Source organism: Tauraco erythrolophus, chromosome 3 (assembly GCF_009769465.1).
Source record: "Tauraco erythrolophus isolate bTauEry1 chromosome 3, bTauEry1.pri, whole genome shotgun sequence".
NCBI classification, from domain to species: domain Eukaryota; kingdom Metazoa; phylum Chordata; class Aves; order Musophagiformes; family Musophagidae; genus Tauraco; species Tauraco erythrolophus.
This window is the reverse complement of record NC_141467.1, coordinates 26,093,834-26,382,191: the sequence shown is the minus strand read 5'-3', so window position 1 is coordinate 26,382,191 and position 288,358 is coordinate 26,093,834. Positions and strand designations below refer to the sequence as shown.

General features: G+C 37.8%; 3 protein-coding genes across 3 annotated transcripts; all 3 read right to left on the bottom strand.

The window, feature by feature from the left end:
• Nucleotides 1–53,258: 53,258 nt before the first annotated feature.
• LOC104380972 (ATP-binding cassette sub-family A member 13-like) lies at nt 53,259–208,575 on the bottom strand. Its single transcript, XM_086608936.1, has 43 exons — nt 208,563–208,575; nt 207,897–208,015; nt 206,430–206,602; nt 205,266–205,342; nt 204,606–204,727; nt 201,579–201,773; nt 199,381–199,545; nt 193,594–193,774; nt 191,264–191,403; nt 185,818–185,931; nt 182,648–182,738; nt 176,566–176,742; nt 174,172–174,472; nt 173,219–173,333; nt 171,542–171,871; nt 167,486–167,555; nt 165,243–165,377; nt 163,728–163,872; nt 160,696–160,866; nt 159,695–159,913; nt 157,246–157,442; nt 156,314–156,471; nt 155,642–155,872; nt 148,761–148,851; nt 129,072–129,318; nt 127,399–127,459; nt 125,627–125,745; nt 124,032–124,119; nt 118,690–118,798; nt 108,351–108,405; nt 107,629–107,806; nt 104,150–104,265; nt 99,177–99,333; nt 97,964–98,217; nt 97,484–97,676; nt 94,804–94,913; nt 84,872–85,022; nt 73,654–73,788; nt 71,006–71,109; nt 68,282–68,374; nt 55,921–56,026; nt 54,884–55,021; nt 53,259–53,348 (listed from the first exon to the last, which is right to left on the bottom strand). Exons 1-43 carry the CDS (start codon nt 208,573–208,575, stop codon nt 53,259–53,261), a joined length of 6,234 nt encoding a protein of 2,077 aa, XP_086465062.1.
• Nucleotides 208,576–211,374: 2,799 nt separating this feature from the next.
• On the bottom strand, nt 211,375–216,009 carry LOC147528990 (ATP-binding cassette sub-family A member 13-like). Its single transcript, XM_086609091.1, has one exon. The coding sequence runs from the start codon at nt 216,007–216,009 to the stop codon at nt 211,375–211,377; it is 4,635 nt and encodes a 1,544-aa protein (XP_086465217.1).
• A 41,813-nt stretch (nt 216,010–257,822) lies between these two features.
• UPP1 (uridine phosphorylase 1) lies at nt 257,823–284,848 on the bottom strand. Its single transcript, XM_086609090.1, has 9 exons — nt 284,748–284,848; nt 278,020–278,027; nt 266,753–266,810; nt 263,771–263,888; nt 263,102–263,260; nt 261,980–262,094; nt 261,299–261,508; nt 259,737–259,883; nt 257,823–257,962 (listed from the first exon to the last, which is right to left on the bottom strand). Exons 1-9 carry the CDS (start codon nt 284,780–284,782, stop codon nt 257,823–257,825), a joined length of 990 nt encoding a protein of 329 aa, XP_086465216.1. The 5' UTR covers nt 284,783–284,848.
• Between the last annotated feature and the right edge of the window lie 3,510 nt (nt 284,849–288,358).

Here is a 288,358-nt window from a genome sequence, read left to right as displayed (position 1 = left end):
AGGTATTAAAAGGAGTAAATTCCCTCTAAGTCACTATAATGGGGCAAATGCATCAACATAATCTTGCTGCTACTGAACAATCAGACACAGAAATAACTGCAGACAATTTGCTTCTCCAATCCTTCCAACTCCTCAGTACTACAAAAGCCCTGCGTTTTCGCCTTTCTCAGACTCCAGTTCTTGACTGCTGTTCTACAGATGACTTATTCTCTCTTTTTCTGTAACACAATCTTTTATTTATATGCAAGAGATTCTATTACGACTTGGAAAAAAACCTGATTTTGTCAAGTAGTTGATTTACAGGATTTGCATTTCTAAACATTCTGTATGCATTTTAATGCACTTAAATAAGAAAACCATCTGTGCATTTCTTTCTTTATTTGAAACTATGCTTGGCAAACAATCACTACAATTATAAGTACCATACCATTTAGCATATGGTTAAGTGACAACATATTTGCTTATTTCAAGATCAATTCACTTGAAAGCATCGTTTTGTTTAATATTAAGTTTCATAAATCAAAGATTTGTAATAGTAAAAGACATCCACCCATAAAATAATGCTGCTTTACCTCAGGAGAAAATACATGACTATTGTGTCTGGAGGCTTAGAGTTGTACATAAGGTTCTTGGCACAGTTCAACATCCCACTTGGTCTCTTGCTGAAGGAAACATTTGTTAAATTCTGACAATCTCAGACATTGTGCCTGGAAAATATTTACCACTTCTATATGAACTTAAGCAGACTGCATCTGAGCTGCAATACGTATTACTGAAGTTCTTGCCAGCCCATAATGAAATGTCACAGTCCCCAAACGAAAGATACTGTGTGAATGTATGCAATATCTCACTTCTTCACAATTTTCTTTTACTCCCGGGACACAAAACAAAAAAGAGGCAGGAGATCAGGCCTTATATAAAGAGGAACTCATATATAAAATTAAGCAATTCAGAGGCTTAAATCCCATTTAACATTTATTCCTTCTCTATTTTATTACGGAAATGGTGAAGTCTGCCTTTCCTGTGAAAAATGCCCACATAAAAAGCATAATTGTGCATTTTTTCTCAAGTCTTGAAAAAATCTGCTGCATTTAGAACTAAAAATATTATTTCATGGATCTGTTTGACCTGCAAATTCAGCCTGGGATATGATATTTAAACTACATTCTTTCTTGCTCCAGTATCACTCTCGGGCTAATGTTTTCTGATAAAAATAGCATGAGCTGAAAGTTTGCAACACATTGTCTCAATGATACGTTTACTCAGCAGAATTAACAAGAAAACATGGAAGTGAGAGAGGAAAATGGATTTATGACTGTCTAATCTGAATTAACTGTGTAGGACTGTCGTATTTTCTTAATTACTATCTTCACACGTAAATATTAAAATAAATTAACAGAAGTAGATGCAGAAACATTTACTTTGGACAGCACTGAACAAACTCCTCTGTAAAATAGCTCTGGTTTATGTCAGTGAGGGTGTGTAGCAATGAATCACAAGGTGTCAGCTTCAAACTGGCAAGAAAATACATACATGAAAATAAAAACATTAGGTGGTCACAAAGCTGAGAGAAAGTGATATGTCTGAAATTTTTGGTCCTGAAACACATCTGCCACAATCATAAAAGCTGCAGGAATACTATGGAGTTTTGAAAGGGCCAGCTAGAGACACCAAGTAACATGAGCAACATGCGTACTTGTTTGTTATTAGGAACAAACTACTGAAGAAAAAACAGAAACCAAGAAATTAGAACATGTTCTCCTTTTGTATCATTTGCCAGGGGAGATAAATATGCAGCTGATGTAAAGCAGAGGTATTGCTTTGCCTATTTAGGATTTAGAATCTAGTGTGGTGAAGGGTAGTTGCAGTTTTCCACTAACCCAATGAACGTGAACAGCTTACGGCACAACTAGACCTTCCCTCATGAGGTGTTTCGTACATAAAGAGCAAGAAAAAACATTTTCCAAGACCAATGCATGGGAGGTTGGGCCAGTCAGCTCAACTCACTCAAGTAAATTGATGCAGCTTGTTTTCTTTTACTTACTTTTTCTATGCTCCATCTGAAGAACAAACCTTTCTGTTCTCTTCACTCTTGCGCTGATCAATCTTTTAAACCTATCAAGCTATATGGCAAACGCATTTTTTATTTGTGCCAGAGCAAAGCCAAGATATTGGCTAGATCAATTTCTCCTCCTTTCTTGTCCTCTGAAAATGTTTTTATTTGTATCATTGGAGTAATCTCAGTAGGAGAACCTCAGAGAAGCCACCTTCAGCCTTCACTATAGCCACCAGATTAGAGTCCTCCTCTGGCATGCAAATCATGAGTTCAGACCCTGATCAAATGCACTGGACATCCTAACCCAAACAAAACTCTACTATGATGTTCGATTAATGATCTACCTTACTAAGACCTTCATAAGGACAACAAATAAGCTTCACAATATTTGGTCGTTTTTTTACTGTAATCTTGTCCTCTTAACTCATTGTAGCCTGACAATTATTTTATGTTGCTTTTCACTGCCCCGCATATTTCTTCCACAGCCTCCTTAATAAAACCTCAGAAGAAATTCCATCTAGTTCTGGAGACTTGATAGCTTTCATTTGTGCTAAATTACTAAATGCTTCTGCCTCACTGGTCACAAAATCATTCAGAATACTGCATACACAAATAGTGTCAGATGGCATATTTTTCCTGATCTCTCAAGTAAATACACTGGAGAAGCATCCATATAATTGTCTGCTTTATCATTGCCTTCATCTTCTTTTCTAATCCCCTCATCTGATGTTTTAATTTCTCTCTTCAGTGAATTCTGTTTTGTTACCTAAAAATGTCTTGTACATGTGTTTCTGTAGGTCTAATTTTAGTTCTCCTGGCACTGCTAATGCATTCTTCTTTTTATAGCGTTCAGCATTCTGCTTAAATTCTTTTCATTATTTATGTCCTCTTCTGTTGTTGCTTACACTTTTCACATAGTTATTGACTTTTATTCTTGTCTAAAGTGGTCTAGTGATTTTACACTATGTTTAGTCAGGATCGTTTCTTATGCTGAATAGATATTTACATGAAATAGAATATTTATTGCCGAGTCCTTTATATTTCCCTCAAGTTCATTTCAGTCCATTGGGAACTTTCAGATGCTTATTTTGTTTACTGTTTCAAATAACTGTTGTGTAAGATTTTAAGTCTGAAGTAAAGCAATACTAGTAATGCCCTGAATCTAAGATGTGATCTAGAGGTCCCATCTCCCCCACCTCAGTTCTGTTGGTAGATATTGATCGTTTCACTTTCTATTAAAAACTAATTTAAACTTTAATTCAGCATTCATTGTTTCATCACCCCCAAGAGTTACAAACAGCAATATTTTGCCCTTTGGATGAGCCAGGCAGCACAAGTAGCCTTTAGGACTGTCTCTGTCACAAGCCCAACTTCCTAGCCTAGGATGCAGGAAGCAGGAGATTAGTGACATATAGCAACAATCCAGAAATTTCTATTCTGACTTTGTACCACAAGCATCATTAGAGAGAACTCAGCCAACAAAGATGCTCCATGTCCAGAATTAAGGTCTCCTCTGTACAGCTAGAATAAGAGGTTTCTAAATGAAATATGGATCAGTCCTTCAGGGAAGATTTTACATAAACTGTAAATTACAACAGTTTAGACTCCTTCAGGCTAATCTCTAATTTTGACCATTAGTCCTTCTCTGCTGTAATGCAAGCCATAATAGATTCATTCACTTTACTCTTTTAATTATACACATCTAATGAATATTACTAAGCTTTGTTTCCCTCTTGTATTCTATCTTTCTGAAATATTGCATGACCTAAGCTTACAACCTCAGTGATGGATCTTTAATGACCTGTAGGCAATGAGCCTCATAACTTCCTCTTGCCAAATAAGCTTTCATTTCAGACAATTTTATTACTCCTTAGCACTATAAACACAAGCATGTCTCTTTTGTTTAGAAGAGTTTCCATTCTTGGTACTTTATCCATCACTCGTCCGTTGAATTTCTGCAGTTACAACAGCTTTTTCATTCTATAGAATACTCAACTAGAATATCTTAGAATATCCTTTAGAATACCCTAAAGAACAGACAAACAGGCCAGCAGACTGACTCACACAGATTATTCAAAACCACATGGTATGTGGATGGTGTTTTAGAATACTTAAAAATATCTTGCATTGAAATGAGAGTATCAGTATCTGTTCTTAGTGGGTGTAAGGATCTCTCTGCTCCAAAAGAAGCATAAGGATCTTCATTTATCTCCACACATTGAGAGCTTCTAAAGGACTCTCCTTTGCCTGCCTCAGAGTGGGAAAGATTCGTCCCCTACAAAGGTCTCCTCCTTAGAGTTAGTTTCTTTCCTTTCCCATCCAGACCATACACTGGGGCCATAGGTCATGGGATGTCCGCTTCACCGTATCACTGTCCATTATTTGAAAAAAATAATTTGTGATTAGGACAGGCAGAGTTTAGAAAATGAACAAACAGAAGTCTCCTACTGACCCCAAGGCTGAATGGGGTAGAGAGGATGGAGGACTATTAAGCATTTCTTTTTTTGAGCTGATTGATAGACAATTTCTGTCATAGCTGATAGCTATGTTGAATATATGGTAGGAAATCAATGTCCCGGCCCATGGTGAGTTATAGAGCTGAATATAATTCTATTATACTTGTAATGGGATTCGCTCAGGCTGTTAGTGATGCCAGATATTGGATCTAGGAACCAGGGTAGAACATCTGTGCTCCTGAGTGCTCTTAACTAGGAACCTTCCTCACATTTAGTATCCTTCAAGGGTGGGTTGATAGGGGGATAGGTATAGGAGTAGGTATAAGACTAAGACCATATAAAACTATATTAGCTATTATTTCCATGGATAGGTATAGGAGTAGGCATAAGACTACATAAGACTATATTAGCTACTATTTCTATGGATAGGTATAAGACTACATAAGACTCTGGAATACATAGCTCTGTGAAATAGCTCTGTGAACTAACTCTGTGAAATGTTAGAAGCTATCAAATACTAGTCCCTGCTGTGGAATGCTACCCGAAAGAAGGCCGGTAAGGGAGACAAAATAAATGCTAGCAAGGTTGTAACTCGTGACCCGTAGGGAGAAAAACAGACAAAGAGAAGAGACAAGGACTAACAAGAACTAACATTTGTCTTCAAACAGTAACAAGTAGGAGACAAACAGATGTCCACTCAAGGACAGGCCAGGCTGGGAACCAGTTTGGCTCTGCAAGCTCAGCCAAAACAGAAATTTTAGGGGAGAAGTGAAAACACACAGTGAGGAAGACCTGCGGTCTTCATCCTGAAGACCCTTGCCCATGACCACCAGGAGGCGTGTCGAGGAGGAGCCTGAGGCGGATCCTGAGGTGGGGACTATGGAAGTGATCTCCTGAGAGACAGGGCCCTTTTGGGGAGGGAGTTATGAGTATGTCTGTATAAATACAAGAAAACTGCTACGGCGGGTGTGCACGTTTGTGGTGGAGCGATCCCCTGTGCACCCAGCGCTGCAATAAACATACACACTTTACAACTTTCCAAGTTGGGGAGTCTATTTCAGCACTTCGGGGTGAAAAGTGAGGAAATGCCACTGACTATTCAAACCAGTAAGGTGGTGAGAGGAGAAGCCAAAGTTATAGGAAACAATGCTTTGTGTGAGCTTTCAGGGCAGAGTTTGCTTTCTGGAGCTGAGAATTTTCTCTGTCATTACAACATAAATAAATGATGCAAGTGCATAGTCTGGTCTAATCCGCAATATTCCATCTCATCTTCTACAGGGTGTTGATCTGTACTGTTAACTTCTCCCATAGTCACTGACAAAGTATAATACCAACACTATCAGAGCTTACCTTAGAAGTTTTCCTGGCAGATGTTCAGTATGCTCCTATGCCATCACGCAAAAGAATTACAGGGTGTACTCATAGCTTTCCAGATACCATCAAAAGGACAGAGAAGCTAATAACCAGATACTCTAAGTTCTATAAACAAATCTTTGAAAACAATAAAAGCCTGCTGCAGTTCAGTTAGAGAAACAGACTTCACTGAATGTATCTGCCCACAGAATCCTAACAAAAAACTTAAGAATATTTGCAACAAAACCCCCTGCCTCTTCAATGGAAAATCACAGTACTGACTTTCCTCAGCATCAATACTTGCATGTACAGAAAAAAAGGAGTAACAAATGTAGAAATATTGCTGACTTCATATTGTCAGACGTCAGATATGTTGTGCTAGATAGGGAATAGAGAAAACAATCAGGAGAATGCCTTCGATATATCTTGATAGTTTAACAGTCTGTCCTGTCAGCAACCTCTCAGAGACTTCATTGCACAGAAGAAGCTGTCATCCAGAGATAGCTGGTGAGATGTCTATTTGGTTGGGAATACAAAGATTTTCGTGCTGTAGGCATCTACTCTCATCCAGCAGAGGAACTGCAGGACTAGGACAACCTACTGTTTCCTCTGATCCCATCTGCAGCCCTAAATCCAGAACACTCTGCAGTCTCACCAACACAGCCTTCTTTGATCTGCGATGCTGTAGGAAGTTATATTAGTATGGCAAAAATGTGCAATGAAAAGCACTATTCATCCTCATACCAATACCCATGAATATAACTGCTGCCTTCATTGCCTGGACAATGAATATCTTTTGGGTTAAAGTTGTACCTGGATTCATGTATGCCACATGAGAACGTTTTACAAAAGAAAACACCAACTGAAAATTGTAGTAAATCATTATAAAGTGAAATCAAAGAGAAGAGAGGAAGACAACCTATGGCTTTGAGACATAATTGTTTATCTAGGAGGAAAATCAATCAGAAATACTGTTCATAAACAAAACCAGGACTTTTCTTATCATTAGCATAGATGAATCTATCTAGTTTTACGTATTTATATCAAATTGTAATAAATTGTGTGTATCCATGCAAGACCTTTAATTAAAGTACTCTTTTTAATATAAACAAAAGGTTTGTATATCTAGATAGAAATCTCCAGGTGTATAGAGAAAGCTAACTTCACCTGTGGAGAAGAAGAGCTACTGTCTTTTGCCTTTTATGAAAAATAGAGAAACACAGAACTGTCTATCAGACATAAACAGCAGGAGAGTAGGATGCACTCTGTTACCCTCCTTTACAATTCAGGTTCACTAGAGTCTAAATTACTAAACTATTTTTTCTGAACACTCCTCTTTACTACCTATCTACTGTTTAATATTACTGCTTAATAAACAAGTTTAGTAAACAAGAAACTCATTCTTACGCATGAGGTAGGTGAAAAAGTCCCTTGAGATAGCCTCATCAATCCAGTCAGGTAACTTCAAAGAAAACTTAATACATTCTTTTAACAGATCGGATGGGAACATGCTTTCTGTTATCTCCAACATCAGTGTTACCACTTTATTCTACATGGCTTCAAGAACACATACTGGAGGCTGAAGTAATTGATTCATTTAATCATCTGAATCACCTCTTCTGGTAGACCTCTACAATTCATACTGGTAGGTATCAGACCTCAGCCATCTCAACCTCACCCTGTTCAAAAGCTTCATAAAGTAAATCTGAGGTATTTCCTGTGTGCTTGATCCTCTATGCAAGGTAAACATACAGCTGAATATCACCATTATACTGAAAATGCTACAGTTTTATTTTTATTGTAGGTTTTCTATGGATTTTAATACATCATATCAAATATAATCAGATATTTACAGACAAAGACTTAAGGGAGAGCTCAAGATTTTTAAAAATGGCCAATTACTCAAGGCTTGCTTATTTAAAGCAGTTAGAAATATTCAAGAGTAGCACTATGGCATCAGCAAATGACCACAAATATCCCAGCATTAGTCAATAATGCCAGATGGCTCCACATGGTCAATAGTCACAAACACTACTCATATGGTTAAAGCATATGCCAGTACTGATATCTGGGATCAGCTTCTACCCCAAAGCAGGTCCAACTCCAAGCTCAGATTAAAACCCAATTCACTGACAGCCAGGGAACCAAGCATCCCTGTGGTCGCCATCGGGCTTCATGCCGGTTTCCAGACGGGACTCAAAGGGCTGGGGACAGGGGGAACATCCGCCCGTGCCACGGCCCCTGGCTGCCCACTGCCCCACACCGACTGCCACAGGACAGTGTCCCAAATCTCAGAAATTGCTGTTCAAGGAAAATCAAAAAATCAAGTGATTTTTTCAAAACACTACATTTGGATTTAAGGCGGCCAAATCAGTCTAATTGGAAGGTACCTGGTTTGGCCTGTGTTTTCCTTAGCAGCTGTGGCCAACGTTGCTCTGTAGCTGTCGTCTGCCCAAAGTCACAAACATGAGCCCTCTCTGCATCTTCTGTGCCACCACACAATCTTTCTTTCTTCTATGAGGGGGAAAAATTGTCTTTACAAAATTACCCTTTGATAGCAGTTAAGATTGAAACAAACAACGCAATGAACCCACGTTCCTTGCTCTGTCTACAGCATGAGGTAATTTTTGTACTTGAGGCTGGATATTGAAAGTACAGTCGCAGCCACCGTCTCCATCTCTTATCATTTCGTACCTATGTTAAGCTGGAAAAATGTGTGGCAACAATGGTCCTGATGCATTCCACTTCTTACAACAAATACAAGTATATATATTTCCTATATTCAAGTATGTAGCTGTCCAGACTTCTTTTATTCAGTAATCTCAAATCTGATTTCAGAGTGGTTAATTGCAGAGCTGTATGTCCACTCCTACCACTTACAGTAGGATTAGTAAACAAATCTCACCTTTGTACACCCACTTATTCCTCTGCAATCCCCTTTCTTTACTGAATAATATTACTGGCACTTTCTTATTCAGTGCAGATTTCTTGTCAAACATCATTGTCAGATCTCAGGGAAAAAAGTCTTTGCAATTTCTGGTACCAGAGATACTAAAAAATAGTATACTTTGATATATTTTTAGTGAGATAGCAATTCTATATGATTTTTTATAGATGTGAGAAGGAAAACAACTTTTATTACAAAAGTTTTTTAAAAAAATCATTAACACATACCCTGAAAGTGTAGTCAATGCGTGTCTTCTTGTAAATAAATTTGGAATTAATTCAATTTTTATTTGATCATTTCATTTTCAAGCCAACACCTAGTGGAAACCTAACTCTGCAATGTAGTGGTAGTCTGATTACTCGTAGATGTCACCTGCTGTGGGGTGTACTGCTCTCAGTTAACATTGTCTCATACGGAGAAGAATATTCTCTCGATTGAACTGCCTCCTATGAAAATCTTATACAATTATCTCATATGGATAAAAAGCACTTAAATTCTCTAGAAGAACATTTTTTCAACTGTTAGCTGAATTGTTTCTTGAACATAACAATAAAAGCCCTGGCCTGGATAATTATTTTTTACTTTCTCCACTTTGCATAGAAAACCTTGCGTGATATTACATACCTTTCTATGCAATATTTTTAATAACCTGTGTTATACAAATCAAAAGGCACAGTGACCATTTTAATATTTCTACTTTATTCTTAATCACATATTGAAGAGCCATTCACCCGCAGTTGGCACTAACAATTCAATGTTCAGTATTTGTTTCTAGGCCACTGGTACCTGACATTATACCTGCAATGAAGTATGGCAAGACAGCATGACCACTCAAGGCAACAGGAATCAAGTCCTGCATAGCAGGACAGTAGCTTGAGATGAAATTGTGCTCCCTTCAGTCACAGGTAGCATTGGAAATCCAGTACTTCCCCATAATCTCTGCGTGCTATCTAATAGCCCTCAGAAGCTGTCTTAAATCAATAGGCAATCCATAAAGTTGTCCAAAAGGAACAATTATGCAGCCATTACAGTGTGCTTATTTACTCCTATGAGGAACAAAAGAAACATCAAAGAGGCTCCTCAAATTTTCTTTGCAAGCTGTATCCAGCTACAGTCAGAGCTGTACCTAGGTGACAAAGAACATAATCAAAACCCAACAAACTCCATGTAAATGTAGAAATCTGCAGAAGTATAAACCACTATTCCACCAGAGGATGCAAAAAAGAATCCTAGCAATATAGATCCACTCAGACAGAGTGGCATGCTGTCACTGAAGACAAAATAATGGTGGGGAAAAAAAGATTAATAGTTATTGAAAGTTTTCCAAGCACAGAAGTCAGATCTTGCTTGATGGGGATGTCAAACCATCAAACTGAAAGAGAAAGGGGCAGATCAAATATAAAAGCCATATTCAGCTGTCAATTTTTAAGTTCCCTATGATAACAGTGGCATTTTCTTTACGTGCCCTCAGGAACTTAGTAATAAACTTGCTGATAGTTGAAGCTCATGTTCTTTCCTATGTAAATCGCTTATACAGAAAAACAGTATGTGAAATCCATCTGAAAAATTTCTACTGCTTCACCAAGATTTTTTTAGATTTAAAAATTGATCTTATTTATTCATCAAAATTAAGCTGAGGATCTCCAAAATCCAAACTGCCCTTCAAAATTCTGAAAAACCTACAGTAATATTTGCTTCTGCTCAGAACAAGCTCCTTGGAGCAACAATCTGTCCCACTCCCTGTAAAGTCTATATTGTTAATAATGATCATAATTGCCAACAATAAAACACCAGGACCGTGAACTACTGACTTTCAGACTTGCGATTCCTACTTTATGGAAGATTAGAGTACTGTTCAGACTGTTCCTTTGCATGTAAATGATTCCTCTCCCCCTTTTAATTCAGGAGTTTGATTCTTCTCTGCCTTCACAATTTCAAAACTCAAAATCGAGTTTAGAGAAACTCAAGAACCTATGACGTGAGTCTTCAAGGCCATCAGATCCACAGCAGACATTTCCCAAGAGAAGTAAAAACTACAGAAATCTGCAATGAGGTGATGCATGTATAATGATTGCAGTTTGCTAATGCCCTTTGACTATTTCAAGATTTCATTGCAAGAAAGAGATATTGCATAAAAATGTAAATTACACTTTTCTTGTAGTTTCTCAATGCACTGGCACACTTATGGATCTAAGGCATCAGTTTACAAACTAGCTTATCAAATACTTATTCAACAAAAAATATCAGTTAATATAAAGTAAGGTTCAGGAACATAAAGCTGAGATTATTAAGAAGATTGTTTGTACAGTCAAACCTGTGCTATGTCTGAGTTTAAAGCTGTTTTGGCTGCAGTGTATATTGCTGTGAAATTGAAGCAGTCGGTATCTTCAGACATGGATAAAAATAAACAAAAAGTGTTGAAAGCTATACATCGGAAAAAGTATTTGTTACTATGTTCACATAGTATCCCCTGGTACATGATCTCAGGAGACATGCAAACCTGAAACTATTTCAGAGGTGGTAATAGCACAAACCATCATCTGGAGAGACGATTAGTAAGAATATCTGATTTATGTTCTGCACATCAATCATTATTCCTGATTCTATCACCCGTGGAGACAAACCGTCTTCTGTCTAACTTCATGGTCCTGCAATTTTCAATCTTTCTTTACACACGGCATTGTCTCAAGTTTTTTATATCTATTTTTCAATTCCCTCCATCCTAATGTTTTTCTTTCCTTTCTTTTTAAGAAAGACTATTACAGAAGGCAGTAGCCACAGGAGGGCATACTATTGACTTATACGATGGTAACCTATCAGTTCGAGTTTGATCTATTGCTTTATGTTACAGGCTACCAAACGCCTACAGTTGAGTCCAATTGGCCTGTCTGAAACAAAGCATATATCCACTCCGATGTCAATTGTGGGACTGCAGCTTAGGTGTACATGTCTGAACCACCTTTAAATACACTAGTTTGGGTGAGGAAGGTAGAGTGGTTCAGCACAGGCTATAAAGCCCTCCTGAGAAGCTGTGTAAATGTTTGGGCAATTAGGCTAGGCTAAGCTCTGTGTTGCCATGACCACACTGCCACCTGAACACGCTCTTTTAAAATGAGTTTGGGCAATGTACATTAGCTGGAGTCGCCACGATCCTGCTGAGTAGCCCTAACCCTCAATTCAAACAGAAGCTACAGAGAAAACGACGGGAGCGACCTCAGCTCTATGTCCTTTGTTATCTGTTCTGTAACACTTAGCTAGAAAATAGGAGGCTTTCATTCGTCAAGTAGGTCCTACACCAATTGAGCTCCAGAAAACAGAAGCCTCCGTACAGCAGCGAGGGCAGTATATGTACTTAGCAGACAATACAGAGTGTGTATATTCAGCATCGTACATAAAGAATGTTATGCTTTAAATACAGGTGTCTGAAACTGTGCTTTTCTGAAAATTAAGTCACACATTTAAATATGCAAATAAGGAATTAACTCATTTTTAGCCATCCACTTTCTGTAATATTTTTATTTCAACTGTAGTCTACATGACAGATGTTAAATTCCTTAATTCTGACTTCTGCTTTCAGTGTGAATTGTTTGCTTGAGCTTCTTTTGAGATACATAACAGGGCTCAGGATAAACTTTGAAAATACTTAAGTGTAAAGAGAATAAGCTTAATTATGGGCATTTGTGTGGAACGTAACTTTTAAGATATCCTTCCTCAGTATGTATGATGAACTACTTACTGATAGTCCCAATGCATGAGTAATTTATTACCTGCATGTTTTTGCTGTAGAAAATAAAAAAAAATGCATTTTATGCAAGTGTAGCAATCTATTACTTAATGATGCTTCTGCTTCTGTGATTTACGTGTCTACTAGAACATAAACCTTTGGAGGAAGTTCTTACTTGGAGGGAAGGGCACAGATTAATTCTGAGCAAAACATCAAGTTCTGAAACATCCAATCTAGATCCATACACTGAAAAAAAAAAGTTCAAATTCAAACCATTTCAAGTCATATTTCCTGGAGTGTATAAAAAGGTCTTGGATTTATACTGTGATGTGAATAACACAACTCATAACACACTTTGTTTTCAAGTATTAAGAAAATACTTGCAGAGAGTAATTCCAGTGGATATAGTTCATAACTGAAAAATCAGAGGTAACGGTGATTGTATATTTGGATTCACAAAGCTGGAGCATTTCCATAAGGATTCAGATCAAGGATGGATGGAAAACAGTCATTTTGGGACGAAGCAGCTACATGTAGTGGTAACATAGAATATCGAAATAGCCATTTCGTCAGGGGAAAAAAAAAACCACTACCATCTGTTTTTGCTAAATCGCCTATTTATTCTGCTTCTACAAAGAGAGTCATACAACTGCAAATATAAGATTAATGTCCTACCTATTGATATAATTCTGAATATGACAGTAGTATCTAGAGACTCCAACTAAGAGGGATGCACAATTATACTTGGATATTGCACAAACACACTGTAAGATGGACTTCTGTCTGAGGAGCTCAGCTATATACAGGAGAGAGAAAACCTGGGAAGCAGCTCACCAACATTCACATTGCTATTTCAACGGTCATCTCCCTAGTGTTTCAAAAGTTAACACTAATGACACGCCAAATGACATAGTGCATTTTTGCTTGTTTTGAATTCGAGACAGGTAGTAAATGTTTGATTTTGTTTTGCTTTTGTACCTTTTGTATTCAACCGAGTACGAGCTGTCATTTTTAAGATGATGCACAATGGGGACATACTTTCTATTCTAAAAAATGACAAAACGTACTCTTCTTTTATATCATTGCTTTGAACTGGTCATTTAGGAAATCAGCCTTGATGATGCAAATATAAACAAAAACTTCCAGCTTAAAAGCTATCTTCATCTTGTGTTGAACAGAGCACAAACTGAATTTTAAAACCAAAGAGATGGGGTTATGCAGTTCTATTGGCAGCCAATCTAATTTTCAGGCTGCCCTCAGGCACCAAGTCCAGCAGAGTATTTGAAAGGACTGTGTAGGGAATTACTGTTTGATCTCCATTTCAAGCTCAGAATTTGCACCATGCTTGCTCGCACTCTGTTGATAAACATCTCTGCTCTCATAGGCAAAGCCAGGAGCTTCGCTTTACAACTCCAAATGCCTTCCTTAAGATTAGGTGAGCTCGCAGGGGATGTGAGGAAGCTCAGAGGATCTCAAGACACAGAAAGGACACAAAGAACACCATCTTCACTTTTGTGCTATGATTTATCTTTTTTTGTTTGTTTGTTATTGGTATTGTTTCAACCAGAAGCACCATGGAGATGAATATATAGTTTGTGAACAAAGCAAGTTGTTTTCCTTAACTTATCTGCATTTGAAAGTAGAGAAAATGTAATGAGGCTGGGAAGGGGTGACAGAGGTAAGAGAAAGATAAGATTTATACCTTACTCCATAAGTTTGGAAGATATTTGCTTTTGTAAGTTTTCTACTGTTAATATGTCTTCATTGCCTCCATGACACCTTTCACCTCCCTTTTGTATTTATCAAGGAAATGCAGTGTTTCTTCCCTCAAAATTGATGTGCAGGGAAGGGAAGAAATGAGGACTAGATCGTTTTTGCACCATGTAACAATGCATTTTTTTGTAAAGTTATTCTTTAGTACTCCAAATTCAGTATTATGGGAGGGAATGAGAAACCTTCTAGTTTACTATTCTCAGACCAATCTCATGACAATAATTTTCACAGGAGCACCATTGTTTACAGAAAACAAAATCACTAATGAGAAGTTAGGCTTATCTAGTTTTCATATCCTGTACATCAACAATTTTTGAAAACTACCCAAACGATCTTTCCCTTTTCTTATTTTTACCAGTGCTTCATTATGTTTGTCTTTTTTATATAATTGAATTTTACACAGTTTTACTTTACACACAGTTGAGACTAGATTAAAACAGTGCTAATTCCTTGCCTTAAGAAATTAATTTAAACAAAAGTAATAAACCAATTAATTGCTTTTTGTTGATCATTATAATTGTTTCTATAGTTTATTCTAGCAATTATTTATACCGCAATTTGAACTTACAGACTTATAAATATTAAATCTACGTTTCAGGACTTAACATTTCAGAATGATGAGAAGAAAAATCCAGTGAATATTTTCTACCTTCTGTATTACTGTTTATAATGGAAATATGTGAATTGATCAGAGGTGACCAAACTTGTCCCTAGCTCCTAAAAATCAGTCTGATTATTAACTATAGGTTATATTTTAACATTGTCATATGAAGTCAGAAACATTAAAGTTGTTTGTTCTGTCCAGCAATATATGAACAATTTTAATTTATATACACAGGCATGCACACATCCACTGTAAGCACTATTACTGACCAGAAGGTGTAGGAAGGAAAAAAAGATTTTAAAGATTGTTTTCAAGCTTAACTTAAACAGACACATTCTCCCAGCAGCAATTAGCATTCATTGAAAAACAATGTTCATAGCAGTCAAAAAATGTGCTGTTCTTCACTGGACATTCGAGAGAAATCCTTTGTAGAAAACATAGAATCGACTTGTGACAAAAAGAGAAAGCTTACATGGAGCAGAAATGACGAAGGCACAGGCAGGGTCTTAAGTAGCTCTCCAAGGTTCAGATAACTAAATTATTTCATAAGAAGCGTACTTTCTGCTCTCCAAACGTGCTAGGTCCAAGAATTCTATGCTTACTGTGAAGCCAAGTTTCATGTTTGGTCCATGAACATATAGGGAGGATTCCTATAATAATTCAACTTCATGACAAACAGAGCAAAAAATTAGACTGGACAAAAAAAATATTGCTTATATAAAGGACTTTCAAAGGTAACATAACCTCTTTATAATAGATACAAACTCGACTGGCCACCTGAATTGACAGGTGCTGTAACTGTAGAGACTTAAGTTAGAATTAGTGATTGAACTTTAAGAAGCTAATCAGAGCTATAGTGTTGATCAATTTTGAACAGCTTTAAGCCTACTTATCAAATGATCTGGACTGACAATTAGTAAAGCATTAAAATAATGAGTTCAGGAAGAAACAAAGAGTATTGATCAGAAATGGGGAGGGAGAGCAGAGAAGAAAAGATAGAACAGCTGAATTTCAGAATGGAAAATATTTCTCAGGTGACTGAAACAGGTAAATACGGACTGTAAACAAAAGCTTAATTAGAAAAAAAAAGCCCTATTAAGTTTAGATGACTGCTGCAACAGAAGAGTGGTGGTGGTAATTATTCATAGTGAATAACGTATTCAGAATTAATAAATGTTTCTGGCCAAACATAAATTATTCAAATAGTCCACATATCTACAGATATTTCTAGACATTTTTAGAGGCACATTAGCCTTTGGAGCACTGCAGTGCTATTTTCTGTGAGTTTTCTGACACCATTGACCACCTCTAATTCACTGCTCCTAATGGGCAAACACTATGCTTCCAAAATATTTCCCTGTGCAAAGGGAACTCTGGGGTCCCAAGATCTGTCCTAGAAAATTCTGTCACCGTTTGGCATTACTGAAGTAGCTCAAAGCAACCGCAAGAATAAAGAGAGGGAACTGTCTTAATAACCACTATCCAAAGAAAAAGCATATGTATGTTAAACAAACGTCTATCAGAGACAACACAAGTAACAGCATCCGAATCCACCTGGAGAGAAACTTTAATTAGAACTGAAAAAGTTCAAGTGGTGAATGTGCGGATTAGGACACCTTCAGTCAAACTGATGTATGTCCACTCAACTCAATATCCTCACTGATTCTGTCCTTTGAAACAAGAATATGCTGTGAATGCAAATAACACCTAAATATCAGCAGATCTGAATACCTGCACAGACCCTGAGCACCTACAAACTGGAGAATGAAGTTTAAAAATACAGCTTTAAAACCAAATCAACACCCATGAGTCATCCCTGTCTGTGCTAGCTAAAACCAGAAGCCAACAATAGCTTTGAGGAAAAGATTTTCTAAATCTTCTGCAGCGTTACCACACCAGACTAATGACATCGTTCTAACAAAAAAGTCATTTTACACAACACCAGGTCAGTTATTTGGGAATAAACACCAATGCAGCTATACTTTGGCATCATATATATTGGAAAGTGACTGCTTGAAAAGAAGAGAGCAAATAGTGTCCAACAAGTTATACTCTCTAGATTTGTTCTTGTTGCAGTTTCAAATTATTGTCTGCATACACACACTGCACTTGTGTCGTGGGTTGGGCCGCTCCAGCAACTGAACCCCACACAGCCAGTCACTCCCCCTCCTCCATCCCCAGAGATGAGGGAGAGAATTAAAGGAGAAACGGGAAACCCGTGGGTTGAGATAAGAACAATTTAATACAGATAAGTAATACACAGTGTAGATGCTCACCACCCCCTCTTATCCACAGCCCGTCTCGTCCCGAAGCTGCAATCCTGGACGAACGTGAGGCCCCGAAATAGAGAGGGGCAGAGAGAGAGAGAGAATACTCTGAGAGTGGGAGTACTGGGAGAGAGAGAAAAAAAAAGGCAATAGAGCAAAAGCACAGCAAGCGCAAAAGAGCAAAAGCGGCGAAAGAGCCAAAGCACAAAAGCCCTTCTGTCCGGCTGTCCCTCACTTTATACTGGGCATGACGCTGCATGATATGGAATACTAATTGGCCAGTTTGGCCCTCAATCTTAAGTTCCACCACAAATCACAAGGGGAATCGTGGCCCCCTTGTCCCGGCTATGCTCCCCCCTTATCCTGCCGTGCTTCTGCACTCCGGCACACTGAAAAGTCCTTGGAGACTCAAACATCAACTTGCTGTCAGCATTCTTCTCAGAGCGAGCCTCTGAGTAAAACCAAAACACGGAGCTCTTTAAGCTGCTAAAAAGAAGAGCTAACTCTGTCCCAGCTAAAACCAGGACAACTTGTTTGTCTCTCTGAAATGCAAACATGCTCCAAACCACTCAACGCTACTTGCACTTTCAACTCTATTTTTTGCTGGCTTTGTAGGATAAAGCTCTTCACGGAAATGACAGAGCCTCTAGTACACGCACCAGTTATTCTCTGGCTGCATCAGTAGAATCGTCCCTGACCTACTTTCCCTCATTTTTTCCATCTGCACTTTTAATTATGTTCCTATTTACAGGGCTGCCACTTGATGCCTTTCATTTCTTGTTGGAAAACATCTCATATATGGAAACATTTCTCTGCTACTGACCTCTACAGATTCCATAATTTTGAGACTTCTCTGCATGCTTTTGCAAATAATCATGCTGTTTAGGTTAGTGACTAATGGCAAACGCAGAACAGGACAGCCCTGTAACAGACTACCAAACAGTACTGGAAAATGTGTAACTACCAAGTCTGAAGATTTAGATATCAAGCCATAACTGAAATCATTCTCCTTAATATCTTATTTCAAAAAAGAAATGAGGATACTACAGTTCAGTTAAAAGGAACACTGTGGGCAAGATTGCAGCCTTAGAGAAGTTGTTCAGGTACACCTCTGATGGTGCAAAATAGCATCTATAAACAGAGATTAGTTAAAGGAACAGAAACTAGAGGTGCAGATTGAGTTGTATTTTTGATAAACCAATGGTAGATACATTCTCATAGAATGATAGAATCATAGAATGGTTAGAGTTGGAAGGGACCTCAAAGATCATCTAGTTCCAACCCCCCTGCCATGGGCAGGGAAACCCTCCACTACACCAGGTTGTTCAACACCTCATTCAACCTGGCTTTGAACACTTCCAGGGATGGGGCATCCACAACTGGTCTGGGCCACCTTCCAGTGCCTCACTACCCTCTGAGTGAAAAATTTCTTCCTTATAGCTAATCTAAATCCGCCCTCTTTCAGTTTAAAGCCATTGCCCCTTGTCCTAGCACTACATGCCCTTGTCAAAAGTCTCCCTCCAGCTTTCCTGTAGGCCCCCTTTAAGTACTGGAAGGCTGCAATATGATCACCCTGGAGCCTTTTCTTCTCCAGGCTAAACAACCCCAACTCTCTCAGCCTGTCTTCATAGCAGAGGCGCTCCAGCCCTCAGATCATCTTTGTGGTCCTCCTCTGGACTTTCTCCAGCAGCTCCAAGTCCTTCTCATGTTGGAGACTCCAGAGCTGAATGCAATATTCCAGGTGGAGTCTCACAAGAGCAGAGTAGAGGGGCAGGATCCCCTCCCTCGACTCTCTGGTCACGCTCCTTTTGATACAGCCCAGGATATGGTTGGCTTTCTGGGCTGCCAGCACACATTGCCGGCTCATGTTGAGCTTCTCATCCACCAGCACTCCCAAGTCCTTTTCCTCAGGGCTGCTCTCAATCCATTTTCTGCCCAGCCTGTACCTGTGCTTGGGATTGCCCCGACCCACGTGCAGGACCTTGCACTTGGCCTTTTTGAAGTTCATGAGGTTCTCACAGGCCCACCACTTCAGCCTGTCAAGGTCCCTTTGGATGGCATTCCTTCCCTCCAGCGTGTCCACAACACCACACAACTTGGTGTTGTCAGCAAACTTGTTGAGGGTGCACTCGATCCCACTGTCCATGTCACCAACAAAGATGTTAAATAGCACCAGAAAGCTTACCTTCTTTTTTTTGTCTGTCATTGAAATATAAAACCACTAGGTTCCTTCCTCTGAGTTTAGAAATATCAATAAGTGCTCAAAAAAGAACAATTTGACAAAGTGAGTAAAGGTAGACAGTCAGTAAAGGTAGAATTCACAGAATCACAGAATGTTAGGGATTGGAAGGGACCTCAAAGGATCATCTAGTCCAATCCCCCTTTCAGAGCAGGACCACCTAGATCAGATCACACAAGAACACGTCCAGGCGGGTTTGGAACATCTCCAGAGAAGGAGACTCCACAACCTCTCTGGGAAGCCTGTTCCAGTGTTCTGTTACCCTTACTGTGAAGAAGTTCTTCCTCATGTTTAAGCGGAACCTCCTGTGTTCCAGCTTATATCCATTTCCCCTTGTCCTATCATTGGATGCCAGTGAGAAGAGCCTGGCTCCATCCTCATGGCAGTCACCCTTTCCATATTTATAAACATTAATGAGGTCCCCCCTCAGTCTCCTGTTCTCCAATCTAAAGAGACCCAGCTCCCTCAGCCTTTCCTCATAAGGGAGATGTTCCACTCCCTTAATCATCTTTGTGGCCCTGCGCTGGACTCTCTCAAGCAGATCTGTGTACTTCTTGAACTGAGGGGCCCAGAACTGGACACAACATTCCAGCTGCAGCCTCACCAGGGCAGAGTAGAGGGAGAGGAGAACCTCTCTCGACCTACTAACCACACCCCTTCTAATACATCCTAGGATGCCATTGGCCTTCTTGGCCACAAGGGCACATTGCTGCCTCATGGCCATCCTGCTGTCCACCAGGACCCCCACGTCCCTTTCCCCTGTGCTGTTCCCCAACAGTTCAGTCCCCAACTTGTACTGCTACATGGGATTGTTCTTACCCAGATGCAAGACTCTACACTTGCCCTTGTTGTATTTCATCAAATTTCTCCCCGCCCAACTCTCCAGCCTATCCAGGTCTCTCTGAATGGCAGCACAGCCTTCAGGTGTGTCAGCCACTCCTCCCAGTTTAGTGTCATCAGCAAACTTGCTGACCATGGACTCTATTCCCTCATCCAAGTCATTGATGAATATGTTGAACAATACTGTCCCAGTACCAATCCTTGAGGGACTCCACTGGATGCAGGCCTCCAACTAGACTCTGTCTCATTGACCACTACTCTCTGGCTTCTATCCTTCAGCCAGTTCACAATCCACCTCACTATCCGATCATCCAGACCACACTTCCTCAGTTTAGCTGTGAGGATGCCATGGGAGACTGTGTCAAATGCTTTACTGAAGTCAAGATAGACCACATCCACTCACTGGGTGATGTGCTCATAAAAGGCTATCAGGTTTGTCAAGCACGACTTCCCCTTAGTGAAGTCATGTTGACTGCCCCTAATGACCCTCTTATCCTTGATAGGCCTAGAGACAGCACCAAGGATAAGTTGTTCTATTATCTTCCCCGGGATGGAGGTGAGGCTGACTGGTCTATAGTTACCTGGGTCTTCCTTCTTGCCCTTTTTGAAGACCGGAGTGACATTTGCTTTCCTCCAGTCCTCAGGCACCTCTTCTGTTCCCCACAATTTAACAAAGATGATGTCAAGTGGTCCGGCAATGACATCCACCAGCTCCCTCAGCACCCGCGGGTGCATCCCATCAGGACCCATGGATTTATGGATGGCCAGGTTGCTTAACTGGTCCCTAACCAAGTCCTCATCAAGCAGGGTAGACTCCTTCTCTATCCTGACTTCCTCAGGAGCCTCAGGGTTCCGGGGCTCATCAGGATAGCCTCCAGCAGTATAGACTGAGGTAAAGAAGGCATTCAGTAACTCTGCCTTCTTCTTATCCTCTGGCACCAGGGCACCCTCCTCATTCACCAATGGGCCTACATTGCCGCTAGTGTTAGTTTGATCTGCAATGTATTTGAAGAAGCCCTTTCTGTTGTCCTTGACCTTTCTTGCAAGGTTTAATTCCAAGGAGGTCTTAGTTTTTCTAGTTGCCTCCCTACATCCTCTGACAGCAGACCTATATTCCTCCCAAGCAGCCTACCCCTCCTTCCATGATCTGTACACTCTCTTTTTCCACTTGAGTTTGCCCAACAGTTCCCCATTTAACCATGCAGGTCTCTTGGTACCCTTTCTTGACTTCCTACCTGTTGGGATGCACCGGTCTTGAGCTCGGAAGAAGAGGTCCTTGAAGGCTAACCGACTGTCTTGGGCCCCTTTACCTTCCAGTACTCCGTCCCATGGGATTTCTCCTAGCAATTGTTTGAAAAAATCAAAGTTTGCCCTACTGAAGTCCAGGGTTCTAGTTCTGCTACGTATTCTCTTCCTGCCATATGAGATCCTGAACTCCACCATTTCATGGTCACTACAACCAAGGCTACCCTTGACCTTCAGCACTTCAACCAGACCCTTCTTATTAGTGTGAACAAGATCCAGCAGCGCTCCTCTCCTAGTAGGCTCATCCACCATTTGCATCAGGAAGTTAGCATCAATGTACTGAAGGAACCTCCTGGACTGTGGATGGCTGGCTGAGTAGGCCTTCCAGCAGATATCAGAATAGTTGAAGTCCCCCATGACAACCAGGGCCTGTATTTGCGAGACTGTTGTCAGCCGCCTGTAGAAGGCCTCATCAACCTCCTCATCCTGATCCGGTGGTGAATTGTTTAATTTAACTTTCCCTATCCAATCTAAATTAATCATTTATGCTTCCTTTAGAGATGATGGAGACATTCTATACCTTCTCAAGAGATGATTAATCCCACCTGCTTTACGATGGGAAGCAAGCTTCTAGAGAGACAATTTACTACAGAGAAAAATAACGTGACAAAAAGAATGTTACTCTTAATTTACATGTTCTGAAAATAAGGCAAATAAAAGAGAGAACTCTATAGATTATAATGGCTGAAATAACAACAAAAAAACCATGCAACAACACACATGGGAAAAATAAATAACTTTAAGAACATTCTTAGGATATGGCATAGCCAATAGCAGCATCCTGATTTTCATTTACATATTTATTTAAGACATAACATCAAATCCTCAGCCGCTATAAACCATCATTATTCCATTTAAGTCAATAAGACTTCATTAAATTACACTAGTAGGATGTTTGGTCAATAAAATTTACAATCAAAGGAAAAATTAGAGCAGATGGCAGGCAGAAAGATGAAGGGACTCCGTGAATTTAGCCAAAATATAGAATATAAAGAAACAACGCCTTTACTCTTTGAAAAATAAACTAATGAACCTCATACAGAAAACACTGAAGGCACACAGGGACAGATGCTTCAACATTATTTGAACCTCTGTCACATGAAGGAACCTAGAGTACAGATTGAAACTTAGGGAAGCTGTAGGACTTCAAAACAGAAAAGCATACTTTCCTTCAGGGGACTATTTAAAACATCAGTGTACACTCCAGCAAACCTCTTCAGACTTTTCTTCAGCTGATTCCCCTAGCTCCTAACTTACGTGTCCTTCTTGAACCCTGACACGACTGTGCTTCTGTACTTTCACAGGACACTCTAGAATTTTATGTGCCAAGGATTTTGTTGCTGTTGCTGTTTCGGTAACAGGGTTATTCACCGGAGAACAATAGCACACAGTAGTATGACTCACTTTACAAATGGAAGAAGCAAAGTTCTATATTACCAAATAATTTTTACAAGTAAATTACTGTGCGGATTTTTTAGATCTCAACCTGAGGTTATAAAAATGTGTATGGTATGAGCCATTTCACTCAAGGAACATGAGAGTGTGTGAATTTGAGTAACAGGAAATACAAATAATTCCAGGCACAATTGTTAGCATTCTTGAAGTGCTCATAACTGCGTTTGCAAGAATATAGCATTGCCACCTGTATCTACAACTAGCTATAACTCCGTGTACACAAACAAAGCTCCTTGTGAAGATTTGCTTTGAAAATTGCATCAAAAGTTAAAATATTAAGAGTGCTTTTCTCCCCTGGGGACGTTGTCTGCTCCTTTTCCATCTCAGCTTTAATTCAAGCAGTCAGCACATCAAATATTCTTCAGACATACCAGCAAAGTATTTATACAGCTATGCATATCTGGCAAACAAGAAGTTTGTTTGTCATCAGCTTATTTTACCAGACCTTTGCAGGGATCACTGAAACACTGAGGAGTCCTGGTGGTATGCATGCATACATGTCTGGGGCAAGATACAGGGATGGTTACACAAGTGGTTTTCTGGTCTAAATCTGAAAAACTAAATAGACCCAGTATTTGAAATAAATCTTAGGTTTACTATTTGTTATTATTAACAAAAACATTTCTGATGCTGCTACAATTAGATGGACACAGGCTATGCTGTATTTCTCATCCTTTGAACTTAAACCATTGTGGATATTTTTAGGAAATTCTGCCACAATACAAAAGGTAAGGGTTTATACATATCTCTATATGTTTTTATATATTATATATTCTCTCATTATATACACAATATGTAAGACTATATATGAAAAACTTTATATAAGCTCCATATGCAAACTTTTTTACTTCCACAAAAACCCCTCAGCCTACAGCACTGCTCACACTAAGATCCCCATATACCATGATGAGGATTCCACCTAGAGAAAGAGAAGATTGGTGGCTTACCCAGCTCATGAAATGCATCAGGAATGAGCAGCAAAAGAAAACAGCATGCTCAGACCTTCCCTTTTTTAGATTCCTGACAACACTTCGTATTCTATCTTTATTTTGCTTTAAGCTTTCCCAAATTAAAAATACCAACATAAATGACTCAAAATGTGCTCCCTTAGGTATCAAACTGCTGTGCATTCACAAACTTTCCTTGGGTCTCAACCTTCCTTCTATCAGTTCTATCTTCCTGAGTCTTCACTTCTCAGTTTCTATGGCAAGCAAGACAAGACAATACATTGTTTGACTCTGCATACAAGATGAAAGCTTTCCGCTTCTCCTTCACTGAATGCTGATGTTGCAGCACAAAATGAGCTTTCAAGATGAAAAACCCGTAGAAAGCCAGCACATGCTACAGAATTTCTGTTCTGTTGCTGACTACAAAAATTTATGAATATTAAGAACAGCGAGCACCCAACTGCATACAGAAAAGCTACAGTTACAGTGGTAGTTTCCCTTGAGATGTCATGTGTCACAACAATAGTACTTTATGGATCTGATTAAAAACAGTCAATTACTGTGAATCACAGTATTCTGAATGTGCTAATGTTTCCGTATTCTTAATTATCCAGAACTGTTTTCCAATCCTTCTTGTATATACAAAGAGTTAAACCTACTAAATCCAATTATTAACCACCTTAAGTAAGGTATTTCACTCTGACAAACAGAAAATCTGGAAAGGAAGAGGTCTCAATGCCTAAGAATTATTCATAGATCTTGCTGAAAACTAATGCAATAAAACTTGTCAGTTGAAGAATATGATTGTATGTAATAGAATACTGTACTAAATAAATAGCTTAAAAGAAGAGGATAGCTTTCATTATTTGGAGAAGGAGTTGCTGTTAGACTGAAATAAAGTGGTTTCCTCCTTTTGGTATCTATAAGGTTCCTTGAGAATACATGAAAATACCTAAACTGATAACAAATTTGTCTGAAGGTTTACCAATTTATACAATTGTCAGAACAGCTAGCAGGAGAAATAGGATATTCATCTATATTCTACCTTACGAATTTGTGGCCCAACCTGACGTCACTGGATTCTCAGAATGGTTCCTTCTCCTCCTTTCCATGATGGACTTTCAGGTGGCATTTTAAGAACCAGATCCTTAGGCAAAAATGAATTGGCCATTTCCATTAGTAGGTGCATCTCTCCAAGTCAGAGGTAGTAATGGAATAGAAACTCTTCTGCTAGTTCCAAAGTATAGAAAGCAAGTGTAGAATGATCTTGCAAAATTTTATCTCCATAGCATGTCTTTCCTTGCCTTAGTATTTTCAAAGCTTTTAAATACACCAGACAATATTATGATAAGAACTTAAAAGTATTACATTTAAAAATAATAATTTACAAAATGTCATAACATAACAAAAGAAAGTTGCTTCCTCCCATTGAATCACTTCAACATGAAGAATTTATACAATCTATTAGAGCAACTGAGAAGCAAACAACACGCAGGCAACCTTCAACACCAGCGGCAGAGTTGTTGCTGCCAGCAGAGTTTTTCCTGAGATTTTTCACTCCTTAACACTAAGAGTTTCTTTAACTTCATTTAAAGGGATAAATGAGAAAAAAAAAAAAAAAAAAAAACAACCAAAAACTACTATGTGTTAGTGTCTCTTCGTTTCCTAAATACAGCTGTAGAGAGAAAATAAAGAGCATGTTAGAAAATTGTTCCAGAGGAAGGATGATTAGCTGAGTGAAAAAATTACCAGAACTGAAGATAAGCTGAATTGATTCAGTTTAAACCAAGAGACTTTCTTTATTATGTTGTGGGTATGCAGCCTGAGACCACTGATGGACTGTATGAGAAATATTATGCTTTCAAGTAGTGCTGCAGGTTTATTTTTGGGTTCAGCTATAAAGGAAAAATAATGCTCAGTAGTTACTAGTACTCGTACGTTACTATTGCAAATATTTTTTGTGAACAACCTGGGATAGTGGAACAGAGTATGATTATTGACATGAGAGAGAATGCAGAACTAAGGATAGTTCAAATAATTAGAGGATACCCTAAAGAATTCTCTGTCTTTTTCAAACAGCCTTGCTCTTTGGTGTCTCTGATGACTGCTTCCAAACCTCTAAGCAGCACAAGTTTTCTCCAGAAAGGGTGCAGATACATGTATTTGCTATGGGAGAGGAGATAACACTACCAGGTAGGGCAGAAGCACAGAAATCTCCAGAGGAGTCAATCACAACACAGAATACAGTAAGCCAAAAGGCATCATGCTTTCAAGTGTCATGGCAGCCATTTTCAATTTTGAGGTTAAGGATCTTCCCGCTATTGTATTTTTGAAACTTCTTGATTAATAATTTCCCCATGATGACCTTTTCTCACTTTGAGGTATTACTTAAGGTCAGTCTCTTTTCCCAGGTAACTGATGTATATTTCGTTTCACCACAGGGTAATATGGGTCACTTTTTTCAAGCAAAAATTCAGCAGAAGTATCATCATCATATGTGCAATAGGGGAGAGCTGTTTGAATCATCTGTTGTGTTTTTCCAATAAGGGATAAAACAAAAATTCTATTAAGAAGAAATTACCGCCGAAAGGGTTAGTCATCAAATATACTTGCTATCTTGCAAATTCTGGTAATTCCTGAGGGTTATGCAATGAGGATTATGGGATTTTGCAGAGACTCAAGACTTTTTTTTTTTTGTCCAAGTAATTCAGAGATGTGCAGCAGCAAATAGAGAAATAGCACATACGATGTTGGATTCGCTTGTATTCTATCAAAGCATAGGGCAGTGCCAGGTCTTGTATTGTACTCTACAGTATTAATTTGTCTTTATGTGGCAACAAAAGTTACACTATACATAAATATCACAGTTTATATTATAGCTTCAACTTAAACTAGCAAGAGGAGAAGCAAGGCTATTTTCTACATTTGATGTAACAGTTCCACAAAAGTATATTGTATATAGCACACGACATGCTCTTGCTTTTTTGAAAGCAAGTTGAGTTTCCTTATGATTTTGGAAGCACAGCTGATCAAGGCACTAGAAAGGTTGGAGGGCTAGACAGGAAAAAGCAATGAAATCAAATTAGAGAAAACACAGCTTGCATTACATTGGGAAGAATTCACTGTTAGGAAGTTGAGTAAAGAGATGCGGCATCTCAGAGTGAAGGCTCAGAGGTGACCTCACCAATACTCTTCATGCCTTTCTGCAGATTCACTGTGGAATTTAGCACAGCCTAATACCTCTAGACTTTAATATATTTATCATCAATACCCTGAAAGCAACAGTGCTTTTGTACCTCTCAGAGATATGGGAGCTGAATGCTGAGTGATAATGAGTTCAAGCCTGGATATTCTTTAACATCAGATCTCCTGGTTCTCTTATTCTTACATTTGAGTAGACCTGCCCTGTCTATCTATAATTACTCTGAAAACACCAAGTAACACCCACAGGCTGCAGTTTACATCAGCTTTGCACTTCTACGATGCACTAGGCATAGAACTTGAAAAAAACCAAGAGGACCTGCCATAGACCAGTTTGTCAGTCCAAGAGAGATTTGTACCTCACCTAAAGCCTTCTCAAGTATGGCTTTACCCTTTAAACCAAGTACACTGAACAAAACTTCCACATATAAATCTTGTCTTTTTCACTTATCCAGAGCAGGTTATAAGACATCTTTCTTCTTATTCAGGCTCTCTCTTGCAGCTTTTCCCTCCAGCTGAACTTAATAGTCTATTATAAAAAAACATCCGACTCTCCCAGCTGTCACCGGTTCCTCCATTACTATGGCCATATAACTGGAAAAGGGATACCTCCAAAAAAGGTCTGTCACTGAGTAAGTCTGGTTGTCTGCAGAACCAAACTATACCTTAAAGTTAGTTGTTACACTTATACCTAATTGTTATCTGTGATTCCACTCCATTCTGAAGCCCGAAGCAAAGCAACAGAAGGCCAAGGGGATGTGCTGAGTCTAGGCTATTGAAGTGGTACCTTGAGGGGCTCCTGATATCACCTTCTGGGAGTCATAGTTAAGCAATAGCTCTTGGTTTTGCACGTTTTTGAGCTTTTTGAGCATTTAATGACTTCCAGTCAGAAAGTCATTAAAAAAAAAACAACAGAAAATTAAAATCTGTTTGATGACCTTTTTGGTCACCAAATTCTCTCTTTTCTTCTTTCTGTTTTCCCTGTCATTCTTGCAAGAGTATACTAAAAGAGTGGGGGAAAAATATCCTTCAGGATTTTCTTTCAAAGGACTGAAACAGGTTGAAATAATTTGTAATTCTCTGTTTGCTACAAACTTTGACCAAGACTGAATGAAAGCATGGACAAACATGTTTACTTCAGTGAGGCACCTATACAGGAGCCTGACTATCCAAAACTGCCTATATTAGCAACAGACAGATAAAGAGAGATGGGATGAATCATTCCTAGGATGTGCTTATCTCTTTGTGCTGATTGCAAGCCACTCTAAGGTGACCATGCTTCTAACTCAAGTTTTGCAGCTAAATGTGTTGAATTAGATTAGATGAATCTCAACAACAGTAAGGAAAGATGTCAAGTTCTTTAATATCACCAGATTAGTACCTAGTCAAGAGTCAGGTAGAAATCCATATAAAATGCCTCTGATGTGTGTGGTCACATGGAGAACAGGCTCTACTCCTGACAATGAGCATCCTTTTGGGAAAGTGATTTAAAGCTGTACCAGTTGCGGAATAGGACAGCACGTATAGCACTAAAGATTGCACAAAACTCCTTGATTATGTAGCAAAGAAAGCACCCCTTTTTAGGAATTGTGTTAGCATACTGTTTAAAACTAACTTGAAATAACATGTGAGAACCAAATATAGGCAACAGGAAAAAAGAAAATACACAACAAAAAGGAAGGATTACTTTATCAGTCAGACACAGCAGTTATTTACCTTGCTGGTGTGTCTCATTGCCTTTTTCTTTTACATTAGCATATGCAGTCTCAAATTAATTATTTAAGGACTACAGATTTCAACAAAACAAAAGAGACAAAAAACCTGAAAGTATACAATACTTTCAACGCAGCTGCTGAAGGTACCTTGAAGGGCAGGCCAGGTTTGACCCTCGAGCAATCTTCTGAGTTCTACTGAGTTCAAATCCTCTTAGACTGAGTTTCAAGACACAGCTATAACCTTAAATATTGTGTGCTAAAGGCAGGTCAGCCATGATAAAAGATATATCCCTAGTGTTCTTCATGGTTAGTTCCTAATGCATTCCACTTTCTATGAACTTCAATTCAAAGAGTAGCTGGATGAAGCAGCTCCCAGGGCAAGACATCATTCTTTATTATTGTTTGACCTATGATTTCTGTCTGAAACAAACAAACAAAAAAAATCTTATCCTTAGTCTTAAACTATGATTAACTCAGAAAGGCTTTTTATTAACAAACAAACCCATTTCTGGTTTATGGGTCTGACTTGCTTCCACTAAAATAACTGCTAAAACTCCCACTGACTTGAAATGTGCAACATCTTGCACTTCATAGGAACATAAAAGCCATCCAGTTTCACTGACTCTGTGAAAGGCCAACCTCAGTTTCAAAAGGGCCAGTTTCCCTTCTGTCATTAGAGGGACGCATTTATGCACCCACAAATGAGAAGGTGACTCGGAACAGTCAGCATGGATTTACAAAGTGTAAATGATGCCTGACCAACATAGTTGCTTTCTATGAAAAAATTACTGGAGTTGTAGAAGAGGAAAGAACAATGAATGTCATTTACCCTGACTTTAGCAAGACTAAACACACACGATATTCTCCTACAGTAATCTTTTATCCAAGTTAGTATCGTATAGTCTGGATGGGTGAACAAGTAGATGGGTAAAAAATTGTTTGGATGATCAGGCTTGGAAGGCTGTGGTTAATGGATCATATGCTGCCTGAAGGACAGTAGCAAGTGGAGTATCACAAGAATTTATCCTGGGACCTGTTCTGTTTCACATCTTTCTTAATGATCTGGAGGAGGCAACAGAATGCACTCTCATGAGTTTCCTAAATGACACCAAATTGGAGGGACCAGCTAAAATGTTTGAGGACAGACTTGACATTAAGAGGGACACAGAAAGGCTGGAGGAATGGGCCAAGAGGAACCTCATAGAATCATAGAATGGTTAGGGTTGGAAGGGAAGTTAAAGATCATCTAGTTCAAATCCCCCTGCCATGGGCAAGAATACCTTCCACTAGATCAGGTTGCACAAAGCGTCATCCAACCTGGCCTTGAACACTTCCAGGGATGGAGCAACCACAACTTCTCTAGGCAACCTTCCAGTGTCTCACCACCCTCAGGGTGAAGAATATCTTCCTTATAGCTAATCAAAATCTACCCTCTTTCAGCTTAAAACCATTGCCCCTTGTCCTAGCACTACATGCCCTTGTAAAAAGTCTCCCTCCAGCTTTCCTGTAGGCCTCCTTTAAGTACTGGAAGGCTGCAATAAGATCACTCTGGAGCCTTCTCTTCTCCATGCTGAACAGCCCCACCTCTCGCAGCCTGTCTTCATAGGAGAGGTGCTCCAGCCCTTGGATCATCTTTGTGGTCCTCCTCTGGACTTTCTCCAGCAGCTCCATGTCCTTCTTGTGTTGGGGACTCCAGAGCTGAACACAATATTCCAGGTGGGGTCTCACGAGAGCAGAGTAGAGAGACAGAATCCCCTCCCTCGACCTGCTGGCCACACTTCTTTTGATGCAGCCCAGGACGTGGTTGGCTTTCTGGGCTGCAAGCACACATTGCAGGCTCATGTTGAGCAGAAATGCTTTGGATAAGTCCAGGTAGATGATATCAGTTGCTCTTCCCCTACCCATCAATGCTGTAACCTCATCATAGAAGGCCACCAAATTAGTCAGGCAGGATTTGCCCTTAGTGAAGCCATGTTGGCTGTCACCAATCACCTCCTTATTTTCTATGTGCCTTAGCATAGTTGCCAGGAGGATCTGCTCCATGATCTTGCTGGGCACAGAGGTGAGACTGACTGGCCTGTAGTTCTCTGAGTCTTCTTTTTTTTCCCTTTTTAAAGATGGGGGCTATGTTTCCCCTTTTCCAGTCATTGGGAACTTCACCAGACTGCCATGACTTCTGAAATATGATGGATAGTGGCTTAGCAACTTCATCTGCCAGTTCCCTCAGGACCCGTGGATGCACCTCATCAGGTCCCATGGACTTGTCCACCTTCAGGTTCTTTAGATGGTCTCAAACTCGATCTTCTACAGTGGGCGGTTCTTCATTCTCCCTGTCCCTGCCTTTGTCTTCATGCAAGTCAACAGTGTGGGACAAATGCCCAGCCCCACACTGGGAAAGAAGAGCTCCTGCAATGACATAGTAACCTCATAAAGATGAGCTCTCTGGGGAGCAGCTCTGTGGAAAAGGTCCTGGGTATTGTGGCAGACAGCAAGCTACAAGTGAGCCTACAGCGTGCGCTGTAACAATGGTCAACAGCATCCCAGGCTGTATGAACAGCAGCATAGCCAGGAGATTGCAGGAAGGGATTCTACTCCTCATTAGTCCACATCTAGATACTGCATCCAGTTTTGGTGCTCTCACTCAGTGCAAGAAAAGCATTGGTTGAGTATGTTCAGGTGAGAGCCACCAAGGTGATTTGGAGCTGGAGCACTTGACCTTTCAGGAGAGGCTGAGGGACTAGGGCTTGTTGATTGTGGGGAAAAGAGAGCTTCAGTGAGGGGGGTCTCTCAGTATCTACAGGGATGTCATCCAGGAAACAGAGCCAGGTTCTTGATAGCAATGCATACAGCAAGAAAGAGACACACCAGCTGTAAATTTAAATACAAGAGGTTCAGACTGCATACAAGGAAAAGCTTTTTCACCATGAGGACACATAGGCATCAAAACAAATTGCCCAGAGAGGTTGTTCAGCCTCCATCCCTGGAGGTTTTCAATTCCTGACCAAAAAAGTCTTAAATAACCTGGCCTGACCTACCTGGCTCTGCTTTAATCATGAGATTGGACTAGGGATGTCCTGAGGTCTTTTCCAAACCAAATTAGATCCTTAAATATGAATGCAGGAAAACAAGACTAAACAAAGCAGGATGGGGGAATTGCATGTCAAAACAAAGTGAACCTGGAGCAGTGAAAAGGTAATCAAGAAGACATTTAACAGACATTCTTTAGGAGTCAGGCATACAGGTCTCATCTCCATAGGCCATGTTTCAAAGTTTTCTCTCTTTCATATGTGAAAGGCTTCCCTGTCCCAAACCTTTCTTCCTCTATCACCAGGAATGCACCCTTGACAATCAGAAGATTACGGAGAATTTAGCAGTTGTGATTCTTACCAACACATGGAGTCTTCTTACTGATATGCACAAATCAGTAATTTTACCACAAGCTAAGTCTCTTGTTATAGTAGGAACTGTCTTTCCAAATATTTTATGACACAATCCTTTTGTAACTATTCTACAAAATCCTTGCATAGGACATGCGGCTAATCAATTAAACACAAACCTACTATAAGACAAAAGAGCTTTAAGGCATTAGGTCTGAACAGTGCTTCCAAACTTTACCTTGTTGAGATTTGATCTCTGTTAGCCTGATTCACACATGCGAGCGCTAAACTGCTGTCGCAAAGGAACCCTCCTTTAATTCCCCGTGCTTGGCTTTGTAACCATAAAACTGTTTTGATTGTAGGAGGTACGTGCAGAGCTGGACTGTGCTGGAGCCAATGAAGGTCCCAAGCAAAGGGATGGCCCTGAGCTTCTTCCCTGCTCATGTCTAACTTGCACACTGGAGAACAGACAGCCAGTGTTATAAGACTTAATCTAGGAAGGACTCATGCAGCATCAGGCTTCATAGAATTGCCCTGATTGCTGTCTCTTAAAATGCTTTGTTCATACAGAACAGCAATTACCCTCTTATAAATGACATGAGAGAGTGCCTCTGTGCCTGTCAGAATTGGTACTTTTCAGAGAGAACAGAAAATTATTTTTCTTAGTGAGCACGTCCCATCACAGAAGCCAGATACATGAAAAACACTTTGACAGGCATAGCAACTTTATATATTGCATGTATCTTCATGTTATTATATCTTTTTTTGGTATTATCCTGTATTTTCCCTTTGATGTGCTGAGACGGTTTCAATTTTAGTATTTCAAAAGCTTATTTTTCCTTCTCAAACCACTTCCATATACAAACTTCTATAAGGAAATATAATATTCTCTTTACTATACAAACAGATAACTTTTTAAATTGAAATCATACTTCTAAGTAATGGCTCACCCCAAAAAGCTCTTTCAAGCTCGCACTATACTTTTCTTCAATTCCTTCCTCAGTATTTCAATTATTCTGTCTTGAAATTATGAACAATAAAACTCCCTTATAAAAGGTAGAATTGCACTTCTAAGGTTTCTTTTTTTACGATAACTGCAAGAAAAATACCCCTTTTAAAGCAGAATTGTTCATTTAATTATCTCTGAGATCTGGGTGTTTGCTGTGTTACATGTTCCAATACTGTTGTTTGTATTCCAAGTTGTTCCTTGACTATTTCATTGCCATATTCATAGACTCATAGAATTATTTGTTTGGAAGAGACCCTCAAGATTGAGTTCAACCATTCACCCTGCATTGTCAGGGTCCCTAAACCATGTTCCTCAACACCAAATCCACATGGGTTTTAAACACCTCCAGGGATGGGGACTCTATCACCTCCCTGGGCAGCCTGTTCCAATACTTCACAACCCTCTCTCTAAAGAAATTTTTCCTGATATCTAACCTAAATTCCCCCTGGTGTAACTTGAGGCCATCCCCTCTCATCCTGTCATTCATAACGTTGGAGAAGAAACCGATTCCCATCTCCCTACAACTTCCTTTCAGGTAGTTGTAGAGAGCAATAAGGACCCCCTGAGCCTCCTCTTCTCCAGACTAAACAGTCCCAGCTCCCTCAGCCTCTCCTCATAGGACAAGTTCTCTAAACCCTTTCACTAGTTTCACTGCTCTTCTCTGAATCCACTCCAGCACCTCAACATCCTTCTTGAAGTGAGGGGCCCAAAACTGGACACAATACTCAAGGTGTGGCCTCACCAGTGCTGAGTACAGGGGGACAATCACTTCCCTGCTCCTGCTGGCCACACTGTTTCTGATACATGCCAGGATTCCGTTGGCTTTCTTGGCTGCTTGGGCACACTGCTGGCTCATGTTCAATTGGCTGTTAACCAGCTGTTAAATGCAAGACAAACTTTCACCTTCAAACAACTATAAGTTTATGGTTCCAGGAATCTCTTTTTTATTAAGACGACTGGTTTTTGAAATCATGCATGAAAGTAATTGTAAAAGCCCTGACACTCTGGGTTGTCGTTTTCGTTTTTAACCATTAAAGAAACATCAACAAACAAACAAAAAGTGTAATGTATCAAAATCACTGCCTATGCTTAGAAGACTTCATAGCTGTAGGGAACATACAGCACCCAGGCCTCACTCGCCCAGAGGTCCAGTAGTGGCAAAGCTATTCTTTGTTCAGCTGGAACACCTCACCTCCTCTTTGCAGAAGCTGCATCAATAGCAGCTGCTTTTGACTAGTGTCCGTGCATCTGCACTTGGGGCCTTGAACTGCTCAGACAGGGCTTCACATCTTCATTCAACTAGGGCGTGCTGGCAGAGCTCAGCGTTTGAAACATAGCCTGAGACACCTGAAGTAGGAGGCAAATAAATCCAAAGCTTGACTATTTCTATGACAAATAGTGCAAATCCTCAGTGATGGATGGCATGGCATCTGAAAGTCAAGGTGGTTCCACACCTTAATTCTGGGTATTACACAGAGAAAAGGCGCTCTCAAAGCTTTGTGAACAGCTTAAACACTGCTGCCCACATTATCCTGGGACTGACACACATGAACAACATGTTTAATTTCCATGGGCTGAGCCGACCACAAAGGGCTCTGCATTTCAAATGAGAAGTAGTGCTGTCTCTCCAGGGTGTTGTGTGCTGAACGTGTTACTCTCTCACTCACTCTCTTCATATATCAAAGTAGGGCAGCAAAGACAGCAATATTTTTAAAAGATGTACCCAACTATTGTCTCAAACATCAAAAGACAGCACAGAGAATACTTACCTTGTTGAAGAGAGGGTCTTCCTTAAGTAAAGAGAAATCCATTTCCCAGCTTGTCAGAGACAACTGCTAGAGGAAGGAGGCACTTCTGATGTCAAACATTCAAGCAGAACTAAGATAATCCAATCTATAAATCTACCTATATACATATAAAAAATTAAAGAACTGTTCCTTTCTCTTGCAATAACTCAAAAAAAGGGACCGGGGGTTGGATCTTTGAAGTATGTGGCAAAACTTTATTCAATACTGTGTAGAGATAAAAAGGCTGAGCGTGTACTTTTTTCGATCATAGATGAATTGCCTGATTTTAATAAGTGCTAAACACCTGCAGCTTTTATAGAAGTGGAGACTGTGAAGGCTGAATTTTCCAGGAAAAAAATAGTCTAAATTCCTCTTTCTGAAAGTCTTTAACAATAGACGTGCAATTATCAAAACAGCAGCATATCTGGAATATCAATAAGATGAGCTTAAACATTACTCACTTTCAAAAAGTCACGTCCACTTAATCATTGCTCTGTAAGTGTAAATACATAAAAGGATTACACAAAACCAGAAGTAATTTACCCAATAGATTCACTTCACTTATTGCTTCTATGGCTCCTTAGCACAAGTAGAGAAGCAGTAAATTGTGGGTATGTAAGCATGCCAACTTTCACAATTTCTATGACTTTCAATAAACAGAAATTCTTCCCTCTCACAACTGTTATTTTCAGACCTTTCCAATCTTCAACATTATGTAAATGTAGAATTACTCCAGAGTTAGCAACAGCTATGCGTTCATACCAGGATATTTGAAAATCCTTTTATTTTTCTTTTTTTTTAATCAGAACACCTGAAAGTAAAATGTGGGTCTTTTTTCCTCTATGAGAGGAAAATTAAAAAAAAAAACCCAACAAACACATAGACTTATGAAAAAATATTTAATTAAAATTCTAATGAAAAGCATAAGGAAAATGTATTCTCTGGCTTTGAAAAAAGAATTACAGTCTGTAAATACATTTGAGTAGAGAGTCTTTCACTATTACTCTGGATAATTTACAAATATTGAGACCTATTTCATCTAAAGCTTCTTGTCCAATGGTTTCAATCACTTCATTTGGAAAACTTCAAGGTAAGATTGGTTTTATAGAAAAAAGTATACAGTATACAAATATTTATAGAGGCTGCCCTCCTGGAATAGTTGGAATCCCAGAAACCCTCAGAAAATAGAAAAGAAGCAAAAAATCTTGAAAAATGAAAGTTCTTATCATTTTAGCTGCATCAAGATTGTGAAAGAATGGAAGACAGCCATGAAAAGGAAAGTATATCAGAGGCGCTAAAAAAATAAACCAGCAGAAAAGTTAGACACTTTCAGAGTCAATGTTAAGCTTGTACATACATTACTGAACACAGAATGTAATTAATGGTTAAGAGAACTTACCCAGTAGCATGGCTGACCCTCAACCCCCAGGTGCTGGATACTCGTGTGGCTTCTTTTTCTTATGATCTGCTCTGACTCAACAAAGAGCTACAGGCTTGGTGCAAAAGCTGAGATATGACCTCCAGAAAGCCAGATCAGATGATCAGAACTGTCTCAGAACAGCCCATAGCCTGTGAACCTGTGACAACAATGGCCTGAATGACTGAAGGACGTTTGACTTCAGAAGAGCACAAAGGATTGGAGTAAATGTCTCCAGAGTCTTGGATTCAGCTAGGCAACCATCCAAAGGTGAATTTTAAGTTCTTCTCATTTGGGGAAACAATTTAAGTGCATGTTAAATTTCAAGCATGCATTGAACTCTCTTGTTCTCAATGAGATTTAAGTATTATGATTAAATACCTCTTTCAATGTTATCTTCAAGAGGGACATTTTCCTAAACTGGCATCTGTAGTGACTAAGTTAGTCTTTAGGAGCAGTATTGTGTTGTTAGAATAAGTACTACAAAACTTTCACTAATAATAGCAGTAATGCTTCTGGTCTTACCTTTTCAGTCAAACATCTATACTTCAAGAATAGTTCAAGCCTCAAGTCGGGCTTCAAAAGCCTTCTTGACACCTAACTTCCCACCTATACCTCAGACTTCCTTTTGAAATACAGTTTTGTTTTCATAAATAAGAATACTCAGAAATAAATATTTAAAATGTTATTAGAAGAAAGAAAGTGCTAAAGGATGTCCAGTGGAAGTGCGTGCATCAGGCCAAGGAAGAGAGAATTGCAGAGAGAATTGCCAGCTCAGGGCAAGAACTCTGCTTGCAGGGTTGATCCCATCACTGCAGCAGCTCTTGCACTGCAGCAGGAGTCACTGAGCAATTGCCTGGACCTTGCTCAGCATATCACTGCTCCACCACATCGTGGGTGGGCTCCAGTAAAATCAGCGGACAGAGTCTTTCTAGCAGTCTCCTTGTTGTCATCCCAGGAAATATATCTAAGTCAGATAAGTACACCTTAAGTAAGTGAGAATCTTCTGCCTTGTAATCATGTCATCATATTACTTGTTCATAGCAGTATAGGAAAAATACTGGATGACTAAGCAGTAGTTTTGGAGAAATGCTAGAAGATTTAGAGACAATAGCTACTAGGTGTCTTTAGTTTACAAAACACAGGATTTTATGAACAGAACTGGAAGATCAAACCTATATGTCCTTCAAATAAAAACTGTGGGCTTGTCTTTATTCTCACATTAGTGGAAATGAAAGAGATTTCTTGGTTTCAGCGAACTTACTGAAGTCACTAAACCTCCTTACCAATAGCTACTGAGAAATTAGAGAAGTAACTGAAAACTTAGACAGCTAAGACCAGCCGTCTACTGGTGTAAATTGGCTTACTTTTGCTTACTGTATCAATACCATCAAAGAAAGCTGAAGTGTAACACAGATGTCAACAAATATAGTCAAGAAATAAACTCAAGCTTATACAAAGAATTGGCTTTTTTTTTTTCAGTTTTCAAGGGAAAATTTAATTGCAAGGCAGAAGCTATTACAACAGAGCTACAATGAGTGCACAAATATTGAAGCAAAATGTACTATCTGCACGCAATAGGAAACTATTAAAGAGAGCTCCACTTCTCACTACATACTGGTTTTCATGCTGCCATTAGCCCTGTGGGTGAGAACTGGCATTGCTGACTGTCATATCATTGCTATGTTTAGCAGAAGTATTGCAAGAGCAGGGCCAATACAGTCAACATGGAAGTCTCGAAGTGGATGCTCCCATGTAAATAAATTAGATGAGGGAAAAAAGCACGCTGAGTTTCTTCCCACTTCACCTTTAGAAGAAGCAACTGCATATGGGAATTTGTCCTGCCTCCTGCTGATAGTGTTGCAAAGTCCAAATAAAGCATCTCTTGGCAAGCTGGGAGAGACAGAAGTTCAGCTCCCTGTTTTGGGTATCACCTGCTACACAACTCTGCATCTACTAGTATTCCTCTAGCACGGACTGCAGCCACCTGCCTATCTCCAACTTCCCCACAGGCCTTAGGAGTGGGTGTAATCACAGTCACCTCAGGCTGTACATTAGTAGGCAGATTTCCTAGACCAAGCATCAACTGCATCTCCAAACTTGTCCTGCTCTTCATTTATCAAAAGCAATGCTCTAAGATTTCTAGAAATATAGAGGAAAACAGGAAGGAAAGCATTGAAATTTATTTACTGTCATGATGTTTGTGGTGTCACACGAAAAACAGACTTTTTTTGTATTCTAGAGTTGCATTTACAATTCATCGTACTGGCAATGTTGTTCACAAATCCCAGTAGGAGTCAGCCAGTAATACTCAATGCATTGAAATGAGAATATTTCCCCAAGTGTCTTTGACTTTCCAAGGCTACCGGCAGATTGTTACGTAGAAGAACATGCAAGTGGGCCAATCCACTTAGGTAAAATATCTGTTATAGGCAAAGGGTCAGTCCTGTGAATAGTCACAATGAAATGCTACACTCACCAGAATTTAGAAATAGTTAATACGAGTGGGAAAGGGGAACACTAGAGAAAATATTCTCTCATCAGTAATAGCTTCTTAGTGCCTACCATTTCTTCTTCTTTTTTTTTTTTTTTCCTTAGCGCAGAAAGATTTAGGTCAGGAAATATTGTTTATGGAAAACAACTAGTTCATTTGCAAATCCTCCTTGGAATGCACATGTTCTTGGCAGGTTAACATTTGCCTAAAGGGGTCTCTGATGAGAAGAAACAAGGACTTTGGTTTCCATCACAGTCAGTCCATTAGAATTAGCCTAGATGAACACACACTCAGCGTTCAAAGCTGAGTATTCAAAACCAAAAGTATCCCCTCAAAACAACAGACAAAAGTGGGGAGGGAGAATGCCGGTAGTATTGCAGGGGGGGAGGAAACAAACAGCAAAAAATTCCCTAAACCAAACCAAAAAGCCAAAAACATGTAAGAGATCACTCTGTTTCTTGTTTTGGTTTGGTTTGAGGTTTTTGTTTTGTTTTGTTTTTATTAATGGTGTAATAGCCTTTGCTTTAATTACCTGCCTGGTACGGCAAATTCACTCGGAGGATTCAACCTCCAAGGAAGCAGCTGCTCTTTCAAGAACTTTACCTTCTTGCTCCCTCTAGTGTTCCGAAAAAATCATGCGCAGTTTTACCTCGGCCTAACCAGAGTATTTTTCTCATTTCCTTTCCTATCACGTCCAACCAAAGTGACTTGATAAAAGAGAACCGAGACTGATTTTATTATGGCAATAATTTGAAATAGAAACTTTCACCTGGCATGCCACTAAGTAACCCAAACTGTTGTAAGGTCCTTTGCATTACTCAAATTAGTATGTCTGATCTTTCACAGACAAAGCAATGCTCGGACTTGAGAAACGAAGTACAAATATGTGCACTACCACAGCTACTTTTAAGCACACGTTTTAATTAGACATAGGTGTCACAGACCCAAGTTGTGATCATCAATTAAGCTTGCCTATAACCAAAGGGAAATGTGTCTGCATGTTGTGCTTAGTTACTGGTTTGCATCATGGTAAAACACATAAAACTAGCGGCTATCGGCTTCAAGAAAACAAGTTTCTAAACTTAAAGGAAAAGTAAACCTCTACTAACTGTCATCATTAACACTTACAGTCTGCTATAGATGGAGATATTCCTGAATAATGAATGCCTGAAATACTTGATTATATATGAAAAGCGGTACTGCTACACTCGCACAGGATAGCACGCAGTAAATTCGTATTATTCCCCAAACACGACTGCTACTAACTTTTAAAGCCTTGTCTTTATCTTTATAAAGAAAAGTTGTGAAGCTAAGATCCAAAACATGAACATAGCATGACACACTGGTTGTCCACAACTCCAAACTACCTAAACCAATGCGGTTCCCAGGCACCTCAGTGGAACAAGTTAAAGTCCAAAACGTCAAGCTAGCAAGACAAGACTGTGGTAATGAGCTTCCTGATGAGTAACAGTACTTACAGTATAAGCATCTGCAGAATCCGCTGTTGAAAACATTTTTCTGTGATCAAAACACGGGCAGAGCCTTGAAAACTAACACTTGTAGTTTTTTCCAGTCTGACTTCTGCCAGTGGCAAGCTGGAAGTGTCTCCAGCACAATAAAATGTGAAGAAGTCAAAGCCTTTTCTGCTGCATCAGCACAATCCCCCTGCCGCTGTCTAAACTTGAGATGGAGGGGAGCAGAGACGTTGCTTCTCGTAGTATTCAAATACATTTTTAAAGGCTTTTTCTGATACACACAGGAACATCTTGGATTAGAAATATCTCAAATAAAACCTTTTTTTCTTTTTTCTACATGTACAAATTACTATATCAACCTTGCCATAGACAATAGTGGTCTTAATATATAAATACTATTTCAAGTTCCCATTTCTAATCAAATGTCATATTCTTTAATGATATATCAGAGGGCAAAATTTTTCACTTACGTGCTTCAATTTAAATTCTATTTCCTTCACCATGGTACATGCCTAAGTCTTGGAAGACAGATTCAAGCCAATTGCTGTGTAGAAGGAAAAACTGTAAGATAGTGATGAATGCCAGAGAAAGTTTTAGGTTCATGCCTAATGCTGAATCACTGACAGTGATAGATTGTCTTGATACACAGATGTACCTTTTGAGAAATCAACTCAAAACATTTTAAAGAGCCCCCGTAATGCTGTCTTAACAAACAGGGTCATATTCCTTTCTTGACAAAATCAATTCAATGTGAATCAAGAAAATGAGTCATCCTTATTTCTTTCCAGTCTTTAATGTTTCTGGCTGCTCATAGTTTGGTTTCAGATCAAAGAAAGATAAAAGTGAATTAAAGATTCTTCTGATCTGTTATTCATATTTGACTAGAAATATATTTCTTTTTACCTACTGCATAATATTCTCTTTTTTTTATTGTGTTTTGGTAAAAAAAATGGGATACAATATGTTTGCTGAAGTTTTATTTAAATTTAGTAAATATTTTATCTGCACTTACAAGGTAAAAAACACATAAAATCTCTAGGCAGATAAGTAAATGAACTACAATAATCATGAATATATCTATTACCAATCAAATTTGGAGGGTAAAAAAGCACAGAAATCTCAAAGGCACCTAAGGGATTAATTTTCAAAGTTATTTTCATTTAGTGGGCTGAAAATGAATTTTTTTTAAAAAAGTAGAGGTTTAACATTGTTTTAAAAGATCTTCTATTTTGTCTGAAAAGCTTCACTGCCAAAAATATTTTCTGTGTCCACTTCTGCTCCCAATCTTATACTTTCCTACATGGAAAACAAACAAACCAACCAACACTATACAAAACAATACACCTCTCCTCCCTAAAAAAAAAAAAAAAAAAAAAAGAGCTAGACAAGATAAAGAAAAAAAAAAAGACAGAATAACAAACAAAAAAAACCCAGAAGAATGCCTTATATTTTACTAGTTTCTTATCAAAGAAAATATTATTTATACTTTGTAAAAGATGACTGACAATGCTTTTCAGTAGATGACTTTCAATAATTAGAGACCAGATGACCCTAAAAAAAGAACATATTACACTATATGCAAAGTCCGTGTAAGGATTGTTCCTTTCTCCAAACCAAATAATAGGGGAAAAGCACAGTAATATCCTGAACAGTCACGGTCCCGTCTTTGCAGTGCTGCTAGCTAACATAACCACTTTCTGTTGGAATAAACTGCATGAAAGAACAGGTCCTTGTTTTTTTCGTGCTCATCAGTACACTGCTGTTGTTTTCAGACCTTTCTCTATCTATTTTACACCTAGTTTAGTGGCTCTTCTCAGTAGGTATTGTCCTTTTGAGATGACTCTTGCCATCAGACCTTGCTGTCATAATATAATTAAGACTTGGACTGCTACAGCCCCTCTGGGCTCCATTAAAGCCAACGGGCCACATGCAAACACACTATTTGCTTTTACGTCACCGTATATTACTGCGACCTAAATCAGTGTCAGAACTATTTTATGTGCTGCTTAACAACTGAGACAGAACTGCAGTAACTGGGGTCACCTGCAGTGTTTTGTACATTTCTACATTTCCCATTCAGTTCAGAAGGAAAGGACTGACCTGAGGACCCATTGCAGCCCCATGTTCTGGCTTCAGAAGATTCAAATCTTGAACAGAAGCAATTAATTCTATAGTAGACTTCCCAACTTTCCTGAGACCCACTGAAAAAGCCCTAAAACTTGTCCATAACTTTTGAGACACTTTTACTATTTGGGCTCTTGGTTGTGTTACTAAGAACCTTTCTGTGAGACATGCACATTTTTCAGCACTTCCGAAGTTACGTGAAGAAAGACTAGTAGTCAAACTGACATTTTTCCCCAGCCCGTGAAATCAGTCAAAACTCTGATTTGTAGAGCGCTGAAAATTTGTTGCCAAAAGCCCTCCATAACTTTCCTCAATTATTGAAGAAGCGTGTTAAAACCCGAGCGCTTAGATCCGATCAGGCACGTTGGCATTGTGCGTGAGAGCGATGGAGCAAAACCAACTCTCATTCTCGCTCTTGAATCTTGAACATGGGCTCAAATAGACTCTTTCTGTGAATATTACCTAATATTTATAAACAGAAGCTGCTCTTGTGAACACCGCTACTGGGAAACATTTTCTAATAAATGGACCTCCACACACATTTTTTTGAAATAGCGCAGAAGAGTCAATGTTTTCTTTCGGGTCTTCCTGAGCAAAGAATTTTTGACCTGACACCTGCTGATGTACCCTTTGATGGCAGATGCTAAGAGCAAGTGTGAGATCTGGTACTGAGCAGAATAGATGAAACACATTGCCAACATCTTTGAGCTCTCCGAAAGCAGCAAATTTATTTAGAGAAAGTGCTCTAATGATTTAGCAGAAGTGATCAGAGTAATGATACACAGAAAAAGTCGAAGCTTTTCAGTACTCCTGACAAAGACAATTTAGGGGAAGTTTTTCCACATCCAAGATCTGTCAATCAGAATAGTGAGCAAAAGGCAAAGTGGCTATCAAGGGAAACAGTTCCCTCAGACTCTGAGGCTAATTCAGCTGTGGTGTGTTTGAAGATCTGCGTAACATGTAGTACCAAAAAAACATGAAGTGAGCTGCAGCTTGACAGCAGTAGGGTAAAAATCAAAGACTGAAAATTTTGATTGATAAAAGCTTATTAAAAGAAGAATAATCTTAAGCAAAGCCCTAGCACCTACCTTGGTGCAGGTAAAGTCTCATCCTTCCTGAAAAACTTGTGGTAGTTACTCTGCTACATGTGTATGTGCAGTCATAGGCATTTATAAGGGAGCAAGGCTCACAGCAAGAAGCTTTCACATTCTTCCCATAGCACATGTGTTGAAGTGGTTAAAAAGAGGATTCTTTGCACTTTCTTGAGACATGCACCCTTCAGGCACAGAGCAAAGTTAGATATCTTCGGGGAGACTCCGTCCCTGAGTTCAAACACATAGCAGATGCTTGGTGCTCCTGCTACTCTCACCTGAAGGTGTGAGACATGGAAGTCAAAGAAAGGAGAAAGCGCACAGAAGATGGGAAAAATCTGAGCTGAATCACTTTACTGCACAAGTTCAAAGCCATGGTACTCTTATTCTTTGCCCTCTCTAACCTTTCTTTTCTAACACCCTTGCTGAGAATCTGCCTGAGAGAATACATGTTTTATTGTTTTCCTGCAGCTAATTCAGTGAACTGTAATTGCAAATGAATAATTGAGGGCTTGTTAGTGTTTGGAGAAATTGAATGTCGCTGGTCTTTTGCCCTTTATTCCTTCCCATTACACCTTTTGGCATAATAAAACTGTAGCCTCTAGTCAGCTTTTAATAATAGCTGCTCAGTCAGTTCTTTCCCAAACACTGGATCACTTTTCTTCATCCCCTCAAAGCCAGAAGTCACCTCCCTACCTTCTTATTTGCAGCCACAACTTCATTAGAAGATGAATTTAAGATTGAGATAAAGTTCTTTGTCCATGCCCATGGCAGGGGGGTTGGAACTAGATGATCTTCGAGGTCCCTTCCAACCCAAACCATTCTATGATTCTATGATTCTGTGAAATATGAAAAATTTTTTACATACTAACTCTAAACTAATTGTAAACAGAGCTTACACATAGAAATAGTCCCAATTCATGATCGTATGAGCAGGATCCAAGGAACAGGGTGTGAGGGAAACAAGTAAGTGGAAAATGATGCAATTTTATATGAACAGGAAAATCATAGAATAATAGAATGATTTGGGTTGGAAGGGAAGTTAAAGATCATCTAGTTCAAATCCCCCTGCCATGGTCAGGGACATCTTCCACTAGATCAGGTTGCACAAAGCGTCATCCAACCCAGCCTTGAACACTTCCAGGGATGGAGCAGCCACAACTTCTCTGGGCAACCTTCCAGTGTCTCACCACCCTCAGGGTGAATATCTTCTTTATAGCTAATCAAAATCTACCCTCTTTCAGTTTAAAGCCATTGCCCCTTGTCCTAGCACTACATGCCCTTGTCAAAAGTCCCTCTCCAGTTTTCTTGTAGGCCCTTTTGAAGTACTGGAAGGCTGCTAGAAGGTCTCCGTGGAGCTTTCTCTTCTCCATGCTGAAGAACCCCAACTCTCTCAGCCTCTCTTCATTGGAGAAGTGCTCCAGCCCTCGAATCATCTTTGTGGTCCTTCTCTGAACCTGCTCCAACAGCTCCATGTCCTTCTTCTGTTGAGGACCTCTGGTCTGAAAGCAGTATTCCAGACAATGTCTTGCCAGAGTGGATTAGAGGAGCAGAATCCCCTCCCTCGACCTGCTGGCCACACTTCTTTGGATGCAGCCCAGCATACTGTTGGCTTTCTGGGCTACAGGCACACATTGCCGGCTCATGTTGAACTTCTCATCAACCAGCACTCCCAAGTCCTTCTCCTCAGGGCTGCTCTCAATCCATTCTCTGCCCAGCCTGTACTTATGCTTGAGATTGCCTCGACCCATAGAATCATAGAGTGGTTAGGGTTGGAAGGGACCTCAAAGATCATCTTAGTTCCAACCCCCCTGCCATGGGCAGGGAAACCCTCCACTACACCAGATTGCCCAAAGCCTCATCCAACCTGGCCTTGAATGCAACCTGGCCTGTCCACGTGTAGGACCTTACACTTGGCCTTGTTGAACTTCATTAGGTTCTCACAGGCCCACCTCTCCAGCCTGTCAAGGTCCCTCTGGATGGCATCATTTCCCTCCAGCGTGTCCACAACACCACACAACTTGGTGTCATCAGCAAACTTGCCAAGGGTGCACTCGATCCCACCATCCATGTCGCCGACAAAGATGTTAAATGGCACTGGCCCCAGTACTGACCCCTGAGGAACACCAGCCATCACTGGCCTCCACTTGGACATTGAGCCATTGACAGCAACTCTTTGAGCGTGACCATCCAGCCAATTCTTTATCCACCAGATTGTCCATCTGTCAAATTCATGTCTCTCCAATTTAGAGACAAGGATGTCGTGTAAGACAGTGTCAAATGCTTTGCACAAGTCCAGGTAGATGATGTCAGTTGCTCTTCCCTTATCCACCAACATCAAATTTGTTAGGCACAATTTGCCCTTGTTTGCTGTCACCAATCACCTCCTTACTTGCCATGTGCCTTAGCATAGTTTCCTTACACTTACACTCCTTTACACTCTTTTCCCTTACACTCTTTCTCCTGCCCCATTGGGGACCCTCCTCATGTGAAATAGTTCACAGACTTTCTCCAATTTGAGTCCTTCCCGCGGGATGCAATCCTTACCTATCAGATTGCTCAAGAGCGGGCTTTTCCCACAAAGTCACAGTTTCTTAGAGTGCAGCCACCCACTCCGGCGTGGGATTCTCCACGGACTTCAGATGCATCTCTGTTTTGCCGTCAGTCTCCAGCAGTGTGGGGAGGTGGTCCTTCCCACGAAGACAATTCTCTACAACCTCCTCAGACACAGGCACAGACACCTCTGCTACAGCGGGGGGTTCTCCACAGGCTGCGAGTGAATCTCTACTCTACTGTTAATCTCCACATGCGGCAGGGGGGCCGCCTGTCATCTCACCACGAGCTTCAGGGGAATCTCAGCTCCAGCACACCTCCTCCTGCTTCATCTTCACTGACCTTGGTGTCTGCATGGCTGTTTCTCTCAGATCTCAGTCGTCTCTATGCTGCAGCAGTGCTGGGCTCAACAAACCTCAGCAGTCCAGGCAGTATGAACTCTGCCCACTGGCCTCCCAGGAGCAGGGACCAGATCAGACTCCCATCCCCCTCGGGGTTGAGCCAATCGGCGCCTCTGCGAATTGCCCTATTTACGTTGGGACAAAGGAACCGGAAAGGTGTGCCTTTGCCCAGGAGCGAGGAGAGGGGAGGAGGGTGCTTGAGCGCCATGCACTCAAGATGGTGGCAACAGAGCTGCTTGGGGAACTTGGGGAGAGCCTCGCTCCTGGTGTGCCCACTGGGCTGAGTTCACCCAGAGAGGACTGAGATCTGAGAGAAACGGCCACAGAGACACCAGGTCAGTGAAGATGGAGCAGGAGGAGGTGTGCCGGAGCCGAGTTTCCCCTGCAACCGGTGGCAAGACAGCAAGCGGCCCCCCTGCAGCCAGGAATGGACTCGGTGGAGCAGGGACCCACTCGCAGCCCGTGGAGAAGCCCACGTCAGGGAAGAGATGCCTGAGCCTGAGAGAGATCGTGGAGCATAGGGTGCACAACAAGTAACTTTTAATAATGAAGCATGGGATGCACGACAAGGTATTGAGGCATCTAGAGTCCGTGGGACAACTCACGCCGAAGCGAGTTGCCACAACTCCCTAAGAATCCGAGACTGTGGTAAAGCCCGCACTGGAGCAATCCGATGGGGAAGGATTGCATCCTGCGGGTAGGACTCAGGCAGAGGTTTGTGCATTTTCCTCATGAGTAGGGGATCCACTGGAGCAAGAGAAAATGGTGTAAGGACTCCTTCTCCTCCTTTAAGAAAGGAGCGGCAGTAACAACATGAATGAACTGACCTGCACTCCCCCATTCCCTGTCCCCCTGCGCCGCTGGAGGGGAGGTAGAGCCGGGAACAAAAGGAAAGGGGGGTGGGGAGGTGTTGTTTTTAAGATCTCGCCTTGTTTTCTCTTTATCCTCTCAAGTAACCAGTTTTGTTTCCTTTTGTCCTTTTTAAGCAACTGTTAATAAATTGTTTTGTTTTAAGAAAGCTGAGTCTGATTTGCCCAGGACCATGGCTGGTGGGTGCTCCCTCTGTTCTTGTCTCGACCCTCAAGTCCTTTTATTATATATTTCTCCTCTCCATTTCACTGGAGAAGGAGTGAGAGAGCAGTCGTGTGGAGTTTAGTTGCCGAATTGGCCTAAATTACGACAGTTACACATTTCTGGGAATATTCTTTTTAAAATTTACATTTAAACTTAAAACATTTTACATATGGAAATACTTACATTCCTCTAAGTTACCCAGTTGTTGAACATGTGGAAAATCTATTTCTAATTGCACATCTTTCAAAGACTTTAAAATATGATATAATTCTGTGTGCTAACTTTTACTACCAGTTCATCTAAGACACGCAGTTAGTAAGAAAGAGACTACTAAAATGGGAGCATATAGTTGTCTCAAGGACGAGCATGTAAACAATCTCAACTCTGGGCCATTTTTAGTGACTAGCTAGCCACTAACAAGTGCCACTTCTAATCACTTAGTTAACTTGGAAGGGAAAAAAACTCCAACAAAACAACGCTTCAAAATGTTGTTCATTACCCTGGATTCTTACCTTCCACATACTGAGAGTACTCTCTTATTTAGATTCAAACTATTTTGGATTCACATATTGCTGACAGAATTATTCATAATAACAGACTTCTAAGAAAACAATTTCAGGTTCTTCTTATTAGAGAATTATCATTAGCTACAAAGTACTAAATTACTGCAACTCCTCAGCTAGATCATTACATGCATATTCCATTTGATTCAGAATAAATGTCACACACTCCTTCACTCAAGTTCTCAGCCATAATTATTAAAGTCTCAAGAAGCAGCTCTGAATAAAATTAAAGAAAAAAAAAAACACTAATTTTCACATTTTGTACAAGTTGAATCAAGTTCCAAAATATTTAATTCTGAGGGGAGAGTTGAGATTTTTGGGAGGTCTGGTTAATGCATATAACGTGGTATGTAGATCAGGAAGTAAGACTGGTGTGAAAATATTATATGGAATAAAGTTTGCAATTTCTCTAATTCGTCACAAGTTAAAGGAAAAATTTTTCTGATTTTTCTCTTGAATTATATGTACTACCCTTAATTATAAACTATCTTTTATTGCCTCAATATGAGGGTGAAAGGAGTCCTGTTTGATCTTACCTTATGCCGTTGCATGTTAGAGGATCTCATTCTTTTCCTGCCACACACCTCATAGTCAGCTGAATCCCAAGGCATTTCTTTAAATTGACCACGGCATGCACCAGCAGCCTAACAGGCAGCAACATTATGCATGTGTGGTGTCCTACAGCTGGAATAAATTAGTTGCAGGTGGAAATCTCACCTATTGACTTAGTCAATATATTTGCTTGTATATTTCCTTTTTTTCCATTTGTACTCGGTAGGAAAGCAGATATGAATCTCGGTGATTTGATCTGCTTAAACTAAAGATGTGCATATATACTTCTATATGCAGATGTCTCTGATTACGGTTTTTACAGAGCCATTGTGAAAGGAGCCAGAATTTGCCCCAACACATATTTCCAAGCAGCAATAGGCATGAGGGCACTGCTGGAACAATATCCACTCTGATACAAAAATTTAATAAAGAAGAAAAATGCTTTGATTTCTTTCAGTGATCCATGTCATTATTCAGCATGGAAAATTCATCTGTTAAAACATTCAGCAGTACCTTGTCTGTTGATAGCAGCAGACTGTTGCCTTCTGTGCAAGTATAAAATAGGTGTGATTTCTGCTTCATACCTGCTGCCCACCTTCATCGCACTTGCAGCATCAGTTTTATTTATAATGCAAGTATCTAACACACAACTCAGAAAACATTTTCTTTTTAGCTGTAGGTCTCAGAAAAGCTGTCTAACCTAGCCAGCTCTCAATCACTTAAAGCAAGATCTTTGCACTGCTAGCTTTGATCCCTCTATTCTTTAGAAAGAAAAATTGAAAGTGCTGACATAAAAAGATGAAATCACATTAAACTGAATCAAAGAAGGTGTCAGCTTTACTACTTACTAGAAAAAGACCAGGAAAGCAATATTCTTACCTAAACTGAGTTTAGACTGATCTAGGAGTTGAGCAGTTCCAGCACGAGTCAGATTCTCCCTAATTTAAGAAATTTCACATCCCAGTGATTCAAATTTCACCAGTTAAAAAGGCACCCAATTTCTCTGCTGGAAATCACATTGCACATCTTCCACTACTCTGGGAGAATTTGTAATCTTTGGTCGTGACTGAACCAAACCAGAGAAATAAGTTATTTCATTTCAGGACAAATATCTATACAGAAATTAAAAACAACAATTCATGAGTTTCACCAACCTGCCCACCACCCCTCCACCTCCACTGAATCTGTAGCCCTTTGAATTTAAGATTCAGACCCACAGTTTATTTTTGCCCAGTTCATTCTATAAATATATAAAAATTAAATTAGGGCCTGAAACAACCTGCTCTATGGTTGGCGGAAGCTCTTCTTTTCACTTGAACAGTGGAATAGTCCCTTGAAAGTATGAAAATCATCTTCCTAATTTCAATATTGAGCATTTCAGATATTCAGTTGACTTTCTAACTTTGAGCGTAATTCTAGTTTCCCATTCAGGGTGAAGAGCACACTTTCCCAGTCAGAGAAATTTCCAGTTAAAATAACATGAAGTTTTCCTAACAAAAATCTCACAAGAGAAATTATTGCTTAAAATCCTCAGATGTTTTTTTTTCAAAATACAGAGGTGTTAGAAGAAGAAATATTTCTGTGTGATTCATGAATTCAAAGATTCTTTTATCATTAACATTTAAATGACCTTTTGTGTCCAGACTCCTAGATAAGGAATTTATTTAAAAAAAAAAAAATAACACCCCCTCAAAGAAAAAATCTTCAAAATACTTTTCTTGAAACTTACATACTTCAGGAATGCAGCAAGTCAAGGAGAGGGAAAATATCCTCTGAGATAGAGCCCAGTACACTGGAACTCAATTAGATTTTGACCTTCTTCAGTCATAAAGGATTGGTAGACAGACATTGTTTGCTACTTGCCTGAATTAAATTGGGTCTCCTGAGATGCATATGAAGCAATTTAAAAAAAGAAAAACACTGTTAACTGAATTTACTCAACCATCAATCTGAAGTAAAACTTATTTGCTGTATTCATCTATTAAACTAACATAATCTTTCACATTTTAATCAGAAAAAAATGACATTTAATTAGTGTTACACAGCCAAACCTTGAAAAAGCTCCCTTATTGAAGCATTCAGCTAGGCCACTGTTTTTCAGTCTCACCACAATGTCTTATATGTTTTTATGCGTCTCTTGGTCTAAGCAAGCTGCAGGACTGTTTTATTAATTCAATTCCCCAGCACCCTTTCCAAGCAGGAAAGGGTACTCTTGTCACAGTTTCATACAAATAGGACCTTTAGGCTCAGCTGCCTTACACCCTGAGAACTGGCACCATTTCATTTCCCAAATCCGTCCTGTAAGTTCCCTTGTATACATTTAATTTTTTTTAAGGACTTGTGATGGTTGAGAGATAGTAGTTCATAAAAACAAAAACAAGCCAATCAATCTTAATGCCAGCAATTTACAGATATAAACACACCAATAGAAAAGAAAAGAAAAAAAAAAGAAAGCCCTGTGAACATGTTCTTACCATACTTTCCCTTCTATTTTTTTCATCTGAGCAAGAGCTCCAGAAATGTTCTCCTGTTGAGTGGTTTCAGACTACAACACAGACGATTGGCTGTGCCTTGTACATTCAGTTTCTTCCACCCTAAGATCCTGAAACTAAGCAGGATACATTTATGATGGTATATCCCTGTTTCTACCCAAATTTCCTGCATCTGCCTTCTTTCACCTCCACTACATCTTTCACACTCTGCTTTGCAATATCAAACTTCTTTTGTTCTGATTTGAGACCTTAGAAACTTTCCACTCCCAGCCTTGTACAGAAATTAAAGATAACTCGTTTCACCTCAAACATAGCCATCCCATTGTGGCATTTCTACCAGGATGGTAGCTGTTGGGGTTTAATGGCTCTTCAGTGCTTTGGATCTTGAGGAGCATGGCAGAGTTCTGATATTACGCAGCAGACTATATACTAAGCCATTCTAATGATAAAACAGTTTCATAAGCTCACTCACTCTGAACCATAAGTACATGCAGACCAAGTCTCTAAATCTTCACTTTTTTTTATTTTTCCAGGATTTAATTTCACCTTTATTTCAATAGGTAAATTGAATTCTGACTTCAAGAAAGCATAGTGAGCCAAAAACACACCAACAAATTAAGCCTCAATAAACTGTCTTCTGAGTCAGCTTGCAAAGCCTAAAACACAAATATATTTTTTTTTTTTTAATATTTTATTATCATACAGCAGGGAATTAGAGCAGCAGCACCGCAAAATTGTCCATTTAAAATCAAATTCTTCCACCTCAAAGTACACTTTCCCCTTCCCTGCCCACTTCAGAATTACATTGCAGCAGTTCACTTTTAAGTCACCAGTTATACAATTTCAACTATCAGACAACATAGTCCAATAAAAGTGGCACCAGCTGTTTTTCTCAGGAGCCCCAAAGAACTGTTTTCGAAGAGGCAGCAGTTTACTCCAAATTTTTTCATAATTTTTTTCTCCCACCACATTACACAAGAAGTTTTTATTCATTAAATGTTCACTTCGTTTACACGTGTGTAGGCTCAAGGCTGTGGCATAGCCTTGTCTGAAGTATCTAGCATCATAATATAAATGTATCAAAAAGTTTATTGATCGATGTCTAAATGCTTATTTTATTTGCTTTTAACAAGTCCATTAAACGGAATTTTGACATTCTTTTTTTAGTAAAAAAAGAAAAAAGAAACCAAAATACAAGAAAAAGTAAACAGGTCATTAAAAGATACTTTAAGATACTCAAGCATTCCTCCAGCAGCAACCTGCAGGCATTAGGGAAAACGCATTGTCAAGTATGATTTATGAAACCTTGTTAAATTTACTTAAGATAACTGGGAAGCAGACTAGGACACTAATAACCTCTGTAGCATAAAACCTTATGGAATATAGTGCATCTTTTATACAATAAAAAGGCTAATTTAGCTTGTCACAACATAGAACCGAATTAATATGGAATCGAAAACCTCTCAATATGTGCTATTAAATACAAATATTGGGTGATAGCCTAGCTATTGCTACTATTCGATGGATTTTTCTTGCCTTATTATCTAAAAATTAGATATGAAGTTTGCATGCAAGAGATCACTGTAGTCAAATGAATGCAGAGCCACCACAAAAAAAAAAAAATCTCCTATACACTATGACATTTCAGATCAGCCTTTTTTCCCCTTTTTTATTATTTTTTTTAAACACAAAGCTGTATTAATTAGGTCATTTATATTATAAAAATCCAGTCATTTGAAAAGCATTACTTTTTGCAGATCTTTCATCTGCATGTAACCAGTTTCTTGTTTTACTGAGAACTCATAGCATTCCTTCTGGCCTACAAATGCAGACTTACCTCTGCTTCTACTTTTGTTTCTCATACACAAATTGTTAACAGCTGAAAAGTTATTGCATGTAAAATGCATGTATATATACACAAACATGCACACACATATATGCTGCTGAAACTGTATCCTCTTCTGAGCCTAGACTGGCAGAAGGTCATGATGGACAACAGGAGATTCTTGTGAAGAACGCGAGACTCCTTGCTGCTGTGTAGCAAAATTAATGAATACCTGTAAGACATGAAAAAAAGCAAGACTTTGAAAATAACAGTACTTGAACTGAAGCTTTGGAGACATAGCTCACGCTATTTTTCAGGTGCTTTCTTAAGCTTTTGTGACACAAAAATTAATAGTTTATATTGAGGGAACCGCTCCAGCAGTATGTTTTGTAAACTCTAGAAATAACCTCTCTTTACCTTTCCAGCTAACACAATGGTTGATGAATTATAAAAATAATGGCAAAATTAACTTATGTATGACAATTACATTTTACTGCTGCACAAGCTAGTGGGAAACAATTGTTTTAATTTGCTTTGAAATTACAAACCTAAGGAACTGGAGCCTGTTGTTTCTATCAATAACCATCACAGATAACGGTCCAGATATTTCAAAGTGAAAGTATGCTACTGAACATCGCAGAGTGGTGATTCAACAACTAATGTGTCTCCTTGATTTTATTTTTTTTTTTTTTAAACAGATCTTACTGCAGAAAGGCTTGTTTACTTTTTTAATCACACAGCTATTTCACAGCAAGGAATGTAGAGGGAAAGATGGCTATTCTTTATTCAAGTGATCATATTCATATGCAATCAAACTTGGGATGCCTTATAAGGGTGTTTGTTATTCAGGAGAACTGTTTTCCTGTTTAAAACTGACACTCAGTCAGCTAGAGGAAACAATGATAGGTGACTGAGGTGATGAATCACCATGAATAATGGAAGAGCGGTAAACTTGAGTGAACAATGCCTGAACAATCAACAGGCTGAAATTACCTTATATTCAGCCATTCAGTGAATAGATCATTTACAAGCAGTTAATGAATCAGTACGGATCAGAGTATTTCATTAATGATTTGCACATGAGAAAAAGGAATACATTCACATCATCATAGAAAATTAATATTTTTACAAGATGTGACTCTCTCAGTTTGTAGAATACATAACAAGAAGTTGCATATGAAGATGCTGTAACACATCACAACCACCCAGGAACCCCATCCTTGCCATCAGTCTGTTCTTCCTTTTGCCCAAAGAGGATTTCACAGTGTTTAGTAGTGGGATCTCTTCTGTTTGCTTGTGCACTTCCACTGCTCTCTAATGTGCAGCATGATACTCACTGCAAAAGAAAACTTTCCCAGGAAAATGTCCTGTACGTCTAAGTTTTACTGTGATTTACAGAGACTGGTTCAGCCTTTTCGAGAACATTAGTAAGATCCCAACATTTGGACTGCAGAGGTGGCAGTTCACAGTCCACGTTCTCATCTCACACAGATCTAGATGCATGAAAGCACTGGTTACACTTGCTCATAGTGCAAATCTGTGGCTTATTGAGATGCTTTTAGTTTGCTCACCTCCAGCGTAAATGCAGTAGGGTTCATGAAATTACTGTGAAGACCTGAGATGGTCTGGAACTGCTGGTTTATCGCATGCATTTGGCAAATCTAGCAAATGATATAGTATACTACTACGTCAATAATTACAATGCATAGCATGTTCAGAAAAAAAATCAAAATAAAAAAGAAAGAAAAAATAAATAAAAAAAAATACCTGCTCTAATGTGGTTTGGCTAATGGAGTAGTGTTTGATTTGGAGAAAAGCTTTGTGATTCTCTAGGACTCTGAAGAGCTCTGCTAAGCATCCCTGACTTCGTGGTACGTGGTACTCGAGCAGGTTAAGATGCTGTCCCTTAAAACAAGCAAAAATGGTAAAAACAGATAAAAGTGAGTGCACGTTATGACGAAGTTACACTTGCTTATAACCACTTTAGCTTCAATAGGCTCTCTTTGCAGATTAAGATGGCAAATATGAGGTTTTCAACAAGAATATTTTTTGTCCACATTGATAGCACAAAGAATTGTTCATGACTCAGAACACATTTTGTGCATGTTCTGAGATGACCTTTTGTTAATCTCATAAAACATATACAAATTTAGGACAATTTTATTCTGTAAGTTTTTAATCCAACAGACTAGTGCTGTTACAATATAGTCTGGGAAAAGGCTGAGTGAACACACACAAATATGTATAAACATGTACACGAACAGGTTCATATCTAAGGTAGTCATAGTTTTACACAATTACTTTCCTAAACACAGATAAATTAAAAAAATCAAAACAAAACAAAAACCAAACCACAAAATAATTAAAGGCCTTTGAGAGTTTTTCTTGGAATGTAGTTACTACAGGTCTTTTGGAAAGCTTCGCATCAAATAAAAGAATCTCAGTAAAGACTGAAACTTGTCATCTCTGGACCTTATCAGAAAGCGATCAAAGCAAGTACTTTTAGTGACTACACTGCACTCCTACTTCACCTGAACACAAAGGCAAGTTCAACTTCACCAATAAAAGCAACAGGAAATTTCCATTCAGAGAAAGAGCCTGTTAATTTATGCCTAAATGCTTGGAGTTGATTTAATCAGTATCACAAGTCAATTTTTTAAGAATTGCTTAATAGGAAAATAAAAAGGATGCTCATAGATATTTTTTCTAAAAAGATCAATATATCCAAACATGTATATATTGTTCTTACCAGCCCATGCTTATTCCTGCCATAGAACAAATACTATGGTGAGTTTTAGCTGTACCTTAAACTGTGTTCCAGGAAAATGCAGTTGCAGACAGTCCAAAATCATTCTTCCATAGTTTATTTCTTTACTAAGCCAAACTTTGACAGAATACCCATCGCCAAACCTGAGAATGATGCACAGAAACATAAATCTATTGGACTACACTATGAAGACAGGAAGAACATTCGCTTAAATTGATTTTCCTATGATTATGTCAAATAACATCATGTATGCCTATTGCATTATCACTTCGATTTTAGTGTTATACTATTGAACAATAAAATTTCAATGAGAAAGCTGTTGAATTAATGATAACAAACAGAAACAAACAAAAAAGTGTGTTATGCCTATGTTACTACAGGATGTATGTTAAGTAAACTATGCTTTAATTGCTGTATTGCTCTGAACGGTTAGCAAAAAGCTAAGATTACCAATCATGACTAGAGAAGAAAAAAAATCCTTTAACTTTTCTGAGGAGAAAAATGGGCATGTAGCACTATTTTTCAAATCTTTTAACAAAGCTGCACATTCACATGCATATTTCAGCAATGTGAGTACAACGGTGTTTTACAGATACAGAAAGGCAAGTATAGGAATATTTAAGGATATTACAATATTAAGGAATTTTCTTTAACTCTATGGCTACATAATCTGTCTCAGAATAATTTAGAAAATGAACTTCTTTTTCTCAACATACATGTGATAAAAGTTAAGTACAGGCAATCTAACAAACACATTATTTTTTATTAGATTTACTCACTGCTAATATTTAGTTGGTGAAGTTGCAATAAACCCGTAAACACTGAAATGGCAACTATATCCTTATGCATATTCCTTAAGCAATGGAAATTATACAGCACCAGTTCCCAGGGCAAGGTGCAAGGGCAGATCTCAGGACAGAGATGGGGCGACACAGGGCTGCTTCTTCTTCCCTCCCCTCCCAGCCCTCCTTTACAGCTTTGCATCCTCCGTTTGGGTTTACCTTCTTGGTTAGTTGCTAGGGAAAAAAGAATAGCAGGAGCCAAGCCAGAAGAGCTTTCCTCTGCCGCTGCTGTTCCCTCTTGCTAGTGAGCAATGGAAAGGCAGAGTTGGAGGAGTAGCAGGAAGCTCAGACTGCACTGCCTAGGTCCCCCTAGCAACCTGCCACCACTTCCTCCATCTCCCCACTGACCACCACTCCTTCATCCTTCACTTCAGCATCACTCCCTTTTCTTCAATCTTCAGCTCTATGATTATTCATTGCCAAATCCCTTACTCCAGTTCTTGGGTTTCTAGTGACTATCTTCTGGGTTAATTGGATCTGACAGGTGTGAAGCACATTTTCATGTGATCAAAGCAAAAGTATATAACAGCACACTCTATGATGCTGCCCTTTTCCAATACAGAAAAAATGTCTACAGAATATCAATCAAAATGCAATAAAAAATAGAAAAGACTGATCTGAGACATCTGTCCAGTTTAACCACTGTCCGAGTGACTCCCAGCAAAATACTTCATATGAAGAACCACATGTTCCTCATCTGTAATATGTGTATAACAATGAAAGTGCTTTAACTTTTATTTTGTGTTGGATCAGAACATTTTTGTATAAAGCAATAAATTCTTCATTGATTTCAGAGCAGGGCGAGTTTTCACAATGGAAAATTCTAGACTGCAGATTTTATTCAATTAAGAATTTCATATGAATTCAAAATGCAATTTCCAAAGATCTTCTCAGACAAGAATCCTATTTCTTTGTGTAGAATGAAACCATAGTTGCTACACTTTAGGTATGACGGTGGCAACTTCTGCATAAAGAATAGCATTGTATGAAAAGTCCCATTACAAATAAGTTATTGTTGGGATTTTGGTCTTTGGTTGAGGTTTTTTGTTTATTTTTTATTACAGTCAAATGGAACCACTGAACTGCTTGAAATGGAGTAAGAAGAAACACTGCTGATGCAGTCTGCTGTTTGTTGGTTCCTGAAGGACATTATATGAATTAAAACCTATTGGGTCCAAGCTGCAGAGTACCAAATATTCACCGGGCAGTGCAATCTGACAGATGAACAGCGATGTTACACCAAAAAAGATCCCAAATAAGGTGGAATCCAAAGCAGTGGCTGGTTGATTCACTTTGCAATGATTTACTAACACATAATAGATCTTTAATTAAACGTTTTAAATGCATAGCATCATCCCTGAAAAAATACATGTGACAATAAAAAAAGATGTTACAAAGATGGATATAGTTAACAAGGGTGTTCAATTTAGTTGACAGCCAACCTGAGGCAACATTTTACAAGAGATCATTGATTCTGATCAGTTTTCTGGCACCTCTACACAGCCACTGTTGAATTACAGTTTGAAAAATGCTGGCTTATGGAGACGTTCAACAGTCTCATAAAATGAAATTGTTGTATGCAATGAAGTTTCCTAAGAAAATGAATAAAAATTCTGATTAGCAAAGCCAGAGAAGTCTGTGCAACTTTGGCTTAATTCTAAATTGTGAATGGTATAAACAGCAGCATGGTACAAGCAATAAGCTTGAAAAGATTTTTTTTTTTTTCTTTTGGCTAGTCAAATTCTGATGCTTCTATACCTTGATATTATAATTCATTTTAGTACAAGAGCTCCCCATACAGAGTAAGCCGATAAGCAACAAATGTTTCCCCTTGCTATAATCAGTAAGCTGCTTTTAGTAGTGAACTGAAGCAATGGAAATTGAGTTGACCATTTTTTTCCCTCTGTTTTCCTCCTTGGTTCAGACAATATAATTAATTCAGCAACCCAAAGTGGAATTACAGAGAAAAGCACAATCTGGTTTGATTAGCACTGTTAGAATCAAACCTTTAGCACTTGATAGTTCAAGACCTAAGGAGGGAAACATTATCATTAAACTGGCATAAACTGAGCCAGCACACCTGTTCAGCGGCCATCTGCCACAAAAGAATCACCATCTCTTCAAAGCTATTCAACAAAGATATTTTCTATCGCTAATTTCTACCACATTACTTTAACAACACATGCATTTTTATTTGTGTATAAACACACAAAAAAACCCCACACTTTCTGACAAAAAATATTTTTCCTCTCTATCGTTCCTCTTCTCCCTCAGTCAAACTAGTTGTTCAGGCTTGACTTTCACCTCATCACTGTTCTGGGAGTATTATTTATTGAGTGCTTTACCCACTAAAATACCACCATGAGATCGAAACGAAAATATAAATTCCCAGACTGATTGTAAACTAATTAGCTTGAGTATTAACAACAGCATCAACTGCAGAAGCACAAGCTTAGCAAGGACTACAAAATGCATCCAAGTACTCCACATCTTTAATTACATAGGTCCTCAAGCTAACTGAGCTTACATACATCCTCAAGCTAGCTGAGCGGCTCAAAAAACAAGGGAACAAAAGGAACATAAAATTGCAACAAGGAATGGAATAATTTCCATATCAGGAATGACTAAATAGACTAAAACTTTCAGCATAGAAGAAAGATGACTAGTGGTAGAAACGTGTTTTTACAGAGCCCAGAATCATGATTGGCCTAAGGGATGTAACTAAGGAACAATTCTTCACTCTCCTCTGCTTCTCATGCAACAACAAGGGGCACCAAATTAATTTATAGGGAAGGCAATGCAAAATCAGGAAGAGGAAGTAATTTTCCCTACAGCACATAGGCAAACTGTACAACTCATTGACACAGGATCTGCTGGATGCCAGAACTTGACATGTGTTGAGTAAGAGATTAGAGGAATTCATGGGAGGGAAGGGGAAAAAATCCAGTAAGACCACCTCTGGTTTAGGAAGCCTCTAAGCAACAAACTGCTGAAGGGTAGTTGAGTAATGTGGAAAAGTAACTTCATGTGCTTATCCTTTTCCTGTACTTTTCCCTCCTGGTCACTGTAAAAGAGAGGATACTAGATTGGTCTTTGATCTGACCTCACGGTTGTTTCAGTATAAATATCACAAAGAGGAGGTCAGCATGGGCTGACCACCCGAATGGTTCCTCAGCTCTCAGAAGGGTTTTGCAGCCCATGATACAGTTCCACAGCCACACTGCCAGCACTACAAACATGGATAATATAAAACTACTTCAGATATGTGTCTACATGAGTTGCATTCACACACTGGAATAAAAGCAGCCAGATCCATACTGATGAGCAAGTCTCCCCTAGATGCTTTCTTGGTGCTCTTTCTAGTGCTATAATGGGAATGGAAGTGGATTTAGTTGCCCAAAGGCTGAAAATTCTCAAAAATACCAAGTAGAGATGTTGTCATTTGAGGCAGATCAAGCAATAATAGCTTCTCAATGCTCCCTTCTGCTCATTCCTCAGAGGTCGTGGTCCAAAAATTTGAATGGGGACAGGAAAAGGTGTTGCTGAAACACAATGCTTTGTGGCTACACAGCTGAGCCTAAGCATGGCTGGTCACAAGGGGTCCCTAGAGGTACTAACCAAGTGCTTTTCAAAGCTTAAACCTTTCCCCTTTTACCTGTAAAGGGTAAAAAAGAAAGTCCATTATCAGCAGACTTCTATTTGCTTTACAAACCCCTGCATTTTCATATAAAACTCTTTAGGAGTTTGCTTGTCCACAAAAGAAAAAAACCAAACCTAGAAACCACTGTTTTAATTTACAGCAGGGTCAAGAATGACTATCCCATTGAATCTTCCCAAAGCCCATTTACCATCTCTTCTCTCTCCCAATCAAAATTGCTGAATGTAACCTCAGGAAATCAAGAACATGGCCCTATTTCCTAATCCTTAATGAATAAGAAAAGCATCTAATCATCCATACGCTTTTCTTCCACTTATCAAAGATTACTTTTCCCGGATAATGCTGTGCTATATATATATATACATCAAAAAATTACAGCTCCCAGAAAGTTTACTCTTGGAAATATAATGTGCATACTTTATGTATGTGCTAGTCTGACTGATCAAAAGATTACTCCAAAATGACGTTATTGGATAACAAAATAAAAAATAATAGAGAACATTGGCACTTAATGTCTGCAAGGATCTGCATCTTTTAGAATATATGCCATAAATCAAAGAGGGGGAATAATTTGTTACTGTGCTGTTTTCCACTCTGCTTTGGTTTACATTCATTTGCAGATAGATACGGTTCTACTTTCCCTAAGTAAGCAGGCCTCATCTAGACAAGCTTACTTAGTTATTCCAGTATGATTGTTAAAGCACGGGATACAGATTCAGGTCATTCCCCTTACAGCCCTAAACACAAGTACAATTTCTAAAGAGAACATAACTTCAACAACATTGAAACACAAAATATTTTGAAAAACATTGGAAAAAGAAACAAAAAAATGAAATAAAATTATTAAAAGAAATACATAACAGTTTAAGATAATTTTAAATCACATAATAGATTTAATTATTTCATCTATTAAGTGGCAGGTAAAGATGATATCTAGCAAAGAAAAAGGTTTTTAAATTGGAAATAGTTGCTTGGTTTTTAAAAAATGCTAAAATAAAATGTAAATATACTATCACTTGCAAAACGTGAGTTCCTTCTGCAATTATTCAGAATAAACTCAGTGTTGCTGAACGGATAAACTTGATTAGGTGCAAACAAATAAATAGACATAACAAATACATTATAAAATCTGTCTTCCGTACACTATTCATAGATTTTGTTTAATCTTTTTTTTAAATTAATTATTATTTTTGCAGGGTAACAATAGAAACATGAAAACAGTTATTAAAACAAGTAACACTTGTTGGAGTATATTGTACATGCACTATTTGATCACACACGCTCCAGGCTTTCATATCAAGCTATCTAAAGTTAATTTCTGTATTCAGTAATATCATTGCCATAACAGTGACAGCCGCAGGTTATAAGCAATGCAGGGTGCAACTTTGCCTTCCTCTCTGAACGTAGCTTTTAAGTAAGTGTTTAGGCATGATTTTCAAATATGGTAAAAACTCTCAAAAAAATCTTGTTAATTTTTTATACATGTGCACACACAAAATCTGTCTGTAAACGAGCTTGCATGTCTGCGTATACAGGCACACATCAGAGACCTGTTTACTCTTGTATTATTTATATATTACATTTCCAGAGAAACAGGAACAGCAGCATTGTAATTCTGTGCAAGACTGATGGCGCAGCCTACAAAGAACCGAAACTGTTTCCTCAGAGTACCTTCTGGGCCTCAATAGTGAAAAGGCAGGAGGAAGTAACATTATCATTGTGGTGTTATCATTGTTTTCTGGCATACTGTTTTTTTAAGTAAGTTTAAAAAATAACAATAAAAACCAGGATATTACACACTAAAATGTGTATTAAAAGGACCTTATCAACACTTCAAGGTCAAACTCTCAAGTTAGAAAGTGCTAGAATGGAGACCAGCTGCAAATTTAAAATTTAAGCCATTACGTAATAAGCTTTATTTACCCCATCACATAGCATCTCTTAATGAAGTCCCTATCATGAATGCCTTACAAGATATACTGGAGGTACCTGCTCAGACAAACGGCTTTGTTTACTGCAGCATCTAGAAAATGTTGCAAATAAGATAGATTTATGAGAAAAGGAAACTGCTTCACAGTTCTGGTATGACCCCAGGGAATCTAATCCTACCCTTCCACTCCATCATACCTGTGTGATCTGTGGTAACTCACTTAGACTACATTTTTCACTACTGCTTTCCTATCTTGTTAAGGGCCCACCTTGAGATCTAGGGCTCCAGTCTGCAGAAGGAATTCACAGTACTTTCAGAAACACCCACGGCTACAGATGACGTTAACAGGTGGTGTAGTCTGAAAGTAATGTTAAACAAATGGAAAACATTTAGCCATACACTGCTCAGACTGAATACTCAAACCCTTTTAACTTTAGCATCATCGTTCAGTTACTTCTCTATAAAATTGGAATAATTATTTCAAATCCTGTTTCCTAGAAGTAAAGTGGAAAAGATAGATGTCAACATTTATGAAGCACTGATCCATTGAATGCTGATAATACTGAATTTAAAGGTTTGATAAATGTCTGGTAAAGACAGTACACAGATCACATACTAGGAAAAGAGGAGAAAATGAAATCTCGGTTAGCTTTTGCTCATTGAGCTAACGTGTACACAGTTATTTTGCAGCATCCTGTGAAAAACATAGTGTAAAAAGACAAAAAAGCATTGAAGCATTGTAATGCACACACACAGTTGGGCTGAAATAATGTTGCACAAAGTTTTATGAGAGTGCAAAGATATTGCTCATTTCTGAACTCTCAGTCTATGTTTTTTTAAAATTGTATGAACTCTTTCCTTCAAGCTTTCCTCTGGGAAGATAAACTAATATCTATATTACATTAATACACATCTACTGCCTTAACACTTTTTCTCATGTACAAGAGGAAATTGTTTTCTAGTCAACAGGAATAAAAATTATATTCACTTCTCTATTTTATGGCATGTAAGGAACTTAATGCTAACATATCTGTTAGTATAATAACAGTTTCCACTGAAGGATGAAATATTCATGAGATCTTTAAACTTAATCCTCTCTTAAGAAATGTACATGTGTGAATTTGAGAAAAGCAATAAAATATTCTTAATCAACCTTTTTTAAAAAGAAGACAAAGTGTAAATAGCTTGCCAACACATTTTTCATTCTAACTCTGCTATAACAAATGGATTAATCGTTGGGTAATTTAATCAGATGGCTTGCTGATAAAATTTGAGCAAAGACTTGATGTGTGTCCAGCACTTGAAAAATTGGTATGGGTTTTTTAGCTATGAGAAGTTGGTCCAGATGGCCCTAGAATGAAGGATAGTATTCAAAATGTTGTTCCCAGAGGACTGGCCAGCTGTATCTAACATGGAAATGCTTCTGTGAATTTTTAAAAAAACCATTAAGTATAATGGAGAATACTGGAGAGAGCATTTAAATGTAATTCATTCACAATTTAGAGTAATTGACTCAGTTGGCAGAAGTTGCCTGAAATTAAGTTTTAACACGCGTAACTGCTAACACATCTATCTCATACAAACTACACCTAGAACTAAGATGCTAACTTTTTGGAAATTGCCCTTCAGTTCATTCTTTACAGCTAGCATCTTCTTGGCATTAATCAGAAAATTGCCACCTGCAACAAAAGACCCTTCTTAAGAAGACGAATGCTTATTATTCTACTAAGAAACTTTTGAGTTTAAATTTGTTTAAACATACATAAATACACTCAGGTCTCAACATCGGGGAGCAGAAACCCGAACACCTACATTTGTAGCGAGGAAACATTTTGGATGAGTGTTTTGTAAGAGGCTTGCAGAAGAGTTGGAAAAATGAATCAAGTCTCACACATTGGAAGCAGCGTGTGTCACTTTTTATATCCCTGTGAAGCTTTTATGTTTCACATTAGCATCTTCCTGGAGCTCACCCATACCCTTCATAGCGGAATTTTGTACCGCCATCTGACAAAGCTGTATGCAGTCCAAGACTACGGTCTTTCACATCTGCCAAGGGCTGAAAGTGTAGTGAGAGAGAAAGCTGAATCTTTGAAACTTCCCACCACTGCAAAGCAACAAATTTAACAGGGCCCCAAGGAAGACCCATTAAGCCTTCATCACGCATCTGTCAAAAAGGTCATCATAATCTAGACTTTATAGGCTGGAATGGTACTAAAGGAAAAGCGAATAAAGCAATTCCAAGGATTTCCATCAAGACAGAATCATCAGGAAGAGAAGAAAAAATGTTCATTTTGGTGGATGAAGCTACATATAAAAGAGGAAAAAAATTATTGCGACATGCTAATGTAATCACATGATATCAAAATGTGCTCCTACTGTGATTTCTTACAATACAGCACTCATTCTATTATAAAGAAATAATGTACTTGATTTTAAAATGTTTTCAGTTTGATTTGTTTAAGACAAACTAAAGGATATGAAGAGCTCCTTATAAATAAGAACAAATTTTTTAAAAAAAGCTGCAAAATCTAACAGAATAAATACATTAATCTACAACTATGGTCCTCATTAATTTATTTAAGTACCATTTTTGCCTATTAATATAAACATGTATATTACCAGCAGAATTCATTCACATGCATAGCACACAAAAGCACCATCAAAAAACAATTTTTATGGTACGAGTGATTTAGATTAGATCAGATGCAGCAATATCAGTTTTGCTTGTGTTTTCCTTCACTTACATTGCTTCATGGAATGGTTTTGTTAAACAAAATGTAAGGCAATGGGATTGTTACTGTGAGATGGTGCCAGGAACAAATACACTAGACAGTGCTAATTGCAGGAAAACACTGAAAAATAGAAATGACTGATGACTGTAACAGCGGAGGTGGCTGTTAAAGAAAGTGTTCTGCTGGTAGATGTTTCCTAATCGTAGATTTAGAAATCCTTATGGTCTATCACTTTAGAAGGAATAACATTTTGCTCTGTATGGCAGTGAGAAAGATAGGGCTATTAAATCATAGGGAGGGAAGGAAAATGGGAAGGAAGGAGTAACTCATTACTCTTTCAAGTCCTGGAAGTTTTTCAGGATGTTCACAGGTGGAGTGGAAAGTGAGAAAATGAAAAGATTAAAATAATTTAAAGCTTAATTGTTTCAATGGTTTTGGAGTAACAAATAAAAGAATCCTGCTTCTCTTCTCCTTTCCCATTTCATGTAGTTACAGAAGCCCTCCATAAGGTACATGGTAGCGCATCTGGAAATTGTCTTCAAATAAGTTCGGAACATGAATTACACAGAAGTACTGGGTTTCTTAATCCCTTAGCAATTACTTTATTTATTAGGTGTGTGATAGCCTGGGGTTTATGATGAAGCACTGTACTGGCAGGTAAAGAAAACCATAGCCAGGAGATCTGTCTGGAGGAAAGTTTGAAAGCTAGAGTAAGCAACAAAATAAACGGAGCACAGGGACAGTCTTTGGCTTCTCTGCAGCACTTATCAAAAGTTTTCCAAAGAAAGCATGGAAATGTCTTTACTGTATACTTAATTAAAACAGACAAACAAACACAACAAACAAACAAAAAATCAAGCTTTAACAGCTGTGTGTATATGAGTTTTTAAGACTGAGCCCTCTACAGTGGCTTTGCTCCCGAAAGCCAAGAAAATGAATTAGGCAGTCAGAGAAAATTCAAACTACTGCATGATTTTAATTAAAACCTTTGATAAAGCTAGTGACTATTTTTTCCTAATAAAACGTTCCAAGGCTTTAGAAAAATTCAGTAGGATTCTGAACAATAAGTGTGGAAAATTTGGAGACTAAATCAACCAATAAGCTAGGAGTTAAAGGGATTTTAGTTCTGCCTTAGATGAAAAATCTTATTGCCACTTCAGCTGGATAGTTTCTATGGAAAAGCAGTATCGGTATTCAGTGCACATGACTGCCGCTGACATGCATCAGAGAACTGTCATGGCAATACAAGGAACACTAACTTGCTGATAGTATGAAATACTCAACATAGAGAAGGAGTGCTTTTTAAAAATCACAATTATTTTAAACAAATAATTGCTACAAATATGACTGGCAAACATTCTTATCATGACCTTGCTTTGGAGAATTTAAAAGAGACGCTCATGCAGCCCTGATCTTGAATGGCTGATCTGTGAATGTCTTGACATTCTCAGAATTAATTTGAAGATACTGTCAGCATGTCATATATTTTATTCTTCTGCATTGATTTGCTTACTGTGATTTGAAAGAGGTATATCTACAGAGACGGTACAGAAAATTGAGAAGTAACTGTCTCATTTATATGAATATGGTGCATAGTTATGTGTATGCTTATGATGTCTTACTCCCTAAGAAGGTGGATGAAAAGATGCTGTTAAAGGAAACATCAGGAGTGGCAAAACAATGACAAAGTCACTGAGAAGATAAAAGCGAAGCTGGCCTTTGTAGAACACCTGGGTTTGCCCCTCAAGGTCAAGCTGTAAAACAGAGACGTGCACTCACTCCGATGTTTTATCTGAAACATAAAAAGGGGAGACCCACATTCTTCCCAGATAACTTCATGCACTCAACTGGAGTGCATAAGTAATGCCGTTTTTCCTTATTAGGGGATGCACACATTTTCAAAAAGCAGTTTCACCTGCCCAAGGTCTGCATTGTCCTCTACAGACATCTATCTCTCTTACTACAAAAGGAATAAAGGGTGTCTTGCATTCCTGCTAAATTACTCCACTCTATGCTCAGAAATTTGGGAATAAGAGACAGGATGGCAAAGACAAAGAGCTAGATACAAAAGAAGCAGAAAATGCTGATGGGTGATTGACTTCTCATGCCTCCAGAAATTGAGGCAACTACTCTCTGAAAGGTAGGCAAACATGAAAAGAAGGCTATGATCACACAGAACAATCAGAAGTACAGATGCAGAGCTCAATTTTTTACACCATCCAGTTCGTAAGGTCTCTAGCTCCGAGTCTGTCTTGATGAAAAAACCTTGGAAGGAGAGAGCTTATTAAAGTAAACGTGAATCAGGCCAGTCATGCGAATGTAGCTGCGAAAGAAGGGCCTGCAGTTCTACTCAAACTGAAGGACAGAAAGCCGAAAGCATTCTCAAGGGACAAGAAGCTATCTGAGACAGAGATAACTTCTGCCCTACAACCATGGTAGACAGTCATTCCAAAACATTTCTGCAGAGCTTGTTTACATTGTCAAATGTGTCTGCACTTAAGAGTGCTAAATGCTGTGCTAGTACAAAGCAGTGCAGCTTTGCTGCTTATAAATGAGCTGTATCATTTTACACAGCTGACTGTCTGGGTGTCATAAAAATTCTACTTATTACTGAATGTAAACATTCTGGCTGTAAGTTGCAGCAACTTTCCCCTCAGCTTCTGATCCTGTTTCATTTATGGTGGTTTGAGTCCATCCTCTAAATAAACACCCTCATTAACAGATATCAAGTTAACTCATGAGAAGAGTTGAAGCTGAAGAGAGGCTCATGCACACCAGGAGAAGGATGCAGAAAGCACGGCACAAATATCTGCAATTGCCAGTGAGTTCAGTAGGAAGCAGACATGATTCTAAACACATTCATTGTCTTACTGGCTGCTGACCTGTTCAAAGTACTTCTTCCAGGTACAAGAGCTCGCAAGGAACCAAAGCGTATTTCATCTCAACATGCTGAATTCTCACAACGTATTTCTCAGGTTGAGTGCAGAAGTGCTTCATTTCAGATACAGATCTGTCTCTTTCAATTACCAGTGCAGACTATAAAGCATTTTAGCAATGCCGTATGTCAATTTAGCTTGCTAAGATATCCTAATTGGCTCTTTTTAAACTTCACTGACAGCAGGAAAAGAAAGATGTGCTTAGCAGTTGTAAGTATTTATGCCTTGGCACTATTAAAGTGTCTAGTCAGCTCTTAGATTGAATGTAGCTGCAGAAGGTTTGATATTGACATATAATACCTGTTTTTAATGTGCTGGGGAGAGCCAAGACACTTGAAACTTCCATTGACCATAATAGCAAGCCTTGTGCAGAGGGCTTCACATTCTTCCATACTACAAAATAAAAGGGGAAAAAAAAAAGGGTTAAAAAAAATAACAGTGAAAATAGAGAACACTATTTATTTCTAACTTTAAATAAAGTGAAAGGAACTCAGATAGCTGCAAAAAGGGGTACACAAAACCTTTGACTTTAAAGGTAATAGTCCAAACTGTAAGTCAGAACATATCAAAAGCTATTACAACCTAAAAGCTGGAAGAGAGCCCTAAACAGAATTCATGTTTTCAGTCCAAAACTAATTGGACAATTCTGGCCACAATATAAAGGTTTTATTACCACAGGCAAATACCTGATAGGCAATATCCAAAACTCATTTCTGAATGAGAGAAACACAAATTCTGTTATTCCCTGTAATATCTGTTTGCAGTCATTCTGAGCTAGGATAGAGGGAGAAGAACGATGTAAGTTTGCTCAGCTTGCCTCTTGCACAGTACATACCCTTAAAAAGTAGTTACCCTTTATCTGATTGTAGGATAGAAGAAGATGGAGAACACTACAAACCAAACAGAATTTAGGACATGGAAATGCAGCTGAATAGAAAAGCAGGCTTCTGTTAGATGCGACTGCTTCAGATGATAAACAATGACTTTAACTTGAAAGCTTAGGGCAGATGGGCTGCCATTTTACATATTAAACGGAATTGTGTGAGCGGCTCTTCCAAAGTATCACTTTAGACATAGAACATCAGTCAGGATATATCCATCATCTCAAAGAGGAGTCAACGTTGTTTGATGTTCCTGCAATTCACTGCGTGCACTCCGCAATCCTTCTGAGATAGCTAAAGGAGTCTTCTGCACCTCAGCCATGTGCCAGTCCAAATTAGAATGTTTTTACTGAAGAAGTATGGCAATTAAGTACCCTTCTAGGAACAATTTCCTTAAAATAGGACAGGGATACGGTGAGAACTGCTAAGCTACTATATTTGAGAGAGATGGGGAGAGCGCTTGCTAACGCATCTTCCCACAGATCAGGAAGTTAGCTGAGTCTCTTTGGGGTGGAGTAACTCCTGTTGCTCCCCTTGGCATAATACTTCCCAGCTGTGGCAAAGTAACACAAATTTAGGCCTATATGGACAGTTAATATAATCTCACTCCTTCTACCTCTCAAAACAAGTTAAGCATTGTCTGTGAAAATTGAGTAAATAGACCTCAAAAACTAACTTTTACACAGGAAAACGTCTCTATACCTGATGCACTTATTTGTTGATGCGCACGAAGATTCACTTCATGAGAAAAATTCCTTTACTTATACAAGTAGCCTTTGAAAGAATCTCAAATAAAACCCCAATGGCCTTCAGCAAATGGTATAAATAGTATAAAATAATTTCTCCTTCCTCCACTCTGGGACAACAATGCCTTATTAATTAGAAATGAAAAGTGTACACTATCACTGTACTTATATCTGCTTCAAGTCCTTCATTTGTAAAGTTAAATGAGTATGAATTTGATGGATTTTCTTTTTTTATTACTCACAGTGTACTAGTAATAAGACCACAGCTCTCTTCTGTTTAGCTGGTGTTTGACAACAAAGGGTTCTTGATCTGGACTGAAAAGTCAAAGCACGGTTTCCTTAAAATCACTCAGCTTAATTCACAATGCATAACTTCTGTTCCCTAAATGAGTGAGCTGGTAAGCACTTGGGGATTAAATATAGGTATGTGATTTTCAAGATTCAGCTTCTGTAAATAGAATACTAGAAAATTTGAGATCATTTTTCCATTAATAACGTAGCACACACATATATAGGGCCAACAAATATGTTTTGAGAACATCTGAAAAAAATTTAACAATATCTAGAAAATACTGAGGGAAGTTTTGTTGTATTGTTTTATTGATTCACCTATGCTTTGCATCTCATTTGGCCAAAATGTTACATTGCTTTTTTGATTAGTGAGTTCTGTCCTCTCCGGGCAGATTCTCATGATCTCTCCCTCTCTTAAAGCACTTAATATATAATTATACATACTATACTATATTCTCTAAGGGAACATTTAATTTATTCCATTTTACTATAGATGTTACAAAAGAGTATTGATACTTCCTCCATTAACCTGATATATCAATGACCGTATCAGACAATTGACAAGATATTTAATGTAGATAGACTCTTCTAAGAGTGTGGGGTCACTGCTGCTGTTGCCAGTGGTGCATACAGAGAATAGCTGAGGCGTCTGTCTTTAGGATGCCATGGCACACTCTTTTCATACACTGATGCATAACAGAATCCTTAATAAAATCAGAAGAGGGTTTTTCACTCCCAACTCCTTTTACAAGCATTTGTAAAGCGGGCAGCTGCAAAAGAATAACCTGGTATTCCAAGCAAGGGAAACTCCAATATTGAATAGAAAGAGCATAGAAAAGGAAGAATTAATTGCATCATTTTTTTTTTCTGTGCCTGCAGCTCCCTTAAGCCACATTTTAATCCTTGAAAATTAAATATAGAAAATATTTAGGATTCATGCAAATTCAATTTTCACAAGCAGGAAGGAATTGCCATAAGACACCAAGACATATTCCGTGTTTCACACCAGGGTGAGCATGCCTTCAGAATATGCTCTTCGGCTCTCAGTTGACAGAAGGTCAGGAGAGAGAACAAGAACATGCTGACTGCTGGGATGAGAGTTTTACCTGTGAGATGTCAGCACCGCTGCACAACCATCCTGAACTTCCTTCAGGATTGTTTTCCAAAGGTAGCGTTTAGAGCAGGGATCCATCCCAGAACTGGGTTCATCCTACAGGAAAAATTAAAATGACGATGCAGCAGCATGAGGAAAACATACCACAGCTCCAGCCTAGCATGAAAAATTAACAAAACTCACAATAAAATCATTTTTTTTCTCAAAAAGAGCTACATTTTCAGGAGGTCACTTAAAAGACATCCTGAGAAGTCTTTCACGTTAACACATAGAGTTTCATTTCTAAATTTACAGAAGGCACTTTTTATTTAGATATTCTATAATAATATAATAAATAGAATCTTATTTATAAATATACATATATATGTTTAATAATAGATATACACATGTACTTTTTTTAATAGGAGAAACTTGCAGGTGTTTTTCCTCATTTTCTGGGAGGGTTTGGTGCCTGTTTCTCCCCTAAATGAACATCTACCATGAGTACAATCAAGTGGATAAGTCCTGTAACTCCCAGCTGCCTGCACTGTCAATCCCATAGCCAGATGTGGAGAGTATTTTTGGATTCAACATCCCCCATCAGTTACTCCCAGAATCCCTTCGAGAGGAACTCTCACCCATGGTGGAGAGAATCCACAGGATTAAATATCAACCCAGTCAGTGCTGCCCAAGGCAAACCGCCTGGAAAATGCATTTCCTGCTTGGATGGCTTTCACGGAGAAAGAAGTACAGATATAAAAAACTACATTTCCTTGTCCTATCTAATCCTGCTGTCCTCACTAATTCAAATTTTGACTTCATCTACTCATAGAAGTAGAAGGGAAGATACCTGATTGTCAAAAGTCAGTCTCCATGACCACAAAACTAGGGAGAAGGAAACTTCCAGTTACTAAAAAGCAACGGAATTTCATAAGGGGCATCAGCACATATAAGGATGATATGGCCTTGGCCAGTGCATTTGCAGCAAAGAATCCCAGCTGAAACTTGAAAGTAAAGTTCTCAAGAAACAAAGAAAATAAAACATTCAGTTTGATGCTGATTTCGGTGCTTAGCTACCAATGGCAGAGGAAAAAAGAGTTTAGTTCAGTCTCTTATTATCTGTGGATAGCTGACAAAGCAAACATAATAAGCATTAAAAATAAATCAACCCACACGATTAGTTAAATCAATAGCCGTGATCCTGGATGCAATATAGAAGCAGAGTCAGTGGTTTATGTTAGTGTCTTTGCTTTCAGACAAAAAAAAAAAGAAGCAGCGCCTTTTAAAATTCTGAATAACTCCTTTAAAATCTTCGAGCTTTTTAAAGCCACCCAAATGCTTTAAAGTATTTGACATGTTTAGATATTTTTCTTTCCTCTTGTCATTACATATGCAATAGTCTGTGCCCTGCAGCAAGAAGTAGGTTGAAATGGATACTTGCAGTAGCATGCTGTCATAAAGACATTAAAAAGCAGTTGGAGCTTTTTCTAAGATCAGGAAAAAACACTGATTTAAGATTATCTCCTCCTTTTTCTAAGTGAACCAGGGTCAGTTTAAGCATAAAATGTACATAAAATAAATCAGCTCAGGAGTGAAGCAATGATAGGAAGTTAGAAGCAGCAAAACGTGTCTGATCATGAACTCTGAGAACATCAGTTTTATCTGGTTCTACTTAGCCTGTGATCTATTACTGGAAGCACTGGTTTTGGCCCAACTCTGGGAAGCAGATTCCCTCCCTCTGACAGCTCTGGAAAGTTTATTCCACTATTGAACGGGTTTAGCTATTTCCAACCACGGCTTAAGAAAGGCATGTTTAATTTTGTCTGATGAAAAAACAGGCAATGATAAGAAAGAGAACGTGATGTCATAATTATGCTATTGCTTTGTAATCCCATTATCTTCAATGCAAAAAGCATTGTTTAAACTGCAAAGGCCAGTTTCAGGCCTAAATAGATAGTAGGATCCAAGCACCATAACGACATGTGTCAAGTAATTGAAATTAATACCATTCAGGAGTATTAGTTTGATTGTGAATCCAACAAAAATATAAGAACTAGCTCGATTTATGGAGCATGATGTAGCGAGGAATATGAATATCCCGAAAAAGATGGGTCAATACTTAATACGAGCTCCAAATTACTAAATAAAATAAGAATATTTCTTAAGGAAGCCAGTAGAATTTTTCATATATATTTCTCTCATGTTATATACAAAGTAGAGAATACAGGAAGTATTAATATATTTTACATTAAACTATTTTTTTCTTCTTCTATACAAGAAAATCTTGTAAAAAGTAAAAACATTTACATATTCATTTGAGCCATAGGATGCTACAATTGCATTTTGATGTGTTTAGGGTCCCTTTTTCTTTTCCTGCTCACTCTGTTATCCCAAGGAAAGAGAAAAAAAAAAAAAAAAGGAAAGAACAACTTCACTTTCTATTTTTGTGAACATTGGAGAATAAAATAAGAAGCACTCATACAGCAGAACAAAGAGGATGGTTGTACATCTGGATATCAAGGGATATCCTTGGTATCCCAAGTACAAGGGATAGCATCCCTTACTGACCAGGAAACTACCTGATTTTCTTTAAAGCAACATATAAGACAACAAAATTCAATGCAATGCATTTAGCATAGGCACAGTATTACCTTTACTCACCAGTAAAAGTATTTGGGGTTTACCAACTAAAGCCACAGCAGTAGAGAGCTTCCTCTTTGTGCCAGCACTGTATGTTCTCACCAATTTGTCAGCATGAGCATTGAGGTGTAGCCGATTAACAAGGTCCTCTGCAACCTGTGGCCAGCAAAGATGAGCCAAATTAGGTAGTGTTTATGCTTAGATTGAAAGAACACTCCATTCATGCATATTAAGCAAATGTACATGCTGTTTCCTTATTTACACCCACTTGCTACATATTATGACTTCGGAATCCTAGACACATACAAAAAGCTGCTCTGCAACCCCTTATTCTCCACAAAGGATAAAGATTTACTCATATAGATAATCTGTCTTTGTCGTTGCTCAAAACAGTCATTTGCATTCATTTTGTGTTGATAGGTCAATGATCTAAAATGTTCCTCACTTCACCTCATTCTCTGGCATTCATTCGATCAAACATCTTAGTAACCGAAAATTCAGGAAACTAAATTCTACATTACCCACAAAAAGATGGATACGCCAAAATTAACACATATTCCAAACTACAACAGGCTTCAAGAGTTGTTAAACTATAAAGAAAAGACGACTATGTATCACAGCTGAAACGTTGCAAAACCTATCCTTTATCTATGACCAGAACCACTACTTCTTAGGCAGCTTTGAAGCGTTACCAAAACTCTTAGTGTAAGTCAGCAAAATACCATTCTTTGAAAGAGACAATGAACACTACAGAGGGAAGAATTTAGAAAGCCAAGGAATAGCTCAGAGAGAGGAGAAAAAAAACATTCAAGTAAGCTGTCTTATTGCAGTCTGTAGCCCCCAGGGAGACTGAATCATGCATTAGGTATGAGCAAAAACCTCTTTGTAGGGAGCAACATTAAAAAGAGTTGACTTCCCAAGACTTACAATTCTACACATGCAATCTTCCCAACTATCTGGTATGTACTCAAGCATTCAGTGCACAGATACTCATGACTATGTCTTCTCCTATTTTCACAAGGAGAGAAAGCCTCGCAAGTCCTCTGCTATGGGAATTTTGCAAGACAAGGTTTACCTAAAGCAAAAAGAAAGGGGTGGGAATCATTTTATAGTACCCACTTTGCTGCTGCTTTGAATTTGTAGAGCTTCCGAGATCAACCTTGCAGATCATTGCAGTGCATATCATAATCTGGCTTGATATCTAGATGCACGTCTTTGATGCAAAATGTATAAAATCAGGACAGATTTGGAGCTGAATCATATCAGCAACATAAAGGCAGAAGAATAAACCAGCTTCCTTATTCCTAATGATTTCCGAACTGCACCTAAAAAATCTCCTATTCCTGCTATCCTCCTCAACCCTTACATTTCAAAGGACCACTGCAGAGCATGCTTCAGCAAATTTATGAATACAGAGTTCATTCTTATTTCAAGAAATGACCTCAAACTTTTTTCTCTTTTCTTTAATGTATATCATAAGATTTCCAGCAATAACAGTCCCAGCTTCATCAGTATGACCTAAACAACAAAAATGTCATCTGAATGAAATTAGAAATATTATGTGTTAGGTATGTTGTGTAGGAACCTTATCTCCATTATAATTTCATTTATCTGTATAACCAGCAGTATCTTGTGGTTTGTATCACAGTATACTCTAAAGTAAAATGAAAATCTATCTTAAACTACTTTAAATAAAATTGAGAACTGAACACGTGACATATCTTCAGATACACACAATTGGGCAATAGATTTACAATTCTAATAGTTTCCTTCCTTTAGTGAATGTGAGATATATACACAAACACTTTCTCTACCTCCTTGTCATATTCATCATGATGTTCTATTTCTGGTTTCAATTACTTTCAGCAGTGAAGGGTGAGGAGATACATCATATTATTTAGCAAGTTGGTAACATTGAGGACAAATTAAAAGAGAGAGAGTTATATGCAAATATATACATTGTGAGTGCACTTGAACCATAAACATGTTTTATATATAGCCGTGGTTGAAGTAATGTATTTAAACTCTTTCCTTCCTTCTCCCTGCCCTCAAATTCAGATTATAACAGAGTTTACAGCTAACAATTTCCTTATTTTCCAATATTTGTTAAAATTATTTACTTTTCTGTGGTCACTTCTAACATCTTTAGCAAATGTTCTTTCTTCCCAGATTAACTTGGACTAGTTCTCCTAGTTTAGGAATAGGCATTGGAATGAGCCCTTCAGTCTGTAAAATCTAAAGCAAATCCTCTAATACTTTGTGCATTTCCTAAAGACTACATTCATTCCAGAAGAGGCAGTAAGGTAACTTGACTTCTTTCATATATGTTAATATCTGTGACAGTAAAGGTTAAAGTATGCAGGGCATCCTCTATCCACCAGGGAATCCAGAGGCACATCTACCTCACTGAAAAGCAGTAAATGATGCTGATATGAAACCACTAATGCTGATGAAATTTCTCTTTGAAATTTACCATTAATATTCATGTAAAAAATTAAGCAGTACTGAAAGTTTTCAGTTAGTACGTCTTCCAGAAAAAATAGTGAAGATTCAATCTATTAGAAGACTATAAATGTGTTAGCATGTCTATCCTGACTTGAAAGTCTGTATGCATCAGTATACTAATTTTGCATAATTTCTGACAAAATAAATGCGATGTGTAAATTCTTGCCATTTTATTTTGAACAAACCCTCAAAAAGGAAACCTAAGCTAATATTGAAAATGTGTATCGTGACCAATATGAATTACAATCAGCATGGGATGAATTCTAGAGTCATCTGAAAAATAACTATACACTTCCAAAATAGTCATCCAGAGTGTCAGGTTCTGAGTAAGTGAATGTAGTGTAGTTTGATCATCCTAAGTAACAATCATTCATCTATTCCACACCAAAGAGTATTTGTTCTGCTTCAGAGTAAACTCCGAATTGTTAGATGTCTTACATTAGGAAAGCATATGCTCATGGAAAAAGTTCTAAGAGAAAATAGTTCTTTACCCCAGAATCTTATAAAACTGTACACACTAATTCTACTTGAGGTCCAAAAAAAGCAAACATGCAAAGATTAAGTGATTTTGCAAATTCCTGTTTCCAGAAGCTATAGAATCTAACATGTAAGGAAGTGAGATTCCAGAGTCAGTGGAAAAATCTTCCTGGAGAGTAAATATAAAGAGAAACCTTACTGCCTTTCCAAGTTGCCTCTGAAGGCCTGATGAAGCTGGTTTTGAGATTTGCGAAGCAAATCTTGATGTAGATGAGAGATGTCATTTAATACTGTGTTAGTTTTTTATATTTTTGAACAAGTTGTATGCCTTTTTTTTGAACAAATTGAGATATTGAAACTCAATATGTTAAAGAAATAAAAATAAGATTGAAAAATACTATGTTAAACTAGTATCTGTCTAGATAGCCCAAAAACTCTACTCTGACTTTTCCAGTTTTACAGCAGAAAGAAACTTTCAGAGCAGATCTGTGAAGTAAAGTAAAGCTTCACATTACATGAAGCTTAACATTAATAGTAAATGACCCGTTTTCTCCTCCTTTCCCATTCAGTTAATTACTGTTTTGGAACGTTAAGTGCACTCAACTTTATGTCAGGCACTTAACTCCTGCTGCTGCTAAATCTGTCTAGCAAAGGATTTGATCCTTGAAGTTAATACTTCAATAGATTACTTTAGCAGCAACACATCCTTTAAGTCACCTGCCTGCTGCTGTGACAGCGTCCTTCTCCTTGCTGCTCCCTGACCTGACCTTTGTATCCTGCAACCCTGCTCAGGCGATAACCGCAGGTGGGATTGCAATGGATCCATCTGGTTGTGATGGCTGCATCCGACTCAAAATGGATTCAGGGGAGACAGATAACAGCACAATAGCCAAGGACTAATTTATGGCAACGAGCCCACCTAACCACAGTGCTGGTCAGTGTCCTACTCAAGCCAAATCTGGAAGAAACTAACATCTGTAGTGGGTACGCAAATATGACTGTAAGTCAATCACCTTACTCCATAAATAGCAGCCCAAGACCCCTTTGAGCTTCTCTATACAGCAGCAGGCTGCACAACAGGATCTCCCCTTGAATAGGGAAGTCTTTCAAGAGGTTGAGAGAATTTTTACCAAGTCAGATACTCAGTTAAGTGAATTGGGAATCGTAACCTGAAACTTTGTAATCTTAGCTAAGCGATATAAAGGATGGATTGCGCATATACGATCCTTTAGACATAAACCATTGACCAAACCTGAGATTAAGTTTGGATCCAGCCACATCTAGAGTCCTCTCTCTCTCAGGAGTTTAGAACACAAGGAGGTCCTCTCTGAAACTCATGACTCAACAGGAGGATCTCCCTAACAGTTTGTCTGACCTTGTCTTCTATGCAGTAAGTAATCAAGTGTATCTTGCCATCAAATCCTGTCAAACCACTGTCACATTTACCATGGAACTCTGTTAACTCATTGCTTTACATCAATAAAATATATTGTTGCTTCTCTCTTGCAAGTGAAGTACATCACTCTTTCTGCAACATTTTACAATGTATTTATTATTGGAGTGCTATATCATGGGCAGGAGGGAATGAGAAAGTAACAGCTTACATTTCCATACAGCTGCTATTCCAAAGCATTCCCATGCCTTGTTTTCTTTATAGGCAACTAAAAGGCACTCTTTCTCCAGGCACCAGCTATTTCTGAGTTGAAACACAGCAGCTGTTCAGTGCTTGACAGCAATGCCACGCAGTTGGAAGGGCCCGCTGACAAAAACATTTGTTTTCCTCCGAGATAGCTGTAGTTCAGTTTTTGATGAAGGTAAACCAGAGTAGCTAAATATTATTTGCAGGAGTCCTTTGATGCCTTGATCGCAAGCATATGGCAACAAAGTCTGCTCTGCAATCTATGCAGACAAAAAATTAGGACAACCGAAAGGAAGAACAGTCTCTATACAGCAAATGTGAAATTAAGCACAGAAGGCTGCCTATAAAGAACAGTCTAAGCCTACACCTAGATAATCTAAGGTCCAGGATAATCAGAAGATTAATATTTATCTTCTCCCAGTGTACCACAGTAACATAAATCATCTCTAAATAACATAGAATTGATTTTGATCCACTTGAAGCAGGATCAGTATGTGAATTACCACATCGTTCGAGGAACTGCTCCCCAAATGGTTTCGAGAACAGCCTGGAGTAACTGTGTACTAACTTCCCAGAGAATAGCTGGATCTGAACATAAAGTGGAAGCTTTTAGATACACCAATTATTCGTAAATGCTTCCACATTTGAAATGGGTTTTATGAATGCCAGATATTTCACAGACAGCAAAATTCCCACATTATTTACAGAGAAAGTATACAAAGCCAGGTTACCCTCCTGGCTCCTCACCAAATGCAGACAGGAGACACCATTTGCAGCAGCGTTCCTTTACATATGCACATGGAGAGACACCCTGCAGGCACAGCACAGAAATCTGGTGGTATGGTCCTGCTCATCCCAACCTGGAAAACTTCCCAGGCACCTGAGATGAGCTCAGTACTGCACGGGACAATTTCCTTCTGAAAGCCAGGTCCTTAAGCACACCACAGATCTCCCTCCATTCTTAAGCTTCCCCATAGATCCTGATCCTCACTCTCCAAACAGTTGCTGCTGGGAGGCCAAATGACCTGAGTGGGTCACAAATCAGGCAATGACAGCAGGATTCATGTGCACGCACAGACACACTCTCCTCTACTACCTGGTGTTGACAAGGCTTGCGCAGAGTGTAAGATTAAAGCATTAACAGCCCTTAGTAATGCATGGATCAGTTCACACTTCTCAAAGCTACTGTCACCAGTTGTCTCCAGATGAGGTCTTACCAATAAGAAGGTGTCTGCCAGTGCCACCTGAACAGTTTTTTCCTCACATCTACCTGTGAATCCTAAAATAAAACAACAGCTAAGAGGCTGTCACTCCAGGAGTCAGAAAGGTAGCACAGCACTAAAAGCCCTACTCAGCTCTCACTCAAAGACACCTCTCTTGGCAAATTCAAGTTGGTTATAAAAGTATCTCTTCCAATAAGGCTGAGGCAATTTTTTAAACTGTGGGGAAGTCCTCCTTGGCCTACATCATAGGCTCATTCCTATTCGATTTCTCTCTCAGAGGATCACCATCCGCCTGGGTTTATTGTGCTTCAGCCTATTCACAAATGGGGAGTACGCTTACTCTATTGTCTGGAGTGAGCTTGTTGAGAGTAACATGGTATGTGTATCACCCAAAGTATGTTGAGTTGTTAAGATAATCCCATGAAATGGAATTAAAACTGTGTACTTCTATCATTCAGGTGCTTCTGAAATTTCCATTCTTCTTAGGATATCTTAAAATCTGCTTCATTTGTAGTACTTAGTGTACCATTTGGACATATACATTACAAGAATATATTGCATTACAAGAATATGTTGTCTTTTCTTATGAAAATGGTAAGGCTTAAAAGCCATGTTTAGAGCATTTTAAGAGCACTGCTGCATAACTAAACAATCAAATTTTGATTCTTGTTTTAAATTACACTTAGGACCAAAGGTATTCAATAACATAGGTAAGATGTATGGATATATAACAGCATCCTTTTGAATGACTACAAAGCTCTAGAGGAGATGCCAGAATCTGTTGCCACATTTGTGTCTATTAAAGTGCCACGATAATAGATGCTAGTTATGATAGGCTTTTAGCCCAACTGTTTGAGAGGAGCTGTCTGGAGAAAACAGGTAATTATAGTTGAGGGGTTTACTGCAATAACAATTATCCTGTAATATATTTCCTTTGGATCAAGGGAAACATATTCAAGTTTTCAGTACTCTGCTAGTACTCAGAAGCAAAAACTACCACTGATGAGTTATGAAAAGCAAACAACTAAATAAAAGACTGTATGCTGTTTTCTAAGCAACCTGCAAGAAATGTACTGTTAAAATTAGCAAGGGATCAAGGTGTCATGCACAGGGGTTGTTGAGGGATTGGTTACTGTGGAAACATCTGAGCATCATCAGGGGGCTCCAGGTACCTCATCGGGCACCCAACTCAAATGCCTCTGTATGAATGCCCACAGCTTGGGCAATAAACAAGAGGAGCTGGAGATGCTTGTGATCCTGCAGCGCTATGACCTGATTGGCACCACAGAGACATGGTGGAATGACTCCTGCGATTGGTGTGTTGGACTAGAGGGGTATAAACTGTTCAGGAAGGACAGGCAGGGGAGACGAGGAGGGGGTGTTGCCCTCTATGTCAACGAACAGCTAGAATGTATGGAGCTCCACCTGGCAAGTGATGATGAAAGAACCGAGGGCCTGTGGGCCAGGGTGAAAGGAAGGGTAGGAGACTTTACAGTGGGGGTGTGCTACAGACCACCCAATCAGGAGGACCAAGTGGATGAGGCCCTACATAGGCATAGGAGTTGCTTCTCATTCACAAGCCCTGGTCCTCATGGGGGATTTTAATCACCTTGATATCAGTTGGAAAAACAACATGGCGGGGAACAAGCAATCCAGGGGATTCCCGGAATGCATTAACGATAACTTCCTTATCCAAGTGATAGAGGAACCAACGAGGAGAGGTGCCATGTTAGACCTCGTTTTTGTCAATGGGGAAGGGCTGGTAGGTAATGTTGAACTCATGGGTAGCCTTGGCTGCAGTGACCATGAGATGGTGGGGTTTGAGATCCTAAGGGCAGCTAAGAGGGGGAAGCGCAGCAAGCTTGAAACCCTCGATTTCAGAAGAGCTGACTTTCACTGCTTCAGGAACCTCCTTGGTAGTGTGTCATGGGATAAAGCCCTGGAGGGACTGGGAGCCCTGCTGGTTGACTTTCAAGGATCATCTCCTCCAAGTTCAAAGGCATTGCATCCCCAAAAGCAAGAAATCAGGCAAAAACACCAGGAGACCTATATGGATAAACAAAAACTCCTGGTTAAAATCAAATACAAAGGGGAATACACAAAGCATGGAAGCAGGGACTGGTAACCTAGGATGATTACAAGGAAGTTGCTCGTGTACTCAGAGACCAGGTTAGGAAAGCGAAGGCCCTGACAGAGTCAAACCTGGCCAGCGATACTAGAAATGACATAAAAGGATTTTATAGGTATGTGAGAGAAAATGAAAAATGAGAGAGAATGTGGGGCCTCTCTGGAAGGATACGGGTGACCTGGTTACTGAGGACATGGAGAAGGCTGAAATATTCAACAACTTTTTTGCCTCAGTCTTCACTGGCAACCACTCGAACCATACTACCCAAATCACAGAGGATGTTGGCTGGCTCTGAGAGAGTGAAGAACCACCCAGGGTAGGAGTAGATCAGGTCCGTGAACACCTAGAGAACCTGAAGGTGCACAAGTCCATGGGACCTGATGAGATACATCCGCGGGTCCTGAAGGAACTGATGGCTGAAGTTGCTAGACCACTAGCCATCATATTTGAGAGGTCCTGGCAGTCTTGTGAGGTTCCTACAGATTGGAAAAGGGCAAACATAACCCCCATCTTTAAAAAAGGGACCAAGGACAACCCGGGAAACTACAGACCAGTCAGCCTTACCTCTGTGCCAGGTAAAATCATGGAACAGATTCTCCTGGTAGCTGTACTAAGGCACATAAAAAATAACCAAGTGGTTGGTGACAGCCAACATGGCTTCACTAGGGGCAAGTCATGCCTGACTAATTTAGTGGCCTTCTATGACAAAGCTACAGCTCTGGTTGACGTGGGTAAAGCAACGGATGTCATTTTCCTGGACTTGTGCAAGGCGTTTGACACTGTCCCACATGACATCCTTGTCTCTAAAATGGAGAGACACGGATTTGACAGATGGACCACTCAGTGGATAAAGAACTGGTTGGATGGTCGCACTCAAAGAGTTGTGGTCAATGGTGCGATGTCTACATGGAGACCAGTGTCAAGCAGTGTCCCTCAGGGGTCTGTTCTGGGTCCAGTACTGTTCAACATCTTTGTCAGCGACATGGATGATGGCATTGAGTTCACCCTCAGTAAGTTTGCCGATGACACCAAGTTGCGTGGTGCCGTGGACTCGCTTGAGGGAAGAGATGCCATCCGGAGGGACCTTGATAGGTTTGAGAAATGGGCCAGTGCTAACTGCATGAGCTTCAACAAGTCAAAATGCAAGGTCTTCACCTGGGTCGGGCCAATCCTAGGCACAAATACAAACTGGGCACAGAGTGGCTTGAGAGTAGCCGTGAAGAGAAGGATTTGTGGGTGTTTATAGATGAGAAGCTCAACATGAGCCGGCAGTGCGCTCATGCGGCCCAGAAGGCCAACCACATCCTGGGATGTATCAAGAGAAGCGTGGTCAGCAGGTCAAGAGCGGTGATTCTTCCCCTTTACTCTGCTCTTGTGAGACCCCACCTCGAATACTGCATCCAGTTCTGGTGTCCCCACCATAAGAGAGACATAGATCTGTTGGAGCGTGTTCAGAGGAGGGCCACAAAGATGATCCAGGGGCTGGAGCACCTCTGCTACAAGGACAGGTTGCAGGACCTGGGATTGTTCAGCCTTGAAAAGAGAAGACTTTGGGGGTACCTAATCGCTGCCTTCCAATACCTGAAGGGAACCTACAGGAAGGCTGGGGAGGGACTTTTTACTGATAGGACAAGGGGAAACGGGTTTAAGTTGGAGGAGAACAGATTTAGATTAGATTTTAGGAAGAAATTCTTCAGTACAAGGGTGGTGAGACTTTGGAATAGATTGTCCAGAGAGGTTGTGGATGCCTCCTCCCTGGAGGTGTTCAAGGCCAGGTTGGACGGAGCCTTGATTAGCCTGATCTAGTTGAGAGGCATCCCTGCCTCTCAAGGTCCCTTCCAGCCTATGCCATTCTATGATTCTATGATTCTATGAAAATAGTCAATCAAAAGTCCAGCCAGGCAAGATACTGCCCAAGAGAAGAGGCAAAGACTTGTAAGAGCCTTTTATTTCCCCCAGCCTCACATCCAGAAACACCCAAATGATTAGCTTAAGACAGGAAAAAATTAAAATATTGCCTGTCCTGATGCTATTATTGGGGCACGATGGCAGTTATTTCTGATTACTCAATGTCCCATTGCAGGAATCACATCTTTTTCTGGAATAGTACCTAGCTGCTGGGGAAAAAAATGCTGCAAAGAATCAGAAGGTGGACCTCTCAGATACAGACAAGGAACGGACTATAAACAAGTGGACTCTGCGGACAATAGCCAGGAAAATGCTGTGCAGGTAGAGAAAAAGGTATTTCAGTTACACGCAGTTTTGATTTTGGAAAAAGGAAAAGGAAGGCAACAGGCAACATTCTGGAGGTTACAAGGACAGTCCTACAGTCATAGCAACTACATGGGACCAATCTATATAGCAGGAATGACACTGACTTCATATCACACTCCGGTTTTCTCATGTTAATAGATGTAGTTAAGCACTGAGCTGCTCATATCCAGGTCAGATGAGAAACTTCCATCTCCAGAGACAGAAAAAAAACCTGCATTTTACACTATATCCATTCGGTACTTAATTTCTTCTATTGGCTGATTCATTGCTTCATTACAGCAAAGAGTACTGTTTGCTGGTCAGCATAGCTACGTCTGTATCGATGAATTCTAAACTTCTCAGTGGAATTCCCAGATACCATCATCATCTATGCTAGTAAGCTCTTCTGGCATTTTCTGACTCGAGTTTGGCCTCTTCTCCTTGGACAACCTCAGGCCTCGTATGGCAGCTGGAATATTTTATGGACTGCTCCCAGCAGGTGGTTTGAATGCAGCAACCATCTTGTGAAGGTTAAGACATTTACTAGCAGAGTGCTGACAGCTGCCATCTCAGTACCCAGATGTTTGGTTTATTTTTATACTCATTCAATATTTTTTAATTCCTTCGCAGTACAATCCCCTCTCTGAAGAAAAGAGTTTTTCAGAGGTACATGACTCAGAGCATGTGGTAGTCTCTCCCAGTTCTGTAAGTGTGATAATGAAAGTGTTGAACCATTCACAAATTTCATTTCCTCTAGAGTTTTTGTGCCTAAGATTTCATTTGCATTGGCGTTATTTCACTATCCTCAGTGACTTTATTGCATTTTTAACTGGCATAACAGACAGAAAAAAATCCGTGTTTAAATAAAGTAGTAATAATGAAAAATCTTATTACTAAAGCTGTTAAGATGAAATATTAGATATTCTCTTCTGTAAAAAAAAGTACAATTGTTTTATAAACTCCATGGCCCAATCTGGCTCCAGCTCCCCCTGAAAATCTGTTCTGTATAGTTACCTTATGGATGTTCTGCTTTGGAATTCCACGCAGTGTGCAGTAATAATGAAGATGCTCCCAACCTGTTAAAAGCTCATCCAAGGCATCTTGCTGTGGACAATAGCCGATGAGAATGCCTTCAGAACCAGCAGACAGTATATCCATTTCAGACCTGTTTAAAAAAAAGCAAAAGACTTGAAAGTTGTTTGGAAAAAAAATTAAATAATCACAGCCCTGGGTTTCGCCCTTGGAATACAGAGTCTGCAAGACAAACAGACTTACCCTCAACTCCATAGGCAAATGAGTTTGGATCTCTCTGCTATGATCTCTATACCATAGTACCACCCACAGGCAATGCATGCTTTTTGTCCCTTTCAGATTAGCACAGCCACCCATGTGTCAATATTCCGACAGTGTGTGTGTTAAGGTGAACAGATCAACACAGGAGGAGGACAGATCTATGAGAATTAATTCTTACCAGGTTTACCTCCCATATCTCTTTGGTAGACCCTGCTCTACGGAAACATATTTCAAAACCATACTGCATGCATTGCATTCAATATCAAAGGGGAAGTAGTTGAGAGAGAAAAACATTGCTATGTATTCTTTGTGTGTCTGCACACACACACATACACATGCACGTATTCTCTAAACAACAAGAGTAAAACAAAAAGCAGAATATTAAAGCCTAGCAGGTTAAAAGACAAAGGAAAAAAATATAAAGTGATCCTGATTTAAGAGAATTTGGCCACGACTTTGTAGCTGTACAGCATTACTTGAAATTACATTCATTGCTTTGAAGAAAGCTTGATTGCAAGGGTGTCTCATTACCCATAATGACACTAAATCTATCCTATTTATTCCAACATCTAATTCAACATTAAATGATGCTGATTTACATGTACAGAAAAGACCTGTCAAAATTAAGATACTTAATAATAAAAAAATCTGAGCTTTGAAAGAAAAAAGTTTTTAAAAGATTCTGAGCAACAGAATGCTTTTCCCCTGAGTGGTTTCCTACATTTCTGGTTAAGAGAGATAAATATATAATTAATCATTTAAACCCAAAATAAACGTATTAAATGCAGGATCTACAAATACCAGCACTAGTGAAAATATAAATATGTATCTCCTGTTAACAAAATTCAGGAGTCTGGAGAGAAAAAGAAAATACATATTCTGCATTTTACTTAATGAACTACAGCATCAAAATATATTTAAATGCTATCAAAAGATAAATTGCAATGATTCTGATGAAACTTGCTGGGGACTAATTAGAATGGTCCTTTGCTCTTAATGGCAAAGATATAAAATTTCAATATCTTTGTAGGCTTAGACGGTGCCAAGGAAGTTAACCGTCTGTACACATTTCTCCAGACAAAGACTTAGCAAAAAAGAAAAAGGGTGGTAGGGGAAAGAGGATACCAGAACTGTATTTCCTCATTAATTTATACCCACTTATAAGTTATTTTAAATGAAGTATATAGAGAATTTTTACCAGCTCAGTTTCCAGCCATACCGAAATAAAATTAATTTTTTTTCTAAGGTCATCTTTACCATAAGATTGATGGATTGATTAACGTTGATGTTTTTGCATAAGCTGTCAGAAGCAGTGGATTCCTTATTTAATTAACTCTAACATAGTGAAACACTATCCTCAGTGAAATGTATCTAGATGCTGCTGAACACAGAGAGATGTGTCCAAGGTTTGTTTTACAAGGAAGATTCAGACACACTAACAAGGTTTCCTCTTGGTGCAGCTGCACTCTGGAGAAACAAGAGACTGGGCTTTTGGCAATACGCCAAGTTCAGTTACAAGAGAATAAATCACACTCAGGGGTCATTGCAGGGACGTTTACTCAGCATGAACCCTGTTGCTGGATAGATACATCTAGTTTTGAATGGGTCTATACCATGAAGAACAAAAAAATAACTAGCACAGCTGCAAAAAATAACAGGCATATAATGTTCTTTAGCTAGAAGTATATCAGACAACAGTTACTCAGTTTGCACCAGGAAATAAAAACACTTTGGTGTCTTCGGTGTAAATTGTTCAGATACGATTTTAGTATTGCGCCTCCTGTGAAGCACACAGGCTGAGATGAACAGTGTCCTACCCACTGATCTTTGGCTTTCATAAAGGAAGAGTACATTGAGAATAATTATTTAATATTCTTGCTCAGTTTGGTCCTTATCTTGCAACTTTATCCATTAGGGCTGACCTGAAACACTTAAAGAGTTTCATTAATAAAGAGATTCTAATGTATTTGCTAAAGAATTCACGGAGCTAATTTTTTTACATGTCAATATCTGTCAAATCAGAAAACAATCTGACCAGACCCCCCCCCAAAAAAAAGCCATATGAGGATTCTGGTCTTTTATTGATATTTTCTTGGTATGTATAGCACAATGCCTATTCTTCCCTCAGTAATATCACTGAGTAGATTTCCAAATCAAAAAACTGGAGATCATCCTTCAGTTCAGTTTAGCCAAGTCCTAAGCTTTTTCTGAATACTGAAAGAATAAATGAAAGAAAAACACGGCAGAATTTTGAATTATAGTACATATCTTACAATAGAAAACTGCCCTCATCTCTGGAAACTGATTTTCCTTGAAATTCAGGTAATCTCTCAGATTTCATTTTCATAGGTCTAAACGAAACTAACGTTTCAAATAGTGATGGCATGATACCAGAAAACCTTTTCACTAAATGATATTCTGTAAATCCTTTTCCCTTTTTTAAAAAAATAAATCTGACAGCATTCATTAAACTAATTATAATCCTCTTATGCCTTAGCAAATATCTTCATATATGATATTACCAGAATCAAATTGGAAATATATTTTTAAATATTTTCTCAAGTACAGATTAGCATGCAGCAAAATGCTGATTTTTTTTCCCCAAGCTACAGAAAAACAGACATTTGTTTCCTGCCCTTTTATTATCAGTTTGGTAGCACTTCCCATTAGTTCATTCATATAAACAACAGAACATGCAGGAAGAAAAATGTTTTATAAATAAAGAGAGAAAGAAGCATAAGTATAGATTCTGACCCCTCTCGGCCTTTCTGTCCATAGTACAGTAGACACAATGAATCCCAATGTAATATCTAAAAACTACAAGCAGGAAACCAGACTTTTACAGTAATACAGGACTTTGTGCATCATTAAAAAGACATTGACTAATTATTGTACTTAAATTCTGTTAAGGCAAGTTAAGACATAGAACTAACATGCAGTACAAGTTTTCTTCCTAGTGAAGACTTCATTTTTAGACTGTATTGTTATGCTCAGTCAACATTTCCATTTACTATTTAACTTTTCCTTTAAAGGTGAACAGTTACAACAGACAAAACCAACAGAACATATCTGGAATAATTTATATGTTAAACTAAAGTTAAAAGTTGCAAAATTACATTTCTAGTACATTTTAGGAAAAGGTCAAGAGAACGTATGGCATCCTCAAGAAGAACAGCACAGTAGCACTGGAAGCATGGAAGAGATTGTATTTCAACCCTTTCTAAGTGCTTTGATTTGTCTCCATTTATACAGTGAGAATTATGATACTTTTGTGCAAATAAAATCCTGAAATAAAACCAGAACTCAAGGAAGCTTTCGTAAGTTTGGAGTGCTCATCTTATAGAGTTTTGGAATATGATGAAAGAAACTCGCCAGACTTGCAAGATACTGGGGATAACAAACTAAACTCTGAGTGAATAAAATTTTTGTTTCAAAGTTGTTCCTCCACTGGTCATTTTAAGGCCTTTTACATCAATCTATTTGTTTCATGCATTGAAAGAAACCCGAGAAATCTGATTCCAACCCTGAAGGATACATTGGGGTGTCATGGGGCACACATGTCTTTGCTGGCACTGAAGAGAAACCAAAACACTAGAATGAGTGAGAATGATTTTGGATAAAAAACTTATTGCCTTCTCCAGCGTGACCTGGACTGGTAGTTTCCAGAAGGCTGGGATGGTTATTACAGAGACTGGATTTGGTTATTTGTTACAGCGGTTACCAGCAAATTGGCTTAAAGGTAGCTATGGACCGACATTCTAAAGTACATCTTGATTTCAAGTTCCAGAGACAACTTAATACCCTCAATATCACGCTTATGGCTACTTTTGGAAAAATTGGTTCACTATTGACTTCGCTGTGTACTTTGCTTCACTTTTGTATGCTTTTTCTGCAGTTTTTGAATGCAGTTAAAATAAAGGCAGTGACATATATGGTGCTTACAATGGTTTCTGCAGAGAGATAAATCCCATTAATTAGTCAAAATGAAATATAAATTTACAAATTGCAAAAGTAGTTAGACATTTCATTGTACTCTTAACTGCACATTGAATTCAGTGCATACTAATGCTCAATTAACATTATTAAAAAATCAAGGTTAAAATATAATTAATGTAACTATAGCTTAGTTATAATTAAACTAATTATACTGATATACAGTGTAACAACAGCTATCTCAGCCATTATATTGATGCAAATTTATTCTGCCTTTCAAGTAAAGCTATTTGAATTGCATTTTTAATTATTTATCAAGCTGAATATCATAACTATCCAAAGAGTCCAAGTTCTATCCATAAAGAAATATTTTACTTTTCTCTCTTTGGAGAGTAGTTCTTTGGTCTTATGACTTTGTAATCCAACAGCTGAGACGATTGACTTTTAATTCAAATTGGATAGGGAGTTGCTGTCATGGAGCATCTCTCTGTGCAGAAGGAAAATAGAAACTCATGGGAGATAAATTAATTACATGAGGAAGACTGCTAATGCTTCAGGCCTCAGTGGGGTAACTTACGAACAGGTTGACGTCCGACTTACCTATTTCTTCCTCTGTACATCTCACTACAAGTGAGACTTGGCTCTAAGTATGAACTTAAAGTCAACTCTATTCAGCAAACTACAACGGCAAAGACTGCAAAACAGCGAGAGCCAAAAAGGCAAACAAACCACTAGTCACATTCTTCATATTTTACACTGATCTTGACACAACACTTAAAAGAATTTTGACATTTTCTCTTCCAAGCTGTGTTTAGCCCTCCTCAGTCGAGGTAGGGCTAAATGACACAGTGTCACTGAAGAAGGTTAAGACACAAATAGGGAAAGGGGAAGAAAACAAAGAACAGCCAAAAGGAACTCAAAAAAAACCCCCAAAACTAAAAAAAAACAACCAAGAACTGGTGTACAATATCTGCTGATACATGAGTCTAGCAGTGATTCAGAGACTATCAGGGCTCACTTTGTACTCCTTTGTCTTACCACTTTGTTAAGTGTCAGCTTTTCTTAGCACATGTTTAATACAAACCTTACTTCAAGTTATTTGACAGAAAAAGTAGCTAGAAAAATGTTTATAGTTTTATACAGTAGTTTTCATTTAGCCAGCTCATGCACTGGTGGCAACCTAGTTATGGCAGTAGAGCTAAACATAAGCTAGTTTGAGTCCATTTGTACTCTTAAAGAGGAACAGCTGTGTTATAGACAACACAAAAAAACCCTTCTAAACGTCAAGCAGACCATGCAGTTAACTGTTTTACATATTTAAATTTAACAATTCCTTTGTATGGATGTTGCTGAAAAGCCAGTCAGAGTCTCCTAATGTCTTATAGCACTATACTTTACAAATACAGGTAAGCAAATTTTCTTAAAATATTCCCTTTTCTAGACATTTTCCTTTTTGCCTTTAATATGTCTGCCCTTTACAAGAGGGATTACTGGTACTTCAGTGTCAGTATTTTCTCTCCACATCTTCCAAATTAACAGCTTCAATACTGCTCTTCCTTTGACACTCTTTAATATTGGGGTTGCAAATATCCCTAATATGGAGACACACTTTCTATACGATAATTATTTTTATGTTTCATTTGGACAGATGTGTCACAGATAATGACAATGTTAATGAGGTACACAAAATAATGAAAAAGGCAAAATCCCCTGTGAATGGTATTTTGCTTTTATCTTCACAAGACCGGTTATTGTTGGCAATTCATTTCTATTTCTTTTACTGGACTATCTTTATCACATCACAGTTACAACCAGAATGGGATTGCAAATGTTAGAAGATGCCTAAAAACATTTTCTGCAGAAGGATATGAAAATTAAAAAAAAAAGTAAATTTTTTTGGTAGACTGCTTAGCTTACATACTACAAATATTTATTTATCATGTAAATGATAGTATACAAAGTTTAGGTACTGAAACTTCCATCAAGAAGAATGCCAGGAAACCTTGATTTGCAGAAGGGTGAAGTCAGCTTTAATATTGAATAAAATTCCTACTTAATAACACTCTGTCTTATGAATCTCGGTAATTTGAAAACTGTTACATAACATGTAGCTTTTATGCATTTTTATGCATTTTACTAAGCTTTTGTTAAGAAACCAGACAGTGTTTGCGAAGATTTTTAGGAATAAGCTCCTTTTTTGTGGTATTAAACATTCAACAAACAGATAATCTAAAGGTCAACAAATTTTTTTAGAAGTATTTGACCATGTTGTGAATCTGCTCTTCTGTCCTGTTAAAAAGGCAGCTGCGACTCAGAAGTACATTTTTCTTATTTTCTTTGAGAACGTAGCAGAAGTTCCCTGAATACATCTTGATTATCTATGTGTGAGGCTCTTTCTATATAACCGCATGCATGTCCAAGATGTTTTAGGGTGAACTTCCAAAAATACTACTTTGCAATTCAACACGTACTTTTGAGAAAGCTCATTTTCCATTTCTAGTCCCCTGTCTTGACCAAAGGTGCAAAAGCTGTCCTCTAAAATTCAAGGCTGTTTTCAGTGCATATGCCTCAAAGAGATGCTTCTGACTTCTTCTTAAATTCAGTGAAATTATTACAATAACAATCAGGAAAATGTACACATGGTGAGGGGTTTTTGGTGAATTTTGTTGTTGTTGTTGCTGTTGTTTTTGTTTATCTGTTTTTTTTTAAACCAGGAACTTTCAAGCATAGTTATTCAAGGAAACAGGAACTGTTATGAATTAAGGATTTTCTGCATGGAGCTACATTAGTTAGGTTCTCTATTATTTATAATAATAATTTTGCATACTCATTTCATTATTCGGTCATGAAGAATGCATCATGAAGGATGCATTATAGTATTATAGTAGTATTATGGTATTCTGCCTTCCAGGGTCACAGAAGACAAAAGTTGTGTTCTTTGCAGCCAAACCCAACAGAGTTGAGATCTACATCTAATCTGCTGCCCGAATTGCTCATCAGGAATCACTATTAGATGTAATGTCTCTATGGAAGCTGCTTCATGATACAGATTTTGAACAAAGAAGTCCAGATCTGCTGACCAGCAACTGGTCTGCAGCTGTGAGCAGCAACTGCTTTATTCGGCTGTCTCTCATCTCTTCTTCTGTGCCAGGAATACCAGGCTTTTGAGTACACTGCTGCAGCGTGAAAAGAAGATGACTTCCTACCATGATATCCCCTTTCTTCCATTTATCTCAAGTGTAAATACAAATCAGTCCACCTAAAAGTCCCTGGGATGAGTAACTTGAGTCATTCTTCCACTGTTAAGAAAGGGTTCTCCAGACCTGTTGCAGTTATAATCTTATCTATGGAAGAGTCAACAAATTTGCCCCCTAGTGATTTTGAGCAGTACAGCAATACAGTGAACCATGATCTGCTTAACAGCGGTTGCCAAAATACGAAGCAAGAAACGAAGTCAGGAATGACATAAATCTCTTCTCCCAGCCTTGAAGTGTAACTGCAGCTCTTGTTGGAGGTTGCCTTGTCAAATTAGTGATAAGTTTTGAAAACTTGGGTATATGGGTTTTGCGCTGACTTCAGCCACTTCAAATACATAAAAATCCATAATCTGGATTGACACTACCATAATAATGATAATTAATGTTGTCAAGGGTATTTTTGACTCCTAAATGCAAATGCTAAGGCTTCCTCTCAAGCCTCCTAAATGTGTCAAATTTCATTACCTATATTTTAGTTTATGGTAAATAATATTGCATCTTAAAATGTGCTTTCATGTTGGATTTATAAAACACAGTGGGGGAAATAAAAGTAGCACACATGATGTGCAGGGAGAGCATTTAACCTATTGTTAAATGCCAGTAGCATACTAAAGTTGACTTCAGAAGAATTTTTATCTGTTTATTCACAGGCACAAAACAACACAACTATTAAAAGGAATACAGGTATTGTTAAATTGTTTCATGATTTTTTGAAAAGTTTTTGAATAGTCTTTAGAGGTAAGGTCTTTCTGATAAAATAAGTCATGCAATCAATAAACATAGTGTAAGTGTCAATACACATGGTGATGATGAAATATATTCTTATAACTTTATATTTGCTTTCAAGTGGATATTAAAATTTTGGAATTGTTACACCAGATTAAATCATTTGCCCTAATGTAGGTCTGGTACCACATTGTGCAGGGAAAGCCATGTACAGTCCATGAATGCACAGGTGGGACCAAAGGCAAGTCCCATTAAAATCTACAGAAAAATACCTCTCAAAATGTAAACAAAACCTGGGACCTTAAATACTGCCTTGAGGGTAATATCTTATACAAAAATCATTACAGATTATTTTATTTCTGTAAATCTCAAATCCTCTTCAGACTCATACTAAACATCTGACCTCCATGATATCCTGGTACAAAGCAAAAAAGCATTCTACCAGTTCCAAAGAACAGCAATTGTTAATTTTTACCTAATTTTAAAGTACTTTGGTAGTTGTTATTGTTTAATGTCTGAAAATTTTTGTCTTTTGTTCTGGGAAATTATAAATTAAAACAACCGTCTAAAAGTCTCTATAACAATTGTAAAGCCTCACTCATATCCCTTCGTATTCTCTTTAAGAATCATTCTTCCAAAATCTCTTGAGTCATTCCTTATTCATGATGAACAATTATTTGACTGTCATTTTAGGAGTTCTTTGTTATCAATTATTTTCACACTGAATCTCTTGGGAAAAAAGGTTGTTACTAAAGATAGTGAAAAAACAAACAAAACACACTTAAGTAAAATCATGTTTGGTAGTGGTGAAGGTGTCCATTTCAAAGTAAGTGTAAACTTTCCACAAAACTGAACTTTGCAATGACTGAAACTACTTTCATTTTGCAGATAAATCTGCTGATCATTAACTTTGTAAAGAAATTAGCAAATACTGACCTATGAAAGCATTTAATTTCTAAACCAAAGAAATGTAACTTGTCATTTTGGAAATTCCAAAATGCTTCCTTAAAAAATTTTCTGAATTAAACCCTTCACCTGTCTTTCTCCAAAACACATATTTTGAAACAGACATCATTTAGGAGAAGTTTTAAAATTGTTAACTAGCCCAGAATACATTTGTATAGACACATATGCATTTTACTTTGGCCTAAAAAATAACTTCCCCTCCAATTTTGCTGGGAAAAATGGCAAATGTTGGTTATATCTAACCCAAAAAGTCCATTATTCACTTAGAACTCCATTGAAGTTAGCCTCAATATCACCAACACTATCTCCTACCCTAATTACATAGCATATTGATCAAGTAATCAATTAATGACTCTGAAGGACACAAAGGTCAGAAAACATTTTAAAATTATCCACTTGAAGCACTGCTCATCAGTCTAAGCCTGGAAACCTTTCAGTGCGGCACTAGTATGGGGGGATCTATGTCCATGCATTGGGACATACTGTATGTTAAGATTTTTCTTACAATTTTAAAGGGCTCTATGTTAAGGCTTCCTAGAGCCTACACTTTTGCTACCAGACAAGTTTATTCTCAATTAACAGAGCTGTCAGATGGAATTAAATAATATTAAAATGCTTTCCTGCAGAAACTTAACACCAACAAAGCAATATACATTTAAAAGGGAACAAAAGAGGTCCTTAGAGTACAGTATAAAGGACTGAAGACTGCTGCGTCTTTGATCATTGGCATTATCAATTAGCGCTATTCTGATCAAACCCTGTGTTATTTACCCTGTAGGAGTCCTGATAACAGCACGTCCTGCAGATGGGATGGCATCACCAGTCAGCATCTTAAATGTTGTGCTTTTCCCAGCTCCATTTGTTCCCAGGAGTCCAAAACACTAACAGAGAACAAAGAAAAAAAAAATAAAAAGGAAAAGAAAAGGAGCAAAAGCAATGAATCTGCTATGCTGAAAGAAAGAAGTAATATTAGTTCTTCAAGAGTTTCTCCTCCTTTCGTGTTTCCTATTGTATATGAGTAAGATACCATATATGGATATATTGCATGTGCAAATTCCCTTTTCCATAGAAAATGTTTTCAAAAAAACACAACTATATAATATTTTTATTACCCCCTAATTCCTAAGAGTACCTCATTTATGATTCTAGCTCTCAATTTAAAACCCTGCCCAGTATTTTTATCTATATTATTAGTAAATGCTAGATTTGAAACTGAGGATCTCAAGTGAGATCTCAAGTGATCCTCTCAACGGAGGATGTCTATTTGAGAGCCCTGACTACCAGTCTATAGAGCCAATATTTCTGTTTTTCATGAGCTGCTTCACTCTGTACAAGTCAATGAACACTGAACAGCCAAGACACACGGTGACTCTGAACAGCTATTTTAGGCCCCTAGCTGCAATGAACATATGCTCACGCTACGACAGGATTCATATTAAGTCTACATATAACACTTCATAACTTTTAAAATACTTGTTTCATGAACTTTCTTATTGATAAATAGGCTTTAATCAGTAATAACATCCTTCTGGTTACTCCAGTTACCCAACGACTGATCTATAATTGGCAGGACACCACTGGATTTGTGCTGCCATGCATTAGTTTCTCATATCATACAATTTGCTATTAAAAAAATAAGAAAAGTCTTTTCCTTATCAGTATTTTTGAAATACCTGAAATTCTAAAAGGCATCAAAATCATGAAACACTTGCCCCCCAAATACATGCTGTTCTGAAATCTTCAGGATTACCATATTCAGTGCTTGTCATGGTTTGATGTGAAGGGGGGGGTGGTTCTGGTGGCAGGAGAGGGGTTTTGCTCCCTGTGACCTCCCCGGTTTTGGAACCGGGTTAGGCTTAGTTCTGGCCACCAGATCAGACTGCCATCCCCCTTGGGATTGAGCCAATAGGGCGCCTCTGCGAATCGCCCTATTTAAGTCAGGACAAGGGAACCGGAAAAGGTGCTTCGCCCAGGATCGAGCAGAGAAGGGAGGAGGGCACTGCCCCCGCTCCCTGGCTCCCGGCCGGGCAGCTGCCTGCGTCGGGCCGGCGCCGCCCACGGAGAATGGCGGCGGCGGAGCCAGCTGGGGAACTCGGGGGCACCCCACTCCCGGGGTGCCCACTGGGCTGAGTTCACCTGGAGAGGACTGAGATCTGAGAGAAACAGCCGCATCGACAGCAGGTCAGTGAGGATGGAGCGGGAGGAGGTGTGCCGGAGCCGAGTTTCCCCTGCGGCTGATGGTGAGATGGCAGGCGGCCCCCCTGCAACCAGGACGGCCTCGGTGGAGCAGCGACCCACTCGCAGCCCGTGGGGAGAAGATGCCTGAGCCTGAGGATGGTCGTGTTGGGGTGCACGACAAGGCGGAGAGGCATCTGGAGTCTGAGTGACGACCCACGCCGGAGCGAGTGGCTACAGCTCCCTAAGTACCCGAGACTGTGGTAAAGCCCACACCGGAGCAATCTGTGGGGAAGGATTGTTTCCAGTGGGCTGGACTCACGCTGGAGAAGTTTGTGGATTTTTCCTCGTGGGTAGGGGATCCATTGGAGCAGGGGAAAAGGGTGTAAGGACTCCTTCTCCTTTAAGAAAGAGGCAGCAGTAACAGCACGGAATGAACTGACCTGCACTCCCCCAGTCCCTGCCCCCTGTGCTGCTGGGGGGAGGAGGTAGAGCCGGGAGGAAAAGGAAAGGGGGGGGGGGGGGGGGAAGGTGTCGGTTTTAAGATCTGGTTTTGTTTCTTTCTGTCCTCTCAAGTAATCGGTTTTTGTTTCCCTTTGTCCTTCTAACTAATCATTAATAAACTGTTTTGCTTTGAGAAAAGCTCTGCCTGTTTTGCCCAGGACCATGGTTGGTGGGTGCTCCCTCTGTTCTTGTCTCAACCCTCAGTCCCTTTGTTTTTTTTTTCTCTCCTCTCTACTTTACTGGAGAAGGAGAGACTGTGTGAGTTTTAGTTGCTGGATCAGCCTAAAACCATGACAGTGCTAAATTTCAGTTTATTGAAATAGCATATTAGTATATTATGTGCTATATTAAAATATACTCTGATGGTTTCAGCATGGGAACTACAAGTTTGCCTTGGTGATACGTTCAAGATTCAGTCCACAGTTTACAACTGAGCTAGGGATTCTTTGTTTTCTCTTCAGACACTGAACTGCTATGCTACCTACTTGTTTCTTATGTTAGCCTATAAAACAGTAACTTGGTAAAGATAAGCAAAAAGAAAAAAATTAAGACATCGATGAATTTGTAACCCCCAAAAAAAAAAGAGAACAGTTGCATCTTAAACACCATCAGAGCTTCTGATTTTATCCAGATATTGATTTTCAGAAATTACTACAATTGAAACTGTTCTGCTGCTGTCTACAGATCTTTGATTGTAGACATCCTGAGAATGTCTGAACAATTGCTCAGAATGAAGTGTTATTTTCTGAGAGAAAAATAAAGGTATCTTTACCTCTCCCCTTGGTATTCCCAAACTTATGCTTTCCACAGCTGTGTTCTTCTTACCAAAACCTCCATAACACTTCCTGAGGTTGTACAGAAGAAGGATATCATTACCAGTTCTTCCACCAAAGAGTCGCTGTCGCTCCATTTCTACATCAACATCTTCTGAAGGGTTGACCATGCTGTTAATTGAACACTGACCCCTAAACCAGAACATGATAACAAATGACACATGGCAAATTGGGCATTGCTGTACTCTGGATAACTCTGTTTTATTTCCCCAGTTGCAATCCCTTAAAGTTTGGTGATTGAATCTCAGCAGAATTCAAGGGAAACAACAACTACTTGTATTTTTTCTGCAGTTTCCACTAATTCAGGTACACCATGTTGTCAGAACTATTTATCTTTAAGCGTTCAAAGGAATCCACCATTTTCTTTCTATAAAAATTGATTTAGTCTCTACTACTGCAGAATACAAATGGTAACACACCTTGATTTCTGGAGGAGATCCCAGTGAAGAAAAAGCCGTAAAAGAAGAAGTAGCGTTCCCTGCAGAGCCATTTCCACAAAAATCCAGCCCAGGAAATTCATCTCAAAGGGACTCACATAAGAATCTATTCCAAAGTTGCTGGTCAGGTCAAACTTGATCTGATTGTACGAAAGTTCTATTAAACCCTGGCCTAAGCAGAATTGTGGAAATATGATGAATGTCCATTTGAGGATATTGTAGATGTTCTGGAAACTCTATATTAAGATTCAGCAAGGGAGAGGGGAGGGAGAAGGAAAAAAAAAAAAAGGAAAAAAATTAGTTTTTTCCAACAGCATATTAAGCACACTTACAAAGCTGGATATAGCATTCAAATCTCACTCAAAATTATTTCAGAAGAACGTATTGTGAACTATTTTGGAGCTGGGTTTGTCTCTTATTGTATTTTAGAGTGCCTAGGACCATGGGTTTCCCATTTTACTTGAGGTTCACAGACAGTAACAAAACACATGCGACCTTGATCATTCCATTTTCTTAAAATTTTAATATCTGAATGCTAATTCATATATAATGCTAATTTAATCCTAAATCACTGCCTTAAACCCAAGTCAACACCAAATCTGTCTCCAAACTTGAGTGACATGTAATCCAGATTTGATTTCAAACATGAAGTTTTTGACCAAGTATATGCCTAGATCTTCATACACATTTTGGTTTTCCTCTCCATCAAGTTGCTTAATTACCATTATGGCTAATGAACATTACATAAATGGAGTGAAAATGCATATTACTATTTATACAGTGCATTACAGATCCTAGGACTATGTGGCTTATCTCTTATGTCAATATTATTCAAACACATTTTACAATGCATTTAATCTATTCAATGGACCAGAACAGCTCCCATTATGTGTCAATTACAACTTAATGGTCTGGAAAATGTCAAGGTTTCAATTAAAGCTCTTTTTCCATCACAGCACAATTTTTTTTGTTGTTTGTTTGTTATAAACAAGTTAAAATTCAACATAACAAGCAATACAGTATACACTGGGACGGAAAAATAATGAATGTTTAAAACATAAGTTTTTCTGCTGGGAAAAAATCTTGTCTGTGTATATTAGTAAATATGCATATCTATGTACACAAACATCTATGTGTATGCACGTGTGTGTACATCTCACTTATGAGTAAGATAAAGCAAAGGTTTTATACTGACCTGCACTTTGGAAATAATAGCTAACAAACGAGGTAAGAGAGTCACCAGCATGGTACACAGGCCGAACACAAAATTTAAGGAGATGTAAGAAATAAAAGCTACATCTGAGCTTGAGAAGAATCTGGATACAAGATACATCCATGGTAAAGTTGCATATCTGAAAGTTTAAAGAAACAAAATTATCATAAATAAGTTATGCTTTGGCCTCATCAAAAAAAAAAAAAAGTCAGTTATCATACCCAACAGTTACTCGTGATTTTTAAGACATGCAAACAACTATTTTGACCAACTGTGAAAAAAGGACAAATACAGGATATATTTTCTTTATCATATTAACTTATGATTCTGTAGATATATCTAGTGCCATGTGATGGGCAGATATGATCCATTTTTGTATATATTAAGTGCATATATTCACTTTCACTGTTCCAGAAAGTTCACAGCCCTGATTTCTGAATAGTTGCAAACCATGAATCTTAACAAGCCTCTTACATAGAGATAGAATTAAAATCAAATATTTGAAACTTAAATCATGGATGCTGAGCAATCAGCTTTTCTCAGAGGCTTCCATAGAAAAATAAAGAACAAGAAAAAAAGCAGAGAGTGAGCAGAGAAAGAGGCAAAGAAAAAAAGGAAGAAAAAAGAAAATAGATTTAAAAAACAAGGAAAAAAGCATTAATCCTTGAATTGGAACTAAAATTTGTGTCAGTGATATCTGAGAACTGAAATTTGCCAGAGATCGTCAGCATTACCTAAATATAAATTCATCTTATATAATATTACTAGATGTATATACAATTGTTTCAATAGTGAGCTTAATGCAAGAGCAGCTAACCACAAATCTGTGAATTCACTTCTTCATTGCATTAAACAGTACATTCGATTATGAGGCACAAAAGTCCCTTTTACATTCACTATTGTGTACTTTACAGATGAACTTTTTTCATCCAAGAATGCCAAAATCCTTTACCTTAAGAAACAAATTTTCAAATCCTACTGTGAAGTAATAGTGATGTTATTCTCAGTTTACAGGAAGATAAAGGTTAAATGACTTAATGTTTGGGTCTCAAATGAAGACTGTAAATATTAGAGATAACATTATACTTTTCAGCATCCTGTTACTGGTCTTAATCATACAATCTTTTCTTCCCTTCATGCACATACCAAAATCACTGTTCTAAGTTTTGCTCTCAATTACAATACCATAAATGCAAGACAAGTCCATCCTTGGAAATAGTTCTGGAAATAGACGTGATTTAGAGTGCTGTTACTCTGCTGTCAATGAAAGTAAAATTTGATTTGTTTGCTTATAGCTGCTAAGAAATGAGTAAGACTTTCAGAGTACTAAAGTTATATGATGTTCAAATGCAGCTTTTAAAGTAGCTGCCAGTCATGCCTACATTTCTACCCTCTTTCTTTTACTTCAGATTCAGTTGTGATTTGTTATTTTGTAAGTATCAAAGATAGAGCATTTTGGACAAAAGTTCTTAAGGAGTTGCACTATAAAACACTTCTGCTATAAGCTAAAAGAGTAAAAAATGCAGTTTAAATAAAAGACCATTATATTTTTAAAGGAAATTAGTTTTAAAGTAGCACACTAGGAAATTGTTGATTATTCTTTCAGACATATCCCCTTCTGGTACATAGCTTAATCTTTTCATATAACTGGGCTATTTTTATCTTTATTCTAGATCAGAAATGCTGCAGAAGTGTACCCTGAAGAGAAAAAAATAAAATTTTAAAAGGAAAAAATGCATTATGGAATGCAGATAAATGAGAATTATCTCATTCTCACAGTATTGATCTCACAGTACTGGGGAAGGATAAAATGGCCACAATAGGCTTCATCACATTTACTGTGTAGTTAGATTGAGTAAAGGGTAGAGTAGGAATAGTGGCAACTCTGAAATTTATCAGAGTGTCTTTGAGATATGTTAAACTTACTGACTGACAGTTATTGTATCTTTAATATATGCTAATACACATTAAATACAAAGACCTTCTTGTTTAAAATCACTATAACAACTTATATCAGCCAAAGCTGAACAGTACAGGAGGGATTATGCTGAGATGATTAAGCTACATCTGCAGTTCACAAAAAAATTTTTAGTCCAGCTTTTCAGTCAATGCTTGTTTCTTCTGAAATACCCAAACTTTAACTCAATATTTTTTTTAAAACCTTGCCAGCGTTAACTCTTAGCAACTGGGATTTATGAGTACACTGTGGGCAGGACCAAACTGTATAGCACACCACAGAAAACATGTCATGACTTCAGCACGCACACAAGTATGAGTTGTATGGTTCTTTTGCTGCTTGAATAAGATCTCTATAGATGGCCATTCTTACGCTAGGGTCACGGCAACTGGACTACAAGAAGGATTCAGCAGTTGTAAAAGTGTACTGGTTTTGGCTGAGATAGAGTTAATTTTCTCTGCAGTAGTTAGCATGGGGCTATGTTTTAAATTTGTGTCGAAAACAGTGTTGATAATGCAGAGATGTTTTCATGTTTTCGTTACGGCTGAGCAGCGCTTACACAGAGTAAAGGCCTTTTCTACTTTTCACACCACCCCACCAGTGAGTAGGCTCAGGACAGGCAAGAAGTTAGGAGGGGACACAGCTGGGACAGCTGACCTCAACAGATCAAAGGGGTATTCCATACCATATGACATCATGCTCAGCATATAAAGCTGGGGGAAGAAGAGGAAGGGGGTGGGGGGACGACATTGAGAGTGATGGTGTTTGTCTTTCCAAGTAAACATTGTGGGTCTGTGCAAACCTCATGAAGTTCAACAAGGCCAAGTGCAAGGTCCTGCACATGGGTCAGGGCAATCCCAAGCACAAGTACGGGCTGGGCGGAGAATGGATTGAGATCAGCCCTGAGGAAAAGGACTTGGGAGTGCTGGTGGATAAGAAGCTCAACATGAGCCGGCAATGTGCGCTGGCAGCCCAGAAAGCCAATCGTATCCTGGGCTGCATCCAAAGAAGCACGGCCAGCAGGCCGAGGGCGGTGATTCTGCCCCTCTATACTGCTCTCGTGAGACCCCGCCTGGAATACTGTGTTCAGCTCTGGAGTCCCCAACACAAGAAGGACATGGAGCTGCTGGAGCGAGTCCAGAGGAGGGTCACGAAGATGATCCGAGGGCTAGAGCACCTCTCCTATGAAGACAGGCTGCGAGAGTTGGGGCTGCTCAGCATGGAGAAGAGAAGGCTCCGGGGTGATCTTATTGCAGTCTTCCAGTACTTAAAGGGGGCCTACTGGAAAGCTGGAGAGGGACTTTTTACAAGGGTGTGTAGTGATAAGACAAGGAGCAATGGCTTTAAAGTGAAAGAGGAGAGATTTCGAAGAAATTTTTCACTCAGAGGGTGGTGAGGCACTGGAACAGGTTGCTCAGAGAAGTTGTGGCTGCCTCATCCCTGGAAGTGTTCAAGGCCAGGTTGGATGAGGCGTTGAGCAACCTGTTCTAGTGGAAGGTGTCCCTGCCCATGGCAGGGGGTTTGAAACTTAAACTGTCTTTATCTCAATCCACAAGTTTTCATGCTTTTACCCTTCTGATTCTCCCCCCATCCCACCAGGGCGGGGAGTGAGCAAGTGGCTGTGTGGTGCTTAGTTGCTGGCTGGGGTTAAACCATGACAAAAGGTAATAAAAAAAATGAGGATGAGATTTAGTAATGTAAAGTCTTTACAGTAAGACAGATAAGAATTTCTGCCTTTAACTTGAAGGAATCAATTGGTAGTAGTGCAGAAGAAAGGAGGAGGAACACAAGAGTGATACAGAGAGGAGAAAAGTACAAACTTTAGATGTTTCATCTGAGTTATTTAAAAGGCCCTGGCATCAGGACCTCTAGAATATTACATACTAGTCTGGCCACTCATGCCCAGGAAGGATCAGCTCAAACTGGAGTTATAGGGAAAAATGATAAATAGAATTCTTCAGGGAATGGGAAGGCCTTTTTACAACAGAGGAATTGGCTTGTTTGGGCTTGCAAAAGAGGTTTCATGAGGTAGAAGTATGAAGTATGGCTTCAAATAAACTTAGGCAGGAATTTCAAAGAATGCATTCAGCTATGCAAATACAGAAACAGTTTTCTAAAAAAGTAATTGCTGGAGGCATGAGATCCTGAAAACAGTTTCAAGATGAAATACAGTAAGATTTTTTTAAAGGTGTTTATCTGAGACTCTTCCTGGAATGGAACATGTCCTGATCTTGCAGAAGGTCTTTTCTGCTTTCCTTCCCTGTGATTCTCTCATGGAGCAGTTATATTTACTTATTTAAACAACTGTCCTGTAAGATATGCATTCCCCCCTACAAAGATAACAGCAATTTGTTCCTTGAGATAAGGAAGAAATTTCTTCTCAGAATGCTTATTCTGTAACTATTCATCTTCAAACTTTTTATAATTGTTTTTTCAAGCAAAAGGTTTATATGGGAGGACTTTCCTCTCTCACAGTACTATTTGGAGACGAATCTCTAATGAGCCCAGTACTTCACATCGGACAGACTTCTCATTGGAAATATAAATTCCTAGAGCTGTGTAAAATTGCAGAATTACAGAAAATAGGTAGAACTGTAATAAAAGACATCCATTTCTTACCTTCTTGATGATATTCTGCACAGCTAAGCACTGAAATTCTGACCTGACCATGTTATTATTCCCTCATTTTCTGGAAGATAACATACAATCAATTTCTAACAGAAAATGATTGTTAAACAGGCTGAGTATATTCTGAGACATTTCCAGTCCTTTTTTTTTTTTTTTCCTTTTTTTAAATGCAGGAGCAAATCTCCCTCCACTTTCCATGTGAAACTTTCAAACTCGTGTTTCAGACTGTTTTCTCACTAACTTTTGCTGAATCATAATCATTTCCAAAGAGAGAAAATCATGCATCCAGCAGCAGGTGCAAACCAAGTTTAAAGATTTCTGTTTGTTTCTTACAAGCTATAATTCCAGGGTAGCATTTCCAATCACATACCCAAAGAGTATCAGCAGGAGAACAGTAGCTGCCAAGTTCTTTCGGAAAGTAAAGGCTGATAGCTGGAAGGCACTAATAACGCCAACACACAGGGTGACTGGAACCATGTAGAACAGCTAGAAACAGAAGAAAGAAGGCACTTCGCAGGTGAGCATCTCTTGCTGGTCTTACTTAATTAGCATAGAAGGGCTCTACAAATTAACTTTTCCATATTTGCAATATAATTACACTATAAATTACGAAGAATTAGGCAGAAGAGCTCTGAGATTTCATAGTCCGCACTTGCTGTGAAACTGCCCCTTTTACCCATATGCACATGAAACAGCCTGACAAAATAAAATCTGACTACAAAATATTCCCCTTAATTCCATTTCTATTGACCTTTCCAATACATCCATTTAACAAGCTAACTCTCCAAGATAATGAGTCCATATGGGACTATTGCTCCAAAACGTAAAATTATACTGTGAATACAGAGTCTTGGATTGAGAAATAGCAGTTTCAATGATTGGTGCTTCAGTCATAGGAGAGTAGTAAGGATACAATTTTAAAAGAGACTTTAATGAAGGACCATGTGTGCTGATGAAGCAAATGACGGCTTTTAATGGGAACAGATATAATATTTAGAAGAGTTACAGCCATTAGGCAATAGGAAAGGTGGTTTCTCTGTTTAGTCTCTTGACATAATGGTAACAAAATACTTAAGGGAGAGAAGATGTGATTGGTACAGGGGATTCATACCCAAGTATTCAAGAGAGACGGATTCTGCTTGCAACTAGCAATGGCAAGATGTTAAAATCTGTGCTCAGTTCCATTCTCAGTGTCTGCCAGCTCTATGCATTGAAGCTGAGCTTGTTAAGTCAGTGACTGCATTCATTTCTGCTTATATAATATTTCACCTTATCCTAATATAACTGAGATTCTGAGATGCAACTGCAATAGAGGTAACAAATCAAGGTCTAGCTAAATATTCAGTGCAAAAGAACTACATCCTTACTGTTAAAATTGGACTTTCATACTGCAGTATCATGCAATCTGGTTCAAAATTAAACCAGAGGGTGTCACTTTGTCAATGGGAACTCAAACATTTTTTTAAGAGAAGGGCAACGGGGTGAAGTGTAGACAGATGTAATGTTTTCAGCTTGTTCACAGTGTACCTTATTCAGTGCCATATACAAAAATCATACCATAACACTCCACAGATTTAGGTTTCAGTTATCCTGGAACTGTTTAAAAAATATGGTAGTCTCAAAGCATCTGAGTCCCAATATGTTTCAACAGACCTGGGACTTTTTTCTAGAAATAAATAAATAACTTTAAACATTAAATTTTATTAGAAATCTTACCTAAAAACATGGTATGTTATAGAATTTGGGCATGTACAAATAAAATAACCTTAATTTTGCTCCTCTAGTGACACAAGCTTAATCTGAACCAAACATCTCTATTTGTCATGAAATTTTCTTAGCACTTATACATTTTCCATTTGTTGAACATATTGAAGAGTACCATTCACATGTACAAATACAGTAAGAACAGCCTGATTCTCATCACAGCAATTCCATACATCAAATACTTCTGTAGGTATAGTAAAGATTATGCTACCAATGATACAGGACACAGCCTGTAATACTTAAAATATGTAGAGGGATTTCAAATTTGACAGTTCACGTATTCGTATGTTCAGTGTCCCTAAATGATCTGCATCACAATTAGCATTTAAAACAGCGTCTATTCTTTCCCAGATCATGATTGATCATGCAGTACCGTGCTGAATTTGTGAGAACATTTTGAAAGGAAGACATTGGCAGAAAATAATGAGTGTAGTTTGCTGCAAAAGGAGAAACTGAATGATGAAGGACTGTTTTTAACCAAGCCCTCTTATCTGACATGGCAGAAAAAGGAATATTTGGAGAAACGTGCTCTTACCTCAAGCTTGCTCAAGCTTGCTCAAGTGTGAAAATCCTGATTTCAAGCATGGATGGGTGAAGCTTTAATGTTTCAGATTTAGAATAATCTGAATGAGAACAGAGAGTGTTCCAAAAATCTCTGTTTATGTTTGTGTTGCCTATGCTAGATCCCAGTCCTTCCTTCCATGACCCAGAGTGTTAAGCAAGGTGCATAAAATTTATATCCCTTCTCTGGGGCCAGGAATCTTTTTATTTTTGAATAATCCATGTGAGTCCAACTGTTCACTATTGCCTCTGAAACCAATCTCAGGATCCAAAACACCTTCTTTGAGAAGTGAAGTCAAAACACATCACCCCAGTTCTTTAAAAACAGTAATTTCCCAGAACTAGATGATCTAATCTCAAATTCCCTCCAAACACTCAACTAATACTATAGGAAGCCTCATCACAAGTGAATTATGAACAAATCTTTCACTAAGGGATATATATGTATATCTTACATATATATACACACACGCACACATATATATATCCACATCTATAACAGTACCATTTTTAATTTTAGTTTTTAAAGAGTCTTTGAAAAAGATATTTGAAGGTAATTTGCAGAATTCATGCTTAAATGGAATCTAAACAAGCTCCATTACACAGATGATGAAAAATCAGTGACTGGGCAACAGCAATGACTTGAGAAAGTTGATTCTGTTTCATCACCTTTGCTTATTGGCCTCAACAGAAATCAACTTCTCAGGCTTGAAGAAGGTAAACAAAAATTCTTATTTCATTTAACTATGTTGGCCTAAATCTGTCCTGCCAAAGTCAGGTCCCAGTGGCACTCCTGTCTGTACATTTGATAAAAGAGTAAGATTTAGGGAAAAATATTAACTTTTGTGGTATTTTCAAAAGAAGAGAATTTGTTAATGAATTGCATGTAGACAATACTATTTGTAATGCCAACAATGGTAGAAATTACTTTGTATGAGAAAAATAAATGTTCAGGACAGAGACCTCACCTGTTTCTGATCTAGGTCATTCTGTGCATGTGAATTCATAAATAATGTTTTCTATTGTCTATGTCTCCAGAAGTAAAAAGTGCCAGTTATGAGTAGCTCTTGTATTATCCACCAACAGACAACATAATTATGCCTTTAAAGTAGCTGACTAGTATCTTCAGGCTTCTCCAATAATCTGAAAGATTTTGTCAGTGGCAACTCAAAGCACAGAAACTCCTGCTATGAACTGCTGGGTGGAAGATTCTCTCTGTCTAGGTTGATTAGCCAGCTTCCTTTTATTTGTAAAATAGTGTAGGCACCTAAAGCTAGCATATGCTTTATCTTATGATTCAACTTTGGAAAACGAAGAACATAATCCCTGCCATAAAGAATTTTATCTGACAGTATTAAAGTTGGAATGGTGTCCCAATGCTTGTTAGTATGACAACCAAGAGCTGGTGCTCTGCACAATTCAAATCTCATTCACGTGTCTTGTGACCGTATCTCCTTTTGCTCATTTATGACAAACTAGTTAAAAATTTACACCTGGACATATGCTGTCCCATACGATACATACCATATCACAGCAGAAGTTAGCAAACCAATAAGTTTTGTAACCCAGGCCCGTGATATGCTGCAAGCGTTTTGTGCCAAGTACTCTGTCTTTCACTACGGCACTTCCAATGGACGCGGTGAGGATAGAGAAACCCAACATGACACATAGCGCTACCCCACACTGACGAACATTCTCCATTCTAGGGTACAAAGCAAAACGGCATAAGGAAAACACATAGCGAAAAAAACCTTGCCAAACCCAAACATTTTCAAGGCCACCTTCTTACCAAAACAACACTAGGTGTTAGGACTTTAATCCTGTTTGCAAACACCGTGTTTGTACACTGTCAACATCTGATCAGAGAACAGGAGCAAGATGATGTGTTAAGCTGCAAAACTACACGAGTTACAGAACAGCGTGTGTTTAAAGTCTGAATAGTAAAGTGAAAACTTTGCAAATATTTCCCCCTTTACAGAAAATTAAAATTTAAAAACTTGACGATCATTTAAAGCAGTTAACCTGTTTGAAAATGTCACGACCTGCTCACAAACACTCTGTAAAGTGCAGTCGATATAAACTTAGACTTGACATATAAAGACCAGAATAGAGAAAACGCTTCACTCAGTGGAACTGAATTGCATCTGTCAAGTCACATCTATCACATGCAACATACATGCTTGTTGAAGGAATAGTTTCAATTGCCTGCTCATTGCAGCTATTATATGTTTTAAGAGTTTGCTCACATTTTGTCCTCATCCAGCAAGGCTCCTGCGTATGGCTGGCTATAGAGTGTAATCCCTGGGGAAAGAAAAATAAATTATGAAATAGTAAATGCTACATCAGGTCTTCAACAGTATACTGTTGATCTCTCATTACAAAAGATGAATGAAAAAGCTAAATACTTAGTAAGTAACAGAAAGAGGTCAATCACCAAGTTGCCAAACCAAATACTGTCTTCTGTCAAGTGGGTTCCAGAGTCTGGATCCACCAAACTCTAACTAATAGCTGTTTTTCTGCATTCTGAACCACAGAAATGAGTTCAAAAATGTTATATATTGCTGCAGGTTTACATCACAGAAGAGACCAAATACAAAACCTGAAGTAGAATTTTTTCAGATATGTAATCTTCTGGAGTAAGGTACATTGTTATTTAAATGTATATACTTGGTATTTTAACAGTGCTAAAAACATTTTTAGGTTGCTGATGTTTTGCAGAGAAAAACCATTTAGCTAAATTCAGACCTCAGATTGAAACTGTAGAGCTTTCAATTAAAAAGATACCCACTTTGGGAGACCAAGAAAAAATCCTGAGTAGGCAATGCATTCTTAGGCTTATTTTGGTTCTTGGTACAACCAGCCTGTAACAATCTAGCAAACTGAACTTCAGAATTGGAAGGCAGTTTATGGAAAAAAACTGTGGCTTTTTGCTTTTTTTCTCTTCAAGCAAAGGAATAAAAATGAGGGGGTGGTATGCAAAACATTGTCAGTGCAAAAGATGTTGCCTAAGTGGTCTTGATGCTGTTCCTTATTATTTCACTGTGTGTACCTGACAGGTGTGCCAGCTGTAACAGAATACCAACTGGAAATTCTTCCAGTGAGATCAAACCAGGACTATCTGATTAGAACATGTAAAATAAAACTATGCTGTTCCTGATTTTTTAAAAAATATGCAAAATCCACCCTAACAGCAATTATAATCTTTCTAGTGTATTTGGCAAAGAAATAAATTGTTGATAGCCTTAGATGGACTCTGCAGGGCGTCACTTAATTGAACACACTTTGTCACATTTTGTTAAGAGTCCAGGTGTATAAAGATTAAAAATTGTCTTCTTTCCAGTAACAGGTGCAATCTGACCAAGTATATCTACACATTTATTTTTGTCCCTTTAATTTTTCATTGCTCATCTTCAAGCCAAAGTAATCTAGATATCACTAAGTCACTGTGGGGTAAAAAGCTGAACAGAGGATGATGATTAACTCACACACAAAACTAGCACAGGATAAAGATTTTTCAAATACAGTTAAAAGCTGTACACTGAAGCCCAACGATACTTGATAAATCAAAAGAATGTTCAAGCCAATAAGGTTTTGATTCATCACTAGTAGATACATGTGCTATTTGCAGAAGTATTTCACGTCATTTGCCTAGAGGGACTGTTTAAAGTTTTCCTTTGTTTTTCTTTTACACCATTAATTTTTTAAACAATAGCTGCTATTTGTTCTGAAGCAAAAACTGGCATATCAAAGAAAACTACTTTTTCACACTGGAGTGAAGTATTAGCTGAAATTCCATTTATGTAAAGGAAAAGTAGTATGATAGAAAAAAAAATTTCATTCTCAAAAATTTTTGCTAAGCTTTTCCAATGATTGAATAAAGGCGTGCATATTAGAAGAAAGAATGTCTTTATTTCAGATATAGATATATAGAATCCTTATTGAATTAGACCTTTGTAGCCAAAAATAGAGTTAAACCAGATTAATTTCAGTTTACAATCTGGTAACAATCTGAACTTATTTTCAGATCTGCTTAGGGGAAAAAAAAAAAGAGAAAAAGAAAATCTGATTTTCAGACTTAATCTAGTTAGAGTGGAGGAAAGCTTTTGGAAAATGGGAATGCTGATAATTTCAGAAGCACTAAAACAAGACGTTAACAACATAAAATGTGTTTCTTGTACTCACTAGTGCCCAGCCAAATTGTCAAAGAGCAGAAATGCATCTTCCAGGCCTCCTGTTTTATGGCTATGGGCCAAGTTCTAGTTATAGAGGATCTTCCCATGATTGTCAAGGTCTTGCCTTCATGATCAAGAATTTGAGTGCCCTAACCACACTGCCTTCCCCTAGGCTTCAGATGACAGAAATCCTACAGTAAAATTGCTCTGGCTCAATGGTTAGCATTTTTAGACATTGTAAATCTTAAAATAGTGCCCATGATCAGAAAATGCCAAGACTTGGAGACCTATAGGTCCTACTGATTCACATCCCTTTTCCCAGAATTGTGAGACAGGTAAACCTGTCACGTGGACTGTGGTAGAGAATTATTGTCCATAAAGCATCCAGAACTGGGGCAGTTTGCCAGGAATAAAGGAAGGTTCTCCACTATGTTCCATTACTTAATCCAGGCTGATCTGAATGGCGTCCCATTGCTCTACTTCTATCAACTATCTGCTGTATTCAGTGAGAAGAATACGCACTAGCAAAAACAGAGCTATGAGTTCATGCTTGTGCAATTTCCTGTGCAAATGTATTCATGCTCAGAAACACAGGTTTGCCCACTTACACGTTCTGAGAACCTAGTCAAGTAATTTTATAGAAGATCAATTGCACTGCTGAAACTTTTCAAAAAGACCCACAGAGAATTATTGAAACATACAAAACATAACAAAAGCAAAAATCACATCAACTATTTTACAAGGAATAACTTCTGCTCAGGAAAATTTAATGCGTCTGGAAACAATCTCTCTCCTGAAATCACCATGGCCTGTCCATACTAAGTGCACAGATCCCAAGGGGAAACTAACAAAACTTTTAGATTACTGCTTTGCTATTAAACAAGAGTCTACAGCAGTTGACTTGGGTTCCATACTGTCCTGGTTTTGGCTGGGATAGCATTAGTTTTCTTCCTAGTAGCTGGCATAGTGCTGTTTGTCAGATCTAGGATGAACATGATGTTGATAATACACTGTCGTTTTAGTTGTCGCTCAACAGTGCTTACACTAAGGACTTTTCAGCTTCTCGTACTGCCTTGCCAGTTAGGAGGCTGGGGGTGTACAAGAAGCTGGAAGGGGACACAGCCAGGACAGCTGACCCCAACTGACCAAAGGGATATTCCAGACCATATGATGTCATGCTGGACAATAACACTGGGGGGGAGCTGGCTGGGAGGCTGCAGCTGCAGCTCAGGGACTGGCTGGGTATCGGCCAGCAGGTGGTGAGCAATTGTACTGTGCATCACTTGTTTTGTATATTCTTTATTAATTATTATTATTACTATTATTGTTATTACTACTACTACTATTATTTTCCCTTCCTTTTCTCTGCTATTAAACTGTCTTTATCTCCACCCAAAAGATTTACCTTTTTTCCGATTCTGTCCTCCATCCCATTGCAGGGGGGAGTGAGTGAACGGCTGTGTTGTGTTTAGATGTCTGCCAGGTTAAACCACAACACACACACAGAAATACACAGCTACAACTTACTAGTACAGAATAAACAGACTGTGAAAAAGAGATAATTGCTGGGGGAAATAAAAACCCATGACATTAAATAGCATAATGCTCCTTGCAGTCTTGTATCATACAATACTCATCAAAAAGCAAATTGCACTGAATTAATTCCCTTCGATAGAAGAGTTCCAAAAAGTAATTGCTCTTCTTAAAAGTAGTAACCATTTTCTACAGTCAATTTCCATTCAAACCATGCACCTGAAACAAAGGATTGCATTTTTGAAAATTTACACACACAACTGAGATAGATAAAATTTCCCAGGGTTGCTGAATTACCATTAACCGAAGTATGACTATGCTAAGCTAAGTTCAGTTCTATGTTACAATTCAAAAGTGTATCAATGTATTAAATACAACACTTGCCTTTCATTCATTATTTTAAAATTTTCTATTAGTTTGGAGAATGATGGTCTTCTGCATTTGCTACAGATTTTAGTATAATGATTTCTTCCCTCCCCTCCATTGTCCAAAAATAGGTGACGAATTTCTATAAAGCCAACAAAATGGCTTGTAATTCACAGAGGAAAAAAAGTTCCCTTGAACCTAAGGAGGAGTAAATTATAAACTATGTTCAATAGTAAAATAAGCCAACACATTTGAAATACGCTATTTGCTACTATATGTATTTTTTTATTTTTATTTTATTTATTTATTTTGTATTTTTATACTTTCTGTGTACTTTTATAATCTATCCCCTCATGAATTTCTCATAACCACCTAGACCATCTTACTTTACATATATCTCTTTTCCAATACAAAATCTACTTATTGATGCTTTCTTGCTTTTATATGCCTTCTCAGTATGTAAAGCTGCTATAATGATGCTCATTAAGTTGAAAATTAAACACCATCTTTGAGGACTTAAAATAAAAACCATAAATGACAGATAAACCAAGAAGTTTTAGATGACAAAGCTCCTATTAAACAGATGTATGTGGTGTTTATGCAAGGATTTTTTTAAGAATTGTATTTGCAAGCCTTGTGTTAACAGCCCTCAGGGCAAATTTTACCAAATCACTCTTCACAAGGGAAAAACTTGAAAGGCAATATCAACAATTACGATATGAACCAGCTCGAACTCTGCTTCTTTTCATAAATTTCTCCATATAAAACTATGTCTTCCAAATCTAGTTTGCCATTATATTCTCCTGACTTAATTGCAACCAGAATTTTCTCAATTGCCCTAAAATAGCCTTTGTTTCTGTCTTCGGCATGGAGGTGGTCACACTATTTTTATAGTGATGATTTAGGCTTCTTAATGGGCACAGGTGAAAAACTGTGATAGTCATCAATTCCAATCTTTCCAAAGCCCTGCATAAGCAATTCAAGAACAGGAAAAACTGTGCCTATGGAGATCCTTATAATAGATCAGGGTTTTAATGCTGTATTCAGAGAGTAAGTGAACGCAAGTAGCAGTCTGCAAACTGTGCCTTCAAGAGAAAGTGCTCTACGTATTCTATTTCAAATCTAAACTACTTGACCAACTGTCAGAAAAGAAAGCCACATGGAATTTGGAATAGTCTTAGAGACTTGGAAAGTTTTCTTCCTGTAGGTTATACAGAACACTGGTAGCCCAGTCCATCCTGCTTGGATTCAACTTGCCACATAATCACACACTATGAAATCTGTGGTTTTGCAGTAAAAATGAGGACAGTGATATGAACTAAGCAGTACTTTTTCAATATAGGGTGGAGAGATCTAGAGGAAAAAATCTCCAGGGTCTTCAAGCTTGTATGCCATCACCATAGACTAATCAGAGCTGTCTTTAGGTATATTTTGTGGTTCTGCACTGTATTTTGGGTGTGTCTGAGTCTGTATCTTGGCACTGTGTTGTAAACTCTCTCTTCTTTCTGTCACGTAGCATGCTGAGTCTTGAGTACATACATCAATTTGGATCTGTGCTACAAATTCCAAGTATCATAATTGTTATAAACTTGAATAGAAGACCAATCTAAGTTTCTTTATTCCAGATATTTCACTTCAGATTAGAACAAAATAAATTAGAATAAAATAAAATGATATGTGCAACAAAAATAGAGGTAGCACATATATATATATATATGCTTTTTACAAGCTTTTCTTAGGCATTTAAAAATTTATGATGAGATTTCTCTTTGTATAAAATGAGACATTACTATTTACTGAAAATTACAACTTTTATTTTATGGAGAATTTCACAGGCAGCACCCTCATTAATGATTTATATTTCACTTTCCCCTCTCTAACAAGACATGGTTAAGAAGGTTCCTACTAAATGCCATTTCACAGGTTCCTTTGAAAACTGGTTTAAAGTTACAATTTGCAAAGCAATCAGAAAACTATTCAGTCACTTTCCACCAAAACTCAGCTGAAAATGGGTCTCTTGATCTCTTCAGCTCTTTTGAAGAACTGAATCTGAAATAAATGAGGATGCTATATGAACACTTACAATGAGTCCTAGCATGAAAGGTTTTTAAAAAAATCAATGACTTCTATTGAAGTCCTGAGATGGGGCAGCTGCATCGCATAAGGCCTTTCTATATTGATACATTTCTGTTCTTTGAATAATGAGGTAAGAGCTTTTTTTGACCACTGTACTTTACAGACATCGTTATAGATGACTACTACTCCTTTTTTCTTTATATAGCCTTACTCTAAGAGGCAGGTAATAGTCCTTCCTCTATATTCCAGCACAATAAGCACATTCTGACTCAACTGAATACAAATAGGGGCGAAAAATAACATTTTTACTTGATCAGAATTTCTGTCTTAAGCTTAAGCAAAAAATATTGCTTTTTAGTTTTTTATTCCTCTTACTTCATTATTCCATTTTTTATTTGCTCACAATTACATAATCTAATTGTAGGAATGCAGCATTTCAGAAAGATTTCAAAACATACAAACATCATTCATGTAAGCTTGAAGACCAGCCAGAGCTGAAGGGTTTTGACAAAAACTGTGTATATCTTACCTTCTCATGCTGAACAGTCTTTCTGTTTGGTTGTTGTTTTTTTTTTTTTACATTGTTTCATTTTCATTATTTGTCACCAAATTTATAACCCATTGGAAAACAAAACGTATTTGGTTTTCTTTCCAGTGAGACAGATGAGTTTGATTTTTTTCCACAATAGAAACACAGACTTATGTGATTATGAAGCTAGAGGTGGCTATCCACATGGTACAGAAGATGAGCTACTTTCATAACAGAAGTATTCCTGAACTGCTGTTCCAAAACAGACATCTGATCCATTAACTATGATAAAGAGATGTAAATCAATCTGGTTAACTTCTGTCGCTTCATCTCTTTACATGCACCTCCAGCTGGCACACATATTTTCTTCAACAACCATATCACTCTTTACATCAAAATTACAAGAAGCAAACAGTTTAACTTTCCAAGCATCCTCACAGAGAAGCTTACTGATAATCCCATATGGGGGGGAAAAGAGAAATCTCTCCACTTTCAGAGAAAGCATTTGAAGATCAGAGTACACGATAATAAAAAGGAAGTACTTTTGATAACCAAATAACTATCATTCCCTGCTCCTGCATACTCAGGATAAGCAAGAATCAGTAACTGGGACCGACACAAGAAAGACAATCATAAATTTTTCTCAATTATTTGAACAGATACAAATCCCTTGGGATATAAATCAGCACAAGGTAGCATATGCCCTATGTGTCATTGGGTATAACTTATTCCTTCAAACTCTCATGCAAAATCCTAAGTCTATATTCCCTGTATCCTCTTGACTGAAGAAAAGACATTAGACAAAAGCATTTAGCCTCCTTCTCAGCTCCTTATCACTAAAACCTGTCACAAACTAGGATCAGTACTACCAATCTCCTACAAAAGTTCCTGGGTCTGTTGCTGCAAGCAAAGCAGGTAGAACTAAGCACATTGCCTTTAATGACAGAGAACTTGTGAGATCTCCAGCTGGGTTCATGCTCAAGAAATACTTGCAGGATTTAAATAACTGTGTTATATCCTGTGGGATATAACACTCTGTAAGGGTTCCTCAGTATTTATTTGAATGTTTAAATAAACTATTGACCTCTTTCAGGGTTGTTCTAATATCATAGTAGTTGCTACTCTGTTTACAACCATGATAATGCTCTACTTCATATTGAAGTAAGCTGCATTTTCGAAAAGACTGCAGCACCCTCTTAGGTGAGAACAAGGCTGATAAGACACTTTGATTTAGTTTGTAGCCAGCCATGGTATGTAGGTATCTGTAGTGTTCAAGGACTTTTCAACTTGTTCGTGCTAATGAGCCAGATGTCCAAGAACCTGGGGGGAGTGTGGCCAGTGTGTTTGACACCTAAATTGGCAAATGAGTATTCCATACCATGTAATGTCATGCTCTCTATAAATTGGAAAGTTTGTTGGCGACAGACTCTTCTTCTCTCTCTCCCTGTCTTCTTCAGTGGTCATTGTCGCTGGAAGGTCTTGCTCATCATTCTGCTCCCGAGGCCTACACTTTCTCTATTCCAAGATTGCAGTTTCAGGACTTTCCTGCTCTGGGATTGCTAGCTGGGAATGAGCTGGATATTGGCCAAGGGTGGGGAGCAGCTGAACTGTACATCACTTGTTTGCATATGTTATTATTATGTTATTATTTTTATCATAATTATTTTTAATTTTATTTTATTTCAACTGTTAAATAGTTCTTATCTCAACCCATGGGTCTTCCCTCCTTATCCCACACCCCCTTCTTGAGAGGAGAGGGGTCATTTGGATAATAGAACAACTGGCTGTTGTTTAGCCCTGGATACAGGCTAAATGCAGACAACAGGAAAAAGTTATGCTGTGAAAAAAACAAGGAATTAATGCAAGTGAGAATTACAAAGCTACATTTCTGCAACACCTTAGCAAGCTTCCTCGCAGCAACTTTTAATAATATTCTAGAACTGACTTTACATATAAACAGAGTTTGCAAGAGGAAAAAAGAAATCAAAAAGAATATATTTCAGTGTTGAAACACTGTATGTAAACTTCTGACAGCTAATTTACAGGACTGCATATAACCATTTTAACAAGAAAAGCATATAAGTAATTTTTGTCCATCAAAACAGTATCCTTAAATAAAAGACAGTTAAAAGTCAAAGTAAACTGAGCTTAAATGCACCATATAGCATTCGAAAACTGTTGAGTTTTTTAAAAAATTAAATATACATATGTATTTGTCTCTACACATATATACACACATATACACGCACACATATGTGTGTGTACACACGTGTGTATACATATACGTGTACATGCACATATACATACCTACAAATAGATAGGTAGATAATTTGACTTTCTCAGATTTCTCTCACAGGTCCCTCTGCATTATGTCTCAAGAGCATGATCAATCCATCTTTATTGCACCTCTCCAAAAGATATACACGTAAATAAACTGCTTTCTAGTTCATAAACTCTACTTCTGCAGAGACTTAGCCAACATATTCTGCCAGAAGATTATATAGTGAGCCCATATTTGTATAGATGACAGTCCAAAGCTTCAAATATTTATTAAGCATTAGTTTGCTTATTGTGTTTCTATGTCACGCAACAACATAAAATATAACATTTTCATAATCCTTGGGACAACTATAATTTTCTCTGAATATAATCTGGATGATAAATCCCCAATTCTTCATGACAGATATAAAAATAAGGGCACTTAAACATTTAAGTTCCAGAATGGGATATCTAATGCTACCAAAACCAATCTAGCATCAGGACTATTCATGAAATGCAGGGAAACTTGATTAAAAATTGATTTTTATTAAAAATTCTCATTAAAATACCTGATTTCATTTCATTCAAACTTTCTGCAGAAATAAATTACCTTTGATTCATTCTCATAACTCATTTAGAAAAATAAACCCCAGTCACCTTGAAAGCAGGCAATTATTCTTTTCTCATTGACATTCTGGAATCTTTTCTTAATGAATTTCTATTTTCAGATACTCAGGATTCCTTCCCCCTTTTCACTGATTTTTGTCTTGTTTCTTCCTTCTTCATTATAAACACACTGAAAGTCATTTTGCCATTACAGATCATCATCCTACCTTTTCAAAAACTCTTAAAAATTGGTCATAAGCTATTTGAAAATGTCTCTAAACCAAACTAATTCCTCTTTAACAGAGCCTTAAGAATGAAAGGAACTGGAATTGGCAGAAATTAGTCTGAACTATCAAGCTTGGATTTCAAACTAGATTTCAACATCCTAAAAGTTCACGTCTTACCACCTGATTCTTAGGCTGCAGTCATTTTTTTTAAAAGTCAGTTTCTAAAATTTTTATTTTAATTAGTTCATATACAGTTCAGACATATCTGAATCAGAGAACTCAGATGTCAGATATACAAATCTCTCTGTTGTTATGTACAATAGCAAGATATACCAGCCTCTCCTGTTCCTTGAGTAACAAGATGCTATGAAACATGACATTGCAGTGTGAACGCAAGATACTCTGTGTTTACCCTGGATATTTACATAAGGAGATAGACCAAAGTGGCACAGTTATAAATTCATACTCTGTTGTGCATTAATCATCCATTTAAGAAAGCCCTAGTAATGGTTTCACAAGGACTAACATCCCAAGTGCAGCAAAACAATTTACACTTATTCCACAGGAATATCCTTTGTAAGAAACTCATACGGCATAGTGAGCTGTAAATTCAAACAATTAACCTATTGTGTACTACATTCTTCACACAAACCAACCTTCTATTTAATTGAAAGTTCCACTTTCAAATCCTCCCAAGAAATTTGTGATTCTGCAATCCTACTTTATACTACGAAAAATTTTCATACTTGGATTTTTTTTAGTTTATTTAGAAACTACTTTTCAAAAGATGAAAAGAGACTTAAAGAATGACTATTACCATACTCTCGCCAATCCACATTAGGAGGCAAATTCAGCCACAGAATGAAGTTATTGAGTTCATTTAAGTAGGATGGCAGTGAATGGAAACCTTTTTGGTTGTACCACACCTGGAAGAGAGAACGGAAATTGTGAATCAAAAATTAGTTGAATCTGAACACTGATCTGAAAGCTCCCATACCTCAAAGAATTGCATAAAGATATCTAATTCTTCTGTTATGACACCTATGTACAGAAGAAGATGAACTAGGCAGAACAGAAGCAGTGAATTTGTACAGGTCTTTCAACAGAGTGCAGCAGTTTGTTTACTTCTATTGGAGCTGTACATCTATGTTAATTATTAAATTGAGATTCTCTGATTTAAAGAAACACCGTGCCACTTACTTTACATACATCTGGTCAAATAAATAGAGGGAAAAAAATGCAAAAACATTTGCCAATTAAATTGAAAGCACAAAAAGATGAGTAAAAGTAGTGTTACAAGTGGAGAACATGATTGAAATTCCAAAATTACTTACTTAAATATTATCTGTAAGAGACACACAGCATAAAAAGTCTAGGAACAGAATATCATAGAAAGTGGGGAACTAAAGAATCAAGGAGGCACTGTATACAAGGTGAGTATGAAACCATTCTGTAAAGGACAAAACTGTCTCCACCTTCAACAAGTGAATATCAGTGGTTTGTTAAGCATGGAGGAGATTAATATGACAATCTTTAAGGCAGACAAGGCAAGCCAGTCTCTCTGAGGAGCACAGGGAAGCAATTCTGATGTGACATACACCTTATCCTCAAATTGTGCAGAACCATCCTGGCATGAAAAATATACTCAAAATTCACACTTCCATATGCTAGAACCATTGCTGAGAGCCTGATACGTCCCCAAACTGAATATACTGAGTTTTGCTTTGCCTTTGGAAATCGATTCAATTTCTATGTCTCATTACTGTTAATCATAGTGCCTTTGAACCCACATTATCCATACTGAAAACTAGATCAAATTATTATATATGTTTGTTTTCAGTTTTAGTGACATGTTTAAAATAATCTTTGATTACTATCCATTCCTCACGCCACAGCAACCTTTCATCTTCCCTTTGTTTACACAACTGAAAAACTCTTAACCTTTCCCTACTTAATATCAGCTACTTGCCAATCTGCATTTTGTACATCTCAGGTTGATGATGGGCAATTCTTACTTTGTGTCTGGATTCTGAACCATACTGCAAAGTGCACAGTTTTTAATATAGTAGTTTCTTGCCTTAACACCGTTCTTCTAAGATTTCAGTTTTCTCAGTTCCTTTCTAAAATTACCATCTACACAGTTACATCTTGGAAACTTCCCTAAAGATTATTTTCTCATCTCTCTGATGCTGTTCTCATCTAGTGCTCTTCCATCTGTGTCTCTTCGAAACTGGTGCAAACTTCCAGATATTTTTTTAATTTACTTGCAGATAATTCTGTTTTTTCTTTCTTGTAGTATCCAGCTATAATCCTTGCTTGGACACTAGTTCCAGACTTTGACTGTTTCTCCTGCCACATTCTTCTCTCTGTTTCCCAATGCAGGTTGTCTTATCTTCAGTTCTATTTCCCTCTCTTAATAATTATTTTCTTCTGATCTGTTTTCCTGGCTACCTACTCGTTTGGATCTCCACATTGTACTCTGTTAGGAGGCAAGGTTTACAACACTGTAATCGTCCATTCAATTTCCTCCCATTTATCCTATATCCTGCTTTCAAACACCACTCTGAGCTCCACTGTCATTTCTCCTATGCCTCTCATGCTTGAATCTTCTTTGCCATAAGCTCTGTTAGTCATTATTTAAAAAAATGAACAGCCTTGGTCTACCTCCACTCTTGCTTGCATTAGCTTTCACATTTTCTACTCTTCTTTATGCAGTCTTCACAACTGTTTGAAATCTCAACGGCATCTTATGTCCCCACGTATAAAGAAAAGAAAAAAGAACAAATCCCAAACTCTTGCCACATTTGCAAACTCATATGCAACGTCTTTGTTCTCCTCCAGTACAATTCCCACAAATAACTACACAAACGAAATCTCCCATTCTTTAATCAACAAGAGAATTCTTTGAAGAAATGAAATGAAATAGAACCTAAGTGTTCTGAGGAAAGCTGCGACTCTTCGCACTGCTGGATCTCCTGTGCAAATAGCAATCAGAGCAAAGTAATGTAAAAATTCAATCAAAGGTAGTTAGGTTTTTTCACACATACCCTCCCCACTTCTTAGACTAAGTTTTGTGCTGAATAGAAAGTTATACATTCATAATGAAAATCCACTGCAATTGTGTTCATTGTATTGAAAAAAAAAAGGTAATTAAGAAAACAATAAAGCAAGATTCCAATGACACATCCTCATTTAATTGAAGCAGGGGAAAGGTCTCAAGTGTTCACAGAGCACCTTAGAAATATAATAATGTGACCAATATTCAAACGGAAATACAAAAAACACAATAGAGCATTGTGTGTAACATTACATTTCAATATCACACACATTAATTAGAATTTTTCCTTCAAGCTACATTATATAACTAAATCAAACCACTAGGAAATAATCAAATTGAAGCTGGATATTTAATTGCTTATAATCTGGCAAAAGAGGCATTTGAAGTTGTCCACTTCATCAGAATATATTTTTAAGCTTTTTTTCCTAAAGTCTTGTGGCTTATTCTAAATTGATTGCAAAGGTAAAATATAAAAAAGCAAAAATATTAGTTCCAGCTGAAATACCTTTCATATTTATGTGTGCCACAGAGGCAATTATTTACAGAGGACAGAAAAGAGATGAGCAATGGGAAATTATATAGATTAAGATGATTAATTTTTATTTTCATTATTTTATCTTCTATCCATGGTTGATAAAATTCCTTCCCAAGGAAAAACATGGACACTCACCACATTAGATATAAATTCTGTAAAGACTTGTTTACTATTATTGCGTACCATTTTTACCTGCTGTTAATATTCCAGACTAATGCTAGACTGACATTTTGACTAAACTATGGCCTACTCAGAAAAAAGAGTGAGGAGAGGCAGAGAAATCCCTAAACATTGCTGGATCAAGTTCATGATGGGGAGGCAGAAAGAAGGGGTGTTAGACTGGAGAGATGTAACTTTCTCTGGGCACTTACAGTATTACTGTGCAGTAAAGAAAGCCTCAAATCCCAACCCTTGAGACTGAAAACATGCACACTTCAGAATGCCACAAAACCAGTAAAAATTGCCTTTCAGGACTATTTAAAGTTACCATATGCTTTTTCTATATTTAGTTATGCTATAAACAACAGCAACTATGAAATCATTATGGAACACTTTGCCCACATTATCAAAGGAAATCAAAGAATATACAGTCATAAAAATACAAACAATTTGAGGAGGAGTTGTGCTTTTGCCACATAGCAGTGATCATCAATGAATGTCAATAATCAATGGTTTCAATCAGCCACATTTGTCGTGTGGTAGATACATTCTCTCTCACGCCTGCACACATACACAATCTCTGTGTGCATGCTTATACCATATACGCTGTCTATAGAGAGAATAGTATGATAAGGTAAAGTAAAATAGGCATTGAATAAGTATTTTTCATTTGAACTGGAAAAACTGTTGGCTTTTTTAGGTGCAGGAGAATAATGTATAAAGATTCAGAAATTTTCTAAAATGAAATGAATCACACAGTAAGTCTCTTCAAATGCAAACTTCTTGTTTTCTTTCATACAAGACTATGTAAATGGTACACTCACTGTCTCATGAACAAGCCTGAAAGGTCAAAGTAAAAGTCTGGTCATTAATTACTGAAAGGTTAATGTAATAATTTGACATTGCATCAGGTTGAAAGCCACTTCCAGGAGGTATTTTAGATAACACAGTGCCCTTTATAAATCTACTCCACTATTTTCTTTGGGTCTGAAATATGAAGCTTACTCACTAACAGTATAACTACTATTTATCCTTCTGCTGATGGCAGGTGGAGCTCTATGCCAAAGACATTTTTTTTAAAAAAAGGGACCCTGACAAAAACCACAGTACAGGCATGTCAAAACAAGGGTCTAAAATGATTAAAGGTACATAGGACAAAAACAGCAGTCAGAAAAACACATTCTACTGCAATCTTCTAGGACTTCAAGTTCCTAATGAAGGATTGATGGAACTGGAGTTCAAAGCTGTAAGAAATCTGCAGGTAAAAGGACAATCACAAAGGATCAAAGTGAAAATATATATAAGGTAAGGTCTGTGTAAAAGATAGATTTTTAACAAAACTACACGGAAAAGGTATTGCAAACAGGCAGTGATTTTGCAAAACTGAACATAATAAAATGAAATTGGATTGGAGAATATCTGTATGTTGTTCTAACACTTGGTTGTTACAACATTTTGTCCCAAAATGGATTCTGAGATAGAGCTTATTTACATTTTTCCTTCTCTTCTTCCTTCATAAGGGCAAATAAAATCTAGTGTCTATCCCCCATAAAACATTTCAAAGGCAGAAGCATCTTTCTTTCATATTCTAACCTAGAAAATCCACATCTTCCTTTTAACAAACCTGTTTTGCCTCCAATACAAAAATAGTGACCACTCATCGATATTCTTTAATGCTTCTCAAACTAGTGTTCCTCTACTTATTACTGGTGTACATTTGAATGGATCTCAAACGAATCTTTCAAAGCATTCCCAAGGAAATTAAAATCATGTATCATGTACTGTGAAGAAGAGATTCAGATTTCACAACCTGACTTATTTCAGCAAGGCACACTTCTGTTTCTCTGGGATAAAAATGGAAAGTTACTCGTATTTGGAAAGAGGATTGTAAACACAGAGTAGCATATTTCTTATGCAAAAGTAGCTACTCCTAGAAGGTAAAGCTTTACTTTTTTTTGAGGGGGGGTGGGGGGACCAGTGAGAAAGAAAGAAATGTAGCAGAGAAAATAATTACTTCCAGGAATTAAAAAAAAATCAATAACAACTCATTTTTGAGACATTCAATAAACTTTTGCCAATTCTGACATTGACTTGTTGTAGAAAACAAAGAAGTTTTAAAGGTGAACTCAGACTCTGAAATACGTTCACAGGAAAAAAAAAAAAAACCACAAAACAACAAAAGCCGTATAATTTGACTCATTTAAAACTGCTTCTCAGAACACTGACAAATACTTCAAGAATCATGAACAGAGAAGGGGACTATAACAGACAGAGAGGTTTTCTCCTATTTTCTCAATGCAAGGATTTTAAGTAATGATTTATTGTTTGCTAAGTGCTGTGAAGTCTGGAGCCTGAATATGTAAGCAACACATACATACAAATGTGCACACATACATGCAACGTTTACCTTAGCCAGAGGCTTAGATTTGGTGGTATTCAATGTTTTATCTTGACGTTCAAATGCTTTCTTCCCTTCAAAAGACCAACCGCCATATCTGGTAATAGAAAATAATGTAATAACAGGTTACCTGCCTTAAGCTTAGCAGTCTTTTCTTGCAATGATAAAGTGGTAGTATTTACATTAATACATTATTTTTCAACTGCAAGTAAAATTTAACCCCTTTCTGTTAAAAAGAAAGAGTTCAATATACTCTTGAATCAGGTGAATATTATTGCTCTTTTCCAGCAAAGGGATTCCCTCAGATAGATAGGAATTTTTACTTTCTGAAAGCAGAAATGCCTGAGGAATAGGAGGGTTTGTGGGCAAGTGAGGTATTACTGACTTTCAGAAACATCTTAAACAGCTTGATTTCTTCCTATTCCATTCATAGACTAGCTCAAATCTTTTATCCTAAGACGTTTGCCTCTATTTTTAATAAATCAGATACAATCAGAATTTTTATTAACACATAAATGGTTAATGCTTTCTTCTCCTTCATAAAATCATACTTCTAGAATCATAGAATGGCATAGGCTGGAAGATCATCTAATCCAAGCTCCCTGTCATGGGCAGAGACGCCTCTCAACTAGATCTCCATCCAACCTGGCCTTGAACACCTCCAGAGAGGGGGTATCCACAAACTCTCTGGGCAATCTATTCCCAAGTCTCACCACCCTCGTACTGAAGAATTTCTTCCTGAGATCTAATCTAAATCTTTTCTCCTTCAACTTAAACCCATTTCCCCTTGTCCTATCAGTGGACACTCTTGTAAAAAGTCCCTCCCCAGCCTTCCTGTAGGTTCCCTTCAGGTATTGGAAGGCAGCTATTAGGTCCCCCCAAAGTCTTCTCTTTTCAAGGCTGAACAATCCCAGCTCCCGCAACCTGTCCTTGTAGCAGAGGTGCTCCAGCCCCTGGATCATCTTTGTGGTCCTCCTCTGAACACGCTCCAACAGATCTATGTCTCTCTTATGGTGGAGACACCAGAACTGGACGCAGTATTCAAGGTGGGGTCACTAGGTCTAGTATTGCACTTATGTCATACTTGGTCTAGTATTTGCACTTACGTCAGAGGCAGTGGTGGAGCTGTAAAGGCACGTATGTAAACCTCAAAATACAGCAGATTATAACCTCTGGCTGGTATCACCGAATATTAAGTCTTGCCAGGGGGATACTAGCCCTTTTAGCTCAAAGAAAAGATTAATTGGAGCATATCCATCTCTATTTGACTGAGTGTCTGACGAATGGAAACTATATTGTTCACTTGATTTGCATATGCACATACATTTTCTTTCCTTGAGACACTGAAATAACTTGCTGTGTGGCAAGAAGAGCCAAGGTATGCCTAGTGGAAATTAGCATGCAACTGCTGAAGGAACGTCTGAGAAGTAACCATGGAGGGTGTTCCATCTTACCTTGGTCTGACTCCATGCGTTGATAACAACCAACAGATAAAGGCAATTATCCTTTATGTTCTCAGTGACATAGGTCTATGCTTTGGATCAGGAAAGACTGTGAGTTTTTATACACAAAGGATAAACAGAAGTTAGATATTTTAAAGTTACCTTGCTTTGTTGGAAGACCTCACTAAATATTCTTCCACAAGAAACCCTGAAAGATTATACAAAATATGTCCTTTCTTATTCTTCACATAGGGAGCAGAGGTATTGAAACTTGGACACATCTGAAAAAGAGTATACATAAGATAAGTAAAGCACTCGTAAAAATCAGCAGCACTAAATTAGCCATGTTTTTGAATTTTTACATAGATTTTACAGCCTTGTTTTTCAACTAGATTTGTCTTTCTCAGATTTGATAACTTTTTAATAAATTATGTATGCGTTTATGTTTATAAGGCATCTGAAATAATTGTAAGTGTCACCTACATATTAGAACCACCTTTGATTTCTCTTGCAACCCTGTCAGTCAGTTTTGTTTTGAAAACATCAAAACTTGTATATGAGTTTAGAAAGGTTTACAACGAAAAGGCAAGACTGCTATTCACTTGTGCCTGAGAAGAAACACAAAAAAACGCACTAGATGAATATAAGATGAAAATAAAATTCTAATTAAAGCAATATGCTTCTAAAAAATTGATGAACTGCAGAGAAGAATAAAGGAAGATGTTTTCCAATGATTCAGTGGAATATTCTCACAACCAAAGAAAAGGAGACAGATATGATCATAGAACTACAGAATGGTTTTGGTTGGAAGAGACCTTCAAGATCATCTAATTCCAACCCTTAATCAGATATCTTGGAAGCTTTATGAAGTACATTATGTACATAAACTGAAAAATTTTAATGTTTATTTGACATCTCAACTCTACACAAATTAAAATTTGCTGTCACAGATTCTGATTTTCCATAGCTCACAGATATAGGTTCTGCCTCTACTGTCAAGTGACTTCTTTCTTTTAAGTTTTCCTGGTTAATGAGTGTCTTCCTGGTGAGTTCCCATACCCATTTTATTTAAGCTTCTCATATTCTAATTATACGTCTCACTAGTATTAGAGATTAATTTGTTCCTCCAGCAGAGTAAAAAATTGGTTTCCTCCTTCCACTTTTCTCAAAATTGTATTATTTTATTCTGGATGCAACTCTTACTCTAAGTATGTGTATATTTATGAGGGGAGAACACATTTGACAGAATGGTCCCATCCACAGAAATATGTTTGTCACTTCAGCCAGTTTCACATTCTTGTTTATTACTCAACCTCAGAGTGAGTCAACAGGAAAACTCACTAGTCAAGAAGGTGAGAAATTCGTGATCTTTTTCAAAATCCTTTCTTTCCTGGAAGGTTGTTTTATTTTCAAATACACAATCCAAATCAAAACTAAACTAACAATTGAGTCTCATTCACATGTAGATTCCTTAGTAGCTTCTATCAGCTCGGATCACCTGCCCTTCCCTTTTGAAAGTAGTAGGCTTCCAGATATTGTGGTAATGTTATGTTTCAACCTTGTTTTACAAGAGGTTTTTTGTAAGAAAAGTCCTATAACACATTTAAAACAAAGTTGCATCTGCTGAGAATAGTTCAGCCATCTCCAATTTCTGTTATTTCAGATCAATCTATAGCCATTTCTAGTGCATATATACACAAAACTATATATACACATAAAGCAAGCTCCTTCCCTGAAGGCTTCAGAACATGTAACCCAAACATTAGATGAAACAGAAGGAAATCACCAATCCTAACAAAGCCAGTGCTCTGAAGGTTTGTTTCCTCATCCCTTTCTTTAGCCCTTCGAAAAGAGTCAAGGTAATAGCAGTAATATACACACACATAATTTTTACATACTCAGGTAAATATAAAATGACATACCTCTTGCTCAGCCATGCATCCACATGTATCCTGGGGTGACATAGATTCCATCTGCCAACATGAATTATTTTTTCTAATGGTAATAAATACAACAATAGGAACAGCCATTAAATGAAGTGAATATATTACTTAACAGAAGAAATCGAGAGTCATGAGCAGATCTGGCATATTGAACACCTTTTTAGCATTATATCACAGTGGTAGCTGTGTCTAGAGCTATATCAATTTTACTTATTTGTATCAAAGTGGATCACTAAAAATATTTGTATAAGTAAAGCAGCAAATGAGCTGCATGCCTTGTGTTTGCAGCAATAAGTAAAGCGTGGTCACCACTCTGCATTCTTAAATCTGGAAATCTAGAATGCTTCCTAACAAATATTGTAATCATTGTCTAACCTTCATTCATATGGACACCAGACTTGATCAAAATCCTCCTGAAATTAAACTGAAAGCTGTCACTGACTTTTAAGGGGTTTGGATCAGATCTTTAACAATGAAGCCCACTTATGTACTTCACCTGGATGCCAAACCCTTCATCAGAACAGATTAGTCATTTACCTCGTGCTGCCAATTAAAGCTTAAGACAGTCCACATTATACAGAAAAAAAAAAATAATGCATTTACAATGTTTACAATTTACAATTGAGGAAGTAGTTACGTCATTCACAGTTACCCTTGTTCTGAATGCATGCATGTGTGGTCCCAATCAGAGAAATATCTCAGTAGAATCTGAGAAAGGTTTCCTAGTTTATCATCTTCAATGCTGTTCAAAGTGGGCCACAGGGTAAAGAAAAAAAAATGGAGAAAAAAAGAAACACAAACATGTTAATATGTCTATTAACTTTCAGGCTCAAGATCCTACATGTTTACCAAGAAATTAAAAACTATAAAATCTATGCATAGGAAACATACCAAACTAGTAAAATTATTTAGTTAAAAAAATCTATATGTTAACATGTGAAAAAAATTCAACATAATTATGGGCAAACAAATCTCAATGTCTTTTCATGGCCATCTTTCTCTTAGAAACATACATTCCTAACAGAGTGGTTCAAGTGTTCTTATGTTTCATTTATAAATTCAAACAGCATCATGTTCTGTGTATGAAGATATCTGGATATTTATCCAGTAGAGAGAGAGATCTGTATATGATATGCACTCAATAAAGAATAGTTCAGAGCTAAGCTATAGATACTGTTCATTAAAAATAAATGCATAAATAAATCTAGTTGGTTTCAAGCTGAATGCATAGAAACTAGAGATTGAGTAAGCAGGGCACCAGGCTTTGTTAATACTGTGTGACACTTTCATACCTGAGAATTATTTTGAGAAAATGGCTTCAGATCTAAGCAGTAAGTTAAAATGAAGGATGCAAAGGCTTGTTTAAATATACTTGTGCATTTACATATAAATGGCCATGACTGGTATTGAAACAGATTACTCAATTCAAACTGCTCCAAAGTGTTTGCCCTTTCCTCCAGAAAATCCTTTGCACAATGCTTTTCAATTTTTATCTCTCCTTCATAATAATCTATAAAAATGTACTAAACATCTGAAAAATAAATAGCTATCACAAAAAGTAACCTATTATTGTTCTTAGAATGCAAATAGTCTTTAAAACCTCATAACTCAAGGGTAAAGGTCCCAGAACCCTGGCTATTGATGATGATGGATGAGTCCTTTACCTAAAGAAGGATTCTGCATTGTCATAAATTCTTGGTGTCAGCTTGAGAGGAGGATAATCAATAGCCAGTGGCTTCACACTAAACAAGGCCATTGCCAGTGCAACAAAGAGAACAGGAAGCAGCACATTTGACAGACTTCCTCTCCAGTCTCGTCTAGTGTGGTGAAACCTCTTCATCAGGAGGGCAATAGTCTGTGCGAGAACAAGACGGGCTCCACGCACACTTGAGGCTCCCGTAAGTGAGATATCTGAGTGAGATAAAAAAAAAACCCACAACCTCTTGACAAACAAGGAAAAACAAATTAAACTTTCATGTGCTATATGTTCAAATATAGAACACAGTAGTCTTTTTAATAGAAAAAAACAACAAAACTACATAATCCTACAATGCTTTCCTGGATGGAATAGTGTATTTCCCCCATAGCATAACTAATTAACTCTTCCTTTAAGGGAAAACAGATATTCAGCTAACACATTATCTCTATAGCTCCCCGTGAACAGCTAAAGGAGTACTGAATACCTAGTTTCCCATGATCTTTGCACTGGTACAATCATTTCTTGTACGTTGCCACCTTAGATCCTAGACAAATGACTATGATAAACATGGCCTGTGTTAGCATTAAGGTCTTGATCCACCTTGACTGAAATGAGGGGGAACTTTTCCTCAGGGATTTCAATAAGACGTCTTCAGAATATGTAATAGAGCATCACAGATGTTAGAGATGTGTATTTGCATCAAAGCATTCCCTTCATTTCTCTGCTCGTATGGGACCGTGTCATGGTTTTAATCTGGTAGGCAGCCAAACACCATGCAACCACTCACTCACATTCCCCTGTTCCTAGTGGGATGGGGGAAAGAATTGGAGGAGTAAGAGTAAGGAGACTCATGGGTTGAGATAAGAACAATTCAATAATTGAAATAAAATAAGATAAAAAACAATAACGATAAGAAAAAAATATACAAACAAGTGATGCACAGTGCAATTGCTCGCCACCCACTGAACAATGCCCAGCTTGTCCCCGGCTAGTAATCCTGGAGGAGAGAATTCCCGAAACCACAACCCCAGAACAGAGAGAGAGAACTTCCTGGCCAACTCTATGTACTATCTATATACTGAGCATGACGTTGCATGGTATGGAACGTCCCATTGACCTATTTGAGTCAGTTGCTTTGGCTATGCTCCCTCTGTTTCTTGTGCACTTGCACACTAGCAAAGCATGGGAAATTGAAAAGTCTTTGATTTCTTAGCAATAACTAAAAAAATCAATATATTGTCAACATACTTCTCATACTAAATCCAAAACACAGCACTATTCTAGCTATTAAGAAAATTAACTCTATCCTAGCTGGAACCAGGACAGGCTTGACAAAATTTTCTAACGTGTTAGTCAATCCAGTTTTAATAATCCCACACATTCCCATGGGAGTGTGTCTACAGCTTGTTAACATCTCAACAACGAGACATTTTCCTGATAGGGTCTCCCTTGATGTCATTTTAATGTTCTTTGTCAGACACTTGTGTATCACACCAATCATCTTGCCTCCACTTTAGACCCTAATGCCTTCTAAATATGTTCAGACTATTAACAGCTTCTCTTACTTTTGGCCTTGCCAGACTGAACGTACTTCAGCCTCTTTTCTTCCTTATAACATAGCAGTGTCTGGTAGATTTACTACTGTAGGTATGTGCACTGTAGCAACTGAATAGTCTGTTTATCATGGTGGTCAAAGACATACTATATTTTATGATCCCTTGTGATTTGTCTCTTACTACCTTGTCTTCTGTATATTGAGACCACTCTAAGCAGCATTTCCATGTTACATTTTAACTACTTACTGCTATACTTGTATGGAAGTGTTCAAGTAAGCTCAAATGAATTGTCCTTCACTTAGCATAGTTTTTTTTTCTGGTTTACTAGAACTTTAATCCCAGAAGAGACAACTAGGGGACAAATAGGGGAAAAAAGTAATCAGAAAAAAGAAGTTGCACTTCTGACAGAGTGGCCATTGAGCAAAACAGCTCAAATTCTGTAGTCTACAGCAACTGGAGTGTGAATTATAAACTTATGGTTTCTTGTATTAAAAATTATGTGTATTTTGCCATGAAAAGTTAAAACCTAGTAGACACATTGTGAGAGATTGTGGCTTTTGGGGTTTGGACCTACACAAGAGGAGTAAGTAAGGTGAGATAGGGCTTCATGATGACACAGAATACCTCATGTGGACTTCTCAAGGCTAAGACTTGGAAAAAGATAAACATCACACCAAGCTCCAAGAAGAGCTAAAAGGAGGATCCATGTAAATACAGACTAATCATCATCAGTCCCTGGGAAGGTTACTGACCAAATCCTCCAGAAAACAACACCCAGGATGTGAAAAACAAGAAATGACTGGGAATAAACAACATGGACTTGGTAAGGTTGAACCGTGCCACCTGAGAGCTTGCCATGAATACGAGACTTGTTTGGTGTATGAAGGAAGAGCAGTGGATGTTGTTTGTTTTGACTTAACAAAGCCAGCAACATGGTTTCTCAGTGTCCTTAGAGCAAATGGGGTGAGGAGGACTACAAGGACTGCTGGCCAGACTGCCAGGCATCACACTGCAGGCTGTGAGAAGCAGTATTGGGTCCAACTGAGGAGCAGCTGGTTACAAGGGCTGTCCCTCAGGGACCATGATGAGGAAAATGCTGACTAACTGTACTTGTTAACACATACATGTGTGCACATTTGCACCTGGAGGACATCTGTGCTGTTTGGAGGCATCTGCAGGTCAGGCACTGAGCATGAGAACCTCCTGGCAGCAGGAGCAGCTCTCCAGTAGCACCCAGGGACCCCAGTGGCACCAGTGAGCAAAGTCTCTGCTCAGGGAGAGGAGAAGCAGCAACAGGCACCAGCTGGAACATGTGAAATTCTGACTCAATATATCAGGAGAAAAAAATTTGCTGTGAGAGAAACAACCAAAACTGAAAACCAGACTGAACAAGGCACTGAGTAACCTGTTCTTACTTGACCCGCTCTTTCAACCTTAATATTCTCTAATTCTAACAGATTCCAATTAACTCTAAGTAATTAATTTTCATTTTATTTCTGGGGAAAAAAAAATTCCAGTATTTATTATTTTAATTCTGCTACTGAATGACATTTCTTTTTTTTTCCAGAAAATCCCATAGAACAGAAATTCTGTCTTTAAGCAGTTCTAGTCACATCCATATCTTGCTAATTTGACAGCTAACACAAATGGGATTTAGGATTTTGAATCTCTGTGGAGAGAAAAAGTAGCTACAAAATTCAGATCCTGGTTCAGCGTTCAAGTGCTTCAATCAAGAGTGATTACATTCTGGGCTTGGAACCTGTTTTTTCTATAAATTGGACTAGTAGGAAAAGACAACCTTAGTAAAAGAATAATTTTTGTTAAGCAAAGCATTAAGCTCTTTCAATTATTATGGTAAGACTTTAAATAGTTGACTCAATACAGAAATTGAGATACTTGGAAGCAGAACGATTTTCAAGGGATGAGAAATGGATCCTGTGTTTTCAGTCGAGCATCCCTGAAATTGTAAAATATACCATCTCTCATTCATCAAAGTAGTGAAATGCCAGAAAAGGAGCATAGAATGAGATATTCGCCATGATACCGGACCTGTTCATAGATTATAAGTCTGAAATGTGAGTGAAAAATACTTCAAAATATTTGCCTCTCTGAATCTCTGAAAGAGGACTATGACAGCTACTTTTTGGGGGCAGAAAGGGAAATCAAAGCTGCTAATCATTCTTTTTTCTTGACAAATGCAGCAAAGAGAAATGGTAACAAATTAATTCAGATTGCAATAGGAAGAGAAACTGTCATCCTGAATAAAAATAATTGTCCATTTTGTCCAATAACCTGACTCTTACTTAATATATCTAATGCTAGTCAGCCAAGATACATCACAAGAATACGAAATAAATCTTTATATTAAAAGTATATGTTTGCCTCAGGCACATCATCATCTTTTTAAAATTATTCATCTTTTCTAAAAAAAAAAAAAGCATATATTATTTAAAATTCTCATTGAGAAAAGTGTCAAATGTCTTTCTGAATTGTCTTAAATTTCAATCTTCGTGACCCTGAATTCTGTAATTCCTTTGTGCTTCAGGTAAAACCCCAAAATCTTCTCTATCTGTTTTTAATTTATTCTATTTGATGGTACTGGATATGATCTTAAATCTTGTTCTAGGAGGTAAGTTATTGAAGTTTCCAATCTATCTTCTGCATAAATAATCTCAACCTTTCAGTCTCCTCTTATAAAAATCTTTACAGTCTTAATTACCCTCACCACTTGCCTCAAGTCCCCTTATATTAGCACTGTATCAGTCTCAAGATATATTGTGTTCAATGCAGCTGTCTATCAGCTGTGGAACCACTACTGATTTGTACAATAGTATTATGCATTCTTGTACTGATCTGCTTGTCTTTATGCATCATACCACTTTGTCTGACTGCAGCCACACTGTGAAAAGCCCACTGTCTGCATTGGGCTTTCCAGAATTGACTCAACATGGCTTTCAAGATTTGCAAGGTATTAAATCACTCAAAAAAAACCCCAAACTACTGTTCCTGTGTTCTCTTGCCATTTAACCCTTCATATTTCTTAACGTTACATGCATAGTCTAATTTAATTTTATTTTATCTAGAACCTACAAAATTAATTTTGGCTTCAAAAAATTTGTGAGCAACTCATCACCTACATTTGCTATGTATGTCAGGAGGCATAAAAGAAGCAAACATTTATGGGAAAACAGTTTCTTATTACCATCAATAATCATAAAGGCTAGAAGACAAGAGAAGCTGACCTCTCTGTTACGAAGTCAATTTTTATGTAGAAAGCTTATAGAACCACTCTTATTAATAATTTAAATAATAAAATTAAAAATCTGACCCAACTGTTAGATGCTGTCTTGTTTGACTTACAATTCCAATTATACGCAAGACGTGCAGTTATGTTCACAATTAAGTTGTACTTCCCAATTCATACAGATTCTCCTTTGTATTATGGAAACGGTTTTTGCTGCTTTCCAATTCGTACAATATCAAGTACAGGCAAACAGAGTGTAAGTCCTAAAATTTGGGAAGCAATACTTTGAAAATTCTTACCTGTAGACTGCTCTACAATTAGAAGCAGAATCAAATATTTGAAGAGTCTCTAAGTGGATATTACATAGTCTTTTTCTCCTCTTTTTTGCACTTCAGTAAAATAATGTAATTCTAAACTTTTTTCATGGTGAAATAAAATAAGGAAAAATGGGCTCTGCAATGGCTGTGTTAACAGCCAGGAGCAGACATTTCAGACATTTTCAATTCTGCTAACTGTCCTTTTGGCATTTAGACAAGTCATATACAGGAGGTCCGGATTTTGGGAGGATAACCCTGGAACTGAAATACCCTGGCAAAACAGTTGTATTAGCTCACATGAAATGAATCACATTTGGAAGCAGTGTATACTTATTAGCTTATCGGAAGTTCTATGCCAACAAGTACTTCTAGGCTGAGCTACTGATCTGACATCATTCCACATTTCAGCATAGGCCATACTGGCGTAGGGTCAGTGCTAACCCACCAATCTGCGCACAGCATTCCATTAGAAGGTATAAAAATGTTCTTCATCTTCTTACATATTTGTTTACTCATTATAAAAATAAATATAATATTGATTTTGTTTCCAGGAGGTTTTTGAGGACTGATTTTCCTGTAGTGCATTTGGATAAAAGGCGCTTTGACGGTGTGAGGTATAAAATGAATTCCTCTAGCCTGTGTTTCATACTATGGTTGGTTCTTGCTTAAGTGTAATAGGGTCATGGACTGTCTCCGTACAGAGCTGGCCAGAAAAATCTATATTTTGAGGAGAATTTCACAAGAGAAATTCCCTTCTGGAATTTTAAGATATAAATCCTCCCATTTCCCCTTGGAGTATTCTTGATTTTGAGCATTGTGAATATTTCTTCTAAAAAGTTGATTCAAATTGTTTCCATCTCAAATGTTTCAATTTCAATCTTCAATTGTTTCCATTCCAAATCTCCTGTCCAGAATGAGATTCTGCATGGGCCTGAAGATCTTTGAGACAGAACAATAGACATCTAGGTAACTGCAGAGTTCATCAGTAAAATTAACATATTTTAAAGCCAAAGCATCGATGTCTGTCTCTCTACACCTTGTGGAGGATCCCCTTCACAACTCAGACCTCTCAAACCCTTTTCCTCAAGCCAGACAGTTGACTCATTAGAGGATTTCCTTCCTCTAAGATATTGTTCAAGATTCAACAAGTTTAATATTTCAGCACACTGAAGACCCCTGAAAGGACAGTATGAAACTTGTAACTGATTTCTATTGGAAAATCAAGAATGAACTAACATAACCAGAAAAATGTACTGAATACTGTCACCTAAAAAATCCAACACCCAAACCCCACAACCATAAAAACTGTTGCTAGAAAAACTACCAGCAAATTTCTAAAGCAGCCTCTTTGAGCTCCTCATTTTCGCATGCCCCAGGAAAAAAAAAAAAAAGGATATAAACAAAAGTTCATTTGTAGGCAACAAGCTTAGGAAAAGAATTGAGCAAACTTCACTCAAACTACTCACTCTCTATTTAGAAGAAAAAAATCCTAAAATCAGGCCTAAACACAGCAGCTGTGAACTTCCCACAGCAATGTGTAAGAGACTGAAGAACTGGTAGGGCACTGTTGTACCTAAATATCTTAGAGGCAGGAACACTTTAGAGTAACCTTACTCAATTTCTTGAGGAGGAGATACATGTGACCTTCACCGGCTAAAGAAAAGACATGGCATGTAGAGTGCTTTTGTGCAGAAAGAAAAGTGTAAAAATGCAGGAGTTAGGAGACAATAAGCGTTCATCCATAAAGTAATTTTCTTTACTTTTTCTTTCTGCTTTGTTATCAAATCAGTGACAGAGGTGCATCCAAGCAATAGCGTTTGATCCTGGACATAACTGTTTGCATCAGGGTTTTCATTCAGGTTTGTTGCATGTGGTAAACACATTATACAGACTCACATAAGACACATAATTAAATGGCAATGCAAAATACATTCCTAGTATTCACCAGAGAAAAGAAAAGAAACAAGACAGAAGATACAGCAGGTTTTTATCCCCTTCCTTCCTATTCTTTTATTTTAGTTTTTCACAAAGCAGTATGAAATAATTTGAAAAATGTATAGTGCAACACACAACACGTCAATTTGTTAACAAATAAATGATTTGTAGTCTTTTTTTCATTGGGAGGAGAGGAATATTTAAATTAAGGAATTTTCCAGTTATGGTTTCATGTGAAATATGACTGATAATTACCAATCTAAAATACTCCACTCCTCTTGCACACTGACGCACTTTAACCCTATCTTCCACAGGATAGCTTTGGGATGGCTAGCTAGCGAACTGAGGAATAATTAAAATCAGGACTAATTTTTGGGTACTGAATAACATAACAGAATAGAATACATTATAGTTGTTAAAATAATGAACGGAATAGAATACATTATCTAGATTCTCAACAGCTCCTTAAATGGATATATTGCCTTTGCTGAAATGGGCTAAACAGAGGTGAAAATGTGAAATCGCAGCTTCAATACTGCGGACATCTCTGCAGCAAATGACTTCCCCAAAAAGACTGATTCCTGCTCCCTAATCTGTTCAACTTTTGTACAGATTTCTAAGTGCACTTGAACAGAGTCCATCTGAATCTACCTCTTCCCACAGCAGTGCAGAATCAGAGTATGCTGCTGCAAATATCTACAAAATAGTCAGAATAGGAGATTTCTAGTGTAAGAAAAAAATCCAACTCAAGGTGTTTACTCATTCCTTCCAGACATACCATAGCTTCATCCATATTAAGAATATCATCCTTTACTTTCAAGAACTTGTGTTTTTTTAAAGTTAGAACATACTATTACCTGTATTCTACAGACAAATAGTGGAACATCATTGAATGCAAGCTAAATATTTCTTAGCAATTATACAAATTAGATTAAAAAATTAGATCCAAATTTTCCCTTCCTTTACTTCTTCACAGATATCCATGATTACTTATAGTAGACATTATAATTCTGTCATATGAAGCATTAATTTAGATATCTGTAATGCCTATACAAGGTACAAAGAAGATAAGCCATCCTCTTGAATTCATATGTAACTAATACTGAAATATACATAGTATTTCCTGACTGTTTTAACCTTCTACTTAATACAAGACTATCCAGTCCCATACCACTGAAAAATTCAGTGAGCTCTCTCATCACTCATCAAAATAACAGAAAATCCTCTAAAAGTATAAATGCCACACCATGCAAAAGCACCTCATGTGTAGTAATAGATAAGAATTTTAGAACAGATGTGCATCACAGACACTCTCTATTTTAAGGGTAAATCTGGGGAAGCAAAAAATTCCAAATGGAATTTAGCAAGTAAATATAGTAGTTAGAAAGTCAGTGAACTGAGACCTCTGCTTTTAATTTATGGACCTGATTTATAATCTTACCTTCTCAAACCTATTTGTCTGTTTTATCTACTCATTGCATCCAGCCTTAAAACTAGACTGCAAGCTGTCAAAGGTAGTGAGAATCTCTTTTTTTTATCCTTACTATTAGACCATAGGGTATCTGGAACAACAGTGCTTGACTTTAGATTGGTTTTCCAACATACCACTGCTAGTATAATAAACAATAATAGCCATCACAACAGCTAGGAAAGAAACAACACCCTAGTTGCTGCTGAAGTGTTAGCTGATGTCAAAACACCACTTGTTGTTTTTACTAGCATGAAAATGGGCAGGCACACAGCCATAACAGAAACTTAACTGAGTATATATTTATTTTGAAATGTAACACTTCGAGCGAATAGTACAAGAACCTACACCGATTATAAAAGCACTGTCATAACTTTCAATGAAAGGAATTAATTTTCTAGTACAAAATACTCGGTTTCCTTCCCTTCTGCAGTCAGAATCACATAAACAGTGCACAAGCATAAAGAAATGGAAAACAATGGTCTTGCCTTTCTATCCACTATCCTACTAACCCCAAACAGTACCAAAAAGGGTTGTTACACTGACAGCCAAGCTGATTTGATGAATGGCCATCTAAACTAGCCTGATCCTGATGGAAGAGAAGGGCACATTGCTGAACACGCTTTTCCCATAATTCATAAATACAAGGTTTCTTTTCTCTCTAGAGCTGTGACTTTCAGCACCTAATACAATCTCTGTTGTTACATTTCCATGTTTTCTTCCACTTTTCCTTGATTTACACCTCCTCTCTACATTTTAGTTGGAGTTGCCACCAGCCTAAACCATACTGAAAAATAAGTTGGAATTATGCACCAAGTATTTTTAGCTTTGTGTGGCTAACTCTACTATGGCCAGAACAGGTTCATGATGATGAGATGGGTAGAGTCTTTGGAAACAAACAAAAGACAAATATTCAGCCAGGTGGACACAATCTTATGACACCCTGAAAAGGAAAATTACTGTAATTTTGGGAGCCCTAATTGTCTGATTCTGAGTTTCTGCATGATTAACCTGCAGCGTTAACAAATGCGCTAATTTCAATTTCCAGGAGATAATTTTCCAAATAGATACGCTTTTATTGTAGTACTATCTCCCCTACAGTGATGCACCTGCAATTAATTGCCAAGTGGAGGAGAGGACAAGAGGAGGAACAGTTGAAAAACGGGCACAGAACGGTAGCTATAAAATGGAAGCCTATTTTTACCTTCTTTCTGTATTCTTTAAAAATGCAAAAGCGGAGAAGTACAGTCTGCCAGAATTGTCCAAAAAAAAAAAAATCCCAACTGATTTCAGATATAGATATAGATAGATATAGATATAGATATAGATATAGATATAGATATAGATATAGATATAGATATAGATATAGATATAGATATAGATATAGATATAGATATAGATATAGATATCTCAGACTTGGCAGAGAGAAATAATATATTTATACATGCACAGGCAAACATCCATTAGATGATACGTCTGCGCTAGAATATACCCGCTCATTACAATAAGGAGCACACTTCTAGAGCTCGGTTCCTCTTCCTTGAAGAAGTGTAAATCAATACTCAGAAAGCTATTAGAATTCAACTCACTGAATTCAACCTGTATATGTTACAACATTTCAAGACTGAATCCAATGTAGACGATAAGGCTACAACCCACAGTGCTTTTGCTGTCTTTGGTGAAGATTTGGTGAAAGAGCAGGAGAGCAATACAATCTGAATGTTCTCTTTACCACAGCACTTATCATTAAGTGTGAGACTTAATGCTAAATATTTTAGCATTTTCAAAGTAGACTGATTAAACATAGCAGGCATCGAAGGCAGTACATATTCAAACTAGGCGTTTTCAAGTACTTCCCACTGGTAACTTGCTTCCCTGAAAGCAGAATTTTAAATTGTGGCTGTCTAGTTTGGTACTGCAGATGACTTTTCTTATGCAGCTGCTCGATTTGCAGCAAATGGCCTTTGGTGGCACTGTAAAAAGTGCTCTGGAACAATCCTCCTGGAATTGCTCAGAGAAAACTCAGACAACAAATGGAGCAAACCTCTTTGGCAGGGCCAAGATTTCACCCTGATAAACAAGGACATTCTTAGACACTTTAACTTTTACATTTTCTGCAAGTATGAACAAAGTACTTGGTCTAAAATATTGCAACTTCCATAATCAAGAATAATTTTAGACACTATCTCTACTGGAGTTATTCTATTAACAATAAAATCATATCAGAGTTTGTGCAGGGACACAATTCAAAACTGAAAAATGACTGAGTTCTGCAGGAGGCATGTTTTATTCAGACCAACAGCTATAGCAAACAATTGAAAAATGTATTTGATTTTGATCTCTTTCCTCAGGCATTCTGATATCTCATAAATAGTGGTATTAAACAGCTACAAGGATCTTGATTAACAGAACCCACTGTTCCATTTTTTTAATGCCTCCAATGAATATGGTAACCTAGATAAACTGCAAAATAGATCAAGAGACAGATAGAGAGAAAAAAAAATATATGGGTAAAAATTTCCACCTATACAAAAGCCTAACATCAGGTCTACATATCATAAAGTCCCACCTGTGTGTTTTAAATATACAAATCTTATCAAGGTGTAACCTTGTGACTTATATAAGTTTTCTGCATGGACATATAGCAAACAGAAGTGCAGTCCTAAGCACTGGCTGCTCAGCATACTGCCTTTCATACTGAGTCTACTTTGGATGTTGTCCCTGTAACTCCTAAAACAGTTCTTTGCTAGCTTTGAGAAATGAAAATCTTGTAGTCCTGCAGAGCATTGCTAGTATGGAGAAAACAGACGTGTGACTATTAATAACGTCTTTATGGGCCTTTGTAACACAAAAGAAATGTTTTAGCAACAGAGCAGAGACAACAATTTCACCAAAGGAGATACTTTTGAGAAGATACTAGACACACAAAAATCTAGTTTCATGTAGAAGATTCAACCTCGAATACAGCCTTGCCAGCACAACTAAGATGTGTACCACACCTTCTACATACGAATGGTAGTTACTCATTTATGAAGCAGGATGTTAAGAATACTCCATAAAGCCCTTTCCTGAAGCAATATTCCATTCCAGAATGAAAAGTAAGTATATTTAGTCGTGATAAGCATTTCTTCAAAAAATTAACCATTTACATTAAATTAGTTACATAAGTGAAGTTAGAGTATTTGCTGGTGCAACAGCATTAACAAAGCAAAGTTCTGTTTTAAAATATGTATACACATAAAAGATCTTCATCTATAAAAGTATATAAATATATACACATGCAGGTACACTTGGAAAAATAAAAATCTATAAAATATATACTCCACATGTAAGCTAAAGCAAGGCAAAGAACCACCAGAATTTACTTTGTATATAAAACCTAAAGACTAGCTATTAACAACAAGTATTTTCTGACATCATATGTGTGAGTTTGTATCATCTAAGAGTCAAAATTTCCTCCAACACGTAGGCCTCATATTATGAGGGAGAGAAATAATCAGTTCATCTTGAACATGAGAAGTAAATGCTCTTTTGAAAAACCCTACTACTGAGCAACAGAAAGAGCCAAAAAGGATTTCACTATTTAAGCTAGGAAGAAAATATCACTACAGGTGTAGCAAAAGCCACATTAGTGTTATACCAGACAATCCATCATTGCTGTTACACCGGGCACCCATTGCTGTTTAACTTTCTGTCGCTTTCCAGATAACAGATCGTCACATTATCCTCATACTGAATACAGATTTTTGAAGACGTTGCAAACGTGAAAGAAGTAGAATACCTCCAAAAATGCAGTCAGGTCATTCTCAAAAGCAATAACTGAACACAGGAATACTGTCTGCCAGATCTCGCTTATCCTCTGAGGAAGAGTTCTACTTCTTTTATATTCTTTTCTGCTCCTCCCCCCCCACCTTTTTTTTTTTTTTTTTTTGTAAAAATTACTTAGGAAACAACATGAAATGGAAGACAAGCAGTCCTGCAGAGTGGAGAACAAGAGTCCTGAATATTTCATTAAAAACAGGATTTTAAAAATACCATGAAAGATTATAAAGGTTGTCAATACCTTTCCCTGTCTCCAGGAAATCCTGGAGTGCAAATGGAAAGGATGGAGAAAGAGAGACAGAAGGGAGCACTAGCAAGTGTGAGGGAAAACAGGGCCTGTATGAAGAAGAAGAAATCAAAATACAAAGACGAAGAAAGCAAAAAAGGGCTTATAGGCAAGATGTAAGAGTTACATAGCTGAGATGATCACTCGGTTTTCAAGATCTTAAGGAAGTTCATATTCTAATAATTACCTTTGCATAAATAAAGCATTCCTAGTGCACCCACAACTGTCTGTATCCTTTGTCCTTCAGCTCGAAGAAATATCTGAGCATAGCGGATGAGCTTCCAAGTTATTTCATTTCTGAAACAAGCACTACATATAATTAACATGGCAAACAATCTAGATTATGACAAAGACAAGGCAGCAGGTTGATGGAAAGAGCATGTTCAAAATATTCTCATATCTCCAAACCTGGCAGCAAGAGCTGAGAGCTGTTAATATCAAATATAATTTTCTGTTTAGAAGGCATTTGAGATCTGTAGAAATTCAATATATAGTAATTACCATCAAAAGTTGCATACATATTGGATCTGGTGACCCACAACTTCAGAAAAAAAAAAATCTCTGATGATTCTGTTTCTTCTGGGCAGGATAGAAGAGGCATCATCTCTTCCATCATAAGATGGAGTGATGCAACAACCCTCCTCATTCATTTTCAATTAGTTAGAAACTGGAAATAGTAAATATCAGACCACAATCTGAAGTCTGGATCTATATCTATAGCACAACGAATTTCTTCAAGCATACCTTTCAGTTTAAATGAGATTTGTACATTTTAAGAACAAGCAAAAATACCAAATTACACAGTGAAGGAAAGCAACTACTAAGTCACGTAGGTGACCTTTTATAGAACCAACCCAGTTCCATCAACAGAACACATTCATGAGCAATTAATATGATTTTCAAAATAGAAATTTCAGAAAGGATTATTGGTTTTTCTCTCTGGTGCTCTAATACTTGCAGAAGACTATAGTATTTTTTCAATTGAACCTCTTTTTTGGAAGGTGCTTTAATGATCTTTTTTTTCTCTAGAGCTGAAGGGAACAAACGGCCTCTGTGAGGACGGCAGACAGAGTTCACTTCTTTCATTTGCCAGCAGTTAGGAGATGAACATGAGGACAAGGAGGTGGAGAACAGGAAGTGGATCAGCTTCTTGGTATTGTAAGAGTACTGCCTTTACTTGAAAATAGCTGTCTTTCCATTGTTTTTCTAATACCCCTCTGATGTCTGAGCCTGTCTAACAAAGAGTCCAAGATTTCCATACAGTGGATCAAAAGTGGAACCAGACAGCAACCATAAAGAAAGCAACTGGTAGGGAAAATGTTTGAATGAGAGAAGAAGGTAGTGGGTGAAAGAGTGAAACACACTTGAGGTAAGTGGAAGAACCAGATCATTTACTTTCAGAAGATACAAGGAGTTAGTGTTATGCATTTACCAAGAAAACAAATTTATGTACACCTTAAACAAGTTAGATGATCTTATTTTTGAGATCAGGTATCTGTTTGTGACTACTGACGGGTAACACTATAAATATACTCCATCCTAATGTTATGCTTTAGACAACCCTGAAAGGGTGACAAAAGGAAAAGGAAGCAAGATTCAGGGTCGAGGAGTATAAAGCTAAATAACTGGAAGAAGCAAAATTAAGTTTTCAACATATGCTAGAATCACAAGATTTTCTGCAAGAAACAAACTAAAACAACAAGAAAAAAAGCTGAAGGCAAATACAATTTATACAAGATTTTTAGACCAGCTATTTTGACAGGGTCTACTGCTGAATTTAAGTGGTAATCTCATCTGTACTATTTGACTACCAGAAAACTGAAATGTATGCTGTATCATCTCCTTATCAGTAGCTTACAAAAATTTGAAAATTTTCATATTATTCTTCATGTCAGCAGCCACTTCTAAACAGAGCCACTGTTACTTATTGTCCACAGCTTTCTACTCAGAAATCAAGTTACATTTTGCAAAGTGGAGCATTAAAATCATTCTTATATCCTTTTAAGTGAATTTTATAGGGAAATGAAAGAAGGAAGTTCCACTTAAAAACTGATGTTGTGATATAACTTCAAACATACAATAACAAATATTCTGTCAACCCTTATTTTGTAATTACAAGGAACTCAATTTGTCATAGTGGAAAAGCGCCTAAGAATAGAAGAAACCTCTTGATCACCTATCAACATCGAATTCCACTCTGTTACCCATGTGCAGAAATCAATAACACCTTTTACTGTAGCATATTTTCTACAAAGACCCCAGGCTTGCGTCAAATGCACCAGGGGAGGGAATGTATTTACCTGGGTAGACTAACTCCAACTGTTAAGTAACCTCTAGGAGAAGTGCCTGCCTTTAGCTTCCCACTATTAGTTTCTCTTATTTCCTCCTTTATTCTATTTATCAGTTCTGCCTCTATAAAATTTAGATCACTTTAACAGACAGTATTATTCACACATTAAAAAAAAATAGGCTTTTTAAGCAAACCACTTCTCTATTTTCTTTTTGATAAACTACATTAACTGAGCCCTGATGGTGCCTCTATAAGGACTTAATCTCCAACCTCAAATATGAACTCTTCTCTGTTACCTTTCTAAATTCTCTACTTTTCCTTAAAGACATCCAAACTTAAATACCTGGACACAGAAGTTGTACATAGTATTGTAGCATCAGTCTCATCAATTTTGTACTGATAGTCAAAAGGACCACTTCACATCATTTTGTACATCAAATTGAAACATAACCATCTTAGTGATACTGTCTTAAAATATTTTTTCATCAGGATTAGTAGCTAATTGTCAAAGTCAATGTTTTCCAGGATATTACTTCCCAGATTTGCCCAGCATTTGTCTTTATTTAGAACAGATTTAACTTTTCAAGTGATCTAACTCACTCTTTAGGACTGGCTTAGCTCATTACCATTCTATCAATTCCTTGCAGCAGTTGCTTATTTTTTTTTTTCATAAACAAGGTTATAATTACTTCAGTATCGCTGCTGAAAATAATCCAAAAGCAGAGCTGAAACAGTTAAAATTCACTGAAAGCTCTTCAGTTTGATATTTTGCTATTGATGACTGCTTTTTGTCAGCTACAATATCTTAATTAAATTAGCTTTCAGATGTGCTTTGTAAGGACTGTATATTGTTGACCTTTTAAATCCTACTAAGAGCAATGTAACATTTTGCCCAATATCCTTCGAAACGGCTAACACCCATCAGCTGCTTCAGAGAAACATTTAAGCAACGATAAAAATTAGTTATGCATCAAACTGTTTCCTCCCTAACACGTTCAGTGGCTAACCTATCCAAGAAGTTCAAAGCTTTAATAGCGTTTCTGTTACTACAAGTATTCACATTATACATACACTAATAACCATTCTTTGGCTTTTTAAAACATATTACCACGATCTTAGTCTCCATGACATTTTATGGCAATGAATTTCAAATGTTATGTATCACTAAGTGAAAAAAAAAAGTTAATAATTTTGAAATTTTGCCGTTTAGTTTCACTATATCTCAGATTCCAACTGTATTTTCCTGCAAGAAGAGACTAGATCCAAAATTAGTATCTTCCAAACATTTCTAAGACATAGAATGCTACAAAATTAATTAATTCATTTGGCTCTTCAGCAAGATATTGGAATATTATATTTCTGCAATATTGGTCTCTTAATGACCCAATGAGCCCACTCTCCAGCCTATTGCCTGCTTTTGCTTATGCTCAGAATATTTTGTTATTTATCCATAGTTAGCTAGCCATCCCTTAGACTTGCTCGCAGCTCTCCTGATTATATTTGTACATATAGTGCCTGATGTAGTTCATGATAATTTTATTGGACACCATAGAGCTGGTTTCTCCATTTTCTCAAGGCTATTTGGCTCCAATGATCTTATCGTGCAGTCATTGCAAGTGTAGTCTAACCTTTTTTCTGCATATTCTGTACATATCTACAAAACAATAACCATCAATCATGTGCCCCAGCTGTGTAGAAATTCATTATGCAGGCCTGTGTTATAATATATGCACATATTATGCCTGCACACATAGGCATTCTCTGATCTAAAAAGAAAATGTTAACTGTTCACACCAAAAGGTGAGTTTTATTCCAAATATTTTCATTGGAATAAAGCTAAAAATTATGAGTAACTTTCGACAAAGGAAACTTAAACCACTAGAAATTAGAGTGTGCTTTGTATCATTAAATTTACCAATATTAAAATTTTTACAATTAATTTAATTGATGAACTGTAGCAGTGCATTTAGAAAGGGTCAAATAATTCTGGGTTCATTTTATGTTATTGTAGTGTGCTAACCTGGCCAGCAGCTAAGCACCACATAGTTGCTTGCTTACAGTCCCCTCCTCCAGCAGGATCGGGGAGAGAACAGAATGAGAGAAAGCAAGAAAACTTGTGAGTCAAGATAAAGACAGTTTAAGAAATGAAGGAAAAAGAAAGAAAAAAGAGCCAACAAAAAAACCAAACGATGTAAAGGCAATCACCCACCACCTCCCACAAGTAGGCTGATGCTCAGCCAGTCTGGTAGCGCTGGCTACCTCCCAAAAAAAATCCCTTCTCTCGGTTTTTATTACTAAGCGTGACACTATATGGCATTGAATAACACTCTGGTCTAGTCAGCTGTCCAGGTCAAGTCTCCTAGCAGCTTCTTGCTCACCCTCAGCCTACTCACCACAGGGAGGTGGGGCGGAATGGGAAAAAGAGAAAGCCTTGACACCGCAAGTACCGGTCAGCAATAGGCAAAACATTGGTGTGTTACCAGCCCTATTTTAGTCACAAATCCAAAACACAGCACGATAAGGGCTGCTATGAAGAAAATTAACTCAATTCCAGCCAGATCCAGTACAATAAGACACTGTAAAACATAATTAGATATTATAAAGTTCAGACTTCAGGGAAATACTGTCATATTTTGCTGAAGTGATGTCTCTTGCCTGTTTTTGGCATTGGTCATTAGCCTAAACCATGCACTGATTTTCTGCAGTTTCATTTAAGATGGGACATGCATACTGCTCTACTACATCTCCTGGTCTGTGAGAGAAGAGACAACATTTTGGTTTCTACACAATCCTGACAGCTCAAGGGCTCAGTACCAGTAAAGGATAGTCAGTACTCCTGCTTGGGCTCAGATCCATGCTTTGCCAAAGCAGCTCTCTAATCCAAATTCTTTTACAAATCAAACAGCAGCATCCTGTGATCTTCTCAATAACCCAGCTGTTTGCTCTAGGGGGTCTTGAAAATTCATTTGACTACTTTGACAACAGAAAGTTTGACTGCCTTTGAATGTGCTTTCAAAGACAAAATTATACAGGTCAAGCTATTGCCCATGGAGTATTCTGGTTATCTTTGACAATGATAGATACCTTTCATGACCATTTCCCAGGTCCCTTATGCCTACACGTCACAACTGTCCTTAATGATGAACGACAGTCATCTGAAATGAATGACAATTTTCTAGTTCTCTCATCCCCAAAGAAATGGCATTATCATCACATTTTCTTGCTATAATTTATCAGACTGAAAAATACAGAGCCTCTGATTACCAGATTCTTTATTAATATCATAACTTGAACAAATACTAAGTTATGTGTTTTGAAACGTGGATGGTAAAAGATATCAAGTTATTAGGTACAGTATACTCTATTTGCGTTACTTTAGGAACTGTAAATCTTACTTTTAATGAAAACACAATGTGGAGAAGACAGACTGTTTTGATTTGATATTGGTTTGCATATCCTAATTGAGTCTTGAAGAAATACACAACTGATTGTTATAAAATAAAGGGATATTCAAAGCTGTATTTTGAATGGAAGTCTTGTTCTCACTACTCACAGGAGCAGATATTTTATTTGCTTAGTGAGGATTTTTCGCTATATAGCTACATCTTCACTGATTCAACAGGGACTGAAACAGTCCAGTAAAGACTCTGAAAAAAGTCATCCAGTCAAGTTTGTACTTTATGAGAAAAGGTCTCATCTTAGGCCACAATTCTTGGCACTGATTACTCATTAGTGGCAGATTCAATTGAACTTATCTTAACAGCTAGCACAAGCTTGGTTCAAAATTATTATTTCCATTATTATAACAATGAAAGTCCTCAGTCACAGACCAGGACCTCTCTGTACCTGTGTTCTATAGAAACAAAACAAAAAAGATTGCATGTAGAACAAAATGTTTGACATCTAACTGAAGACGACTAAAATCTAGACATAGATCATTATATAGAATGAAACATGGTACATATAGAGCATGACAATCCTAGGAATAATGAGAAAATATTGATGAGCTTCACGGGCACTGTCATTAGAGAACTCGAGTGTTGCATTTTGTAAAGTATTACATTAGTGACTTCTAAGAAGAGTTTTTAAGAAGAACAAGCTTCCTAAGGTTTCAGAAATGTTAATGAGGTCCTCGTCCTAGGCTTGCAGGGCAGGGAAACAGAAAGCACAAAGAAAGTTCTTTAAAAACAAAAACAAAAAACATGTAAGAAAACTTGAAATAACATGCCACTTGAGAGGACAAATCATCTTCTACTATGGGGGGGCAACAGGTTTTATTTATTTTTATTATTTGCACATGGATGGAGATGAATACACCTTTCTAACAGCTTACAGATTTTGTATCTGTGGTATATGTCAGAAATATTTATCCATTGTCAATATGAGTCAAGGAGGATGATTAGTTGCCAAGGACAGGTAGGACGCAGTACGTTAATGCTGATGTAGTGAGAGAATGCTTATGTGCATGTGTACCCATAGTGGAAGGGTGGGAAGACAGCAGTGAAGTGGTACAGAGGTGAATCACAGTAGATGTATAAAAACCTACTACTCAAGGCAGATCACGTCACACACAAAAAAAAAAAAATAAAAAAGAAGAGAATTGCCAGATGTTAGCAGGCAGCATTCTGCATTTGCTTGTGCAATCCTTGACTTTGGCAAATTTATGCATGCTTATCTTTGCATTTGTGATCTTTATAAATCTGACTGCTTCAGCAGGTACCTAATTTTCTACTTACAGGCTGATTCAACACCATTTGTATGGTCCTGGTGTGCCCTATGTGGAATATAAGGCATCTTCTCCGAGTCCTGCAGTAGCTTCAGAAATACCTTTTGTGAAATAAGAAAAAAATAATTTAGAATCCATTTTCTAAAAACTGCTTTATATATATATATATATATATATATTCCAAACTATCCAGATTGTCAGATATTAGTAGTGGCTGCTAAAATTAGACAAGCTCTCCAGTGAAGAAATTCTGGGCTTAAGGGGCAAAGAACAAATGCTAATAGATGCAAAAGTACCTATGTAAAGCATTGTTGGCCCATGCACACTACTATCTGCAAAGTTTTTTCAATAAACTGGCTGCCTTTGATTGACATTTTAGGATCCTAAGCTGCGGCCTATGTTGGAACTCAGTTACTGCAGTTTTTATCAAGAGCATATTGACAGCTTCACGTTTCTTCTGATACTCTAGCTAGAATTCCATGGGCACAATTGAGATTGCTACAAAAGAGTTCTAGTTGTGCCAGTGCAATTAAATCTAATGTACAAAATCCTACAGAACCAAAAAATCCATGGAACTCTGGGAAGTGTCTATAGATTTATGTAAGCATATGGGCAATAATGCTATTGAAAGACATTTAAAGGACAATGCAATCATCGGGCATGGTCAACATTAACAAAGTCTTGATTAATTGATATGATTGAGAGGACTGGACAAAAATGCATGTTTAGTAGCAAAACCACTAGCATACATACCCCAAATTGGGACAGGATGATAGGATCCTGTTACCTAAAATCACTGCGGGAAAAACTGAAAGGATTTTCTAATAAAAGTAATAATCTAAAAATCTGCATTAGGGTAAAATTGTAAGGGTTGAATCTTTCCAAGCAGGGGAACACACATCATAGGGAGTTAAAGATAACATTTAAAAAAACCCCATCAAATTCACCAACTTTATAATCATGAGATTTATTTAAAAGGTATATACACTTTACCAAATAGATTTGTGTTCAACCTACTATTTCTTGATTAATATTGTTTCATTGTTCTGTCAGCATAAAGTCCTTTGAATTTCCTAGAGTTATGTTTCATTTATCAGTTTCTCAGCCTTGCAGAAGCTTGAAACAGCTTTCATAGTGAGTCAGTTATTAACACTCACCCCACCTCTTGTAAGCTCAAATGAAAAATAAAATTAAAATTTTCTTATCTTATCCTGACCTGTAATTTAAACAGTGATCTAGAAACTTCAGATAAAAAGAAAGACAAGAAAAATTATCAGAAAATGCAGTTACCGTGAACATCTCTGATTGAACAGCAAAAATGCAATGAAGTTTTGCTTTCTCTTGATGCAAACTTTCTATTGCTTTCTCCTCTCTGTTTGAGTTGAACTGCAAGACTTGGATTATAACCACAGTGTGAATTTCAGAAATCATTAAGAAACCATTTATTTCTTCCCACGAAAGAACCTGATATAAGCTATAACAAAAAATTCCTGGTTTCCAAGAAGCTCATACAAGAGACAATAAAAATCGGTCAATTTCAAGTACTTCATAGTTGTGGAAAGATATTTCTTGACTTGCTAAAGTCTGACTGTTACATAAACCATATTTTGCTTAGCCAATATAATTACCATTTAACAGTGGTTATTGATTGCATTTGTCGCCTGCTGACTTCCAGGGAACACTTTTGGCCATTAATAACTGCAAGGCCAGAAGAAATTAATACCTCCTGACATTTCTGTGTTAGACCCTGGAGGGAGATCTTGACTGCCCAAAGCCACATTCTAATTTGTTGCCTTGGACCTGCTTGCTGATGGCTGCTCTGCACACTAATTCTGTCAAGCAAACAAAACTAAACTGAGCTGACTAAAACCACAAAGGTACGGCTCCTCTCTGGCTAGGACAAAGACTACACTACAAAATGTTGCCTGCAAATACTCAGTTCAATGTCAAAATTCCTGCCGGGTTTGCAGACAGACATTTTCTTCTTTAATCACATTATGCCACTCGGAGAGAGGATGTAACTATGCCTTAAAAAAGAAACAAAACCACCAAACACTTCTCTAATACATACTATGTCTACTGTAGCTTCACTGGCACAGCTATTCTGATACAGCTATAAAGGCAGGCCACTTGCCCAGTCTTCCCTATAGTATTCAGGCAGGTCTCAAACATCCCATTAAGAATGGAAATTATTAGGGACCATATCGTACAGAAGAAATGACGATTTATCTAATGTTGCACGGGGTATTGTGGACAGAAGTAGTGTTAGCCAAACAATATTATCAAGAGAGTAAGTACGCTCCAAAACACACAGATCTGGAAAAGTCAGGAGTAGACAACATGACAGAGAAACAATGTGTTCTGACATACCTGAAAGAATGGATAAATTCATCAAGAGAAGGTGTCTTCTAGACCTCAGCAGAGCATCCCTTTCCCTACATGCCTTAGCAATTCCTGCTTAATTTCTGCTTTGGCTTGCAAGTCCATATCTGACCAAAGACTTGTCCAGAAGACTATCTGTAAGGGAACCTGAGGAAACAGACATTTCCTGCACCCCTTCTAAGATGTACTAGGAAGCTAATCCATGTTTTCTTCCTATTCCTTCTTTGGGACAGCATCATAAAAACAAGCCTGGTTCACTGACACAGTGGCACAGTATCCTTGATACTTCACTGCAGAGCAGGGGGACCCTGTCGCATCTTAGTTATCATTCCTAAAACACACCTTCTCCTGAAAGGAAAAAGTGCAGAAAACCAAAGTGACTGAAAGAAAAGGTGAAGAGAGGGAGGAAAAAAACAAAACAAAACAACAACAAACCAACTAACACCTATAGACAGTCCTTTATCATCTGAAGCCACAGACTGGTTTTTTAGCAATAACTTCTGGGTCCTCCTTTCCCACAAATCTCATGTATATCCTAGGTGTTTTGCAGTGGGAAAGTGTTAATTGTTTTAACTGCTTGCTATCAATTAATTTGCAACAAGAACTTGAAAAAAGAGTTATCAAAATCGTAAGTGGCAACATATTAAGTAATTTAAAAGCCATATAAAGTCCCTCAAAAGTAAGCAGCACATGCAATAAGGATCACATGGACGCAGTGTTTAACATTTTCCCACCTGTTTTTATAGACCTTTTCACTAAGACAGGCAGACTCCTATGAACATATCAGTGAGCACAGAGTAGTGCTAAATACTCATTGCTTCGGGACGAGACGGGCTTCGCATACGAGGGGGTGGTGAGCACCTACCCTGTGTATTAAATCATCTGTATTAAATTGTTCTTATCTCAACCCACGGGTTTCCCGTTTATCCTTTAATTCTCTCCCTCATTCCTGGGGGTGGGGGAGGGGGAGTGACCAGCTGTGTGGGGGGGTTCAGCCTAACCCATGACATAAACCTACATATGTAATCCACATTTTACCTTAAATAACTTGCCTATGTAGGAGCCAATTTTCCTCTTACTACATTTTCTATTCACACTGTTTTTATATTTCCTTCCAGGCCACCCATGCTCGGTATAGCCTTCTGTAGCTACAGGTGTGTTTCACTAAGCAAGATGATGCAGAAGCAGTCTGAGACCCATTCACTGTGGATGACTATTTACAGAGGAACTTTGGCAAGCAGGTCAGCCATTATCCACTGAACAAGAACATGTCTGACTGTCAAACTTAGATACACACACGCATACACAGAGGGAGAAAGAGACTTGGCACAGCTTAAAGCCACGGAAAGAAACTCAGTATGCTTTCAAGGAAAATGCTTAAAATAGGTAAGGAGTAGCACGGCTCACTCCCAGCACTTGCCCTTGCGAACTTGCTCCATTCCAGGCACTGAAGGACCACATCGGCCACTCTTGGGGATGGAGAGAGCAGGTAGTCATGCTGGCTGTTCAGAAGGTCTGCCCTACTCACAAGCGTCAGCCACTGCCCTGGCTACTTCTTTCAAACCACCAGACTGTCCATAGGTACAGGGAGTGCTTTTTCCCTCTAGGAAAAAGGTCTGGACAGATGGCAATACTACAGTGAAATAGATTAATATGATTGTGCCGGTTTTAGATGTTAGAGCACTCTCAACAAAACTGAATCTCATATAAGGGTACATAGCGTTTTAAAGCTAAAATATTTCAGGAAGTATATGGCTTTCCCTGGAAAGCTTTGGGGCAAACTCCGGTCATTTCAAGAGAATTTAAAATAGTACTCCATTAACAGGTATTTCAACACATTTTGTTTTGCTAAGATTTTCAATGGTTTTGTTCTCTCCTGAAAGCAAAGCAAGAAAGCAATAAGCTTTGAAACCACCAGAGTTGCCAGAAAGTGAGACATCATCCTCCAGAGAGCTCCCAGTGTACACTTAATTTAATTAACCACCCTTCTATTCTCCTTTTTGTTCTGCTAACACTCTTTGGATTACAAGCATTTAAAAGTACATAAATACAAATGGTTGGAAAAGATATTTAAAACCTAAAATGAAGCAAATATAATATTAGTGAGATTTGAAAGTGTCAGGAATTGATTTTGTTAGAACTTCAAGATTACTTTGAAGTATGAATGGAAGCCTGGTTTCCCTTGAAGAGCAAGATTTTTACAGAGTACGAGTGTCCCTCAGACTGAAAAAGAATAATGGTGAGTGTATGAGAGAACAAAAAGAAAGGATAAAATGAAAATTATAACACATTTCTTCCTTTAAAGTCAGAGTTCTTTGTTTCCAGATTGAATTGTTTGAATAGACTAAATAGCACTATTATGTGCTATCCATTTAGTTGCCAATGCAAAGAGGCTTTTGATAAGAAAATGGAGAATTGAGGTTGTAACAACGGCTAATGATGAGATGCAGAGATGACAGAAATCATGCCAAATTAATGCATTAAGTCTTCAAGCTGAAGAATGATACATCAATATCTAATATCACCTTTAAAGCTTTTTATTTTTAACCTCCCCTGCAGAAAACAACCAAAAGCAAGCTCTCAATTGAATAACAGATGCAGCACACTGAGGAAGTTTCCTCATATTCCATGACAACTTCACATTTACTTTATAGATGCCAGTTCTGGTAAGTCCTGTGATATCCCACAGGTATGTAATCAAAAAGGGTTCTCAATATACACATTACTTCAGAATCTGTAAAGTTTGGCAGTGAACAGTATTCTTTCTTGTAACATGTTAATCACTTTATGTATTTGAAGGAAAATAACAATTTTTAATAGGCTTTTTCAATAAGCTTTTGACTTGCCTCATAGAATTGTATAGCTGGAACATAATTTACTTTAAAGCATTATGTAAAACGTTTGTTAAACTTGTATGATTTATCCCCCCTTCCCCATTGCCATAGCAAATGCTTGCCGTAGCAAATGCTTGCCACACTAGCTTTATTTACTGTGGTCATTTATAAGAGAAACAGAGAAGAGATGCGTGCTTTTTTTTTTTTTTCACCTTTATAAATAACTCGATTATACAGAGCTTAACTTCAAAGGACACCACATACTTGCTGGTATATCATTCTTTGGACTGCAGTTTAAAAACAAACGTGCAAAACCAGATCCTTTATGCTTGTGCAGGATCCTAAAAATGTATGTAGCAAATCAACAGAGCCCTAAAGACGTCTTGTAGTGGACCACTTAAGGACACAGCAGCTCCACATGGTGGCGTATTGGTTCAATAAATCTCATGAACAATTGTCATGTCAGGTTTACTTGCATTATTGGGATTCTATTTACATTTTTTCCACAGATTATATGAGATGAACAATTCTAAACTTTCAAAACAAACTCAGTTTGAATTCCAGCTGACCATCATATCGTCTCACACATTTCCAGGGAACCAAGGGAGAAGGGATACAACCCTTTTTTGTATACTAAATATTTATAGTTATATATAAGAAAAAAATCACTCTACAGAATTCTGCATTTCATTTTTTTGTGGGTTTTTTTCCTAAAATATATTAAATTTTCTGTTAGAAAACAGTCTAACCTTGTCTGTCTTTAATAATAGAGGTAATTACTAGAGAAATCAGTTCCACAAAGCGATACTGAATGAATTGTGCCATCACATAAGAATAAATGTGTTTTGTGCATCAAAAAGAAATATTGACATTAGTCTCCTATCATCACTTGAAGAAGTGGAAAAAAATGTATTTTCAAAAGTATCTATAATACAGAACTTGATCAGTAGTGGTTTAGGGAGTCTTGATATTTAGAAGTTATATTTGGGATTAAACTGTCCAAGGAAAATAACTTCTCACTGATATGGCTGTTTACAGAGAGCTAAGTCAGAAGTGAAGAAGTTTAAGAGAGTCTCTTTCCCTGGTCTCTTCAGTATATATGAACATATACATGTATATATATGTTAATGTATACATATGTTCATGTATACATATATGTAAGCGTGTCTATCTCTAGGTATACACACAAAATACCAAATACTCTTCAGAGACTTCCACACACAATTATACGAAGTCTTACGCTTAAAACTTTGGAAGTCAGAGCGTATTCTCAGCAAATGTTTTCCTGTCCCAAGAGTTACCTGAACTCCAGCATTTCAAGTTCAAATCTCATTCCAGTGTTAGAGATTCAGGACAGCAACAATGGTTCTCATTAAATCAAAGACACATTAAATTTTCCTTTAGTAAATGCAGGAACAAACATTTAAGAGTTACACATTTCCTCACTGTTCACATCAGCTTCTTGAAATAAGTCATAGTAGAGTGGGTGCTGAAATTCACAGTACAGCAAAACTATAAAGTACATATTTTGCCTGAGATTTTTTTTTTTTTTTAGGAAAATATACTTCTTACAAGAAACTGTTGTGAAATATGAAAGTTATAATAACAGTAGCTGGTAGCTATTACAGGATTCTCTAACTAAGAAAATGCCTTTACACAGGAAAACCAAAAGTACCTCTTCCAAGGTGGTGTCAGAAATGCCATAGCCAGTCACATGTAGATGATGAAGGTTTTGATCTAAAGCCTGAAAAAGACCTTTAAAAGATGTCTTATCTGCCCTTTCTGGAATCACATAGGTCAGCTCAGTTCCGCTGTTCTCTTTCAAGAAGGCTTCTGGGATGTGGGTTTGTACCAAAGATGTGACCTGAACAATATGCTTAGGATCCTGGATTTCAAACACAGAGGGCTACGAGGAAAGAAACATAATCATTCACAAAAAAAAAAAAAAAAAAAAAAAAAGTATTACCAGAAGTATGGGACTCGACAGCAGAATTCATACAGGAAAATTTCCACTAATGAAACTGCATCAAACCTGGGATGCAGAGACTGCATCCCAGGAACAACAAACCGTGAGGCAAAGCCCTTTTCAGTTAAATATTGAAATTCATTATTTTCAAAGATGTTGTTGCGTTATTCTAAATAATAATAATAATAGGAATAGGAATAATAATAATAATACCACCCACTCAAAACAACCAAGAAAGCTGATAAAAACATGTTTTGCTGGCTCCCTAATAATTTATATCACATATTAGTTCCTGGCAGTGACATACAGCTTCCCTTAGAATATACACAGCTATTACTTGTCAGGGACTGTTAAGTTCTGCGCAGTACATTTTTAGTATACCTTTTTTATGAGTGTTAGACTGTGTCCCTGGCCATATGTCTCTCTCAGATAAGAGGGAGATCCACAGCACCTCAGTTGGCCACGCTGCAAGATAGCAATGCGATCGCTGAGCACCTCTGCCTCATCAAGGTGGTGAGTGGTAAAGATGAGTGTACAACCTGCATCAGAAAGATTAGTACATGTCTACAAAACCTGGTTTCTAGAGAAACATCTTGCTTTCACGAGGGTTCTTTAACCTAAAGGAACATGTTTCAGGTCCCTCCAAAACATAACTGCAAGACACAAACAAAACCTGCATTCAGATTTGCAGTCTGAGTTAGATTCAGGTCCAAACTTGCTTTGCCTGTGTTACACATAGCAAGCAGTATTAAGCCATTACAACTTCAAGCTGTTTCAAGAGCTTAAGAGATTCCTTAAAACCACGTAACAGCAGTGTCTGTTTCAATGGATCGTTCACTGTGAGTTATTACAGCTAATTGAGTGCTCACTAGTTGAAGAGTTTGCTTCCCATAATCAGTTTTTAACTTCATGTTGCTTAAAAAAATTCATGTAGCAGACTGACTGATGAGTCTATCTTCATCAGAAGTATATAGGCATGTACATGTAGATATGTACAAATAAGGAAACAAAAACCAGAAAATAATTTTGAGAAGCTAACAAAAAAAGATAAAAGAAGAGAAACTTCAGGACAGGACTCAGAGTTAAACTCAATCTTCTGTTAGATTGAACATCTTTCTGTGAGATAGCAGCTAATTCTTGTAATCTCACTTGGCTGCTTTAAAGTTTCCCAAGTTCGAATAAACATCACCTCTGAAAGTAATATATTTAGTTATTGAAGAGCAATACTAATACTCCAGTTATCCTGTTTAACTGTATGGAAACAGAATTCCAGAAGGAAAATAAGCAGCAAATTATGTGTATAAGCTTTGTACCAGCTTTGTACTTCAGAAGAACATCCCAGATGCTACGTCGAGAACATGGATCTACTCCACTGGTGGGCTCATCTAGAACAATTGTCTTTGAGTTTCCAATAAAGGAGATGGCGATTGACAACCTCCTTTTCATTCCCCCAGAAAGGGCTCCAACAGGTTTGTACTGATGTTGGGATAAATCCACATCTTTTAGAGCTCTGAAATGGGAGTACAGAAACAGGACTAATTTGAAAAAGTTTTCCAGTCACATCATGTCCACTCAGAGCAGAATTACTGAAAAGTCACTTTAAATGGAAAGTGAAAAAAGCACTATCTCTGATTGATTTTGCAATTTGGTGACAAAAGCAAACAGAAAAAAAAAATTATCTCTTTACCTACAAAGTATAAACACTCATTACCACCTGAAACACAAATTCTGGTTAAGTATTGTGCAGGTTAAGAACAGACAACTTTGAAATTAAGTCAGATAATATAAATACCAGTTTGTCGAACAATTTCAGCAAACGCTAGATTATAGCCTCTTAAACCATGGTAAAGATGCTTCAATTTTTGCAGCTGTATAAAGAACCTTAAAAAACACCTGGGCTTTTAGGAATCATGTAGTCATTTGAAGTGAATAAGGTAACACTGCTGATTTTTTCTTGCCTTTTTTTCTTTTAAAGACTTATTTCTGTGAAGTAAACAGATTAATGATCCGTAGGTAGAACAATACTACCTAAACCAACCTAATCTAATTTCTGCGTTAAGGACTGGGAGACATCTTACAGACATTGCCTATTCAGCCCTTGCTCTCTGATGATCTTGAAGCTGAGCAGTGTGTGGAAACATGCTCAATAAGGGCAGCAATGAAAGACCATCGATTTATTTTTCATCACATTGAGCATTCAGTCACTGACCTAAAAGCTTTCAGTTGCTACGAGCCTGGCAAGCAAGACATAAAAGGCTCAACAGTCCTAAACTGAACTCCTGAATCCTTTGAGAGAATATGCAGTCTGTAAACCATGCCATTTACACTGAGAGAATTTTAAGAAAACAGATTTCTATAATTGTTGCATAAATATATATCCAGGAAAATTATTCTTAATCTCTTTAGATGCCAGCTTTTTTTGCTTAATTAAAAGCAAATTTTTTTCATTGTTTTGTTGCTTTTCTAATTTCTCTGAAGTATTTTTAAGTATTCATTGCTTTTTGAAAAAATTAAATTTTTCTTAGTAGCAAGGCCTGCAGAGACTTGAGTATTCTTATGTGCCATTAGTATGACAGATTGCTGCTGAAATTACAATTCAGCAGTCTAAATACAATAAAATACAGGATATTATTTTGCATAAATTTTAACCAAACACCATGTTTTATTTGTCCTTATTGTTCTAGAGAGTTATTTCTGTTCTTTCTAGAAAGAATACAGTGTCCCATGCCAGACATATTTCATATCAAAATTTTAAAGTAACAGGGTTTTATGATAGCTACCAAAAAGGAAAGCCGTTTTGCCACAATTGTGTCTGTATATGCATAATTGCACACTTAAGAAGTCCCATCAACTTGGCATTTATTTGCATTGAAGCATGAAAGTGCCCAGCCCTCCACACAGCCTAGGATCAATCAGAAGGCAAACAGAAACTTTTTATACTGCCACAATATTAGAAGAGAGTGTATTTTATTCTTAAAGCTCAGTTTGCTATTAGGGAACAAGATCTCACCTCACACAGTTTGCTAGTCGTTTATGATGCAAAAATGAAGATTTAGTCCTATGCCAAAGAACTAGCAGCCTAAAAACACTAGTAAATATTCTCAATCTAAGAAGTGTCTAATCCTCTGAAGTGATGTCAGAGCTCTGGCTTGTTTTTCCTGTTGACTTTTTTGTTTTTAAACCCCTTCACTTACTAAACACATTTAAAGCCTAAATTTGACAAAGTCTGAATTTGACAAAGGAAAAAGATGATGGCCTGTTTAAAAAGATGGTAACAAGCACCACCTTTACCTGCCTTTTCTGGTTTTCCATTCTTCCCTCTACTGCCAGTGAAGGAACACAGGATAATAAATACATAGTCGGCTGTTGATTTATCTGAAAACTCAGGGCAAACACACAGCAGTTTACTTTCTTTCTGGGTCTGCAGAAAGAAGGGAGGTAAGGCAGACAGCATGAGGCAGAAACCACTACAGCTGCTACCAGGCTAACCATCTCCACTCCACTCAAAATATGATTATTTGACGGTTCTTTATACCAGCTTTTTAAACATTGGCAGTTTCACTACAAATACCTTCAAGCAAAGGTTAGAAACTAGGAAATATCTTTCCAAGGCATGATTTCAGAACATGAAGTGCGATAAGAACTCATGGAACACCTGCAGTTTCCGTTCGCTTCTACTTGCAATTTTGCTTTAGCACTTTCTAGTTTGAGTGGTTTGCAATAGACACTACCGATTCCTCAACAAACGAAAGGAAAATTTACCCATTGACTTGCTGATCCAACTGTTCCTTTGTCCAGCCAGGTGCCTTCACTGATCCATAAAGCAGTAGATGTTCTCTCACCGTTAGCAAGTTGAACAGGACATCATACTGTGGACAAACACCCAGCTCCGTCCTGATGGCAGCCAGATCAGTACGTATGTCCTTTCCATCAATGATAATGGTACCTGAGCTTGGTGGGTATAGACCAGTCAACAGTGATCTGATACAAGAAAAGAAAAAAAAGAAAAAAAAATAAATTCAGCAAGCTCATGTGCAATGACAGTATTACATAGCTCACACTTGTATTTCCTGAGGCACATTCTAGTTAAAAAAAAAAATTCTCACAAGATCTCAACAATTTCTCATTTTCTTACTTCCAGAACAAAATCCATTTTTTCCCAGACCAATGTAACAGACCATTGTTTCCTTTTTGACATGTGTATTCTAGCTGAGGAGTAAATCTTAAATGGGTCTCATCCTGCACCACTGGTTTTAATGAAGCTGGTCATAGTTAACATAAAGGCAGAAATGCATAGACCTCTTAATTGAGACATTTTTAAATGTCATTTTCATTTTCTTATTATCGTTTCTGGTCAACTGACAAGAAAGAAGTCCCTTGCAACTTCTAGGAACAAAGCACAAAAATCCCATAAAACTCCACACTCTCCATGAGATAGGAGTATGCATGGGATGTCAGAAAAGAATACATTCCTGAGATATGTTCAACTCCACAACTAGACATGCCCAGCTCCTACTTAGGATGCTCCTGTGCTATTACATCATGGTTTCAGTGGCATAGAGGACTCAGTTCTCTGTTCATTACATTGCTTTTCTTGAAGATATATAGGCTTCACTTTCCATGTGCTTTGGGGAGTTTCTTAATTATTTATTTGTAAAAAAAACACCCAATCATAACATAGGAAAGAGTTCACAAACATTTTGAAGTGAGAAAGCATATCAGAGATCAGAGGGGAGTGTGATAGCATTTAATGTTAGACTTACATAACTGTTGTCTTGCCAGCTCCATTAGGTCCCAAGAGTGCTGTTATCTGACCTCTATGGAAAGTGAGGCTGAGATCTTTAACAGCAGCCTTCTGGCCATCCACATGCTCTTTGGTGAGAGACAACAGCATGACACCAATGGTGGCTCCTTCGATGTAAGGGTTTTTCCAGCTTGGAGATGCTGAGTCTGTATGGGGAAGCAGAGCAGATCAAGAGGGTTGCTGAATCTAAACATATGTGTGTGTACATAGGGAATGACAAATTAAGTTAACCCCTGTTACCATTTACCAAAGCCTGGAACAGATGTTCAGATGCTCCAAACAGACATAAGCTCCACTCGAATCAAACATACTATGCCAGTTAATATTTGCTAAGATTTTGGCCTATCTGCAGTTTCAAAAAACAACCTAAACCAATTACACCAAGTTGTGTGTGTGTCCACATATGTCTCCATAGTCATAAAATAGTTGTTATATTTTATTTCTAGTACAAAAAAAACACATATTAACATTGCTTGAATCATTGTTTTATACCCATAAGAAAATTCTAATTGTGTGAACATTAACAAATATAGAGAGTTAATCTTCCTAACTCCCTCAGTCAATAAAGCAAAGCATATGTCTTTGTGAAATTATTCAGAGTAGAAGTCTAGCCTAAACATAATTCAAGGTCCTCAATGCAAGTAGATACCCAGCATTTTTCTAAGTGTGAGGCAACCAGCTCAGCAAACTCAGATGACCATATGACACAGATCAAGTTAACTTCCTTTCTATGTCAGGAGGAAAGGTTGGCACTGCTTTCCAAACATAAGCACAGACAATCACTAACCCCATAAATACATTATTAACATGTAATATTTTACTTATATTTGGATATTTTAGGATATTTAGGATATTAGAATATTTTCCTTCTTTTCAAAGGCAAGCCAAATTGGAATGTTAATCTAAAGAAACACAAATTGTTATGGATTAGAATTTTATTTTAATACATATTTTATATATCAATATATAAAAATTATATATTTATATACTGACATAATTTAGATTTTATGTCATAATTTTGTATATCATTAAATAAAATATAAATAAATATCTCAAGAAGAGAAAATTATGCTTTATGTAAAATATATGAAAATGATATAAATCAAATTATAAATAAAAAATTACATAATTATTTCAAGGACTGGTTAGTTTAGTTTGTGAATGAAGAAGTTTTTTGCTCCTTTCACAATCAATTTTAAGTTTAGAGAGAACTTTTGCCAGAAGCTTGAGGTTACCTTCCAACAAGACACTACCAGCAGTTGTGACATTTCTGAGGTCCTTCTACTGATGAACCTCTCTTCCAGTTAGCTTCTCTATTTTTTGGTCTGGAGACTAAAACCACCAACAAACATTATTCATTCTCTTTCCAATGCTTCCTACCTAAGTTTGCATGTATATCCTGGAATTTAACAAAAAATCTTGAAGTACAGAGTGAGCCTCAGACAATGTATCTGAGAAAAGATTCAGAGGAAGAGCTCCAAATTGCTTGCAAACAGTAAATTGATCACCCTAGGACTTCTCCTAATAGGAGTTCCAAGCGAGTACTCAGTACTCAGGTCTCTACCAATCTTATTCTAGTCATAGTTCCAGCTCATAGGACCTACACTCCAGCCCTTCCCTGACACATCTCTGATTTATAAAGTGCTCTCCACCCTCACCGAATCAGCCCTTACCTGGGCTGTATAGAACAAATGTAGAAATCTCCCAGGGAGGAAGTCACTTTGCTCTTCCAGGCAAATTATCCCTGAATGCTTTTATCCCGTTATCAGATATCGCAATGATATCCAATTCTTATGAAAGAGAGGAATTTCCTTCACATGCATGGCAGTATTAGAGTTCACACACAGGCAATTTGCTACTGAGCAGTTTAAGCAGAGGAGAAGTGAGATGAACAGATCCACAAAGTCATAAGCAATCATTTGGATGGCTTGAGCCAGAGAACGTGCTAGTAACTTTTCAGTCAGAGGAGGGGTTTTTTTCCTTCGCTTTCCACAGAGAATGTGGTGAACCCAAGGGGAAACATCAAAAATCTTCATTTTAAGTAAGGGTCAAAGACAATCATCTCAACAAAATGAAATCGTTCCAAGTTGCAGAAATTCAGACAAAATTCATTCTGATAGTTTTTCCACAAATGTTTAAATGAACCTCAAGACATTCTGAAGTTTGCCTTACTCCAGTAGATACCAATATATAAAGCTGCTGAGTTGTTCAGCTTCTTCACTTGTACTACAGGCAACTGGATCATTTCCAAGCTACTGTAACTTCCAAAAAACCTCAACCCATCATGTTATTCTAAGGCCCAAGAGGGAATATAAGTGAGGGTGGCTTACTGCTTCATTCACAAAGAGACTTTAGAAGCGAAAAAAACCTAAAAATTCTAAATTAATTTTAAGGAAGTGAACAGACAGAGAAGAGCAAAGAAAGTATCTGGAGGCATATAAAAATTAGTTACAATAACAGTAGCTTTTTAAACAAAGGCTAAGAAGCAAAGATAGAAAGAACAATGATTATAGAAGAAAGAAATAAGAAAGAGAAGGGAAAAAATGAACGAAGTTATTTTTTCTGCTGAAACAAGAAGCAAATAAAAACAACAGAGCAGGAGGAAGAAAATCAAACTAGAGGAAAAAAGTTAAAGTACAACACTTTTTAGATTCAGGGAGAGTATGAAACGGTTCAAGGAACTTCAGAAGATCCTAACAAAGCAAAGAGGCTACACAGCAACAGGATGAACCTAAGAGATACTTATTTTACATTTTTAAAAGAGTTTTCTTAAATATTTTTGCACAATAGTTTTAACTGAATGATTCAAGCATTACAGGTGACAGCAGAATTAACAGTTAGTATATAATATTCATAGTATACACTATATAATACAAGAGAGAAAGGGACAAGATCTAAACCCATAATACAGGATCAAGCTATAATAAAAGCAGATTAATCAAAATCAGCACACCATTCGTGAAAGAGTCATTATTAAAATTCTACTATGACTACAAACCTTTTTCTTGAAAGTTTTCATTGAAGAAAAACATATTAGAATTCAGATAATGTCTCTTTCTCCTCTCTGCACCACACAGGTTCTTCCAGTAGGAAACAGTGAAGGGAAAGTACCATCGGTTCTTTAATCCAAATTTTCCTAGAGTATAATTATGACAGAAACTGTTACAAAATTTACAGTAATTTCATATTTGTTTGTGGACTACTCATATCCTATCATTACTTACAAAGAGCTAGTTAAACTGTTTAATTAGCTCAAACTCTTAGCTGCACTTAACAAATCTCAATAAAGTGGAAAAAAGTTATTTGGCCATAACACCAGGCCCTGCCATAAATTAACAAATCCTCAGTGATACTGTGCTTTGCCCTATCCCTAAATTAGCTTTAGAGCGTAACAGAATCATAGACTTAACAATATGGGGGCATCACCTAATATAATCTTGTAACCTAGAGAAAAGAAAATGGACTAAATTGCCTGCCAAGGCAAACAGCCTTATTTTTTATTGTAACAATAATCCATTGCACCAATCATTAAAGATTATTCTTCCATTTTTATCTGCACAATTTAAACAAATTAGCCGGCATAAGAAACATTAATTGTAGCACTCAAACAGGAAGGGCAAAAATAAGGTCCTACACAGAACCTAAATTTTGGCATTGCCCAATCTTTCCAGGCTTTACTTACCAATCACGCAATACACTCTCTGGGTGTTTGGAAGGGCGTTTCATTGGCACTGAATGGCAGGTGCCAATTTAAGCTAAAGTTTGTAATTTCAGTTGTATGTTCCACAAACCCCTTTCTTTCAAGGAAAAACTCATTTTATATTTTTCTATTTTTTAAACAAATACAAAGTAGCTGGAACAAAAGGTGACATATGCAGATCAGAGGAAAGGTAAATTTCAAACTAAATTTCAAACAGCTAGTGAGGCATTAGACTATGATTAAAAATGCATCAATCAACTCAATAATATTCATAAAACTCAGTTAATGGGAAAAAAATCTCACTACCTTCTGAAAATATACTTGAAAGTTAATTAGTTTTCTTTATGTATTGAACTGTGGACTGACTGGGAGCAAGATACAGTTACCAGGCAGTTTGAAGTCTTTGTGATCTGAAAACTTGTTGTTTATGGGTTTCAGCCCAAGTACTAACTCAGAAGATTCACCATTTTCACAGGAAGTTTTTGTTACTAGACTTAGCCCTGTTACTGTGAAGTACCAACAAATTTCTAAGTCCTTTGAATATTGGTCATCCCCGTAAGCAAACAAAAGAAACTTTATGCTTGGCTACAAATTCTAGTCCATGTGTTAGCACTACTCAATATTTATGTACATAGGAAGACTTTCTTACTCAGTCCTTAAAGGCAATCAGGCAGTTCTGCACATCAAAACCTCAACTCAGAAGAGATGTTTTTGTTTTAATTGCATATAATGAGGAAAGTCAATTCTACCCATTTCATTCAATAACTTCTTCAAAAACACAAAATAAGAACAAGTTATGATCTTACCAGGAAAAATATTGCTGAAATACCATCCACCTATAGAATATAAAATGGAGTCAAAGAACATCATCCAGCACATCCATCCAAAGGTCATGCATCCTTCTTGTGCCATTGACTGGTGCACATTATTCCACTGAATTCCTGGTAGTAATAGTAATAATAGAAATTACGTTTAAAAGGTCAAAGCTAAATCAGTACAGCATTAAAGACCACAAACACATCAACACCACACACTTCTGAGTACTTAAGCACTGACAGAAAAAAGACTGTGGCTAATAACAGTAATCCCAATGAATAGAAATGAATTGCTATGCCTCTACAAGCCTCTGCTTAGAACAGCAGGTGACAATGCTGCTGGGAAAATGCAGAGAAGCGATTGTAGAAAGGGCTGTTTATGAAGTTTTAGCTGGCTCTTAATTTGACAAAAGGAACTATGACTCTCTGACAAAGTGTGGCACTGACCTGTTCAGTGAATCAGGCTTTAAGCCGTTCTGCTGATATTATAAAGAAATGGGATACACAATGTTTAAAGTCATTTCTGCAACGCTAAATCTGAAAACTTAAATCTGTAAATTCTTACTAAGAAACGAGTATTTGTGTTCATTGACTTTATTCAGAGGTAAACTGGAACAGCAAACTCACTGAATAATTGTGTCATAAAATTATTGCATTGCAGAAGACATGAAAGGAAGAAAGCAGGTGCAAAATACTAGTATTAGAGAGCTACTATATTGCAAAATGGAAAAAAAAAATAACCAAACTGTAGATTTAGAAAAAACATGGCATTTTTTTCTAAAAATGTCACTTTTTTTGCAGTACAGAAGGCCATGATTCTGTTTTTACAATTCTTTTTCCACGATTGTCAAGAAAAGCAGTTTTTCCGAAAAGCACGTTTTGCCCTTTCATCAGTAAAGATGAGCCATTTTGATGAAGTGTCTCGTGGGAAATTTAAGTAATATTTTCCACAACTCTCTTACACTTTTACCAAATTTTGTATCATTTTGATACTTTTTCAATGCCTAATGGTTTGAAACATCCACTGTCATCAATATCGATCTTGCCATAGTAGTAAAAAAGAAAAGGATTGCATCTCTTTTTATATTTAGATACATAAATGGATATTCTCTGTAGACATTTATGAAGGGCCAGATATTCACTTCGTACTTTTCTGAAACTTCAGCATCAATAGGGGCAGCTCTTAGCTTGAGGATAGAAAGGATCACCAAGTTAAAACATGCAGCAACCTGTTAGAACACATCTAGCTAGTTTCCAAACATTTTTTTCTCCCTAACATTTAAACGAAACAAGGTGTTCTCATGCATTTCTGCACCTGCACAGTAGCTCAGTGGGGACTTCACCAGCTGCCTCCAAGCTTGCAGAGACAAGCTGCAACTCAGGCCAAGTACCAATAGGGTCGCACAGGAGAAACATACAAAATACTTTACAAAGTAAGGGTCCTTTTCAGTGGTGCTGTGACAGGATAAGAAGCAATGAGCACAAACTCAAGCACAGGAAGTTCCCTCTGAACATCAGGAAACACTTTTTCCACTGTGAGGGTGACTGAGCAGTGGCACAGGTTGCCCAGAGAGGCTGTGGAGTCTCCAGCCTTGGAGATACTCAAAAACTGTCTAAACACTGTTCCAGGCAACCAGCCCTAGGTGGCCCTGCTTGAGCAATGGGAGTGCACTAGATGACCTCCAGAGGCCCCTTCCAACTTCAACAATTTTGTGATCCTACAAAACTCCCTGTTGATATCCTCGCCAGAAAGCAAGCATTAGAGCTGCCACTGACATCAACGAGGGCTTCCAAGAAATTGCTCTAAATGCCTTTCTAAAGCTTCCTCCGCTGGACTGAGAGAAATAGCACATTCAATGAGCAAAATAACATTCAGTCAGATGCTCACCCTTAAGTAGTTCTACTGAATTTCATTAAATACAAAGTTCGGATTTGCATCTCTAGAACAATTTCATTGGCTGAGTATACTCACTCTGTCATCTAACAAGTTGTAGAGATTTTCCTCCAGCCTGTATTGGAATTAGAGCAATGCTAAGTCCACTTTAATTTACTGCTAGAAAGGAGCACAAGCTTAACTTGGTTTTCAAGGAGCATTAAAAAGATTTTTCTCCTGGTATGATCTATCCTGCTAACTCATGACTAGAGGTTTTTTTCAAAACAAAGTGGAAAAATATTTCCAACTGTAGTTTTTGAAATAATCATTACAAAGCTTTGCTTCTAACTGAAGAGCTTACCTATTTCTTGGCCCTCAAAGAATGTAATGAAAAATACTCCTTGCCCAAAGGCAGTTGTAGACAGAAGACACTACAATAGCAAAGGAGAAAGAGAATGTGAACATCAAATAAAACATGTCATTAAAAAGATCCATGAATAAAATAACTTGTGATACTAAAAGCATGCACAAAATAAATACTTTGTATCACGTAAGCTAATCGTCAGTATTGGCCTTATTAAAACCTCATGCCATTGGCCTCAGCCCAACGATCCAGTCTGTTCAAATCCCTCTGAAGGGCCTCCCTACCCTCGAGCAGATCGACACAGCCTCCCAGCTTGGTGTCGTCCGCAAATTTACTGAGGGTACATTCAATCCCCTCATCCAGGTCATTGATAAAGACGTTAAACAAACCGGACCCAGCACTGAGCCCTGGGGAACCCCACTGGTGACCGGCCTCCAGCCGGATTTAGCCCCATTTACCACCACTCTTTGGGCCCGGCCATCCAGCCAGTTTTTAACCCAAAGGAGGGTGTGCCTATCCAGGCCAGCAGTTACCAGTTTCGCAACCAGAACACTATGAGAGACTGTATCAAAAGTTTTTGTGAGGTCAAGGAAAACTACAGCCACAGCCCTTCCCTCGTCAACCAGGCAGGTCACCGCACCATAGAAGGTGATCAGGTTTGGTTGGCAAGACCTGCCTTTCATAAACCCGTGTTGACTGGGCCTGATCACCCGGTTAACCTGTATGTGCTCATTAATAGCACTCAAGATAACCTGTTCCATGACTTTGCCCATCACCGAGGTCAGACTGACAGGCCTGTAGTTCCCCGGATCCTCCTTCCACCCTTTTTTGTAAATGGGGGTAACATCCGCCAGCCTCCAGTCCAGCGGAACTTCCCCAGTGAGCCAAGACTGTCCAAAGATAATGGACAGGGGTTTGGCAATGACATCCGCCAGCTCTCTCAGGACCCTCATGTGGATACCATCAGGCCCCATAGACTTGTGGGCATCCAGCTGGCGAAGCAGATCCTTGACCCGTTCCTCTTGGATCACAGGAGCTTCCATCTGCTCCCCCTCCCTGCCCTCAGACACCATAGGCCAGGTCACCTGGGAACTACTAACCTTGTTATTAAAGACTGAGGCAAAGAAGGCATTAAGGACTTACCCCCTGTGTCCAGTAGGAGCTGGAGGTAATCTTTAGTCCTCCTTTTGTTATTAATGTGTTTATAGAAGGATTTTTTGTTGTCCTTTACGGAGCAGGCTAGTCTAAGTTCCAGTTGGGCTTTTGCCCCCCGATTATCTCCCTACATGCCCTAACTTCCTCCCTGTAATCCTCCCTGGATGCTTGCCCATTCTTCCAAAACTTATAGACATCCCTTTTTCTTTTGAGGTGTTCCCAAATCTCCTTGGTCATCCAAGCCAGTTTTCTACCCCAGCAACTCAATTTCCAGCACACAGGGACAGCTCGCTCCTGTGCCTCCAGAATTTCCTTTTTGAGGAGTAACCAGCCCTCCTGCGCTCCTTTACCCTTGAGAGCTGTCACCCACTGTACTCTATCAACCAGACTTCTAAACAGTCCAAAGTCGGCTCTCCCAAATTCCAGCTTGACCGTCTTAGTGCTCCCCCTCCTAACTTCCCCTAGAATTGAGAATTCTATTATCTCATGGACACTATGCCCCAGGCGTCCTCCAACTGTCACATCTCCCATGAAACCTTCTCTGTTCACAAACAGCAGGTCTAGGGGAGCACCTTCTCTAGTCGGTTCACTGACCAGTTGCAATAGGAAGTTGTCCTCCGCACACTCCAGGAATCACCTAGACTGTTTTCTAACTGCCGTGTTATACTTCCAGCAGATATCCGGTAGATTAAAGTCACCCACAAGGACAAGGGCTAGTGAGTGCAAGACTTCCCCCAGTTGTTTAAAGAATAGTTCTTCCTTATATCTAATCTAAATCTGCCCTCTTTCAGATTAAATCCATTGCCCCTTGTCCTATCACTACATGCCCTTGTAAAAAGTCCCTCTCCGGCTTTCCTGTAGACCTCCTTTAAGTACTGGAAGGCTGCAATAAGATCACCCTGGAGCCTTCTCTTCTCCAGGCTGAATAGCCTCAACTCTTTCAGCCTGTCTTGATAGGAGAGATGCTCCAGCCCTCGGATCATCTTCGTGGCCCTCCTCTGGACTCACTCCAGCAGCTCCATGTCCTTCTTGTGCTGGGGACTCCGGAGACAAATGCAGTATTCCAGGTGGGGTCTCACGAGAGCAGAGTAGAGGGGCAGAATCACCTCCCTTGACCTGCTGGCCATGCTTCTTTGGATGCAGCCCAGGATACGATTTGCTTTCTGGGCTGCCAGTGCACATTGCCAGCTCATGTTGAGCTTCTCATCCACCAGCACTCCCAAGTCCTTTTCCTCAGGGCTGCTCTCAATCCATTCTTCACCCAGCCTGTACTTGTGCTTGGGATTGCTGCGACCCACGTGCAGGACCTTGCACTTGGCCTTGTTGAAGTTCATGAGGTTCTCACAGGCCCACCTCTCCAGCCTGTCGAGGTCCCTCTGGTTGGCATCCGTTCCCTCCAGCGTGTCCACAACACCACACAACTTGGTGTCATCTGCAAGCTTGCTGAGGGTGCACTCGATCCCGCTGTCCATGTCGCCGACAAAGATGTTAAATAGCACTGGCCCCAGTACTGACCTCTGAGGAACACCACTCGTCACTGACCTTCACTTAGACATTGAACCATTGACCACAACTCTTTGAGTGCGACCATCCAGCCAATTCCTTATCCAGCAAGTGGTCCATCCATCAAATCCATGTCTCTCCAGTTTAAAGACAAGGACATCGTCTGGGACAATATCAAATGCTTTGGACAATTCCAGGTAGACGATGTCAGTTGCTCTTCCCCTATCCATCAATCCTGTAACTTCATCATAGAAGGCCACCAAACTAGTCAGGCAGGATTTGCCCTTAGTGAAGCCATGTTGGCTGTCACCAATAACCTCCTTATTTTCCATGTGCCTTAGCATAGTCACCAGGAGGATCTGCTCCATGATCTTGCTGAGCACGGAGGTGAGATTGACTGCTGTGTAGTTCCCTGGGTCTTCTTTTTTTCCCTTTTTAAAAATGGGGGCTACATTTCCCTTTGTTCTGTCAGTGGGAACTTCACCAGACTGCCATGACTGCTTAAAATAAAATAACTAATTTTAAAGAGGGCAAGTTACCTCATGCATACTTTTCCCTTTCCATGGTCCAAAGGAGGGGAAAAAAGGGCAATAGGAAAAAAAAAAGTTCCACCCTGCGTATTTATGCCCAAATTCTGCAGTCTTAAATCTGTGCTTACTTGCATGCAAAGAACCAATATATTTAATTGACTGTTTGACACTGAAAAAGTGTCCATTATTTTTAATAGTGTATGAATTATTCCACCAGCCTAATGTGTTATGTGAGTTATTTTGAAAGCGCAAAGCCATAACATGTGAAATACGGTTTGCATTGTATGATGGTGATATTTGATGTCCGAATCACAGATATAGTATGTTAAGACAGTACAAAGACATAAAACATCCTATGGCATAAAAAAAACAGGGAAAGACATGTGGAAGAAATAATGCCAAAGAAACATACCTCAGACAGCATAGCTAGATAAGCACTAGACAAATTTCTGATCTAATCTCCAATTGTATTCAACAGAGAATCAATCACTAGTTTTCCTTCAAACAGATAATGACTTTCAGGAGTGACATGTCATCAGGTGTGCTTGAAGGTACATTAAGATTACAAGTATTTTGAGGGCAAAGCATAAAGTGAACTCATGAGCATGAGGAATGCGACTTCCTTATGCAACCTCTGTAGGTTCAGAAAATTTCCCTGAAAATTGTTGTTTGGTTTTTTTTTTTTATTCCTTTCTACCTCCAAAACATTTTCTCAATTGGATATCTATTAATATGACTTATTTCCAGTGAAACAAAAAAGCAAACAGAAACCTGGGAAAAATAAGTAAATTATAGTCTAAAGTTGCAAAACTATGGAAATACACAGCATGGTTAGTGGAGAAAAATTAGAAAAGGAAATATTTACCATTATAATCTGGTTGGTGAAACTCAACTGGTTCTGCAAGACCAACAAAACTATGTATGGCAAAAAACTGATCATATACACAAGGCTAGCACACAGAGCTGCTGTATCAGCACTACTAAAAAACGCTCCCAAAAAATAGCTTAACATAATAACTGTAACTCCAAAATCCAAGAGAAAAAGGAAGACGAGGAAGCCATTGCTATAAGCAAAGATACCACTTGTTTTCAAAATGATGGCTAAAGTGCAACTGCTTATTGTAAGCACGATGACATTCTCCAGAAACCAAGCAAAGAAATGAATGGCTGGATGTACACCCATTGTCTTCATATACTGCAAGACAACAAAGCAAAGAGAGTTAAAGTTAGGAAACAAATTTTCTTCTCTTTTTTTTTTTTAAAAGCAAAACATGTTGCCACTAAGATACTATCAGCTCCCTAAAAGATATAATTTTCTCCTTAAATTACTCATCTTTCATCCTTTTCCCTGTGCTACCTCTTCTGCTGCTCTCTCCTGAATCAAATAGGGTTCTGAGCAAGGCTGCCTCTGAGCTTATCACATACTAACAAAAGGAATCCCAGTGCTCAGGCACAACTCTCTTTTGCATAGACTTGCAGGACCAGATGTCAGATTACTGGGTCCTCTAGTAAGGAGTTTGTCTTTTCATACTCTAAAAAGTACTAAGGATATCTACAGCATTGTACGAATGAATGTTTTTTCCCAGCCTGTTGCTGAACAAAAAGTAACATATGGATGTTTGTAAATCCTTATGTATAATAATAATAATAATAATAATAATAATAATAATAATAATAATAATAATATAGTCTGAAGCTGCAATAATAATTTATTATTATTATTATTATTATTATTATTATTATTATTATTATTATTATTATTATTATTATTATTATTATTTAACCAGGTATAAGGTATCACCACTTTTTAAAAAAAAAATCTTTTGGAAACAAGCTAATACTATTTCCAAAGTATTTTTCATAAAATGATCAAAATGAACTTTTTAAAGTTGATTTAATATTTTAAAGCATTAAAAAAAAGGCTTATCTTATAAAGTTTAGAGAAATTAGATCATTTCCCAAATTAAAAAAAGCTTACTCCAGCAGGATAAAGATCAGTATAATTCCTCAAAAAAAGTATTTTATCCATGCAGAAAATGTATCATAAACCCCCCTGTCCTTCCATATGCTTAGCACCTACTAAGACTAGCCGTTGATGTAATCAAATAATTGTCTCATTTTTCTCTGTCATCTTCCCTTGTATTTCTGATAATTACACAATACACAGCAAATTTTTAATTTGGTTTAGGAAATGTTGTCATTTTAAACTGCATACAGCAAACATGAAAAAGAATCCAAAATGAAAGCCATTCTAATCACCAGGACTTTTTCCAAACAACAGTTTCCAATTTCAACTTTTATGGATTTTTTTCTTGTTGCTTTTTGTCTCAGTATCAATATTTGCATACTAAGAGGACTGATGCTCAAACAATGTTGTGAAACTGAGTTGGAAGCTAGAACTAGAATCTACTGCCCAGAGGAATCAAGTGAACACAAAGCCAGCTGGATCATTAGAACATAAAAGTACCTCAAAGTTTAAGTTTTGTATTTCAGTACACTTTAATAAATAAAGTTTATTTTCAGAGGCTAATCTGTCTCTTACCTCTTCAAGATTAATTTCTCTTTCATAAACCAGCTTGCGAACCATGCCAGCAACCGAAACCATCCATGTTAACATCATCATAAGTGGGAAAAAAAAACCTATATTGTTCAAGAATCTATGAAAGAACATATATGCAGAGTTGTTAGCACACAAAGGTAAAAGATATTTTAGCAGAATGTTAATAGGTTAATACTAGGACTATTCTCAAAGTATGGAAAAAAATAAGATCTGACATGAGCAGTAAGACTTATGCTTGTTCTGGTTAGAATTGCTTATTTTTCACGTAACAAGCTAAATATACGTATTCGTACTATAGTATTATACTAGTATTTGTTGGCAATACAAGTGATGTAATCACTCTTTAGGGCTCCATTCAAAGTCAAACAGAATTCAGATTTGTGTCTATGGCAAAGTAATATATTTGGTCAGTAAGGAAAAACATAAGCCAGTCAACTTTTCCTCCACTTTAGCAGATTTATTACCACTGATTAATTTTAAATTCCAATAGTCAGGATGTTTTGATGGTTTTACAAAGAACAATCCTACACTTTTTTCTTTTGTTTCATCAACTTTACACTGTAATTCAACACATACCAGGGACCGATTTACAGTTTGTGTAGAGGAGAGCTAAGGATAGAAAGTGGGTTTTCTTAGCATAATCTAAGTTAGTTGCACAACATGCTGACACAGTCTCTGTCCAGCAGACTACCCCATGGTCTAGCTGCAAAGAGCTCATAAGGGGTCATGTGCCAGACAGAAGTCACATAATGTGTTGTGGTCATGGCTGTTAAAGATTTGCTATGCTGTAATGTTCTAGTATTGGACATACTGGTTCAACCCTGTGCTGAGATATGCATTCACACACTACAAAAACCTAGTTATCTCCCCAAGTGCTCTGGCACTATCCTAATAAGGACAATAATATTGAATTAAAAAGCTGAAAGTTTACTTACAGATCACTGGTATGGCAAGGGTAAGGCATAGCTTGCACCTGAATGGCTGGCTCTGAGGTATCTGTCCCAGTCTGTGCTGAAATAATTGCCCTTTCAATCATGTCTTGAAGGGGAATAAAGATATGGTTGTATTTAAACCCATCAGCTGGCAACTTCTGGGGATGGGATTTCCATGCTGGGTTTCTAATCAAATCCGTTCTCATGCTATAGAGAACACTGGTTCTAATTGTATACGAAATGTGTCGTGGAAGGAGGTTGCTAGGATTTTGCGTCTTGTTCTTTGGCGTATCGAAGATGATACCTGACACAAGAAGAAAAGGAGCTTCATACCCAAGCTTGTATGATTTATGCTGTTGACATATCTAACTCATGGTCAATTATCATATGACAGCAGGATACATCCACCTGTCTAGTAGGCCTTTAAAGTTTCTTGACCCTCCCAACACAAGAATGGTAGGTTTAATAGAGACTTAATTTTTTTACATTCATGAACATGAAATGTAAAATAATAATCAAATGATAAAAATCATTGTTGCAAACCCAAAATTCCTTCTATTTTTTTTTTAATTGCCATTTATTCTCTTTGTATGCAGATTTAACCCCTTTTTGGGGACTTATCTCAATTCCACAGTGAAAGCAGCATCCGTAAAATATGTCCATCAAAGGATAACAACCCCTGGAAGTGAGTGATGAAGTAAACAGCACCAACCACCCAAAATTTACTCTGATTTTTAATTTCTAAGTCAGTTATAAAACTTCAGTTTTAGCACAGAATTTATATGTTTATTATCTCTAACTCTAGACAAACAAAAATAAAGCAGGCGAAAGTTTAATCTATAGCTCAAAAGAGGAAGTCAAATACAACAAATGGGTTGTATTTTTGTATTTTCTTTCTAGATGACCCAGATGTTTTAGGACTTCTTGATAAATGTGAAATGTTGACCTTTTTTCCTTAGAAAGGGGGAGATATTTCTTATCTACCACCTGGCTCTCTGAAAGATAATATGATATAGAATACTTTGCTGTAAAGTTTACTTTTTCAACTGGCCAATCTCGTTTTCCCATTTATGCAAACATTTCATTTCCTGGGGCATTTCATGAGGCTATGAAGTCTTTGAAGACTACAGACAAAGCAAGCAAGGAAAATTCCACTTCCATTTCATATCTTACTATGAAAAGGAATGTATGTCTATATCTGTACATGTAACATTGACATGTTAGACACAATGGGTCCCTTAAAATGTTGTCTTCCCTCTTTAAGCATGTGAAGAGATTATAAGGCTACAGTACTGAAAAAACTCCCACGAAATGTCTTGTCTTATGCTAGCGTATGACCCTTCCCTATATAAGTGAAAGCAAAATAGATCCAGAACTTGACAATTCAATTTTCTGAAGGCCAAGCTCTGTCTGTCTGTTTCTTCCCTTAAAGGGACAAACAATTTCACTCCCTATGAAGTACTCCTGAGAAATTTTCCTTATCTCATAATATGGTTTGTTGGTTTTATATCAATGGAGGATGGTTATTTCCACATTCTCCAAATAGGAGTACTGTGCAGGCTGCAGAACAAACATAGGATTCCAGACTGAGTGGTTTCTTTCTCTAGAATTGCTTGACATGTCTTCTGTCATGTACTTGCAAGAGTCCACAGAGACAATAAAAACGAAAACAACGGGGGAAAGAGATGTAGCACACTTTACATAGACTTAAGTGGGGCTCTCTTTTGGAAAGGCTACAAGCAACTTAAAGCATTTTATGCGAGAAGATAAAGCGTCTCGTCTTTTGAACTCTTTTGTACAATTAATTGATTCTCAGCAATAGCATATAATGCAGGAAAAAGATAGAGTGTAATCCCAGGGAAGAAAAAAAAAAAGATATCCATTGCTTAAGAATTTATTTACTCCAAATAAACAAGTTAATTTCTCTGAGGTATTGGTTTCAGAATAAAATTTACCAAAAAAAACCCCACCCCTTTCTTTCATCCCTTTTGCAAAGCCAAGAATATAAAAATTAAAATTCAAAAGGATGTAAACTAGAAGATCTTGTCATAATAAATAGGCAATTTCCTCAGTACTATACATTTTTCAGCTTTTTTAATTTTACTTTAAACATTTATGACTATGCTTTTCAATATTTCGTTAGAGATAACAGACTCCAAGGATTCATTTGGCAGTTCTACAGTTAAAACAACAATATAATAAGCCTTTACAGCATATATTACAGCATTCAAACGTTCAGGAATATCTCTGAAATAAATGTGTTTTGTTTTACCTGTGTTACATGTGTTTTAAGACATACTTTGAACCTGTCTAAGCTTAACCTACCTTATCAATAAATACAGACAACTACAAAGTCTGATATTTTCTGTCAATATACATTTTAAATAAAATACTTACTAGCCAAAAAATTATTTTGCTGCATAAGTTCGTGAGCCTTCTCTTCTAATTTCTCAACAGAATCAAAAGGCTGGAAACGGTCCAGTAACACACAGGAAGAGATATTTACTACCAGCTGTGACAACAGGTCAATCTGTTTACTTGCTGAGCTGTTAAGCATCTTGTTCATTGTGTTTTCTAAGATGAGGAAACAAATTGGACTTCCTTAGTTTTAATCAACAGAACAGAAATGTATGTTCTCACTTGTACATCTTATAAAAGTAAATACCCTTTGTATTTAAAAAAAGTAAGAAGTTTTAAAAATACAGGGATTTTAGTATGAACTTGTGAAAAGTGTTGTTCATGTTTCAGTGGCTTTTACAAATCCTCAGCTATGTTTTCCTTCAATTTCAGAGCAATGAAAATGTAATTCTAGCAAAGTGCTGGAAAGGGACCATATCATTGAAGCTATAGGACTTTTAACATTTCCTTATCTTTCCATAACTACTACCACAAATGCAAGTGAGTTACTGTACTTCGAACATCACAGCAGAGATCTATCTCTCTCATGTAGTAATGTATTGGCCAGTTCTTCTCTCCTTGACACTGTAAATATTTCAAGCATCTTGTTATATAAGGCATAAGCATTTTGACTCAAGCCATACATTTAAAAAGCATCTGAAAAAAGTCTACAACCCCTCCATTTTGACTTTGATCTTATCTATGGATCCAGGGTGAATATATACCTCAACCAAAGGCTGGTTTCCAGAAAACACGGAACCTTTGGAGGAGTTCAGATCTTCATCTGTTGGTAAAGAATGTAGAGATAGTGCTATATCCTTATGTTTGAGAGAATAACCAGAAGGATAGCATGATCTAGAAACAATCTTAACTCATCTGGATTTAATGGAAACATCTGAATTTCTCAGGTAATAAACAATGTTATAAAATATTCAACACAAATTAACACCTTAAGTTTTTCAAGACTCACTTGAAGATATTGGCTTTAAAAAGGACAGGTGATGATCTCATTTGATAACAGTGGTGACAGACAAACCCTGCATCATAGATGTTACTCAGTGTCAGCACAGGAAACATTACAATAAGAAGGCAGATAAGTGGAAAAATGTATGGAGTAGTCTGGAGAAGAGACATGATTACCAATGAGAATGGATAAAGATCACAAGGAGAAAAAGTAGAGGAACTGAGTCTAGAACTCAGAAGACAGGCAAGCAATGACAGGGTGAATTCATGACTTAAAAGAGAACAGCACCAAATATAGATACTCTATGGCTTATTTACTGCTATCCTTGAGGAGGACAACAAAGGAAATATCTACGCTGGTTCTTGTTTTGTGGCATTAGAGAAAACAGAATATTCCTAACATTAAGCCCAAGTAGTAGGGTTAAGTTTTCATACATATTTTTATATTTATATATGTGTGTGTATGTAATTATGTATAGCCCTATATATATATACACACACCAAAAAAAAAAAAAAAATCACCAGAGATCTCTTCACCAACTGATCTTTGAAAGACTTTAATTTGAAATCAATAATTAACTAAAAAAACTTCTCTGCTATGAATTAAACTATTGAATATTTTAGCATAAGAAATACCAACTAGCTTGCTGCTTGTTTGGAGTACAGCATACTTAAATGTTTCTGGAAGCAAAATACTGTCTTTCACAATATGCATGAATTTCTGTACTCTAGCATAGAAATAACACGTATATATATGAACCGATGTAATCCACAGGAAAGTTTTAGAATTCAGATCTATAGAACTTCCTATCTTGTATTTTTCCCATTTATAAATGCAGTAATTATGAATAAAAATCTCAGCACATCTGTTTTCACTATTGTCTTCATACTTTGTTACATACCGGCTCAGCCCTCATCTTCCACTTGGCTTGTTTAACCTATCATTAAGTAACAGGGAAGAAATAAAACTGTTTTGTGTAAATCTACTAGATAGAAGCACTATTTAAGTAAAAGGTTGCAAGAAGAATAAATTGGTATAAACCAGCAATTAATGAATTTAGGTCAGAAATTAGGAGACAGTTTCCAGTTTTCGGGTGATTTTGGTGGTGGCAGTTTTCAGTGATGTTAGAGCTATTTGTTTCCAGCTTTCTATATACACATAAAACTATTTTGTTACAATGAGGGCAGCAGAGGGGTAGCATGGAGGAAAGATGCCTGTTTCTTTTTTTAACCCCGGCTGTTACATCCCAGGTCACATGTAGCCCTCCAGAAAGGAGATTCCTTGGTAGTGAAAAAACACTTCACATCTGTGAGAAATCACAGAAGGACAAGAGAGAGACTCAGCAAGCGAGAATCTAAAAGAACCTGCAGCACAACTGCCTCCTAGTGCCTCTTAAGAGGTTTGTAAGAGTTGGGGCTGTTCAGCCTGGACAAGAGAAGGCTCCGGAGTGATCTTTTAGCAGTCTTCCAGTACTTAAAGGGGGCCTACAGGAAAGCTGCAGAGGGACTTTTTACAAGGGCGTGTAGTGATAGGACAAGGGGAAATGGATTTAAACTGAAAGAGGGCAGATTTAGGTTAGATATAAGGAAAAAATTTTTCACTCAGAGGGTGGTGAGGCACTGGAACAGGTTGCCCAGACAAGTTGTAGATGCCCCATTCCTGGAGGTGTTCAAGGCCAGATTGGATGAGGCTTTGGGCAACCTGTTGTAGTAGAGGGTTTCCCTGCCCATGGCAGAGCTGTTGGAATTAGATGATCTTTGAGGTCCCTTCCAACCCTAACCATTCTATGTTTCTATGATTCTGTGTTCTAGCGAGACAGAATTTATATAAAATCGGTTACAGCCAGGAAATTGTTGCAAATTGCTGGGTCAGAAAGCAAGCATAGAGGAATACAGTTGCCTTGCCCACACAAAGCTTGTCTAGAAAGTAAAGAAGGATTTATAAAGAAAACCACAAACTTTTCACCCCTCAGTTAAATATTTACTTTGTTCCAGATGAGTAAAACAGACATAGTAACCCTGTAAAACGGTTTTAGAAATTGATAAATTTGCAAGGTATTACAGCATAATTTTAGAGAGGTTGGAAGAATTCTACATCAACTTGTGTCCACCATGACACTTTCCAGCAGGAGTAACAAGGTAAATAACATGTCCCTGAGACTGTTTACAATTTTATCCTAGAGAAGTAAAAAAAAGATGCAAACAAAAGCACCTTGGATTTGAGCATAATTAGAAGTCAGCTTATTGCGAGTGCAGATGCAATAAACCAAGGGAATATTTGTTTTAGTTAGAAGACAAAATACATAATCACACAGATTAGGTGATTTTAGAAAACTTGAGCTTTGGATAGAAATAAACAGATTTCGAGTGGTAAAACCAATAACATATATGGATACATTTAAGACAAATTGGATTCAAGCAAGATAATTACAGGAATAAAAAGCTGATGCAGTATAAAAGTAATGAAATTTAAAACAAACAGACAAATACAGGTTTACAGTAACAGCTGCACAGGATTATAGACTAATAAAATGAACAAAAAAGAATACACATAACCAACATAAAAATATGAGGCCGTAGTCATTTAAAAAAAAAAAAATGACAAAGTGAATCTGTGAAAAGAAGTGTAATCAAAGTGTAAATGCAAATGAGTGCTCTGACAGTTTGAACAGATCATCTTCACAAAGGCATAAATGTTATCATGCTCTATAACCCATATTGATTTTCACTTTTTATATAATGTTAATTTCATCAACTGTATTCCATTACAATGAAGAAATTCAAGTTTCATAAGACATTCTACTTAAATGATTTCCAGGATTCACTATCCAAGACTATTAACCGTTTATTACATATTGTCAAATATCCTCAGCTCTGTTAAAAAGCTAAAACTTGAGAAACACAAGCACAGATTTCTGTAACGATGTTGTCTGCTACAGTGAAGATGGACCTGATAACTCCAAAGATCTTGATATCTACTTAATGAAATATTGTTTGCCCATAACCTATCATGCAACTCCCAGTGTTAGATCCAAACAAACAAAATCCATCTATTACTCAACTAATAAGTTGAGATAGCTATGTTTCCAGCAGGCCTTGTGGATTGAGAGACTTGCTTTTTTCTCCCTTTTGTTTTTCCAATTGTGTGATTCTGTGAGGTTTTTTCATTTGTGCTGTGATCCAGCTTCACCATGAGGGATGAGCTGTGCCTGACCCAGACTAAGCAACAGTTCAGTGGTTAAGAAAATCTTACTGCGAGATAGAAGATTTAAGTTTGAGTCCCCTCCTAAGGAGGATATTGACCCCAAATTTTTACTTTCTGGATTGAATTCTGGACCCTATTTGGCATTTTTCTCAGTGAAAGTGTGCACAGCTAGTCTTAGCCTTCAAACACAGCCTTCAAATCAAGGCTAGTTTCAATTAAATCTCACATACTGTGTGCAAAGAAAATCCAAGAACTTCAGCTCATACCAACCATGACAGCACCAACTCAGGGCAGCAACACAAATTAAGACTGAGAACACACTTAATCATTTACAAGCTCTCAGGGGCTTCAGTCAATTTTGTCCATCTCCTGCTTAGAGGCAGGTACCAAAATCCAATAAAAGTTGTACTTCATGTACACTTATTTGCTTATTTTAGCTCTAGACTTAATTCTTTGATTGCAGAGCAGACATAATGGTCTGTGTTGCTTTAAAGTCCATTCTTTCCAGCAATAAGGGCCACACAACTCCTCCACAGGGACATCCGAGAGCTCATCATTGCCCTCCTCCAGTAAAAACCTGGAATAGATTTGTGTCTGGCTCATAATTATCCTAACACTCACTGATAACAAGCTACATAAATCTGTCCTGTCTACCACTTCCTTCTCCAGGAAGCACCCAGCTCCCTTTGTACATCATGTCACACTATCTGTTATTGCATTTTATCCCACTTTTCTCTCTTTCTGGTCCTCAAAATCATGGATTTTTCTTAAATTACATAGATTCTGCTTTTGTATGGACAGTTTCTTCTGGTACACGTCAGTAACCATTTTAATTATAATGCACCTACCTTACTGACAGCAGGACATACTGATTTTTTTTTAACTATCAAATTAGTACAAAATCCTAAAGTAATTTAAATTTCCAGCATAATCCTTTCTCTTCTTCTTAAATTCCTGTGTACTCAAAATTACTCATAATAATCCCCATCTCCATTATAAATCATTTCCCTTGGGATATCTATCTGGCCCTGGAGAGTATACTCTCTGTTCCTGGAGGTCTGGCTGCGAGGGCTCAGTACCAATGCAGAAAGGGTGCAGCCGAGGATGGCTGTGACCCAGGGGTACACTGCTGGGCCGTCTCATGCAGACATCTGAGCCAGAGACAGGTCCTTTCCCCTCAGAACTGCACAGAGCTATGGCTGGACCCGCCCCAGGCTGCAGCTCCCACCGCATCACAACATGGCTATGAACCTGGGCATGGACCTGTTGATCGGCACCCAGACCCTAACCATGGAGATGACATCCTGTCCTGGCCTCAGCATCACTCCCATGGCCTCACCTGGCCATCCCAGGGCTGGGTCTGACTCTGGTTACTCTATTGATCTGAGCCCAACCTTGCTGCTCCCTGATTGTAACCGTATCTCAGGCTTTTCTGAGGCTCAAGGAGATCACATGCAATTAATTCTCAATAAAAGGAGGAAAAAAAAAAAAACAGACAACTTTTGATTAAACACACTTTATCCAATCTAATTTTCCATTTATTTCCATTTAAAGTATATAGATTTCCTTCAAATTTACTACAAAAATTTACTACTGCATAATGGAACCGTGGCTACCAGGATGAATTCTTACTTCCCTCCTTTTAAGTATAGCTCCTATGTTTATAACGCTCCCATGACAGTTTGCCAATTCTAATTCAGATTTTTCAAGTCTTTCTGTATTTTGAAATGCAATTTATCCAGTCACTCAGAAGAAAAAATACAATTAGAAATATTTGAGACTAACTCAATAAGAGAATTTAAAGTCTGGTACTTTAGTATCATTTAAGTAGGTAAAACATTCAATTTCAACTGAACATGGTTCTAAGTTCAAGTCTAATAAGAGTAATCAGTACATGCACTTTTATGTACATACCATATACTTGTATTTTTTTAAAGAGTGTTTCCATTTCAAGATCCAAATTACTTTCTATAAAGTGCTTTATGAAATTGTTTTGCAGTGCTTCCTAAAATGAGAAGTATTAGATGTTACATGAGGTTTATCTTCTCTAAAGAAATAGAAAATATTCATATGCATTCATGTTCAATTCCTTTAGCAAGACTTCCTGTATAACACTGGAGAAACCACTTAGCCCCTCCATGTCTTCAGTCTTCCCCACTCAACAGGTTAACTCCACACATTTCATATAAACAGCAGAATGTCTTCTCCTCCTTGCTGTCCATCACTGTCCTCCTTTACTACAAATATTTCAACTGTGAGTCCATTCTGATGTCCTTGCAAGTCTGCTGGGACAGAAACCCATTTTCCTTTCCTGTAAAACTTTTGGGCCATTATACTATTTGCACTGGCAGTAGTAAAATAAATATCTTTTAACAACTGCCATTTGGGAATTCTTTTTACATTATTTTAACTCCTTTACCTCATTTGCCAAGTTCTAAGGGGGAAAAAAGTTATTAGCTCTACAAGAGCATGCTGGGATCTGCAAGTCTAATGCATGATTACTAGCATCATTCCTTAACTGAACTTAAAAGTAACAGTTCAAATGGTATGCATGAACCATGACAGCATTCTGCTTATTTTCCCAAAGTGTAACAGCTATGCATGTTTTCACAAGTCAAACATGGCAAAACTCAATGTTATTGTGGAAAAAAATGGACACACATATGTAGAATGGGAAAAAATCCCAGTAAAAATGCCTTTTTTTTTAGTCAGTATTTCCCACATCAGTTTATTTTTTCAGTTGCACACATTGTTGGAAAAAGCAAGTGATAAACAAGCAAGTTCCAGAGAATATTCTATTTCCTATAATCTTACATTTGCTTTAAATAAATATATAAAGCTTATAGGTGTTTCTACTTGTTTTATTTTCCCCATTGCCTGGTAATACTGGACATAGTGAAGTAACATTGCTTTTAAGTATTTTCAACTCAGAAGTTTGGATAACAGCTTGGATAACAAAGGAGATTTGGGAACATCTCAAAAGAAAAAGGGATGTCTACAAGTCTTGGAAGAATGGGCAGGCATCCAGGAATCAATACAGGGAGGAAGTTAGGGCATGTAGGGAGATAATCAGGGAGGCAAAAGTCCAATTGGAACTTAGACTAGCCTGCTCCGTAAGGGACAACAAAAAGTCTTTCTATAAATATATTAATAACAAAAGGAGGGCTAAAGATCACCTCCAGCCCCTACTGGACTCAGGGGGTACGTTAGTCACTAGGGATGAAGACAAGGCTGAGGTCCTTAATGCCTTCTTTGCCTCAGTCTTTAATAATAAGGTCAGCAATTCCCAGGTGAGCTGGCCTTCAGTGTCTGAGTGCAGGAAGGGAGAGCAGATCGAAGCTCCTGTGATCCAAGAGGAACGGGTCAAGGATCTGCTCCTTCGGCTGGATGCCCACAAGTCTATGGGGCCTGATGGTATCCACCCGAGAGTCCTGAGAGAGCTGGTGGATGTCATTGCCAAACCCCTGTCCATTATCTTTGGGCAGTCTTGGCTCACTGGGGAAGTTCCGCTGGACTGGAGGCTGGTGGATGTTACCCCCATTTACAAAAAAGGGCGGAAGGAGGATCCGGGGAACTACAGGCCTGTCAGTCTGACCTCGGTGACAGGCAAAGTCATGGAACAGGTTATCTTGAGTGCTATTAATGAGCACATACAGGTTAACCGGGTGATCAGGCCCAGTCAACACGGGTTTATGAAAGGCAGGTCTTGCCAATCAAACCTGATCACCTTCTATGACAGGGTGACCCGCCTGGTTGACGAGGGAAGGGCTGTGGATGTAGTTTTCCTGGACCTCAGTAAAGCCTTTGATACAGTTTCTCATAGTGTTCTGGTGGAGAAACTGTTAACTGCTGGCCTGGATAGGCACACCCTCCTTTGGGTTAAAAACTGGCTGGATGGCCGGGCCCAAAGAGTGGTGGTAAATGGGGCTAAATCCGGCTGGAGGCCGGTCACCAGTGGGGTTCCCCAGGGCTCAGGGCTGGGTCCAGTTCTGTTTAACATCTTTATCAATGACCTGGATGAGGGGATTGAATGTACCCTCAGTAAATTTGCGGACGACACCAAGCTGGGAGGCTGTGTTGATCTGCTCGAGGGTAGGGAGGCCCTTCAGAGGGATTTGAACAGACTGGATCGTTGGGCTGAGGCCAATGGCATGAGCTTTAATAAGGCCAATTGCAGAGTCCTTCACTTGGGGTATAAAAACCCCAAGCATCGCTATAGGCTTGGGGAGGAGTGGCTGGAGAGCTGCCTGGCGGAGAAGGACCTGGGGGTGTTGGTTGACTACCGGCTTGATATGAGCCAGCAGTGTGCCCAGGTGGCCAAAAAGGCCAATGGGATACTGGCGTGTATCAAGAATAGTGTGACCAGCAGGAGCAGGGAAGTGATCCTGCCCCTGTACTCGGCACTGGTGAGGCCGCACCTGGAATATTGTGTCCAGTTTTGGGCCCCTCGCTTTAAGAGAGATATTGAGCTCCTGGAGCGAGTCCAAAGAAGGGCGACTAAACTGGTCAAGGGGCTGGAAAATAAAACTTATGAGGAGTGGCTGAGGGAGTTGGGGCTGTTTAGCCTGGAGAAGAGGAGGCTGAGGGGAGACCTGATTACGGCCTATAAATACTTGAGAAAAGATGGTGGGGAGGTAGGGGAAGGGCTCTTTACATTAGTGATGGGTGATAGAACAAGAGGAAATGGGTATAAGCTTAGTCAGGGCAGATTCAGGTTGGATGTTAGGAAGTATTTCTTCTCTGAAAGGGTTGTCAGCCACTGGAATAAGCTGCCCAGGGAGGTGGTTGAGTCCCCATCTCTGGATGTGTTTAAGAATAGGGTGGATGAGCTACTTGAGGATATGGTTTAATGGGGATTAGGGATGGTTGGACTCGATGATCTCTAAGGTCTTTTCCAACCTAGAAATCTATGAAACTTTCTCAATATCACACTGTAGGCTCATAACCTAAAGCTTATCTCCCTCCTTTTCAGCTCTTTTTCAACCTGAATCCAGATATATGGGCAGTTTTACATGTATAGAAATTCTGCCTAGATTACATAGCAAATAATCAGAAAATAGGAAGCCCTTCCACAGTTCACCAACCTGCAGTCGTGAGATCGTTAAGACATCTCCACTGGTTTTAAAGACCTCAGACATCCTAAGCCATGTCTCAGAATAAGTCTTCAAGTTTTCCACAAAACCAAAAGTGAAATTAGCCTGAGAAAAAGAATATATGGAAACAAACTAAGTAAAAACTGTGCATAGCAAATCTTCAGAAACAGAAAAAACTGACATGCTTCAGATCATCTGCAACTCCTTTCCATTTCACTTTTATAGTCAACAGTAAGGATATCCATGTTTTCTTTTTTCTGCTTAAGAAATGAAAAGTGTTTGTTGCAGTCTCTGAATACCAAGCAAATAAAAAAATAGTCTTCCTGCAGCATGTGTGTTTCCTACCTGAAGCATCATAAAGATCTCTTTATTTTATAATGTCCCTTTCATGCAGAGTATCATAGAGGTGCTTCAGAGAGACAGGAAAAAAAGTACAGTTAGGATACATTCAAAAGAAAGCCTTGGCAGATCTTGTGGGTCTTTTATTCAAACTACTTTAGTATATAACAGAAGTGAAAGTTGGAAGCATGGTCAGGACAATAAATTCAACTGACCAATCAATCAACTTCAAAATACTCTGAAAGGGGAAGACTTGAGTATAGCAAAATATTCTCTGTCCCAGTCAAACATAAGCAACAATTTCTCTCTTAGTCACTAGCAAACAATCATCAATTTTTTTCTAGTCCTTTTTAAACCGATCACAAGTCTATTCAAGACTAGAAAAACATTGTGGTATTTTTTTGTTTAAATTGGTGTTATCAGTCACAGAAGTGCATTAAGAACAATCCAGCATTGTTATTACAGTAGAGATCATGACATTTCCCAGCAAAGAGTGTCTGCAATGAACTGTAAACTCCAATTTGAGACCACACTTTTTGCAATAATTCCTATTGAAAGTACACAATTTTTGCCACAGTATTTTAAGTACCTTTTATAAAATCCCACTCCTAGACAACATGGGAAAACAATTTGTGGTGATTCTTTCTTCCTGTTTGTAGCATAGAAGGCCCCAAAGAGACCCTTGCAGATCATTCATTTTCCTGAATGAATTTTATGCATGTAACACCTATGAGATTCTCCATTCCACTTTCAAAGGTAGAGTGATCCTAAATGTTAAATTAAAGTTTGGTGTCAAATCAGCTAAGTAAGTTCTTCTGTTAAGAAGCAACATGGAAACCTCATGGACTGAAATCACAAGCCTGAATATCAAGGCCACGTAACCCACTGTCCAGCCACAATGGTGGGAAGCAGAGGGAGACCAGAAAGGCTGCAAGGGTAACAAACAGCCAAAATGGGAGATTGTTATTTCCCCGGAACAGAGCAAGCACAGGTCACACTGGAACACAAGGAGATCAGATGTTCAGACATCGTTAAAAATTGTTGTATCAAAAATCTCATAAGATCTGAGCTCAGATCTTACTGCTTCTTGTTTTGATTCTGACCAGCACAAAAGATTTATTTTATTTTGACTGAATTCACTTCCAAAGAGCTACAGTAACCGTAATGTGCTTGTATTCAACCTCCTTAAACAGAGAATAAAAAATAAAAAAATTAATTCAGCAGCATGAATTTTTGGAAAAGATGAACTTTATATAATGTGGAAGCTTATCTGAAAGAAATTAAAAGCAGCAAAAGCGTAAGTTGTATGAAGGAACAGAGACTATTTAAGGCAGCATAGAGGAAACTGAACAAATACATATTGCCTATCAAAAAAATATTTGAGAACGGCCATGTGCATACACACACATACTACACAGCAGGAAGCTACTAGAAAACATCCTTGTAAAAAAATGAAGCTACATCCAACTAGGAAAACAAAAAAGACTAGGAAAAAGGGGATTTTATTTAAAATTTTTTTTCCTTCTCATCTACCACAGTAGGCCTTTGAGAGGTTCCTGTGTCAGAAGCCTTCTACATGGAGAACACTTTAGAGAATCTGTCTCAAAATGAAGCCTCAGTTAAAAAAAGATCATACAATTTAACAAAATGAACAATAAGTAGTTTCCAGGACAACTTAACATCCAGTCAAAATTTTAAGTACACTCAAGGATTAGGCAGTGGAAGCATTCACTGTAGTGTAACCTCCTGAATAAAATTCCCTTGTTATCAGGGAACTGGAAAACAACAAATGTAATGCTATTCATAAAAAAGGTGCTAGGGGAACCACAGGACTACAGACTAATAATTCTGAAATCTGTACTAAGTAAATTTTAATTTTGCTATAATAATAATAAATTACAATAAAGAGTAGTAGTAGAAACAGAGAATAGAAATAAATGTAGTTGGGGGATATAAAGACAGGATTTTAGAAAAGAAGTTGCCTCAGTTGAAGTTGAAGAACAAGCAAGTGAGGAAGAGGTTGTTGGTGCAGAACATCTCACCACAGGCGCTATGAATACTTAGTTTGTATAAGCTCAAAAAGCAAGTGGACAAATTTTAGCAGGAAAGTCTCGGCAAGCCTGACCCTTAAGTTTTTGGAAGTTGTGACAGTATTTGTGGCAAATATCACTTTACTGACATGTTCTTCAGTTCTTCCCTGTGCAGCCTTTACTGATAACAGTAGAAATCAGAACCTAGGGCAAGAAGAAGGCTTACTCTTAAATGGCAAAGCAACTCCTGTGGGTCTGTATGCTAATGACTAGCTGGACTTCGATGCTTAGTAGAAATTATCTTCTTCCTAATCAATGAAGATCCATTAAAATAAATATTCTTTGTAACACCTAGGCTGGATATTGTCTTTGATTAAAATTAGAGTCTTCAATATCAACTAAGGTCCTGTCTGGATTGAATATGTCTAAGCCACTTCCTGATTTAATAATAAATAAAAACGGTATTTTGAGTTTATTGAACTACTTTTATAATGACATCTTTTAACAGAATAAGAAGCCAAGTGTGCTTATGCAAAGCCAGGCAGGATATGTAAGTTTAGAATAAGAACTTACTGAACTCGTCAATTTTTCTAGTTATAGTAGACAAAAAAGCAGTAAACTGAAATTAATGGATTTGCTAGACTAGGTTTCTTTCTTTCCTTTCTCTTTCTTTTCTCTTTTCTCTGTTGTCTTGCTACATTTATATTTTATGTATTTTTTTTTCTGACCCAATTACAAAGAAATAGCACAAAGTTGTCATAATGTGATTGCCTGAATATTCGACCAACTCTGAGAACCTTTTGAAATAAGAAATACTTTCATAAGATCAACTTATCAGTAGCAAAAAAAGTTCAGCTGAGAAAGCAAGGATCAAAGATACCACATGTGGTCTTTGAACAGGATGCGGGTTGTCACTGAACATTTTTTGCTCTTAGTCAGCACTGCAGCCCGTATCTGTGATGGCCACTGTTATTCCACACAGAACTGTTGACTTCTCAGAAGGTAAAACCAGCAACCTCACAATTTATGGAAGAATGATCAATTACACAGTCTTGAAACAAAATAGTCCATGTGAAAAACTTCCAAAATATGTTTTGGTATAAAAATATCAATGTTCTTTTTAGCTTTAATCCTCTATTTTTTTCTTCTAGTAAATTGCTGTCATGTGGTCACATAATCTAAGGGACTAATTAGAACTTCTGTTCCAATTTCAGTAGGAGATTTGGCTGTGTAAGGGCTACAGGATCAGTTTGTAGTAGCTGTGTTCAAGATACCTGGGACAATATTCTGCATTTAAATTTTGTTTCTGTTCAAGCAATAGCTGATAGGCTTCTGTAATAAAATAAATGAAAAAAAATTGTTAAAGAAACTTTTCTAATACTTTCATATTTACATGTAAACAGATACACATCCATAATTGCTTGTTAGATCTACATGTTTTGGGAAATCATGGGGGTGTATTTACACAAATTCCTGAAAAAGGTGAGGGAACTTTTGTGAGCCTAAGAATACACAATGAGTGTGAGAGATTGTGCTAGAGGTATCTGCAAGAATTTTTGTATTATTCAAGAGCATTTAAAAAAAAAACACAAAAAGAACACCAGAAAACTTCATTCTGAACTGTATTACTCAGTCTTGATTTCCCTAAAATATCTATAGAGGAATACATTGTATGTAAGGAGATTTATCTTTCTTACAGATGCTTTTAAGAATGTGGTTTTGGCATATTAATTGGCAAAATAATGTGTAAATGTCTTAAATGCATTATTCTAAATGTAATTGTAACATAACATATAATTATGAATTCAAAACGATTTGGAATTTTTATCATTTCTTTATAGAATTTCCATCTATAAACATCAAGAGCAGCCTCATTTTTAGCTAAAATTTTAAAATTAATTATACTCAACTCTAGAGAGATTGTCTGTTGCCCAAATTAAGTTACTTAACTGCAAAATATGAAATCACTGAAACGTTATTTCTGATTCACAGCAGAAACTATAAAGTTACCTAATATCTGCTATCTAGTATGTGCTTTTTGGCTTGGTTTTTTTACCACCTTTTTAGAGCATAAGTCAGAATACCATGCTGTACTCCATCTACATGGAAAATAGTTACCATCACATTTAAAGTTACTACAGTCTTTTTGTGTACCACTTACAAGGGTTAATGCTTAAGCATTAGTACTACTAAGCGTTAGTAGTTTCTAAATTAATCTAAATTGCCAGTCTTGCAATAAGTAATATTCCAAGGTAAAAAGCATATATTTGCAATATAAATGAAAACTTTTTGGTGGAGGATGAGCAAGCAGCACGTGGTATTTGGTTGCCAGTCAGGTTAAACCACAGAATGTGTACTTAAAATAAGCCATCATCCCTCCTCTTATAGAAATGCCTCAAAGCAAGTCATGAACAAATATGTCATTGTAGATAATCATGCTCAAGACAGAACACCTACCATACGAAAACTGCAGAAACAGTAAAACTGGTGACTAATATTAAGTCAGCAGCGTCCACACATATGGCAGCTCAGTTACTACTGATCATTCTTACTACTGGTGTTAGAAACATAATCAGGAAGGATGCACTGTAGCTTGTGTTTTTTTTTTTTTAAATGCAGCTCAGTGACTCCCTCAGAATAGACTTTCATTCCTGGGCATCCCTTGCCCACAGCTCCCTATGCTGCCCCATTAGAGTTCTCATCATAAGAGAATGTTGAGGGCAAAAGCTCACTGAGAATACGTATATCTCATACCTAGATACAGCATGATTCACACAACACTTCTGATACCATGTTCTTTTTAATATTTCTATACAAGGTTCAAGGGACTTTGAACAAAATTCTGCTTTTCACACTGAGGTGAAACCACTGTAACAAGGAGGATAAAAGTTAAGAGAAATATTAAGCTTAAAGTAGGAACAAGGTGAGAACTCAGACGCAGGGTGGGTTCAGTTTTCTGAAAGGGAATTATCCAATTGCTTCTACCCACCCTGAAAGAAGTGGACCTTTGAAATGAAGTACAAAGACATAAATCAATAAAAAGAAATAGTGTTTCTTTTGATACTCACCTTCTCCATCACCAGCTCAATCATGTTGATGTCTGAATTGTACAGTATCTTCCCATGTAATAAAGGTTTCAGGAAAGTCCATAGCAAAGCCCCGTTAGGAGATTGCAAAATGTCCTGATAAAGCTTCAAGCAAAATGGAGCTGCAAAAACAAAGGCAGACTCACATTTAAGACAGACAACATAGGTGAGGATAGATTATTATTATTTGTTTTAATTCAAAGAAAAGCTTGAGTGTTAATAAGGGATCTGCCACGGCACCACGCCAAATACCATCCAACTGCCACTAAGCAATTACTACTACAGGTCCCTGAATAGAAATTGTTTAATCATAGTCTATGATAGACTGAGGATGTAGAATTCTAAACATTAGACAAGAAAAAAAGAATCAGAATCCAAAAATCTCTTCCTATTTGTGAAAAGCAGCCTGTGAACCCCATCTATCCTAAAAGTTACATCATTGCATTTTAGAGGGGAAGGACACCTCTGTCCACTGAATGCTGAGGGAAGAATCACCTTAAAAATACAAGACTTACTCCCCATCCTTGATTGCTCTGTAGCTTTCTATCCCTACATAAGAAAGAAGTTGGAATACACAAATTCCTTCACAAATACAGACATTTTGTTTGTATAATTTCATAAGAATCTACCAAAAATACAAAAAAAAAAAAATGGGCATGACACTTAACTTCTTGATTTGAAAAATTTAATCAATTCACTTTTCTGTTCCTTAACCAAAAAACTTGTTTCTACATCAGATGAAGCTATTAATGCATAAGAGTGTATATCCTTCAGAACTAGAATTCAACAAACAGTTTCCAAGATATCCCACTGCACTTGCACTCAAATAAAGGCAATGAGTTTCCTGTGAGAAACATCTAGATTTTTATGCCCAGCTCATGTGTTTTGGTGTTCTTTTACTATTTATTACGAGTAGATTTAGAAATATCCCGTTTCCAGTGCTGTGAGAAAATAGTAAATAACGTCTTTAAGTCCTCAAGGAAGACAGATTATTGTACATAACAGAAAACTAGGACAAAAACATTTAAACTGCTGCCTAAAGTTAAAGAAACAAGTGTCAGAACTCAGCTCTGCCCAAATTTTTACTTTCTTCAAGGAAACAATCATTACTAAACACCATCACTGCTAAATGACAGCAAGAGGCTCTAAACTGGACAGTCAGGACCATCGATATGCTAAAGACACGGAAGACTCACTAATGTGAGTTTGCTGTGATTTTCGGAAAGTCATTGGCAAGTGTCTGGTACACAAAATACATACAAGTTAATCACTATGAAGGAGTAATTTTTGAATTTTTTATTTTGATTTTCTATTGCCTTATTTACCAATTTGTAAAAGATGGGAAACGTTATTAATTCACTCATAGGAATGCTGGAAATAATTGATGCTTTAAAGATATTTTAAGGTCCTAAGGTAAAAGATCTTACAACACTCCAGAGTTGTGACAATATTAAGAAAAAAAAAAAAAAAAAAAAGAGAAAAGAAACAGATAGTGCTTTTAGCCTAAAAAGCTTTGAAAGAGACTAAGTCCCAAACAATCTCTCTAATCAGCCATCCTAATTCCATTCTTCAAATAGGAAAGAGAAAGCAGAGCTGCCTGCTTACTGCTATCCCACACACAAGTGAAGAAGGCTAGTGCAGAGCTCTGGCTCCCTCCTAAGGGTCCCAGCGAAGCCAGAGTCAGTTTCTGGCTGTGGAAACTGATAGATGATAGAGCCGTGATTCACAGTCATAGATCCTTCCCTAGTGACACTCTATCACTGTGTTCTTCTCTTGCACAGGGCCACTGAGGCACTAACAAGGTAATTAACAATATTAAAATGCTTCAGGGTAAGACAAATGTGTATTGAGAAATGGAAGCAAAGGTAAAACTATGTAAGAGCTAAGAGATTTTCTGAGCTCTTGATAAAGAGAATAGGAATACCAATTATTACAAAACTTATTTTATCCAGAGGGCTTCTGTATTCTACTGCAGAATAATATTGCAGCTTTGTGTTCACAGAAGAAAGGTACACAGTAATAAATTCTCAATCTTGCATCTCAAAGATTCATTTTTAATACCAAGTGTTTTAAAAATTCCAATAAATATGTCCCTAAAACAGGAATATTTTTATTTATTGTTTGCAAAGATAAAAAACAACCAGAATTACTTGCGTCTCATCCACAGTTATCTCATAGTTATAAAACTTTTATTGTTCAACCCTTGTGCTCAGGATTACAGTGTCAACTGATATATAAACATTTCCATTTAAGAGAGGAAAACCTAAATTCTGAATGCACCCATGCAACTTGTGATTAATAGTTTTTCTTACTTGAGTCTTCAGGAATGCCATATTTTGCCATATTGTCCTCCAAGAGTCCCATGATTCTGGGCATATCGATGAACAGGTTTGCCTTGCTGAAAAATGAAGATTCTTCTTTATTACATACTGCCTTGATTACAGACTCCAGGGATCCAACAGCTGAACTTCTGAACTGCCCACCTTGCAAGAACTAGAACAATCAAACAGAAATACGGATGAATCAAAGTTGCTTTTAGTAGCTTCAGGGAGCAGCCCTGGTGTTCTCTCAATATTGGCATCCAAGGAGATTGACAAAATCAGACTGTTGAAACTGCCTACAAGAATGAGGGCCTGCTGCGCTCTTCTCTGTTCTCCTGATCACCTTTATCATGGGAGGGAAAAAAAAGGTAATGCAGTTTTAATTGCCAGGATACTTGAAGAAAGACAGTAATATAATGTACTACATTAAACTTTGAAAAATACTGTGTATCGGTTAGGCGGGAAAGGAATGAAAAATATCAAGACAACTGGACTACATATTCCTTAATTACAATGTCAGTTTTAACAAAGTCTGCTCTTCTGGTAGGTTACTCCTGTGTCACAAAGACAGCAGAGACAACAAAAAACATTTTGCATATGAACATTTGCAATGAAAACAGTTGCTAAGAAGAAAAAATGTATTCAAGTGCAGATGACCATAAAGCCTGTTTTTTCAAGTATATCTTTTCATTTGTTAGACATGCTTCTAGTTTTTGCACATCTTGAGTCACATCAGCATTTATTATTGCCATTTGCTTATGACTAGCATACGTCTAATGAGGAGACCAGTCTCACTGCTTTTATGGCTTACATACCATCATTCACCACATTACAAAAAAAAAAAAAAAAAACAAACAAAACCAGCCTCCGCTTTCCAGCTTCATTTTCCAAATAAAGTGCTCAGTGGTAACCGGTATCTCATGAAAGGCTATACAGGTACGCAGTTCTAAGAGAGGATACAACTGCAAGGAAACGTGCTGCTAGAGCATAACCGAAGGATGCATTGGCTCACCTGATGCTCATTACTGTTGCAGATGCTTGTTCAGAAAAACATAACTAGGCTATCAGATATAAGTTGAAGACTGCACAACTGGGAAATAGAAAAAAGACTGTGGTATGGCAACCAAACACATTTGACACTGAAATAAATTAGCTTTTTACCATTGATTTTTTTTTTTCAAGCAGAAGAGTCAATGTTCAAAGTAGTATGGCACTTTACATAAAGAATAAATCACAGACAGTTTAGAGATTGTGCCATTAGAAACAGTTTATCCTGATCAATGCATTGACTGAAGTGCCAGGTGCTTCTTTGGCAATCCTGGAGGAATATTAGAAAGTGTTATTTAAAACTCACTGTTGGCTGCTCCCAAAATCTGACTTTTTGCATATAGTTTCAGCATGCAGCATAGTAAGTAAATAATATCCAGATTTCATAATATCATCATCTCCAGCTCTTGAATGACTCTGCTAGCATGGACTTTACTGGAGGAATAAACTTTAGTTAGACACAAAGCGGAAGAAAAGTGGTTCTGAATCCTTGTTAGAGACTATTTGCACTAGAAGGATAAATTAGGCTTATTTCAGTCAAAGAGCACAAATTTGCTAATTAATTCCAGTTCCAATCAAAATAACTTGAAATTCAAATAATGAATATTTATGCAGTAAGTTGCCACCAACAGACTGAATCTACTTACTGTCTTTCAACTAAATATCCACTGACTCAATAAGATACATTTCCTAAGATTTGGCTTTGATAAAGTGGGACAACTATATAGGATAGAAGTTCACAAAATGTTATCTTTGATCCAGTTGTTCTAGTTTAAATGAAGTAGGTCTGTAATCAAGGCTGATGAATCCAAACAAGCAGCTTCCTACAAAGTAATCAATCAAGTCAGTCACTCCAACAAATTCATGGAAAAGAAAGGCTAGTACTGAAGATTAAAAAGCTAACTAGATTCTCAAATAGGGGCATAAACCTCATAGCATAGGGGCTTCCGACCTAATTGGACAGCTGTATGCCTAAAAAAAAAGCATGAATAAAATCAAATTCATGTGGAGAAGAAATATCAGCTACTCAACAAAAGAAACCTAAAAGTCAAGCCAGGTTACAGCTTGCACACAAAACTAAAATAAACTCAGAATCATTACATTTAGAAAGAGACAAAAATAAATGCAATTTTCCTGGAAAACTACAAGGAGGTTAAAGATAAAGCAAAATTTGATGAAAATAAAGGGGTAAAGGAAACAAATGCAGAGAAATAGATACTCCTACTTCTGGGTAGAGCCATAAAAAACCCAGACTCTATTGTACTGAAATTCACAGAATCAAGGGGGAAAATGGCAAAATTGCTGAATTGGTTAAATTGCTTTTCTGAAGCCTATCAAATTTAGATGCCACTATTTGAATGATAAGTAGTAAATTCATCTATACTCAAAAATAAGTGACATAATGCTGGAGGAAATAATGAATATCTCGTTGTGATGTTTAATAGAGCAAGATATACAATCAATTTTAAAGTGGAGAGCAGTTAAAGACAAAAAGTATGCAAGCACTAGAATTTAACGCATTATCAAATTATCATTCCAGATCAATACAGTATATTTATGTGGGAAGGCCAGTGCTTTTTCCTGAAAAATACATATGTTTTCTCTAAACTAGGTGAACTCTAACAATCAATTAAAGTTCTTGTCCTAGAAAATATCAATCAGCATTAAACCAATAACTGTGTGGTGGGTAAAAAATAGTGTTAAGAAGATGTTGCAGGGACCCTTTTAAAAGGAAAGAAAACACTGTATCACAGAGAAGTTATTAGTGTTATTCCTGTGAGACTGATCTTAGGTCCACTGTGATAAGTATTTTAGCCCTGAAAGAAGCAAATTACTGAAATTTGCCTAGAATTTAATACTAGAAGTATTGCAAGAGAAAAGAAGATGAGAATGCAATATGGCAAGAAATCAATTACTTAATTTAAAGTAAACTGAACGTAAGGATAATCAGTGCATAACATCATTTGTCAATTGAAATCATGAGATGCTGTTTTAACACGGAGCTTACCTGGGTATATCACTGATCATTGATCAACTAAGAGACAAAGATGTATGCAGCTCACGAAAAAGTTAAACACAAGATTAAGAAAGTCATTTTAGTAGGTATAGACATGAATGAGCAGAACTACAAGAGTGATCAGCCATAATACACCTCAAAGAGTGTACACATTTCCTGTCCCCAACATTCAAGATTAGCCTTCATGAAAATATGACACTAGAATGTCTGAGAAAAGTGAGAGCCTGTTACAAAAGAAAAAAACTAAAGCAAACAAAACAAATACTAAAATAAATCTATTTAACCTATCACAACAGAGAAGGACTATGACTGGCCTTCCCCAAACACATGGGCAAGTCAGAGATGTTATGAGAGCTACAGAACATTTTTGATACAAAAGTAAACATATTAGCCATGGATGAACTTAAGTCAGAATTTCCTACATTCTTTAACACCAAGAGGCTTTTCAGTAATGATAGTTTTAACAGAGAACTTGTTCAAGTTAGCAGAGGGACTACAGAATGACACGAGTGACAAACATACTGAAAATGAGTTATGGAAATATAAGTGAATAATTTCAAACAGCAAACAAACAAGCAAAAATCATGATTGAAATCAGCAGTGTTTCTGCTCAGGGGTTTACGCATTCACTCAATGTTGTTAACAGCAGAATGTGGCTCTGTATTCCAATTACTACTGACTGACAGATGGTGAGTTTTTACATAATTTTTTATTACACAATATGTAGCATACCAGTTCAACTTTACCTTCTACAGATATTTTAAAGGTATTTCTTGCCTTTCATTTTGTCTTTCAGAAAAAAACCCAAACACATGCATAATTTATAATTACTTTATACCTCTTTCATTATGTAAGTAATTATTTTTTAAAATCAACTTCAAAATAAGCTTTTCATTTAGAAGTTAATGAAGGAGACAGTCTGTCTTAATCTATACCAAAAGGTCCACATATTTTTACTTTAGAAAGGTTTACGTACTTTATTTGGTAATCTTCCCAGGTCACTAAACTACTTTTGCTGTTGGTTATCATGAAAATAAAAATCCAGAAGGATGGACTCTTTTGGAAATAGCAGAAAATATTTTAAAAGGAAAGTGTATAAGTAATATCTGCACTTTAGTAGCACACTTATTTAGTAGCACAAGTCTGGCCACTATAGAAAACAAGCAAACAAAATAATCATTAATTAAAAGTATTACTGGAAAGCAGAAAAAAATCCAGTTAAATCTGAAAGGGAAAGAATACTTAAAAATAAATAATTTTTACTAGTCTGCAAAATGAGAAAAAGAGACAAAAAAGTCCTTCAAAACATCAAACATCTAATTTATTAAAAAAAGAAATGGACACTGAATTTTTTTAATCCTCCACAAATTATTAGGTGACAAAAAAATCCCAGCAATTTCTCAAGAAGAAAGGAATTGACAAAAACTAAGAAAATAAAGATTTTCTCAGAAAAAAAAAAAAAAATGACCAAAAGAGGTAAGACGTAAAAAGGAACAAAAATGCCAAGGCTAAATCTACGCTATATTACAGGATAATACGGGTTGCGACTGCTCGAGCAAAGATTAAAACTGTGACCAGATGGCCCTCTGCTGTTCGATTTGTTCCTTTGCAATCTTTTTTTGACCAAGACCTTTTGAGAGGTTCTTCTATCAAATAAGAAACTTCAGGATTTCCGGCCAGAAAGAATACTTCATTTGTTCAAAGGAAAGTCTGACGCAAACAGAACTAGTTGAAGGAAAGTAGAAAAGATGTAAGCATCTGATGAAAGCCACCTTTCATTGTGCCAGTCAAAGAGCTATCCAAAAGAAGAGAGGCTCAAAACCAAAACTAATATGCACAGAATATGCCTCTTCACCACACAGATTAGAAGAACTTGTGAAAGATTCATATTACTATGGAAAACAGCATTTGAGGCAGTGTTTACTCTGTACTGTAGTCACAAACCAGTTTGCACCATTTACCAAGGAGGGATCTTTTAGAGGTTTGGAATTTTAGAACCAGATTGAATCCTAAACGTTCTACACAGAGTAACAAATCAAGAACGCAATGCCAGCAGGTCTTCTTATGGAATTGACCCTGCTTAGAAACAGAAGTCTTTTTTCTGATTTATTTAATACCAGATCTACCACTGTGCTAGCTGTATAGCCGTGCATACAGTTAACTGCCCTTAAAGGCAGGGACAAAAGAAATACCCTCACTCACACCTCATGGCACTTTTTTCAAAATGTCAAGCAGAACTATTACACAAAAACCTGAAGTGACACTAAAAGAAACCCATGCAAGAACTGCAGATGCTATACTGAAATCTTATCCTTTAAAAAAGCAAAGCTATTTCTTATAAACAAAGTCTGTTCATTAAAAAAGGAAAACAAAATAAAACAAAACAGCATTAGCAGAAAAGGCATGTCTATCTCCAATTCATAAATAATACATGCTATTATTAACCAGTAGCTAGCACTATTAACTTAGGCTGTGATCTCATAAGTTAAATGATAAAAGAGATGACAGAAACAACATATCAATAGCCTCAAAATTACCAGAGTGCTTGAAAGAGATCAAATGAATGTTCCTAGGGTCTATGGACTCTCTTTTCTCTAAGTTCCCAACTTTCTAGGACACAATTTCCATTAGTGTTCCTCCTTAACTAAGTGCACATACCTAACAAAGCACCTCACGATGGTACTTAAGTTTGCATATTGAAATCACACACATACCTGCTGCAATGCAGAGATGTCAAGCACACCAATATTTTGAATTCCTTGGAGGAACGTTGGAAGGTTTTCCATGACATGCTGGGCTTTATTGAGAAGAGAGCTGATACTAGAAACCACATCCAGTAGTGTGTTTAGCACATTGCCTGTCTCAGATGGTATCTTAATCTTGGAAAAGAAGGAAAAAAATCACAACAATAAATTCCAATTAGAAACAAATTTTAACCTTTCAATGAAACTATCGAAATTATTCCATCTTTTTCTAAAACTGATTATACAATGTTCCTGAAAACCATGTTTAACAAAACTTGTAATATAACTCCCCAGTTACTCTCAAATTGAGCTAAAGAAAAATTTTCTGGTAATGTTATAACTGGCTTATGACAAATCAGAAATTAAAATACAGAGAATATGTTTATATCTATCAAGTTGAAGAAAGCTCTCCTACCCAAAATGCTAGTGGGATCTGCAACATCCTGTCTCCTTGGAATTCGGTGTGAGAACTTTTCCTTCAACAGGTTCAAGATTCTCAATGCAACAGTTCAATATTTTAAAAATAATTCATAATTTAAATTAAATTGAGCAACTACTTCCATTGCTTTAGGAATCATATTAAACAACAAACTTCCCTGTCACACTGTTCCTTCCTTTGGATTTTTCATACACACTGCCTTTTACCCAAAATAATTGCGTGAATTTCATTCCCTGCTTGAATAAAGATCAATTCGCTGTTTGCTGTTTCCATCATGCAAGTTTTGGCATTATAAATTTCTCTATATTTCCTTTGCTTTTATAGGTTATTTAGATGATATGGTAGTACAAACTGATTCATTGTTGCCTGTCTATGCATGATAATAAAAACAATAAAATCTCATTATATACTTTCAGCTGCTTCCTCTGATTATCTTTATTTTATCCACCTTTATTTGACTTTCTACTATAATAAAGCCTATGTTTAATTTTCTTCTTAGTCTTCACCTGCTTTTACATTTAAAAAAAAATAAATCTTATTCAGTTAAAAATGTTAGCAAAACTTCCACAATAATTTAGGATGAGCTGACAACATTTTTTCATTCTTTGCTAGAAGTTCATTGTGCCTCAGTAGGGTTCAGTATAAAAGACCATCAGAATAAGAAGCGTTTTTTTCTCCCCACACCCCTCCCCCTCCAGCTTAGCAGATAATTCAGAAATTAGAAATCTTTTGTTTCCCTCTAGTATCTTAACATATTCTGGGAAATCGTCTTGGTTTTATAAGTGTGTGGTGTGGCCAACCTGTTTAACTGTGTGTGCAGCATCTAGAATATAACCCAGCATCTACAGCTTTAGAACAGAATGTTCTTCCTCTTGATGTCATAACTATTTTTCAGATGTTTGTACTTATGACATTTATGTCTGTCAATTACCCGAAAAAAACCCTGAAAATGTCTGCTAACTATCACAAATCCCATCCAATAATTTTGCTCTTAGAAGTAAACAAATGCCATCTCACTGAAAATCCACACCAGATTCCAGATTACCTACAGTTGTATAGATAATATAGTTTTGCTACAGACTTCTGCGTCCCCTTCGTTATAGTTTTGGCACTGTATTATTCTTGTCGAAGTTGCTTGACTTGGATCATATAAAACATAGGAGGTTTGCCCTTATAAAAGGACTCCATCCTGAGAGATGGAAAAGCTCCTTCCTGAAAAAGCCACCTGAATTGTCAACGTATTTTCTGCAGCAAATAAAATGCCTTCCAGAGTGCTATGATTTTTTTTTCCCTAGAAAGTAATTTTGTAATTCTTGTAATGCGAGCTCCTACGCTTGTTTTAGTTCCAGTGATGCCAGATCAGTTTTCCACGTTTAAAAATTAAGAACCGACTAATTGCATGAACTGTAAACTCTGCTAAAGATAAATAAAACTATGTCTTCAACCTCCCATGTTTTCTCTAAAGCTTTCATAATTAACTCTTCAGTGACAATTTTCCTGAGGAAGCAAGAAATGGAATTCAGTAGCATCTACCAATCCCATTCTTCAACTGCTGTGTTTGCTTTGTGGAGCTAAATGAAGACAAAAAAATGCCACATGTCCAGTGTTTGCTTCCACAGAGAAAGAACATTTGAAGAAATAATAGAATTATTCATTTATCTACCTGCATGCTTTAGATCACCTTAAATAGAAAAACATAGCAACTGAATGCTTTTTTTTTCCATCTTACCTTGTAAATGATATGACGTAAGTTCAAATTCTGTATAATCAGTACAAACATGGTATACAAGTCCAGTGCTGGCAAAGAACATAACTCTTCCACTACCACGGAAGTTTTGCTTTTCTCAGGTAGCTTTAGCAGCAGGCTAAGTACTTCTTCATCACATCTTCCAGTTAAAGCTACCACAAAGGCACTGTAAAAAACCTATCATAATGTGTGTATGTCAAAACTTTTTCTCCCTTACATGCATCACCTTCTTCTATAGCCAAAAAAGTGAGAATTTTTGTCACAGTAACATGACAATTTACAGTCATCAACAGACCTGAAGTAATGAACTAAACAGCTCTGTAACAGATTAGTATTTTCTTACTTTATATTCTATGTACATGTAAAGAGAACAAGCATATATCCTATAAAGATTTCCTTTCGATTGTGAACAGATGGATCATTCATTCTCTGAGCATTCATACCATAAGCAGGCTTATTTACAATGCTGAACATACCCATTCTAACAGATATACATCTTTGTTGCAGAAACACCTAGAGATAAAAATCTAGAATCGCTAAAATCCAAACAATAGGGACCTTCCTTCTCTCAGACAATCCACAAATTTAACATTTAGGGATGCCTATATGGCACAATGTTCACTCTGAACCAGCTCACATTTCTCAGTTCAACACTCCTGTGAAGTGTTATTATTTAATAGTGAGTGAAGGGAAAAATGTCTAAGCAGACCTCGGATGAGACTACAATAAAAACTCCTTGGATAATGATGGTATTTTTTCTTGCTACAGAAATGTCGCATCAAAAGACAAATGCTTGCAGCCCAGTTATCTCTGGAGTTCTTAGCTATGCATTCTTTCAGGCATTTCAAGAGAAAGGAAACAGCAGCAAGCCCAGAAAAATTGCAAATTCTTAGACTGTAGGAGCCAAACTACAGTAGTCAGGGCTCCACTGTATTCCTTAGGATAGAACCTGCCTGCACTGCTTCCACTGAATACATCTGTAGCTAGTAATAGTACTCAGCGAGTGAGGGGATCCCCAAGAAAATCAAACTAGGAGCCAAAGTTGGTCAAGCTATGCAATTTAACTCTTTAATTCCTATGAACATTTTAATTTCCAACTTATTAATTTGACTTCTAGATTTTAATTCTAAAACAGAATTTTACCTTTATGATTTCAAAGGATTTCCTATATATTTAAATATTAACTTTTTTTGTGCAAGGAAGAGAATATTTAAATATATAAATATAAATTAAATATAAATATAAATGTAAATATAAATGTAAATATAAATATAAATATAAATATAAATATAAATATAAATATAAATATAAATATAAATATAAATATAAATATAAATATAAATATAAATATAAATATAAATATAAATATAAATATAAATATAAATATAATTCTGCTAGCAGCATAAAAATATGTTTATTTGGACTTCTTCTTATGGAGGAAATTTGACTCTATAATACAAATCGAAGTTTATTTCCTCATGTCCCACATGAATAATCCAGTGTTAACCCATTCAGCATTTTATCCACTAGATTAAGTCCCTCTGAACTTTCTTTGTGGCTTTGTACCAGAGCTAATGGTTCTTATGTTCAGTAAGTGAATGCTTATAGTCTTCAGGTTGCAGGATTTGAGCAGTTTCAAAACACCTAACCACATGGCAATGAGCACGGCCTGAGCACAATATTGTGGTGGAAATTAAGGATAAGTGCAATAAGCACAAACAACTTATTTGTTGTAAGCAAGCAGGCTTACTTTTACCATTCCAAAGGCAAACGCAGTAGCAGTGTACAATCACAGAAATACAGGACTGCAATGGACCTGCAGCTATCATTAGTGTTATCAGACAGAGGCTATATATACGATGAACATAATGAGCATGCCACAGTTATAGCTTAAAAAATTACTTGTTCATCCTGCATAATCAGTAAGAGACATAGGCTTTAATGCTTCAGTTGGACTGAGGGAGGATTTAAGCACTTAAGGAAACAAAAAATTCTGTATGGATATACAAATGTGAGATGTGTACATATTTCTAAACTCTACATAAGACTTTGGCCAAAAATAAGGATAGAAAGTAATTTCAAAATTCAGTCAATTAACACTATTATTCCAAAAGATCAAAGGTGCACCGAGCCCCATTTAACTGAATCGTTTCCAGATGACTTTTCTCATTACCATTTACTGGTATCAAAATAACAAGCAAACCATAAAGGCAGTCAGGTTGCCATAGAAGCAGAAGAACAAATCATCCATAAGTAGTTACGATGGTCTGAACCGTCTTTTTAATAACCACAACTTTCCACAAACAAAACTTGGAACTGTTTCTGCAAGTGGAGCATCAGTGACACCCAGCGGCTGCTTGGTTGACCTGATCAGTTTATACCAAACGTTCCCTCAACTCTTTTCAGTCATACAAAAGTTAACAGGAGAGAGAACCTGTAAGTTAGGTGACATTTTTTGTGATTCCTGTTAAGCACTGGGATGACAGGAAACAGTAGCAATGATAACACACACAGTCCTTCACTCAGAAAACTTACACAATCCAACCTTTAGAAGATTTTCAAGAGACAGCAGATAAATAGAAGTGCAGGTGAGGCAAGATATTGGTAAGCTAACACAAAGACAGTGAGGAGCACACAAAGGAATGAAAAGAAATATATAAATCAGATGACTCCATACTGCAAGGATCAGAGGTGGAAGGTACAAAATGACAAAATGACTTCTCCAGGAACCTTCACCTTTTCTACAGTACCAAGACAGCAAAGCTCAAGTTCCATGTCAGCGCAAGGGGGTAAAACACTGCTGAAAGTAATGAAGCAGTGCCATTTAGACCAGAAGACTAGTGATACTATAAATTGATCTCTTAATGCTTCACATCATTATTTTGAAGTCCTAAATCTCACAAGATATTCCACATAGAAGTGAGAAGTTAAAATACAAGGTTGTGTGGTTTGTTTTGGTTGGCACAGCGGGCTGATCAATTAGTTTAACACCCCTTTTTGATCTTTTACCTTTGAATGAGAGATACTTGCTTCCAAGATGGTACTGATAGTTTCCTGAGAAATATTGACAGAAGAACCAATATCCAACCTCAGCTGAGTAAGATTCTGCACACACTCTTTGACTTTCACACCTGGAACAGAAGAAAATTAGTGCCAATGGTACCAATCTGCTTAATTAAATTGCCCACAGACTGTATTATTTTTGTTAGATTTATTCTGAGGGGTGATCAAGGACACGAAAACTTCATATCATGTACTTCACTTCTACTTCAAATGTAAAGGACACTCTCCTGGCAGACTGAAGCGCTAGTGCATCCGTTTGCATTATCCTGTAAGAGCACAGGTTATCTCACGTCTCTGTATTATAAGATCATCTGAAACTAGTGAATCTGCCTTTAGTCCTTTCAGATTTTCTTCCTCCACTAATTTAAGTCCTCTCTTCTCTCTAATGAATCCCTGCATCTTATTGGACAGGCTCTGACAGGGTAAACTATGCTGTTCTCTGTCAACTCAAAAATGCATGTATGCGCACAATGAAAATACCTTGCATTAAGTCAGTAGTCCCTATAAGCAGTACCCCTTTAAAGTTTGAAGAACAATTAAAAAGTTGTTCTCCTGCAAGATTACACAGTAGTGACTCGAAAAAAAGTGAAGAAAACTGGAACCCACCATTCAAAAGATGAAAATTGCTCAGGAAAGCTGCTGCTGGATTTTCTGACAACTGTTGCTTCAAATTTTCAGCCACCCTGAAATGACAGCTGTAGCTTCACAAGTTATCAAAACTAAGTCATTGACACTGCTATTTATAAAGAGTAATGTGAATAGTGCAACAGCCATGAAATGAAGCAAAAGGGTATCATTAAGCTCTATGTGCACACACTATGCATGCAGTAAGCAACTCTACAGACCTTCTCATGCTGTATTTATATGGTGCAAGAATCATCATATTTCATGCCTAAATGAGATTGCAAACGTAAAGATCTTCCCATGATGGCTAAGTGCTCTAGCAAACAGTAGCTTATGGAGAAGCACAGGTCTAGCAATGTCTCACTTTCTTACTGAAACACAGTTTCTTACTGAACACGCATTTTTTAAACCTAGAGATACAAAGCATTGCTGTTCAGGACAAATAAAGTCTATCTAATTGTAATTTAAGTAATAAAGAGTATACACACATCAGATACTATTTACCATTCAAAAACTGGACATGAGTCTATGGTCCATAAGAGCAGCATTTAAGCTCAAATTCTTCTGTATTATTACTATAATTTAGAGAGATCATTCAAGTCTATTATGAAAACAATCCAACAGTGAAACCACTATAGCAACAACTATAACAAGGACCACTTCTAACTGTCAGCAAGTTTGAAATACTCTGTAGCAGTTTTATTAATTTATTAAAATCTACTGTTTTTCCTGAAGGGAACAGAAAATATCCAAAATTATTTGGAGTTCAAGTCCGTCAGTTTACAAGTACCGTTCTGCATTTCTGACTGTTTGAACTGCTGAACTGATCTGAATGTTTAATGTTTTGCAAAAGATATTCAGCTGCTGAGAGGACAAGGCTATAGCAAAACACCTTTAAATAAAAAATTAAGATATCAAAATTTTGATGTGACAGAGGTAATAGAAAATTTTCATAGTTGTGACTCAAAGCATTCTCCTTGTGAAGCAGCAAGATCTGAGGCAAGCGCTCAGCAAAACTGAAAGGGCTTTTAGAAATATCCAGAATTTTGCTAAATTACATTTACATAATTCAGAATACAGACACATGCACAAAATAACATCTCTAACAAGAACTGTTTTGGGGGAAAAAAATATAAAATGCTTTACAGTTGCAGTTGTCTCTGTATGTTCCCCAACATTAGCTGACATTCACAGCTGCCGTTGCTGGTATTCTGCAAGGCTCTCAGGAAGGTCTCCAAAGTATTGGAAAGTTTTTGGTTTATATATGCCACACTCTCACAATCCGCCTTGTTGAAAGCAAGCCACATTTTTTCAATATCCTGCAAAACACAGTGATCATATGGTTAGCAAATTCATAAGACGATGTTATTGCTTGAAGCAGCAGATCTTGGCAAACAGATGATGTATCTCTTCAAATAAGAATATGGGTAAGGTAATACTCTTTTACTCATTGTATTTGTAATTGAAACTGGGCAAGAGGCTTCCAAGAACCAAGGAATTTTCGAAGATTTGAGGTTTGGAAATAACTAAAAATGTGTGAATTTGGCCTAGCCTATCAAGGAGATTTCATCCATTAACAGAAATGCCAACATTTTCATGTGAAATTTAATTTCAAAATGAAACGAGCTTGTCTTCTTTTATTTTTCTAATTTTAGGTAGACCATTTTTATCTTTTTCCAAAAAAAAGTTCTAAACAACATCAGTTTCCATTCAGCAAACCAAAATATCTGGATACCTATATACAAAGTTTTTCTTGCATTATGCTTTATGTAGTATTCACTTCTATCTTTTCTCCTGAATATTCTCATTTCTGATTTTGCAAGTTTTTTCATATTCGCAGAAGTGGGTCAAAGAATGGTGGTGACTATTGAGAGACTTGTGTTCTGCAAAAAGTCTGCTTTGAGATGTGAGTGATGCCTCTGGCATCTGTTTACCTTAAAACAATGCTGTTCATATCAGCAAAATGTCCAGGTAGACAAACTGGCAGAGCTATTTCATTAAGAGGCAAATTCTGTACTAAAATCATGACTTTGGCATTTTGTCTGTGTGTACACACATGTGTGCGCTATCCAAAGGCCTGCTGCTAGCTCTGGATAAGTCTCTAAATGCTAAAAGTTACTCTCTCCTGCTGGTAATGTCATGCACTGTTAAAGAAAAACAGACTGACCTCAACTGGTAACCACAATTGCTATTTTAGCTTGGCTGACTCTGGCCAAGAAGTTTGTTTGTATCTAGCTCGATTTCACAGCTGTTCCTGTGAATATTTAAAAGTATAAATGTACTCCGATTCATGAAATTAGCAATATCACAAAATTTAAATGAATTAAAAATAAGGCCACTCTTTGGTATTGAATGTGATCTAGTCATCCTAGTTTTAGGAATTCTAGTAATTCTAGTTATATTTTCAGCTTTCAAAGCTCACCAATGTTTACTTAAGGAATTCCTTCTGGGTATCACTATCAGAAACATCAGAGCTATACCCATAAAAACTATAGCTTTGTATACTCACTGTTGAGACTCATCAGACAGTAGGAAAAATAAAAGAAATTTCCATCAGTTTCCAAAGTTTAACATGTTGTAAAGAAGACTTATAGGTGTGGAAACCACTCAAACCTGATAATGATCTCGAACCAGAGTGATTCCTTCAATGACAGAGAGGAGTAAGTGACTCATTAATCCATCTTTACACTTTGTAACAACACAGTAAAGGTTGCCAATGACAACTGGTTCTTCTGTAAGAGAAAAAGTCCAGGCTTAATCCGTTAAAAAAAAATAAATATAAATCGCTGTAATCAGATGAAAAGTTCACCTAATAACAAGGGACAGAAAACTTTTTAAAAGGAAAGAAAATCTGATGTGTTAAGTTACTCAGAAACATTTCTGGCTAAATTTTTTTATCGTTGCAGAGAGCAAGAAGGACTAGTTTGATTCAATTTCCATTAATCTTCTTCATTACACTTTCCTGATCAATAATAAGAACAGCAATACCAGCTACAGAACCAGAGAATAAAACTTCATTTGTGCTCTTTGTGAGCAAGAAGTATAACTGAGAAGCTGTGTATATTACCCACATCTATCTCCTCAGGCAGGATCCTCTGATCTATTTCCCTGTGGAGACATCGGGATGTTACTAATCCTCCAGTCAGTAGTAACTTTCAAACCCTAGCTGCAAGAGAAAGGATACAGCACTACATAGATATTTTACATATCTAGGGATAAAGAATCCATATAGGGGATACTTATCACCTGATCATCCATGAAGGAAGTTTCTATCCAAACTTGCAGTCCCCATGACCCTGGAAAAAAGTACCATTCTTCTGCCTGTAGTGGGTTCATACATGGGATAGCACGGAAGGAGTTCGTCTTGACAGTTTAATTCTGGTTTATGGAAGGATCAAGTTCAGTTTTTCCCCCCATGTTTTTTTCCTTATGTTTGATTCAAAAGTCAAGAAGGAAGAATAATAAACATTCACCACTATTTCTAAAACAAGCAAACCTTGATCTTGCTCACAGAAGTAATGCAATGCAACTCTGTAATGCAAACCAAGTCAAACAGTTTTCATCTTTTCTCATTAGGTTTTGTAATGCTTTTTGTATCAAATGAAACATTATGAAACATCCCTATGACCAGAGTGTTGAAATAAGAATGACAAAAATTTATTTCTTTCATCTCAGTTCTCTCAATAAATAGGCTGTTCTTCAGAGGTGAAAGACAGATCCCAGGTACCTGGCAAACATTTTCAGTATCACTTATTCTGAGCTCTACATTGCTGCTATTTTATTCCTTGGGAACTAAATCAGTCACAGGAGAGTGGAAAATATAGTCAGAATTGGGTTGCAATCACATCTTATGTTTTATTTGGAAATGAAGTCAGCACAAGACGTTACCGATCTCATCCCTTGCTCTAGAACGACAGGTTAATGTCTCTTAATTGCTCTTCGCAAACAGTTCTGGGCATAGTTGGGTTAAAATATGAAGTTTGAAAAGCAAAGGCTTTGTTTTCCCCAAAGAAAACATAATACGAAAGGTCAATACAGAGTCTTAGGTCAATACAGAGTCTTTCTTTAAGTGTTCATATTGGGGGCTTATATACCAGAAATAAAACAAGCTTAACACATTAAAATTTGAACAGTTTGTTGAAGGTAGAATTTAGCCAATCCACTGGCTCAACATGGCCAGAAGTGGGAGGTGACATGTCCTTTACGTACGTGCCCCATTTTTCCTTTCTGTCAGCTATATGCTGCCTTGTGGTAACTCTGGCTCATTAGAAAAATCTCTGTGACTTGACTCAGTTCACTAGCCTGGCAGAAAAATAACCAGTAAAAAAGATTAAAAAAAAACCGCAAATGTGTATACAGCCTTCTGCTGGGTTTGTGAGTCAGATTAAAAAAGGAAGACGTCCTGTTGTGTCAAAGTCCAGGAGGAAGGGAAAGAGCACATGGTTAAAAACAAGAGAAGAGGAGCTGCAACTTTCTGCTTCCACTGAGGTTTTGAATCTGCATCAAAATTTTTCCTGTGCCTCTGTTGGTTTAATTGCCAGTAATCAGTCTGCTTGCCTTGCTTGGTGTCACCCAAACTAACTTATTTTTTACAAAAAGTTGCTAAGAGTAAAGCCTTAATATTATAGCACTAACATATATGGTGAACCATACCATCACTACTGTGGTAACTAACCTGAAAAGATTTTAAGAATATTCCAAATGATAAACTGCAGCTTCTGCAATAGTAGGACATTAGCAGGATATAAATGCTTCTGAAGAATCTTACAGATTTTAGATGCTCTGTAGAAAGATTAAGAAGAAAGCATTATTTTCATAACAAGGGTATCACAGAAAATTTTCAACAAGTGTCTATGTACAATTGCAATCTTCAATCAACAATATAAGGATTTCAATATTAACAGTTATTAAATTTGTCTGAACTATTTTGATATCAGAACGTAATACCTCCAGGTAAAAAAAAAAAAAGCAAACAGGTTTTCATCGAGGTAGTAAGTCATCAGCTTTCTTAAGACCTGAGGAGTGCTAGAAAGTACCTTTGCAAAATAAGCAAAATCATAATGGCTTCAGAAATACTGAGAGCCCACAGCATACACTGACTTGACAGAAAAGAGTAGAACACACAAAATCTCTGATAATCAGCATTTGGAGAAAATAAACCACTTTCCTAGTATTTGCTTTTGATATTTTAAACAGATTTGGCTGATACCTGGCCCTGCTGACCATTGGTTTGACACATTTGCATAACATTAATCATAAAGGTCTAAACACAGAGTCATGCATCAACTTCAGTATGCCATTTCTCAGCTGGTCTATGTCAGCAGGATCAGTAGCTCCACCAAGAAGACACCCTAGAGCTGTTTAGAGCAACCTTCTTGTGGGACTCATTCAGTGAGTATTACTTAAATGCAGCAACTCCAGTCTTGCAGTACTTTTATTAAATTAGTTGTCAGTAAATATTTTCCTAAAGCAGAATTTCCTCGGCTGCTAGATTACATTTGATTTGGGTAATCTAGCAAAACTGATCTTGGGTTCAAGACTCCTTCAGAAACCGTAATTGTTAAACTAAATAACACTATAATCATAGCCCCAAAAGAGTCATCTTGTTTGCATAAGTCATCAGCAAATTTAAGTTGAAGATATTTCAAATACGGTATATCTACACTTGGATATAAAAAAAAAAAAAACCAACACAAAACATCAAAACATTAGTCCCAAGCATTCCTTAATATTTAGCTCCATAGCCAAAATGACTGTTGTCCACCAATAACCGCAGGTTCAGTGTTCAGACCTGCAAGGATTTTAAAACACTAGTATCTTCAAACATTTAGTCCTATAATAATTCCAAAGAAACCACCTCAAGTATCAATACAGATAACTAAACACATCAATAACCTGGTCCACACAATATAACATGACACTAAATATGGCTAGTCTGAGCAATATAAGTTAATACAAAATATTGTTTTACTCAAAGGCACAAATCTGAAATGAAACAGTAATTAACTTAATAAAAATTTTGATTGAGCTGTTTACAAAGAGCCCTTCTGTCATTGTCAGCCCACTGTCAAAATGAAGACATAGAAAATGCTTACCTCATTTCTGCCATTACATCCTTCTGTAAATCCGTTAGTAAGAAGGTTATTTTGTTCCTGTCATGTTCTGTGGTAGGTCGAAATATCATTTGCAAGATCTCTTGCATGAGCTCCAGAGTTCTGTTTCGGGATTGAGTAGAAACTCCTCTATATTGTGCATTATCAAAAAATGAATCAATGAAGTCAATTATCTGAAGCTCAATATTGTTCATATGCAAAGCTTCTTCTATAACAGCAAGATCAGCAATTATATGAAATGGACTGTTCAGCAAAACTGAATTAGCAGTATGAGTATTATTCAATTTTTCTCTGTCAAGATGACTATCAACAAACAACATATCAGAGTAACCTTCCTTAGACTTATTTTGGAATAGCTCCAGAAAGTCAATAATGTCTTTGACAACCAGCAGTAGGTCATTCAATGAATTTTCATTAGCCATAAGGATAATTAGATCATGCATTGGTTTAGAATAATTTTTATTGTTACACTCACATAGAAAGCTGTTCATAACCTCTTGTATGTCTTCAAAATTTCTTAACATAGCATCTACAGATGATGAATCAAACTGCTGTATTAAAACATCAAGAGCCATTGAAGAGGGCTGTCCAGTGGCTAACCTTAGTAATTGAAGCTCTTGGTTTATCACCGCAATTAAGTGTGTAACATTAAAACTTACCAATAAATCTTCTATGCTTGTAACTATAGGAAACCAGAAGTTCCCAAAGTTATCAGATATATTACCATTTTCATTCAAAGCTGATAATATCATAAGCATTGAGTATGTCTGGTTTCCAGCAGAAGACAGTGTCATCAAAGGCTCAATTACAGAAAGAAAAGAAAGGACAGCTTCTCTGTCCAGAAGTCCAGAAACTTCACTGGTCATATTCTCAACACTAACAAGAACAGTCTTTAGAAGTGATGTTCTTGAATGTCTATTCCAACTTAGACCACCATAAAGATTATCCAGCTGTTGAAGACGACCTTTGGCCATCTCCATTTCTGCCACTGATACACTGCCCAATGTTTCTACGATTTGTAAAGCCATTTGTCTCTTCAGTGTGGAGGAACAATTAATTGAGGATGTGTTATTCACCTGCAGTGGCACAGCGTAGCGGTATAGCTCATTCCAAAAATCTAGCAGCTCTTTGAGAACTGAGACATTTACCTGATGGAGCTCAGAAAACTTCAAAAGAATAGAGTTCCATTCTTTAATCTGATGAAAAAAGCAAGTCAGATTATGAATGATATCCATCTGAAAGTCTTCCATAGTGCATGAGGAACTGTCCTCCAGAATGAGAAGCTTCAGCTCCTTAATGACTTCAATAACTGCATTATAACTAAGAGTAGAATTGCTATATACAAAGTCACAAGGTTTAAAAGTGGAATCACTCTGAGGTGTTGCTGTTGTAAGAGTCCAGCAGAATGCTGTAGAAAAACAAACTGAGGCCTCTTCAGGTTCATCGGACATGTCTGTCAGTGTCTCCAGTAACACAAGAAGACTTTCTACTTGATTAGAGAACTCCTCTTCAGTAAACATTGACATTTTTTCTTCCTGAGTCAGTATGAAAGCATATACTTCAGTTAGTGCTTCCGTGATGTTTCCACGAGCTAATCTTTCTGTAAGGCTGACGACATCAAGGACAAGATGGAACATCTCTTCTACATCGTAGAGCTCATCTTGTTCAAATAGTCGTGTTATTTGCCATAAGCCAGTCAGGTTCCAATTACATGAATTGTTCTCAAACCACCAGTCAGTTAACATTCCTAACTCAGAGTTCTCAATGTACAAAGGTTTGATATGTTTAAAGAAATTATCTAGGCTCCTCTGGACTTGTTTGAATTGACTTATCAAGAACTCAACATTCATGTTCCTCATATTTTGCACCAAGGCTACTGTATGCTTTAGAAACTCTTCATCATCTCTTAATGGAAAGCCAGTAAAACTAGAAGACCTGAAAATTTTAAGTGCCTTCCTTACCGGTTCAATATTCAGAGCTGGTTTTTCTATCAGTTTCTGGAGAAATGTTTTGTGTTCACCCTGCAAGTCTGAGTCAAGATTACTAATCATATATTGAAAGAACTCCATCAACAAACTAGTATTTTTCTCATGCAAGAAAGGTTCAGCATCAATATCCAAATGAGAGGAGCTGTTTTCTTGGTTTTCAAAAGTTTGATTTTTCAGAAGAGTTTGAATTTCTGCTAAAAGTTCTATTGATAAAAGCTGAACATGATGAAAAGGACTAAGGAACATCCTCAAAGTCCTGTTAAATCCATAGATTGACTGACCAAAATGGGTCTTATTTGGTGCATAATGTAAATGCTCCACCAAATCATTGGCAAGCTCTCCAGAGTTATTTAAAAGCATAAAAATAAATTCAAGCACATTAATGTCATCTTTTATATAAAATTCAGGGAGAATAAATTTTAAAGTTTTTGCTATAATATTGAAATAAACATTTACACAAATCACATCAGAACCAGTTAGGGAACATTCAGGGAGTATAAAATTAAAAATCAGATTAATAAAGTCTATTATGTTCATTAGCTTAGCATCTGTGTCAATGTTTCCCAGAGATTTCAGTAGAAATAAAATATGTTTTGCACTGTCAAGGTGGGAAGGTAACTTGTATTTTTCACTGAGATTACTTAATCCATTTATCCATCTGTTACAGTCCTCTGCTTCATCCACTGTACTATAAAAGTTTAGAAAGGAATTAAGATGAGATGAAAAATTTGTCTGTGAATGGCTTATGTCTTTCAGAGTATTGTCCAAAATCAGTTTGGTAATATTCTGGAAAATGCTGATACAAACCATATATTTGCCTTGAGGTACACTTTTAAAGAAAGCAGTTGTCTCTTTTATTTCAGTAAGTATAATTCCAAGTTCCTTTTGTGAGAGCTTGAGAATAGTAGAAAGGGAATTTCCAATGGAAAATACACCAGCATCCCTATCTTCTTCCTTGGATCCTCCTGAGGTTAAAGCATCAAGCCAAGAATTCAAAACCTCTCCATCAACAACCTTCAGTACAGATTTCTGAAATTCAGTTATCATGACTCCTATCATTTCTAAACTGTTTTCTAAACTGTTCCCTTCAAGCAAACTTGTGGCATCAACTGCATTGTTAAATACACTTTGAAGATTAGCAAGGAAAGTTTCAAAATCTTTCCACTCATTTAAATCACTACCTCCTTCAGACATGATTTTTAATAGATTCATTGCTGTTGTGGTAGCTTCAACAATAACTGTAGCTGTATTATTGCACAGTTTGTCATGAGTTGCGTTTAAAAGACTTTCAGAGAGATCTGCCAAATCCTTTCTTAGACAGACAAAAAAGGTGGAATTTAAATTTGATATCTTGGATGCTTCTTCAAAAATCTCTGTCCAGGTTTGAAGCCATGTAAAAGTGCAGTACAAAGCAGAAGGCACACTTACCTTATCTCCCAAGTTTGTTATATTGGACAGAACACTGTCCAATGGAAGTAGAAGTAAGTTGTAAACCTCTGCTGAACCATCTACAGAAGTAATGTTTGATAGATAAAAATCAATGCACCCATTATTTACCAGGCATTCTGGGGAAATATCGAGAAACTGTTCCAAATAACAAAAGGCAGCTGTTTGGAGCTCTTCATCTATAAACAAAGTTTTAAGGCTGCTCAGAGTGCTATAGACAACTTGCATCTCTTTTTTTCCTTTCTGGGTAAGAGACTGGGCCTGAAACTCTGTGTAGTTGTAAATGATTAGTAACTTTTCACAGAGAGACTTACTGGTGAAGTTCCAGAGAAGACCAAAAGTTTCAGACAGAAAATCAAAAACTTGATCCCTATCTTGGAAATCATGCAGTACTTTAAAAGATGAGATATCTTTTGAAGTCTCATAAAGAAATGTTGATAGAGTGCCATTTTTCTCAATATTTAAGACAAGATTATCATTCTGATACAGAGAGAAAAGTATCGGAACAAGTGAGGTCACCCTAGTACTGTTAATTTTTTTTATATTTTTGAAGAAATCATGCACAATTTTTCCTAATTCCTGTACTTTTATATATAAAGTTGGATGTGAGAGTAGTAAAGAGGAGGCATTACTCACTCCATGAATTGTGCTGAAAGATGCATTGACCTGATCATCAGTCAATGATCCAACTTCATCTAGATTCCTTAGGAAGTTTTCAATTAATTGTTTTAGATGGTTTAAAGCAGCAATGTTTAACTCTGGCCAATTAGTCAGGATATTTCGGAGCAATACCATACTTCTATTATGGATTTTATTTTCTGTAATGGAAAATATAATTCTAGATAAGGTCTCCAATACCTCCTCCTCTTCCACTTGACTGAAATGAGAGAGCCTAGAATCTAGTTCATAGAATACACTTTTCACTATATGCCAGAAAACTTCTGTCTTCTCTTTCATCCAGAATCTTTGAAGAGGCTGGAAATTTTTTTGTAACTCATTATGGAGTTCAGAAACTGCAAGTGAGAAATTGCTGGCAGATTCCTTCCCCTCAGCAAAATTTTTCATCCATGTAATTGTATTATTCAAGACATTTTCTATCATAGACTGGTTTGAAGAAGCTGAGAAATCAAGCATTATAATTTCTTCTATGACTTCTACAAGATTAGAAAGATCATCCATTTCCTTTTCTTCAGAAATTTGTAATTTTCCTTCTCTCTTCAAAAACTCTTTGAAAGATACCAAAATCCTGAAAAAGTAAGCACAAGTTTTTTCTTGTTAGTTACCTAGTAGACAGAGAAGAATTGGTTAAATATATATTTTATAATTTTAGAATATAGTTTGATTTATTTAATTCAAAGAAAGTTCAAACATCATTTAAACAGCTGTCATAAATTAAGCACCACAAAATCTGAAATAGCACAAATGACAATCACGTTTGTTTTCGAAAATGTGATACAACTCACCGAAAATTCACAGTCAAATTCAAATCAAGACTGGTCATGATTGAGGTGCATGGAAAAAAGAGTGTTCCAATGCAAAAATCTCAAGTAGAAAATACCTTCTCCTTAAATATGTTTTCTTTTAATAGTTAAAATGCAAAACATCACACACCATTAAAAGGCTTTGTGAGGGAATTCCTGTGTCAACTACTGGAATGGCTTCTACAGGAGAGAAACCAAGATGCCAAACAGAAAAAAAAAACAAACAACAACCATTTCCCATGTAGAATCTCTTTCCTAGACCTATTCGAGTCAAAGAAATACTTCTGCATGTATAGCAAAGAAATCTAAACAAGATAGGGGATTTTGTTAGTACTAATGTGTAGAGAAAATAATTCATACTCTAGAAACAGCAGTTAAGATCAAACCAAAATCCTTGTTCTAGCAAATAGGTCTGCATTGATCTTTATAACAAAGTTGGGAAAGAGCACAGAAGAGAAGTGATTGAACATTCAAGATATCAATTTGCATTCTACTCCTTAACGTCCATTTTGTTTCTACTTTAGGTATCAAGAATATCTAAGATTTTGAAAACCCAAACCAGGATTTCTTTGCTTCTAGAGCCCATTTTAATCAAGCTGCTAAAGTCCCTGTCAGTTTTGCTTGAATGAAAAGCACGACATGACCTGTCTAGTAGGGGAGGAAATATTCAAATCGTGCCATTTATAAACTTTTGATTCTTTATCTTTCATTGCATTAATAGTGGTTATTTCCATTTGATTGGTTAAACATGTGATTGCTCTAGCAAAAAGGTAAACAGCAGCATAATGAAAAATAAAGTTCAAAGTCCAAGTATGTAATTCAGAAAATATTCTTATCTATTAACAGATGTGATCACCAGCATAGCATGGTAAATAGTTAATTGCACTTAAAAGCAGAGGCAGCACTCAAAACTTAGTCCATGAGGGTTACTTTGTCTTTTTCCTTTTCGTTTTTGTTTGTCTGTTTTTCGTTTTGTGGGATTTTTTTTTAAACAGAGTGATGATTAAATCGCTTCTGTTTCACTGTTCATCTAGACATTAGCAGGGCTATAATGCAAGTAACTTGTTATTGTAACAATACATTGGAACTGTCAGGAGTCCACCCCTTTAGTTACTACCAATAACACACCAGAGATGGAGATGTCTTTTTTAAATGTTTTTGAATGACAGCCAGAAAGACGTATGTTTCTTTCCAGGATTCTTTTTCTTGCCAGTAATACTGAAAACCACCACTCATTTGGTGAAAAGAGGCAGGATAATTATATTCAAGAATTACGAAAGTCCAAAGTGGAGGTGGGGTAAAAGATTGCTGGAAAATGATTAAACAAAGAAATTACATTGACTAGTTCAACCTTACCGTGCCCAGGAAATAAATAAGGAATAATCTCGTAAGTCTTGCAGAAATGCTAAATAATGACCAAGGATGTTCTCCAAACTGAGATTTTGTCTAGAACATAGAGATGTTTCTAGTCCATCTGCACAGAACACAAAAATTTCAATATTAAGAGACAGATCAAAAAAAAGTTTTTATTAATATATATATGAACAACTTGATCAATTCCCACTAAAACAACCTGAATAAGTCCTATCAAGTTTTGTAGGACTTAAATATGCACAGAAGGAGAAATACACCACGTAAGTTTTAAAAGAACTAAATATGGAATTTTTATTGATATTTTGATGTTCGTTCTATTGAATGATTTAAAGGAATGAAATGCAGAATCGATAAATATCAGCTCTACATAAGGCACACATGTATTTTCCTTACAGAAAAATTCAAATACAATTCCTTACAGAAAAAAGGAAAAATAGAAGATATCTATTGAATTATACATGAACTGCACATTATTTCAAATATAATTAGTTTTATTATACCAGAGTGCACTTAATGCTGTACTCAGCACCGAAATGAACTTTAATGGTTCTTTTTCCTTAAAATTTCAGTAAAGAGAAAGTAGTTCCGTGAAATTCACTATTAACTGCCCAGATAACTGAAATATCTGGAACTGTAACAGATTACAAAGCATGTACAATCAATTCACATTTGAACAGTTCATTTCACTAACACAGTTCTTCAATTAAAAAGTACTGCTTATTTTTGCATACATTCCATAGCTGTCCCGTTAGTGATGACATATTCAGCACATTTCTGATTAGCTCTACAGAGAAAAAGAGCAGAGTAAAAAAAAAAAATATGTTCAGAAAAACAGATCTTTAGCAACAACATCTTTCAGAAATCCCAGGAACCAGCTTAAAAGAAAAAAAAAAAATCCATCAGTAACCTAAATCCTTCAGAAGCTGGAAATATAAGTGCTCAAATAAATGGAAGAATTGGGAGCATGGTGAGAATACTTGAAGGAAACAAATAGGAGATATTAGGTGAGGTCATTTTTTAGAGCTGTTTGGATCTGCCACATTATGCCCTGCTTCATAGCTCCGCTAAATCTTTGAGAAGAGTAACACAAATATTTAATGAGAAAGAATTCTGAAATGGAAGATCTCTCATTCCACAGCATAAGTCTCAAATATTTCCAAGGTTTCATCAAATAATGAAAAACTAGTATATTCCAAGAAAAGTTAACAGCAGATGCATCAAGACATCTAGAATATCACAGGACAACTGGGACAATAGAAATCAAGCATTAAGTCCTTGCCTAATATGAATAGAAAAACCTCTACTGAGTGACCAGCTAGTCTGGTCTCCCATTTATACCCTGGACTTAAGAAGCCTTCCTGACAGAATACTGTTGCAAAAATAGAGACTCCAACCAAGTTCAGCCAGTTGGAATTTTCCTAATAGAAATTATGATAAAAAAATTTCCCAGCTGTCACTAAAATCACAGCTATTTACCAGAGTCAGTCTCTGTATATTATAAGTTTTCCTTGCTAATGATTCAGTCAGCTGGTACATCCTAGTGTTGATGGAAACACAAACAGAGACAGGCTCAAGAATGCAAAAATCATCACCTTTTCCCTTTCCGAGGAATACCATACTCTAAATCAGACAGGGAACCGTCAAAAGAAAATCTGCGCTGCATAGTAATTGTTTCCTCACCTGGCTGACCTCCCATGAAGCCTGCTTCCTCATTCCTGTATTGAGCTACCTTGCATGTCCAACTGACAAAAGTTGCGAAATCCTTCCAGTATGGGTTTCCCTCAAAAGCAAACAAAATTTCTTCAAGTGTATAATTAATTCTGAAATGACACAGAAAACAAAGCTACCAGGATTAAACCAGTGATTTCTGCCAAAGACAAATTACCTCGCGAACATGTGTTGTTTCTCTGTAAATCTCTAGCTAAATTCTAGTGCTGCTTTATGCGTTCAGACAGTCCTGTTGATTTACGGAAGAACTGAGTCAGGCAGGCTAATAGCAGAGTCCTTTGCTCAAGAAACCAGTGGCAGAGCTATTACGTTACTCCAAGCACAACTAGACTTTACTACACAGGCTTGTGAGCAGAAAAAAAAAAGAATCTAAAAAGCCTTTCAAGATACTCCAACAAAATGCTCTGGTTTAAAAAGTAGCATTTTGAAATTGAAAACAATTATTGAGAAATGCTTCGTTTTGTCCCAAAATATACCTTTGCATTAAAAAAATTAGTGCTTTGTCCCTGAAAATACCCAAACAATCAAACAATAGAACACCTTGCATAAAAATAGGGCTGAGCTTTTCTTGCTCTTCAATGTTACTTAAACACAAGCCTTTGTTCCTAGTGTCCTTTTAGCTCTATCAGTGTTTTTGATGCTCGAAAAAGGAAATGTAAAACTAGGCCTCCTGGTGATTTCATTTAGAAACACGGAGGGAGGGAAGGCAATCAATCATTGACCAACAGCAAAAGGGACAAGAAAAATTACATAAATTTTTTAATGTCTAAGATGTTATTAATATCTGTGGATTTAATCCCTGCTGCCAATGCAGCTTGTGGAATTCCTGACAGATTCTTGAATGCTTAGACCTAATAGTTTTACTGCTTTAAAAGTAAACTCTTCTGTCAAGTTTCTCATGAGCATAAGTAGTGTAGATAGTTGTCTTCTACACGTTTAAGTTTGTGACCTCGGACATCTGTCTAGTATACATGTAAATTCACATCAAACACGTTATGCTCATGCTTTACATTGCCAAGCAAGAATAATAAAATCCTATCATATTTTGAAGCACTTTATTGATACAGGGATTACTCTAATATACTATGATTTAACACCATTAAAGCTTGAAATCAATAGAATTACTGAGTCATTGCAAATGACAATTAACTTAATAAAGAGACGAATGGATTTTCTGCCAAAATAGAGGAACGGTGACCACTTCATGTGCTCAGAAAGCAACTTGAGGCTGCAATACTTCTCCTAGTGCACTTTCTAACTACCTTCTCTATAATGTTTTCCTGCACCTCCCAGGAGTCTTTCAGATAGAACAGAATAGATTCAAGTTTCCAAGCATCCGGAGGAGCATAGTACCAGACAGATATATATCAGGATGCAGGCTAAGAAGTGGCAGAAAGTGCTTGAATGTGAGATGATAAAAAGGGAGAACAGGCTTTTAGAATCCTAGATACCAGCCTATCCTCAAGTCTATTTCCACCCCTACTCCCCCAAATACTACCACTAATTAAAAAAAATCTTCTATCTTCTTGTTTGTGCTTATAGAAAATTGTTAACACTAAGTGGTAATCAAAAGGAAAAAGCCATTTTAAACTTTTTTATCTAGTCAGTTACTGGTTAAAATACCTTACACTCCAGGCTGGCACCAGTTGGGATCTTTACATATTAAAACGTATACAAGATACATACAGTGAGAAGAGCAGCTGTTCCTGACAAGAGCTGAAATGGACATCCTCCTCAGATGGTGTCTCTGTGTTCAGCAATTGATTAATTTCACAGTAATAAGCATAATTTTTGGTTAGCTGCGCTTCTATTTCTCGCCATTCCAAATAATCATCCATTATTGAATCTGGCAGGCTCTGTCGTCCCTGAGTTACTTTCTGCAGAAGCAGGACCTTTCACAATAAAGAAAGCAATATTTGAAACCAGTAAAAGGGAAGCTCACCTGAAACTTTGGCTCTGCTTCTTAGATTTGTAATATTGATGATATTGAAATCCAACATAAAATGGATTAAATGAGCAGTCTTCAAACCTTCTCAATTGTTTCTGGAAGCCACAGCTACTTAGCATGTCTAAGCTGTCATATCAGCTTAAGAGACTCCATAGAACCACTTGTGCCTTACCCACAAGCACATTTTAGTCAGTTTAAATAATCAGTTACCCATCCACTTATTAATAGTAAACACTAAGTAGTAAGATTCAACCCCTGCTAATTTTTTCATTTTGTAATAGTAATGTAAGGCACTGCAAGTTTTAAACATGAAAAGAACTCAGAAATACTTACAGATTCCTTTAGTAACTGGACCTGGTTACTTAGCTTGAAGGCCATCTCTGAGCCATTGCCAGGGCACACGTTTATTGCCAAAATATCAATGTCATCTGAGCCCTGTGGAAGTCTCAGGGTCTTTTCAAACACCTTAAGTGTGTCATTGCATATATAGGAAGCGTTGCTCATCAACATCTAAAATTTAATGAATATATTGTCACTTTAAAATGAACTCAGGGTGAAGGAACAGATTTAATTCACACTCCATATTAATGCTCTCAGTGAAATGTCAAATGACAAAAAAGTACAAAGTAAAGTTGGACCAAAATGCTGATTAAAAAAAGTGAATTACTGTACTTAGCAAGTAGAAACGAGCCTCTGCAGCTTTATGCAAATTAATATACAAACATTAAATAATAACACACCTGTTTTAGCTCCACAAAGAGCTTTCTGATGTCTAGATGAATTAATCCATTTCTTTGGCCAAAGGGAATCAGTTTTTCCAGGCTACGTAAAGCTTCTGTAAGACATTTCCCACACACACCCCATAAAGAAAATATTTAACTACAATTAATTCAGAGACAGTACAGTAGGAAGCATTCTTCTGGGAAATAAAATTGTGCATAACGTGGGTCAAAAATACAGCAGGTAGAGAGGTATAAAGGTTCCACTTTGGTTTAGATGACATCCCTGCCCAAGCATTCCATCATTTTGTACAAAGTATGTATGCAGTGGTACTCTGCGCTTTGGAGAAGCATAGACTGCTCCCCTCCTTTACCACCACTGAAAAAGGCTCATCAAGACAAGGTAGAAAGAAGAGACCAGTCTTCTTACATGGGCAGACGCATGACCCTCTCCCGTTTCACAGTTATATCAGAGTAGCTTCAATGACTTCAGTGAGCTTTCATGATTTTCTGGAAAGGCAAATGAGGTCCTGTGTGGGCTTCCAGCTATGAATGCTGTAAATAAACTTGGATTCTTTCCACATGTAACTGTTGATTTAGCCAGCGAACTATTCTGAAACATGGAAAGGTGGCCTAACTCCTCTCAAGCAAAACCAATCCAGCAGCCCTACAGAGGTGAGGCTGCCATAGCTTCACGTCCCCTCTCTTCTGGGAATGGCATCTTCCACTTTCTTCACCATCAGCCTAGCTTTGCGTCCAAAAGTGTAGACCCCAAGGAAAGACACACTCTGGTTCTGTGCTTCACAGCCCTCAATCAAATCCTTACTTAAAGGGATCAGAAAACGCATATGCCCAACGCAGCGTTCTGCTTCACTTGCAATGACCAGCCAGAAACATCAAGCTGTATCTAAATCTAAAACCAAGACTTCTTGTTCACACATACATGACTGATGGAATTAGAAACTTCTCAGGCACTGGTAATTTTAATTTTTATTAAGCAGGCTCTTTTTCTTGAGTTAGATCTTTAAAGAACAGCCACAGCACCATATAACATACAAGATGCCTAAGGAAATTGTTTATTCCCGATATGAGAAGTGAAAACAGGTATTATGCTGTGTTCTATTATTGCTAAAGGAAACAAAATTTTAGGAATTCAAAAGCTGCTGTAAGTGTCTAAGTGTGACATGTATTATAGAGCCCAAACGCCTTCCTAGAGGTAGAATGTTATCCATTTCCCATGTTCCTCTGTGGAAGTCATTTGAGTGCCAGTAATGAGTAACCACCATGCAGCTTTACCTTCAGTGAAGTATAAATACTGTGCTATTACATTCCTTATGGCTCCATCTACCAGAAGCAATCTCTTCATAACAGGCCACTGAGGTACATCCTGAAGCAGAGACTGCATTCTCTCCAGATGCAGGATTCTGCAATCAAGAGGTACAGCACAGAAACCTTGTGTATTACAAACAAAAAGTTAAAGTTGCTGAAAAATAATGGAATTTTTTTTTGTTGTCCAGTCACTATATCATCTACTTAGTAGTTTCTTACAATAGCAGCATAGCAGTTTTCTTTTATAAAATGGAGCCAAATTCCAAAATGTACTACTATATTATTGAATAATTTGATTGCAGTCTCTCTCTTAACAATAGAAAATGGATTTTACAAAAACCTTGGCAAACTAAGGAAATGACAGCAAAAATAAAAGAACCCCTCTGACTCTCAGCATTCACTGATAGGTCTTCTAGGTGAGAAGTACAACTTGTTTTCATGGACAAGTCTATTTCTTTTTGGGCTAATTTACCTGAAGGCCAAACCATTATTGTTAGGGAAGATTTACACGCAAAATCATCTCCTTTTCTCCCCTTTACAACAACAACAACAAAAAATAATTGAGAAGTTCCCCATGAAATAGTTATTTTCTATCAAGCCACTTACTGTACCAAAAAATGCTTCTAAACACTCCAAGGTGGGAAAAGGAGGCAGTGGCTGCTATTCCGGCAGCGACTGTTAGGTTAAGCACAGGAGTTATGCACCTGTTTATAAACCCACATCAGTTCATTTACTTAGGAAGCATTTTTTTCATATTTTTGTGTCCCTGTTCAAACTTGGAATGAGGCTTTGAGCAAACTGGCATAGTGGAGGGTGTCCCTGCCCGTGGCAGGGGGTTGGAACTAGATGATCTTTGAGGTCCCTTCCAACCCTAACCATTCTATGATTCTATGAAACAGATTTGTTCTGAAATAGGAAGTGGCCTGTGTCCATTTTATAAGTTAATTATAACAGCAACAAATCCAGAACCAAAGACATTGCCTGATCACTTTCAACTTGAGGGTGTTCTGCATAGATAGATGCTTCGTATCTTTCGGATTTATCCTCTGATGTTGATTTATTGCATGGATCATACTCCTTCCAATGAAGGACAGTTTTAGGTATGAACGGTAATGCCAAATTGAGGCCAACATTATAACTCCCAGAAGCGATACAAGTCATCCAGTGTGCAGTTAGAAAGAGAAAAGTATCAGTTTCTGTGCTCTGCCATAGACTTTTCATAAGGCTCTGCCAACTCCGACAAACATTAACTCCCTGTATCTACAACTTTTAAGTCCTGTATAGAACCTTCCAGATAATTTATAACAAGTCCTTTTTTTTTTTTTTTTAAACAGATAGGGTAACGGAGCTCTGAAACCACTTTATTTTACATAAATCAGCCAGAAAAATTGTCTTGATTTTCCTTTAAAACATATACTGTGAATCAGAATACCTGAAATTAAAGCACAGTCAATATTTACAAGCTTGTAGTTGCGCTTGTTCTTAAATGGGAATTGAAGGCATTTTTAAAGTTGCAACAAAATAGATTTCTACTAGATTTGTGACCAACTGCTTAAAAAAAACCCTCTACTGTGCAGAAAGATTTGGACTGCTTCAACTAAACAAATCATTCTGAATAAGTACAGAACTTATAGTCATATTTTCATATGAACTGCTTACATTTGCATTAAGTGATAAGCCAAACAGGGAATTTGAAAGTTCAAAAACATTTAAAAATTCTTAGCCTCAGAGTGCCCTAGGTAAGATTGGAAAATACATATATATAAACACATAGCATTACATCGCAATTCTGTTCTCCATAGGAGGCTTCTATTCCAAGATCTCCTCCACAAGCTAACATGATTATGACTGCTACGACAAAAATCAGAAACATTTCAAATGCAGTGGACTTGCAGTACATGAGTAGATTGATCCTATAGCATACATCCATGAGAAGCATTACGGAGTTACAGTAACTATTTGTGGGAATTAGACTTTGTTTGCAGAACAAGATAAAGAATTCAGGCCCTAGTTCAAAATGCTCAATTATACACAGCTGCTGATTCCTATGAGTCCTGATCATATATTCAGGTCCTCTGCTGAACCTGTGAGTAGGTATACTTTGAATCACACATTTAACTTCTTTTTCAGAATGCGTATGCATCAACACAACTATTTGACTGTATATGAGTTTTGAATTACAGAATAAAAAATAAAAATCCAAAATAAAAATCAGAAATCAATTAAATGTAATGTGAAGACAAACATTCAAATTGAGCTGAACTTTTAAGACAAGTTGCAGAAAGATAAGTATAACTTACAGATCACGAGATGCAGTATAGCCTTCTGAAAAGTAGGCATCTGATTTCTCATTCCATTGCTGAATGAGGGTTTTTATCTCTGAAAAAAGTTTCCTGGCTTCCCTGTCATCTAGAAACTGAGACGTTAAATCAGCTATGATTCTGTCAAGTTCCAAACGGAGATTCTGAGGGAGGCTGCTGCTGAGCCACTGCTCAAATATCTAGCAGATTAAATGCGAAACAGAACAGTCTGTTAGAGAATCAAAGCTTCCTTATTCAAACAAGACACAGAACTTGCACGTCTATATAAAAAACCCCACAATTAACAATGATAGTAAGATTTCTCCCTAACAATGGGTCTAAACTCCAAAATGACTGGCCTCACAAAGGTTGATATTCAATATAGTTTGTACTGACCTGCTAGTTGGTAATATAGCATGCTATGTCATACAGAGAACTAACATCCTATGCTGTGCTGTCCTTGCCCAAAGACTCAGGAATGGTAAAAAGATGGCCTGAGACTGAAACCAGCCAAAAGCAGACCTCCACAGTCAACTACTCAGGCTTGCTTTCCCTTACAAGACTTCTGTCTACACTACCAACTTGATAGAAGGCAGCAGCCTCAACGTTTTTGAAGTCCCATTACACAAAGCAATGGAGAGGGAGCCTGCATGCTTCCATTGCGTAGCCTAGAATAAGGCATGCCAAGACCTGGCGAAACATACTGACTGCTCTCCTTTCCTCCACCATTTTTTTAATGCCAAGTGGTTATAACAGATTTTTTTTCTATGAGAGATATCCTGTTCATCAAGAGAATTCCCACTGGCCAGCAGCTTACAGTAAATCAAGTTGCCATCATAAGGGTGTCAGCTCTTGCAAAGAGTTTTAAGACCATGGCTGAAATTATTACTGGATTTTCCTACAGCTACAATAGGAATTAGTGCATTAGTTTTGGCAATCACGTTAAATTATTACTTCAAGTAGTCATACATCATGAAACCTTTATCAACGGGGAAATCAAAGGCTACACTTTTGAGGAAACACACAATAAGCTCTTTCTTTGGATGATATTACAAACATCTCCAGAGCAGCTTGATACACAGCTGATATTTTTTAATGGAAAAAAAAAAAACAACATATTTCAGTGGAGAAACAAACACCAGTGTTAAGGCAGCTAGATAAGTGTTTTCCTTATGAAACATTTGAATGGTTTATCCTTTTCTCCATGCAACTACACATATATCATCATAGAGACTGCATGCCAAGCTGTTCTGCCAGCGTAGAATTTTAAGATGTTATACTGAAGATTTACTCTCATCTCCTTCAACATGCTTCAGCCACTGTTGCCAGAGATAGTGGAGGGGAATTAACAATAAATTAATTACATACTATATCAGTGGAGGTCTGTAGTCTAGTTTCAGTTTTGCCCAAACTTCAGGCTCAGGTGGAACAGTAAACAGGTCTTCCTTCTGTAAGGCCTCTGCAGTGCAGTATTTCACTAAATCTGCTATTAGATTTAAAATCAAATAGATTTTCAAATCTATTTGAGTTAATGAAATAATCTGATTAAGTTGACACATGATGATAGGTTATGCTTCCACTGTAATGATGCTTTATAAGGATTACTTCGTCTTGAAAAACGTTCTTGACAATAACATTTAATAGCTAACTCAGATCTTTTAACTGAGTTACTGTTGACAGCCTACAAGCAAAAATTAGGAATTTAATCTATTAACTTATTAAAGCATACCTGTGTATAGAGTTTGAGCTTGCTGACAGCATGAACAAGATACAGTTTGGCCTCATGCCATGCAAAAATACAGCCCTCTTCATTATTCTCTTTGTTTGTTTCATCTTCTGGCACACTGGACAGAGCAGAGCACACAAACCGCTCCAGTGTCTCTCCTGTGGGAATCTGGCAAGGAAATAAGAAATTAATGAGCATCTCAAGAGAGCTGTTGAATTGATAGCTGTTCTGCTATCAACTTACTCATCTGGTGTAAAAAGAATGTCACATAGCCTCCTTCAGTGAGAACAAAGCCTGTTTAATCCAGTCCCATATTCTAGGGCACATACTTCAAAGCACTCCACATACAGAGTGATGTATAAAACACCAGTGGACCCATTAGGGTTCTCATACACCAGGCAGAATGATGACACTTGTATATGCAAGGAATTTTCAACATGTAGCTACAGCAGTGTTGCTGCTTCTATGATCGTTTGCAGGCTGATGCTGAACTAACTTAACAATGATATAGAAAACCTACAAGAGAATTTTGCACTAGAAAAACTGTATCAAAGCAACTTCATAAGTATAAAAATTACTGAGGTAAAAAACATACAGTACAATGGTACCTCTCAACCAATGATTACATGCAGCAGATTAGTTTTAAACTGAAGTTGGTAGTTTTCAGCTGTATGGCCAAAAGACTACAATTTTTTTTTCATAGCCTGACTTCTAAATTCTTTGAAAGATATATTATTCCCAATCATATAAATTTTATTAAAGCATTCAAAAATAATTTAGCACATTTTAATTCTCCCTATTAATGTCTTTCTGAGATACTTTACATTCTAACTCCTTCTATGACTGGAAAATGTATCAAAAGTTTTGCAGATGGTTTGACATCAAACAAGGTGAACCATTACATACAGAACTGAAGTGCTCAGAATGGACATTGTCTAGACTTCCATATTTCTCTTCATACTTTTTAAAAGTCTTTAATACCCTAACATAGGCACACAATATCAAGATATTAGTTTAATCTATAAATAGCTAGCAAGTGAGTTGCCTGGGATTACACCATAGCCAACCATAGCTAACAGGCTGAGGTCAAATTCAGCTTGGTTGATCAAAGTGGCCACCACTGATACTTCATTAAAAGGTCATTCAAAAGTCAAGGGTTTTTTATCATTTATCCCTCTGTGTAAATCAGTTGTTTTTATAATGAGTTCTTCTGGAGTACAACTCTAGACTGTACCTGGCAAAAAGCAAATAGATTTCAGATAAATACCAGCACATTCTATTAAAAACCCGTGGACTTTAGTAGAAATTCAAAAGATGTTTCGAGTTTTCTGCAGTTCAAAACAGATCATGATAACAGATCACTTTGAACTAGAAGAAAAGTTAGAAAGTCTTCTCTGAGAAAAGAGATTTTCTTCAAAATTTGACACATCACCAGTATATTTGAATAGGCCCGTTGAGAAAACTCATCAGCCAAGTATATTCATATCAAGACTGCACAACTGAGAAGAAAGGACTTTTCATGTGCCTTAATTTATGCACAGAAGAGACAGGCATTCTTTGTCCAGCAACCAGATGAAAAATGCTACCTGTCAAATTAACCCAGGCAGCTTCAAATTTAGGATCTAGTTTAAAAGCTTAGTGGAGCAAAACCCAGAATTCTCTACAGGATTCAATAACAAACTGAGGACTTTGCCATACCCAGTGGTGACTTCAGAGGTGCATGAATTCATTAATGTGCACAACTAGACCTATCAGCATCTTCATGTGCAGAAATTCCAGTTGAAGCTAAATACATTTGTTTTGATGGGAATGAAGTCAGGATATTTAGCAGTCTTGCAGCTGCTTCATAAATCTGATATATGACTATAGCTTCTGTAAGGCATGAAAAATCCAGAAATTCAAGGTACAAATAAAAACAAAGATGAAGGGGAGGGACAGTGAAATTTTCAAGCAATTTACCTTTGTTAATTGCACTGTGTAACTTAGCAGCTTCTCAACACGAAGATCACCAAAACCAAACCTGGATCTAAGTTCTGCTCTCACAGCCTGTGGATTCCACAAAACATCCCCAAGAGAAAGATTATACTGGAAACCTGGAAGAAAAATACATCTATTTACATCATTCCTACTTTTGGTTCATGTTGTTTCTTGATGATTCATGCCTCATGAGATCCAATTACTAGATTTCCAGCTTTCTGAAAAAAAAAAAAAAAAAAAAAAGTGTGCACCTGAACATCAATTTCACTAGGATAAAATCCATGATTGCATTAGTATTATGGTAAGGTCAGTTAATCTGATGGTATTCCGACAGTTGATATGACAATGATGAGATGCCCCTGCACAGTGAATGCCAGCAGACCTAGAAAGGTGCCATTCTGAACTGTGTGCCTAATTCATGCAAATGTATGTGTATGCGCTGGATATGAATCATTGCTGAGAGGGAGAGCCCTGGGAGAATACCAGAAGACCCAGGAAATCCAAGCTCAACCTCTGTGCAAGAGCTTCAGCACATCACCTTTGTACCACTTCAGTTCTTGGTTTTGACAGCTAAAGTGGGATTTAAACTGCATATAATTCTTAGCCTGACCTTCTATGCAGAGCAGGCAGCTGCACTTGGAATTTAATTGTGTGCCACCAGACAGTTTGTCAATTAAACTTGTTCCTGACCTTTGCTCGAGGAGTTGTCCTGGGGCCAGCCTACCTTCTCCAGTTAAACTCATCTTCCATACTCAAGCAGCAGATGGGGAAACGTGGCGCTTCAGCTGAGACCAGAATTTATAACAGAAGAATGAAGCCTAAAGTAAAACAGCCATAATGCCTAACATGCATGTCCAAAACAAGAGGGCATCCTTCTATCAAATGGAAGAATTTATCCATTGCAGTGATTTAGTCTCTCTCCAAAATTCAACACTGAAAATCATTCTAAACACAATATATTAGACCAGTATGCTTTGTTTATCAAATAGTTGCCAGGGTCTGATGAAATCTAGTCATTAGTATTTAAAAAACAGATCAATGAAGAAATGGGTTAGCACTACAGCAATATAGTTCAGTTCTTAGACCTTTAACACTAGGACTTTAGCAGAAGCTCAAACAGTTACTGCTATTGCATATTCCCAGCATGCTACAAGTTATTTAAAAAAAAATCTGAAGTAAATTCCTTACCTTCTAAGCTCCTTCCCTGTACTGATGCAGCAGTTAAATTCAGTGCTGTGTTCACAACTTCATAGAAACTTTTGCCCAATGGCATCACAGCTATATCCTTTAATGATGCTAAGATACTGAAAGTGAAAGATAAACCAAGCTCTCTATGCAATCAAAAAACTGAAAGGGCTTGGTGGAAAAAGATGAAGTAATTGCATAGTAAAATACTTTTTTTATTGTTGAAAACATGATTTTTTTTCAAATTAGACTTTTCATAAATAAAAACATAAGTTGAGATTTTAAAGTTAAAGTTTTACTCAATTTTCATCAGAAATGTCTCCTAAGACAACAAATGTCCACTTAAAAAAAAAAAAAGAATAAGAGAAAAAGAGTTAAAAGTGAGAGCAAAAGTGCCACGAGAGTTCTCCCAATTATCCCCACAACAAGGCAGGATGGATATAAAATACTTAAATTCTACTTTCACCCAATCTGAAGAGAAAAAAAGAAGCTTTAAAGCAACAGAACTCTTACTCGCACAACAAATTAAACAAAGCACATTCTGCACCTGCAGCAGAAAACTTTCATATTCAGAATATAGTCTCTGTGCGTTTTTTCTTACTGCTTCATTTCTTGCAAGAGAACAGCCAAAGCTATTTTGATAGCAAGAGGCTTGAGAAACAAAATGGAGTATTTTTCCCGATATTGACCAATTGCTACATACATATTAAGTTGATTAGAATCCAAACTATTATTTTCTTATATTCATATGTAAATATTCTGTCTTTCAAAGGGTCCCAAAGCACATTACAAAGTTCAAAGCAAAATCATGCAACGGGCTAATTTCAATTATTGCTAGGATGAAGCTACTTCGTGGATAATAAGGAATCTCTGCTGAACTGGACAGAGACGAAAGAACCAAAATGGGTGAAAACTCCTACCACACCTCTATAAAAGCAGAATCTGGTAAATGGGAGGAAAATTCAGCCTCTACACTGGTAAAGATGCTTATTTTATTAAGTAGCCAGTGAGAAGAATAAGAATTGCAGGTAAAATATTAAAACAGAGCACTTCCAAGCATGCAAAAGTACTTACGTTTGAATAACTGTTAGAAACTGTTCTACAGCAGCTAACCCATCTTCTGTACAAAAGCTGTTCGATTCGAGGTGAGGGAGTGAATGCAGAAGATTCCAGAAATATGGTTGCTTGTACAGGTTTTCTGCTCTAGAAATCACTTCCTCCACTTCATTCAAATCCATCTTTATGCAAAGAAAACACATTCACATGCAACACCTCCATTAACAGAAAAAAATAGCAAGTGCCTGTTACTTCCTCTACCCCTGCCCTCTTGAATTTTAATCCATTTAAAATATTTTTTTCAAGTGGAAGCGTATCTGTAGCTTTGGTAATTCAACACAACATTTTGGCGGTACTTTAAAGTTATGGCAGCTTTGTTTCAGATGTCTTTCTCTGCTCTGATGGAAAATAGAGCTCGGAGAAAAGCTAAGCAATCTCTTTCTGCTCAGAAGTGTGACTCTCCCAAAGAGAAGGATCCCCTTTGAGGTCTCAAGCACAAGGAGCCCTTTAGTCCTGCAACGAATCTAGGTCTAAGATCTAAAGACCAGGTGACTGCCAGAGACATGACATCCTTGCCTCACAGCTTCTTGGGCAAGGTGTCAAACAATAATTGATAGGAACAGCTCTTTAAAGATGGACTGAGATAAATCCACTTTTTTATAGGGCTACACTATCAGATGCCTATATAAAACATAGGATCTAACATACTTGTTTGTTTTGCAGTCTTTGTTTCTCTAAATAAATACTTCACTAGGACTTTTCTGGATAATGGCTACATGAGCACGGTTTATAGATAAAGAAGCTTGTGTATACAAGCTCTGTTACTACTAATGACAGGCTACTTAACTAAATATTTTCTCAATGTTGGTAAATACATTCTTTCTATCTTATACTCCATTCCAGAAATGAAATTTCATATAGATATAGCTCCTTTTGATCAAGAATCTCATGAGCAATTTAAAAATGTTACTATAAAAATACCATCTAATTTCAAGTTATACATTGGAAATCTAGGTTTCATGATGTAGTAGTGACAATCAATCACATATGAAGAAAATGCATTTTGAAATATTTTTAAAGTGAAACCAGTGAAAAGTACAACATTGACAGTGATGCAGATCCACTACTGTGCCCATTCAGCTTTCCTCTTTTTGTTGAGATTGCAAAGGTAAAAGATTAATGCATTAAGGACAGCACAAAGACCAAACTCATTTCACATAAACTGCCAAATTGATTCTGGAAGGAATTATGCTACATCTTGCAAATCTGTCTTCCTTCGCTCCTCCTGAAGCCTACTTGCCATATTTACTGAATCACAAATCTGAATTCAAAGTAATCTCATCCAAGCAAGAGCTCCATTTCTTGATCTAATTGCAGTCCTTTTTCAAGTTCTGGGTTGTTTGGGTTTTTGTTTTATTTGGGGTTTTTTTGTTGTTGTTCAGTTTAAATAAGTCTACATTAGAATAACAGTTCCTTGCAAGACATTTGTAATATGATTTTATACAACTAGACAGGGCCTAGCAGATGCACTTTTAAATTGCTCCTAAGGAACAGTTAGTCTTCAAATAGCTGTGAATTTTAGCTACTACCAACCTAAACTGGTTTAAATCAGTAATCTAGAAACCACGGAACCTCTATGAAATTTACAAGATATCATTTTTTCCTTCAACAGCATACCATATTTTTTAAAGATAATTTACTAAAACTTGACAGGAAACAAATTTCTAACTATCACAATAAAGATGTCTCAAAATCCAGAACTGTAATTTAGAAATAGACTGTAAAATACTTACAGTAAGAAAAGAGGTGATGTTATGGAGCCCTGTAAAATCAAATATTTTCCTTTACAGAGAGGCATTACTAACTTCAGAAGAATCAATTTCATAAGCAATAGCAAGTAGTACACAAAGGGCATTTCTACAGGAGTAAAGGCATGTGAAACAATTAATACCCTAGAAAGATAGTGATCGACTTGATTTTCTGTGATTTCCAATACTTTTATTACTATCACAAAAACAATTTAAAAGAAATTGCTTACCATTTGCTTTTCAGTATGGAAAATCATCACATCAACACTAGATGAATGTACTAGCTCCCAGTCAGGCATGAAAATGACTGTTTCACCTAAATCTTTCTGCTTGAAAACTCAGCCAGAAAATCAGGGTAATAGGTTTTAAATGTCCACCTGCTACAGCAGCAAGGCTGTGCAGTATGGGTGGGAACAGAGAAGAAGTGTCAGACCTTGGTGATTCCAGTCTCATGAGCGCAAGACTGACTTGTTTCCCTAAAGGTCAGCATGTGTCAGCTACTGAGGTTTTCCATCCCCATACTCTCTAGTATAACAAGAAAAACCTGGAGACAAAGACTTAAATCCTGATAAGTCACCTGTGAATGCATGTTAGACCAAGTAACCATAGAATCATAGAGCGGTTAGGGTTGGAAGGGACCTTAAAGATCATCTAGTTCCAACTCCCCTGCCATGGGCAGGGACACTCTCCACTACACCAGGTTGCCCAAAGCCTAATCCAACCTGGCCTTGAACACTGCCAGGGATGGGGCATCCACAACTTCTCTGGGCAACCTGTTCCAGTGCCTCACCACCCTCTGAGTGAAAAATTTCTTCCTTATATCTAATCTAAATCTGCCCTCTTTCAATTTAAAGCCATTGCCCCTTGTCCTATCACTACACACCCTTGTAAAAAGTCCCTCTGCAGCTTTCCTGTAGGCCCCCTTTAGGTACTGGAAAGCTGCTATAAGATCACTCCGGAGCCTTCTCTTCTCCAGGCTGAACAGTCCCAACTCTCTAAACCTGTCTTCATAGCAGAGGTGCTCCAGCCCTCGGATCATCTTCGTGGCCCTCCTCTGGACTCGCTCCAGTAGCTCCATGTCCTTCTTGTGTTGGGGACTCCAGAGCTGAACGCAGTATTCCAGGTGGGGTCTCACGAGAGCAGAGTAGAGGGACAGAATCACCTCCCTCGACCATGTACTCAGATTGTTAAGCCTTATCTTCAAACTTTTCCCCTCACACTATTTTAAGTATCAAGTAGCAAAACAAGAGCACAATTTTAGAAAGCTTTTTTTCTGATAATTTTATGACTACCACAGCAATCGTAATCATAAAAATGGCTTTTTTCAGGGCAGCTAAAATTTTAGTTTGTTCATTTTATTTTTAAAATAAAAATATTCCTTTGTTCAATGGTTATCACTACCTGATAGACAAAGCAACTTTTTATTAGGAAGATCACAGCTTACCTGAGAACTTTGAGGTTTCCTCCCACAGCTTTTCTAAAGCCATGGTTTTCTCTGTGGTCTCAATAAATCCCTTTGCAAGTTCTTCCAACTCTTTCATGAAGCCAAGATCAGGTCCTGTGGCACTTTCTGAACCAGTTTGGATGTCTGAAGTACTTTTTCCCAGAAAGAAAGAGGACAGGAGAGGTAAAAACAAACTGAAAGCAAGTAGCTAAAAAATGTTTATATACTCACAGCAGAATTCTGATTTTTTAAAAAAAAAAACTATTGTACACTTACGCAACTTATTTAGTTCAGTTCATTAGCATAAAAGTCACAGCATTGAGTCTCAAAACTTCAGGAAAGAGAGCAATGAAAAATTGCTGAGCTGAAGCAGCTCACCTACACTAGTAACTCAATTCTGGCAGCAGCCAGACACATCCAAAGAAACCTTTTATGTTTATGAACACACTCAACTTTTCTCCCCTGGTTTATCATGAGTCCAGGTGCTGGTTCTTTGATGGCCTGTACCCTGAAGTTCAGGCTTTCCTATTGCATCTAAGGCAACATTCTGCAACCAGAACAGGTAAGTTGATCAATTTCAGCACACAAAATATAGGTAAGTCTCTCTTCTGGGCACTGAAGAAAGTTGGTGCTTCTTCTTAGTTACTTTTCTAAGCAACAGAACTATAATAACAGCTCCACCACTTTAATAAAAAGGTGTCCATATTAACAAACGTACACTGATTCCAGATGATGTGCTCCTCAAGCCACCCTTCTACTTGAAAAATGAGAAGAATGGTGTCTCTGGCTGTGTGGTTTTGCCTTGTGCTGGCTCACACGCAAGAAGTGTCTGTTGTTAGGAAAACCTATGCAGTCTGTATTTGGGATATCACAGCTTGTTCTTTCAGATACGTGCAACGACCTATAACAATAGTATCCTATTGCCATTACTGACTTTCCCCTGATTTTAGCTTACATCTAAATCCCTGGTACGTTACCTCTTTATTGTCTCTATCATGCTACCATCTGGTGGCTACTCAATAGCACAACAACTTTCTAACAGTACTTTCAGGATGAAATCAGGTCAGAGTCATTTAAGCGTCTCTATACAGGACAAAGCAACTTAGACTTTCCCAAGGCACCATAAACAACAGAATAATCATCTTTTACTAGGCAATTGAATTCTTTTATCTTATAGGAAGTTCAAATTATCTTAGGGTGAAATCCTGCTTGGCAAAAATATTGCTATTTTTCATTAGAAGCACAATTAACTGTCACATGAGCCCTACTTACAAAAATATAGTAAAAATTTACATTCTTTTCTTGTCAAACTTTTATGTGAATACTAGTTTTAAGCACATTTCTTACTTATTGGTGAAGAAAAACCTAATGAGAGAGATTCATAAACTGAGGCAAAAACCATCACCCACTGCTTTCTTATTCTCGTTTATGTTTCTCTTTCTCTCCCTCCCTGATCCTCTTTTGTTCAGACACACAGAGAACTGTCTGCAACTTTAAACTAAGAGATGAGAAGAAAATTTAATCTTCAAACAATCAAGTTCTTGATTGTTTCAGCGCAGCATATTTTGATCTCAATTTGGCCAATAGCCAGTAGGATTTTGGAAAACACTTTCGCCAGCCTCAAACTTCAATGGATTAAAGGCAGAACAATTCCTCACCATTTTTTTTTTCCCCTTTCAAATAGAGTTTTAAAAAGCAGGTTTCTGTTGTTCGAAGGCTGCTTTTAGGGTGATTAATAGCTGCACTTTAGCTATTGCTTTTGAAAACTACCACATAAGATCCAATATTACTAACACACCTACTGCCTAAGTATTTCAGACAGCTAGAAACACTGATGTTTGGCAAAGAAGTACAGGAACACTAACTATATATTGAAAACTTTCTAGCACTGTGCTTTTTGAGCGTGGTCAGCACTTGACCAGAATAATAACCACCACATTGGTTAAAACACAAATCCAGTCAGAACTAAAAACAATAACTCAGTTTCCACAGGATTTTCCACAGATTTTTTTTTTTCAAAATACTTGCTGACCTTTAAATTGGCCACTAAACTCACAAAACAACGACACTTAAAATAATCACAAGTATTCAGAGAAGTGGAGCACAAAGGCAGTATTTCAATCCACATTGTTTTCCATCCAAACCAGGCTAAGCCTCACATCCCCACATACAAACCTCTCTGGTTTAGAAGCATTGCAAATGATAATGCCCTGGGGGAAAAGGACACATTTACACCCATGGGAGCACATGGCTGGGCTCAGCCCTGGCACCTGGGGCTGCTGGTGCTGCCCAGCCTCCCTGCCAGCAGCAGGTTGCACAGATGACCGTGACAGGGGACTTCTCAACTCCCTTTCCTCTACCCACGTTGCTGACTCTGCTGCAGCTAGAATCTGCAGAGCTTGGGTTTATAAAGACCAGGGTAACAAAAAAACCCTCTTGGCATCTAAGTTGATGTGCTATAGCCACCTGTTTGATATATAGCAGAAGCACACTGGATAATGCAGGCTTAATTGTCAGAACATTTATCACTTCTGTTAATCTGAACCTCTTGTGAACAATCCCAGCCCAGAAACCATTCAGGCTCACACTGCACTCGCAGAGCTGCAAGCTGTTTTCAGAGCAGGTAGGCAGCAAATGTAATAGATAAGCAGGGTCTGTTTAGCAATAGCTTTTCAAACAAGAGGAAAACTGAACTCCTCCACCCCATCCCCCAGTTTGAGCAAGGAAAAACACTGTCTGCTCTTCATCACTTAGCTTCAAAATGTTTCACTGATAGCTGTAAAGCTTCCTTTGAACTAAGAAGTTGGGCAAAAGGCTTCAGGTCATGCTGCCCTAGGCACTGTGCCAAGCAGCAGCAGCAGCCTGCTTAGCCCTCCTGCTCTGCCCCATGCCCAAGCAGGACAGCAAGCTCTGCTGGGCTGGCTCTTCAGTATCTCCGGGCTTGAGGGATAGGGAGACAAGCTACTGCCCTGCAAGGGGTCCTATGGAGTGCATGGAAGGGAACCAGGGAAGATATACAGACTAGAAACATTAAAGGAAACAGCTTGCAGCACTGGAAGTGTGGTGGCTCTGAAGAGCTCCAGGGAGAAGTGCAGGGAAAACCAAGTCAATGGTGAAACAGGAGCGATGTCAGCCAGCTGCCACTCATGCTGCTCTTTTGCCATCATTGCCACAGCCCGTCCTCTGGCTACTCCTGGAGCTGAGTGCAACCTCGTTGGAAGAGGAAATGGCAACAGGCACGATACTAGTTATCAGGCTTAGTTCTATGAAACAGATTAAAATATTACAGAGGTTCCGTTTGCTGAATATTTGTGCTAAGTTTCATATGATTTTACATACTTTCAACATGGTAATACACAATCATATTTACCTCCTAATAAGAATGTCACAAGATACTACTAGTTTCCTAATTCAGCACAAATTACACAAAATCGCAGGAAGATGTCACCACCTTGCCAAAAAGATAAGAAACAAAAGAAAAGCTTCAAAACCAGCTGCAGGTACAGTCAAGACAAGCAATTTTCAGACTATGTGCCAACAAAAATACTTAATTGTTGTACTGCTATTCTCCAATGTATGCTTTCTGGGGCAGAAGATAACATTAACTTACTTGTGTATGTGTGAAGAAAGTCAACAGCACCAGTTGCTAGGAACAATAAAGAGGAGAGGCAAAGGATAACAAAAAGTACAAAAGGAGGAAGCCAGTAATTTGTAGGAGAGGACACACGTAATTAGAACTGGGGTGTTAGGAGAAGGTGTGTGCATATTTTTTTATATATATATAAAATTTCACTGTCATCCATGGTAACTCTTCCCTTAACTGTGTATTTCCAGAAATACTTGCATGAGGACAGAAATCAAACTAAAGGCATACATTCCTATGAGCTTTCACCATGACAAAACACTGCAAAAGAGCAAAAAGACCATCTCTTTGAGCATGTAAAAGCAATTGGCACTTCCCAAAGTAGTGACTCAGAAATGCTAATTCTGTTCAAATTACCCAGTTACTCGAGATGACAATAAGAATGTTTCAGAGCTCATCTGAGATCTCAGCTATGATGTGCAATGCCATTTAGACTGGTGATTTTCATAAGCCTCTCAGCAAACTCTTGTCTCAACCTCACTCCTGTCACCACATTAAAAATTTCTCTAATACTGCAAAGCCCCAGCTGTGCTGGCTCCTGTTCTGCACCATCTCAGGACAGCCTGGAGACATGACATCTCCATCAACATCAATACACATGCTGGACAATAGCCTACTTCATATCTGTCACAGAAAGGAAGGACCTTTTCCCTCCATGTTGCACACTATTATAACCCTTCTAAAATGCAATAGACAAAAGAACACAAAGAACCAAAAAAGGGGTTTTATTGATTGGCTATAAAATTGAGAAAACTCATGTTTAAAATTCCATTTCTCCTCAACTCTCTGACAATCTATAAGCAAGATCACAAAAACTGCTTGGGTTTCTGTTTTTCTGTAGCATAAGACTACAAAAGGTGGCCCAGACCACACAGGATTACCATTCCAATCAGTTCCTGCAGAGGTAGAGCTACCTTGCAGAATTTTTTTCTTTTTTCATTTAAAGGTACGCATCATTAAAGAAAAAATTGACCCTCTAAGCAACTCTTACACAAGTGCTAGCATTGTTGCTTAGACCTTCTTGATTTCGTTTGTTCACACCTGCTCTCATACATGAGCTCTTCTGATACTACTCCAGTAGAGATCCATAGAGGCCCAGGTATCAATGAAATCGGTAACAATAAAGGGACCAGCATGAGTGTGGTTGCTACAGGAGGGGGGCCAAGTTAGGAGCTGAGATGACTCTGGAGAAGGCCATGCCCTCACTGATGAGGCACCATCCTCTAGGATTCTAGCCAGCAGGCAGAGCCGGGAGTGTGTCACAAGCTCCATTGACAGCCCAAACACAGTGGGATGAGCCCAGGAGTCCAGTCAGGTGCCAAAGGAGACAGAACTACCACGTGGGACCTAGGGGTCATCCAGGAGAAGATGCCAGAGATAGACCTGGGGCTCCAACACACCCACAGGAAGAGGCTGCTCAGGCTGCTACTACTTATAGCTAAGTAAAGAGAAATAAATTAATGTGCTTGGAAATAACACTTTAGAGTCTTGTTTTCATGATTTTTGTAGTTCTGAGAAAGCCTAAGCTTAATTTTCTTTTAGGTATTAAGAAGTCTAACAAACTTAGATCTAGAAGTCTGACCTGTAAGGGCAAATCCCACCACATTCTGCAAGATTTACAGTGGAATTAAGAGTATTGGGAATACATTATGTTTCCATGCACATGCACCCTCACTTATGGCTGTGGGTGTAAGGTAAGGTCATAGGACACTGTGCTGCATGATTATCTTATTTGCTATCTTATTTGCATGCTTTCAGTTTTACTCTGTGCTCCATTAAGATCAGGTGGGCAGTGCAACATTCTGGACAGAGGAGGGAATAATGTCCTTTGCCATGGGAACTCCTAAATATACCTCCTAAACATACCTCCTAAATATTTCCTTACTATTCTTCTCTGAGATATTGCTGGGTGTAACAGGCTAGGGAGTTATATCGAAGAGCTGCAAGCCAGCAGCTTTTGCAGTGGCTGAAGAGCAGAGCAAAGCCTGGGAGCTGTTGAAAAATGAATGCTTTCCAAGGAATCAGAGGAGGTGTCAGATTTCGATGCAAATCAAAGTTAATGAGGTAGTTGTAGCCTTCACCTGGCTCATCTTCTCACCACATCAGAGGCTGTTAATGGAGTTTTTTTCCTGGGGTGTTGGTGCCACGTCTGTGATGGTCTGCACTGGGATGACTTTAACCCCTGGCTCAGCCTCCTTCATGGAGCAGTCCTGCTTAGGCTGCTCAATGGCAAATAGTTGTTTGGGTGGTTCATGGCTTTCATAGTGGAGGTTCCAACAGAAGTCATAGAATTACTTTTTCCAAAAAGTAACAATTATATTTCAAATCGATAGCACCAATGTGGTATATGCTGTGAAAACAAATGGGTTAGGTGTTCATGCAAACTCTGCACAGTCTTTGATTTACCCTTAATAATCACAACATTCTTGATGCAAATATATCCCTGAAAATCATTATAAAGAACCACCTATGGTTTGATATAAATCCTCAAAAGGGAAATAATTGGTATTACTGTTCCTATGCCACCCCTTCTCTCCAGTCAACACAGAGACATTGTGGGATTCGTTTATGTTTGGCTGATTAAGCTGACGGTCTGTATTCCTAAGGCTATTGGCAGCCAGCATAAGTCAGAGCAGCCCTGAGGTTGATTTAATTTATACTGATGGACCTGCTGGAATAGACTGACCTCAGAATGAACTTCATCTTATCTTTTTACTCCTTTTCATTACCTAGGCTATATGGTATTCAGTGTAGCCTATTGAGTGTATAAATATGCATACATGCATGCATTTTATTTTTCAGTTGAAAAATTGAAAGCCACTGAATAATTCCCCCAATTCTTAAGTAGGTCTAAAACTGCCTCCAGGAAATTTTTTCCTGCTTTTCTTTTTAGCTGAAGTATAACTTGGGCAGTTCAGTCAAAGCAGTGTAAATAATCATGCAGAGCAGTCAACACGGTTCATAGTTTCTAGAGGTTTAACACGCTTAGATGGCATCTGGACTAGTCATATAAATAAAAACCATCCTTTTAGGAAACAATTTTTAAAAAGGCCAACAGCCATTGTAACCGTATAACCCAGTAATATAGTATTGCCATTGCAAGTAACAGGCTACATGCTTTGTACTGAGTTTGCAAGGCCAAGCACAGAGGCTTGCCAGCTTTGCTTGTGTCTGAACTTGCCTTAACGTGCCTGCAGTTTTGGTTTTGTCTTGGTTTAGTTTTAACTTTTTTTTTTCCTGGTCAGATGGCTATGAGTATTTGCTTCACTTTCACTTGCCATTTTATAATACCACCGTGGTTTTATACAGAGAGTAGTAACAAGTGATCATTCGGTGCAAAATGAGGTATTTGTGGTTAACATAGCAAAGCAGTGCAGAGGAACGCAGGCCCAGTATCATAATAGAGGCCTTGAGAAGTGAAAGCACAGGAGGCACTGTACTGGAGTACATGTCCAGCTGAAAAAAGATGGGGCACAGGCTGGCACTGAGAACCCCATGGCTATAAACAGCTCTCCAGTGGTCAGTTAAAATGCAGAACTATAGCTGGACAAAGCCAATTTGTAAGTATCAAGAAAAAAGAACAGATATCTAACACATGTGAAAGATATCACGCAAATTCAGATGTATCAGAGATACAGACAAATGCAGAACAGGCAAGGCATAAAAGCACATTAGCAGACATACGTGATCCCAAGTGAATCCTCGAGTGAAAAAGAAGCCATCAACATCACGTTCCTCTAGGTGAAGGGCTCCAGATCATGACTCGCCATAACACCACTGTCACCACCAAACTACAGCCACTGACCTTATGACCCAAAGCAGCAGTGGAAAGGTAAGCATCACTCCAGCGAAAGGAGTAGAAACTAAGTGATTGTGTCACAACTTTAAACTGTATTATTATTATCATTAGGAGAATTTTTGTTTAGGGATATTACTGTAATACTGTTATTCCTGTATATAAGTATTTTGTGTAATACTAGATCTGAACTAATAATGATTCATAGCTTAAACTGTTAAGATTTCAGTTCTACTAACAAGAAGTTATTGCTTTAAGTAGAAGGTGTTTGCTCATAAACGAGATTTATTTTACACAGTCTTATGCTCAATCAACACCTCTCTACATGTACAAATAACCAGAACGAACTGTCTAGATCAAACAGTAAGTATTACGGCTTATTACTGTGATACCTAAGGTTTCCAACTTGCTGCATGCTGAATTTATTGCTACCTATAGCCTTCTACAACAAGAAATCATGAAAACTTGATGTTCTTACACACTTATCTGGCTCAAAGCTGTAAGATCTTTTTTGGTATATATACTCAATTTTCTAAGAATAAACAGATATATTCTGATTAGCTCAACTTAATTTGACTTTGTTGTTATATATTTTGAAAGGTTGCTGATGACTACATCCTCAGCTAATTTGCATAAGTGTCTTTGCATCTCAATGCACTTCAACATTTTGAAGTAGATGAAATTACTGCATTTCTTAAAGAAAAAGCCCAAATTCATCTTTTCTCTTTCTGCATTCTGGGATCCTGTGACAAGGCCTTCTTACAGACTAGTTTTCCAATTTCTTTTTATTGCAGAGCTTCTGCTACTCCTTTTTGGCTCTTTGTGAGTCTTACTTGAGAGTTATCCTTGTTTTGCTTTTCTGCATTTATTTCTCCCACCATGTATGTTCCCAAACGATTCAAAGTTTAAATTCATGTATGATATACTTTTTTTGCTCAATCTCATCCACATGTAATGACAGACTTTCTAGTGAAGGGTAAAAGTATACTCTCACATGGCAAGAATATCTCAAGGTACCTCTCCAATTTTTCCCCAAAACAGTTTTCAGAATCTAATAACAGCATGAAATGCCCAAGAAAGGCAAACAAAATTAGGAAGAGGCATGACTAAGGCTCTACATCTTTTGCATTCATAAGGACACTGAAGGCAACTTTTAGTACAGAGTAACAAAGCTCCTGTTCTAGCTGTCTACAACACAGTAAGAACCTTTGCTGTAGAAAAAGATGCACTGCAACACGGATGGCTCTGTCGAATTCGTACAACTTACCGTAAGCGGTGGTTTTTCTGTGTTGCGTAACTGGTGTTCTTGCATCTTGAACCAACATTACAGAAAAGGGTCCGCATGAAAGGATAAAGGCCTCGACTTGGTAAATCTCGAGCTTCTAAGTAACCTAAAACCAAGCAGTGACAGAATCAAAACCAGTGACATTGCAGTTACAAACCTGTACCATCACACTGTATTCCCTTTTCCTAGAAAGTGGCTTTGTCACCTGCAGACAGTAGAGTTGTATCGATGGCAGGTCTCCCATTTAAGAACAACTAAGTCACCACAGATAATTCTGTGTCAGACTGTGACAACAGGGTATGACATTTGAGAGCAGCCTTTGAAAAGCTGAGTTTCACTGTAATAATGCTGTTGCAACATCATATACTTTGTAACCTTTCTGCCCAAAATGACTTGTGACCTAGATTAGAATATAGTCTTCTTCACAAAATAGCTATTTCCTCTTTTCTACCAGGCTTTCATGAGATGAAAGAACTGGCATTCAGCAATGCCTGAATGTACATCCATCGAGACTGTCTAAACAGCAACTTTTTGATATCTCTGGAATTTTTTCATATCTATCCATAGTTCTGAGAATTTAAACTTCAAAATGTAAAGCAACTTTTTGCTTATTTTGAAACATAAAAAATAGTTAAAGGGTTCCTATTTAATGTAATTGCTCTGTTTAAAACAGCTAAAATTGAGAAATACTTGAAAGGTCACTCCTTTCTTCCTCTGGATAACCTCTTTTGGCAACCATTACATCAAAATAAAGGGAATGAAATGAGGAGATAAGAAAACTAGCATTTGGGCTAGCACTCCGACTGAATGTTCAGAATTGAAAGATGCAGAAATTAGGAGTTTACTACATGTACATGATACTTTAAAATCTTAATTTTATTTAAATTCAGGCACCAATATGTACCATTAAGACATGCACCATTAGAAATGCACTGTTACTCAAACCATCCTTCATGCCTCCAGAACTGTACCTGATGTATAAAATAATTAATTTTGAGATGCGAATGATCAGTGCCATTTTCAGATGAGTTATTTATACTTAGCACACTCCAGTTCACATTGTAGAAAGCTCTCTGAGCACATACACTGGATCACTTTCTGCTAAAAAAAAGCAGAAAATGTACTCCAAGTGCACATTTAGTGTACTCAAATCATCAGCATGCATCGCATCCTTGTGTCCAGACTAGAGCTAGTCTGAAGTAAATGTGTATAATACAGGCTAGATTCTCTCTAGATGTTTCACTCTACAGATCTGTAATTATTTTACCAAATTGGTTTCTAATGTAACAGCTAAAGCTGGTTTATCCCCAGCTTACTGACATCTGAGAATAACAGAATAATAAACTGAATAGACTCTAATATCATGAGTATTCTTTTCTGAGTGAAGTTAAATTTTGACCAGATAAAAGCAAAAGGAACTTTATAAGGTGGAGGTAGTCATAACAAGTTTTGAAGTGTGGGTGGAAATGGAAGAATTTATTATTTACAAAAAGTTCATTCTAAATCCCAGGAAGTGGGTAGGGGTAAGATCCATCTTGTCTTACTGTTAATATCTACTGCATAATTATCTACCTCTGAGCCGGTCATCTAAACTCCATTATTTAATAGAAAGAAATGAATACAACTAAAATCCACTTAATCCACTTTAGTCCAAAGTAGATGTCTAAAACTGATCTGACAAATCAGACCTTAAACTTTGTATTTCTTTCCCAGCCAAATATGACTGGCTCAGATCCACAGCTAGACAAGACTGAATTCTACTGTAGGATTCTTTCCATTGACTCCACTATATTTAATTCCCCCCATCTAGGACATCTTTACTGTTTCCTAAATACTTCTACAAGCAGAGATGACCAATAGAACACAAATGAAACAAAACATACAGTTTTCCTTGTATTTTGGAGGCTCCTGGAAGCGGATTGCAGCCAGAATCAAGAAAAGCACACATGGCAAGAGTATTTCAGTGAGAGATAGGACCTGAAAAGGGAGATTAAAATAACATCAGTAATATAAAAAGCAAGATTTGGGAACAAGTCATTAAAATTCATATATCTTATAATAAAAAAAAGAAAACACATTAAATATCTCCTCTACAACTTAAGGGAAAATAAGATCATTAAAAGCAAATTAGTAATTAAGACTTCTGTCTAAGATCCTTATAATCTTGCCAAATACACCGCTTTCAGAGTACAAAAGCAGGTTTTACTTCTTTTATTCATAGCATTTGTAGATATTTTCCTCTGGCCAACAGTGACTCTGACAGTGTCATGACAGCGACATCCAGCTTTCCCATACCTGAGCCTCCTAAGAAGCCAGCAGCATTCTGCACCTTGCTGCAGCTCCTCAGGCTCCCATGACCCTGCCCAGCAACATACTTCCTTGTCCTTCCCTGGCTCCCTGAATGCTGCCATTACACCCCTTATTTCACCTGCAGTGTCCTCTCTCCAAGAGCTGCCTTAGTCACCTCCAGCAGCAGGGCGTTGTGAGACCAAGATAACAGGTCTGAGACAGCTCGTTGCCACCCTTCTGTTTCACTGCCTTCCCATTCCCAGGGCCACAATGAAAAGACACCCAAGCTGGTGCATGGTGGGACTCTTGGATTTTGAGCCTATCACCTCCTATCAAATCGCACATACACAGTATGTGCTTGCACCTCCACAGAGAGGATGCAAACCCCTGAAACAGATCGCACGGAGAAAAAAACAAAACCAAAACAACAAGCAAACAAACCCAATTGTCTTGATTTCCAGCTGCAAAAGGGAAGAAACTGCCATTTAGTCAACTTTCAAAAGGCTTCCAGATTCAATGATAACAGTGCTAGAAAAGTGTGAATACCAAACTCAGTAACAGAAATGTAGTAGGAATGACAAAGAACCACACCAAATATCTCCCATTAGAGGCTATTAACTTCTCCAAGGCATATGGAAGATTTTTATTTCTAAACAGTCAGAGTTGAATCAAATCCCACTGGAGAAGTGATTTCCTGAACTTGGGCATGTCAGAAAAACACTTGAGAAAAATGACACAACACTTAAGAGCAAAACCCAGTGGCAGAATCTTCCCTGTGGAAAAGGCTTGCTCTGCTGAGCATGAGGCGAGGAACTAAAGGCTTCCCAAAATTTAGAGAAATTGCCACTTATCTAAACTGAAGAAGCTCCAAACCCAATAGGAGCCAACCAAAAAATATCCGAGGCCTGCTGCTTTCAAGTTTTTAGGGAGCAGTGGCAGCCAGCTGCTCACTAAGACACTCAGAGGCACACATAGGAACACCTATGGAAGTCGGAAGTTTTTTTTCGAACCCCCGAAAGAGCCCTTAGCAAGTCCTGTCCTTTGGTAAGCTAACGTTTTTTTTAGACGAATAAAGCAAGCCCCACTCAGCTGGCTTCTAGCAGAGCATAAGATAACAGAGGAATTAGGGATGAGTACAAGAACTGAGAGGTCAGCTGCAGAGGCAACAATAACAGGTTAGGCTGAAGTGGAAATAGGTAGAAGGACTCAGTGAACCATCAGCATGCTGCAAATGTTAAGCAAGCAAAATTGATCTTATTGAACAAGTTACTCCTGGTAAAGGTGGGAAGTAATACTGCTGTATAAGGCATATTCATGTTCAAATAGGAAAGGCACCAACAGAATAAGGTCCAAAGAAAGGACCTTCAAAAGATGGCAGCCCTTGCACAGCTGCTTTGCCCAGGCACTGAGGGGAACTGGGATCTGAGAGCTCATGCCAGTCTCTTAAGTTACACCTGGGAAGAATGGTGAATTTGGTACTGGAGCTTTAGGACCTGTCCAGTAAAAGCAGACAACTTTGTAACCGTTCACTGTTATTTTATTCTATTTTTCTTTTTTGCACTGATGTAAAAACATACAGGGCACTCAGCAGTAAGCAACTTTTAGGGATGTTTATATGTTTTAAAGTGTGAAAGAAAGGAGTGTGAACTGTAAAGGACAGAAGCAGGGCAAAGATGACAGTCAGTGTAGGGCAGATGAAGAGCAAGAATTATACCAGCATTTTCTCTCATGCTTAACATTAATCCAAAATAAAAATGATTAATAATGACAACTTTTTTTTAAAAAAAGGCATAGTTTTACGATAGACTATGTTTGTTTTCTCCTAATAGCTGTATTAGGAACTATATGCTCCAAGCATTTCACAACAAGATTGTAATCCCAATTCGCCTATAAATTAGGGTATCAGAACTAGAGAATTTGGGAATCACACTTCATCTTTTACCTAGCTGCAAATTTGGATGGTAACAAATACTATCTAAACAATAGCTAAGAAATGCAGTGATAGAAAACTTACATACTACCAGACAACTGTGTTATTTATCTCCTGAGCTTCCAGAATCTGTACTTCAGAAGCAAAAGTTTCTGAAAACAGAAATGAGAAAGTGTCTTCTACATAACTGCAGTTTCGAACTCCAGCTGGTGTCCAAAAGTACATACTATCCCGAGCTGCCTTTGAATCATGTTAATAAGAGGCGCTGTTGTCTGTCTGAATTTCAGTCAAAACACCTACTCTTTGCAGAACACTTATGTCTTTCACAGCCCCTTCACCCTTCACTCTGTAATATCAACAAATGCTGCATGACACTTATGACATATCATTAGTTCAAATGATCACTCGTGTATTCTAGCCCTAACTGCTGATCAAGAACCGTGAGAAGACAATTGCCTTCTACAGATAGATCCACACAATATAATTCAGAGCTGAAGCCCATCACATCTTTCAGGAGATGCTTCTCTCTTCAGGTTCACAAGGGTCTGACCTGCCCTTTGCATAGGTAGACGATGCACCTGGGTTTCTCCTTGTGTAGCTGCAGATGGAGTGCCTTCATGGCTCAGTGTTTGCACAATAAGTGCGTAATAAGTTTTGCAAATTCCCCAGGGCAGCTCCTGTCTCTGAACAGGTAGAATTGTTTGCTTTGGGTCATTCATTATAATTCCTGGTTTGGGGAAGTCTGCATTTCACTGACCTCTCTATTCAGGAAAGCTACCAATTAGGCAAACTTAAAACTTACATGAATGAAGATTTTGTCCTTCAAAAATGTATGAGGGAAAACTAGACAGAGCAAGAAAAGAAATAGATCAGCATGGAAGAGAACAGGAGATACTGAGAAGCCACTTAATGCACACTGAAGTATAAGGAACAGGAAGCATACAGAAGTGTTTATGAATGGAGAAGAATATAACCAAGAGTATCCCTCCTCCCTAAATATCTTTCATACTAAAAAACATCCTTTGAAACATCACAATTTTATTTAGGTGAAATATTTCAGAAATGAAAAGCTGTATGTTTATTTAATTGAGGTAATCCTATCTGAAGCAGCCAACATGCCTCATCGCAAATCCCCAGATCATCACAGACATGGGAAATCAATGAGAAACTATTAATCGAAGTGACATTTCTTTTTCCCACAAAAATGTTCTCTCGCTTGAGAAAATTTGCTTCCTTCTATCTTAAATTTAAAAATCGCATCAATCACAGTAAAAGTGAGCAATGACATCTCATCTCATATTTGAGGATTATTTTAATTTTGACTGCTGTTGAAGTATCTGCCATGTTTTTCTGCATATTGGAATTTGAAAGGTTAAATTAGGCTTTGCAGAGTGAATAAGAAAGGAAATTTGGAAGTCTATAGAATTTTACTATACAATCGTTGCATTCCCCATATCTAGGTTTTGATCACAATTGTGTGAGCTTTCTACATTACCAATGAGTACCTGTAATGTGAAGAAAATTGATTTTCACCCTCGCCACTGCTACAAGCACTGGTAGTATCTAATGAAAATTAAAAGATAAGCTGTGGCTCTTCAAAACTGTTATGAGATTTCCTATCTCATTTGCGAATTGGGGAGCATTGCTGTATTCAGCCATTTTAGAATTAAAACGCACTCTTCTCTGCTTGTGTTTTCCACAATTAAGAGACTAAAGGCAAAACAAGAACCACTTGCAGCCAGTTGATCTTTAACAATTCGCAGTGAAAACAATCAATAGATACACTATAACAGATATTAGAAGACGACTTAAAATACTGCTTTTTTTATCATTTCGAAAAACTCACCGGTTGCCTCACACGGTAGAGCCAATTCTTCCAAAATAGAGCCTTGAACTGGTGTACAGCATGCCCCATATCGTCTTTTCTTTCCTTCATCCACTTGTAGGGTGGCTTCTTAAGGACTTTCTAACTCAGAATCATCTCACCCCACAGCCTGAACATATTATTCATAAGCTGATTAATTCCAGCACTAGAGAATCACAGAATCACAGAATGTTAGGGATTGGAAGGGACCTCAAAGGATCATCTAGTCCAATCCCCCTGCCTGAGCAGGACCACCTGAGAATGGTGCAAGAGATTTGCCTGCTTGCTGAGAAAAGATGAGATTATGTTTCTGCCTCGTTTTGCATTCATTCAGGAATCTCATCTTTCCATTGGCTTCTCAGTGCAACGAACAGTAAGGGGATGGGTTTGTATAAATGCCTTCAGGGTGCTTCACTCCACAGCATATATTCTGCACTTGTTTCTACTTTTCTGTAATAAAAATGAATGCGAACAACTGGAAAAAAATAATATGTAACACGTTTGTCTTTTTCCAGAGTTTGGTGACTTTCTGTCTTTGCAGTCTTAATGTCATTTTGCATGCATATGCTTAGATTTTTGAGAAAAAAAAAAAAGAACAGAAGGAAAATAAGTACACTGTTTAACCACCTAGCCCTATCAATGTCTATATACTGCCAGAACACCCTTGTAAGTACACATCTAGCACTGTGGTGATCCCATTGTATCATCATACAACTGTTTTGCTTCTAAAGGATGCGTGTTTGACATTTCATTCTCCATTTTCAGTGACATTACCTACGTAAAGGTGGAATACTCCGAGTCAGAAAACTGTATTAATTAATTGCCACATGCCACTCAGGATGAAAAGCAGTCTTCCAGCATTTTCTTCAGCAAAGAGGAGGGCAGGCAACTCCTGGAGCTACAGCAGGTGTCTGGTGGTGCAGAGCTATGCTGTTTTACCGGGAAGTGAGGATGACTGCCCTACCGATGGGGAACGCCACCTTGAGCAGAGGAGTAAACTTTCTGTATTTTTTGTTCTACCCAAATGAATTGCCTAAGATAGAATCCGATGCCCAAAAGCTCTCTGTGGTCAATGGGGATACATAACACAGCCATTATAGAATGTGATTGAAACCACCTAAACTCTGAATGATGAATCACACATATGCACGCATTAGGATAGTGCAATGCTGGAGCAAATATTCTTTATTTCTCGTTATTGCTGATTAAATTGCATCATTACACTTTCTGCAAAATGAATTACTATTGAATGAAAAAGACATCGTAGCATTCACAGCTATTTTTCCACATTGAGAGTAAAATCTCCCAAAATCTAAAAGCCTTCTGGATACAGAAGCCACCAATGAGGAATCCGACTTCCACTAGATTTGAGCTAAGGTAGCAATCTAAAAAACTAGTAAGTCTGATACTTCAGCAACGAGTAACTGCACATCTGTAGGTCCACTGAGCTCTGCCAGTTTCCATGGGATGAGGTTCAGCTGGTGTTTCATGTCCAGTGCCTGAGCTCCCCTTTCCCAAGTTTTGGATTTGGGTTACTCACCAGCAGCTTTTGGCCCTGGAGAGCATATTGCAAAGCTTAGTTATTCCACTTTATGCTAAACTAACTGATTGATCTGTTTAAATCTTTATATTTGAAGTAGTGTAAATTTCTGTTATAAATTCTGCATTTTCCATGGGTTCAAAGAGTAGAGAAAAAAACAGATTATATAGGTGTCATGAATTTATGAATTTTTACATACTGGTAAAAATCCCCTCCCAGCAAATGCAAAATCAGATGCAGTCATGGCAGAATCTGACTAGTTGAACACCTTTATTACTCAAATATGATGGGATTTCCTTTTATTTTCTCTGCTCTGTAACTGAAATATTACTGAAGTAATCGTTTAGCTTTAAATAGAAATGTGAAAGTCCTCAGGACATACTAAAAAACTAAGTAGTTCATTATTTACCTGAATGATGTTAAGCATGTTTGTACCTCTAAGGCAGGATTAATTAAGTTATGTATGAAGGTGGGTCTATTGAGCACATTTTCTGTTCTTCCACTAACCCGTTTCCCACTCCACTCCTCTGTCATGGTACTGGCAAACCGCACTCCTCCAGCAGTCACGAAGCACGTCACCATCTTTCTGCTTCCTCCAGTGTCAAAGAGCATCCCCTGTGCTCTGCAAGGAGAGGCATGTGTCCCCCATGTCTCACCTCTCATCATCTCCCTGCTCCAGGGCTCTCCTCATGGCACGGTCTGTGGTGGCAGAGTGTATCTGGGCATTTGATAAATTATTTTGAACAAGTAATTCTGCAAAACCTCAGCTCATTCGACTGTGTGATGTGCAATTTATTATGCTCTACATAATTACATACTCATAAATGTTGCAGTCTATTTTTTAATGCTAAGCAGCTTTTCATGGATACAGGAAACAACTGTTTTGCATGCAATTAGTATTCAGTACTAATAAAATACTAACTTCTCATTTTACTGTGTAAGACATCCAATAGACAAACACCTTTCACCAGCAAGTTCTGTTAACTTCATTTGCCTCATAGGTCATTGTTTTTTCCTAAAGAAATTCATTCTTGCCTGTTACAGTGTCCTCTGATAGTAGACATGGTTTTTCTAGAACAGAATTTATGAAAATAAAAGACACCTCATAAACATTCAACGAAGAACCATCCCTGCAGTGTCATTCTGGGAAATTCCTTCTAAAACAAGATGTATGAGCTTGATTGTATTATTTGCAATGTCATAGAATTATGAGAAATATGAAACCAATTCCCCACCACTCACCATACACCTCCCCCGCTGCAACAAAGCCTTGATAAAAAAGAGATAATATTAAAAACTAAGCACAAAGGCAGGAAAAGCAAATCGGTTCTGAGTATTTTTGGAAAGACATATCAGCTATGTTGCTGCCATCCTGGAAGCTCTTTTGAGAGATCTAGGTTTCATCAGTACCATGTCAAGCAGTATCCTGTGCAAGCACCAGCCTTAAATAGCGTCTTTGTTTAGGAGTTGCATATACGAAGACCTTAAAAAGGTTCAAACAGCACAGTTGCCGGTAGGCTAAATAAATATATGCTTTTAAGGCTCCTTAAAAGACTGGCTGTAGTCAACAGCAACTTCTTGAATATTGCAGGGAAAATTAGAAGGGCATGTATTTCAACATATGCTTCCCTAATTCCTTCTGGAATGGAAAAAAACTGTGTTCAGAAGCAGATCTCCAAGTGAAGACAAGACACGGTGATCTGCCCTTTTCTGCTTCTGCTTAGCTTTAGCAGGCTTTGTCTTGCTTTTAACTTTAAAGTCTATTATTACAGTAGGCAAAATATCCAAAACCACTGGGGCAGAAAAGGTAGAGAACCTTCTGCCAGCATCCACCTTTGGTTTTTGAACTGGACTGCCTTATAATACGGTACCATCAACACACCACGTCAAGCCTATGGTTTTAATAAAGGCTAATTAGAGTAGGTTGGCAAGCACGTTCAAAGAAACATAGTTTTATATGTTAAATAGGTTAAAGCCCAGGAGCCAAAAATACTGTTTGGTAGACAGGAACGCAGTCTAATCATGTGAGAATATGGCTGGGAATCTGGTAAGCTAGCATATTTTCCTACCACCACCCACAATTTCTTTCACAAGGTCTCCTGTGTGATCACAAGGCTTTCCTTTACACATATTAGAAGTAATACTTGTAAATATTTACATGACATAGACTTGTTTTGCAGACAAAGTGCCTGCAGGATGACATCAATTAGTAGCATCTTTCCTGGGAGACACTTCCTGTGTGCAAAGTCAGGGTATGATGAAAAATGTTTAGTTGTGGGCAAGGTCAAACAAAAGGGTCGATTAAAATGGAGCTATACATTGAACAAACAAAACAGACCCAAACTCACAAGGAGGCCAGTGGTTTGTTTGAGCTTCTAGGCAGCTCTAGGAATTTTATTCTTCTAATATGACAGACTGATGGTAAACTGAAAATTTTCTCACAGTTACAAGCTCAGCGCCGACAAGAAGCATCTGGAATCAGGTTTCTGTGTCATGTAAAACCGGCTCTGTCTGTCTTTTCCTGCTGCTGCGTTTTGTTTATAGCCTGAGCAAAAGCATTGCTCCTGTCAGCATTACTCTTTCTTATTATCGTACCATAGAGTTTCAAATTTAGTGTTGCTCTGTTCGATGACCTCCTTTCTCTATAGGCAGAAGACTTTAACTGTAATTTAGTTTATACTCTGGAGTATAATATTAAATGGTTATTTTAGAAAGCATGTATTTAAGCCACACTAACTTAAAGACTGAGCAAATTTCAGGGAAAGAAATCCTCAACATCTCACAGCAAGCTATAATACTGCCATCACATCACACTACTGTGCTGCTTTGTATTTGGTTGCTGCACACAGATCCATCCCCCAAAGCTCCGTTTGCTACTGGCAGTACTGAGCACTGTGTTCAGAACAAAACTGACTGCCAACGGGCAAATTTAAAAACATTCCCGCTTTAGTTTCTTTCACCTACTTGTCAGTGGAAATGAAACACATCTCCGATTCCACTGTATAAACATTTTATTTAAGAACATACTGAGATCCAGCAGGACTTGAGAAGAAAATCCAGTTCTGTTACACAACACACTGAAAATCCTTTGCAAGAATTTAAGAAGAATGTTAAAAAAAAAAAGATATTGCATGTTACACGTGTATGTTTTCAAGAAATACTGAAATTATTGAATTAGTTTGCTTGGTTTTGAAGGACTTTTAAACTCTAAGCACTTTTGGCAAAAGGTCATTCCAAAATGTTCTTTTTCACGATTTCTCATACCTTCCATTAAGGAACATCTTCCTCTGAAGTACATCAAGATGCCAGAAATGAAAATCTGCTTCTTCAAGTCACCAATCAAGTCACTGCACATTCTCAGTCTCCTGCGAATGTGAAACAAATGTATTCTAGCCTATCTTCATGGTGGCCTCAACCATTTCTTTAACAAAAAGGTAGCAACAGGCCAGAAGAACACCATTAATCACAGAACCAACCATTGGCAGAAACCACCATTTTCTCCCTTCATGCTTCCATCCCATTGGTATCTTCTCCCTTCCTTCTTTGCTTTTATCCCTACTGATTCTGTAGTGTATTGCTAGGTGTGGGCTGGCTTAGAGAACGAAAGCAAACCTCTGATTTGAAATTGAGGTTTCTGAGGTTTGCAGGATTTGTAGATCTACCAGGAAACACTGCATTATGTAAGATCAAACATACACGTAATATCATACATGCCTTTAAAAATACCACTACTCCAAATCCTGATTCATGTTCTGCAGCCTACATATGCTACTTTTCTATATGATACAGAAATAATGTTAATGGCTAATATTAAAGAATTCATTTGCATATAAAAGCCTGATAAATATTTTATAATTCTTTACGGACGTCTTCGTAAAACCTACAGGAAGGTAACTTAACGGCCGGATGCGCACAGCTGAGTCATTTCTTTATCTCTCTGTCCAGATGTTGTCATAAGGGAAAATACAATTGTTCTAATCAGGGTAACATTCTGGTAAGTTTCCTCTGAAGCTAAGAAAAGTATTTTACTGCATGTAAGATGTGTCGATAGAGCACCCTCTTGCATCAGGAATACAGCATTACAGGATGTTGACCAGTGGAAAACGGCAGGGTACTTGCTCTCCTTTGGATCTAATTTTAAGTTAACATACATTTCTACTTCATATATTAGGAAGCACAGAAAAAAAAATATTTTAGCAGAAAGAAAAGTATAACATCCTAAGGAACAGTGGGAAGAAGAAAGGACATATTGGCAAAAAGTGAATGGCTAAAGTCTTCTCAGGGTTTCTGCTAGGGTCTTGTGTATTGATTTAATAGAACAGTTGCATCACACCATGAATGTTTGAACCTTGGCTCCAACTCGGCCAGGGCACAATGCGAGGTACATTTCGGCATGTAGCACATACAAACTTTCATATTAGTTATCAAAAGAAAAGTACTTACTTTATATGACTGTAAAAAGCTTTGTATGTGACTGTATATATGACTGTAAAGCTTTGTAGTTTCAACTGACAGTTCACACTGTTAAATGATTTAAGTTATTTTCATTTTTAACCCATTTCCAGATTCTTGCTGTCCTTCCTTTAAAATGACAAATCACACCATTTCAGATTCATACCTCCAGGATAACTGCAGTAATATGCTTCCTCAAAGCTTCACTGAGCCTCACTAGGTGCTTCTTTGTTTTCTTGAAAAAGATTTTTTTTCTCCTCCTTAGGTAATTCATCGTATTTCTTTACAACAGCAAACTGTCTCCTCCAAACCCATACTGGTCAACTCAGTATAAGCCTTTCTTCAGCCTAGAGTGCAGCACATTGCTTCTTAAGTGATCTTTTTATCTCCTTGCTACTCTTCTACGAACAGGAGGTTGCCGAGCAAGAATGTGTTTTGTTGCATGTTTCCCAAGGGACCTCACAGGGTTTTGTGTAATATCTAGGGCAAGCATTAGGCATAGTTAAGAACAGATTATTTATTTTTTTTTATTAAATAAGGAAGGAACAGTTCAAACAAAAATGTGGAGCCATTCCCACTTGTCTCCTTCCCTTAAGCTTAGGGAAAAAAGGATTTCTCTGTAAACTTACGTTCATTGTATATCCCAAGCATAAATGAGAAAATATGTTTCTAAAATCAGTGGAAGACTAAATCAGTAAATTTTAAAAATCCAGTATTTTACCTTTTTATCTGTTCTCCAGCTGAAAGTTCATCAAATTTAAGGAAATTAATCCTCATTGGCAGTTTCCTATTCACAAGAGTCATTCCTTCCTTTTTCAACGTTTTCATCACATTGCTACCAGTTTCTGCCACTTCTTGGTGAGTGTGCCTATTACTGCCTCACTCCCTCTTAGGTCTAACTCTTATGCTTGCTAACAGAGTGTTGCAGACAACAATCCTCAAAAAGAAAATCTCATTTAGCTGGATCAGTGACAGCTGTTCCGAGAGTCTATTCAGACCCTTCTGACCTGTGACTCCTGCTAAGGTCTGGACCATCCACTGCAGTAGAGAAAGAGATAAACTCATTTTTCTTTAGCTGACCACGTATTTGTATTCTATAATTACCACAGCAACAAAGCAGCAATGAGTATGATTTTAAAAAGAAACACTAGGCCAATGGTAGTGGAAAAAATTGCAGAAATGGTTTTGATGGCACATACAGTCAACAGGTGTTCTCCAGTTCTTCAGAAGAACTGGGAACTGTTGCAGCAGTGAGTGTTATGTCCTGAAGACATAAACAATTTAAAAAGAAGTAAAGTAAAAGGGAAAAAAGTGAACTATCATAATGCAGTCCTGTGAACATTCTGTGCGTCTCCTGAATGCCTTTGGTTCCTCTTCAGTGAGCAGGAGCCTTGATTTAGCAAAAGATTTCAAGTTCTTCAACACAAGATGACTTAATGCATGAATGTTTCCTGGATATTGATTCAATCGTATAGTTAAAATGGGCTATGAAAGACCTTGTTGGATCAATATCTAGGAAAAACAGATATTCAACCATTCAGTGTCAAGTCCTTAATGCTTAGAAAATTCAGTCTTACACTTTGCAATTTCATAAAGTTTTAATGTATGAAAATAGAATCGTTTATTTGTCAACATTTGCAAAAAATAAACTGCATTCACTTTAAGTTTTCTTTACTAGTGAAGCAACAAAGAAAATTATAACTTATATACTTTAATAAAACAATGAGAAAGGGATTAGCATTCTTAAGTTAACTTTAATTTGGTGGTTTGCAAGTACTTGGCAATAAAATCTCATTTTCTTCCTAGTTTTCCTTTTACAGCAGGGATAACTAAAGCTTTTTCATATATTATAGCACACTTGTCCTTCACAACAGAGCTACTTTCCAATTCACAGAAAAGTGAGTCTTGTATCCAGCAACACATAACTAGGCAAAACTTAACTGAAGTCCATTCAGCACATTCAGTTCCCAAAGCACAGTGACATTAATGATTAACTTCTTCAGGCACACGGAACGCTGTAAGCTCTTCTGAAGCAAAACGCTTCTAACGCACAGAAGTCGTGACCATGACTTCAGCTGTGCAAAAGCCTTCTGCTTCTATAAAACACAGATGGATACTTCATACTTTCCCAAGACTTTTCTTAATGAAATATCCCACTAACTTCTGCGGTCTCTGCTGATACTCCACAAGCACATCATGTGAGCTACTAATCTGATCCCCTTCAAGCCGATTCAGAAGAGTGACACACACTACGGCAGCTAGAAATTAAAAGACAGCATTAGTTAAGAATGATTCTGGCACTTCTACAGTACAAAAGCATAAACGTTTGGACGAACAGCTAGAAGATGGGAAATATGAGAGAAAAACCCCCAAAAAACGGTGCACTATAAGACGCTAGGGGACTAGCATGCTGCAGATGATATAAAAAAAGTTACAAATTGTTTAAGACAACTGATTGCTACATTAATAAAGCAAGCGTCTAGCAGCTGCAGACACTTATTGCTATATCATAATTCTTATGTTTTTCTGGACAGAAATTATATTTCACAAGTACGCAAGACTTGACTGGTAGGAATTGATCAGAGACACTGTTCTAGCAGACAATTACAGCCCTCTGCCATCCACCTTATCCCCAACTCAAATCCCTGTGCTGTAGATGCCACCTCTCGGACACCTGCAGATGAGTCGCTTCAATATCCATGGATGGGGAGAGCAGCAAACACATGAGAATCTCATGGATCATCTCAGGCATATCTGCTGCCTTTTGGTAATCAGAGCCCCAAAGGTAAAATCTCTCCTTTCACTCCAGCTGAGCTCTACAATCCCTCTTCTGTATCTGGGGTTTCTGTTGATGACAATTTGCAGACACAAGCAGTTATACACATTACAGACCTAGAAGGTAGAGTCAGCAAAGGACCAGGCTCCCTGACGGCTCAGTGGTAACACGGGCTGGGCTTTTAATCACTCTCAAGTCAGTAAGAATTGAGGACGTTTGAGATAGCTTTTGGCCTTTTTGCTTATTATTCTTCATCTTGTCCTCCTTGAGTTTAAGGAAGTTTGAGAAACATCAGTGTTTTAAACTGGCAAACTCCTTGCCATAGAAAGTGAGAGACTATAGCTAACATGGTAAGAAGAAAGGCACTGTATTATGTTATTTGTAATCACTTCTTTTTTCCTAATCTTTACTGAAAATTTGTTTGTGTAAAAAAAAAAAAGAAAAACTTGTTGAAAAACTCCTAATCATAAGATTAGGAATTGTTTATTCATGATGCTACTAAAAATCTTTAAGTGTTTAAGAATTAAAGCCACAAGTCTACATAAAATACATCTATTTTCAATTTGATATGAAAGTATCGAAAGTGATTAGAGTTTTATGCGTATGAGAATCACTTGACTGATTAAATTGACCAGTTGCTTCCAGTAAACTTCAAAAACTGACAAACACAACTTAATGCTATAGGGTAATTAGGTACTTTAATGATTTATGTGCTTGCCACAGGCTGGAATAGCAAATGACAGGACTAAACTGTATAAGAACTATGTGTGAGGAAGTTTGCATAAGTTTTGAATACATGTGACACAAATCATACAATCATAGCAACAGAACGATAACCAGAACTGGTTTTTTTATACGCAGAAGGTACGTTAACACCTCAGTCGCAATTTTTACCACAAACGCCCTGCAATGCAGAAAACTTCCTATAGAATCATAGAATGGTTTGGGTTGGAAGGGACCTCAAAGATCATCTAGTTCCAACCCCCCTGCCATGGGCAGGGAAATCCTCCACTACACCAGGTTGCCCAAAGCCTCATCCAACCTGGCCTTGAACACTTCCAGGGATGGGGCATCCACAACTTCTCTAGGCAACCTGTTCCACTGCCTCACCACTCTCAATGTAAAGAATTTCTTTCTTATATCTAACCTAAATCTGCCCTCTTTCAGTTTAAATCCATTGCCCTCTGTCCTATCACTACACACCCTTGTAAAAAGTCCCTCTATAGCTTGAATAAAGTAACTTTAAGTTAGTTTACCTTTGACACCGCTGAGATTACACATTGCAGCAAATACGGACGACTCCATCTCTATGTTTCTGACGCCAGAATCATAAGCTTCCTTCAAATATTGCAGTTTCTCTTCTTCGTTATATAAGCAGATTGCACCATCCAATCTGCCCTGTCCTACAAAGCAATTTTGTATAAATTTTCAGTGAACTCACGTAACAGATTCAGTTTCTAAAACACCCAGTTATTGCAGTTTCCCCTATACAGTGTCCAGCTTTTACTACTGCTTTTTAATATGCAAGACAAATAGGAAAAAGAGATTCTTAGATATTTACAATATTAATTGTATTTTTATAATGTGAATCACAGTAATTTAATCGGTCTTCTGCAGCTCAAATCCTCAAATTCATAAAGGGGAAAATGTAAGTAGCAGTTCCCCACATGCGGGATGTGTCAAAATTCAGCAACAAACTTGAAGCTGTATGGAAGTGCTGCATTTTTCCCACGTTTAATCATCATCTAGAAAAACTGTCAAGCTTGAAAATGCCTTCCTGATGCTACCTTAAAGGATGGACATTTTATTACTTACAGACTCTCTAATGTAAGAGATGAGTCTTTTAAGCTAACTAGCTAATACTATTACCATTTTTTGAGAAAATTCATATATTCAAATTATTCAAAACTAACACAGATAAAACAACAGCAGGTTATGTACTGTAAAATTAAATCACGCAGTGTTTTATTCAGTATTTTTTTTCTGTTTTCAGGAGATGTACTCCTAAATTAATGCCCTTGAGACTGTTCTTAATTTTTGCTGTATGAGTTGAAAACATTCCTAACACTTTTTCTTAGTGTAGCTTGCACCTGTGATTGGTGTCTGAGAAGATACTCAAACTGACAGCGTCTGTTTCTGACCAAGCTTGAACAGTATTATGAAGACCACGAGTTTCCCTGCCCATTGCACCTTTTGTCACCTATCCAGTAACAGCTAGAGAAAATAGTAGTAGGTGCCATCCACATTCTTTTCTCACAAGACGTGAAAGACGTTTGCAAATGGACTTGGGAGATCAGAAAAGCACCTGAATGTCTATGCATTTATCCAAAGTAAGCATTGGAGGTCTGCCTCTCCTACGTAGCAGCATTGACACAACTCAGCAAAATACTGTCTTCAGTTGTCTGATCAATGTTTTGCTCAAAATGTCCTTGGGAAAGAAGTTCATAGAATCATAGAATGGGTTGGGTTGGAAGGGACCTTACAGATCACCTAGTTCCAACCCCCCTGCCATGGGCAGGGACACCCTCCACTACACCAGGTTGCTCAAAGCCTCATCCAACCTGGCCTTGAACACTTCCAGGGATGGGGCATCTACAACTTCTCTGGGCAACCTGTTCCAGTGCCTCACCACCCTCAGAGTGCAAATTTTTTTTCTTATATCTAGTCTAAATCTACCCTCTTTCAGTTTAAATCCCTTGCCCCTTGTCCTACCACTACATGAGTTCTTTTCACTGAACTGGAACCTTAATGTTAAAATATTAGTATTTATCTGTTGCTGCTTACATATATATTTCTATTATTCTGTCACCAGCCTTACCTTCATAGAAATCCAAAGTGCACATAGTGTTTCCAATGACTGTATTGAACTGATTGATTTCTTTACTGCACTGCATCAGTTCCTTAGCTAGCTGTTCATCTAGGTTTGTACTGCGAATTACAGTCTTTCCCAGAACAACCTGTTCGAACTGAGGTTTGAAGGTGGCATCTACAGACTGCCTAGTTATAACCACTGAGCCTGGCTCCAGACCTGCAGTAAAAAAAAAAAATAGATAAAGCTTCATAATGCAGTTAATGCTTTTGTTTCCACAAACATAAAACATACATCTTGACTCAGTCCTGCTTCTTTTAAAGGTGGTGATTTTGCCCTTGAATTCACCAAGAGATTTTTTTTTTGTGCCCGTCTAGCTGCTTCCATTTATTATAACAAATAATTTTTGAAAGAACGAAATTTTTACTTTTTCACTATATATTCTTTCTTATCTCATACTTTTCATAAAGGACAGGAATGTCCTTCTCCTCACTTTGTCAGACCTCTTAAGTGCATTTTCTCTATCCAGAAAGGCAGATATTGCCTTTTCATTCAAAATTGCTGAAGCAAAACGATTCATCTCCTGCAGAAAACTGTTCTGACCATCAGTCACTTGCTTGCAAAGAGATGCTTTACTCTCCTACAAAGATGTTTTGGTTTGAAGAAAAAAGAAATCAAGAGGGGAAATACCTATTCCACCAGAGGTGCCAATGCGAATAATGGTTATGTTGGAACACTTGGCATGATACAACAGTTTGATCAGCTCGTGCAACATGATTGAAATAGAAGGAATGCCCATACCGTGCTGAAATGAAAGCAGAAATTCATACTCGACATTCACATAGACAATGTAAAATATATATATGGAAGAACGAGCTGGACAATATCTCCTTCCTACTATTTTTTTTTTTCAAATGTCACTTAACTCACTCCCACAAGAACCCTAACCTACAGGCCTACTGAAAGGCTACTGCAGGTAAACAGAAAGACTCCCACTGACTTTGGTGGACTATGAAGTAGAGCATTTCTAAAAATCATGAATTATAAAAAAATTACATTCTCAAAAGTATAAGCAGTATCTTTTCCTAATAGTTGACAAATGCACTTCATCACAGAAGTTTTCTTAAACACAAGAAAAACCCCGCTCTGATTCTTTACCAACCTGAAGTGCTCATGAATAGCTAAGCTAAAATTTTTCAAAACACAGACATTGTGGTTTAGTCACAAAGTTCAGCAAATATAAGTCTGCCTCAACTTACATGATAATGCAATAATTATAACTCAAAGGAAAGCGTGTAGCATGATACTACAGGTATGCAACTGCAACTGAAGTAATCGTATTTACAAAATAAAGGTATGAGGTTTTAAAAATACATATATGAGTTGGCAGCACAAGTCCCACAGAATGCTGCTCTTAAGATACATTAGCACATTGGACAATGCCACTGCAGATACTTAGCTATGGATGAGACACAGTCATTTTTTCCAATACCCCACATGCATTGAGCAACCTTCTTTTCCTCATTGTTCAGGATACAGAACAAGGATAAGGCAACAGTTAGTCTGCTCAAAAATTTGTAATGCTATCCTTGCAACAGCTCAGTGGTACACTGAGGAATGAAGGTCTCAGAGATCTGCCCTTTTAAAAGAAAAGGCTAAAAAGGAATTCTTAATTAGACAACCACAAGGTTTACACAAACTTAAAAACCTGACTCCATCTATTAAGCATTTAAAAGAAACGTGCTTTCATATTTTCTACTTTGAACAGCATCACTGAATTGTGTCCCATATGTGGTTACGTGAGGTACTTACACTGACTGACAAAACAGGTCCCACTTTGTACATTGCATAGCGGTCAGTTCCCGCACAGATGTTCGGATAGTCACAATCAGGGCCCCCAAGCCCCAGTTCTTCAGCTATGTAGGAGATGAAAGCTTTCATCCGTGAAGGACTTCCTCCAACACATACGAACTGGGGTGGGACAGTATTCAACAAAACAAAATCAATTGCACGATTCAGTATATCAAAGAACATGCAAAGACCAACATGAGGATGTAAACACTCTCAGTTTACACAAAGCTGTTCCCAGGTGTGGTTCTTCTCATAATCATTCTAAAAGGCCATGAAGAAAAGTTATGCAAAAAAAAAAAACCCAACCTGTCTACATAGCACTCAAATGCCTTCATCCTGTTTAATCTAGTAGAAGACAGATACTGATTTGAAAACCTCCTCAAAAGGGACTTCCACCTGAATAGAAACTGCAGCATTTGCCTTTTTACTGGATGAAAAGAGACAGTCAGAAACAATTATCTTCAATTTTGCTTGATATTGAAAGTCACAAGAACCCACAAAACCATATCCCCTTCCCATGCATTCCTCAACTGGCAGTATGCTGACACATTTAGTCTTATTTTGAACACAGCTAGGCTTCCACCTTCAGCAGGATAGCTTAGGCTTGCTAAATGAAATTAAGCTTCTTACCTTCACATCTCCAAACAATGCTGGAAAATCATGGGTACCAGTCCCAAGAGCAAAATGGTAGAGGATGTCTTCTTTCATTTTCTCCAGGTGAGGGTTGCAGAGATGGATAAAATTCTCTCTGACAGGACAGCAGCATTTTGAAACATACAGAATATATACAAACCCCTACATTGAAAAGATGCTAATCTTGCAAAGTCAAGCCATAAAAGTTGGGAAATGCTACACCTAAGTATGCCCGCACTACTTTATTTTGGTTCCTCATGCATTATGTTAAGGTAATGATCACCAATGAAAATTTCAAGACCACCTTAAGTCTCATAACAAATCACATATGATATTGAACATTCCACTCATCGCACATGATGAAATTGCTGAAGAAAAGCCCAGATGGTAGGATGCATTTGCAACAGTGCAACCTTTATCTTAAATATTTAAGCTGTGAACTAGGGTGGGCCTTTATGGTGAGCAGAACAATGGGAGCAGGACCAGGGAATATTCAATAGACCACCTTACCACATAGACAATCTACAGCAAAGCTGAAAAGCAAACTTGACCTCTGTGTTTTGACTGACCCTCCTAGCCACCTAAGAGGACTGTGAAGACTTGGGCTTTATAGACAGGCCCAAAGGGGATTTCTGGCAATTTGGCTCACTAATGCTGTGTCCTCCAGCCAGGAGGTAAAAAAAAAAAAAAAAAACTATAAAAAAAAATATCTATGGCATGAGACAGGTAACAACAGTACAGAGAATATGAAATAGGAGAGGAAAGAAGGAAAGGGAAATTTGAAGCAAAGAGAAAACTATGAAAGAAGAAAAAAAAGCAAGAAAAAGAGAAAGACAGGAAGAGGTGAAAAGAATTCACCTCCTCTTAAGTTGCTTCCTGTAAGGAAGTGATACAGCTTAAAAAGAAAACAAATAAAAACAAAAATTCTGAAGAACCAGGAAACTACAAGGCCAGTCAAATCACCTTCATGGAAAATTTAGTAATGGACTAACTAAGCAAGCTGAATGATTCATAAAACGTCTGCCTTCTGTGCTTGATGTTTTAAGTTCAGTTGAAACAGGTAGGAAAGACTAGTCAATAACCACAAGCTTAAGCAAAATACTGGCCAACACTTCAAAGTAGTTTCTGAGAGATGAAATCAAGCAACAAATATCTTCCAGACACAAGACGATGACTTAATAGCTTAATGAAGGCTCACTGCAGTCACAGCATGGCTCAGCATATTCAAACTGCTTTGTCAGAGTAGACAAACAAAAGACTTTGCCTGGAGTTTATGCAAACAATTGTCAAGACTTTGCAGAAACAACTCTGAAGCCTAAACAGAGCCGTTTAGCACTATTTTAGATGGTTTAGGTTGTCTTGTCTTCTAATGCCTCTCCAGAAGGGCAGTGCTTTTCTGTAGGTCCTGTATCTCATCTGCCAATCCTATGGAGGATGTATTGGTTGCCTTAAGAAGCCTAAAGTGGCCTAGATGCCCATACTGAGGTCACCGAACTGTTCCTCAGAAAGCAAAGAAAATAGTTACAACCCCAACATTCTATCAATTGTTTCTGTTCTTTTAAATTCTCTCTCCAATGTCACTAACTATCCAGCAGCAGCTGCACAACCAAAGTCCACCCTATTTGTCCCTGCCCACCACACACTACCACCTTCAGCAACTGAAAAAGCAGGCCTGCAAGCGAGTGGCTTGTTCTCTCCTTCAGTAGTAATTCCTTCCCATCTCCCACGTGCCCCATTTGCCTCTCTTCACAGAAATCCCACCTGAGGGGGAACCAAAGGCTTTGGTTGCCTGTCTTCTCCTCTCCGAGAGACCTGTTTGACTCCAGGAGAAACAAAGAGCAGGTTTATGGCTCCTCAGAAAGGCGCAGACAGCCCAGGAGTTTGCCAGCTCATGCAAGCAGAACTCCCAAGCTGCCACCCCTGAATTACTCCTGTTTGGTTTCGTGGGACTCTCTACCCGTGCTTAACGGGTCGCTCACTAATGCAGATCAAATAGCTGGCTGTGCTGATGTTTACTGGAAAGGCTTTTACATACAAAGAGGATATGATTTGAAATCACTTTAAAATTTATTCTCAGGCAGGCAAAAATATTTCCCTCCTTATAAGAATACCAACAGTAAAAGCTTCTCTCCAGGAAATAAACTGGGAATAGGCAAGGCCTCTATTAAAAGTACAAGGAAATTCATGTGGTATGTGCCAACACCACTGTCCTCACACCTGGCCTAAATACAGCTCCCTTCCTCAGCAGTATCTGTATTTCACCTTTTCCATCTCGTATCCTACCAGCAACACTCTTCAATCCACCACCCCACCGCAGCCAGGGGCTGTTGCTAACTTGTACTGGCTGTCTGCCCATCCGGATTTAATTGCAGACTTGGACCCTGGGGTAAAATGGACAATAAAAGTAGAGCATATTACTATGTGTACATAGGACCAATGCCATGCATTTACAGTAGAGGCAAAGTTTGCCCAATAAAAATCTTTGGCCCATAACTCTAAGGAGCTGACAATTGATTCCTCTCACACTGTTTTAAAGCACCTGCAACTTCTGGGGGTTTAAATGAAAGATTAGTGTCTGAGGACTGAATATATATGTATGTTTTTTTTAGAATAAGCTTAAAGTAAGGATTAAAGAAAGAGATTGAAACATTTGTTCAAACTCTTGAAGCAGGTAGGTCTGGCCATATGCAGCAACCAACATCAACATTTCAACAGCTCACTGGATTAAAAGAAAATAAATAAAAACATCACCTGTGCTTGGAAAAATTCACTGTTGTGATACAGGAAAATGGTTAGCCAGCAAAGCCCTCTGTGAAGGTGTGGTTAAAGCAGATAAAGACTCCATTTGTCAAAACAGCTTCTACTAGATACCTGATGTTATAATCAATATTTGTATCATAAACTTTATCTTAAACTAAATGAGTGTGGGGAGGAAGGTAAGTGTAAACTTCAACAATATAATTCATTTCCAAATCTTACTTTGAAGACTGTTCATCATCAGTTTTCTTCTCATTTGAGACACCAGGAGCCATGTATGCTTACACCTAGAATTATATTTTAAAAAGTAGATGTAAGTACATCACAATAGTTCCATCTGTAAAGCTAGCATCATTAACAGTGATATAAGATTTCTATATAGATGATACAGTCGTGAATATTAAACCCCTTAAATAATCCAGCCACACTACAGCTTTTATAAGTGTAGCAAAATGAGCATCTCCAATTTTTTATGACTGAGTATCACCACTTTCGAACCACTGAAGCCTAAACTAATCCCTTGCTAAAGTAACCCCCATCTCACCACTTCTTCTGTTCTGTGGTATACGCAACACCTGGCTCACAGGCCTAAGAGAAGTCAGTCTCACAGCGAACTACCTAATCCTCTTTCTTCTATACCTCCCACAGCGACAGTGACTGCTGAAGTAGCTTTAGCCCCCTTTCACCTCTGGCTCCAGGTGGTCTCCAAAGCTCATCTCTAACTGCCATATGCCTGAATCCTGAGCTCCAGGAAGCATCTTACTCATAATATCTTCTTCATTAAACTCCTCCTGCTGACCTTAAGAGCATTTCTATCTGCCCCAGCCTAAGGACGAGGAAGACTAAACCAAACATGACTCTAAAAAGTCACAGCACTCTAGTTTATCATCCATCTTGAATATCTTTTTTCCTAATCCATTACCCCAACCTATACCAAAAAACTTTCACTTTCTGCATTTTCTTTCACATTTAAATAGGCAAACTTATCAGCGAGGCTTTGGTGCTGACACGATAACAGAATTGTAATTATAGAATGACTCATTTGATATTATTTTCAGAAGTGACTAAGGCTATGTGCCAAACCTGGTATTTCTGGGAATGCTCTTACAGGAAGTATTGAATCACAAAGTTTTGCTCTGCCCTCCCTTACAAAGGGCATGGCAGCACATAGATTATAACAGAGACAGGATTGTAATCCTTAAAAACCTCAGGGTTACACTACAAGGAAGTGGAAAAAAAAGCAATCTTTCAACAGAATTATATAATACATGAATTTTTAAAGAACTGAAGAATCAAAAGAAATAAACCTGAAGTCTACCAGTTAAAAGTCACCGAACAATGGGAATGTATTAAAATTTATAAGGAACATTGCTTCTCTTCATTTAAAACATTAACCTTTATTAAACAGATCTAAACTCCACACGTACTAGATGTAGTAAATGCATATTAGAATCTATGCTCAAGGAGGTAAAGTATAAAAGTAGCATTTAGAATCAATTCTGTATCCTTATGGCTGCACTATTAGAGCCAGTTACTACAGGGCATCGCTATTATACAATGTATGTTACAGGAAACGTGCATAATTTGTTCCAAGAAAACGACAGTGCTGTGAGTCGTCATAACAAAGAGTTAGAAGATAAGAAGAAGAAACCACAAAGTGATTTTAATGTACCTAGATGACAACTGGCTGCAAACAAACCAGGGATATTCTTTCAGCTGCTGTTCACAGCATTAAGGAAGCACGTGATTTTTAACAGTGGTCTTGGTTCTGTGATGCCCTCAGTAATGATGTACTTCAAAAAACCGAGAACAAAGTTCGGACAGTCCAAAGGTCCAGAATGCCCTCTCCAACAGCACCGAACCAGAGATGCCTTGGCAGGAACAGAAAGGAGCAAGCAGAAAGCAGTTTTCCCACGGCAGACCCTTCCGGCAATCAGGTAGCAGCTGACAGGCAGCCAAATAATACAAAGCCACAAAATTCTCACACTGGCTAAACAAACGGAAATGTTTACAGCCACATCCGAAGTTTCAGCAGTCTCCCTCAGCCAAAGTTAAAACTGATGCTCAAGAATAAAGGCGCCTCCAGCAGCACTCGGCTGCAAGTCTGGCGTTCATTCACCACGAGGAAAACCGAAATCATTGCAAAATTGATTTTGATACCGTGGCTTCCCTCGCACAAGCAATGACAGCTCACTCACGGCGCACATCGCTTCCAGGCGATTTCCTCGGCTCCGCAGACAGACAGCTCCCATCCACCGCCGCTCGGAAGCGACGGCACCACCGACATACCCATCCGACGGCACCTCTGCCTCCGCGGCCCGCGGGGAGCGCTTCCCCCCACCCGGCGGCTCTCCCGTTTCCGCCGCTACCCCTCCGCAAGGGTTTCGCCGCCCGGCGACCGGGGCTGCGGCTGCCGGGATGCGCTGCGGGCACCCCGCCACCCGCCCGCCGGCCGAGAGGGGACCGGGGGCTGCGAGGGGCCCCCTTCTTTGTGCCGCCGCGCCTCGCCCCGCACCTCCCGTGCGGCGGCTGGCGGGGCTCGGCTCTCACCTGAGGCGGCGGGAACCGCTGCTGGGAACCGAGACGAGCCTCTCGCTGCACCCGGGCGGGCTGCGGGGAGCGCCGGCAGAGCCGCCTCCCGGCTGCGGCGGGCGGGCAAGGCCCCGCCCCGGGCGGGGGCCGCGGCACCGGGCGCGGTTAACTCCCTGCGCGCCAGCGGCGCGGCCGCCCGCGGCGGGGACGCAGCCTCCAGTGCCCGCAGCGAGGGTTAGGGGTCCTGCGGGGCGACCGGCCCGGCTGCACGGAAACCGGCTGCTTGGCGGTGGCGTAGGCGGCACCGGTAAGGGATGCGCCGCGGTATGGGAGGGAAGCGAGAGCAACGCGCCTCGGGTGCTGCAAGCGCGGGTCTCCTGCCGCTCCTCTGGAGAGCTACCTCGAGGCCACGAGTTACCAAAATAATCTTATAATATACGTATAAATATATAAGTACATGTTGGCACCCTGAGGATTGCGGTGTCAGGTTAGGTTGTATGGACATTGGTATCTACATCTGTCTTTATGAATGTATATTGGTACAGACCGTCTTTAAGTGCACTTATTTTACTAGCGCTTCTTTACGGCAGAAAAAGGTGGCGAGGAAAGAGCACAGATGACTTCTGTGAGTGGAACAGAATAGAACAGAACAGAATCGAGTATTTCAGTTGGAACGGACCTGCAACGATCATCTAATTCAACTGCCTGACCAACGTTCAACTGCCTGACCAACTCAGGGTTAACCAAGTTAAAGTTATTAAGGACATTGTCCAAACACCTCTCAAACACTGACAGGCTTGGGCATCGACCATCTCTCTAGGAAGCCTGTTCCAGGGTTGGACCACCCCACCCTCTCAGTAAGGAAATGCTTCCTAATGTCCAGTCTCAACCTCCCTGGCACAGTTTGAACCATTCCCACACATCCGGTCACTGGATAGCAGGGAGAAGAGATCAGCACCTCCCCCTCCACTTCCCTTCCTCAGGAAGCTGTAGAGAGCAAGGAGGTCACCCCTCAGCCTCCTTTTCTCCAAACTAGACAAAACCAAAGTTCTTAACAGCTTCTCACAGGACATGCCTTCCAGCCCTTTCACCAGCTTTGTTGCCCTCCTCTGGACACACTCAAAGACCTTCACATTCTTCTGAAATTGTGGAGCCCACAACTGCACACAGCACACACCCCAGCGTGCGGTTTGCCCTCTTGCCTGCCAGGGCACACTGCTGACTCACATGAAGGCTGCTGCCGACCAGCACCCCCAGATCCCTTTTCTTACATACAGTGCAACTCCCCCACCTCGCCTGCCCTGCCTTTCCCTCCTGAACAGCCTGTAGCCCTCCATCCCAGCACTCCACTTGTGGGACTCATTCCACCAAGTCTCACTAATACCAATAATACTGTAGCTCTGGGAGCTGACCAACGCTTGAAATAACTCCTAGCTAAACTCAAAGTTTTGCAAAGCAGGGAAATCTAAAATATACCTGCAGCTCCTAAAGCTAGACAGGGGAGTGCAGAACAACTGGAGCTGAGGCATCTCCGGTGTTACTTTGATAGGGCTGACCTGGCTAGAGCTAGGCCAGTTAGCCTGAGAAAATCAAGTGAAACCAAGCTGTGGATTTAGATCACGCCCTTTTTAGTTCTGAAAGAGTAGTACCTGTTCCTCATAAAGCACTACTGGGATCCTGAACAAGAGACAAAAAACATTGGCAAGAGGGATCCAGCACATTTAGCTACAGAAGTAACATCTGCAATGGCAATAGAGCTACAATCCTACAAGTTTTGTAGACTGTAAAAAAAGAGACACTTTCCTAGGTCTATTTTCCAGAGTCAAGTCTCCAATTTTTATGTAATCTGTTAAGAGAGATGTGGGCCAAACATTAGTTCTTTCAAGAGAAGCTGTACTTAGTCTGGCACAACTGGTTCAAGCTAGAAACAGAGAAATTTAAAAGATTAAAGAATTTTTCCTTTCCCATCAATTGACAAGAAATTTAAAGAAAAAACATAGCAAAAAAAAAAATCATAAAGCACTCTGTAAGCATAACTTTAACACTGTGCATACAGTAACTGAAGACATTCAATCCAGAATCCTGCAATACAATTTTAAAAATCATTTTTCCTACCAGAAACACACTGTAGTTTGTCCTAGTAGGGAATACTTGGGAGACAGAGCAACTGAAACCTTCTTGCTACATAACCTTCTGTACATCAGGAGGGTAAACACATTGGGCACAAGACATTGCCAAGATGTATTTATTACAAAATCACATCTTGGGCATTTAGACGCCCAATAGATAGGAAATCTCTTAATTTCCTCTCTAAATTCCTATCTCACACCCAAGGATTTTGTATGCAAATATAAGAGGGAGAAATCCCCTGCACACAGACACATTTCTAGGCATGAACGGCATACAGAGAAATTGCCCAACAAAGAAAAACGTGTCACTTGTTCGACTTGTTTAAATCTCTTAATAGGTAGAATAGAAGCGCGGTCTCCTAATACATCTTTGTTTTTCTGTTCCTTGAATATATGTAACAACTTGAAAGCTATGGCAATGGACAATCCAAAATAAGCACCTTAGAAGAGTATTTTAATTCTGTGGAAGAAACCTTTCCTTTAAACAGGAATATTACCTACCCCTTCATCTCAGAGTCCACTGAAAAATCTGCTTTGGCTTTCACAAGGCTTGTCACTCAGCTATGTATTAAGAGAATGATCAATGTAAATCACTGCTTTTATAAATAAAGAACAACCAGGTTACTATAGTTACCTTGTCTGAAACATTGAATAAACAACACATCTCAGAGTCTCAGAACTGCTAGTAACCTTTGCTCTCACCTCTAGAAAACTTTTTTAAAATTTAAATTGGTTTTGTACTTCCTGGTTTTGTAATCTTTGGGTTTTCATTTCATTTTGTATTTTAATGTGAAAGCAAAAATGCAAAATGTGTTGATACATATTATTTTAGAAGGGTGAAAAATACACAGCTACATATGGGGAGTTATTTAAAAATAAATTTTAAAACCTGTAACTGCCCTCACTTTTCAGATTTTTATATTGCATGGATGAAAACTTGCACCTATAGAAAGTAAGGCTGTCTGTCCTTTTATAATCAAAAGTATAATCATTCCTGTTCACTACAGACCAGTTTTGTAGTCAATGGGTCAAATAATGCAGCACAGCTGTTCAGACACTTGCCTACTGCATTTTGATTCTTCAGCCATTTTGGATGTTTAGTATCATTAAAACTATTAATAGGATGACAAAACGTGCTGTAACTGAACTCCTACGTTTCCATTTCTAGATTTCTTCCAGGCTATAGCATACATAACTACATTTTGAGAAGTAGTTTGCAGAGGACTGCACAAAGAGAATATTAAGCTATTTGATTACAGGGAAAAAACCTGGGCTTCAACAAACATCATCTACAAATAAGTTTGCACTTTCAGCACGGATACAAGTATTTAAGAAATAGATATGCTGAAGTCAATTAAATTTTAGATGCTTTAGAAATGCATGGGCCAATTCAATTTTTGTTTTCATTGCTACACAAGGAAACTTAATGTATATATACCCTTGATTGCTAAAAACATGTTTATATATTAGTCTAGTCTAAAAAGACATAAGTGGTAAGAATGAAGTATGTATTTGGTCACATGAAAATGAAAACAGCCATTAGACTTTGCTAGAGTTAAATGCTTGCACGTAAAAGGAAAATTACTCTTCAATACCTTAACTGCCAAGTTATTTTTAAATCTATATCTGGAATTCCCTTTTAAAAATACTCACATATCCAGTACACTTGGACGTAAATCATAAAATGGAACTGCACTTTTGTTTTATCTTTGGGCTTGCAAAGTAATCAGTACTCAAAGAAAGAAATGATCTCACTTATTACTTAAAGGCATTCAGGTCAGAGATGGAGCACAATGCAACTAAATAAACGTTTCAGCATTTAAAACAACAAGGCTCGATTTTGTAAGTAAGCACCCAGCTTTTGACTTGCACATCTCTCTGAAAAACACGCATCAAAAACCATTCTAGACCCCGAAGCTTCCAGTGCTTTTACACGGAACTACTGATGACTTTGAAAACTGCCAGTTGCACGGCTGCATTGACTCAGAAGTAAATAAAACAACATAATTACTGGGGTAAGGTGAGCTCGAGCAACACATTTCCATCCTTGAATTCAGTGGAAGCTTTTTGATTTGTTGCACAACTTTGATTTGATGTGCTTTGGAGAGCTGGTAAATTATGCTTCCGCTGCAGCTCTCCATTATTCTGAATGCACAAACACAAATTCCAGGGTCCTCCACCTGCTTGCATAAAAAGAAATCTTAGGCTGAATCAGCACTTCAGGCTGTTAATATTCTAACTCATGGTATTCAAATCGCAATCTGTGAAGAGTCAGTTGACCCACAGTGCAGATTAAACATCTCCTTGGCTTGGCTAAGGAAAGCTGAGTATACATTAATGGCACATTAAGAAATTTTTAAGAATTTGAGGATGTGGATATTACCTAATGGTGACCAAGGTAAAAAGAGACAAATTTTACAATAAGATATGGTTTACATTTTTAAAATGTCTGAAACCCAGCACTATAAACACTCCTAAGAACACAACTCTAGTAAAGCAAAATAACAGTGCTGAGTAACCAAGTTAGGATCTCAGTTGTCTTTCTGTCTCTGCCTCTAACAATTGCCTAAAAATATGAGTTTTGGACAAGAACTCCAATACTGAGGAAAAAGTGTTCAAAAAGTGAAGAGGACTTAGACATGAAAAAACTGAAAAGTTAGGAAACTTTGTACAGATCTTGATGAGAAAAGGAGGCCATCATACTGAAAAGAACGGTTAGAATTCTTGTCTGCAGCTCAGCAGTATCGCAGCCACATAGGAATTCTTATTTTATGGAACAGATTTTGAGGGCTTAGGCGCAGCAAGCACCTCTCAGGTCTGTGTGAACAGGGGATCTTTAAATTCGTGAATACTTTTAAATACCCATGCTGGTTTGTTGTTTGGGGTTTTTTTTGCAGGCTTTTTTTTTTTTTTGGTCATAATATTGTCTAACTTTTTCAGTAAATTTGTACTGAACACCTTTCAGAAAATGTTCTACAAAAAAAAAAGAGATTGAAATAGATTCAATATATGCTTAAGAACGAAATAACTCTTCTTCAACTGATGAGCATTAATATAGATTCAATATATGCTTAAGAACAAAATACCTCTTCTTCAACTGATGAGCATTAATAAGTTGCTTAATGGTAAGGCAGCCAAGCCTTTTTAACTCCAGAGAGTTTCATCATCATATTTCATCTCATATTTCCCCTTTCTTTTATGGTTTGGCCAGTAAAGCCTGTAACTGCAAATAGTATTTGCAAAAGAAGTTTTTCCTGTGATAATATAAGTCAGAAGATCAAAGTGGGACTGAAAAGTACTACTGTTGCTGATACTTATACCTTTAAAGCAGGCTACAAAGGCTGTCATACACAGAACTTGTTTTACTGTTGCAGTTTACCATTGGTGGGCACAACAAACCCAGCCCTCTATTACTTTTTTTTTTTTTTTTTTTTTACAGATACTAATAAAAATTAGAACCTTATCCAAAGACTATCAAATAGAGAGAGCTGAATTCCCAGATAAGGCATGTTCATATGACTGCATTAATTCTGAAAAATTCACAAAATGGTAGTTATTTTTTGGAGAACATCAGGCAGCTACTGGTGATTACTGCATTAGATGTAAAATTTTATAGTGGGAATCCTAAGGATATCAACAATTTGCCTGTTACACAATTTCTTCACACAGGCTTTATCTTTAATGCTTCTATATAATGATAGGTGACAGTTTTTCTACTGGTCAGGTTTTAACAATATGAGCTCCAGCTCTGGTATCCTCTGGTACTCTAGCCTAGAAAAGTAGGTTTCACGAAAAGCTCTGCTTTCACAGCAAAATTAATGGTTTCAATGCATCCAAATATAATCCACAATACAAATTTAAATGAAAACAGATATAAGGCAGTGATTTCCACCCCCCCCCCCCCCCCGCCTCAGGTACAGCTTAATGTAAGCTTTTTTGTATTTGGAAAACTTTGCTGACTAAGCAGTAACTGTACATTTAGGCATTTTCATATAGACAGTTGAATTGTTGGTTAGTATGAACAGGAAAGATGGACTCGGGTGCTGGGTCTAACAACATCAACAGCAACATTTCCACAAGCTTTCACTGAAAATTATGAGGGACTAGCAATAGGTTTAGTTATTTCCAATCAATTTTCATATCAAAGTTCTAACGAAAAGCACTATTAAGCCAAATCCTCTAAACATTCAGTTCAAAGAAATGTATATTCAGTAATATATTTTAAAATCTTCACCTCCTGGATTCAAAAGCGTACTATGTACTGAGTGCACTCTGAAAAGGAAACTAAAAATTACCAGTTTACTTATTAAAAATGTCACTTTTCATAGTGTTAGCAAAAAATATCTAATTGAAATTACATCCCCTTTCTAATATGGGCTTTATAATAAACATTTAATTACTCATAAGATTTCAGGGATATATCCTAATTCAAGTAGAGAAAAGAGCAAGTGTTAAAATATCAGTGCATCTAACTTTTTCAAAATATTAAAATAATTTACATACATTACTATTTCAAAGTACAGACTGTTTTGCTGGTGGGAGTAAACACGGAGACCGAGCATATAATATTTTTGTTGCAGTTAAAACTTCAGGATAAATAAAATTTTTATTTAACAGCTGCATAGCTTAGTCCACACTACTGTTACCCAATGATTCATCTTCTATATAACAAGACTCTAAGAGGAAATGCCATCAAGTCTTAATTTAATTATGTGGCTGAACACTGACTGAACAACTAGTTCTTGTGCAGCAGGCATAGCAACAGAACTGTTCTAGAAAGCTGAATGCCTGGTCTAAATAAACGTGCTTTTGGGACTAAGAAGCCATCTTTCCAGTGAAGGTTTGACTTTTGCACTGCAAGTATCCATACCAGTTCAATTCTTTCTATTTTCATTTCATCCCATACTATACAGTTCCCCTTCACCTTTCTTTGTGGCATAGGTCATGAGTGTAACTGTAGTTAAGTAGAGAAACTTGCTGGTTTGGACACATCGATACTGTGCCTGCATCTAGTCAAATCATCAGCAACAGGGTAACCCTGTTTGACAACAGCAAAGGACCACTAGGCTGGTGTCGGAGAGAACTTCAGTTTTGCTTTATTTTTCTTATTATATCAAGAAAAAGTCCAGGAATACACACCGACAGCTGTTGCCTGTTCTTTAAAATTCGCTGTAATCAAGCACAGTTAAGTTCATCAATATTATAAATCAAATTAACTTCTCAATCAGGCATGAGTTCAGTTATAAAAAATAATCAAACAAACGTGTAAACAGTGCACTATATGAGCCATATAAGGCTTTACTTTCTCCATTTTAAGTTACTTACTACATCTCTGAAACAGTGGCTTCGACTCATTGCTTGCTGGTGCTGATTCAGACCGTGATGGCTCTGAATCTGCAATAAAAAGAGATTAAAGTTCTCAGGACAAATTCAACCATAACAATAAAAATGTCAACTAAAATTTTCAGTTTCTCACATCAAAATGCACACAAATTCCAGTACTTTTAATTTTTAACTAAACAGACAGGCTACCTACACAGTTTGCAGCATGATGGACATCTGTAACTCAGCACAAATGGATTACAGATTTACATATAGAATGGGTTCTATCTTCTGTCCAATGCATCTTGGACTTATCCTGTGCAAGAGATAACAGAGAAAGCTCCATCTCAAAAGGGAGCTGCAAGGTTCTCATGCTGCCAGTTGCTGTGGAAGAGCAGACAAAAGTATCCAAGTGGGAAGAAACTAAAAGTTCTACATTCAGTGCATACCCAAAAGAATGAAAAGGACAAGGTCAAAACTGAATCAAGGTACATGTCCGGATGAAACTATACTGTTAAGAGCATTTAAAAAAAAAAATCTCCTTTTAAATTAAGATACAGAGTCAATCTTTATCGGAATAGTTATGATTGACAAAGGAAGGCAATACAAGCAAAGAAGGTTGTCATGTTATCTAAGAATTTGTCAAGGGAAAGCATCTCAAAAATAAATGTATCTATACATCAAACTATGCAGCATACTGACTTTTCATCAGCCTTCACAGCATACCCATCATTTTGTTCTCTACGCCTAAGTGGTATGGTCAAACCAGTATCATGATTACTCTGAAGAATCTTCAGCTTTCTTTGTGTCTCAAGTGTCCTGTTAGAGGCACATTCCATATTAAAGAAATCAGCTATCACCAAATGAATGAATTTGAGGTTCTGAAAATCCCAAATCCTTTCATTTCACTTATAGTAATGGAAAAGAAAAATGCCTGTGCACTAGAAAGTTAAATGGAATCTGATGATAAAAGAAGAATATTCAAGGTTTTCTTTCACGCTAAGGAAAAGCACTTTCAAGCTCCATGGTTTGGACTGTTAGGTCATCGCACCTGCCAGGGCAGCATCCTCTGCATGATCAGAGTTTGGATACTTAAGCTGACTTTGAAGAGTGGCTTCTCAGGTTATGCACCCTCTTTCAGGTCCAGACTGAGATCTGGCTTCATCCCTTAGAAGGGAGTTTTTCTTATGAACAATAACACACAACTTCCAGTTTTCTGTTTGCCAGTTTTCTTTAATGGAAGACACAAAGATGAATTAAGAAAGTGCTCAAGTGTCACAGAAACTGAATTAACTGGCCTCTAAGACTTCCAAACATTGATATATCAAGGTCAAGGGAGCCATGGCAATCCCTACTGTATACACAAGCATTCACGGATACAATTTAAAAAAATAAATTCTAGAGCTTGCAACGTGTATGCGCAATAGCACATGGTCACGAAGTCACAGTAAAAAGCCTAAGTGAAAGGTCTTTGACAGAAATAAGGGGAATTTTCCACCCTTTAACCTTTATATCTAAGTGTTCACAAGTGATGCGTTTCATAGCTACTATCGTTGTGCATGACACAGTAAGGTTTGAGAGCACAGGCAAACACTGGATAACTTTCTCTCTCTAATAAAACTGTTGCAACTCCATTATCTTTGACAATGTGCATATATTTGACGGATTTTTATGAACAGTGATCTATTTCTTAAACACGAGTATTGATGTTTGTCACAGAAGTTTTCAGAAAAATACTAGGGGCAAAAACTATTCACAACAAATAGGCAACAAATATTTTAGGGTCTGCTTAAATTTAGGCAGGAGGATGGTTGTGCCTCTGCAGCATTTTACAAAAACACATCACACACAAGCCCTTGGATCAGAACAGAGCATACTTCTGCAGTTGTAAAGATTAAAAAAAATCCATGAAAGCCCCTGCCTTTGCTGACTACAAACAGGAGCACTCTTTTCTTTAGCTGGTCACACGGTACTGTAAGCTAAGCATAGTAATTCAGTAAATCTCACCATATTCAAAGAGAGCCACACAAATTATTCAGGCTACTCTCTGCTGTTACCTTGAGATCACAACTCACTTTAAAAGAAAAAGCTTTCAATAATTTACCTTTGGACTGCTCATTATTTTCTGATGTTTCTTGATTTTTTTTTCTCATCCAGTACACTGCTGAAACCAGTCCGTCCCATAACCATTGCTGATTAACTTGCTGAAGTTTACTGCTTTGCTTTTTCTCTCAGCAGGCCTTCAAGTCCAAATATATTAAGGAAAACAATAGCATAAGTAAACAAAAATGGGGATTAGGTGAGAAAATTTTATTTTGCACGGAAAGGGCAATAGCCTTATAACATCATTTATTTATAAGTAAAAAACCATATATTCTGCATGTAATCATCTAAGAAAAAAAAATATGAAAAGAAACACCCCACACCACAAAACACACAACTATGCCTGATTCAGTAGTGTGTAATTTTACATGAAAAGAGCCATCCATTTTATTGGAACTTAACATGTATAATACTTACACAGTTCTGGTCTTTGAAATGAAAAAAGGAAATCACACAAATAATGCGCAAGTAAAAAAGGCTGGCAATACTCATTCTGTGGTGCATGAAGGTGAAATTTTGTCACAGATTTGCTCATAAGTTCATTAGGTTAATTACTTGTTTTGCATCGTTAGTATTTCTAGAACATACTGGGATTACTGATGACTGTGTGATACATTTTTAAGACAAAGTGCACAGAAACAATTCAGCTGTACGCACAGCTGATGATGTGATTACACCACATCACAGGTGATATAATAATTTGCTTAGAAGACGGTTATCTTCCAGGTGTTAATTACAGTATTTTTGCTGTGCCTGACCTCATATAGGCTACAGTTTGTGTTTTCTTAAAATGAGAGTCCTACTTGTGCCTCTGTAACCTATACTTACAGAACTAGCAATGTACATTATCGTTTGCATCTGCTCACTGGTATCGAGAAAAAACCCAGACAATTTAGAATATAATAAAAGTGTGCCACATGAAGACATGCAACTGTATGCTTAGTTTTCCTAAAGTAATTTTGAATAGTTTTCCTATACAAGTTAAAGTGCTATTTAGGTGTTTGTAAAACTATTTTTGTATCACACATGATAGCACGTTTAGTGGCAGTAAGATTCCACAAGTCTATACACACATCCAGTAACCTCTGCGATATAGCAAGGAGTAGTACTACTTGCATGCACAAATAGTTGCAGGCTTAGGAGTTTAATGAATTTAATAACCGTACTACTTACATAGGAGGGAAGGAAAGCTTATTTTTTCCACTAAATTCCTTGTTTGTAGAAACATTCGGGATTCTGCTTGGATATTTAGGGTTTATAGCTGGAAACTTTACCTGTGTTAGAGAAGTCTTAACTTAATAAAAGGAATTATGATAAAAATAACCAAGAAGATTATATGATAGTATAACCTTTAAAAGTGAAGGTTGTGTTAAAGACCCTAAAAGTCTTCAAATTTTGTTATCTCATCTATGTTATTTCCATAAGAGTAGAGGAGTATAAAGGAATACCGAAAGACAAAGCAGCACCTTGGTTATTCTAGATGAGATCAGCTGTTTGTTCAGTGTGTCAATAATGCAAAATGTGCTCTCTGCAAGCTTTTCCCTCACAGTACACTTCTACCCAAACTTAAGCTTCAGATTCCAACTCACCCATTTCAACCTCTCGTCTTGGCTCATTTCTCTGTATGCAGTGTAGGAAAACATCCCAGTCTTACTAAAGTCAGCGGGACCAGAAATTCATTTCTGGTTTAATTAATACATTTAGGTTTTTTTATAAAAAGCATAGAACATCCCATATAATAAGAAAACAGTTGTGGTACATTAATTAGAGGTTTGAAACTCAAACGAATACAGATACATTGGGGGAAGCCTACAATAGAAAAGTGTATTTTACTTTTATCATCTTTCACTTGCTAATGACAGGTAGAGAAACTCAGTGTTGACTGAAAGACAGAAAGTTAAGATGACACCTAGAAAGCCAGTGTGATGACTTCATAAACTCTAGGACTGAAAGTTGGAAAAATGAAAAGTAATGGAGAAACATTAGCAATATGTATCAGAGCTGTTTAACTTCGATCAAAATCAACAGCTATAGAAGGGTCAACTTACTTCCCTCTCAAATAAAAGCATTAAATTAAATATCCCAAACAACTCTCAGATATCTTTCACTAATAGCTGCTAAGAAATTCTGAGGTTAAAGAAAAAAACAAACCATCTTTAAAGCCTATTTACAGCTTCTTGAGTTGCATGAAGTGGGGCAAAAAAAGTCCTGAAGATAACATGCAATGTTCAAAGGTTATTAACGAAGTTTTTGTGTTATACTAATATATTCTTTTAATTTGAACCTACACATTATTTGATCATTTTCTCTTTTAAACATGCAATACAGGAGAGCGTCCCATAGGATAGGAGATACCACTTGCAGGTTATTTAAAAAAAAAATCAGGATAGAGTAACTAGAAGTGAAGTTTATTGCTCTGTGAATTTAAAAGTAAAGATACTTTTCAACTATGTAGACATACCTACCACAATACAGTTAACAGAGCAGAAAATTATGAACAGAGTGCAAAAATTAGATGCATCAGCAGCAGATGCACTTGGATTCCAGACACTATAAAACAACTGCCATGAAAACATCCATGAAGAGAAGGTTACAAAATAGATGTAAACACACCACAACCACAGACTTCTCAAGGAGCCCATGCATATTTAGTATGGAAAGAGCAAAGAAAAGTATAATAGCATTTGAACACATCTAATCAGTGAACTAATTAACAAGCCACTAAAAGAAGCAGACCTGAATGTCCTGGGAGAAAGCGAAGCCTAGGACAGACAGTTCTACCGACTCTGAAACAGGACATCAATGCAGACTCTTAAGTCAGTGCTGAAATTCCTACAGACTTCAGCGGAGTCAGGGTTTCACCAGAAGAAAAATTCCAGAATCTGGTAGAGAATAAGTGGATGGGCTACTAGATTTCGGCCTGAAGTTATGTTGAAGCTTAACAAGATGAAAAACTGTGACACTTGTCAAAGAAGAGATGATGCTAGCAAGAGCATGCAGTGATGTCAGATGAAGGGGCAGAGGGGAGGGGTGTCTATTGTCCAACCTGGACGTTAAAAAAACACATTAGCTGCTTAGAACTGCTTTTCAAACCCGTCAACATTATTCTCTGCTGAAGCAGCCTATTTGTGCTTTACATTTCAAAAATGCTATCCTACTGTGCAAAAAAATGATAGTTCTGTTTTCTGTCTATCATTAAACTGTACCATTTAAGATCTGACGTACCATGGAAGCTTCAGATCCAGGAAACAGTTACCTAGTTTCAACTGACAAAACCAATTTAATTAGACAAGTAGAAATCATCACTCTCGGGTAACTTTTGTCACATATTGAAGGCATGATGGCACACAGGATGACACAGAAACACAAGCTGATTTAATAGGCAGGATATACAAATAGTAGATTAGAAGAGATGAAATTCTCCTCTTGGCACTGAAGAGAAGCATTAGAAAAGGAAGCCTAGAAATTAAAGAGTTAATTAAAGGACGAGGGAGGGGGAAAGTCTAGAGAGATTTTGTCTAGAGATGGACAAAGGCACAAATGTCAAAACTAAAGTCAAGGGAAAAAGGGGGGAAGGAAAGGCAATGAGAAAAGACTTGAAGGCTGTTCACAAGTCTCACACATTGTTCTGAATGTTGTCTTTCTTTTCTTGGTATTAAAAGAGACAGGCTGGCATAAATGCAGGTATCAAAACGTTCCCTGCTGTTCAACTCAGCCAATCAGTGACAAAAGGAGCAGGGAACGGATCAGAATTTGGTTTTGGAGAGCACCCACAATCCCATCAGGTGCTCTTTGTTACTTTACTGGGCAGATTCAGCATTAAAAGCAGACCCTTGTTAGCAGACCCAATGGTTACAGCTGAGGAGGCATTTTCACTTTGACAAGCCTCTATTTAACCGCCATCAAGTTTCCCAGATAAAGCAAACTATGTAGGACTTTTTTCATGTGTTCTCAGTTTAAAGAGTTCTCTCCCTTTGTGAACAGATGGCAATGACATACCCTAAAAATTGCTACCTATATTTATTATACATATACATTTATTAGTCTTAGATTCAAGAAACACAAAACATGATGCAGATTGTGCCTGGCTGGTATATGAAAAACAACAAACACCTGCTGTGAGCATGGAAAGCTAAAAGCCCTCAGATAAAATCTTGGCTGCCCTGCAATCAAGGGAAAAATTCTAGATTACGTTTCAAATCTCTGAGGTAAAATCCTGACCTCAGATGGGTAATCCTTTTGCTACAGCATACACATACATATATGTGTATGCATATATACACATATATTTGAGGCAAGTGCCCGAAAGAGATTACTTCAGACTTGAAGGAGTGATCTTACTGGTGCCACGGAAAGGTTTTGAAACGCTGACGCTAACCCTGACATCATGTCCAATTTCTCTCCCACCCATGCACAGGCCTGCCTCTTTCTTAGGGTCATAGCCTTTTCAGCTCCACCTGGCTGGTCCACAAGATGCACAGGCCAAAGGATTCTTCCACCTGGGTTCGTAGTCCATCCCTTTGCCATGAGCGCAAAGGCTAAATCCTTCATGCACTAACATGTCTTTGTTGCTTTGCAAAATGCCCAGAAGAACAAGAATTATCCCTGTGATTAAGGTGTTTGGGAGGAACTACGAGATCTATCCCAAGGCATGGAGAACCATGTAATGGTCCCCCTGATCTTCAGTTCTCCTCTATGCAGTGACAACCATCACATGAGGAATGGTGGAGATTCTAATACTTCAGAACAAAGTGGCATAAAGGCTAAAAGCTCCAGAGCAAGGACAACTTGGGAATAATGTTTTCCCAACTGAGTTTAACCCTTAGAGGTTAAAATGTTTTTGCTTTTGTCCCTAAGGGAGCCCTTTGGGATTTCTCTCCACGATTGCATCATGCATCGCTCTTCTGAGCAACTGCTTCGTCAGATGGGACTGACGAAAAATATTTTCAATGCTTTCAGTCTCAATACTTGAGGCAGTTTGCTGCTGCAGTATCATCATGTAGTCTAACAAGTAAATTGCATATTCCTCAGAAATTTGCCTTGACCAGTCACCACATGGACTTGAATCACACTTACTGTTATCACAGTTAAATTTGACTCTTAGAGCACTGAAGATAATTGGTTCTTAAGTAAGAGAGTGAGGGACAGCACTTCCTCTCCCTCCTGGTTCGATCCTTTAAGAGGCTCTGTGGCAGGCTAAGTTTCTATTTTCAGTGCCTTAATTCTCTGATTGAGAAAAAGCTTCAGCTACAAGCATCAGGCAAACTATAGTTTAAGCATACATTGCTTGTTTGCCTGTTTCCACAGATGAAGTAAACACTCCCAAGCCTATTCAGAAATGAGGTGTTCCCATTTACACAAGCCATCATTCCAAATGTGCACTACTTACTCATCTGAGCAAAGGCTAAGGACTTTTTTTCCTAAAATGTCCAACATCTGCCCCCTGTTCAAGAAGGGAGGTACTGGTGTTCAAGTACATGAAATGCCTTTCCAAAGACGTATGGTAAATGAGGCAACCAAGATCACAGAGGATATTAAAAAAACATAAGGCTTCAGCATGTAAAATGGGCAGGGGCAGAGAGGATGGGAGAGAAGTTTCTAGGATAGAACGCCAAGATCATCACATCACCGAAAGGTTTGTTCTGGGCATAACTTGCACTGTACTTATTTTGCCTTGGATAAGTCTTCTGTTCAAAGACAGCCAGGGCAGTATCTTTGGGGATTCTCTTGCATTTTAAACTAAAACAAACCCCTTTTTCGGAACAATCTTCTGTTCCTTCCTCCTTCTTATTATTCCCCCAAGATCACTAAACAAGAATTCTGTTCACCAAGAGAGAATTGAAGTGGAAGTACAGCATGAGAAGATGGAAACTAACTACTGGCTTTCATTCACTCTTAAGTATATGCAACACATCATGTGACTGGAAGTTGCATTTCTGGTGCATATACTATACCTGCAGCACTTAAGAGAAACACAGCTTTCTTCTCATTCTCTAGCTGCAGTTGCTTCTGGAATACAGAAACTTGGGTGGACTATAGCTTCCCTTCTATAAGAACCCATAGGCTCAGCTAGAAGTGTCTTCCCAAATTCTACAAACAAAGCATCATCGCAGAGTGCCACTCCATCATACCTTCTTTTTCTCTGCGTTTTCTTTGTCCTCAGCATCCCGCTGCCAAACACTTTTCATATCAAAATCAAAAGGCCCTCTTCTTGTCTCATAACTATTCCCATGATGGTCATCAGCCTTAAATTCTTGGTGAATCATATAATCTGGTAGAGAGGAAACATAGGTCCTGCAGACAAAGATTTAACACTTGCTTATACAAGGGATATATATCTTGCACTTTAGTACAAAAGTATTCTGAAACACCAACAGGTGAAGAAGGAACTCAAGAAGCAATGCGGGGTCTCAGCAGACTTACCGTGGCTCATCGGTTGCTGGGGGATTGGAGCAGTGCAAGTACCAGTCAGGCACAGCATATGCTACTGGAGAGGACTTCGTTGTCACAGGAGTGCAGTGAGTCAGTAGGTCTTCAGAGAAAAAGACACAAGCCATCACTTTTCTGACTCCTTATGTGGTTGCAAAAGCATCACCTTTGTTTTCAGGTTGCTTTTTTATCAGGAAGAAACGCTTGCTTTATTCAGTAAGGAGCTTTTGTCTCCCTTGGTAAAACAAACAGTCAGAACCTTGCAGCATTGTGTTCCCCTTGGAACTTGTCAAAGCATTTAGAAAAGATGAAACATGTTTCTACTGGTCTGTCAGTTCATATTTCTGGATTTGTTACCCTGCTCTAAGCATGCATGCAAGGCATCTGCTCAAGTTCCTCAAGCTTCCTTCTTCGATAAAGGAACTAACAAAACCACCGATCACCTTGGTACAAGAACAGAGTAGGTACAGCACTGTAACGAACTGAATATCGTCACAACAAACAGTTTATAAACCTTTATCAAGTTTTCTGATGATGCTTTTTTGTGACACCATTTTCACCAGACCACTACTTAAATAGCCCAAGCATAAATCAGAGACCTCACTCAAATGCAACTAAACCGTTACCATCTGCTTAGATCAGATACAGTGCAGAACTACACGTTTTGCTGAAAGGTGCCTATACACAATAGACTGCAAGGGTGTCTTGACGAGGTGAGCTCTTATGTCACGTTTTCAATTGCTCATTTTTTGTATAGGTTAATTTCAAAACTCCAGAGGATTCTTCTGTGGTATCTACGAGCACTTTCTACCACCACACTCAAGGAAAGCCAAAGAAAACAAAGGAAAAAGAAACAAGTGAGACGGGCGCTCACCAGGATGGCCTCCTTGCTTTGCCAGCCTGACGTAAGCTGAATCGGTCTCTTTGATCCACTTCCTGCGGCACCCAGATGGCACTTCATGGGGGGCTTCTGCAAGGTCGCCGAGACCTGGAATCTGGGATGTTGAAGGAAGTGTGCTCTGCGAGGTTACTGACTTCTCTGATCGTTTTAGTGGCATGTGGTATTACCGTCCTGCGATAACAGAAAAGGAACTATTTATGGTAAAAGTTAACTGCTAGCATCCTTTTTTCAGGCAACTAACAAATCAAGCCCACCCAAAACTTGAGTGATGTGCTACATTTCAGCTTGGAGACAGAAGACCAGGCTTGGTTATTCTGGGAGATGTAGTACACAGAACTTCTAGAGGATCAGATGCAGCAAGGGAACACCTTGGTTTCAGTTTTGAAACAGCATTCAAGCTTCCATGTAAAGTGTTCTAATACAGAGGATCATGCATCCTCATGCAGAAGACTATATCCAAGGACACTAAGAAGGCATAGAGACAGCAGGAAACACTTCAGCCTTTGGTTTCCTTTCCTCCTCACCTATTAACAAAACCAAGGACAGCACCTGTCCATTTGCAGGTCTTTATCTGTAGAACAACCAATCCCAATCCCCAAACAATTAAAAAAAAAAACAACAAACACAACAACAAACACCTTACCTCCCAACCTCCCAATAGATTCCTTTCTTAACTTCTAGTGAGTAAAAAGAAAATATAAATAAATCTTCATTAACGGGAAAATGAAATGGCAGACAAGGAAAGAAAAAAACCCCACAAAACAGTCAAAGGAATTATGCCATGCCATCAAAGGTGCACAGGACACTTACCAAAGTGACTCCAAGTGCAGCAAATGCTGTTTCACAGATGTGAGTAAACTATCTTAAGGCAGGCATCCTATTAGGGAGCTCCTTGGTAAACACAAACATTAGCTATGCTGAAACTCAGCTCCAGAACAAAACACAACACAAAGCACTTACTCTTCTTGGTATCAGGGGTAAAGAAACATTACACTCTGTTTTTTTTTCACTTCACTAATTGCTCCATCAGAAACTGCTCAACCTAATTACTCCAAATGGTCTCCTTCTTAATTCACTGAGTTGCTACTGTCTTGCATCTGTACTGCATCCAATGGCTTAAAATTGGGAAAAAAAAAAAAAAAAGAAATCGAAATTTGCTTTAAAATGGATCAGCAATCCTAGATAAAAGGCCGAGGGGTAAACAAATGGGAACCAGTTGCTGTGCAAGTCCCTCAGAGGCTGCACCTTACGGCGCTGTTACCCATGATGTAACATGGTTGTTACAGTTCGTGTACCGTGGTCTATAGGCTCTGCCTACTCTAGCGATTAATGTTTAAGCTGCTAGTGCCCAGTTTCAACTCTTTCTGTAACGAGCTGGCACCTCTCCTTGCACGGCAGCACTGGGCAGCACCAGCAGAACGCCAGCACGACCACCACGGGGTAGAGAAGCCAGAGAAAGGAACCAGCCAGGCGGACGCAGCGAGCGACAGCTCCTTGGCTTACCCACCGAGCAGGATACAGGCGGCTGCATCACGGCGCTGCCGGAACACGCGTGGGGGCCGGCGCTGCAGGAAAGGCTGCCGCGACGGAGCGGCTCCCGGGAGCCGGCGGCCGGCGCCCGCCTCGGAGCACGCCCGAGTCCCCTCCCGACGGCAGACGAAGGCAAACCTCGGGCCGGAAGCAGGCTCAAGCCGGAGACAGAACGGGATAACCCGGCCAACGCCCCCTCCCTCCGCGGGAGGCTGAGCGCAGCACTCAGCTCGCCGCGGGCAGCGCCGCCGAGCAAGGTTCGGGCGGCTCCCGCTCCTCACAGCCGGCACCTGGCTCGGGGAGAGGCGGGAGCCTCCCCGGAACGCCCCCGCCCCAAACAAGCCCTCGCTGCCTCCCCCCGCCCGACGAGGGACGCCCGCCAGCTGTGAGCCGCCCGCCCGCCCCAACCGCGCCGCTCCCGACTCCTTTTGACTGTCTGGGCCACGTTACATTTTCCACTATTTTAGTAGTAAGCGGTGCGCGTGTAGCAATACAACACTGCAAACGCATCTGCAATTGCACAGCAAAATAAGACGGCAAATACAACCACCAAAATGCTTCCGATTCACGGTCCTAGAGCTACGTCTGGGAGCCAGGAGGTTAACCACCCAAACAGGCACAGGCAAGATCCTTGTCTTCACGTAACACTTGTAAATGAGTCTCTTCTCTGTCAGTTGCCACTTTTTTGGTCTTGATTTACAGAAAAAGCCAGCAGCAGCTGGTGTTCAGTAACACACAGGGACAGGGCTTTGGGGTGCAAGGCCCTGTGCCCAGTGGCCCTGCTGCAGGCTGTCATGAAAATGGCCCTGCCTTTCCTCAATGAGTCTTTAAATGCATCTTTCTCTTGTTTTTGTCAGTTTCCATTTTTTAGTCTTGATTTAC

Coding starts and splice junctions, on each gene's coding strand:
- LOC104380972 (XM_086608936.1), bottom strand. Junction 125,746..127,398: donor AGGATACATGTGGATGCATG/GCTGAGCAAGAG, acceptor ACTCTTTTTCAG/ATGTGTCCAAGTTTCAATAC. Junction 85,023..94,803: donor GTTATCAGGACTCCTACAGG/GTAAATAACACA, acceptor TTTTTTAAACAG/GTCTGAAATGGATATACTGT.
- LOC147528990 (XM_086609091.1), bottom strand. CDS start 216,009: ATGGATGATCTTTCTAATCTTGTAGAAGTCATAGAAGAAATTATAATG.
- UPP1 (XM_086609090.1), bottom strand. CDS start 284,782: ATGCTGAGGACAAAGAAAACGCAGAGAAAAAGAAG. Junction 263,889..266,752: donor GATGATGAACAGTCTTCAAA/GTAAGATTTGGA, acceptor CTGTCCTGTCAG/AGAGAATTTTATCCATCTCT. Junction 257,963..259,736: donor TAATCTCAGCGGTGTCAAAG/GTAAACTAACTT, acceptor TTTAATTTCTAG/CTGCCGTAGTGTGTGTCACT.